Source organism: Mauremys reevesii, linkage group 2, assembly GCF_016161935.1.
Source record: "Mauremys reevesii isolate NIE-2019 linkage group 2, ASM1616193v1, whole genome shotgun sequence".
NCBI classification, from domain to species: Eukaryota; Metazoa; Chordata; order Testudines; family Geoemydidae; genus Mauremys; species Mauremys reevesii.
Window position 1 is genome coordinate 61889800 of NC_052624.1, and position 213740 is coordinate 62103539.

A 213740-nucleotide genomic window follows, 5' to 3' on the forward strand; every position below is an offset into this window, starting at 1 on the left:
ATATATGTAATAATAAGTCTGATAAACTCAATCCTTCAGTAGCTAAGTGATACTAAAATCATAAAACATGGACTAATTGTAAAACATAGAAATGTCCTCTTTATTTCCTGTGTAAGAGTGGTAAATTAAGGGTTAGGTATGGATAATGTTACTTGCCTACTTCCAAGGTTGCTTCAATAATACTTTATTAAGAACCATCTGGTCTTTTTAATGTTTTATTAAGGACTATCTGACTGCTGCATTGTTCAAGATATTGAATAGTAGGATTTTAGCATAAATAAAGCAAAAGGAATAGCTATGAAGACCACAGATAAGAGCACAAACATTTTATGTAGGTCCTACATAAACTTAAAAAAAATCCAAAGTATTTAAATATTCTACACCAGAAGATAAGAATTTTTGCAAATATAGATTAAAATTTGGAACCAAACTTCTTGACAGTATCTTTAAAAATTATAAGCTTCTGTTTTACACATTTAGGGGATTGCCTTCACATATTTCAGAGTGGTAGCTGTGTTAATCTGTATCAGCAAACAGAACTTAGTTAGTATGGCAACACCCATTTTTTCATGTCCCCTGTGTATATATATGTTCCTACTGTATTTTCCACTGCATGCATCCGATGAAGTGGGTTTTAGCCCACGAAAGCTTATGCTCAAATAAATTTGTTAGTCTCTAAGGTGCCACAAGTACTCCTCGTTCTTTTTGCCTTCACATAGTTTATGAAGTAAAGAACAGACTATACTAGAATAAGAAATATTAGGGCTTGATTTCCAAAAGTGCTGAGAATCCAAGCTGTTAACTCCAGGTGGAGTTGTGCGTGCTCAGCATGTCTGACTATGAGGCCATTCATCTTTCTATATCTACACAAATATATCTTTGGGATGCTACGTTCTTTGGTGCAGTGGCTGTTACAATTATGTATTTGTATAGCATCTAGCACAATGGGGCGCAACCGGGTTGTGGCCTTTTAGGTGCTCCTGCACTATAATTGATTAATAATATGATTCTAATAACACAGCATAGGTTATTACATCATTATTCTGTTATAACATTTATGTTACTAATCCAAAGAGCTAATACATTTGAGGCCATTTCTACTGATTCTGTTAACTGTGTCAATTATGGGGCACCAGGGGCAGATTCAAAGCTAAAGGCCAGTGGGCAGAAGAACTAGGGAGAAGAGGTTAGCCTCAGTGTGGTGTTTGGGGATGAGCCTTTGAAACTGGAAAAGCAGATGGAGTTAATTGATCAGCAGGAGTGGAGCTCTGGCTGCTGTTGAGAAGCTCATGTCCTCTGCAGACTGGATCATGACTGGAATAAAGACTCCCCTTCTCACCAACCTGGTAAAACTCTCCAGGGTTGATCTAGCTCATATGACCCTCTTTCTTTCTTGCACACACATCACAACCAAGCTAAATCCTTGATTGGTGGGCACATGGAGTTTGGGCAGTATTTTCCAAACAGCCCACAACACTTGACTACTGCTGCTCACAATTTACCAGACCCATTTGTGTATGTATTATACTGGTGTGGGGAGCCAGTTTTAGAAACCTAACATACTGTGCCTCCCTTTTTTGCTTTCCTTTTTCTGTCCCTTCATTTATTATTTCTAGGACCCTGCTGTCCCTCTTCCTTCCTCCTGACTTTCTCAATGTCATTTTATGTTCAGTGTAATTTCTCCTCTAGAGCTGGCTGAAAACTGGAATTCCCATTCTAGGGGAAACTCCAACATTTCATTCCGAAACAACAGAAACCAAAATTCTGAAATTTCCCACAGAAAGAATTTGAAAATTTAATTTAGAAAAAAATCAAAATGGTATTTGACCTTTTAGAAATGTCTCCAAGGCTGCCCGAGCTGCTTCTAGGCTGCTGAGGATCAGGGAGCCTGGAACTCCAGGATCCCCACCGGGTGAGCTGCTGCGGAGTTTGGCAGGAGACCAGGTAGGGTTCCACTTGCATTTCATCAAAATTGACACGTTCTTTTGGAACATTTTAATTGTGATAAAATTAGCATTTTCTATCAGCAAAACATTCTGTATGAAAAGCTCTATTCTCTTCTCTCCCTTTCCCTTCCCCATTTTCTCTCTTTGTGTTGTTTTCTCCTTCTCTCATTTTCTTCAGTAAAATCCTCTCTTTTGCTCTCTCTCATCTTCTTCTTCAGTCTCTTTTCTACACAGACCACAACCAATTTTTCCTTGTCACTGCAGAATTGGCGTGTGCTCTGATGACACCCAGTGTCTAAAGTGTAGAAGTTCATAAACTGATAATGTTTGCAGCATGGAGATATGGGACACAGATTTACCAATCTCAAATGTTTGAAAATTAAGCATCATCCTACAAAATTTATTTGAAGTAAATATAATCTGGTTCTGAGACTTTAGGGGGCACTTGGGTCAAGTTTTCAAGCTTTTCTTCTCAACAGTAACTCACTTATTGTTTCCTTTGATATGAAGCTGAGATTCTTGCATAGTTACATGATTCCAGGAGCTGGGGCTTCATACACCAAATATTGTGAGACTTGCCATAAAATCAGAAGAGCTGGCAACACTGGAGGCATATTGCTGAAAATTACAAGGGTTGCCAGTTGTGTGGGAAATTAGAAACCAGGTATGGTGAACAAATACACAGGGGCTAAACTGGAAACCAAAGAGGCTACCTGTGAGGAAGCAGATGGGGAGAGACTTAACAGCCACCTCAGTGTGTCAGTGGAATATTGGAAATGGTCAAACCTGCCCAATTCCAGATAATTATTACTATTTATATTTAGGTTTGAAAAGATAACATCTTCATTGGTAAATGTCAGTAATGTCAATTTTACCCTACACACAGAAACCAGGAAAAAATATTGCCATTGCTAATTGGAATTTATAGATAAGCAAAGTAAGAAAAATGCTTCCTGAGCACTTATTAGAGTTTGATGCAAGTCTATTTACTTTGTATATTTTCACATGATGTTGACAGTTTGGGTTTTAATAGTTACACAGTTTTTATTTTACTGTCATTAAATAATTGTCTGACTCCCCTCATAGTCTGACAACACTATTTTCTAATTTCCTGGTACTGTGAAAATTTCCTGGTACTGTGAAAATTTAAATAAAAAATAAAACATCCTTAAAACCCAGCATTTTGCACAACTGTGAAAATTTAAATTGATAAGAATGTGCTTTAAAACAATTATAAAAAAATCTAATTCTGCCTAGCCTATTTATATTGCAGTAGTACCTAGAAACCAGAGCCCCATTGTACTAGACACTACTCAAGCCTAGAGCAAAGAGAAGGTCCTTCCTCAAAGAGTTTACAATGTCAGCTGGGCCTTCAGTCACAGAGTTCCAACAAATACTCCAGCTCTTCTCTCCTTTTGAGCTTTCTGCAGAGCTGAATGGAGGGTTAGATTGGAAGGTAAGCAGATGAGCGGCTGCTGAGGAAGATGATGCAAGTAGCTTCCATCGATGGCTTTCTTATGGGTGGCTGTGGCCTTTTCACTTTGCAGCAGTTGGAAACATACTATCTTCTATTGGACAGGTCTAAGCCTGGCCTGATGAGGCTGAGCCATGGCCCTCCAGGAATTACTGGCTGTGCAGCAGGACGTAAGTGATGCAGCCTTTGATCGAGAAGGAAGATGAGTTATGTCCTGCTAGCCAGTGTTATGCTAACAGGAAAAAATGATTAACTGGTCCAGGCACAGTGAGTACTCCCTTGTGCTCTTTATGTGGGCAGGAAGTCCTGGTACTTAATTTCCATGAATTTTAAACATCCTTTTTTCCCCATAATTTCAAAGTCGTGGGTAGGCGCTGGCATTTGTGTGCGCCCTCGTCAGCCCGGTATTAATGAAAAGTAATAACATAGCATTTCATAGCATTTCTGGAGTACTTTACATGTTCAAAGAGCTGTGCAAAATTGACTAATTACTGTCAGGGCCTCTTTTACCAGCTGCAAATTTAGTTGGAAGGAGCTGTAACAGAGCACACCTGGCTCTGCTAGGCTCAGATAAAGTCACTCAGAGACCCTTGAGTTCTGAAACCACTGGTGCTTTTATTTACAAGTTTCTGTTCCCACCACCTTCTCAGCATACACAGCTCTAGGTTCCTGGTGGCCAAACCCCAGGGCGGGCAGGCAATCTGCCCCCACTCAGGCTTCCCTCTTCCCAGCCTCTTGTATAGTCCTTGGCTAATTGGGCTGGCAGCTGACTCTTATTCCCTAATTAGGGCAGGTTCTTTCCAGCCAGCTCCACTTTATTCACCTAAATGGGGCTGGCATGGCAGGGGGCTGATTCTGCAGTCTTTCTGGTCAGCACCCTGTCACGGGAGGTTTAAATTATTTTCTGAATAAAGACAGTTGAACACCTTTCAAGTGTCCCTGAACAAAAGACCCTCACTGAACAACAGGGCAAACAGGATGGGTTTGTTTGAAGCAGAGTTTCTATAGCTTAAACATACTGAAGCAGTCAACTTTTTTTGGACAAGCACTGCAGTGGATAACTAGGCAATGAGCATCTATCTTCTGCTAGCTTCATTTTGTCCTCCCTGCCCCAACATTTAATCTGGCAGACATAAAAGTCTGGATTTTGTTTATTTTCTGAAAGAAGGCTAGGTAGCAGTTTAGGACAGAGAAGGGAATGGGTTTGCCATGTTTTACTATATATAGTTCTAAATCAAATAACTATATCATTTTATTTTCCTTTAGAATAAATTACACTTGTAATTGGCCTCCTCAAATTGTCCTTACTTGGCCAAAGCTCCCATTGGAATCTGGGGGGCGGGGGTTTGCCTGAATAAGGATTGCAGGATAAAGCTCAGTATTTTAAAAATCTTTAAGAAAATGCAGTCTTTTTCAAAGCTATTTAACAATTCTGTATCTTTAGCTGCTTCCAGAAGATTTGTTTCTTTGACTAATGGGTAAGTAGCATACATTGAATACAAGAGGGATGATCTCTTGACTTCACTCCATCTTCAGTTTAACGACGACTGTTTACTTTTGTGTCTGGCACCATTTCACAATGGTAAATCACTTCTCTCTTTCAGCTGTTAGACAGGATCGCATCTAGTGATAAATCTCTGTAATCTTTCCAAAATTCCAGACATTGCAGCAATGTTCTGACAAAAAACAAAGAGAAAAATACGTTTCAAGCCACCTATTGTAATACTTCTTTTTAAACTAGTTTCTAGTGCAGTCTTTTGCTTAAGATAAAATCTTTTCATGCCTTTTTAAAATATTCCAGTAATATGTTTGGTGATACAGCTAACTCAATTTTTGGTAAAAGAAAAGTATTGTTAATTATGCAAATGTCATTATTTTCTGATTACTATCGTTGGCCTTGGGGCAACAGAAGTTAAAATGGAATTACAGGAAGCATTTCAAATAAAGTTTAATAAGAGAAAGGAATGTCTCAACAAGTTACAAGAAGTCAAATCACTGTTGAAGTCTAAGGAAGTACAGACCAGAACTTCAGCTGGTGTAAATTACTGTATATACAAGTTCTTCTATTCCAGGAATTCACTGTTTTTGTTTTGCCAAAAGCTGTAAAAAAGTTGCATCAGTAAATCCCAGTGGCCAAATCCTCAGATGTAAATCAGCATAGCTCCATTGAGTTCAATGCAGCTATGCTGATTTATATCATTTGAGAATCTTACACATATTAGGAAATAGTTTTTCTCAGTAACAAATAAAGAGGGGTGTTGCAGATACTGGGGGTAAATCAAAAGTATACACACATAGTGATATATTACAGCATCCAGGCTTTCTACTTGACCTGATTTACACACTTAGGCCCTGGTCCTAAAAATTCTTGTGCATATATATAACCCAATGGAACTAAGTCATGTGTGTCAAATTAAGCATGGACATAAGCATTTGCAAGATGGGAAACTTAAAACAATTTTATTAAAAAATTAACATTTGCAAAGAGCTACTATACAGGGCTAGCACATCTTGAATGTCAAAATGTATCCGTATACTTAGAGTAGTAGCATCTTCTCAAGTCTGTGTGGCAAAGGCTGACTTTTAAAATGGAGACTACTGTAGGACACTTGGACAACATAATGTAGGTACAGCAAATGTGGCTCATGAAAGTGTTGTGTCCAGTTTATACTGGAAGTTCCTAAGGAGTAGGAACTGTGTAGTGGGTTGTTTGTGCTTGGTCTATTATAATGGCCATCGGCAATCTGTAGAAAATATACCACATGCTGCAGAATTTAATCCTATAGGATATGTGGAAATGTTTTGTGAAGTCTGACATTTTTAATGCCCATTAACTCCACACACATACAACACATTAATAAATTGTCTAATCTAGTAAATTAACTGCATGTTTGTCTTGTGTATTCATTAAAAAAACACCTCATTCACCTTCCTCTTTAAATTGTCACTTTTTTCCCTACTCCCTCCCCCAATCTCTTCTCCGACATCTTCCTTTCTCCTTAAGTCTTCAGTCACTGCACCCTATTCCTCTTGAACCACCAACCTTGAAGATCCTGCTGCTCTCACCCCCAATCCAGAGGTGACAGTAAGCTGGTATGGGCCGGTACGGAGGACCGGTAAGAAAAGGAGACTGACTGAGGGAGGGAGAGAGAAGCCTGCTCCCTGCATAAGAATAGTTTAAACTCAGCCGTTCCCTGATGGTTCAGCCCCCAGGGCTAGGTTTCTGGCATCCTTGTTAATTTCACTCACAGTAGCTGGGGGTCGAGGGGAGGATGTGTTTGACCATGGCAGGGGCAGTCCTTTTCTGCCCCCAGGATGACGAGATCTCTCCAATACTAATATACACCACAAATACAAGCATTTGGCTGCACAGCTTAAATCCAGAGCTAATAAAAGCAGGTGGAAGGGGAAAACTCACTGTCACATTGGTTTCTCGGCTCCTCCCTCCTCCTCCTCCTCCAGCCAGGCTGCAGACAAGGCTCTGCATTCCTCCCCCACCATCCCCAGCAAGGGTTATCCTCTAGGCTCTAGCTTGCAGTAGGGACACTGGCTGAGATGCCTGCTGCTGCTGCCTGCAAAAGAACAATTTAAACTCAGCTGTTCCCTGTGCAGTTCAGTACCCAGCGTTAGGAGCTGTTTCTGGTATCCTTGTTAATTTCACTCCCAGTTGTTGTTGGGTGTGTGTGACCATGGCAGGGGCAGTTCTTTTCTGCCCCCGAGATGAGGGGATCTCCTAAACACAATCAAAGTCAGGAACCATTTCCAAGTTCAAATCTATCCCATTCCCTCCCCAGCAAAGGATCATGGTTGTGATGTCCAAACTGCTTGCAGAGCCTCTTTGAAATGTTACTGTTTAAAAAAAAACAACACAAAAAACATGGAGAACATGGTGGAAAGATGTGTCATGATGATTAGGGTTTATTTTGGGCAAAGCAATTTTGCTAAAGCAACTAAAGATTCACAGGGAAAGCAAATAGCCCCCATAGACAAAACCACAAAGGGATTGGAGGGGAAAACTGAATATTCAGGGAAATTATTGTGCCTCCTTTGAAAGAAATAGTACTTTTCATTCCAATCCACCCTCTTTATATATTGATTTAAACACCTGAAATGTCCTGAGGACATCGGGTGCAATCTCAGATCTCTTTTTGTTTTGTCTTGCCTGCAGAGTGCAGAGGCTGAAATTGACAAAACTTTCTCTAAATATCTTGTATATTTCATGAAGGCTATTCCAGTTGTCCTTCATTCACCCCTGACTTCCCCTCCCCCGGCTCCCTCCCTGGCTGGCTGGCTGTGGTTTTTGCCTTGGTTACTTACTCCTTGGCAGACCCAGCCTAGCGGCACCTGCTGGCTCTCTGCAGGCAGCAGCCCACGGGGGCCAGTTGCTGGGGTCGCTGCTGGTCAGAGGCAGGCTGCAGCTGCATTGTTTGTGACACATTCATACACATACATACAGTCAGAGGTGAAAGTAAGCCTGTCCGGTCCAGTCCGGCGTACCAGCAAGAGCCAGTACGCCGTGCTGGACCTTGACTTCCATGGAGGGGATTGAAAGGGCTCAGAGCTCCCTGCAGCTGCGGGCAGCCCAGAGCCCTTTAAATCCCGGCCGCGGCTGCGGCAGCTGGGCAGGGGGCGGGGATTTAAAGGTCTCAAAGCTCAGCCCAGAGCCCTTTGAATCCTGGCCATGGCTCTGGCGGCCAGGCTGGGGCCGGGATTTAAAGAGCTCTGGGCTTCCCTCAGCGGCAGGAGCTCTGGGCCCTTTAAATCCCTGCCCCAGCCCCGCAAAGCTCGGGGTTCCCCCTGGCGGCCAGAGCCCTGGGCCCTTTAATTTGCCCCTGAGCCCCGGGACGCTCCCAGCCACCTCTGCAGCTGGGAGCCCCTGGTTGATTTAAAGTCTCTGAGTCTCCCAGTCACAGCTGGTTCCCCAGGGCCTTTAAATCTTGAGAGGCCATGCCCCCCTCAGGACTCCGGCAGTACCGATAAGTCCTGTAAGTTACTTTCACCCCTGCCCCAATCAAATATTTTATAAAAAACATTTGCTTCTGTGAAAAGTTCTTTACAATTCCTCCAGCCACACTGGCTCAAGTACATTGCTGATCATGTTGATAGAAACTTCAGCTAATGAAATAGTTACCATTTAAATTATCATGAAGACGTTAACACCTCACTGATATGAACCAGGGATAGTTCACTGACGTAGGGCCAAATCCTCAATCCAGCATGTGGCCAAAGTGGCTGGATTGCCCTAAGGGAATGAGCAGGAAAGAATTCTCACTCGCTGTAGCCACACTTACCTTGGGCTTCTATGCTTGTTCTGCCTAGGGAAATGACTAATCTTATGGTAGTGAATTCAATTAGCACATTCTCCCAGTTCTACCATGGCATGCCCCCAAAGCCCTCTCTACACGTAGGGTGTAGGAAATGCAGCAGAGCTGTGCTCCAGGCTGATCAGAGTATATTCCATCTCTATGGGCACCCCACATCCTATTCCACCCATCCCCTGTGCAGCCAAAGTACACCTCAGGACCCCTGCACCCATAAAAGGAAGGGCAAGATTTCCACCATAGTGTTATTGATTCAGTATCTGTATGTGGACTCAAGAAGAAAGCACTGTATTGGTTCACATTCATGTTCTCTCTGCAGCCATAAGTACTAGTTTTATGTTTAAAGGTTTTGTTGCCTATAGAATGTGAAGACTGTGGTCTCCCTAGATGTGTTATAGCATATTTCTGGGCTGTGCATTTTTCTATTGATCATTCTCATTAAGATTAATCTTCTTTGGTGTAAATGTATTCCATGATTTTCCCTCCATCCACTCCTCAGCATAATATCCATGATGTGGTGTTTTACTTCATGTGTGCAGATAAAGGTAAACAGTCACATAGACTTCACTGGGGAATGGCAAAGTTAAGTCCTAGGAGGATTGTGAAAGAGATGCATCGGCTCCACCAGATGAGAGTACTTCCAGCCTGTCCATTTTGAAAGTATAAAATCATAAGGCATTACAGCAGATAGACTTGTTGGTGGCTGTATAAATGACAGCTGAAATAAATCTGAAAAAAAATGAGGATGTTCTGTGACCTTTCAGATGTAATATTTATTAACATCTAGCTAAACTGGTTAGAGAGAGAAAACAAGCCATAAATTACACAGTAGGATGATCCACTATTTTTACACATTTCAGAGTAGCAGCCGTGTTAGTCTGTATCCACAAAAAGAACAGGAGTCCTTGTGGCACCTTAGAGACTAACACATTTATTTGAGCATAAGCTTTCGTGGGCTACAGTCCACTTCATCGGATGCATAGAATGGAACATATAATAAGGAGATATATATACACCTACAGTGAACATGAAAAGGTGGGAGTAGCCCTACCAACTCTAAGAGGCAAATTAATTAAGATGAACAATTATCAGCAGGAGAAAAAAAACTTTTGTAGTGAGAATCAAGATGGCACATTTCAGACAGTTTGACAAGAAGGTGTGAGGATACTTAACATGGGGAAATAGATTCAATGCGTGTAATGGCTCAGCAAATGAAGAGGACAGAAGTGATTCTGACTATGGAAGTAGTATCTTCAAAATAGACAGTTGTGATAACTGTAATGAATAAAATACCTTCCCTGCATAGTGTCTAGTCCAGGGGTCGGCAACCTTTCAGAAGTGGGGTGCCGAGTCTTCATTTATTCACTCTCATTTAAGCTTTTGCGTGCCAGTAACACATTTTGACGTTCTTAGAAGGGCTCTTTCTATAAGTCTATAATATATAACTAAACTATTGTTGTATGTAAAGTAAATGAGGTTTTTAAAATGTTTAAGAAGCCTCATTTAAAATTAACTAAAATGCAGAGACCCCCGGACCAATGGCCAGGACCCAGGCAGTGTGAGTGCCACTGAAAATCAGCTCGCGTGCCGCCTTTGGCACTCGTGCCATAGGTTGCCTACCCCTGGTCTAGTCTCTAGTGCCCCACTGAGAATCAAATAAGTCTTTTAATTCTTTTAACAGTTTAATATTGGCAATAGCTCAGACATACACAATACACTTTTCCAAACACAGGAACTAGCAAAAAACAAACAAGAAAGGACATGATCCTGAGAGATTCCGAGTATGCTCAACTCCCACCGAACTCAGCAGAACTGAGAAAGCTTCCCCTCTTTTGTGGAGCAACTCTCAAAAGTCCTCATGTGAAACAAAACTGTGCAACGCTCAAAACAGTAACAAGAAGTATTGCAAGAATTTGTATAAAAATAACCATTTAAAATAATCATTAATACATGACAACTGTTTACAGGTGGGTTCAACTAAACTTGTTTTATTCTCAAAATTAGAAGCTGCAGGAATTCTTTATAACAGTTGCAACATACAATAGTGCAATTGGTGATATGTTTAGGCATTTATTAAGTTTTAACAGGAAAGCTAGTTAACATTTTGGCACAGATCCGCAAAGGTTTCAAAGGAAGAGGGAGCCTACTTACCTTTGATGATCTGGGCCTTTCTAACTCCATGTTGGCTTAAGTTCTTACTCAATGGAGGATTGCCCTCAGTAGCAGCCTGGGCGGTACTGAGAATAACACAGTAATGGATGGCTGAGAAATCTATTTACAGCAAGTATATTTAACTCATGAATAAAACACCCATTAAATGGAAAGGAACCTTCCATTTTAACTTCACTCATCTTTCCAATAGTACCACTAGCCCCTAGTGATTGCAACAGGAACCAGATTCTGTTGAGGCGATGGCTTTCATCAGTTTGTATTATGGGCTAGATTCTGCTTTCATTTATATGGTTGTAAGTCCCAGATAACTTCAGTTGACTTCAGTAAGGTTAATCTGGAGATACTGGATGTACTGCTCAAAGCGGGATTTGGCACTGTGTATTGATTATTTGTTAAGCACTAGCAACATACCCCAAACTGTACAAAACTAGGGCCATGCCTACACTTACTGGGGTTGATAAAGCTCTTCGGTCGACTCTGGTCAGGGCCAGTGCAACCAATTAGGTGACCTAGGCGGTTGCCTAGGGCGCTAGCATTTGGGGGGCAGCACTTCGGGTCCTTTGGCAGCTGGATCTTCGGCCGCCCCGATCGTCGTCGGCATTTAGGCGGAGGGACCTGGGGCAGGGGGGCGCTGGGAGGGTCACCTGCAGCAAGTAAGGCAGGGCACGGCCCACAGGGGAACCACTCCCTGCCCCAGCTCACCTCTGCTCCGCCTCCTCCCCTGCGCCTGCCGCCCCGCTCTGCTTCTCTCCCTCCTAGGCTTGTGGCACCAAACAGCTGATTGGTGCTGCAAGCCTGGGAGGCAGGAGAAGTGGAGTGGTGGCGGCGTGCTCGGGGAGGAGGCGGGGCAGAGGTGAGCTGGGGCAGGGAGCTACCGCACGGCTCCCCAGGCCGGGGGGAGCTGCCACCGGGGGGGCGCCTTAGGGCGGAGGGGAGGGCGCAAGGTGGAAGTTTCGCCTAGGGCACTAAACATCCTTACACCCGCCCTGACTCTGGTACTCCACCGTAGCAAGAGGAGTAAGGTAAATCGATGGGAGAGCATCTCCCGTCAATGCAGCGTGGTGTAGACACCACAGTAAGTCGACCTAAGCTAGCTGGAATAGTGTAACTTAGGGTATGGCTACACTGGCGATTTGCAGCGCTGGAAAGCCTCCACCAGCGCTGCAATTAGTAAGTGGCCACACCTGCAAGGCACTTCCAGTGCTGCAACTCCCTGGCTGCAGCGCTGGCCCATACACCTGGCTCAGCATGGGGAATAAGGATTCCAGCGCTGGTGCTGCAGCGCTGGTCATCAAGTGTGGCCACACACCAGCGCTGTGATTGGCCTCCAGGGTATAAGGATGTATCCCAGAATGCCTGTTCAGCCACTCTGCTCATCAGGTCAGACTCTACTTCCCTGGCCTCAGGTGACCCGCCCTTTAAATGCCCCGGGAATTTTAAAAATCCCCTTCCTGTTTGCTCAGCCAGGTATGGAATGCAATCAGTTAATCTTTACAGGTGACCATGCCTCCACGTGGCAAACGAGCCCCAGCATGGAGCAATGGCGAGCTGATGGACCTCATTAGTGTTTGGGGGGAGGAATCTGTGCAGGCACAGCTGCGCTCTAGACGTAAGAATTATGATACCTTTGCCCAGGTATCGAGAGCCATGATGGAAAGGGGCCATGAGCGTGATGCGGTGCAGTGCAGGGTAAAAGTAAAGGAGCTGTGGACTGCCTATTGCAAAGCACGCGAGGGAAACCGCAGATCCGGCAGTGCCCCCACGACCTGCCGGTTTTACAAGGAGCTGGATGCGATTTATGGGGGTGACCCCTCTGTAAATCCAAGGACCACGATGGACAGTTCAGAGCCGGTAGAGGAGGGGGAGGGGGAGGCAGACAGTGAGGCTACTGTGGTGGGGGAAGACACCCCGGAGTCCCAGGAGGCATGCAGTCAGGAGCTCTTCTCAAGCCAGGAGGAAGCTAGCCAGTCGCAGCCCCTGGAACTTGGTGCAGAAGAATCACAGGAGCAGGTCCCAGGTAAGCAGCTTTTATTGCAATGCAAAGGTTTTGGGAGAGGAGGGGGGATGGTATGGCTGCATGCCTAGACATGGAATATCCCATTGATGTGGTCTATCACGTCGCAGTAATCTGCCTCTGTAATCTCTTCAAAAGTTTCTGCAAGAGCATAGGCAATTCGCATGACCAAGTTTAAAGGGAGAGCCATTGTGGTCCCTGTCCCATTCAGGCTAACGCGTCCGCGCCACTGTTCCAGGAGGTGGGGAACCATGCTTGCACAGAGGCACGCTGCATAAGGACCGGCGGAACCGCATTGTTGTAGGAGACCCTCCCTTGCTTCTTTGGTAACCCGCAGAAGGGAGATATCTTCCAGTATTAACTCCTGTGGGAAATGGAGGGAGTGTTTCAGTGCTGGTTTCCCCAACTCGAGCACACCGCGGAAGGAAACTGCAGGGTTAATTCCTGAGGGAGATGGAGGTGCTGCGTTTAACAAAGCAGCAGCACCCTGCTCGAGCACACCGCGGAAGGAAACCGCAGGGTTAATTCCTGAGGGAGATGGAGGTGCTGCGTTTAACAAAGCAGCAGCACCCTGCTCGAGCACACCGCGGAAGGAAACCCCAGGGTTAATTACCATTACCATTTCTGGGAGGCTGTGAATTCTCTAGCAGTTGCTGAAATGTGTGAGGAATGCTTGAGAGACTTTAAAATAACTTCAGATTATACACAATGGAAGCTCTCTTAAAATGTATCATTTGCTGCATTTTTACAGTGACCTTGAGTAGTCCTGGGCCAGTCTTATCAGTGACTGAAAGAAAGCTGCAAAACCTGAGGAGGAAACCGAACAAGAGCAAAGAAGAACTCGTGAAGGCAGTTATGAGCCAGTGTGCAACAGAGAATAAAAATGCGCAGGAATGGAGAGAAAAGATGCATCACTGGAGGCAAACAGAAAGCAGGAGAAAGGCATTGACGCTGAAGAAAACCACGAGGCAGCTTATAAACCTCATTGCGTGCCAAACAGACTGTATGCAGTCAATGATAGCAATGCAGGCAGAGCACTACCGTGCCAAACCCCCACCCTCCCAAACCTCTTTCCCCTATGCACCAATGTCAGCTCCAAGTCCCGTTCCCCAGCATCCAGGTTCTTACCTACACTGCCCCCGACACCTGTACGGTCACCTATGAGCCCAGAGAACTACGACCCTTACCCTCTGCACTCAACCCCCATCACCATGCAACAGTACAATCCTGAGGTGCACAGCACTCCTGGCAGTACATATGAAAAACTATGAATGTACAGTTCAGCAACCAACCCCCCTGCCCGTGTACTTCCTTTTTTTTAAATAAATGATTTCTTTGATTATGAATCAGTTTTTATTATTGCATAAAGTGAAAGATAACAAACCCCAATGAAAACACAGGTAACAAACATCAAGGAAAACACAGGCACTTAAAAGCACTGTAACCAGTGCACGTCACTCCTGGTCAAGGCAAAAAAACATTACTGTTGGCTTTCAGCCTCAAATTTCTCCCTCAAGGCATCCCTAATCCTTGTTGCCCTGTGGTGGGCGTCTCTAGTAGCCCTGCTGTCTGGCTGTGCAAATTCAGCCTCCAGGACTTGCACCTCGTTGGTCCATGCCTGGCTGAATGCTTCACCCTTCCCTTCACAAATATTATGGAGGGTACAGCACGCGGATATAACCGCAGGGATGCTGCTTTCCCCCAAGTCTAGCTTCCCATATAGACATCTCCAGCGAGCTTTTAAACGGCCAAAAGCACACTCCACAGTCATTCGGCATCGGCTCAGCCTGTAGTTGAAACGGTCCTGGCTCCTGTTCAGCTTCCCTGTATATGGTTTCATGAGCCAAGGCATTAATGGGTAAGCGGGGTCCCCAAGGATCACAATGGGCATTTCAACGTCCCTTACTGTGATCTTTCGGTCTGGGAAAAATGTACCTTCCTGCATCTTCCTGAACAGGCCACTGTTCCGAAAGATGCGTGCATCATGCACTTTTCCAGGCCAGCCTGTGTAAATATCAATGAAACGCCCACGGTGATCCACAAGCGCCTGGAGAACCATAGAGAAATACCATTAATGTACTCGTAGGCTAGGTGGGGTGGTGCCAGAATAGGAATATGTCCATCTATTGCCCCTCCACAGTTAGGGAAACCCATTTCTGAAAAGCCATCCACAATGTCCTGCACGTTCCCCACAGTCACGGTTCTCCTCAGCAGGATGCGATTAATGGCCCTGCAAACTTGCATCAACATGATTCCAACGGTCGACTTTCCCACCCCAAACTGGTTCCCGACCGACCGGTAGCTGTCTGGAGTTGCCAGCTTCCACATTGCAATAGCCACCCGCTTTTCCACCGTCAGGGCAGCTCTCAATCTTGTGTCCTTGCGCCGAGCTCAGCACACAGTCCCATGAAAGTGGCTTTTCTCATACGAAAGTTCTGCAGCCACTGCTCGTCATCCCAGACTTCCATGACAATGTGATCCCACCACTCACTGCTTGTCTCACGAGCCCAAAGCGGCGTTCCACGGTGCTGAGCATTTCGCCACAAGCATTTTCATGTCACCCGCTTTAGGAAAATCCATATCATCATCGGACTCCTCACTGTCACTTTGGAGCTGAAGGAGGAATAGCTCAACTGCCAAACGTGATGTGCTGGCGACAGTCAGCAGCAAATTCCTCAGCAGCTCAGGCTCCATTTCACAGCGTGCTGAACTCACAATGGCAAGAAAAACTGAGACTGCTGGGAAGTGAAGCGATGCACCACGGGCGTTGGAACAGGAAGCGGAATGACCCACACACTTCCTTCCTTCCCACAATACTCAGCGCCAAGGATGAGGTGCTCTGTGGGATAGCTGCCCACAATGCACCTCTCAGTACAGCGCTGGAAATGCTGCCAATGTGGCCACACTGCAGCGCTGGTAGCTGTCAGTGTGGCCAAACTGCAGCGCTGGCCCTGCACAGCTGGATGACCAGCGCTGCAAACTACCAGCGCTGCAAACCGTAAGTGTAGCCATAGCCTCAGGTTGATTTACCACCATAGTGTAGACTAGGCCTAAGGAAGGTAGAGTCCCTGCCCTGAGGAGCTTATCCACTAAATAGACAACACAAGAATGTACTCAAAGAATGCAGGTCAGAGGACGGTGCTAATTTAGGACCCATTTCTGCTAACCTTACTCACCATGAACAGCACCTTACTCATTCCTGGAGTAGTCCATTGGTTTTGTGACTACTCTAGAAGTAGGGAAATACTCAACATGAGGGAGAGGGTCAGATGCAGACCTTCAGGCATAGATTGCTTGGTTTAAAGTAGTACAGTGACCACTTTTACTAACATGATTTAGCATTTGTGGACTTTTGAACAGTGAGTTTTGAGGAGGATTTTTAATGGAAAGAGAGTTAACCATGGGTACACTAGGATAGCGGTGGGTGTCCAGGTAGGTGGGGCACCAGAGAGAAACTAAACTGTATGACAGACAACTGTAATTTTTGTCACTTTGGCCATGTCTACACTATTTGTGGGCCTTTAAGCAATGAGTTTTGGGGAGGATTTTGAATGGAGAGAGAGAGAGAGAGAGAGAGTTTGCCACTGGTACGCTGGGATAGGGATGTGTGTCCAGGCAGGAGAGGCAGCAGAGAAAAACTAAATTGTATAACAGACAACTGTAATTTTTGTCACTTTGGCCATGTCTATACTACCGACTAAATGGGCACCACTGCAATCGATGCAGTGGTGTGGATTTAGTGGGTCTGGTGAAGACACGCCAAGTCAGAGAATCATAGAACTGGAAGAGACCTCGAGATGTCATCTAGGCCAGGCCCCTGCACTCGCGCCAGGACTAAGTATTATCTAGACCAGTGATTCTCAAGCTTTTTTTTTTCCCACGGACCACTTGCAAATTGCTAAGGGTCTCTGTGGACCACTTACTGAGCTTTCCAAATGTTGTTTGTACCATTAGCTAACTATTGAAAAGCGCTTTGGATAAAAGCGTTATATAAAAAACACAAACTTTTTTTGTTCTACAAATAAAAGCACACAACTCATATTTTAATATCAGTAGTCTTACCTTTCTAATGCGACGGATGTGCCCTCTCTCCCCCGCCATGGCAGCTCCCGAGCTGGGACTGGGAAGGAAGGAGGTCTCTCCCTCTCTCCCTCACCGCAGCAGCCCCCAAGCTGGGCTGGGAAGGAGGGGGGGGTCTCTCCTCCACCACGGCAGCCACAATGCTGAGGCTGGGAAGGAGGGCCATCTCTCCCTGGCAGCTGCAGCCCTGGAGCTGGGGAAAGTCACCTCTTTCTCTGGCCAGCACAGCCCTGCACATCCTACAGTCCCCTCACCCCCTCTTCTCACCCCACTACCCCCTCCCACCTACCTGCTATTCCCCCCAAGGCCACCACAACCTCACCTGACATGTGCATCTTCTCCAGGGTCCAGGCACCTAATTAGTGGAGCCACACCTGCACGGCTTCCCTAATTAGGAGGGTGGCCCTTCGTTGCTTCATGTGCGGCCCTGCAGGTGCACACCTTAGCGGGAACTATCCACAGACCACCTGAATGGAGCTTGCGGATCACTGGTGGTCCACAGACCACAGTTTGAGAACCTCTGATCTAGACCATTCCTGAGAGGTGTTTATCTAACCTGCTCTTAAAAATCTCTAATAATAGAGACTCCACAACCTCCCAGGATGATTTATTCCAGTGCTTAACCACCCTGACAGTTAGGAAGTTTTTCCTAATGTTCAGCCTAAACCACCCTTGCTGCAATTTAAGCCCATTGCTTTTTGTCCTATCCTCAGAGGTTAAGAAATTTTTTTCTCCTTCCTCCTTGTAACAACCTTTTACATACTTGAAAACTGATGTCCCCTCTCAGTCTTCTCTTTTCCAGACTAAACAAATCCAATTTTTTCAATTTTTTTCCCTCATAGGTCATGTTTTCTAGACCTTAAATCATTTTTGTTGTTCTTCTCTGGACTCTCTCCAATTTGTCCACATCCTTCCTGAAAGTTGTTGCCCAGAACTGGACAGAATACTCCAGTTGAGGCCTAATCAGCACACGTAGAATGGAACAATTACTTCTCATGTCTTGCTTACAACACTCCTGCTAATACATCCCAGAAAGATGTTTGCTTTTTTTGCAACAGTGTTACACTGTTGACTCATATTTAGCTTATGATCCACTACGAACCCCAGATCCCTTTCCACAGTACTCCTTCCTAGCCAGTCATTTCCCATTTTGTATGTGTGCAACTGATTGGTCCTTCCTAAGTGGAGTACTTTGCATTTGTCCTTATTGAATTTCATTCTATTTACTTCAGACTGTTTCTCTAGCTTGTCCAAATCATTTTGAATTTTAATCCTATCCTCCAAAACACTTGCAACCCCTCTCAGCTTGGTATCATCCACAAACTTTATCAGTGTACTCTCTATGCCATTATCTAAATCATCGATGAAAATATTGAACAGAACTGGGCTCAGAATCAATGTCTGTGGGGACCCCACTCGTTATACCCTTCCAGCTTGACTGTGAACCACTCATACTACTCTCTGGGAACGGTTTTCCAACCAGTTTTGCATCCACCTTATAGTTGCTCCATCTAGATTGCATTTCCCTAGTTTGTTTATGAGGTCATGTGAAACAGTATAAAAGCTTTACTGAAGTCAAGACAGACCATGTCTACCTCTTCCCCCCTATCCACACGTTGATGATGGGAAAGCGCTTTCCCGTCAGCGTCTGCAGTCCACTTCCTCGAGAGGTGGAAGCTGTGGCTATGGGAGAGCTCTATCCCATTGACATAGGTTGACTTACAGTGGTGTCCGAAGAAGTGGGTATTCACCCACGAAAGCTCATGCTGCAAAACGTCTGTTAGTCTATAAGGTGGCACAGGATTCTTTGCTGCTTCTACAGAACCAGACTAACACGGCTACCCCTCTGATAAGTGGTGTCTACAGTGTAACGTGCATAACTTGGCTAGATTTACAGTGTTAATGTAGACCAGCCCTTTCTTTGGTCACATTATACGTGAGACATAAGTTTGTACATGCCGCTAGCACATCAACATTATAATACAACATATAAAGCAAAGTGGTGTAATTTAGTCTTTATAGAAGATATGGAGAAACCCAAACAAGCTGGATGTATTGTGACATGCTGAAGTTGTACACCTCGTGATGTGCCTGTAGAGAAACCGAGCTGGAAGAGTCTTAGTTCACAAATTTGCTAGAAAAACTCTAAACAAAGTGGTTAGTTTACATGTGCCATTTTTTTGGCCAAGTTTTTCACTCCCCTCAGAACAAGACTGATTTATAAGGCTACCCAGTAAGAGTAGCTATACATATATATACACTGCATCAATGCTGCTGTTATGCTCCTGATTTACAGGTTTTGTTTAAAAAATATATTTACTCATAAAACTAGGATAAATAACACTGATTATTTACTTCCAGGAAGATTTTTTCCAGATCAGTTCTGATTGCTCTATTGCCCAACCTGAAGGTATTTGCTGGGTAACAACCAAGGAACAACATGCTACATGACTAAGGCTGTATCAATGAAAAATAAACTGTTGAAATTCTAGGCTGCCAAATACAAGTGTGAATGAAGTCCATTGATACCTTAATTTGTTTATGGTTCTTGATAAGTTGTCAATTTTGTGGGGGGGTGTGGAAAGCAGTGCCTGAACATTTTCTACGTAGTTAACACTGTTAAATCAATACAGAGCTATGGACCTTTAATCTTACTCCCTTCCAGTACTATATCTCCGCTTAAAATAGTCATCCTTAAAAAGTCAGCATTTGCTTGCACGGTGGTATTTGAGATACCGAGACTAGAAACCTATGGCCACAGTTGACAAATGTCTTTTTATAATGGCAATCACTCTAAACCCAATAAATACACACATAGAGTGTGTTAATGTATATGGCTGTAAATTGTGAAATTAACATTCAGTAATTTAGAACCATACAAGTGTTTATCTGGTCTTTATTTGCACTCATTAAAATAAAAACATGCATCACAATTTAAACATTAAAAGGGGACAGAAGGATGGATTTGGGGTGTGGCATTGTTGAAAAATCCTGCTACACGTTGGAACAACTACAGGAGCAGAAACTGGCCAGGGTGTGCACTGGGAAGGCTTCTCAAACACTGTAGCCATACTATATTAGGTAAAAACTAGAGATGAGCTTTAGGACTTGTGAAACCCTGCAGCCACTCCCTCCCCTCTGTCCCAATATGGGAAACAAAATAGTTTCTAACTCTAGTTTCAAAATAGTTTCAGCAAAAAGTTTAACAAATGCTGTTGCATTTTGGTCTAAAGTTGGAAGTTTTCCAACCAGCTGTAATACAGGCATGCTAAATTCCATTAGAAAAGGCATAATATATTTCAGTGGCTGAGGGAACCTAGCAGTCCCTTGGTCCCTAATTCATTTGAATGACTGCCTCTGGGAATTTTTTTTTTTTTTTTAATTTTGGCAGCTATAGCTACATCTACACTATGCGTTAGGGATGTGATTGCCTTGCATGTGTACCTATTCTTGCACAGTTCTCATTGAGCTAGCACAAGTGTAAACAGCTGCGTAGCCCTGGCAGCACAGATAGCAGCAGTGGAGGCATGGCTTAGCCATACTGAGTACAAACCTGCCTGAAAGCGGTGGCTTGGCACTTGCTCCACTGCCACTACCTATGCTACCATGGCTACAATGCTGTTTACGCACAGTTGGTTCGGTAAGAGCTAGTGTAAGTATGTGTAAGCGAGTCGGGGAATCACACCCCTAGCTTGTAGTGCAGTGCCCATAAACAGTGCTCCAACACAAGCAGCTGGGAGCCATTGCTGCAGCAGGAAGCCAAGTTTAGAGGAACTGAAAGTGTTCCTACCCACTCCACAATACCAACCCTCTTAATGTAAGGTAGTCCATTAAGTCCAGTATATATATCCCAAAGAATCATTTTAGCAACCTTCTCCCACGATGGCACCAACTGCCCCCTGGATCACCATATCATATTGTATTGTACCCAGCCATGAGCACTGTCACAATGGCTACTTTGGGAGCAGTATTTGGATTGACCACTTGCCTCAGTGCCCAAGTCCGGGAGGACCCGGAGGATGCCCTGAATTATTTCATAGGCGGTTGTGCATCAGGCCTTGTCTTGGGTGCAAGAAATCACAGCCATATCGTTGGTTCCTCAGCATGTGTGGCGCTAGGACTTGTGGCTGCTTTTACAAAGATAAGGCTGGAAGATAGCATGACCTCCCAGACTCTAAATGTAGGCTGGCTCCTGTCTCAGAAATGTTTTTCAAATGTCCTGCGTAATAAATAACACAGATACTGCTCAAAAAAAAAAAAAAAAAAAAACATCTTCAGGCCAGCCCCATGTCCAGGTATGGTCAATTCAGATGGGAGTTGGTTACACCTTGAGAAGCAACCGTTTCACAGGCCCACCCAAAAAATGCTAAAATATGCTCTGGTCAAAATTTCAACAGATTAACAAGATTCTGTTTACCAAGAATAGTAGAGTGGATTGATTTAGATCCAAGTGATCGAAATCGCCAATTTTAATCAATTTAAAATCAATTTTTATGATTTAAATAGATAATCCATTTTAATCTTGTTTGCATTTGTACTGTTTTCCTAAAGAAAGGTGGATTCTCTTAGTTTAGTAACCATTAAAACATGTTCATCTGCAACTAAATATAGACTTTACATTAAATTTAGAGCTATACTATAGCTATGCTATATCTATACACATTTAAGCAATTACATCGCTAAACTCACATTTATTCCGATTCTTAACTTGTACATTTTTGTATTATGCATTTCTTACTTACTAGATTTTTTTTTTCTTTTTTACTCGTGATTTTTGCCAAGGTCTATTTGGATAGAAATTAAAATTCTATTTAAAATGCACAAAACAGCCTTTTTTTTTTTTTTTTTTTAAACAAAATAGTTAAATAAAACCCTTATGTGCTGGATACAAAACTCTTATCAAATCATCTTTTGCATTTTAAATCAACTGAATTATTAAACAAAAGTACACCTCTACCTCGATATAACGCTGTCCTTGGGAGCCAAAAAATCTTACCGCGTTGTAGGTGAAACCGTGTTATATTGAACTTGTTTTGATCTACCGGAGCGCGCAGCCCTGCACCCCGGAGCGCTGCTTTACTGCGTTATATCCAAATGTGTGTTATATCTGGTGGCGCTGTATTGAGGTAGCGGTGTAGTAGTATTTAGTGAATTGAATAGATTGTTTCGGTTCACTAGGCCCTTCAAGTTTTTAGAATTAATAGTTCTTGTCCTCTCACACCCAGTCTTTTATTCAGAGCTTGGAAGAGGAACACAAGCTTTCTGCTTTTTCAACTCCCATTTGGTTTCTTAACTTTGAATGAACTAGCTGAATAAACTGAAATGTTCTCTCTGTACTGCAGAAGAGGCTATTGGTGTCAAAACTGGTTTAAACATTCAACAAACTCTGATTGCAGATGCTTGGACATGTCAGTGATTTGATTTTCTGTAAAGATTGGCAGCATATGTGAATTGCTTTTTTATTTTTTAAATAATTCAAATTTTAATACATTTAGTAAAGTTAGGCCATAACATGTTATCATAATTTCAAAATTATAAATAGGCTTGTTTTTTAAAAATTAAATTACATTTAAGTACAAGTTTAACAAAAAATCTGATTTTTTTTAAGAAACATTGATTTTTATCCAACCTAAAAAATAGTGGATATTTGTGAATTAGGGCCCTGATTCAGCAAAGCACTTAAGTAGGGTTTAAAAAAGCAGTTAAGTGCTGACAAGATAACTGCAACATCAAAGAGATAATCAGTGTGGGGATTAAGAAAGGAATGCAATGACTAATGATATTGTTAACTTCCATTCACAATACAATGGCTCCAAAGTACCTCTTATACTTCCAAAAAGGTTGTCCTATATAAGCTATACTACTGTTTAATTCCCCTAAAATAATTACATACCAAAAGGTGTGAGTGTGAGGAAAAGCTATTTAAAGTCTAACAAACCCGCAACTGCAAAATGGACAGTTAAAACTTCACTCCTGAAATTCTGCAAGTATTATAATTAGATATTTCGGTTTGACATTTACCGCTTTTCTGAAATTCAATGTTTGTTTTACGCAATTGATTCATTTCAAAATGTCTATTATTACAATTTTGTAGAAAATCAAAAGGCATGCTTCCCTATTTTCGCTCACATTTTCCTCCCAGTTACAATGTTTTAATTCAGGAGTCTGCTATCAATTAACACTGAAAAAAGTCTGCAAAACTGAAGTAGTGACAGCTCCTAATTTCTCATAAACAAATTAGGAGACTGAATCAGTTCTTTTCAGTGTTCATGTTCAAAACACCACCACCACCAGAGGTAGCTTCAGATAGTTGCAGGAGTTAAAACAGAAAGCCAGAATCCCTGTCTATAACTCATAAGAGACGCAAGACCAGCTAAAGCCCCAGAATAGAGGATGGTAGCAATGATACTTGCTCTTCATGTTAAAGATGGATGTCTATTTTAACAGCTTCCTGGGTTTTGTGCGCTGATGTCAGGGCCTTTTCATTTCAATGCAGGTTGTTTTTTTTTTAAATGGACAATATGAAAGGAAGAACCAATGTTTTGTTCTTACTATGCAGGGAGGAAGTGTGACTACATATACATCTAAATTAAACAAAATGTTATTTATTTAGTCATTAAAAAGCTACACTATACTTCAGGAGGCTGGTGTGAATTGCATGTTCATCTTGCCATGTGTAATTGCTTACACATATGGGCTATGAATGTGTTTGTGTACACAATGTTTTCAAGGCATTTTTCTTCCAGATCTGAATACATTTGTAATTAACTAAAAGTATCAACAGTTAAGAGTCAGCAGCTGTATATATGCTGCAGTGGAAATCTGGTGTAAGAAAGACACCCCACAGCTCTAATTATCTCAGTAGCTTTACCTTTCCCAATAGTTAACATTCATGCTGCAAACCTGGGAAGCATACAATGAGGAGGGATTGCCAGGTGCAATTGTTTTGCTTTGATATACAAGAAATAGTCTGGATTCCTTCAGTACCACAGTGACAGGCACAGTGTAAGAACTTGAGTAATACAATAGTAACCCACCTTCCTGCTCTGGGAGTTTTTCTGAGCGAGGAGTGAAGGATTAGGCCTGTGTACTGAGTCACTAGCAAAAATGAATTTTTGCATTAGCTTAGGTCCTAAATCATCCAGGGGGGGTCCCAAACTGTAGTACACTTACCTCCAGGGTACACAAAACATCTCTGGGGGGTGGTACGTGGGAGAAATTGATGGATTTTATTTATTGCATTTTTGTAATAGGCTAATCAGACAAAGCTTAAACTCTATGGGAATTTGTTATATACACTACGGTAGTTATTTACTTCAAAATGTACCAGTGAGAACACAGATACACAGAACCCTCACCTCTAATCACCATACAACATGGGTTCAGTTGCCTAGCAACTGTCCAGTGTAACTGAGCTCAGAATTTAGGGTTTTTACCCCCCTCCCAGTTGTATACGTTGCACTATATCTGTGCATAAGAGTGAAATATGGACAGATGGCTAAAGACAGGTTCAGTGGTGAGCTAGAGCCAGTTCCCACAGGTTCCCAAGAACCGGTTGCTAAAATTAGACCTCCGTGGAGAACTGGTTGTTAAAGGGCCAGGAGGTGGGCAAAGAACTCCAGTCCGCGGGCCGGACCATCCTGTTGATCCCAGGATTCCCAGCTGGGGAGGTTGAGGCTCCCCCTGCCCTTCCCCTGCTTCCCCCCAGCTGCAGCGTGGCCAGCCACGGGCACCAGCTGGGCAGCTCAGCTGAGCTCTGGAGTCGTCCTGCTGCCGCTTTTTGAGAGGCCCGGCAAGGTGTGTGGGGGGTCCTGCTGCAAGCTCCAGGGCTGGCCAGAGGGGAAGGGAGGGAACGGGGCAAGTGAGGCAATTGGCCCGGGCCCTGCAGGGGCCCCGGGCCCCACGAGGATGTCTCCTCCGCTTCCCCCACCCCGAAGAGCCACAGCATGGCCAGCAGCTGGGCAGCTCAGCTGAGCTCTGGGCTGTCGGCAAGGTAAGGGGGCTGCAAGCTCCGGGGCCTGGGTGGGGGGCAATTTGCCCCGGGCCTCTGGCCCCATGAGGATGTCTCCCGCCGCCCGCAGAGCTGCAGCATGGCCAGCAGCTGGGCAGCTCAGCTGAGCTCCTGAGTCATCCTGCTGCTTTGAGCTGCCGGCAAGGTAAGGGGGGAGGGGGCTGCAAGTTCTAGGGTTGCCGGGGGGCAACTGGGGCAATTTGCCCCAGGCCCTGCAGGGCCCCCCGGGTATGTCTCCCCCTGCCCCCCCCCCTTAAATCATAACTTTTTATAGGGAACCGGTTAAGATTTTGGCAGCTCATCACTGGACAGGTTGTCTTAAGAACTCACAAAGTATCAGTGATGAGAAGGGTAGGGGTCCGCAGGCAGCTGGTAGATCTGGAAGAGGGTACGCACTAATAAAAGTTAGGAACCTCTGATCTACACTAAAGATTTAAAATGGTCGCAAATATCCCAGAACAGTATTGCCAACCCACAGTGCTCAAAAACAAGAAGTCAAACCTCCCCCACCCCCAATCATGACATTCTCTTATAAAATCATGGGATTTTAAAACAATGAGACGTTTGGGGTTTAGTTTGCCTTCTGGAGTCTGAGTCTTTAGGAGTTTGTGTTTTCAAGCTTTTCTCACAATCATGAGAGCTAGAAATATTCCTAAGCAGACTCATGATAAAATTGTGAGAGTTGGCAACACTGCTTAGTTGTATGAACAGCCTGTTGCTTTGGACTCCATTAACTTACGGTTCTTGAGCCAGCTTTTGATTATTAATGAATTAAGCATATTACACAGATTTGGAAAAAAACAGACAGCACATGGAAGGTACAATAATGGTCACATCCAATAGCTATGGTGACACTTGTTAATTGGGACACTGAAACACTTAAATACCACCTTTGTCCCCTCAAATTTTCCTTGAGAATTTTCTTTGTTAATTTTGTAGGAAAATAGTGATGGAAAGATTCTATTTGGAATGTCTGATAACTATTGGCAGCAGGGACAACTAGAACTTGGAGATGACTTGACCTGCTGATTGGGGGGCCAGGGGAGGGAGGGCAAAGTGAGAGCAGCTGACTTCAGCAGTGTTACTGAGCATGCTCATTCCGTGAGCACGCTCAGTACAAGCCAAGTAACTAATCAGGGAGGGGGGGAGGGGGCATGTGACCCCCTAATGCCCTCCCCCCCAGGTGTCCCCTCTGATCTTGAAGAAGCAATTCATTCTTGAGTCAGCTTTTGATTATTAATGCAAAAATAAACTAAGATGGAGATGCAACAGGGGATTGGACTGTGCAATTCCTGCAACTCTCTCTCAAAACAGTCCAATGTTATGCCCAATGGACCAGTTTTCCTGTTGAGTCAGAAAGCCCAAATTTCACCTGCCTCAAGCTGAGCCTGTATTATTTCAAACTGCTGACTTTAAACAATTGTGTCCTGCATCTTTAAAGGCCAGATTAAAATACAAGAGAATGACGCTTGAGTAACACTGTGCAAATGAGAGAAAGGCTGATTTGCAAAAAAGATTTAAGCTCCTAAAATAGCAGCTGTGGCTATGAAATCAGTGGAGTTTTAGAGTACTACCAGGCAAAATTAAATAATATATTTAACTGAAATCACAGAACAGTTTTAAAATGCAACTTTTATATCACTTGTTTAATGTTATACATGATACAATAAACTTGCAGTAAACAGATCCAATATTTAAAGAGTTTTCTTTAAGACCGCATCGGAACACAGTAAATTGGAAGTTTTCCATAGCTGTTGATCTCTCAAGTCTTCATCTCCCTTAGCTGCAACTTACACCAGTAATAAACTGGTTAAACATAGCAACAAGTTTTGACTCACTCGTGTTTTAATTTGTACAATCTCAAAACCTCCACTAATAATTTACCTTCTTTTTTATTTTGGAAATTTAAACCAGTGGAAACCTCTCAGTGTTACCACCACAGAAAGTCTTGCACAGGGTTTGCATGCAATAGACCTAGAAGAGGTGGATCAGGCTTGGGGTCTAGTTTGGCCAGGAATGTAAATTGTTTTGAGAGTACAATTTGTTTTGCTACATGTGCTACTGTATTACTTTGATTTTGAGGGAAGAGGGAAAACCCCACCACCTCCACTCAAATGTGTAATTTTCTATACATCTATTTTCTGCAGTAGTTTGATAGACATACTTCTGATATGCATGAAAATACTACCTATATGTACAAAGAGTACAGAAAAGAGATACAACCAATTTAGTGCAAGACACTTAAATATTTATCTGAACACAACAAGCAGTTAAAGGAAGATCAACGAGTCCATACATGTAATTATAAGGCAGATGGTCTTTTTTTAATACAAGATCTTAAATACGCTGCTTATAATAAGAGGTAGAATATATCAAAAATTTATTTAAGAAAACGTGTTACTCTTACACAATAAATGTACTAAGTTTTTAAAAAGTATCCCTGTTGTGATTTCTTTTAGATAAATAAAAAGTCCAGCTACGGAAGCATTAGATTTCGTGCTCTATGTCGATTTTACTTACTGGAAAAAAGAGAAAGGTCTTCTTTCATGTGGTCAGTGCTCAAGCATTAACCAAGACCTTTTTGGGGCTGTAAATTTGAAGATTCCTGGTGAAGATCAGGAATCACCACCAAACCTTCTCTAGTGTTATGAGTAGCAGGGTAAAATTGTCTAAGTAAGGCAGGAGAATCATGAATACAAGCTCACTATTACCTCTTTTAATAGTGACAAGCAAATAAAAACAGGAATTTATTTAATTTCTACAGAAAAAAATAAAAAAAGGTTACTCAGACTCCAGCACCAGCAGACTCGCTTTGTTTCAATAATTAAAAGCTGTCTGAGGCAAGAGACAGCTGAACTACTCATTCCAACCTTGGTAGCCCACTTAAAGTTCATGTAACCATGGCTTCCATTCATGTTTCTTAGCACAGCCAGGAGAGGCTGATATTTTCTCCTTTGTAATTCAATAAGGCATACATTAAAACTGAACTTGCATTATTACCCTTTGGAAAAGTAGTGTTAAAGCTTCTTTTTCTCCCCTCCCCAGCCCAGCCATTAACATTCAATAATGTTTATTTTATTAAATAGTTTATAAAAAACAGTTTTTTTATACATTCAGACAATCATGGTAACAATCAAATAGTAAAGAAATCAAATGAGGAAAATATATGTGTCAAATTCTAAATGAAGCACTATTCTAGAAGGTACGCAATGTATGAAGCAGTACACACACAAAAATCAGAAATACAGATGAGCCTCTTCTAAGGTCCTCTTTCACCAGAGAACAGGATTGTCCATTTTGGAAAAACCAGGGTCTTTTCTAAGATCCATGTATGTTCCATTGCTCACCCAGGAGTCATCTGTGGATTTCCTGTCAAAAGATTAAAGCCATTTCCTGAATGTATAGCTGAAGCCGACTTTGTACTTTTGCTGCCCTTTGGATTCTTGGTGCTGCCACCCCCCATTAGGTCTTGAGTTGCCTGATTTTCAGAGGGGGTAAGCGCCCACCGTTTGCTGGAATGGTGAGTGCTCAGCATTTTTTTAAAATCAGGCTCTAGGCTTCTCCCTTGCCTCCACGTCCACAGCCAACTTCCTGGAAACCCTTGTGAGGATGGTCTTCCTAAATGATCCAGGATATTACTTTTGTCCCCATTGTGACTGTCTGAATCTGGAGGAGTCTTTAACTTCACTCCAAGAATGGCTTATAGCACTAGTTTTTACTGTGGTGGTTCTTAAAGGCCTCAATCAAGGTTCAGGGCCCATGGAGTTAGGCACTGTACATATAGACAGGTCCTGCCCTGAGAAGATCACAGTCGAACTTTGGTCATAAATGCTCTACATTAGATTAAACAGCCATTTATTCTAAAATTATTTTAAATAAAGCCAGGTTTACTTATTTTAGAAGAGAGAGAAAATCCTAGTAATCAAAGGTAAACCTGTATAATCCGTATCTGATCTAGGATTCGGGTAACAGCCTTGCTAGAGATTTTAGCCTATTGATTTAAATCAAAGCACATGTCCTACATACTCTTACAGTGACTACCTTCACGTTGACCTGCCCTGGCGCTCTGTTAGAGCTCACTACCCTCATAATTATACTTCTACCAATATACATTTTACATGATATGTTCCACCTTACCCAATATTTAACCAAAATTTGTTTCTCCAAGTCAAGGGGCGTTCCCGCCTGCAATCTGCCTTTGTGGAATATTGAATAGATCAACAATGTCTTCATATTAAAGGATCCGGGGGAATGCACAATTAAACAGTACTTGGGTGTCTTACCTGCTACACTGACTGGTTAGCCTGCTGGAGGCAAAGTTTGGTTCTTTTAGTCAAAATCACAGTTACCATCTGATGGCATGGCTACACTTGCAGATGTAGAGCGCTGGGAGTTAAACTAGCCCTCGGAGCCAGCAGCAGGGAAAGCTCTGCTGTGTGTTCACACTGTGCTCCTTGTGACTGTGCAGCATATCCACATTAGCAGCTCTTGCAACGCCACAATGAGCAGTGCATTGTGGTAGCTATCCCAGTGTGCAAGTGGCTGCAGCGTGCTTTGGAAAGGGTTTGCAAAGCCTGGGGGGCAGAGAGTGTCAGCATGCTATCTTTTAAGTTCAAACAGTGGCAGGGGGAAACCCAACATCAGCCCCCCCTCCCCCTTTCTCTCTCTCACACACACACACACACCCACACACACCCCTCTGCAGCAGGAGCATTCCACACTTATGGTTTGCTTTGTTTCCCGGAGTAGATAAGCATGTGGGCTGTCAGAAACGGAGCTTTGAAAGGGGATATCCGCATGCCTGCAGCCGAGTTCAAAACAATGACCAGAGTGGCCACTTGACTTCAGGGGATTACGGGATGTTTCTGGAGGCCAATCACAGCACAGTAATGCAACGTCATCCACACTGACACCCCGGCACTCCAGCCAGGGCACAGAAAACTCTATGCTGCTTGTGGAGGTGGATTACCAGGGGCACTCCAGCCACAGGGTCCAGGCGCTCTAAGTGCCTTGCCAGTGTGGACACCTCAGGAGTTAGGGAGCCCGGAGCTGATTTAATTCACTCTATCTTGCAAGTGTAGCCAAGGCCTTAGTTTAGTAGTTATTGATATTGGATGATTGGGGTTAACTCACCCCAACTCCTCAGACACAAGGAATTTTTTTTATTCACCTCTTTATATGTACATTGTAAATGTTCCTATGTGTCTCTCTCAAATTCCCCCTCTGAAAGTAAGACACCTAACCCCACTGCAAAGAATTAATTCCTCATGAATCCCCAGGCCTTTTGCCTAGATATATACCAGTTCTACTCTGAATCTGGCCCCAACCTTCTTACTAGACCCTGAACCAAGGACACAGCAGGTAAGCGCAACGTTCTCTCCAATATTCACTTTTAAACTTGTAGTTGCCAAAGCCTGCATTAGCCATTTTATGTTATGAATGCAAAGTTTCTCTCTCCCCCCTTATATAGACAACACACAAATGATGTAAGTGACTTCATTGCTTGCATAAAGTGTCAGATTGCTAACCCAGGAAAAACTTGCTGCACATGGAATTCCTGTCAACTTCATTGGGAGGGCTATGCACAGAGGGCTTACACAGAGCAGGTGCCAAGCTTAATCCTTCCACTTCAACTGTGTGCCTTAACTCTTACTCAAAGAGATGAAAAGACAAATTCATTCCCCAGGCAAATTCAATCTGCAGCTTCGGTATGGAGGCTGCCAACTGAGATTGTATTTGTAATCCCAGAAAACAAAACAAAAGAAGTTTAGGGATGTCATGGAGAAGGGCATATTTGTTCCTTGGCTACTAATCTAACTTTGAAGCAAGTTTATATGGCCAGGTTCCAAAAAAACATGATTGTAAAAGTTGACTCATGGAAATACTCACCCCCTGCCTCATGGTGGTACAAAGCCAGTGCTGTGACACAAAAACTTCACTAAATTACAGTATCTGAAATTTGTTACATAATACCTGAAAAATCTAGGTTGATGCTCCAGGTTGTTTTCTTCTAGAACCTTTCGCCGTTCTCTCTGCAACTGTTCAATCCTCTGCTTTTGCATTTCAGCTCCTTCAATATTCCCTTCCTCTAAAAACCTATAGTACAGCAATGATATAAGAGCCAAAGATTATTGGTGCTTCTACTTTGTTTTTGCGATGCCCTCCCATTGACTCAAAGTTTCAGAATCTGAATTCTAAAATCATGCAGTTTGTAGTTCAGCTATTGTGAACAATTAATTTGGTAAAGCAAGATTTTTCATTCACACAAAAGGAAAGTGATGGAGCAAACTGGGAGGGGTTGCAAACACTTTGGAGGACAGGATTAGAATTTAGATTACATTCAATAAAGACAAGTGCAAAGGACCATAGTTAGGGAGGAAAAATCCAATGCACAAATAAAAAAGTGAAATAAATGGGTAGGCAGCAGTATTGCAGAAAAGGATCCGAGTGTTATAGCTGATCACAAATTGAATATGGATTTCCACTACATCTTCAACAATCACCACCCGTCCATCAAACACTCTCTAGAACATTCCCACACCAGCATCATCTTCAACAACAGAACCCTACGAACAACTATATACAAGAAACCCATTGATCACCACACTTACCTCCACAGATCCTACTATAGCAAGAAATTGGTTTCTACAGCCAGATACCACAGAATATGTTCCAGAGAGAAAGTCCAGGATACACACCTAAACATACTTAAACCTGCTTTCCCCAAACAAGGACACTCTGCCAGAGAAGTATATTGCATCATGGAATGGGCCACCCAAATACCCTAGGAACACCTGCTTCAATACAGGGAAAAAAACCTCACTAACAGCACAGCCCTAGTTGTCACCTACCACATAGGGGTTCCAGTGTGAGGTGGTGTCACACAATTATAATCCATATTTGATGGGGACCACATACTGAGGAAACCTTTCCTGAATCCTCTCTTCTGTTCTTCAAACCACCACCTAATCTTACCAAGCTCAGCATCAGAAGCAAGCTCCTCACAGGCCAGGACACACTAACTCAGAGTGGCACCAGATCCTGCCAGAACAATAGAGACAAAACCTGCAAACATATCTCCACTGCTATGATAATTAAGGCTACGAGTCTTTCATGGAGGTCTAGGAAGTCACAGATTCAGTGACTTTTGGGACCTCCATGACTTCCGCAGCTGCAGCGGCTGGTGTGGCTGACCCCAGAGCCGCCTGAGCACCTGGAACAGCTCGCTGTACCAGCGGCTGCTCCAGCAGCCCCAGGCAACTGGTCCCAGGTGCTGTCCCGGAGGAGCGGCAGCAGGGCCATGGGCCACCCCCCAAGCCTGGAGGAGTGCCAGTGGTTCACGGGCCATCCCCCAGCATCCACTGGAGAAACATCCCCACCTCATAGCACCTAAAATTTAGTTAGGGGTATTTTTAGTAAAAGTCATGGACGGGTCACTGGCCATGACTTTTTGGTTATTGTCTGTGACTTTTACTAAAAATACCCATGACTAAATCGTAGCCTTAATGATGATCAATACCCTCTCCCCAACACTCTGTTCAATAACCATGGGTCCTACACATGCTTATCACAACATGTGGTGTACCTCATCCAGTGCATCAAATGCCCCGACAACTATGTGGGTGAAACCAGACAATCACTACACTCTTGAATGAACTCACACAGAAATATGATAAAAAGACAAAACACCATATCACCTGAGGATGAACACTTTTCACAAAGCAATCACTTTGTATCTGATCTGTCAGATCCTCAAAGAAATCCTAGAGAACACCTTCAAAAGACAAGCCTGGGAGCTTAAACTCCTAACTCCACTAGACTCTAAAAATCATGGACTCCGATACTGGCTCCTTACAACAAATGTATAACACCCCTGACTGCAAACCCTTAATTGCCTACTTCATTTTAAGTGGTTTCCCATAGCATGTGTGAATCCCTTATGCTTAATCTGTCTCAATTTCTTATATTTAGCTCAGGCACTCTGGTTACCTTTCCCAGACCTGAAGGAAAACTGAGAAGCTCAAAAGTGTTGTCCCTTTCACCAACAGAAGTTGGTCCAATAAGAGATTACCTCACCTATCTTGTCTCTCTCAAATTGAATATGAGTGAACAATGTGATGCTGTTGTGAAAAGGAAAATGTCATTCTGAATTTATTACCAGGAGTGTCATATCTAAGATTCAGGAGGTAATTTCCACCCCCGCCCCCCCCCCCCCACACACTCATCAATGGCGAGGCCTCTGCTGAGGTACTGTGTCCAGTTTTAGCACCATACTTTAAGAAGGATGTGAATAAACTGGTGAGAGTCCAGAGGAGAGTAACAAAAATGATAAAAGGTTTAGAAATCAGTGTCTAAGGAAAGGTTGAAAAAATTGGGCATGTTTAGTCTAAAGAGAAGAGAAGACTGAAAGGGAACATGATAATTCAAATATGTAAAAGGTTGTTCTAAAGCAGATAGTGATCAACTGTTCTCCATGGCCACAGAGTAGCAGCAGTAATCAGCTTAGTTTGCAGCAAGGGCAATTTAAGTTAGGTATTAGGAAAAATGTTCCAACTATAAGGGTAGTTAAGCTTTGGAATAGGTTACCTAAGGAGGTTGTGGGATCCCCATCACTAGAGGTTTTTAAGAACAGGTTAGGAAAACACCTGTGAAAAGGTGGTGTAGGTTTACTTAATCCTGCCTGAGCTCTGGACGATGGACTAGACCAGTGGTTCTCGACCTTTCCAAACTACTGTACCCCTTTCAGGAGTCTGATTTGTCTTGCGTACCCCTAAGTTTCACCTCACTTAAAAACTACTTGCTTACAAAATCAGACATAAAAATACAGAAGTGTCACAGCACACTGGAAGACTTCTGCGTACCCCCAGCAGTATGCGTACTGGTTGAGAACCACCAGACTAGATGACCTCTTGCAGTCCCTTCCAGTCTTACATTTCCATGATTCTATGAAAACAAGTTCCGTAAGGCCTTGTCTGCACTAGGTTCTCTCCCTCCCCCTCTTAAAATTTCCCATTTTTGCAGTTCTACTGGAAACTCAGACAAGGCACTGATGGCTGTCAACATTTTTAACACCATAGCCAAGATTTTTCAAAAGATTTTAGGGCAGAGTCTCTATTTTGGAGTACAAATGGCAACATTTTAGAGGTGCCTAACTTTCAGAGAATGCCAAGCACTCATCCACTGAAAAACAAGTCAGAACCCTCAAATGAAGTCACCCCAAAAAAATCACATTGGAAAATCTTGGTCCATAACAACTAGACCCGCTCAAAGCCAGGGGTTAAATCTGATGCTTAAATCTGATCTCTGTTAGTGCTCCCACCACTGCTAGTAGTAAGTGGAGCAGCACGGGTGCACGCAAAAGTGGGAAACAAAAGAGTCTATTCTAAAGAGCCCAAGTGTGGAATAAAAAGTGACTTCATAAGGAGTAAAGAATACTGTATGAAAAAATATATATGCAAAACATGTTACCTTTGGTCTGGCCTAAAGCGTGTGTCAGTAGGTGGTAGGAATGGCCTACTCTGTGGGTCCAGTTCATTTAACTCTAATGCAAACTGTGTAAATCCATAACACTGCTCATAATCTTTAGGCATGGGATCTAAAAGGAAGCACGTATAAAGAATGCAAATTAGGCTTTTATCTTTTTTTTAAGAAGTCCTGCTATTTTAACACGTTAAGGCTTTAAAGCTCACACCACCCCAAATAGCTTCCTGGAATCTCAGTCAAAATAAAACAAAAATGAATAAATTACATATTGCAGAAGGGCATGACCTTAGAGCTTGATACCATTTTGGAGAGAGATGGGTGCAAACCATCAAACTTTGTGGGAATTCATATTTGAATCCGATTGCAGAACTGAACTTTTTGGGCCCATCTTTAATTTTTAAGTACAGGCATCCATTAAACATCTTCAGAAACTTAAAAATATTCCTTTATTTTTTTAGAAATAAACTCACACCTAACACTTGCCCAAATGTGGAATCGAGACTCAAAACCGGGAGAATACAGTACAAAGTAAAAAAATAAATAAAAAATCCATGATTAGTTTCTTTACCAAAAGTAATATTTGAGAACTCTAATTACACAATTTAGCTTTTCAGATTTAAGTTTTACACATTAGAAGCAGAACAGCCAATTTGTATACAATAATAATAAACCTGGGCCTAACATGTAGCATGAGATGAGGTATGAACATGAGGTAAATTCATTCTCAAGCAAATTTAAATTCTGCATAAGAAAGTGTTGATTATACTGGTTACTAACTTGCTCGCCATATGCAGGTTGGTGAAGACGGGGTCCCACAGTATATACTCTCGTGCCATTTCCCAAAAAGCCGATGCACTACTTTCCCATCTCTGTCCATGACACTGCCTTCAATCTCATGCATATTAGGATTCCAATATTTTGCCTATAGTTAAAATGAACAGAAACAATATTGCTGCAAAGATAGAAGTATGAGCTATTTTGCCATTTAGATGTGTTAGTGTGTAGGACTCTCATGAGGATGCTTTTTCTTAAAGAATAGCTATATGTAAGATCTGGGAGACACATCCATTCATTTTCATCTACACTACACAGTGTTACTGACATCAAGCAACCCCCAGTAATTTTAACTAGTTGACTTGCAAAACTCCTTTAAATGTTTATAAAAATCTCTGAAAGTTCCATTTTTTTAAACGGAAAAGTTAAGGTAAAGCAGGGGATGGACTTTGATTTTGCAAAACCCAAGGCAGAACCAGAGATGGGTCAGATCCATGGCCTATTTATCTAAACTCCTTCACTTCTACGAATTTGAGAGAGAGAGAGATTGATGCTCGGGTAAATAGTCCCACTTTTAGCCAGTTTACAATGTAGAATACTTAAGATTTCCAGTACAGCTCAAACTTTAAAATCTCAGCTCCAAACACTGTATAATAATGTGTTTGTAATTTTTCAATTAAAAATAAGCATTTGAAAATCATTTCAGTGCTACCTAGAAAGTGACAGACAGTACTCCTCGGAACAAATCAACAAAAAAATGAAATTTCAAAGGATGTTTTACAGTAGTTTCTTTTCCCCTGCTGCAGATGCATGCAACAGCACTTACCCTGTGGATAAAAGGGATGAAACAAACACTTGCTCCAAGAAACTTGGATAAGGAGAACCAGGATTTAGGTAAGTATCCCAATATGTTATGCAAAAGTCTCTCTCAGGTAGCAACCAGCCTAGTCACTAGATGCCTCACTGGGTTTCTAGTTGCCACGGGCTTCCAAGAAGCCATTTTAATCCACTGCTAATATAATTTTAAATTGGATGGTCAGGAGTACTTCATGCCTCCTCCTGAAGCACAAGCCTTACACAACAGCTCAGCTAAGCTAGTACACAGTGTACACAAAAGGCAGGCGTCGAGTACTGACTGCTCCCCTTGGACTGCGAGTGCCAGTTCTACAGCTGCTGGTAAAAGACAACTTGAGAGCAAACAGAACAGACTGCCCCACAGGGCTTTAGTGAGAGGCATGTGGAGAGTCACCACTAGTGGATACCTAGTGCCTGTCTTTAGTCAGAGGCAGCTGGAAAGTACCCACTCTTCCCTTATCCTTGTGGTTTCTTTCCATATCTCAGGAGTCTCCTCACACCAAGCAGCAACTTTTACTTTCTGCCTGGCCCTCTCTAATGAAATGCAATTCTTTTAGAGTTCTATTCTCCTCCCGATGGACACAAATCTCCAAAACACCGGTGTCAATTACAATTAGATCCAAGGGAAAATGTAATCCATAAGCAGTCCAGGGAACAAGAGTACCCTGCTGGACATGACTCTACTATATAGCATCCTCCTTACAGCAGCACTCATTAGAAAAAGTATGATCAACAACGCTGCGGTGAGTGAAAGTCACACCTTTATGAAAGTCAGTTTGCAGAAACAAGTGTCGTCATTCAGGTTTTTGATGATGATCTCTCCATAGTGTTCAATCCATCTTTGCCCACTTAAGATGTTATGGATACAAGAAGTCACCTTATTCCACTCAAAATGGTCTCTGAAACTTGAAGCAAGAGAAAGAGATGAATGATGCCATCCCTAAAATAACCAATGAACTCATAACAATGACTAATGGAGGAATTTTCTTATTAAAAAATGTAAAATGAGTCTTTCCAAATGCATCAGTCTTCTTTCTCTTTCCCCTCTCTCTCCCCGGCAAGCACAATGACACAGCAAGAAAATCCATTTCCCTGAAAAACCTTTGCACTTCTGGTGTAAACCATAGCATTGAATTCAGATAGTTCTCTTAGCTCATCCAAAGTTAAAAAAACATAGTGCTCATATTGCATATAACAATTGGTTAAGGGAAGGAGCATTAAAATGCCCATTTCATTAAGTGTCCACTGTTCACAGTCCCTCACCAACATCTAGGGCCTGACAAAGCCCGCTGAAGTCAAGGGGAGTCTCTAGACTTCAATCCACTTTCAGTCAGGCCCTCACAGCTTGCGTGCTAGGTAAGAGCATAACACCACAGACTTCATTCCTGAAGAGGCAGTTGCATATGAGAGCAAGAGCAAAAGGAAAAAATATTAACAAATAAAATTAACTAACAAGGTAATTATATAACATTAACATCTATATTCCAAGGAAATTCTCCATTGTTAAATGCTCAGCATTGTTTTTAAAAATGTCTGAAAATGAACAGTTAAAGGAAGGCTGATAAGTGTTCAAATATCGTCTCAGTTCTTATGGTCTCCAATATATATGCATATTTAAAATACCGCATTGGACATTCCAAAACCAACCTCAACTCTGCCAATCTTCAACCTACAGAAACCTTCCTGCAACCAACGCTACACTGAATACCGTTTTCATTGGGATCATTACCTGCAAACTGCACAGGGCCCACAGACCACCTTCTAGTTCACCAGCCCAAAACCACTGATATCTTGCCTCTTACCCTTCATCTACAGATTTCTCCCTCCCCAATTCAGACTTTCCACTATGGACAAGAGACCACGATATATCATCCCCTATTCTCCATGTACAGTCCGGAAACATCACCATTTCCATACCCATGATTCTAGTATGAGGCAGAAAGTCCAATTTATTTACCTTATCCTCCCTCTGTGGAATGGAACACCATTACCCTCTCTATTTACCCTAAAAAATGTGAGGCGAATCACAGCCATCTAATACTATAGAATGTCATATCTTTACCCAATCCAGTGTACACAAACCTTCATGTACTCCATTCATTACAACAAGCTAGTACGCTAATAATCAAGGAGTTGAGAAAGGAGTTGACATACCTGTATCTGTAGAACAGATTTTCAGTTTTAGTCAATAATTGCAAAGAATTTGAAAGTTCCAATTAAGATATAAATTTATTCCAGATCTGCAAACACAACCTGAGATCTGAAAGTCAAACTGTATTATCTTGTTCTCTCACGTACCAGTATCATCGCTGGTAATAAAGTATCTGAGGGCCATATCATGATCTCAATAGCATAAATGAAGACTTAACCCCACCTGGGCTCTCAGATACCAGGCTGAGTTTACAGTTGTGGTAGTTTGGTAAAAATATTTTTAAAATTCTGAACTGAGCAAATTTGAGATAGCATCATTGAGACTCCATAAACCTGGAACTCCAGAATACCATTTTATGCAATCGCTTTTCAGACTAGAAATGCATTTTAAGTGACTTTCCCCAAATCACTAAGTGGAGAGAACTAGGAACATTACCCAGTTATCTTGATTCCCAATCCTGTGCTTTAACCATTACACTATGCTTCCTTATCTAATGTTTGCCCAAACTCCTTCCCTTTCCTCCAAATCTCTCTATAAACCCACCTGTTCCATTAATCATTTCAGTGACAGTGATGCATGGTCATGCGTTTGCTTTACATGACATTATTCAGGATTGTCTTTAAAACAGAAGTTTTTGGGACAGAGACCCACGCAGCAAAATAATGAAGAGGATGGCACAGTGTGCCAGTTGGACAGCATCATGAACATTTACAGTGATATATAAATTATGTTCACAGATTTTACAAGTTGTGCTGCCAAAGAAATCTAGGACATCAAAAGACAAAAGAGATGAAGAGGAAAGAAAGTACACAGAGGCAGGGTGAAGAGAGGAAGTTGGTAGGAGTACACTTGTGAATATTTCTCAAGGAATAGTGTTGGGGCAAGGAACCCCACCTTTAAGTCTTACAGTAGATTTCCAGATAGAAAAATGGCTATTGCTGCTTCTAAAGAAACCAGGGAAAGTGGGAATGTTGCTTGGGGGATCAATTCCTTCCTTTTTGCCCCGTTTTTTTTCCAACTCCTCCTCTATTCTCTCTCATCTTTAAAATAATTCTTCAGACTAAGATTTTCTTTCTCTAGGTCTTAAGAGTCCTGTGCGCTACTGAGTCAGTAATTTTAGGACTCAAAAGAGTCACTGCTTCCAAAAGGTGCCAATTCAGCAGAACAGGGGACAAACAGGCTAGCAGGGGCAGCAAAGTTAAAGGACATTTCAGTATCAAGGATACCTTTTAAATTACAATGAGAAGAAAGGAGGCGGCAGCCACTCAAATAACCCTACACTGGGACTGTTTGGCACAAACCAACCAACCAACCAAAGCAAACTACATGGAATCAGGATAGGGAGCAACATCATTTTGCTTATGAATTCAGGTTATGAAGAACAATTTGTGAGAATGATTTTAGGCTTTACTTTTATGGGTTGTATTTCACAGATCTATGTATACTCTTCTTTATGTACCACACAGTGCAGAGTCAACTTAACAGGAATAAACTAATAAATGCGGACTCAATCATCTCTTCAAGATAAAGCTACTCTTCTTACTTCACCACCCCCTGAGCCTAGAAAGGAACTTGATGTAGTGTTTGCATTGCCAGCTAATAAATACATATTTTGTTTAATCTGTATATATGTTCAAGCTTTGTCTGTCTAGCCAGACCTTTTAAATGGCAGGTTAATTCAATTTTATTGTTTAGAAAAATAGCAGGTTTAAATGGAACACTGCTCAAAACTTTAGACCTGTGTCATGCAACAAAAGATTGAAATAGGCCAGATTCTAGCACGGTGTTTTAATCTTTTGATCTAGTAAATGAGTACTCTGTGCCACAGCAGCACAGGAACACCTTGTTTATTTCTTTTCTGTCTAATCAAAAGGATATTTATTAAGCACTGAAGCTGTGTAATTCATCACATTAGCTGTTGATTTCACAAACAAGAATATGCTGCTTTTGCTATTTATTAATAATAATAATTTATATTGCAGTAAGGCCCAGGATCATTGTGTTAGGCACTACAGAAAACACAGAACAGAGTCCCTGACCCAAGGAGCTCTCTCATTATTAAGGGCAGTTAACATAGCCAAAGAAAAAAAAAGCCCATGACCCTCATATACTACAAGTACGAAGCCTGCAGCCTTCCCTTAAAAAAAGGATAAATTGATTTTCTCACTAAGTATTTGTTAAACAATTCTAACTGTGTATGGACAGAAGAGCTGCTAAAGGATTTTAGACTTTACCAATAGCAAAGGCTCTGAGAGGTATACTACCATACTGTAGTTGGGATTCTATTTTGTAAATGCAGCCCTGCTTTGTCTGTGTTGATGCAGCACTTACGCTGGCAGAGTTACATGTGTTGTACCAACTGGAACGATTTCCATGGACTTTCCCCAGAATTTGTTTTTCCATCTCACATCTGAAACAGAAAAAACATGGACAGATTTAGCAGTAAACACAGGTCAATGAAACGATTTCTGAGCGGAATTATTTTGAAAAAGCCTGATGTAATAAAGTGTTTGAGATACTAACCAAAGCTTCAGCTATTGACCTGCAAAGCTCCATATAGTTTTGCATTTTTCCAAGGGATGCATGTCTAATATTTCAACCAGAAAGTCAAAGCCAGAAGTAGAAGAAAATGAAAATATTCTTTGAGATTTTGTTCAAATGAATGGAATTTGAATGAACAATCCCTAGATAACATATACTTCATTCACACTCAATATTTTATTAGAACAAGGCCATCTCCAAAAGCAAAGCTCATATTTCAAGGAGACTGACTTGTGAAACACACACAAAGATATGGCTTCTGACCCAGTGCAAGATGGTGCAGTTCTGGGGTGCAAGGCTGGAGAACTGGCGGGGAATTGGGTAGAGCCTCTCTGTTGTTGGTTCATGAGTGGCTGGGAGATCATTCCTATAACTCCGTTTGGTGTGTCCCTGCCTGTGGATGTGTGTGTAAGTGCAACACCTGTCAAAGGTTTGTAGCTTGGCAACAGCATCACAGAAAGAGGGATGGCCTAGGGTTCCCAACTTTCTAATTGCACAAAACCAAACACTCTTGCCCTGCCCCATGCCCCGAGGCCCCGCCCCCACCCTCACTCACTTTCACTGGGCTGGCACAGGGGCTTGGGATGAGGGAGGAGGTTCAGGGTGCAGGCTCTGGGAGGGAGTTTGGGTGTGGGAGGGGGTTCCAACCTGGGATGTGGGTGCAGGCTCCGAGAGGGAGTTAGGGTGCAGGAGGGGCTTCCGACCTGGGGCATGGGGTTTGGGATGTGGGCTCTGGGAAGGAGTTAGGGTGCAGGGGGCTCAGACTGGGGCAGAGGGTTGGGGTGCAGGAGAGGGTTCAGGCTCCAGCCACGTGGTGCTTACCTTAGGCAGCTCCCAGTCGGCAGTGCACCGGGGCTAAGGCAGCCTGCCTGCCCTGGCTCCGTGCTGCTCCCAGAAGCGGCTGCCATGTTCGGCCCCTAGGCAGAAGTGCAGACAGGCAGCTCTACGTGCTGTGCAATGCCCGCCCCCGCAGGTGCCGCCCCTGCAGCTCCGATTGGCCGTGGTTCCCAGCCAATGGGAGCTGCGGAGGCGGCGCTCGAGGCGGGCGTAGCATGCAGAGCTTCCCTGGTCACTTCCGGGAGCTGCACAGAACCAGGGAGCCTGTCTTAGCCCTGCTGCCCCGCCGACCGGACTTTTAATGGCCCAGTCAGCAGTGGTGACCAGAGCCGCCAGGGTCTGTTTTCGACCAGTCTAGGTTGCACCCTGGGAACCCTGTCACATTTAAAGACCAGTATATTGGAAAATCTCAAGAAAAATGTAGCACGAGAATCCAGAATGTTTGGATAACATTTGTACCAAATGGGGAGTTAACTGGAAGCTATACTATGGTAGTCAAGGCACAGATACTGCAATGGTAGGCACTTTAGTTGAATCTGGAGCTCTCTATTCTTCTAAAGACCAGCAGATATCAAAGGTCTCCTTAACATGTGACAGTGGAATAGGTAACCAAAAGTTTCAGTTTCATAAAGGGGAAAAAATGGTTCCCAGAATACAAAGCATGGTCAGAACCCACTCTCTTGCCTCAAAGTTTTAGTGATGTCATTAAGGAGAAACATGTGTCAGAGCCAGCTTAGAGGACAGAGTTACAATAGAAAAGGCAAGGTAAGGCTGGGTGGGGACAGAGGAGCAGAAAGAGGAATAGTCTTCAGAAGACCCCCCACAAAAACTGTCACTCAGCATCCAGTTCCTCCAAACAAACAAATGACCAAATCCCAGGAACCACCGCTTTCTTGGGAGGAAAGGAGCCTCTTAAATTTAGAAAGCCTGAAATACTTCATCCTGACAGCCTTGCCAGGCTCAGCAAACCCTGGACTAGACCGAAGTTCTCTCCTTTTAGCAAAGGAGGATATGGGATTGGGAAACAGTCACACCATACAAAGAACTTTCCTCACACACTAGCTGCTTTAAAATTAAATTTCTTGATGTTTAGAGTTCCAAACATGATGAGGACTGTCCTGTGGGAAGAGGTGGCAGCCTTAGCCCCTGCATTCTCCTAGCAAAAGTCAAAGTGTTGTCAGAGTTCTCTAACAGCTCATCCGACCACTTTTTAATGAACTACATGTGCCCTGGTTTTGTCTTTTCAGGCACCCAAAAGGAAACTTTAGATTTTCAGTTACAAGGCCAGATTCTTTCTGGAGGAGCATTTTGTTCTCACAATGCAAGATGTTATCATAGCCAGAGATGGTATTTAACAAAAACACAGCCAGCCACTTGTATCAGTGTCTTCAGTTTTATTAGACAGTTTCTGCCTTGCCATGATGATACTATCCAGTCTTCCCTGTACATTGTCTGGTCTCTTTTGCCTGAACTTTTAACCATTAGCTATTTCAGGTCAAGAATAAAGGACTCTTGTTTTGTATTTATTTGCAAGGCAGAGGAATATGTTGAATGATCAAACCCAGACTAGTAAAAGCCCCAATTATTTTAAATATGGGCATGGGTGTAATAACTACACTAAAGTCAGGCAACACAATTAAAAAACAGAGTTAAAAGTTGTAGCCCAGATAAGCTATGCATTGTCAAACCTCTCACGTTCAAAGGCTTTAACTCAGTTACGGGGACGTGGTTAGGTCCCATCTACCCTATTTCTTACACTATGAAGTATATTCATAGACTTTAAGGTCAGAAGAGACCATTATGACCATCTAGTCTGACCTCCTGTACAGGGGGAAGGATAGCTCAGTGGTTTGAGCATTCATCTGCTAAACCAAGGGTTGTGAGTTCAATCCTTGAGGGGGCCACTTAGGGATCTGGAGCAAAATCAGTACTTGGTCCTGCTACCAAAGGCAGCAGGCTGGACTCAATGACCTTTCAGGGTCCCTTCCAGTTCTATGAGATAGGTATATCTCAAATTATTATAATAATAATAATGCAGGCCACAGAATCTCACCCACCCACTCCTGTATCAAACCTGTATCTGAGCCACTGAAGTCCTCAAATCATGGTTTAAAGACTTCAAGGTGCAGAGAATCTTCCAGCAAGTGACCCGTGCCCCACACTGCAGAGGAGGGTGAAAAATCCCCAGAGCTTCTGTAAAGCTTCTTGTAAAGCCATGTTGTATTTTGTCCCAATTACCATTGACCTCAATGTCCTTGACTACTTTTTCCTTCAAAATTTTTTCCAAGAAGTTGCATACTACAGACGTCAAACTGACAGGCCTGTAGTTGCCCAGATCACATTTTTCACCTTTCTTAAAGATAGGAACTATGTTAGCAATTGTCCAGTCATACGGTACAACCCCTGAGTTTACAGATTCATTAAAAATTCTTGCTAATGGGCTTGCAACTGCATGTGCCAGTTCCTTTAATATTCTTGGATGAAGATTAATGGGACGAAAATCAGGGGGCCCAGATAAAGTGTTCGAGTTTGGCTTCTACCTCGGATGTGGTAATATCTACCTCCATATCCTCATTCCTATTTGTTATCCTACCATTATCCCCAAGCTCCTCATTAAAGACTGAGGCAAATTATTTGTTTAGATATTGGGCCATGCCTAGATTATCCTTGACCTCCACTCCATCCTCAGTATTTAGCGGTCCCACTTCTTCTTTCTTTGTTTTCTTATTTATATGGCTATAGAACCTTCTACTACTGGTTTTAATTCCCTTTGCAAGGTCCAACTCTACATGGCTTTTGGCCTTTCTCACTTTATCCCTACATATTCTGACCTCAATAAGGTAGCTTTCCTTGCTGATCACTCCCATCTTCCAATCCTTTTAGGCTTTCTGCTTTTTCTTAATCACCTCTCTCATCCAGCTTGGTCCACAACTCCTGCCTATCATTTTTCCCCCCTTTCTTGGGATGCAGGCTTCTGACAGTTTCTGCAACTTTGACTGGAAGTAATTCCAGGCTTCCTCCACCTTTAGATCCCCAAGTTCTTCAGTCCAATCCACTTCCAAAACTAAATTTCCTTAATTCTTTAAAGTTAGCCCTTTTGAAATAAAAAAACCCTATTCACGGATCTATTTTTGTTTATTCTTCCATTTAGTTTAAACTGAATTAGCTCATGATCTCTCGAACCAAGGTTGTCCCCTACAACCATTTCTTCTATGAGGTCCTCACTACTCACCAAAACCAAATCTAAAATGGCATCCCCTCTTCTTGGTTCAGAAAGTATTTGGTGAAGGAATCCATCAGCTACTGCACTTAGGAAAATCTGAGCCCTATTATTACTACTAGCACTTATCCTCCAGTCTATCTCTGGGAAGTTAAAAGTCCCCCATGATCACACAATTCCCATTAGTATTTACTTCATTAAAAAGGTCTCTCTCTATATCCAAATCAGAACCCAAGCACTATCTCAGGGGAGGCTATAGTAGCTTTCTTCCCCAGTGTGATTTTTGCCCAGACAGACTCTGTCTTATCCATTCCATCCCTTCTTATTTCTTTACACTCTACCTCATCATTGATCATGGGAAAACCCTGTTGTAACTAGGTCCCATGACTTTGCCATGGCTGTGAGGAAGGTGGGGTCTTTGCATTCATGTTTTTTGGAAAAACTGGGAATGCCATGACAGGAGCTAAGGAGTCAAACCACACAAACACCTGCCAGGTTGTAATGATTTCCTTCTCCCCTTATGGTCTCAGTTTTAAAAAATGGTACATAGGTTTCTCCATTGTCTTGGACAAATTTCTTGGGCATGGTGGGGGGAAGAGTGGAATTAAAATGTGGTAAATCCTGCAAATGAATCAGACCAGGCCAAGGGTCTAGCCCCTAGTTTCTAGTTCTAATCATGTTTTTAATTTTTTTTAAAACTTGAGATGCAACTTTTCCCAATGCTTTATTTAAGCTACAGAACAACATTTCCAGGTTGTTTTAGAAATGCAGATGTTTGTACTGGTAAAATATCATTCGTTATTGCTCAGGAATGATTACACAAACGCTATAAAAAGCTTGTCACAGTCTAGGGGCTGAAATTGCCTAGAGCAGTTCTAATATTACTTAACAGCCGGGGAAGCCTGTCTTTCTTGATCTTCTGGATGTCTAATGTTAGACATAAATGAAGCTACTATGAAAATGACAGCAGTAAATTAAAAACTAAAGAATTACCTTGCCAAAAAGCAAAATTCACAGATTCAGCATGACATGCAGATATTGGTGGGTGATGACTGACCTAATTGGAAGAAGGGGAAAAAAATGCATTAACATTTACAAGTTCATTTGAATCTGCTTAAATGCCTCATTTCCCTTTCATAATTTTGTCCTCTAGGGGAGCTAGTAAAATTAACCAATAAGCACTGATGATTACAAAGGGTTGTGAGAAGAGGGATCTCAAGCAAATATTAAAAAGAAAAGACCTGTGACATTTGTGGGTTGAATGAACTATTAACTGCATATGTTGCACAGGGTCACTAATGTGGTAAATACATATGGCCTGAGGACCCAAGAATGTATTACCAGTAGCCACAAACAGATGTGCGGAAACAAAGGATCAAGTTCACCTCTGGTGTAAGCAGAGTAAGGGGAAAGTTGGCCTCATTTTCAAAGGTGCAGATACCCAAAAATCCCCTTAACTTCCACGGAAACTGGTGCTGCTCAGGACCTCCGGAAAAATTAGACCACATAACCCCATCTCCTAACAATAACTGCTATAATAAACAGCCTTCTGCACTTGTTCTTCCTAGCATAAAACCTCAACCACAGCATTTCCTCAGTATTGGGCTTGTGCAGTTGCGTAGACCTGTATTAGGGCAACCGCCAAATAACACAGCCGGGGTTGGGTGGTGGTGGGGAAGTGACGTAGCAGAGCATGAAAGAGAGGAGTGTGGTAAAGCAACCACACAGATTAGAAGCAGCAGCCATCACACTCATTTCTCAGTAGATGTGAGTAGGAACTGTGCTAAATGACACAGACATTCAATGCCAGACAAGTAACAGGAATAAGACAAAGACATGTATTTTCTGTCAAGAGTAAATGCATGCTACTTGGAGTCGCATTTCTGTTTTAGCTGGACATGTAAATAATGCAATTTATTTTCTCCACTGTTATAATTTCTCTTATTCCTTATTAAATCCTTCTCTGTTTTTTCTATAAAGGCATTCAGGTCCTTACTGAATACCCTATTGTGGTGAGTCTCATATACAGCTAACCTTTAGCACTGTCCTAACCCACACTGGGTGATAGTCTCCTTCTCAGATGGCACTGCATTCCCCCTAGTTTTTAGCCCCTCTATGGGCTTAAATATTTACACTGGTTACAGAGCAGAATTATCCTCATTTATTATCTGTATTATAGTAACACCTAGAGGCCACAACCAGGTGCTGGCAGACACATGGTAAGCAACAATCCCTGCCCCAAAGAACTTTCAATCTAAATAGATCGGACAAGAAGTTGGCTGCCCTGCTTGCTGCATGTTTTGTTCTTCCTGTACTTCTCTGTACCTGCCAACTGCTCCCTCACTCTCTTGCCAGTAAATTCACTGTATTACCTTTCATTTATATTTAACATACTGCACATAGCGGAGTGTTTCTGTCAGATAAAGCCTTCATGATGGTTCTTAGATTCCTACCAAGTTAGAACAAGCAGTTAGTGTTTTTATTACTTGCTTTATTAGGGTTGCCAATTTTGGTTGGATGTATTCCTGGAGGTTTCATCACATGACAATCTTTAATTCCTGGAGGCTCCAGGACAAGGGCAACCCTATGCTTTATACATGGTAGCAGGGCAAATCCTTCCACATTAACTCAAATTACTGTGACATTGCAACAGCGGGCCTGATTCACCGCTTCATTACTCTAGGCTGGTTTTATGCCAGTGCAATTTCCACAAATCAGTGGGTTTCATCACCATAAAACTGGAGAACCAGGAACACGAATGGAATTTTAAATCTGATACTTGCCCTACCCATTCCCATATTTCCATCTCAGTAATGTCTGTGACTCATTTCCTGGGGCTAGGTTAAGATTACATAGCACTTTTTTTTTATCGCCCGTTTAAGATATAGTGTTCCACGTTCTGCCTTTACAGTTTAAGAAAAAAACTTGTTTCGTAATGGATTGTAATTTAGGATTACCCATGACCAAAGTCCTACAATATGCACAACTTTGCCCCAAGCCTTTTTAATCACATCTCGATGAGCTGAAACAGTTTTTAACCTGTTACTTCAGTGAATACCATAGTAACCAAATCCCCTCCTCCCCTTTTAATTTAGTGCTTTAATAACCCCACCTGCCTTTGATAATGCCCAGTTTTCAACCTGGTATTATACTTCCTATACTTTAGTCATTTTCCTGTCTGGAGATTATTTGCAGAAATACTCTCATTGCCTAGCTGTATATGGCCTAGTCCAGGTCAGTTTTCAATATAGGCAGCTGGATTTTTCCTAGGGAAGTTCTTCTATTACTTCAAGTAGATAAGCTGTTATTCTTTGCTTCCTGGCCATAAACTGGTGTGTAACGCCAGCACTTCTATAATGGCTGCCACCATGTTCCACCCCACAGGTGGGCACATTTTAGCAGATAGTGAAGTGCTCTCTATAGTTTATAATTCTACAATGTCTTCTGAAGATGCTATATATGACTTATGCCCACATTCTGAGGGGAGCCTCAGAGGACTGCTGCCATGCACACAGAATTAAACAGTCTGTTAAGGGAATAGTGGGACAGTTAAAGGCACAATATACAGTACCTGTTCTGAAAAAAATTGGAAGCCCTTATCTTCCCGGACACATTCATAGGTTTCTCCAAGCACCGGATTAAATGGCTTACTCCCAGCCCTGTAGTAACTGGATGCATATGCAGATACTGCAAAAGCAGCCACGTACACCTGAGAATAAACAAGATTTTGCTTAATTGGTCACTAACAGTTTTCATTATATATCTTTATCTTTTGATTTTATGCACAAAAGAGAAGCCTCATACAGATGCCAGATACACATATTTGCAAACTGCAGAAAAATGTAGTGTATACCTATTGCAAGCCAACCTTTAACACGAGCATTGAGGTGTGACTCAGCTTGCAGAGTCATTTCAAGGCCTTTATTAAAAATAGGAAGGCTCCAAATCCATAAGAGATTTAAAATGTACTTCAATTTCTCCTTTCACAACTATGCAGGAAAAAATGAAATCAGAGGCACACACCAAAAATGGGGAGAGAGAAAGAGAGAGAGAGAATGAGAATTCTGGATCAAAAAATACTAGAGCTGTTAGTTTGCAGGGTTGTAGCCCTGTTGGTCCCAGGATACGAGAGACACAAAGGCTGTGTCTATACCAGCACTTTTGTCAGCAAAACTTCTGTTGGTCAGGGGTGTGAAAAAAAGCACCGGTAGCTATGTCAGCATCTCCCACTGACATAGCTACCACCACTCATTGGAGGTGGTTTAATTATGCCAGTGGGAGAGATTTCTCCCACTGGCATAGAGCAGCTACATAGGAGCCCTTACAGCAACGCAGTTGCAACAGTACAGCTGTGCTGCTGTAAGTGTAAGAACATAAGAACGGCCATATGGGGTCAGACCAAAAGTCCATCTAACAAAGTATCCTGTCTTCCGACAGTGGCCAATGCCAGGTGCCCCAGAGGGAATGAACAGAACAGGTAATCATCAAGTGATCCATCCCCTGTTGCCCATTCCCAGCTTCTGGCAAACAGACACCATCCCTGCCCATCCTGGCTAATAGCCATTGATGGATCCCCGAATTTATCTAGTTCTTTTCTGAACCCTGTTATAGTCTTGGCCTTCAAAACATCCTCTGATTATGTCTACGACGACAATGTTGCCAATGTGGGTGAGGTAATATCTTTTACTGGACCAACTTCTGTTGATGGAAGGGACAAGCTTTCAAGGATTGAGAGGTCAGATATGGAGTGATCACTTTGTGAAAAGTATTAGTCCATGGGTGATAGGATGTTTTTGCCTTCTATCATTTTGCTGTATGAGTTCTTTTGAAAGCATAGTGATTATCTGGTTTCACCCACATAGTTGTTGAAGCATTTGATGCACTGGATGTGGTACACCATATATCTGACCTCTCAATCCTCATCTTCAAAAGGAAACCTACATGACATCTTCAAAAGACAAGCCTGGGAAATTAAATTAATATCTATGCTGGACATTAAAAATCATGGGCTTAACAACGACACTGCTTTTATGGCTCATTTTATGGCCAGGACTTCATTTTAATTAGTCTTCTACAAACACGTGACCCCTTAATGCTTAACAATCTGTCTCACCTTGTCATCTTCTCCAGAGCTGAGAAAGAGCTCTGTGAAGCTCAAAAGCTTGTCCCCTCCACCAACAGAAGTTGGTCCAATAAAAAAAAATTGGAAAACAACTCAGACTATGACGCCAATTTAAAATGTACATAAAAATGTTACTTCTAAAAAATCTCTTTAAACAAAATGCCATTCCAAAGAACAGAAGCCCGTAAATGAGAACCTGCTTCTCATCAATTTCAAATTTTATATTAGAAAGCGTCTCAAAACATTAACTCTAGATTGTGGTCCCTAGACATAAAGCCATATCCTTTGTCCCCTACCCCTAAAACATGGGGAAAGGGCTCATAGCTCTGTAAGGCAACAGTTTAATGGTCTGTTTAGGTTTCTGTGTGGGGTCACTAAGGCTATGTCTACACTAGAGAGCTGACAGAACGACTATACGAGCTTTGCTGCTATGCCAATGGGAGAGAGCTCTCCAGTTGACATAATTAAACCACCCCCAATGAGCAGCAGTAGCTATGTCTGCAGAAGAAGTGCATGCAGTGCACATCATCACTTATGCCACTCGCGGGGTGGAATATTCACACTGCATAGCAACATAAATTTTGCCGACATAAGTGGTAGTGTAGACGTAGCAGGTTTGCACTGCCATTTGTCTATTGTGTGCTAACCTTTATCTTGCCAGTTTCCTTTACAATAGCTGGAGATACTAATCCCCCCAGAGAGTTACTAGCACCTCTGCAAAATTGAACAGTCGGGGGAATGAAAACTTGGGAGGTTAGTCTGTAGACCTTGATTCATCTCTCCTTTCCTTCACTGCCTTCCTCCAATGAAACTCCCTCCTCTTTTCCTTTCCTTTGGAACGCCCTAGAATGTGCTGTAGATATGCTCCCTCTCAAATCTCAGTACCTCACTCCGTAAACGAAACACTCAGAAGTGGACTACAAGGTAGTGGGATTTCAGGACTGTCATTAACATTAACCCTGCTTTGGGGTTTCTCATGCTGGAGAATTCCCTCTCTCTCTTCCCAAATGTAACTTCTCTGAAACCCGAGGACAAAAAAAAATATGGTCTTGCTTTTACTTCCTCCTAAAAAGGCAATTACTTATTTCCCTTTTAATACACATTCTCAAGCAAAGAGAAGAGAGAAAAGAATGTCTATTGATAATGGACCTTAAGGCATTATTTACTTTGACCCAGACTCAAGTATACCTCTAGCAGAGACAGCAGAAATGAGGAAAGATCTTTAAAATGGGATTAAGTTTTCATTATACAGAATTTAAAAAGTTTCTGTTCAGGATTGTTTGGATACAGAAAAGAACAGTGACACTTCACCACGAAAGCCATTGAGCTGAAGTGTTTATTCACTTCAAGGGACACGGCAAAGCATTAGTTCCAAAACATTAAGAATGCTAATAAGGGATTTTAAACCAATCAGAATATATTTATAGACTTAAACATTAATATGAGATTACACTTAGAAACAAGGTACGATTGAAATCCGTTTCTCCCTCCCTTACCTGCCAAGTTCTGAATTCAGAGTTCTGTCTTTCCAATAGTAGACAGCATATGCACACCCTAGCCAGCCCAGCAGTGCTGAGTTAGGTGGTTAGCCCAGGAAAAGAAGAAATGTGAAGTCCCGTCTTGGCCGATAAGTAAAGGAGAAATGGCTCTTCAAAAATTTCATTTCAAAAGGGCATTTGTGTTTTGACCAAATACGCATCTCTTGCCCAGTCTGAGTTCTCAAATACTTTATGGAGACTCAAAAAGCTTTACACAACAAGTCTGATAAAAAAACCACAACAACAGTACCTCATTCTGTTAATACTATTGTAGTTAACATTGTGTTGGAAGACCCAGCACGTGTCCTCACAGAGGTGATGCATGGGGGGAGGGGAGAAGGAAGAGGGGGAGAACATGCAGGATCACAGGCCCCCCTCCTGATTTGCTGTTTGACTTGTACTGAGCATGCTCACACGGACTGAGTATGCTCAGGTTTCAGCGTGGTAGCCATGTATCAGCAAAAAGCAAAAAGAACAGGAGTACTTGTGGCACCTTAGAGACTAAGAAGTTTATTTGGGCATAAGCTTTCATGGGCTAAAACCTACTTCATCGGATGCATGGAGTGGAAAATACAATTGGAAGAAGCCAGCTGCCCTCACTCTGCCTCCCTCCCCCACTAATCGGCAGGCACGGGTTGTCTCTGTGTCCCCCGTGCACTGAAAGAGACATTGCCAAAGCAGAATAGATATTGTGCCATTTATGTTAATTGGGGAAGCATATTAGTTCCACAACAAAACTAAAAACACATTTTAAACCTTTCAGAGAGAAGACAGCAACACAGACCAGAACTAAGCTTCTCCCTTAACTAAATTTGCAGGAGAATCAGATACCTGAGAATGGCTACTGTGTTACGAAAATGGAAATTACGTCAAACAGATCACAGGAGCTAGTTATGTTTTCTTTTAAAAACCTGCCCCTCTGAGCTGTAAGCACAAGAAATGAAAAAGTAATTTCTGGTTTCTTAGGCTTAAGAAAATCCATTGTGTTCTGTTTCAGTTACATCTCATGTTGCTCAGTATTGGAAAGGTTTTTTTTGTTTCTTTGTTTTTACCATCCTTTCAAATGAATTCGGGGTACGCGCTGCTTTATCCAGTAGTTCGCTGTATTCCAATTCTTCACAAAGTCGCTGAAGAGTGTTAAGTGGCTCATTTAACTCAACAGGCATGGCCACCTTGGAGAGATCCTTCCCTATATTGTTTCTCAGGATATTCCATAGACTGATGTTACTGGTGTTAGGACATGGAGCCGGCAAACACGTTCTCCGCTTGGAATGGCTTCCCATCCCACTTTCAGGAATGCAATCTGGAAGGAAATCCCAGGAGCACATTAAGCAATTCATTGTTTTCTTACAGTATCATCTCTTGAAAACACTATGGATGTATTAAAGCATCAGCAATTTCCTTATCTTTCAGACAACGCTTCACTCCCCATCTGACTCAAATATTGACTTGTGGTTTGAAGATATCTGCTGTATACTGATAATTTAAAACAAGGTTTTAAACCGAGCAAGTTTTACTGAGATATACATGAAGCATAAATGCTTGAAAAGAATCCCTTGAGGTGCTCTGGAAAAGCCTAAGAGTACGTCTACACTGCAATAAAACACTTGCTGATGGCCCACGTCAGCTGACTTGGGCCATGGGGCTCGGCCTGCAGGGCTATACAATTACAATGTAGACATTTGGGCTTGGGCTGGAACCCAGGCCATGGGACACCAGGAGAAGAGAGAATCCCTGAGCCCGAATGTCTACACTGCAATTTTATAGCCTCGCAACCCAAGCCCCGTGAGTCTGAGTCACTTGCCATAGCCCAGCCACCGGTGTTTTAGTGCAGTGTAGACATATCCACGGGCTCTTAGAAGTTACACCTCTACAGAGCATATATTAGAACTATCTTGTTTTACAAGAGACGGATTCATGTACATTTAAGTAACATAAAAACGCCTTCCTGACAGATCTTCAATTAAGCTGACATTCTTTTCAGAAGACAAAAGTGTGCTTTACAGAACCCAAGTGTGAAACTACCTCCCCCTTCATCTCTTTATGCTGATTTGATGGACTCCTCGTATCAAGAAAAATCTGTTGCTGTAGGCAAACACCAGATATTTGTTGGCAGGCTTTTCCATGATGCTCATCCATGTACCCAAATACCTCACAAACACTACTGAATTTAGCTTCACGACACACCTATGTGCTGGAGAAGGCCATAGGAGGGCTATGAATTTACTAGACATTCAAAAGGATAACTCACACATCCAAGAGAATGGCTGAGCTATGTGTTGGTGTCAGAGCAATCTGGACACAATAAATAGTTCCAAGTTTTATAGTAAACAACTTGAGATAGATTTAAAATAAAGCCCCACCACAGGGATAAGCCTTAGCCCAGGGGTATGTCACAAAATGAACTGGCCCGAGTAGATTACTTAACGTAGCTATACCCTCATCCTATTTGTCTAAGTCATCAGGTATATCCTCCTCTCACCCCTCCCACTATCTTGCCAACTTATTTTCAATCTCCCTGAACAGTGTCTGTGTTTCTACAGTGCCCATCTCTGATCCTGGGACATTTGGGGGCTGCCTTAGTACATCATTTCCTCCTTTTCCATGTTGTCTTCCCCACATGAGTCTTCGAGGCCATGTCCCACTCACAGAGGGATGGATACCACTGCCTCCATAGCCTGTATACATTTTGCCTGAAATAGCCAGAGAAGTGTTGCCCATGAAGATAGAGTCAGTCCATTTTTAAAACGTTTCCCCACTTTGTACTAACACCAGTAAAACTCCACTGGTGCCTGCAATGGTGAGATGGTGGTAAAAATAATAGTGGCCATCTACATTACATTGTTTAACTGCTTAGAGCATGCCAAAAATGACACTGTAGAAAAGTGGCACCTGGCTGGGACTAAGCTATTGCTGCCAACTTTGCCAGCACTGTTCTAAGGGCATCAGTGAATTTCCAGAAAATTGTCAGTGCACACAAAGTCACAGTGCTGCACAGAACACTCTGCCTCTGCATTTCTCCCAGACGCTGATTACCCAAGAATGAAGGACTAAGTTTGAACTCTCATCCCTGCATGGTAGCTATGACAAACACCACACAATAGGTGAATTATAAATTTATTGCATATTATTTTCCTGCCTACATGCAATCTGTCATAATACTAGTTTGCATAAAAAACTGCAAGCATCCAGAATTTGAGAGCCCACCTGGGGTAAGGAAACAATTAACATACTTGTATGACTTCCCTTTCAGAAAGAGGTTGACTCAGACGCTTCCCATGGCGGAGGAAGACAATTAACATAAAAAAAAAAAAAGACTCAGCCCAAAGGGAAACTGTTTTCCTAGACTCCAGCAGGGAGGTGATATCCTTTGAATAGGCAACAAAAGTGCTAAAAATGTATTCTGGTTCAAAACAGCTCTTTGAAATGGGATGCTGTCACACCCTTTGAAATCCTCAGATTGCATAGCAAGGACTAATCAACTGAACTAAACAGTTTGGGCTACATCCTCAGCTGGTGTAAATTGTTGTAGCTCCATGGAAGTCAAGGATGTGGCCTATATAAAGCAATATAGACAACTGTGAATACATCAGGGCATACATAATCTGAGATAAACAGCAGATGTATAGTCTAACCATGCTAATGGAGGCTTGACACCAAGGCTAGCTTTTTCAGTTGGGCACTTACATCTATACTTTGGGTGCCTACATACAATGTTCTATTTCCAGAAGTGCAGATTTTTCAGTGGCTGCTGGTTTCCATTTAGAGTTGTGGGTGTTGAGTACCTGGGATACTCAGGAAGCTTCTTTCAATGTCTAACTTTTCAAATGTACATTCCTAAAGTTTGGTGATGGTTTTCTAGAGCTGTAACAGATGGTTTTGCTACACAGTGAGGGAGATAACAGACATGCTGAGCTGTCTTGAGAGCTAGATTTTAAGACCAGATGGGACAATTATGATCAGCTAGTCTGATCTCCTGCAGAACATAGGCCACTGAATTTCACCAAGTGTCTCTTGTATCAACCCCATAACTTCTGGTTCAGCTAAAAGCATATCTTCTAGAAAGACATCCAATCTTGATTTAAGCTGAAGTGGCAGAGGGAGAACAGGGAACCAGGAACTCGGCATGCACAAAAGTTATAGTTCCAACCTCTAACCCTTGTAACCAAATAGTAACCCCTTAGTGCAGCTTTCCATGGTTCAGGAAAAGAGAAAAGCATATTTATATGATTTTGGTTTTAGGCATTTCTTCCCATTCTCTTTTTTAAAAAGCATCATTTTGAACGAAAAATGCAAGGCCCCCCATGCAATCAGCAAGCTACTTAAATGAACACAATTAGGGCTGTCAAATGATTAAAAAAATAATTGCAATTAATCGTGCAATTAATCACACTGTTAGAATACCATTTATTTCAACATGTTTGGATGTTTTCTACATTTTCAAATATACTGATTTCAATTACAACACAGACTACAAAGTGTACAGTGCTCATTTTATGTTTATTTTTTATCACAAGTATTTGCACTGTAAAAAACCAAAATAAATAGTATTTTTCAATTCACCTAATACAAGTACTGAGTGCAGTGGTTCTCAAACTTTTGTACTGGTGACCCCTTTCACATAGCAAGCCTCTGAGTGCGACCCCCCCTTATAAATTAAAAACACTTAGAAATTTAACACCATTATAAATGTTGGGTGCAAAGCAGGATTGGGGTGGAGGCTAACAGTTCGTGACCCCCGTGTAATAACCTCACGACCCCCTGAAGGGTCCCGATCCCCAGTTTGAGAACCCCTGCTGTAGTGCAATCTCTATCATGAAAGCTGAGCTTACAAATGTAGAATTATGTACCAAAAAAACCTGAATCCAAAAATAAAACAATGTAAGATTTTAGATCCTGCAAGTCCACTCGGTCCTACTTCTTGTTCAGCCAATCGCTCAGACAAACAAGTTTGTTTACATTTGCAGGAGATAATGCTGCCTGCCTCTTGTTTACAATGTTACCTGAAAGTGAGAATAGGCATTCTGATGGCACTGTTGTAGCCGGCATCACAAGATATTTACATGCCAGATGCGCTAAAGATTCATATGTCCGTTCATGCTTCAACCACTATTCCCGGGGACATGTGTCCATGCTGATAACGGGTTCTGCTCGATAACCATCCAAAGCAGTGCGGACCGACCTACGCTCATTTTTCATTATCTGAGTCAGATGCAACCGGCAGAAGGTTGATTTTCTTTCTTGGTGCTTCAGATTCTGTAGTTTCTGCATTGGAGTGTTGCTCTTTGAAGACTTCTGAAAGCATGCTCCACACCTCATCCCTCTCAGATTTTGGAAGGCACTTCAGGTCCTTAAACCTTGGGTTGAGTGCTGTAGCTATCTTTAGAAATCTCACACTGGTACCTTCTTTGTGTTTGTGAAATCTGCAGTGAAAGTGTCCTTAAAATGAACAACATTGGTTGGGTCATCATCCAAGACTGCTATAACATGAAATATATGGCAGAATGCAGGTAAAACAGAGCAGGTGACATACAATTCTCCCCCAACGAGTTCAGTCACAAATTTAATTAACACATTTTTTTAAATGAGCCTCATCAGCATAGAAGCATGTCCTCTGGAATGGCATCCGAAGCATGAAGGAGCATACGAATGTTTCGTATACCTGACACGTAAATACCTTGAAATGCCAGCTATAAAAGTGCCATGCAAATGGCTGTTCTCACTGTAAATAAGAAGAGGGCAGCATTATCTCCTAAAAATGCAAACAAACTTGTTTCTCTTAGCGATTGGCTGAACAAGAAGTAGTAGGACTGAACAAGAAAATTTTACATAACTGCACTCAAAACAAAAAAAAAAATCTACATTTGTAAACTGCACTTTCAGGACAAAAAATGCACTACAGTACTTGTATGAGGTGAACTGAAAAATACTCTCATTTTTACAAATAAAAATATACAATTTGATTTCAACTACAACACAGAATACAATATATGTGAAAACAGAGAAACATCCAAAATGTTTAATAAATTTCAATTGTATTCTATTGGTTAACAGTGCAATTAAAACTGAGCTTAATTTTTTTTGAGTTAATCACGTGAGTTAACTGTGATTAAATCGACTGCCCTAAACACAATCATTACCACTGCAATCAGGAGAAAACACAAAGGCTACGTCTACACTACAGACCTTAGAGCGGTACATCTGTACTCCTGCAGCTGTGTTGCTGTAAGGTCTCCTGTGTAGCCACTCTATGCTGGGAGTAGAAAGCTCTCCCACTGGCCTAATTAAACCACCCCCAATGAGCAGCGGTAGCTATGTTGGCGGGAGATGCTTTCCCGATGACATAGTGCTGTTCACACTGTGCGTGTGTGTGTGAGTGCGTGTGAGTGTGTGTGTGTGAGAGAGTCACGTCAGTTAGGGTTGTGTTTTTTCACACCACTTTCCGACAAAGGTTTTGCCGACGTATGTGCTAGTGTAGACAAAACCAACAAGAGGAAAGTATTATGGTCACACACCAGGCCGATCAGTGTAGAGTTATTCTCACATAACAAAAGCTGCATTTTGTTAACCATAACTATTCTTTGGATTTGAATGATATGTAAGGGGACAAGTTCGTACTGAAGATCCAGAGTGATGAGAAAATATCTGCCTTTCAGTGAAAAAGAGATAGCTCTTCTGGGGTTAGCTACTTCATAGGGTCCCAAGGTCATGGAAAGAAGCGTGGGAGCAGCTGCAGGTCTCTGTGGGGAGGTGACACAGACAGCAGACAAGTGTCTGTGCTGATACACAGCAATCCTCAGACCTTAAAATGATCAGGGCACAGTTGACTGCACAGAGAGTACCCAAACTACACTACTCCAAAAACTGTTCAAATCTTAAAAGAAAAGCAAAAACTAGCCAATGTCTACCTCTTGAAATCTGTGATACCAGAGCGATTTCTGGTAAGAAAATGCCTCTTCTCAGAATAGGATACAACAAAACAAATCTTACCCAAAGTTTGCCTTTCATTCTCAATGTCGTTACTTAGGTTATCCTCAGAGATGTTATCACTTATATCACTGGCATATGAGTCATCATCCGATACCTGGCGGGAAGGAAACAACATACATTTATATATATATAAATAAGTTTGTAATATGCTACTCCTGACAACTGTTATGATCATTTGCGAAATTAATGGAAGAAAGATCTGTATTATTTGCACTGTTTCTGTGTTGTTAGGCTTGCCTGTTGCTTCTATACAATACAAATAGGTGTGCAGATCAAAGATCCATCACTAAAAAGTTTTCATAAATCACTACTAAATTATTTTATTGAAGGCAAAGCTTGTTTTCTTTGATCCTGAAAATTTAGAGGCCTTTCTTGAAATCTGGTCTTATTCCAAAAAGTTGATTTCATGAAACAGAAAAAGTTTAAAATTGCATGCTGCAAAGTAGCATCTGCCATAGGTCAACCTACAAGTGCCGCAAGAAAAAAAAAAGTACAAATGCACAATCGTTTGATAACATTTCTTGCAGCTCTTGTAGGACGAGACTCAAGACAGATGCTGCAAAACTACATTCCTTATACTTTCTATATTAAAATCAGGCGTGCAAGCTACATTGCCTGTTTTCCCTCTTCAGCCACCTCCCTTATACTTTATTTTTTTTAAGAGTAGCAAACAATTCAAAGTATGTGACTTTGAAATCCTCCAAAAATATTTCATTTGTGGTAGATCAGCAAGTTTGCAATTACCATGCAGAAAGATAAAAGGTTAAATATGTTGAAATAAGCTACATCAGAGAGATATAGTCCGATATTTGTGCTCAGACCTCGTTTTCTGAAGAACTTGCAGACAGAAGGACTTCTTGAGCATCAAAAAACTCTGAGATCGAGTCCGTGACAGACAGCCTACTTTCATTGGAGAGCTGGTGAACCAGGCTTCGACTTCCTTCTCTTGCATTTTCCTGTTTAAAATAAACGGCTTTTAGGGAAAAGTATGGTAATTAGCAATGTGCACATGCAGGTACAAACCAACAGATACACGACTCAGAGAGAGGGCTTTAAATGTTGCCACAGATGAACGCATGCACCCTGCACAGTTTACGGTAGGAAGCATGCATTGCAGAGAGGGGACAAGCTACGAAGTGCAGAAGAAGAATCAGACACACAAATGACAAAGTGAAGCTCAGTAATGTGTATTTTGCAGAATTAGTTACTGCTCTTGCATATGCATTCCCCCCCCCCCCGCCAAGAACAGCTGTTAAAGTGTTACAACAGTCAAGTGATATGTTTAGCTAAATGTATGTACGTACATAGCTTCCCCATGAAAGGAAAGCAACTACAAAAACTCCCTGTTTATTGATGTGGACACAACAGCAAATGGGGACAGACATATGCATGGAATTAAGCAGCAGGCCACAACTTTTATTAAACTTTAACACCGGGGAGGGGCACTAGCCAACCATCACCCTGACTCTCCTATAACAGGCACTTAATTGGTTCCAGTGCAGGGGTTACAGGGCTCCTTACCATATAACCCACAATGCGGGGTGGCTCTCTCCTCAGCCTACCTTCCCCCTTTCCCCCCCCCCCGCCCAGGAGGCAGCTCTCTGAGTCCTAGCAGCCTCCATACCACAAGGAGGAGGGACTTTGCAGCAAGGTGGGGACCTCAGCCCACAAGGCCCAGGTGGTCTCACCCTATTACATGAACCCAAGCTCCATCACCAAAATCCCAGGACCTTTACCTCTGGGAACATTTTATTTTATTCTCAAGTGCACTAGAAACCAGCCACAGGGGGCGCCAGCAACTAGCCCTACCCAGTCACGCAGCCTGCTATCACAACCGCTGCCCAATCCATGCTTGCACATGTTGTAGCCATATGTCAGCGTCTCCACCTGGCAGATCTAGGCCATCATCTCCAAAAACTTCTGGCCGATTGTAATGGATGTGACACTAAATGTAACAGACTCTCCCCTAGCCTCTGCAAATTAGTCATTTATTTCCGCCTAAGCCTTGTTTAAACACAAAATGTTCAGTGCATTGGCATACAAAGATTTACAGGAGCCAAAAAGTATTCTAATTGAAGGTCTTTCTTTCCTAGCTCTCTTTCGGCTGCTAGGCCACTTATGCAGCGGTAGTACTACACCCAGTCTTCATGTGCAGCACCCCGTTAATGAAGAATATCATATTACCAAGGCTACTTAAAGGAAATAGCCTTTGCTGTGGGATTCATAGCAGAATTTATACATTATAATAGGGATTTGATTGTCTTGTACCACAGCAAGTCTTAAACAGTCTTTGTGTACTTGGCACAGTGACGCTATTGGCAGGCTAGCGATGGCAGGAGAAGCACCAAGAGACTCATTATTTTAGACTATTTACTGGGTATAGAGAGGGAAAAGAAGTGGGTAGGAACAAGTGTCCTTGTTCTCAGCACCTCCACAGCTATTGGGGAGAAGGACAAAGTGGCTCGCTGAGCATGTTACTGCCCTCAAGTTTCATTCTGCATATACCCATGATTATTGTAAGATCCAATATAGTAGAACCTACTTAACTAACTGGTAGCCTAATAAATGGCTGCCCCCGCTTACATAACTGTCAGGAAATACACCCAGTGCAATGAGTGTTAGTGACTGAGCACAAGATAAATAGCACACATCTTCCCCTTATTCCATCATCCAGGGCCGAGCTGTGTTGTAAGTATCTACCACCTTCGTCTGATCAAGGCAACACCAATGTTCAACACCAATGATTACCACCTTCTTTGATGCAATTCAACCATTGCTTCCTCAGTCTCTTTTCCTACTTCCCTCTCCTGCTATGCTATCTTCGCTGGGTCCTCTTCATTCACCATCAATATGTATCCAAACCAGCAAAGTTGTGCTCCCTGGATTCTGTCAGCCACATCACAGACTTTGTGAAATGAAAGCATTAGGATAGAAGTCACTCTCTCTTTGTGTGACTCTTTATTGCGTGAAAATATCTCATTTCAAAACACCTGTAGCAATTGACCCTGTCATCTCTTTACAACCCATGCTTCTGAATCATGTAGCACTGCACGGCACACCACTGTTCTATACAATTAGGCTTTAGTCTCAGTGGCATGTGCTTGTCATTCACGAGCCAGCACTCTCCAGTCTGGACTGTATCTCACGTTCAAGCTTGCCATCTCCTGTAACACAGCCGCCAAAGTACTTGAATTGGCCAGTTTGGTTTAATGGTACTCCATTAAACTCTATATCCAGTTTCCCTGTGGCACTTTATGGATCCAAGTAACTTCAGTCTTAGGCATGGGATGGAAGTGAGCATGACTGCTTAGCTGGTCATACCAGCGGTTTACTATTTCCCCGTGGTCTTATTTTGAGGACGCCCTTATTGATGCATCATTTGCATAAAGTAGCTTCTCACCTTTTCCCACTGGGATGCTTTTGCTGATGTAGTCCATGAATATGGTAAACACGAGCAGACTGAGGGGTCAACCCCCGATGCAGTCCAACTTTCACTTCAAAAGGAGCTTGTTCCAAAACATGTTTGGATCATCATGCATGCACCATAGTTATTAAATTATCAGAAACTCCATATTTCCTCAGCACTGGTACGAGCATCGTTCTGTCCACTTTATCAGGTGCCTTTTCTAGGTCTATAGATGCCCAGAAGCGATCCTGTTGGTACTCTGGCCCCTTCTCTATCACTTGTGGAATGACAAACATGGCATCTGTGGTTCCTCATCCTTTCCTAAAGCTGAACTGTCCTTGTATGAGGATGGCTTCCACCACTCTCCTAATCCTAGCATCTAAGATATGCTCCAGTACCTTCATCCCATGCAGCAGTAACTTTAATCCATAATAGTTTCCACATTCACAGATGCTTCCCTTCTTATGTACTGGGATCAAGATAGACTTGCACCAATCTTGGGGGAAATCTCGTGTCTTCCCAGACTGTTTTAGCCACTCTGCTCATCTATTTTATGCCTCTCTCTAACCCAAGATTTTCACCAGGTCCACAGTCACCTCATCAGATCCCACTGCTTTACCGTTCTTTATTTTCTGGACTGCATTTCTCACCTCTTCCTCCGTTATGTCAGGCTCAGGCACCACGTTAGGCTCACATATGGGCAACTCCACCTGAAAGCGGGTTGCCTCATTTCAGAAAGACTCAGTATTGTTTCCACCTCTCCTTTGCCTGTTCAGGTGTTACTAGCAGTCTCCCATAGTCATCATTTACAAATGGTGTTGCAGCACCATCCTCCTTCCCTCTGAATCTCATTTTTGCAATGCTACAATAGTCCTTTTGCCAGCCAACTGCAGGTAGTTTACAAGCTCATTTTACAGGCTGTCTAGGGCACAGTCTTTGGCCTTCACTGCCTGCTTGGCAGCTTGCTTTGCTTCTCTGTATTCACTTTCATTTGCACTCAGTGGATTCGTTTCTTTTTCTTTATGCACCATTTTCTTATTTCGGATTGCTACCTACACTTCAGGAGTCCACCACCACTTCTCTTTCTCCCTTTTTCCCTTCCCCGCACCTCATCTTCATTGTCCACCTCCACAATCCATGTTCTTTTGAGGTGGTTCCACTCCTCTTTGGATGATGCCAAATCTATTTCCAGCTACCAACCCTGTACTGCTTGCCCAAACTTCACCACTATACTCCATTAACTCCCCATACTTACTTAGTTTATTTTGAGCTGATCCTCCTTTTGAGGATAAAAAGCACCGACTAGCCCAGTGTTATCTGCAGACATATTTGCAATAGTTTCCAGGGGTCTGACAGCATGAAGTTTTCATTCTGCAGCTTCCCTGTTTTGTTCTAATAATCAAATCTCTTACATTTAATAGACTGTTTTAGTGCTTTATATTTTTTAAGCAATGCATTAAGAACGTGAAGTGCACTAGTGCCACATATCCATAATGTTCTGATGAATTTGGAGGATTGCTTAATTGAGGTGTGTTGCCACGGGAGCTTATGCCAGTCAATAAGATTCTACTGTACTAGAAAATTCTGTACAATATCAGTGAACTAACATACCAAAAACAGCACAGATTTTACTTATACAATTGGGATAAATAGGAAAAAAAGGGTATAACTTCACAATAGTTAAAGCTTCATAATCTTCTCCTTTGTCAGGAGGTGGAAGGTATCTAATAATCAATGTCTTACAGGAAGACTAGGATAACTGTTGTTCCTGGGACTGCGTATATGACTGGAAACAATATTAAAAAGCAACAATATGAACTAATTAGTCCCATCTGAGAATATGGTAGTTTCTTACAATTTACTATGTTGGAGTTTTATTTTCTCTTTTTTACTTTATTGCTCATCTTGGAGTCTTATGAAGTAAAGTCATGAGCTGCTATATGGACAAACTAAACTTTTACCCTAAACCTTGAGGAACTAGGTCCCCCCCCCCCCACTGATTTGATTTCTACAGGATCTATCGTCATAATTTGTTACCAAAGTGCCAGGATTATACTGGAGAGTGTAGAGAGCATAGAGAAGCTGTCACTGAGTCAAAACCCAGTGACACCATACAGTCCAAGTAAAAATAAGTGGCACATTTCTGGAGTACACCTCTACCGTGATATAACACTGTCCTCGGCCGTACCACGTTAGACCAAAAGTCCATCTAGCCCAGTATCTGTCTACCGACAGTGGCCAATGCCAGGTGCCCTAGAGGAAGTGAACCTAACAGGCAATGATCAAGTGATCACTCTCCTGCCATCCATCTCCATCCTCTGACAAATAGAGGCTAGGGACACCATTCTTTACCCGTCCTGGCTAGTAGCCATTTATGGATTTAAAAAATTCATGGTGGTTATCCAGTTTTCTTTTAAACACTGTTATAGTCCTAGCCTTCACAACCTCCTCAGGTAAGGAGTTCCACAAGTTGACTGTGTGCTGCGTGAAGAATTTTATATACCTCTATCATATCCCCCCTTAGTCTCCTCTTTACCAAGCTGAAGAGTCCTAGCCTCTTTAACCTTTCCTCATATGGGACCCTCTCCAAACCCCTAATCATTTTAGTTGCCCTTTTCTGAACCTTTTCTAGTGCTAGAATATCTTTTTTGAGGTGAGACGACCACATCTGTACACAGTATTCGAGATGTGGGCGTACCATGGATTTATATAAGGGCAATAATATATTCTCAGTCTTATTCTCTATTCCCTTTTTAATGATTCCTAACATCCTGTTTGCTTTTTTGACCACCTCTGCACACTGTGTGGACGGACATCTTCAGAGAACTATCCATGATGACTCCAAGATCTTTTTCCTTACTCGTTGTAGCTCGTTACTGCATTATAGGTGAAACCACGTTATATCGAACTTGCTTTGATCTGCTGGAGTGTGCAGCCCCGCCCCCCTGAAGCACTGCTTTACCATGTTGTATCCAAATTCGTGTTATATCAGGGTAGAGGTGTATAACCATGGCTAGAGTGCAACTGAAGCTTAAGTAAGACATCCTGCCAATTTCTGGCATCAAGATAGTTAGGATGAATAAAGTTGCCCATGCTGTGAAAATTCAATACTTTTCAGCATGATAATATCAATTAGCACCCTCCAAATAAATTAGATTTACCCTGAAAAGCTTCTAAGGAAGCTTAGAATGGCAAAGTAATAATATCCTTGAGTGCACTTAAAACCAAATTTTGTACAGTGGCCCTTTCTCACCACTCCCACTGCTCTAGAGTTCACTGTTCTAACAGTGTCTTCCAGAACACATTTCACTAGACTGAAACAGGTCCAGTGTAAGTGCCTTGCTCCTTGAGCTAACTAGGATAAAGCCTGAGCCAAGTTATGGATAGTTTGTGAATGAAACATTGTTTGGTTTTTTTTCTTATTTATGTATTTAGGCATCTATTGCATGGTATATACATTGCTTCAGCACCGACCCATTGTCATGGCAAGGCCTTTTACGTATTAAGAAGAAAATCTTTTCAAGACTAAGAGTTGGTCTGAGATAAGCGACTATCCAGAAGAGCTATTATACATTTTTGAAACACTGTTCAAATCCTCAGGGGGATAAAAAGCAAAGGCCACTAGCACAATCAATTACACTTTAAAATCTACAAGTGTGACCAAAATCCAGCTCAAACAGTACATTATACCAAGACAATTGAACCGACTGAATGATGAAATAAATGTCTTTAAAAAAAAGAAGAGGAAATACATACATTACAGAGGACATGAAACAAAATGCAATCTCCCATTCAACTTCTAATGAAACATTTACTATATAACCACTACAGAAATTTCTTTGATTTAACATTTAGGAAATCCACCAGAAACAGAACATGCACACATGCGCACACTATTTCCTTCAAGGGGTAACATTTTGATTTATAAGTCACATTTGAGACATGTAGGGGACATCCTAGCTACATACAAGGAAAACTAAATTGCTACAACTGCTCAAATATTTCATGTTTTTTTAAAGAATGACCTATTTTTGCATGTTATTAGCACTTTTTTAAAGATATAACTAGCCCTTAATGAAACACCCTGGCAGCTGATGTTCTGTACTAACAAGGAGTCAAACCAAATTCAATAGAACAAAATACATCCAAAGCACAATACTTAATGTATTTTACAGTAAAGTTACCCTTCCCCTTCTAAAATTATTTGGATTCTGTGTTAAAGCTGCTATACAGGTACCAGTAGCAACTAGGGAACATGAGATTGATCAAGGAAAACAGACAGCTTTGAGAGAAAATAATGCCAGATAGAATGATGGGGTGACTTTGCTCATGCCTAAGGCAAGGGGGAAACAACAGAAGGAGAACAAAGGACCTGCCACCAAAAAGCAATGGAAGTGTTTAGGAAAACTGTTCTAAATTAATACTGCACAATACAACACCATGTGAGCCACACACATGAGGGAAGAGGAGCTCCTTTTGCTAATACAACTCACTGTATGGGGAACAAAGGAACGGGACAGTACACAGCTATGCAACAGGCTAAGTATAAGGGTTTGCAGCAAAAGACACCACTGAAACAGGAAATCCATACCCACCTTCACCAAATCGGGACTTGATTTTGCATTAGCTGCTGAATCAAGGAGCATAGACTCGGCATGTATTCTGCGTAACCGGTCTTTAAGATCTGTGTTTTGTGCTATGGCCTGGAACATTTAACAAAAAATATGGGGCTATAAAGTTTTCTTAGCTAATGTAGACAGTGGCTTCATTGTGTAAAAGGGGCAGAAGAAAACTTTGAATGAAGCAGAAAAAAGAAAGTCACTAGATACATGACCTGTTCTTGATCCTGCATTTAGTAGATCACAAATGCTTCAGACATCGCTCCTCTCTCAAGCACGAGTTTTTTGGTGTTTTTTTTTTTTGGGGGGGGGGGGGGGGGGAAAGGAGAATTAAAAGAAACCGAATGGGGAGATGGGAAATCTTAGGCCACCAGAGGCTATATGCTGGTTTTTAAAAGTTTAGATGTTATTTTATGGGTTATTTTTCCCTTTGAGGTCTCTTCCTCTATCCCCCCTCTACAACCTATCCTCTCTAATCACGCACTGTTAACTCAAACTATTTTCCCCAGAACTATAAAGCTGTGTGATTAGAAACATACATTTCCCTTTCAGCCCGACATAAAACACTTCCCTTCACTTGCCACTGCATCACTGACAGCGCATCCAGACTACTGGCACTTTTCCTAAAAGTCAACCTCAGAGCAGCCAAACAGTTGACTTTGCTCCTATAAAACTGCCCCAAATCAGCTTCCTTCTGCTGCATCTCATCCTGTGGGTTATAAAAACTACGCTACTTGGGCAGGGATGGAGCAAGCAGCGTTACAGAGCACAGGACAGCCCTTATGCACCAGAGCCCAAGCGTTTCTCCAAGAAAGAACTCTAGTGATGGCAGAGGGACAGTTCCATTGGCAGCATGGCTGGAACACTGGGGAACAGAAGTGAAAGTGAGGAAAGGCACTTTTCATATTTTAACACCTAAATTCAACAACATTAGGTTTTGTTCATGTAGTTTGCGCAAGATCAAACAGGATGATGAAGTGAATGGGAGTAGCTCTGTCTTCCTCAAACTGAGAAAGATACTGTGACTTTGTTTAGTGCAATTATTTTATTACCAAACATTTTGAAAATATATATATATATATATATATATATATATATATATATATATATATATATATACACACATACATACACACACACACACACACACACACACACAGTATTTCATTTTTGAAATTAGTTTTCACTAACAGTTAAAACACAAATTTCTCCATAACAGTGATAATGGAATGCCCCATTCTATACTCCATTTCAGAAGCAGATCTCTTCAAATAAATAAATAATAATGCAAAGGTGATCTATTATCCAAAGGGATCTGAAAAGAAACTGCTTATATAGCATGATAACACTATCAAATGGGAATGTTTTCTTTACATTTAAAGATGAGTTGGTAGTTTTTAACTACTGAAGTAAAACAGAAGGGGAGGCTAGTTCACTTGTTTCAGTCAGGATGCCTCAAACAAACAAACAAACAAACAAAAACAAAAAACCCTTATACCAGGTGCCTAAGACCCTGACAAGTATGAAATGGTGAGGGAATAAACAAGTTGAGTTATTAATTTTAGGAAGGAAACATTAAAAGGTTTGCAGAGGCAGTGTGAAACATTTCCTTCCTGATATTTACACTTCTGGTAATAGAGCCTTCATTAGTCATGACTTCTGAGTGTGTGCTTTCACTGCAGAAACTGGATGCCATTGAAACTCAATACCTGGCAACCACACCTTTTGGCCATGGCCCTGGTTAGCTCCCAAATGAGTGCTTTTGAAGCTGAACTTACAAAAAGCTTTAAACAACTTCACTAATAAACTTAATAACTGGAAATAAAAACTTTCCCTTAAACGGCACATAGAACATTTAAATAACTAACTACACTGCTACCACAATATAACGCCACCTGATATAACGCGGTAAAGCAGCGCTCTGGGGGGGGGGGCTGCACACTCCGGTGGATCAAAGCAAGTTCAGTATAACACGGTTTCACCTATAACACAGTAAGATTTTTTGGCTCCCAAGGACGGCGTTATATCGAGGTAGGTGGTGTATATAAAATTGGTTTTGAGGGGTTTCAATGGGTTTATCAATGCCGGATAAAATGTGAAGTCTACAGTGTAATCTAAGTGGGTGTGACTAGTGGACACACCATTCCCCAGAAAGGAAGTTTTCAGTCAAGAACATTCAGTTCTAGTTCTTAGCATTTCCACTAGCCCTGACCTGTCTGGGGAGTAATAAACTAAGTAATAAGATAGAGCAGGCTCAGATAACAAAAGCATATATTCTATATATTAGTGCAACCCAAAAAATAAAGTCATTTTAAGGAGCATATGTATGGACTGCCTCTTGGACACACTCACTTTCAAAATGTGGAAGACTGTATATCAGCTGCATAATGTGTGGTGAATGTAGACATGGATAGCTAGGTGGCCTCTGCATATATGTGATGTTGCCTGAGACCTCCCAACCCCGGTGGCTGATACTTACCTGGTTTAATGGTTGTGATCGTTTTGGGAACTGGATTCACAGAGATGATTGCAATGGTGTATAAAAGAAGCTTCCATCATCACAGATACCAACATTTTGAGAGATGTCTGACAACTGATCTTTTGGGGAAGCTGAATGATCTGATTCTGGAGTCTGATTAACCCTTCCTCTCTTGGTCTGTAAGTATTATGAGGCCTCCTGTGGTGTCTATTTCCATTCTGAGGCTGGATAGTCTTTTAGTGTCCTGTCTTCAGGTTTGTGTGGATACAGTACTCCAAGGGAACAATTAAGGCTTTGGCTGTTGGTTCCCTAGATTCTTGAACAGATTTGGTTCATCCTGAAATTGATAGAGCAGGGGCCTGACAATGTCAGCTTAATAATGACTGCCACCAGTACTTAATTTGTAATGAAAGAGGTGCTGGGGCTCAAGCAAGTTTTTTATATTCATAACTAATTCAGCATACTGAGGTGTGCCGGGATGCTGCCATGCAAAAATTCATTACTGTCTGCCCCTCAGTAGCTTCATGAAGCCTTTGGGGTTTTGTACAGGTATAGGTCTAATCTGTATGAGAAACAGAATCTCAATGACCTCCCTGAAAACTGGAAATGCTTCTGCCAGGTCCCCTGGAGCAAGGTAATAGTCCCTTGGGATTCTGCAGTTACTGCTGATCTTGCAGTTTCCTATTTTGAATCTGGATTTCTTTATCCACTTAATAAAGGTATTGGGGGTTTAGTATAACCATCACTCTCCTGGGTCTATTCCCATATGAAGAAGGTGGAGCAGTGCCAGGAGACTCTTCTGATCAGATGGATTCTATGGCCTGAGAGGAGTAGAGGCCATCTATCTTTTGGAAAGTTTGATGTTTGTCAGGGCTGAATGAAGTATGGAGAGGGAGCTGGGAGGAGGTCTAGCACATATCCTTGCCACAATATCTCTAAGACCCAGGTGTTTATTGTTGAGGCTGTCCAGCTGGATCACAAAGAGAAATACCCTCAATTCTGTGTTTAACCTCAGTCATATTCTCCAGTTACTGTGCAGCATTTTTTAGTCAGCAGGAGGAGGGGGAAAGACCGCATCAGCCTCTGGTGTTCTTGTTCCAGGATTTTCATTATTGGATACCAAACATTTTCTGGGGGAATCTCTGCTAGGAATACAGCCAAAGGACTGCTTTCTATAACTAGGTTTGAAATATTTCCTTTGTCAAATTATTCTAAGAGCCAAGGGTCATTTGCATGTTTCTATATTCCCTGCCAACACTTTCTCCAGTGTTTCCTGGAGATAGCTGGCTCTTTCCAGTATCTCATCCAGGAACAGGTGCAGCTGAATTCCTGACAACCCTATTATGGAAATGACCACCAGGCAAACCACCTTTCATCTGCAAGCTTACAGGAATAATGATTGGCTTTTTCAGTGAGTCTCTGATGTCCATGGTCTCAGCCACAGTAGCCTCCCCTAACCACTGTTTTGCAGACCACAGCCCTGGGGGTGAAAAACGCTGCATATATTTAGTGTCTTATGAAAAAATTTGGACACTGACATTATCCATAGAAAGGCAAAAAAATCATCTGGGTTGATGAGAGGTCTGTATTTTTTAGATGATTTCACCAGTACACCACCACTCTTGCAAAGCAAGTAGATGTCAGTATTTGATGATGAAGGCCTCAGAGTCCCTAAAAAGCATATTTTCAGTTCTTGCGTGTGTATGTTTACTAGAAAGAAAAATCACCTTCTGATGGGAGCACCATGGCCCCAGCTACGGAAACCATCACTGAGTCTTCTTTCAGGATCTGGACCAGATTTTTTCTCCCCTTGATCTTGGATTTCAGAAACCTCCCTTGTTTACTCATCTCCTTCCTTTCCCACCAAGAAATTCCTTCTCTGATCTATTCATGATTGGGGGGGGGGGGGTTGGGAAGAAATGGAGGAGGGAAGACAGCACAGACACCACCAAGAATCAACAAGTTTGAATTCAGAAGGTAGATATTTATCTTTCCCCTTCAACTGGCTGGATATACAGCACTAGCTATTACTAGTCTAGAGTGTCACATAAGCAAGGGACAGGAAGAAAAAGAACTGACACCGTAGCTATATATCCTCTTCCTGATTTTCATGGTCTGCTGCAGAACGTCGTCCTTCCTGTAGCGTTCAGCCCAAGGAGAGGGATTTCTCTTTGATTATTTGCTCTTCTTGGTTTGTTTGTGAAGGACAGGATTATTGCCTTCTCAGCAAAAGAGAGTACCTTTTGTTTGCGAGCGGAGTGCCTTTTACAGGATTTAAGGTAGGAGTGAGTTTGTCTTTCAGCCTCCCTCTCTCCAGAGCCAGGAAGAAAGAAGTAGAAGTGATTTCTCTCTCTTTAAATCTATCTGATCACCTTCAGAGCCTATGACTCTGAGCACTTAGCTCATGCTGTCCAGAAATCCCTTTAAACATCTTGGTAAGGACTGTGGGGATTTTGGCTGGTGCTCTCTTTAGAAGGAAGCAGGTCTTAGCCAGGAAGAGTTTTGGTACTTGGATCATAACTGTTGCGCTCTTGATGTGTACATCCACCCTTCCAAATGCCTGCAAAGGAAGCACCTGGCTTCTTCCTGAACATTCCCTGCTGCATGGGATGATCAGGTTACTGCTGTAGCATCACTTCCTCTGGCTTTACAGGCTGAGAACAAGTCTCTCAGTGGATTCTGAGCTGTGGAGTGTGGAACTTCAGACGGAGCACTCTTTTCGGTGCGGTGTTCCTTTTTTTAGCCCTGTTACGCAACAGCAGGGGATGGGAGCTGGTAGAGAGGGTTTCACAGGGAAATCCAAGAGGAAGCAGCTGAAGATCAATATTTAGCCTTTTGGGAAAAGGTTACACACTCAACTGACTGTTCACTCTGCGCAGCGAGCCTAAACTAAGCATTCCCCCCCACACCTTACAGATTTTAAAGTAGTAAGAAAATAATTCTGGACAAAGACAGCTTGTACAGCTGTGACCTATCTAGCTGTCAGAAGCAGGCCTCATGGGAGCCAAACAGAAAGGTGTGGTCAAATGAACACAGCTGGCATGCAAGAAGCTTCAGCTGCCTCTGGTTTCTGTGGAGAGAGGAAGCAGCTAAAAGTTGGACTAGTAGAGATGCTATGAGCTAGAAATTCTTTCCATAAACAGAGATTCTGGAATGTGAATGGTAGTTATCACCTATGCGAACTCTAGCTGTGCACCCAGTTCTATCAGTTCACCCACGCAGAGTCACCACTGCCTCTATCTAGACTACAATTTAGAAGAGTGGTAATGACAACTCTCCCTTCTCTGAAGATCAACCACTGCGAATCTCAGGAGTTTGATCAACAGTCTTGGGAGTGGGAATCTCAAAATCAATCTCAAAGTGACTGCTTGAGACTAGGCTGGTGCCAGTCCAGAGGTTGTATTTTATAGCAGCCTCTTCTTCACCAGAATCCAGTGAAGAAAGTTGATCAATGCAAAATTATAAACAAGCATTAGAGAAAGCAGAACTACTGTTTTTAGTTGCATTTCAATTCGTTTAGCAGGAGCAGCCAAAGGCTTCAGCCAGCCAAGAAATGACTTTAGGCCAAAGCATGTTGTGCAATGCCTGACTGCTGTAATACAAACCTCCCCACACCTTGGTGGTAAAAATAAAATAGAGTCTGCTCTCTGACCGTTCTGTTTATAATGCCACATGGCTTCCTAATTTCACAGCTAGGATTATGAATAATTTCACAGCTATGATCAATCGGGTTATGCAGTTTCCAACAGCCATTTATATTGTTAGTATAATATGAAGCACCAAATTAGAGAAAACAGTAACTCTGGATCACTCTCAAACAGCAGCTCTGATTCAACAGAATATTTCCAATACTTCATCTATCAATAGTGTATTTTATTAACTCTTCACAGTAATGTCCTGTTGATTTGAGGGCACATCCACACCTCCAAGATTTGGAATAAATGGATTATATGAAACACCAAATATATAGTTTGTTTGCTTTAGTATTAATAAGATACAAATATAACCCAAGATACTGAAGAATGAGAGATCTTATGAACAGTTATAACCAATCCCTCTGAATTTCACTGAGCTCGACATATTACTTACGGATGATAAGGCATTCTTCAACCCAGCTATTTGTGCAGATGGAGATGAGGCTGCATCATGTTCCAGCAGTTGCTTCAGTTTCTCTCTTTCAACTGAGATTGTACTAAAAGCCGACTTTAAGGTGAAGTAAGCTAAAAATAATTTTTTTTAAAAAACAGACAGTTAGAAAAAATGCCACCAGTTGTATAGCAAGTTGTGAAACATTTCAATGCAGCCTAATATACAGTGACAAACAAGACTTGTGGGGACAGAGCACTAAAGATAGGCAATGTTACCCAAGGTTAAGACCTGGTTTTTTACTAGGAAAAATGCTTATTATTAAGGCTCTACTTGAATTGGATGATTGTCAAATAATTGCTGCTGAGTTACGGACAAGACATAGAAAAAGTAAAGTAATAATGGACCTTTATTAATTGTGGTAATTTGGAAAAAACAGAGAAGACTTTTTTTTTTTAAGAAAAAATTTGCTGGAACAATAAAAATCCTCAAATGTTATGTTATGCCTGCTAATTTTTTTTGATAACCAGACATTTTGCTGCAACTATATTACAGTCAATGCATGGGGTTGACAATGGGAGCCTTGGCCGTCAGCTGCCTGGGATGGCCGGGGTTCCCGCCATCAGCCAGCTGGCTGGCAAAATTGCCTGGGTAGAAGCCTAATATTGAAGGATCTGCAACTTCCACAATATTGCAAATTAAGTATTTATTAGATGACAAATGCTCTGTGCTCCTGTATTTTCAGAGTCAAAGTGTTATGATTCTTTATTATAAATGGTAGCATTGTAACTGCCAGTACTACATTAACTTGCTTCCCTTTCTCAGTATGGATTTAGTCTCCAAACACTTGAGGATCTATCCTACGTTCCTTGAAGAAGTAACATTTCCAGTGAAAATTCAAGGAGACACACTAACCTGGGCTAATTGATTCACAGGGGAAACAATCCAACTGTGGACAGGCTATTAGTTTGTTCATGAACGGGGCTCTGTGGTGTTGGGCCATGCTGTATTTATCGGTGTGGGGATATTTCAATTTCAGTTACAAGAACTAAATGGACCAAACTACAAGATATTGAATTTGTTTAGTAGGTAACTTGCATGCTATGCAAACTTCACACTTCTATTTCCATTCCTACCCCTGTGTTGCTAACCTCAAGTGTTCACAAATCATGAGCAGGCCCCAAAATTGAATGAGATCAGCTTAACAAGCATAAGACTTCAAGTAGTAATACATTTTGGAATCCTTTTATTTGCCTTCTGTTTGAGGGTACACGGGTTAATTTTTTTCAAGCTTCTTTTCAACCGCATTGGCTAGAAACTTGTTAAAAACACTGCATGAGAATTACAGCATTCATTTGACTCCAGGAGCTGGGGATTTATGGTAGGACCAAATTTCATGAGACTTGCAACAAAAGTGTAAGAGTTGGCAACACTGCATTCACGTGCTCACAGAGGAGGTGGGGGCCTAAGATTTGAGAGAAGTGAGGATGACAGAGCCAAAGGAAAAGATAAATGGAGAGGAAAGAAACTAGCTCTATCAAGGGTACGTCACCACTGCAGAGTCAGCGTGGGCAATCGGCACCCGGGTCAGCCTAGCTCAGGTGAGAGTGGTCACATTGCAAAGTTGTACTTAAGTTACTGAGTCAAGACTGGTGCTGCACTCATCTGTATGCATCACTAGGACTTCTGGGCACACATCCCATGGTTCTGAGCACTGCAGTACATTAAACTGCTCAGTGAATTGTAGGAGAACTTGTCTGTCCTTCTGGGCATATAGGGTGGGGGCGGGGGGAGAAACTGTGGGAGGCATTGGAGAAAAATCAGTTCCTGACTGGCTTAGCCTGTGTCCTCACTGAAAAGTGGACAGGTTACCATCCCAAGTGAAAGCTTAACCCAGGCCTATACCACTGGCTGGACCAGTTAGCTGGTGGTATAAAACACCAACTCAGATCAGGGGTGTGGATGGGAGAGATGTTGGGGCAACACATAAGTAAGAGCCCAGGTTTACACTGCAGTGAAAAAAATAGCTCTAAAAAGGGCTTGATCATAAAAGGGGATGGACATTCACAATTCCCAGTGACCATCAAAAAAGAATGCTGTACGCTCAGCCCCTACTGGGAGGAAACCTACAGTGCTGTCCAGCCAGCTCTGTCTATGCTGTCAGTGCGTTTTTTGAGTTAAAACCAAGGGATCAGACTCAGGTACTGGGTCCAAGAGACTTGCACTCAAGATTTACAAAAGGGACTAATGGTTTTAGGTGCCTAACTTGAAAAATCTTTGCCTATAGTTACGACGTAGAGAAGATACCCTAGTCATAATTCTAATTACTTTGTGTGTCATATGCAGTGCAAAGCCTATGGAAGCCATTTATGAAATGCCACTCGTAATTTTACAGTGGTAAGAGCAGAGGAATAACTTATCACATGGAAAGAAATGGAATGTAGTGTTCTAACAGCACTGTGCAAAATCTGATTTCCAACCCCCATGAGATATACCAGAGCAATCTTCTTAGCATATGCGCAGTGTGCCTGAGATGATTCTGTTTGATGTTAAAAATCCTTTCCTCCACTCAAAACATTATTTTCCTATTGCAGAAGTATAGATGAGGCAGTGTGAAATAAAGCAGCATTAACATAAGTGTTATATACCCTTCATAAAAAAGGGTATTAAATGACACTGAGCCAACAATCACTCCAGCAAAAAAAAAAAAAAAAAAAAAAAGCAGGTCTAGCAATTGGGTTTCTAGCATAAAGCCTATAGCCATGATGCATATTTTTATTTCTAAGAGGGCAATATTTCTGCCCCGATTATCTCAAGGAAGAAGATTCTTAAAACATCTTATTTGGTGCTACTGCATTTTAAAAAAACATATCTAATTTTGACCCCATTTGATTTTGCAAAGCTCAATGGTGAGAGAGAGTTCACTTATGTAAGTACAGTATCTAAAACATACCTCCACCACAGGGGAAAAACAAACGAGGAATGTTTATAACATTGCAGCATGGCCAGGGAAAAGGGGGTTTTCTGTGAGATGTCCTTATTAATGGTGGAACACTTCAAAAAAAGTTATTTAATTTCCTGTTCATAAAAGCCTGCCAGATATTTACAAAGACTTTCCTTACCCTCCGCCAAATAAAAAGATACTGCTAGGGTTGTGACGGTAGATGGGAGGGAGAGAGAGACTGGCTATTTCATGTTAGCAAAGTATAGCTATGGAAAAGAGTTTTTGCAGAGAAGGTTGTTCAGTGGCAGCTTGAGCTAGCCCTCTGGTTGCTTACCATGAAATTTTACTCTTCTGTATTCACTAAAAATAGGTTACTGCCACAGCAACCCTTGCATCACAAACAAATGTTAGCTCTGAAATACTGAGAATCACCCTGAATGCATACTGTGTGTGCACACGCGAGTGAGAGAAAACACGCACACGAGAGAGCGAGCAAGTTGGCACTCATACACACAGGTACAATATACTGCTGCATTTATAGAAACTGATCTTAGGACAACTGCTTCTTCCCAGGATAACAGAGTCTCGAGCAATTACACATAAAATTGGGGGGAAAGGCAGACCACCATCATTCAACAGTGAATGAAAATTCCAACAATTCCATTTAGACCGGCTTATTACTCTGAGGTCACTGGGTTTGATGGGGATCTGCACCCTTCAAAAGAGACCACTGGAGTGTATTATGAACTGAAAAGCAGCTAAAAGGAAAATCGAAGTCAATTTAAAAGGAATCAACTTTAAAAAAAAAGTTGACATAAAATGAGTTTCAATTTATGTATTGTATGTAGAGCCCTGCAAATCTGCGAATATTCGCTTTATAGCCATGGATTGCAGATCAGATGTGGATACACATTTTGCATTGCACATGGCTCTAATTATGTGAAACCATAACATTTTCTGGACTTGGACAGGGCTCAGACTGTACTCTGGTTCCAAATCTGAAGTTTTGAAGAAAAAAAATTCATAGTTAAGCTACTATTTTAATGATCTGAGCCCACCGCATTTCAGTGCCTATCACATCTTGGGAAGCAGGGGAATGGGATGCGAAGTTATCCAGGACTTAAGAGTTTTTACATAAGCCAGCCTCAGATATATCACTATTATTTTAGCTAACACTTCACATAGCCATACAAGAAACACACAGAATCTCACTCACCTTTATGTGCAATGTGACACAAGTCTTCTTGCATTTTAGAAAATTCTGATGTTTCACAGCCATCAGAGTAATTTTTCTCTTCCCCAAAATCTATTGTAGATAAATTAGGATTGGAAGCATGCAGCCGCATGGGGGCAGAAAATACTGTAGGTACCTACAAGGAGGAGATTTACAGTTGGTAAATATGACAAGTCAAAGTTTTACATTTACTTTGCAGACAATGTCTGAGGCCTGACTGTACAACAGCATGGGAGGAACAGCTGTTGATCAGCAATGGTTTTTTGCATGCCTCCAAGAAGATGGGAGAGGACATTGTTAAGCATCTTGGACGAAAGTGGAGAAGAAAGGCAAGAGTGTGAGAAGAATGGCGGATGTGTTGTGATCGGCACAGTCTTAATGACAGCTGAAGACTGGTCAATCCAGCTGATCCAGGTGAATACATTTGGCAAACCACAGAATAGGAGAGACCATGCTCAAAGGTTTCAAACTTGGAGATGTGGCAGAAATTTAGTGGAAACATTATTTTTGGTCTGGGGAGTGTTGTAGAGAATTTTGTTGTACCATGGTTTAAACTTGCAACTCCTCAACATGGATTTGTGGAAGCCATTAGGTAAACAGACAGTTAAATAGTACTGTAAGATTTGCAATGGCTTCTGGACCCAGAAATGGAGGCTCACTTGAGACCATGTGTGAAATCTTGGCCACTTTGAAATGAATGGGAATTTTGCTATGGATGTCAAAGTCATCAGGATTTTGCTCAAATGACTATTTTGAGTCCCAGGGGACTGTGAAATCCAATCTCACATATTACGTGATTTAGAAGGATTCCAATTTCCTTACAAGTGCTACAGCAAGAAAGGATCAATAAGTAAGTTAGTATTTTGAGAAAGTTGGGTTGGGGCAGGAAAAAGACTGTCCCAGTTACCTGCAACATTCCTTTAGCATCTTTCCCAATAACTCTAGACCGCCACCTCCTCTGAGTTCTTTTTTCCTTTTTTGGACTTTCAAAAGATCCACCCTTTTAACACAGGGAACAAGAATAACGGTAGGTGTCATAAAATAATACTGCTAAGAAGAATCAACACCTTGACACCCTTCCCACTTCCATGAAGTACACAGTATATACTCATTCATAAGCCGAATTTTTTTAGTAAAAAAGGGAAGTCCCAGAAAAGGGGGCCAGCTTACAAACGGGTATAGACAGGGAGAGGTGGGACACAGCCCCTCCCCCCAACAGAGGGAGCAAGAAGATGCAGCACAGCCAGCAGAGCTAGAAGGGAAGAGGCGGGGCCAGAGTCTCTCTGCTGTTGGCCACACTGCTCTCCCCCCAGCCTCCGAAGCAGCTGCAGGGCCGCGCCGCCCAGGCCGCCGGAGCAGCTCTAGCCAGGCCAGAGACATCCTCCCCAGAAAAGGTGGGAAGGGATGGGATGGGGAGAGAGTGTGAAGGTCCTGGGCTAGGGGTGTGGTCATGTGGGGGGTGGTCACAGGGCTTACTCCCCTGACCCCCAGCTTCTCCCCCCGCAAAAAGTTTCCCCACTAGTTGCTATCCTGGCCCGTCAGGAGCCAAAGTTTGCTGACCCCTGAATTATGGGGTCGCTTATGAATGGGTCATAAAAATTTTCCATTTTTACTTATCCATCGGGGTGGGGGTCGGCTTATAAACAAAATCGTCTTATGATTGAGTGTTTATACACACACACACACACACACACACACACACACACACACACACACACACACACAAAAACAAACTGACCTGCATGGCATTTATAGCAGGTGCTGAACATGTCCTATGGAGAACTTCCATGCTCTGTAACAGCTGGCTCATTTCCATTAAATGTGTGTAACAATACGAGAGATCTGTTTTGAAAGAAAATATTTTCAGTTGCTCCCAAGAAATGGAGACATGGGAAGTAATTTTTTACATGCAGTTAAAGTCTTACTTTGATTCACTTGTTTTTGCAGTCTAGTTTGTAGAGGATTGGTGTCAGCAGCACAAAGATTGTTACCACAATTTGGCATTAGTCAGCCCCCTTAGTGGAGAGGGCAATGATGTCACAGGCTTGGAGACTGTACTATCTTCTCACCCCTACAGGTGGGTCCTTCTAGGTCAGGATAGAGGCATATTGATGGGGCAAGCTTAAACTGCTGCTTTTCACGTATTTTTGTTCTATAGAGAAATAACTTCAAAAGAACCTCAAGCTCTTGGACTGTAAATATGTCTGGCACTTGTGATGTTCACTAAGGCCCAAATTTTTATAAATGGCTAGAAATTTTGGATGCTTCGATTTCTGGGTGCCTAGTTTGAGACACCTCAAAGCCTGATCATCAGAAGATTGGTGCCCAAAACTTTCTGAAAAAGGTCAGGCCCCTTTAAGAGGTCTCATGTTGGCTACCCAAAAACGGAGGTACTCAAAAATTACTATCCCTATAAAATGTGGACATAATTTGCAAAAAAAAATAAAAAAAATTACCACCATCATTTTCAGAGGTAAACACTACATGAGGACAGCCCTTACACACAGTCAGTCAATTCCAGTTACATTCAGGAAATCTGAAATAACCTAATAGTTGAAAGTTCCTTCAGATAACATTACCTTTTGAGCATTTTTCCATATCCTCAGAAGACTGTAGCCAAGGGGGAATCCTGGACTCACTACTTGGACAGGAAAACTGTAAGCTACTTCCAATTCGCAATGAATTCTGTTTTGTCAGGCTGCCTGCCTGTTCCAAAGAAACAGAAATGAATTATTGATACAAAGACAATCTATTATTGTGGTGAAGATAAATTATGGCATCCAGATGCAGAGGACCAGGTTCAGACACTGGTGAAGGTTACATGCACCAAAGGTGTCACAAATATATGAGCCAACAAAGAAATGCACATTTTTTATTTAATACCACCCCTTATGGACATGTGAAAATCTGAATAAGGGTGTGAGCTGACTAGCAGCTACCAGCAACAGAAAACCAAATACAAAAGAAAAATCAATAAGAACTAGGTTTGCTGAAAAGTAGATTTAAAAAGGTTTAACACTTGAAACCAGTTATGTCAGAGTAGTAAATGGAACAACACATCATCTGCCTTTATGTTCTCCCCATTTCCGACTCAGCAAAACAAGGAACAGTTTAAATATTAGGAAGATTTTAAAGAAAGGGGGGCAAGTTTCACCAGATGTTATCTGAAGAACTGACTAATGTTCATATTCCTATGATTAAAGGTGGTTGGTTGATAATACTCTTATCTTATCTAGAATAACTACAGAGGAACTTCTCATTTATACAGGTGCCTAAGCCTTTTTGGGATCCCAGTAAGCTTGCAGGAGCAAGTTCCCCAGGCTAATTTATAAGTTTCATAAAACATTTCTTTTAAAATCCATTTTAAATATGTTGCTTCCTTTGAAATTTCATCGTGTGTCCCCTTTATTCTAGTATTATGAGAAAGGTTAATTGGAAGGGCCTAGATGATCTCTCTCACCTATTTTATATTCTTCTTTCATGTTACCTCTTGCTCAGCCCCTCTCTAAACTAAGCAATACAAGCCTTAAAATTTATCTTCATATGAAAGTCTCTTCCATGCCTCTGTATTAATAAGCTTGTTCCCTTTCTTTAGTCCTTTTTACTTATGGGGGTGGGAAGAAAACTGAACACTGTATCAACTGATGCCAGTATATGAAATCAATAGTATTACAATAAGTGTATTAAATACAACTTGTTTAGTCAGAACCAAGACAGTAAATATCAGTTAGTAACTTTATCATTAATTCACGTTTACAGCTGCTCTAGTTCTTTCAATCACTGCAGAAAGCTGTAGCCAGTCATATGTATTAAACAACATGTTACCCACCTTTTGGAATGTACAGATGGAGTTTATAAAGATGTACAATTTAGAGCAACTTTGTACACATATTCCACATTTACTTCTCCAAAATTCATAACATGAAACTTACTTTTGCCCTACAATTCATATACAAATCGGGCGGGGGGAAGGGGGGAGTTGCCAAAAGGAGACAGGGAAGGAAGCATGCGCTTTTATAGCTCAATCTAGCTGGACACACTGACTTGCAAAAAGAACGTTAACCCTTAGAATGCAAACATTCTACAAGCTATTAAAATGTGTAACATACAACATTGACCATGGGCCAAATCTTCTTGGAATACCTCCACTGACTTCAAAACTGGGATAATAAATTGGAAGTACACCAAAGTATTTCATATTAAAAACAAACAAGTTACGTTATTGTACCTCTGGTTCTTCAAGTTGCGTTATCCAGGCAGGTTCCACTCTTGGTATGCATGTGATCGGATTCTTTCAGGCAGCAGTGCCTGTTGGAGGAGCCTCTGTGCTCTAGATATCCTTACATTTTCCCCACCCCACATTCATAAAGGGTGGAATGGATCCTCAGTTTCTTTGCCAATACAGAATCCCAGAGGAGTAGGTTTCTGTAGCAGTGGGGAAGGAGGGCAGTTTGTGGAATCCACACAGATACCTTACAGTATCTGTGGGTCTTTGAGGTGTGTTGAGTAACCATTCTTTCGAGTGATCGCCCATAGCAAGCAGTTGTCTCTGCTCGGAGGTGGGTAGTAGGAGTCCTACTTAAACAAGCGATCGCAGGATAGCCCTACCAAAGCAGGAATTTGATCTTGACACCGCTACAAAAGAATAGCATCTTGTAAAGGTGTGGACTAATAAATAAATAATAATATATGGAGATATATCTATCTCATAGAGCTGGAAGGGACCTTGAAGGTCATTGAGTCCAGTCCCCTGCCTTCATTAGCAGGACCAAGTATTGATTTTGCCCCAGATCCCTAAATGGCCCCCTCAAGGATTTGAACTCACAACCCTGGGTTTAGCAGGCCAATGCTCAAACCACTGAGCTATCCCTCCCCCCTTGAGTTCCCTGTAGCTGCTTTACAGATTTCAGAAATAGGGATATTCTTCAAACATGTAGCAGAGGCTGCATGAGCTCTAGTGAAATGAGCTCGAATGTGCTTAGGGGGTTGGCTCTAGCCTGGCTAACTCATAACACGTTCTTATGCAGTTGGAGACCCACTTACCTAGCCTGAAAGGACCCTCCCTGCAAAGGCTACAGACAGTCTAGGTATGTTTCTGTATGGCTCTGTCCCATCATTGTAGAGAAACAGTGCCCTTACTCCATCAAGTGAGTGAAGCTTTGCTTCCCCAGAGGTGGAGCGAGGCCTGGGGAAGAATACTGGGAGATGAATGAACAGGTTCACCCAGAATTCTGAAATAGCTTTGGCTCAACGGGGCCAAACCCTGCTAATAATATATTGAGGTCCCCAAGGGGAGAAATACATAAATGAGGGTTCTTAAGGAACCTGACCACTGTAAGGTGGGAAAATACATTCCTATTCAGGGTCATATCGTGAGTGCAGCTATTGCTACTGCATGTAGCTGATAGAAAGTCAAGATAGTTTCAGGGCTAGTAAAAATAGTCCAATATTGCTGAAATGGGCGTTGTCAGGAGAGAAAGCTGGTGCTGAAACGTCCAACTGGAATACCTCCTCCACTTTGCTTTAAATCAGTCCAGTGGAGGCTTTTCTACTGTGGAGCAGATTGTTCTGAACTCCAGCTGGACAGCTTCTTTCTAGGCTGCCAGATGTAAGGCGGTTGGATCTGGATGCAGGATCTGACTATTGTTCTGTGAGACAATATCAATCACAGCAAGTCATGTGCTTGGTGGCTATGTTGAGAGATTCATCAGATCCAAATACCAGAACTGCCTGGCTCATGCTGGGGCTATCCTAATCCTCAGTCCTGCCTTTTGCCTCAGTTCCTAAGAATCTTCCTTATCATGAGGATCAGCAGAAGAGATGTCCGGGTGGCGGTGGGGGAAGAGAGAGTCTCTGTCATGGGCACTTAAGCTGAAGCCCCCGCTATGAAACAGAATGCCTGACACCGGCATTGTCATGGTCTGTGGCAAACATCTACTTCTGGGAATCCCCACTTGTGAGAGATGTACTGTACCACTAGTTGTCTGAGAACTGTCTGCTGAGTTGATCTGCCAAGCTCTTCTGAAGGTTGGGACAGTACACAGCCAGTGGTGTGATTTGATTAAAAAATGAACCAATTCCAGAGCTGCAAGCCCTCCTGACAGAGCAAAGACATCCTAGCTTCCCCTTGTCTGTTGTCATAAGTAGGGCCCTACCAAATTCACGTCCATTTTGGTCAATTTAATGGTCATAGGATTTAAAAAACAAAACAAAAAAACCCAAACAAATTTCCATGATTCCAGCTATTTAAATCCGAAATTTCATGATGTTGTAATTGTAGGGGTCCTGACCCAAAAAAGGAGTTGGGGGGACAAGGGGAGCAAGGTTATTGTAGAGGGGATTGCAGTACTGCTATTCTTACTTCTGCACTGCTGCTGGTGGTAGTGCTTCCTTCAGAGCTAGGCAGCTGGAGAGCAGCTGCTGCTGACCAGGAGCCCAGCTCTGAAGGCAGAGCCGCCGCCAGCAGCAGCGCAGAAGTAAGGATGGCATGGTATGGTATGGTATTGCCATCCTTATTTCTGCATTGCTGCCTGCAGAGCTGGGCCCTCAGTCAACATCTGCCACTCTCTAGCTGCCCAGCTCTGAAGACAGCAGCGCAAGAGGTAAGGGTGGCAATACCATACCATGTCACCCTTACATCTGTGCTGCTGCTGGCAGGGTGCCACCTTCAGAGCTGGATGCTGGGCCAACCTCCGCTGCTCTCCGGCTGCCCAGTTCTGAAGGCAGTGCAGAAGTAAGGGTGGCAATATCACAGCCCCCCAAAATAGCTTTGCAACCCGTCTGCAACGCCATTTTGGGTCAAGGATCCCCAGTTTGAGAAACACTGGTCTCCTCCATGAAATCTGGGTAGTGTAGGGAAAAAGCACACGAAAGACCAGATTTCACGGTCTGATGCATTTTTCATGGCTGTGAATTTGGTAGGGCCCTAGTCATAATGTATAGTTGTGGTATTTATCTGTCAGGAGTTAGATTGTGGAACTCTGGAGAAGAGGCAGGAGTGCTTTGAATGCCAGGTAGATGGCTATGAGCTTTAAAACATTTTGTGTGGAGATGAGCTTCTGAGGGGACCATAGGTCCTGAATTTGAAGGTGATCTAGATAAGCTCCCCATCCATGAGTGGAGGTATCCATCCCCAGAGTCTCAGTAGGTAAAGATGTAAAGGGGTTGCACATAAGAAGAGGGTCTTTCCACCAGTTTAATGAGAAGAGGGCTTCTTGTGGGACCATGACCATTATGTCTCTGTGATGCCTGCTGTAGATACATTGATTTCAGCCACCCTTGTATGGAGTGGAGATGAAGTCTGGCAAACTATATAATTTAGGTTCATGAGGCCATAAATCCCAGGTAAGTTCTCACGGATGCTCTTGTGTGAGCTTGAAGCTGGAAAGGTAAGCTCATTAACTGGAATCTAACACTGCTCCTATGAATGCTACGCGTGGAGTCCGAGTCAGTGTGGATTTATCTCTGTTGACTTTCAGGCCGTGTAAGGCAAAGAGCTTTAAGGTTACTTGGATTCGTTGGTGTGATCTTTCTTGGATCAGCCAGTTAAGATGTGGGCAAATGTGGATTCCTTGTCTCCTTAGATGAGCAGCCACAACTGCAAAGCATTTGGAGAATGCCCTTGGTGTTGTGGAAACACCAAAGGGCAGGACCCTCTACTGTGTTCCTACCAAGGCTCTGAGCCATTACCTGTGGGCTGGATGATTAGGTGTCTTGCCAGTCAAGAGCCACAAACCAATCTTGAGGCTCTGATGAGGGAAGTCACCATCCTGAACTTGAAACAAAATTACTTTGTTCAGACATTAAAGGTCTGAGACATCCCCTTTCTTCTTTGGGATGAAAAAATAGAAATAGACCTCTTGTCCCTGAAGGCACCTCCTTCACTGCTCCCAGTTGTAGAAGGCAGTCCACTTCTTGCTTTAACAGTATCTTGCGAGACAGGTCCCTGAAAATTGACTGGGGGGAGGGCAAGGGGTAGGAAGGGTTTGGAACTGGAAAGAAGATCCCTTTCTTGCAATCTCTAGGCACCACCAGCCTAAGGTGATCCCAGTCTAGGCTTCACAAAAATAAGACGCAATTTCCTTTTTTACCCCCCTTCCCAGATGATTCTGTTGGGCTCTTGACGTTGGCATCAGACCTGCTGCCTGGTGGACACCACAGCATGTGCAACAGCAAAGAGGGGCAGAGGGTCATCTCTAGTGGAACAACTTCTACTTCTCCTGCTTCAGCTACATCTTTCTTGTGTCTCTGAGGTCCTCTGGGGCTGACAACAGTACTAGGCAGAGAAGTACTGCTTGAAGGACGATTGTTGATGTGTTTGCTTCCTTCTTTGGGCCACTGTGTTCCAGTCTCAAGAACAAAGAGTTGCCTTCAAGTCTTAAGGCATGGAGGGTCTCATCCATTCTAGAATTAAGAGATTCACTGCCCGCCAATGGAAGGTCCTCGATGGTTGTTTAGACCTCCCAGGGGAACCCTACAGACTAGAGCCAGGAAGACCTACTCATTGCCACCAATGTGGCCATATTACATATGTCAAATGTGTTCAGCACAGTCTGTCAATTTGTCCTCCAGCAAAAGGACCTTCATCTTCTCTTGATATGCTTTTGGAAGCTTGTCTACAAGCTAGACAACTTATCCCATACTTGCAGAGGAGGGCCTGATAATTAGTTATGCATCTGGATGCTGACTGATGAGTATACCTGACACCTAAAGAGGTCCAATTTCTTTGGGGTCTTCTCTCAGGGTATTCATTTGGGAGGTCCCTGTTTTTATGTTTCTTGCACTGCAAGCAAACCCAGTAGTGGGAATCAATAGAAATATCTAAATTCCCTGGAAAGGAACTAGTATCTGAAAATGATCTATCAGTTCACTTGGGTGTGACCAGAACAGATGTTGGGTGCTCCAACAGTCCCTCATTTTATGGGCCTGGTGAGCCTGCCAGGTGTGGAAAGGTGTTAGATGTCCATGAGTTGATATGGTTTCTCCTGTACCACTTCCAATAGTATATCCAGGGTCTCTGCCATGTTCCTGGAACACCCTGAAGTCATCCACTGAGGAAGACATAGTAGGATTCACTGCCTAGTCTAGGGAGGATGCGGAGATGGCACAAAGGACCAGATGTTTTCCCCCTTGCAGCTAATGCTCTTCCTCACTTTCCAACTCTTGCCTTACCAGTATTTGAGACCGCACTACATGGCACGGCTGGATCGACCTATAGTACCTCTTCGGGGAAGAGGATCTGATAACTCAGAAGCTGGTGGCTTGAAAATCACCACCTTCAATCTTTTAAGGAGGGGTGACTCGGGTACTGGGATCACAGTTAAGTCACTTGGGTACAGTGTATGCTTTGGGTACCAAGATAGCTAGTACTAGGGAACTCTGTTTTGAGATGACTGGTATGGAGGTAATAGGTACCAGGACTCTGGGTACTGAGACACTCTGTGCCAAGGCTCTGGATACAGAGGTACCCAGTGTTGAAACTGATGCTAAAGAACTGGTAGAGAGAGAGTTCTATAGAGTCTGGGAGTACTGATGATGCTGTCTTGGAAATTGGTACTAGGGTACTTCAAGAGGCCTGTTTATGCTTTTGGCTCTTTGGAGATTGAGCCTAAACTTAAGTCTAAACCAAGCCAAACCAGAATTTTGATGGCTTATGTCTCTGCTTGCTAGGCCTGGGAGAAGGTGACCTGCACCTAACTTGGCCCTGCAGTGGTGCTCTTTTCTGCCCATCAGAAGTTGTCAACCCTGGAATAGCAGGCGAAGCCTCTTAGAAGAAGTGGTGGCGCAGATTAGAATCTTGGCTCAGCAGTGCACTAATAGAAAGGGGCTGTCCAGAAGACATTGGTCCAGTTCTAACCTTCCTTCAGTGTCCCAGGCGGAGTGGATCGAACTCTCAAGGTGGAACAGCTTCAGATGGGCTTCTCTAGTTTTCCGAGTGTAGCTAGAGAAAGAGTGACACACTTCCCCAAAACACTCTGCATGTCCCTATCCTACACAGAGTAGGCACCAGAAGTGTCCAGCATTGACAGGTCTTAAAGTTTCTGCTATATTGGTAGGATGGGTGCATCTAGCCTAAACTGATTTTTTTTTAAAACAAATAAGGCAATAACTCACTAATTATTTACTAGTTAGAGTGCTAGCTAATTAACACTAGCACAGTATACAGAAAAGCAGGCAAACACTGCAGGAATTTTGACTTGCTGCCACAGGTGGTAAGAAGGAACTGAGGGACCCATTCTGCCCTTTATTCCCTGGGGAGTGTGCGCATATGGGGCGGTTAGCAGAAGGATATCTACGGTGCCGGCGTGACCCTAATAGCCACTGCTGGCCAAAAGAATCCAATCTCTTGCCCAGGAGGTGCATACATGCTAACACTAGAATCTGTGTGGACAACTCATCTCGAAAAAGAAAATTTAGTATCAAACACATTGGCAAATTTATGATTTACAGCTTTATCATCACTGCACATTTTTAAAGGAAGCCTAAATATTTATCGTAATATTGGATTGCTAATGTTTTATAGTTTATAGCAAGTAATTTCATAAAGTTTTAATGTTAAACCCACAAATTTTCACCACTGTAGCATGAATGGACAAAGCTTTAAGTAAAAAAAATCTAGAGTTACTTTTCCCATTCTGACAGCAAAACTCATGTGTACCAAAGATATGTATTATGCAACCATTAACAGATTATAACTTTTCCAATACTGGTCTTGTTACTGTTTAAATGAAGCAAAAGAAAATTATATTTTAATAAAACTTTAAACATGATATTAAAAAAAACAGGATAACTTTACAGTATTCTAGAGTAGTGGTTCTCAAACAGGGGCCCGGGGTCCCCTGGGGGGCCGTGAGCAGGTTCCAGGGGGTCCACCAAGCATGGCCAGTGTTAGACTCACTGGGGCCCACAGCAGAAAGCCAAAGACCCACCACCTGGGGCTGAAGCCTGGGGCCCTGAGCCCTGACACCAGGGGCTGAAGCCAAAGCCTGAGCAACTTAGCTTTGCAGGGGCCCTTGTGACACGGGGGCCCCAGGCAATTGCCCTGCTTGCTACCCCCTAACACCGGTCCAGTCTTTTATATGCAGAAAACCAGTTGTTGTGGGACAGGTGGTCTGTGGAATTTTTATAGCATGTTGGGGAGGGGGGCCTCAGAAAGAAAAAGGTTGAGACTGCCTGCATTAGACCATTTTACTGTTTACATCTTACACCAAACCTTTACCCAACCAAAAACTTCATTACGGTTTTTACCAGGGGCGGCTCCAGGCACCAGCGCACCAAGCGCGTGCCTGGGATGGCCTGCTGGTCGCCATGAGGGCGGCAGTCAGGCTGCCTTCGGCGACATGCCTGTGGGAGGTCCGCCAGTCCTGCTGTTTCACTGGCAATTTGGCAGCGGGTACGCCAAAGGCACAGGACCAGCGGACCTCCCGCAGGCATGCCACTGAAAGCTGCCTGACTGCTGTGCCTGGGGCAGCAAAATACATAGAGCTGACCCTGGTCTTTACACAAACTGATAGAGGAAATCAAGCTACATTAATCCTTGATGAAAGCTCATCATTACCTTTCTACTTGAGACAGAGTCGAACACACTGGGTACAGAGTCTGCGGTAGAGGATGCCGGGAAGAAATTATTGATATCATGCGGAAACATAGCAATTTCATTTTGACGATACATTCTGTGGTGCCGCAGTTTTGCTACCCATTCGTCAAACAATTCCTGAGACTTCACCTACAGAAAATATAGTTAAGTTATATGACATGGAGTCAACCTTAAATTACTAGACAAAACTAGATCTTATTTTTTCCCATTTCTTACAAGGTGGCCACAAGGGGTTCTGAATTCTTGACAGAGCATCAATAAAGTGTGCCTGTTAAATAGTACTCTTCACTTGCCTCAGTACAACATAGAAAAAAATTCATGGAGCAGCTTAAGAGGAAAACTATGTTAGCTGAAGTTTCTCTCTAAGGCCCCAATTCAGGAAAGCACAAACAAATGTTTGAGTCCATCCCTATTCAGGGCAACACTGATGCACCTGCTTAAGTCTCATTGACTTCAATAGGACTTAAGCACTCACTTAAGTGCTATCCTAAAAAAGGGGTACCTTACTAAATAGGGCCTAATATTGTGAACTTAAATACAAGTCTTGTAAGCCTGTCATCCAGAGGACAGGCTCAACTTAGACCCACAGAAGCATGGCAGCATTAAATCTGCACACATGCCATAGTTGTGTATTTTCAGTTTTACTTCCAAACTTATTTGTTTTAAGGTCCAAAAAAAGACTTTTAATCTGAGTTAAATATAGGTTTTGTGGCTTTTTTACATTTAAAAAACATTAGCTATATATTTTAAGTCAATTTAGATCAATAGATAAAACTTACAACTTTAAAACTACAAAATATAGTCCACAGATAAAATAAATACATTCCTTCTTAATTATGTTCTATTAATAGATTAGATAAGTGCAAGTACGCTCACATAATGGAAAAGATGCAAGAGGGCACAACAGCAGCATGTAATTACTCTGGCCCATTTTTTCTCCCCACATTTGTCTCACAAAAAGGAGTAACTAAATTTAAATATAAAAAACTGCTGTCAACTATGAGACTTTGTGTTTGACAAAATTTAAAGTTAGAGAAAGATTTTACAGAAATTACAAATTCCAGAAACCAAACTACAGTAAAACAAAGGACATAATTTGCTTCTCAGCAAACTATAAAGTTTGGCCTCATTTGACAACTGCTACAGAATTTAAAATGTTTTTCCTTCAAGTTAACCAACATTTCCAGCACCCTTTATTAAGAGGCCAACACCGCACACACCACTAGGTGCATCACAATGTTTTAATATTTTTACAATGTAATTGGTAAGACACAGAATACGATTGCCTTGAAGAATTACCTTTAAATGGTATATGTATTCTTCGGTATCCAAATCTATACATTTTGTTGATTTCTTTACAGACATCACTGAAAGTCCAACATCAATGCAGCCATGCAGCTTCTCTCTCTCTACCTGCAAAAAAAGAAGATTTTAACATAGAAAATTAGCATTAATGCCTGAGGCAGGGTAGGAGAAGAGAGGCATTGATTGGCAGGACCAACATTTTTAATTCATCTTGTAGGTTAGAAATTCAAAATCTACCTTTCCTCTTCACAACATGACCCAAGACGTGGTATTCATATGAAATACCACAATATCGAGAGAGAGAGAGAGAGGAAAAACAAAAAACAAACACACACACAAAAAAAACACCCAAAAACCACTTACATCAGTTTGACACTTGGCATACTTCAAAATTCCTCTGTCCAAGAAGAAGTATCTCTGTAATCAGAAATACAAAGAAACCTTTTATAGGAGAGCAGGAAATGATACAATATATTCCACTAAAAGGGCATCTTCTGCAGTTAACTTTTCAACAAGGACAACACACCAAGTGAGTTAAGTTTAATCTGCAACTAACCCTAAGATACACACTTCTTTCCTACCTTGTGCCAGCCTTTCAGAGGCCATTTCCTCTTTTTCAGCAGGTAGCCTTCCTGTTTCTGTGGTTCCTGGGTATAATTAATGACTCCTCGCAGTCCTTCTACAACTTCCCAGCTGTCCTATTAAAACACAAAATCCAAACCTGATTTTTTTTTAAAGGAACAGAATTAAAACATTTCTCTGAATAAAACCCTGTGAGTCCAGAGTCTCAGACTGAGACACAACACAAAGTAAATGAAATGCAATTTTTCCTGACACCATGTCTCACTGAATGTATGTGCTCATCAGGATTATTTACATATAGTACATAGCCACAGGGTATGCCACAGTTTAGTATAAAACCTTTATATCAATATGGGCAAAAACAACTCCTACTGAAAAAGATCTCATTAGTGCATCATTGCCTGTAAATTAGACCATAAAAACCTAGATTTCTGGCACATTCTACAGCACACATGAGCAATTCAAGTCTCCCCCCCGCCCCAGCATGCGCACACACACACACACACCCCAAAAAAACCCCAAACAAAACCAAAGCTAGATGAGCAACTCAAGTACTGAGACACGCAAGAGGCCAGTGCAAAGGAGGAAAAACTAAATGAAAATGCCAACAGAAAATGCTTTCTTCTTCTGCATGACAGTACTAAAGGAGTGACCTTGAAGTAATTTGATGTACAGGCGGGAACAGAGCAGCTGATGATTGTACAATTTTTGTTCATTCTTTTTTATTAATAGGAAAGTGTTAATGAAAGTATAACAACTTCTCAGATTTCTGGCCAGAGGTATCCTCCTATAAGAGTAGTGACTTTGGTTCAACTATCATTGGACCGGACATTAAATTTAATTTTTTTGGTTAGGCGCTGATGTGAAAGATATTCTTTATATAGGGGGGGAATTTATTTTTCACAGTTGGACATGCTCTGTGTTTCATAGCCACATATTTGGCAGGGGTGGAGGGGGAGGATGAGGACGGAAAAAAGGGAGGGGGAAAAAGTCTAGATAATCTTATCTTTACCTGCTGGCTTTTAATGATTTGGGACACTACTGTAATGGAATACACTGACCCTATCAAATGACAGCAGGAAGGGGAATATTTAGGTACCTGACTTCCCTACTCAAGTTATACAAAGGAGTAACATGCAGAGGGGTCACATAGCACTTCCCTGACCCAAAAATATCTTTTCAAAAATTCAAAAACTGTATTTGTTGCATTCCTCTATTTATTCTGTGTTCATCAAACAATTCTGGTTTGCAAAAGATTTTACATCTAGAACGCCCAACGAAAGTTCAGTCTGAACCATCACACTGCCCCTTTGGTAGAGCTAAACTACAACAGCATATAGAGACAAGAGGTCAACAAATAGAGAGGCATATTGATCCTTAATTTTATGCAACATTAGTTGACATGGGAGCTATAGTAAATACAAGTGTCAAGATGCAATAACCCACTCTCCATAATCCTTGGGAAGCTAGGTAAAGCAATATATTCATTAATGAAGTAATGATACAGAATAGCAAGATACCGCAAAATAGGCATTCCATAAACAGTTTAAGCAAAATGATTCCCCCATTTACCTGTGTCTCTAGTGAGGATTCCTCAATTTGTTCCTCTATTTTCCCTGCCTTGCACTTCAGGACAGTTTTCTGCACTGAGAATCAGTACTCCCAGCATTAAACAGTCCACAGGAGTTAGAAGGGTGGTGCTAATCATCATAACACAACACATTTAACTCTCAATGGGATTCCACAAACCAAAGATGAGCTAAATGTCCAGTTTCCCTACATTAAATTCCTATTATAGGAAAAATTTTGCATGTCGCCCTGTGTTGGTTCTGGCTCTTTTTTTTTGGCTGTGTTACAGAAGACTATTTTCCTCACCCCTTCCAATCTGGAATATTTTTACGTGATCACTTAATTATTATTTGTAATAAAGACTTACAAAAACATGGTTTTCCTTACTAGAAATCAGAAGTTATGCTCCATGTTCTATCCTTTTAATCTTTCCTCATTTGGGCTAGATTGTAGCTTGAACTATACATCCACAGGAGACACTCTGCCCCCTTACACTTCTAAATAAGTTACCTAGACCTTTGATCATGGCACACAGACCCCCACTTATACCCACCCAGAACTGGTGGATATGGAGTAGGTGGTGAATTGGTGAACCCTTTGTTCTGTCCGCCAATGAACCAGCCAAAATTGAGCCAGAGTAGTGGGCATTGTAGTTTGCTTCTGGGTGAGGATGACAGCAAATTACTACCCTTCTCCCCTGGAGCAAGGATGAAGCAGAGAGATAACTAGGCCTCAGATGGGTACCCCTGAAGCACAGGGCCTCCCAATCAATCCAGCAAGCAAGCCCTTAGTTCAGTGGCTCTCAACCTTTCCAGACTACTGTAATCCTTTCAGGAGTCTGATTGGTTTTACGTACGCCCAGTTTTCACCTCACTTACAAACTATGCTTACAAAATCAGACAAAAACACAGAGAAAAAGTGTGTCACACTAGTACTGAAAAATTGCTTACTTTCTCATTTTTACCAATTATAAAATAAATCAATTAGTACAATATTTATAGTCTTACATTTCAGTGTATAGTATATAGAGCAGTATAAACAAGTCATTGTCTGTATGAAATGTTAGTTTGTACTGACTTCGTTAGTGCTTTTTATGCAGCCTGTTGTAAAACTAGGCAAATAACTAGATGAGTTGATGTACGCATATGCAGAGGTCTTCCAGGGGGTACCCCTGGTTGAGAACCAGGGCCTTAGTTGACTATTTACTGCTGGAGATATATGCAAACACTAAAGCAGGCTATAATTTCATAAATAAAGGTGTCAAGTATCAGAGGGTGTTAGTCTAGTCTGGTTCTGTAGCAAAAAAGAATCCTGGCACACCTTATAAGACTACAGATGTTTTGCAGCATGAGCTTTCGTGGGTGAATACCCACTTCTTCGGATGCAAGCAGTGCATAATAAAGGTGTTGGATTTTTGGGGGGATTTTTTTTGCAGCGTGTAGAGGTAGGTCTCAGAGGAAATCCCAATGTGTATTAATCTATACTCTTAAAAGCCAAAGAAAGTGTATGTTCCACCATCTTTTCTACACTAAAGCTGATTGAGTCTATAATGAAAATGACTCCATGGTGACACTGGATGCAATGCTCCAACCTCTAAAGATGGTTTATTGACTCTCACATAATCCTAACAATTTTAAATCTTTGAAGAGGCAGGATGTTAGGAAGCAGCCCCTGGGAATCTTAGCAGAGGCTGTACAAGGCCATGAAGCTGGAGATGATCATCTGCTTTATCAGAGTCCTGTAACACAGACTATGTCTTCCCTACTTAGTCTTGAAGGTTCTTTTGCCCAGTGAAGTGGTGCTACACTTGGTTTGGAAAAAAGTCAAGGTTTCTTTCATGTCAACATCATTCTGCCCAAAAACGTTCTGACCTCATCCAGGATTTTTCAGTACGTTTCTCAGGCTAGAAATCAAAAGCGACTTGAGAAGAAGTCGCTAAAGAGCCCCAGCTGCAACCCCAGAAGAAAGCAGTGCTATGTAATCCTGGTACCATCTGGATGCTAGTCTGGCCTGAAAAGGCAGTTCTGGCAGCTGGGTATAAGGAAGTCCAGCATTACACTGTACCACCCAAGGTTTAGTGACTAGTGCTAAACCTAAACAACATCTCTGCACCACTGGAGCAGCTCCAAGCTGCCCCCATTATATATCAGTGAAGTGGACATGCGTTACAAAAGTGTTCAATCATTTAATTTCATTCTAGCTTCATCATTGTAATCTGACTAGGTCACTGTTTTGTACAGTAGCTGGACATAAACCCATGTAACTGGGCAAAAAGCATTCAGTTATGTAGTGTCGTTAACTGAAACACTGCACGCGACAGAGTGCAAGTGTAGCAGACGACAGCAAGTGCTGTTTTGAACAGGAAATCAGTGATTTTCAATTTACATTAGTTAAGTAACGGGAATACATTAAAATGTCACAATCATATGAACTGTTGCAAAAGGTTTAGTGTGTGGATAAATTTCCCTGTTAAGGAGGAATTTTCCACCAAATTCGGCTTGACAAGGGTTGCTTTCAGATTTGGTGCTCAAGAAAAAACCCTAAAGAAAAGCTGCTGGATTTAACTGAAGTTTTCCTTGGCTGGAGAGCCTACCAATGTAGCTAAAAGACTGTAGAAATATCAAGTACATTTTCAGATTTTTATTCTTAGAATGAGCCAATTGCTTAAGAGTTTTATTGGCTTTCCCATCAATAAGATTACTCCCGTCAGAGAAAAAAAATTCTCAAGCAAGCATTATACATAGCAACCGTCGCCCACTGCTTTAGCCCAAACATACTGGATAGCAGCCTATAATAAAGAATAAATCCAATAACTGAATTACTACTGAACATGGAGCCTTCTTAATGCACTACAGATTGTTTGGGCTTTTTTGACAAGTGTGGGGAAGTCATCATCTGGGTTCAGTCCTCGTGCATTTTTGTTAAGCAAAAGCAGAGAATAGATCTGATAGATAGGTCTTCGATCTTTTGGAAGGCAAATAATTTCCAAAGTGTAGGAGGTTTAGAATACTTTCTACTGATCTAATGGTCATAGAAGAAAACAAACCAAGCATGTTCACATAAGCTCTTTAGCAAACCACAAACACCTTGACTTGGGATGGCTGGGAGAGAAGCTGAACCTTATAATTTCAAATTAGTTATTCATAGTTAAATCTGCATTCCTCTCAACCAACAAGAACATATTGAAAAGGATCAGAGCATAATAGAGCTCATGCCTGATCTTTTCCTCAAAACACTATCCAATTTCTAGGTTGGAAAACATCTGAGAACATTCAAAGGGCTAGGAAGGGAATCAGGACACTTGTATTGGGGGAAGGTTACAAAGAAGTGGAGTCCACAGGTGATGAGAGGGTCATATTGGATGAGGGCATGAGAGGTGATAAGGAAACAATAGAAAGAAGGGTCATCAAGCTGCATCAATTTGCAAACAAGTTTACGCCTCCAATAGCTCAAGTAAATGCCTTGAGGGACACCATACACTTCTTGGCATGTTCTTTGGGCTGAGGGTGATTGTTTGAAAAGCTGAGATCAGGAGAGGGGTCTCCTCAGATCTCATACTTCTCCAAATCTGAACAGTTGGAGCTGGCATCAGCTCCAATAGGAATCTGGATTGGCAAACGCAAAAAAATGCTTTTAAGGTCACAAGACTTCTTGTTTGAACTTCCAGAGATATGTAGGGTAACTGGATGTCTGGTTTTTAAAGGGACAGTCCCGTATTCAAGCCCTTCTGCAGGTGTCCCGACTTTTTCTTAAAAACAAATTGTCCCATATTTTCTGTCTCCCTCCCTCCCCCTAATCAGTACTAGTGGGTCCTGCTGCTCGCCAGATCCCTGCTCGCCAGCCACCCGCCCACCAGGGCAGAGTGGCAGGGGAGTCCAGTGGCCAACAATGAGGGTGGGTGTGTAAGGCTGGTGGTGGGGTGAAGATGCAGCACATGGGGCCAGCTGCTCCCCCTGCCAGTCTGTCAGTGCAGCCCCCACTGCATGCTGGCTCTCGGCCAGCAGGGCCCTGCCCCCGTCCCATTTCTGGCTGGCACTGGCTGCGTGCTGCAGTGGCTGGTGAGTGTGGGCCGGCGCCAGGCGGCAGCTGGTTATGTGCTGCCTCTGCTGCTCACCCATCGGCCCTTTATGTGCTCCCCCTCTCTGCTTTACCTCCAGCCCTGCTGCTCCTCCATATCCCACTCCCAGCAGGATACGTCTCGCTCCCAGCGCTGTGCAGAGAACCAGTCCCTGGTCGGAGCGCTCAGCTTACAAACAGCTTGGCCAGCAGACTCCTTCCTTCCCCCACTTCCTTTGGCTGGGTCGGTGCCCCGGGAAAGCCCAAGACCTTCCGACCTGGGGCACTGACCAGGAGGAGCCAAGCCCTGAACGTGCCAAAGCCCCGCATAGTGCTGGTACAGAGAAGCCTCTCCACCCCTCAGCTAAGCTCTGGTGGGGTGGGGGGCAGGGAGCGATTTCCAGCCTGTTCACACCCCGAACCTGCAGGCTCCACAGCAGCTCCCAAGGCAGGGGCTTATCACCCTCTTCACCCCCCAGCCATCCCCCCCACTGCCGGGGGCTGCTCCATCCCCTAGGCACCCTCCCCTGCTGAGCCACCTCTCTGGCTGGGTTCGCTGAAGCCCCTGCAGTCAGGCTCCCTGGACCCTGGTGCACAATGCATCCTTAGGGGTTAACCCCTTCCTGCCCACACTATAGCCAGGAGACAGGAGGCGGCTGGGTTACATTGGTGGCCAGCAACCACCTGGAGATGTTAGCTGCCTTTTGACACTGTGTAGGCAGGAAGGGACAAGCTGCTTCCAGCCACACGAGAGTGGTGGGGCGGGGAAGAGATGAGCTCTGCAAAGCCACAGGCCAGGTTATTCCCCCCACCCCCTTCTCCTCCCATGTGGCTGGAAGCAGCTCCCGTCCCTTCGCACAGTGCTGAAAAGTTGCTGCTGGCCACATCCTGGCGGAACTCTGGCAGAAATTGGCGGGGGGGCGGGACATGTGACCCTGCATGCCCCGACGTGTTGCCTCAGGAAGACATGGGGCCAGGTACCAGAAGAGGTGGCTCTTTTCCCAGGGGCCCCAGCCAAGCATGGAAGGCAGAAGCGCTGGGCAGGGATGGTCGGTCACTCCCATACACCCTCTCACACAGCGGGAGTATGTGTGTGTCACCCCTCCCAGTGTGTGCACGTGGGGGGGGGCGCGCGCGTACGTGGCGGGGTGTCATCCCTTCCCATGTGAACCCTAAAGCCTTAAAGATAAGAAGGTAAATAAAAAAAGCCAACTACACAGTATTTCTTTTTAACAGGGGATCAATCAACTTAACGTTAATTTGAATGTTTGTATGATTGCCATTGAACTCGCTTGAACAGAAGTGATTTTACAGGTGTCCTGTATTCATCATAGGGAAATATGGTCACCCTAGAGATATGTGGCAATAGGAAAAGGCAGCTTCTATAGTCCCCAAATGGTTAGGGTGAGAGGCGGGTGACCACATAGGCACTAGCAGGTTCTTGTTCTGCAGTAATAATCAACACCTGAGCAACTGTGTGAGATCTCAGACATGTAGAAGGTCCAGGAATCAAATAACTGCCAGATGAACCCTTGATTTCCTTTGTCTCTCCTTTCGGTTGGAAGATGCAATTTTCCCTTGATCTGAATCTTATGCCCCTTAAAGAGCACACCATGCTGAACAGAATGGACCTGATGTGGTCTGCAATTTATCCACAACTTGTCTCATCTCAAGAAAAAAAAAGAAAAAGGATCTGTGGTTGTATGCTGCTAGCCCAGGGTTTTGCAAACAAGGGTCGCCGCTTGTATAGGGAAAGCCCCTGGCAGGCCAGGCTAGTTTGTTTACCTGCCCCGTCCACAGGTCTGGCTGATCAGGGCTCCCACTCTCCGTGGATTGCTGATCCGGGCCAATGGGAGCTGCTGGAAGCGATCCACGGCCAGTGGACACCGCAATCAGCCAGACCTCTGGACGGGGCAGGTAAACAAACCAGCCTGGCCTGCCAGGGGCTTTCCCTGCACAAGTGGTGACCCCTGTTTGAGAAACCCTGAGCTAGACAGATCTGCTCAGCCAATGATCTTAAGACAAAGGCAAATAAATCAGTCTGGCTTCTGCCTGTCTGTTCTAATCTGTCTGAAATAATAGAGGGGGAGAGCAAGATTTCTTCATAGTTGCAGGCAGCATTTATAGCATGTTCTCTTGCTGATTCTTACCCCTGCTGGGGACTCAAAACTAAGGTTAAGTTTGGAGAAGCTCAATTACATTAAAAAAGTCAATAGCAGCAGCACAGTCTGTGTCCAGCCTGGCGGGGTGCAAAAGCGAAATGCTGCTGCAGAAAGCGACTACAGTTAGAACAAAAATTGACTTCTTTGTGGATCAGCATCAACACAGAATGAGCAAAACCATTACCTCTGATAGCAGTGACAACTAAGGCCAAGGACTGAGGCAGGCCAGCACTGGAAATCTGCACTGCTGCGGTCTGGGTCAGCCATGGAACAGGCATCAAGGACTTTGGTCTCAAGGACTGTTAACCTGGCATTAAATTAACTAATCAAATAAAAGCCCCCTGATTTTCTACAGCACAGCGTGCCAGAAACTCCTCAAGGCTAGATTTTTGTTTCTGGGAAAAAGAATGAAGTAATGAGTTTGAATGGCTCTCAGATAGATGCTTGAATATAGCTGATGACAGTGCCAGACTTCCTTCTAGTATAAAATGCAGTCAGATGTATTGCATGTTTTAAAGTGCCAAAAATAGAAAGCAGCTTCGTGGTGGAAAAGGTTTTGCTTTAGTTGCTGCTGATGCATGTTATGGTTCATAAATCTGGCAAGTTACTGAATTTTCTTTTTAGTACAAGATTTTTTTTTTAAATATAGCTCTCTGTGCCTTTCCTTACTGTATCTGCTTATTTCACAGGTTTATTTATTGCTTTCCCATCCACACTATTTATTTTGAACGTGTCAATTTTAAACTTTAAAAAGATAATGTTTTTTCCTCCCTCACAAATATTTAAAATTATGGCCTAGTGGCACATGTTATATTGCGTTACTGGGGGAAGGTGTGGAAATGGAAATCACTTCACACCAACTACTGAGCCTTAAAGGTGAAGGTCAGTCCCATTTCCTGGGAAGGGATTAATCGTCAGTGTTTTCAGGGTAATGCTGCAAATGTATTCAGGCTGCCAGAAACAGGGCACTAGGATTAGCGAGGGAAGGAAGGGTGTCCTAGAACGAAAGTTCCACAACCCCACTTGAACCAATCTCTCAAGCCATAACAGTCTCTGGCCTGCATCACGGGGATCTTTACATAAGTGTCGCCAGTGCCATATGCTGCTCTGTGGAAAGGAGCAGTCACACCACATCAGACTAGAATACTCTGATCCCAGGAGGTGCCCGTATTCCACCAGTGGCACAATACCCAGACTCCCACACAATTTCCCTTTCTCTGGGGCCCGAGTGCACTGGCCGTAGCACTCCCTGCTTGCCTGAGTTTGAGAAACTGGTAGCACATACCCCACTACTCCACAAAATATCTACCAAGATCCCTTTCTCCCCTGTGCTTTGTAACAATTTCTTTCCACTTAATCTGATTAATGGAATGTCCTGTCCTGTGAGATCAGCTGCAGAGACTCTGAGGCAAAGGGGAAAGAGGTGGCCGGCCAAAACTGTCTTGATATAGCAGACAATAAAGATAACAGTTCTGACTGAAGCGGATCAGGAAGGAGCACATAGGTGTACAGGGAGGAGGGGGAATAAATTCCTCACTGGAATGGAAGAAGAGGAGAATACCAGATGATTAGAAACAATGTTCTTCACCTCCCCACAGAGGAGCTGAAATTGTAAGCTATAGTTTTGGGGCTCCTTCTAATAAAAACAGTGGAGTGTACTCTATTTGTCCCTCTGGGGCTCTGCTGGATCTTTTCTTTCAGCTAGTGTGGTTTTAGTTCCTATAGTTTTATGAAACTACCTTGGTAAAAAAAAATTGTTTTACAAAAAACAACCAATCTAAATGCTGTAATTTAAGCAAAATTGCATCAGTGATGGGGAAGAAACCTAAATGCCTAGTAAAAATAACCAGTCTCTTTCATTTAAGGATTGATGTTCTCTCTGGAGATGGGGGAGGAGGGGAATGTCTAACTGATGTCTGGACAGTGGCAGAGATGGGAATGCAGCAATTATTCACCAGTTAGAAGGGTTTGGGGAGATGAGGGCAATTAGTTAGCAATGTGATGTGTATTCTGTCAAATCCAATTGACAGTACCATTCATGGGGAAACTCCCCAAATAATCCAGCCTCATACGTTTCTACTCCCCGACAAGTTACCAAAAACCCCACCAAATAATGTTCAGCGTGGCTATTATCAGCATCACGTTAAAGGGTGAATGAGCACATTTTGTGAAGACTCATAACTCCTTTTCTTTTCTGGGCTCTCCCCCTCTCTCTGCAAGAATCAACCTCCAAACCCATTTAAATTGAGCTATATAGGGATTACTTTCTCTTCACTAGCACCGAAACAGTTAGAAAACAGAACACAATTCTATTTAAACATGAATAGTAAGTCATCTAGCAGCATACCTCCCGCTTCTCAGTTGCTCTACAATGTGCAGAATACTGCACTGTTTGGTCCAAAGTGTCTGTCTTTTTCATAAGCAACAGAAAGAAAAGAAATATTTTCCATAACATTGCATTATTTTATGAATTTCATGAACACTTGATGGTCATACTTAACATATTAACTTAAGAGTTAGATGTGATCAAGTATCAGAGGGGTGATCAAGCCATCTTTCTTAGTCAAAGCAGTTGTCAGCCCCAATTTTATATTTCTTATATTTCACACTTATTGGTTAACAGGAAAATATCCAAATGGGAAAGACAATGTTTGTGTATAATCAAAAAAATATTTAAAATATTCCACAACACAGATCTTGATTTGTACAGTCTAATATAGAATCAGTCATTTATGGCACACCAACATCATTGTGGAGTTAAACAATGCGCACCAGGAACGTAGGAGTCAAACAAGCTCACTTCTGGGAACTCAGACAATTGATGCTGAAAAATCCACCAATTCAATTCAAAGTACCGCATTTTTGACAGGAATAGTCTGTACTGGGAGAAGGCCTCCTGATCTCCTGCTTGTATCTGGCAGTTGAGTAGAGCTTTCACTCTAAGTGTCAACTCTACAAAAATTATATTTGCCGCCCCCCCCAAAAGGGAGAGAAATTATATTAAAAATATCTACCAATAAATAATTACAAATCCATATTTAAAAAAAATCCTTCAGAAAAGATTTCACTGCCATCCACACTTAATAATTTCTTAGAAATGTATTCCTGAAGAGCATGTTAACATTCTGCATTTCAACTATATAACACAGTATTGGCCCCAGCTTTCAGCATTCATCTTCCACACCTCAGGTTGACAGCATGCTTTAATGGTCACATGTTCTACCAATTATAGAAAAAAAAAATCTGTTTGACTCTGACATTAACTTTCTCTGAGGTTTTGGGCAAGTCACTCAACTCTCATGCTCCAGTTTCCCCATATGTGAAATTGGGATAACATTCACTTAGAGTGTTGTGATGATTGACTACACTTATCAGACTCTTTGGAAGAGAAAAGGTCTAAGTATTAATCAAATCAGGAAGATGGTATATCATAGAATCTCAGGGTTGGAAGGGACCTCAGGAGGTCATCTAGTCCAACCCCCGGCTCAAAGCAGGACCAATCCCCAGACAGATTTTTGCCCCAGCTCCCTAAATGGCCCCCTCAAGGACTGAACTCACAACCCTGGGTTTAGCAGGCCAATGCTCAAACCACTGAGCTATCACTAGGTCTCATATCATTATGAGGAGGAAACATGAATTGTGGTGCCTTCTGGATGCAAGTGGCCAGCTTTAAACCTCCATCTCACTTGACCTGATTGGTGCAGTTGAGCAATTTGGCCAGTGTCTAACAGACAACATGGCTTGGGTGAAGGCTAGATGGCTAAGACAACCCAGACAAAGGTTTGTAGGGTGAAGGTATGCTCCATGTGCTAGACTTGTAATCTTTCCACACTCAGCGCTAGCTTCGACTATATGCCCATATAAGAAACACTCCCTTCCCCAAATCCCTGTGTGCAGGCTACCCAGACTGAGTCAGTAGACACAGGAGTAAGAGTACACAGCACCAACTCCCTCGCAGCTACACAATATGCTACCACTGGGGTGACTCTCTCTATGGGAGATTTAGGGGTTCTAAGCACCAAACCACAGAAGCCAAGCATTCAGCAGCAGACTATAGGCCAGGAGTGGGCAAACTATGGCCTGGGGGCTGCATCTGGCCCTTCAGACATTTTAATCCAGCCTTTGAGCTCCTGCTGGGGAGCGAGGTCGGGGGCTTGCTTTGTGTGGCTCCCGGAAGCAGTGGCATGTCCCCCCTCCGGCTCCTACGCATAGAGGCAGCCAGGGGGCTCTGGACGCTACCCACGCCCCAAGTGCTGCCCCTGCAGCCCCCATTGGCCAGCAAATGGGAGCTGCAGGGGCGGCGCCTGCGGACGGGGCAACGCGCAGAGCTGCCTGGCTCTGCCCCCATGTAAGAGCCAGAGGGGGGGATGTGCCGCTGCTTCCCGGAGCTGCTTGAGCTAAGTGCTGCATGAAGCCTGCACTCCAACCCCTTGCCCCATTCCCAATTCTCCCCCCAAAATCCCTTGGTTCCACCCTCCTGCATCCCAGAGCCTGCAACCCTAGCCAGAGCCCTCACCTTCTCTCACACCCCAAGCCCCAGTTTCATGAGCATTCATGGTCCACCATACAATTTCCATATCCAGATGGGGCCCTCAGGCCAAAAAGTTTGCCCACCCCGCTGTAGGCACACTGCATCTAGAGAGAGAGCGTTTATTTCACTTCACTGAAGACAAGATGCTGCCACTGGCAAAAAAGAGGAAAATGGAAAAAAGAAACAAGTGCACAACAGACCCTTAAACACAATTTTGTTCATCAAGGTCACTAGAACTGACCATTTCTCCTAATACTTTGAAGTCCCCCTCCCCACCCTAAACAAACAGGAGCTAGTGACGTTTACTCTACCTGTCGACTTCCCTGCTTAGAGGAGCAGCTGCTGGTACTTCTTGAAGGTGACAACACTTTCTGGGACACACCCAAGCTCTTTTCTTCACTCATGATCCCAGAGACGGATTGTTTTGTGTCCATTCAGTTAGAACACCATCCGAAGGGAATTAAGCAAGTGTATTGGAAGACATGGGAGAGAAAGGCAAGAGTCATTGTTTACCCATATGCATTCCAATGGCATCCTCGGGGCCCCAGGTTGATTCCTAAGAGAAACAAACCAAAAACACATGAGCATCAGATATAGTCCATGTTATTTGGTTACATGAGTCAAGAATTCATAAGACAGCCTGTGGTAATGTAGTTGGACTGCACTGCTATATGTTATTAGAAATTAACTTAACAACTGCTTTAGGATAATTTTCAAATGTCAGAGAGAAACAAAATGGTGGGTTCTAACTACTTGTTTTAAAGTCATACCACCATCTGACTGCTGGTAAAGAACACAGTTTAAATGCAGCATCAAGCGTCTCTTTAAAGATTAAATAATCCCATTCCTTGAGAATTTAGATACAGTGCACATTTGCAATTCCAGAAGTTTCTTTAATTTTTAGCCAAGAATTGTGCAAATTTAGCTACCTACAGGTGGGCATGACTAACTGTACCTGGAGTTAGAAATTGGTAACTACGTCACTTCTGTGACTAAGTGAGTGGCAGGAAGATTAATTAATAGCTCGTCTAATAACAGTGGTGGTTGCAGTGTGCGCAAAAAAACTTGATGGAAACCCTGAAGGACGGATTTGCAGTGTTGGCAACAGTTGCCATGGCAACAGTTTTTCACCCAACAAAGGAGACAACAAAAAACAACCAGGTTTTGAAAAATATGAAAGAAAAAAAAAAAAGAAGAGTATTGTGCAAGTTGTATATCACTTCAGACTTGATTGCTCATAGACAAAGCAGCCTAAGAATTTCCATGGTAGGAGGAAGGGCTTAGAAAAGTAAGGAAGTTTCTACACCATGGAGGACGATTTTATTACTGATGTAAATGCACGTGACTCCACTGCCTTAAATAAATCACTGCCTTAAATAAATAGTTGTGCCAGCTTACAGTAGTGTTTTAGCCTTCTTGTGCACTGAGCAGGGTTTTTTTGGTTTTGTTTTAAAGGCTTGAAAAATACATTCATTCAGAGACAAGATGGATTAGAGCAACCAGAAGAAATGGAGAGGCCTAAGGCACACACTTTTAAGGAATTCAAGCTTCCTTTTTGAAAAAGCTAGTTCTTTAAAATAAGTGTCCAAATATAACCTAATACAGTGTGGTCTTCCCCAGATCTTCAGACAACACCTCTCTGTGCTGCTCTAAACTGGAATTTAGATGTTCTTATCAGAGGATCTTTTCAAAGATCAATAATGTATTTTCTCTGTAAGAAAGACTTACTATAAAGTTTCTACCAAAATATCCCCCTTTCCATCTAAAACACGGTATTTTTCTTACCTAATTCACCTTATATTTAAATGAGATACTTCGCTTAAAAAAAAGTCACAGCAAAAATAGCCCTACCATTCTTTAAAGTCAAATTAAAACAAACCCCCCCTCCTCCCAAGACTGGATGGCCCAGGCATCTGATAATAGTTGCTGGGGGGAGGGAAGGGGAGAGGAAAATTTTCCCTTTTATGTGACTACTTCATATATGAGCCAGATTAATAGTGACTGAACATTGCTACCATCAGATTCTACGATAATGAGTGAGGTATAAGAAATAATATGTCATACAGAACAGCCGTGTGGTGAACTACATGACAAATTGGGCCTGGTCTATACCAGTTATTACTGATTTAAACAGTTTTGATTAGGGATGTTGCATTTTGAAGAAATTAGGTTCTCCTGCTCTTATTTTGGGTGACATTTCCCCCCTTTGCCTTTTCATCAAGGTTAGTGCTTTTAATATCTATAAAGCTCACTTTACCTTGGTTTTAAATAGTTGACTGAGTTCACACAAAACATGTCTCTCTTGATCAGTTTCCAGCTCCTTCATAAATCTTTTAAATAGCCATCTTACAAAGATGAGTCTCTCTTTACAAGCAGATGCTTAAAAAATATTTTTTCCATAAAAGGAACTTGAAGCTGATTTAGAAAAAGTTAATCATTCATGCACCCTTCTACTCACTCCGAAGTCCAATGCAGGAAATGCTTTTGTAACACTGTTTACAGGGTGACCGCTGCCCACTTAAAGTTTCCCACTCTTGTGGTTTGAAATCACCACTCTAACTTCTCTGTTAGTTGGCTGACATGCTTGCAAAATGGCAGAGTTTAACAGTTCATGACCACAAGCAGGCTCTAATTTACAAAGTGCACTGAGAGTCTATTGAACCATCACTGTCAGGACATCTTGAGGCACATAAGACCTAAATTCTGTGGCAAGTGCTCCCGGATTTCTAAAGCATATTACTAAGCACAGCCGTGCTGAATTCTGGGGCAGCTTCAGATGATGTTTTTTAATTCAATAAGAAAAGGGATAAGATAATCAGGATCATACTCATTATTTGGTTTGGAGTAGGGTTGCCAACTTTCTGATGGCAGAGTGGTTCGGTTTTGTGCCATGCCCCTTCTCATTCCATCCATCCTGCCATCGCTTGCTCTCCCACACCCTCACTCACTTTCACTGGCCTGGAGCAGGGGGTCGGGATGCAGGAAGGGGTGAGGGGAGGTGCGGGCTCCAGGGTGGGGCCAGAAATGAGGGGCTCAGAGTGCAGGAGGGGGCTCTGGCCTGGGGCAGGGGGTTGGGTTGTGCTCTTCCTCCAAGACTTGGCAGCCGCTATGAAAGCGTGAGGGAGAGAGAAATCAAACATGCCCAACAACAATGACGGGGCTTTTCTGTGATGTTTTGTTTTAGACCACCGCCTATGAAACTTACCGCCACAAAAATATTAAAGAGCCAAATTGTCTTACTAAACTGTCAATCAATCAATCCTTCAGTTACACTAAGGAATTGTCTATACAAACAGTTATTTCACAGCAAGCTGGGAAGGGGAGCGGTGCAAGCTTTGGGTGGACAGAGACCTTGGGTTTTTTGGGGGGGGGCACGGCTTCCTCTGCAGTAGGGGAATGGGTCACTTGCTGGTTTGAACTAGAATAAAATGGTGGATTCACTGTAACTAGAAGACCTTAAATCAAGATTTGAGGACTCTAGTAACTCAGAGATTATCGGTTTATTACAGAAGCAGGGGGGTGAGGTTCTATGACCTGTGATGTGATGTGCAGGAGGTCAGACTAGAGGATCATGATGGTCCCTTCTGGCCTTAAAATCTATGACATTAGCCTACCATGGAATAACTGTGTGGACCCTGCTGACGTGCATTAAGAGTTTGTCCCATTTCAGAGGGGACTTTCTTCTGTCTGCTCATAGAGAGGTTATGAAATAATTATAATTTAAAAATAACCCGTCTAATTTTTCCTATATTAAAACTAAAACAATTGGTAAAAATATGTCAGCAGATACAGTTGATAGACTTCCACTTCGCTTAAAAAGACACCAACTTGGAGATTCTAGTGCAATTGCTGAAGGTTTCACTAATTCAGGACGACAATTTAACGTTTGGTTTTATTTCTTGTATCTCTCAATGCTACAAACTCACTGCAGAGTCTCAATGTCCTTATAGCTCATGGCAGAAGAAAGGGAGAAGAGATGAAAGTTAGAAAAAGCTGGAAAACGGTAGTATGAAATCAACATCATTAAGCAGGGCCGCCCAGAGGATTCAGGGGGCCTGGGGTCTTCGGTAGCGGGACCTTCACTCAATCTGGGTGTGTTCGGCAGCACTGAAGGACCTGCTTCTGAAGACTCACTGAAAACTCTCATTGGGGCCCCTATGGGCTCCGGGGCAAATTGCCCCACTTGCCCCCCCCTCCCCCCGGGCAGCCCTGTCATTAAGAAATTTTGTTATTGTTTTGAAAAATGAAGACTTGCAGCTGGCTCAGAGTTAATTAGGGTAAAGAGTGCTATTGTGAGCATTTAAATGTGGAGACAGAATAAGATGCAAGTTTTGTCACAAAAGTCCACTTTATGAATGGAGGAACAGGGAAGACAAAAAACAAAACAAAAACAGCCACCAATGGAAGTCATTGCAGCACTCCTAGTGCACTAACCTTTGAACATTAAGTCAGCAGTTTTCTGTGTGGTATTATTTTAAAATAATACATTTAGCTCGCAAACAAACTTCTCAAATTATTTTGTTGGATAAATGTTATACTGGAGATGAAACAACACAAAAAACAAAAAACAAATTGATTTTGCCCTGAAAGTCAGTGTTAATCCAATTAAAGTGCTTTCATATCTACCTAGTCTATTTGCTGGAAAATGTGTTTAAACTAATTGTGTTTAAACTTCTTTAGTTAGGTGTTTGTACAGCATCTAGAACACGGGGCTCCTGGTCCATGACCGGGGCTCCTGAGTGCTACTGCAATATAAATGTATTATTAATTCCCCTTGCCTAAACCCTTCCTTCAGTTCTGGGTCAGGCTTTCATAGTACCTAGGCACACTATTTTAATGAGGAAAGTTAGTTTGTAAATAACCTACTTATCTTCAAAAAGCAGAAATCATTTAAAGCCCATTTGGTAGCTGATAGATAATGCTTGTAGTTAATCACCCATGACAAAAGACAGTGCCTATTCTAATCCAAAATGAATCAGGAGAATTAGAACCTAAGGAACATTCCGCTAGAATAAGTCATAAGGAAAATATCAAAGAAAAATTTGCCTCAATGCCAAGCTCGTTCAGAGTCTCGTGGAGCCAAACAAGCATGTCTACTGTTTCCTTAACCCTTGGGTTGATTAATTCAGTCCTTCATATTAGCAAGATTTTATATAAATTCAAAAGTAAGTCAATGTGCATTCTAAAAATATTTTAAAAATTACCTCCTTCCTGCCCACTCCAGAAACTGAGTATTCAATGTATGGTGTGACAAGGATAATTGTCATGTGAATGTATCATGCTGGCATTAATTTTTATCCAAGGAGATATCCAGAGGATATTTCTATGAAACATATTACATATATAGTCTGCACTAATAAATCTGTAAATGGGGAGAGGGGGAGGAGCCATGACACTAGTGACATACAAAATTGCAAGTGGTAATAACTGTATCATACATCTAATCAACTCACTCATACTAGCCATGTGATCCAATTGATAAATGTAGCTGAAAATGAAAGCATGTTAAGTAATATGAACAAAGTTACCTCCAGCCAGTCTTCACAGGCCTTAAGAGTTTAAAATAGCCTCTTTAAGGGCTTGTCTACACTACAGGACTATTTAATTTGTGGAATTTGTGTATCCATACTAAATACACAAATGTGGGAACCTATCCCACAGTTCCGCTGCCCATTTAATGCATGCTGGGGAAATCCCTGTCTTCCTTGAAAGCGGCGGCGGGAATCTGTCGCGCGCCTTCTCTGGTCGGTTACAGCGTGCGCGCCACAGCACTGCGAGCATGGAGCCATCATCGCTGCACTTATGGCCATTGTCAACTCACCTCTTCCACAGTCAGATGCTGAGAAAGACCTCTCAAGCAGGGTACGCCGGGCAGTGGAGATCATGGTGGCAATGGGTCAAGTTCATGGTGAAACAAGCACAGACTGGTGGGACCGCATAGTGCTGCAGGTCTGGGATGACACAGAGTGGCTGCGAAACTTCAGGATGGGCACTTTCCTTGAACTGTGTGACTTGCTGTCCCCGCCCTGAAGCGCCAGGACACAAGGATGCGAGCAGCCCTGACTGTGCAAAGCGAGTGGCCATAGCCCTACGCCAGACAGCTACCAGTACCAAACCACTTTGCGGGGGCAAATCTACGGGGGGGATTGCTGTTCAAGTAGCCCCACGCAATCGCTGAGCAACTGCTCTCAAAGGTCAGAACACCACTTGCGTGGGCAAAAATCTACCGTGGGGATTGCTGTCATTCAAGTAGCCCCGCAATCGTTTGAGCAACTCTCTCAAAGGTAGTGACTGTCGGAAATGTCCAGGCCATATGGGATTCCCAAATGCGGTGGGGCTATAGATGGGACTCACATCCCTATCCTGGCACCAGCCCACCAGGCCAGCAGTACATTAACCGAAAGGGCTACTTTTCAATGGTGCTGCAAGCTGTGGTGGACCATAGGACCAACATCAACGCGGGTGGGCGGGCAAGGTTCATGACACGCGTGTGTTCAGGAACTCTGGTCTGTTTAGACGCCTCCAGGCAGGCACTTTCTTCCCGGACCACAAAATAACGGTTGGGGATGTGCAGATGCCTACAGTGATCCTCGGCTAATGCCCTGGCTCATGAAGCCCTATACAGGCGCCTTGGACACTGAACTCTTCAACTACCGGCTGAGCAAGTGCAGAATGGTGGTGGAGTGTGCGAGATGGCGGACCTTACTGCAGACATCAGCGAAAAGAATATCCCCACAATCTCTGTGAGGGAGGTTGAGCGCCTGGCTGCTGTTTACGATCAGCCAGACACCCGTGCTGAGAGAATATCCCAGCGATGCATCAGGAGGCTTTGAGAGCAGGGTAACCTGTGACTGTCCACTTGATTTTAAGAGAGCCTGATCATAAACCAAGTTTTCCCCACTTCCCAAGGACGTTTTAAAACTAAGGACATGTTTTAGTAATTAATAATAAATCTTTCGTTGACTTTGCATTTCTGTTTATTCGTTGAAACATGGAAGCATTCTGTGCTGGTTAAGGTGTGCACTGATGGGTGGGTTTGCAGGAAGGCGGCTGTGGGTTTGGGCGTTGGAAGGGTGAGGGTGTGGGGAAGGGTGAGTATCTGCCCCTGGATGAGGTCTATTTGGGAGGATCGTGACTACGGTCCAAATGCATGTGAAGGGAAGCCTGCCTTTACATTCGGGATGTCAGGCACCAGGACCCTGCACAAGCATACACATCAAGGAAAGACCTGGGCAGCATACACCACACAGACTGTCCCTGGTGCCTAGTGACTGCAGTCTGTGTGTGCCCTGCAGTTGACCCTGCAGCCAAGTCTGTAGCATGGCACTGTGGGCTATGCAGTGACATTACAATTCCCCACAGAACAACAGAAAGTCTTCTGACACCAGAAGAAACAGTCAGTAACACCAAACCGCTTTTAATAATGTAATACACAGTGGGGTTTGAACTTGGAGTTGGGACTGGTTGATGCTGTAAAGAAAGAGCTTGTACAAATTCGACAGTTGTCTCTCCGTCTTGTCACTTTGGGTGAGGGGACAGGACTTTTGCAGATGCACTGCAGGGGCTCTCTCCTCCTGACTGCGGTCTTGAAGAACATCTACAAGGCGCGGAGCTCATTAGACCAAGCAGCGTTTGAGTCGCCTGCTGGTCTTCCTGCCGCCACCTATCCTCCTTCCGTCCAGGTGTGTGCGATGCTGCTGACACAGGCTCTCCTCGACTGTCTCTGCTCTGCCGCCTCCGCTCTGGAGCTGGCCATCAGTTCCTGGAACATGTGCTGTGTGATGTGAAAAAGTAGGTGATTTCCTTGAACACATACATGTTTGCCAACAGTAAACACAGTCTAGTCAGTTTCAGTGAACAAGACCAAAGAGGGAACCAAGTCTCAGGAGATCTCAGAACTAGTCCGAGATTTCGAATCGCCATTGCACTGGAAAGATAGCTGCATCCCTCTTGCACAAAGTCCTGGTAAGCCTTACAGTACATACTGCTTATCAGTTACTGGTTAGCTGTGATCTCCTGCTAAAGGCAATGTGCAAAGCAGAAAGGATAATCCTTTTGCAGCCCGATCAATGCATGCTTGTTCTCTGTGGCCTCGCACGTGGGCTGTTAGCGAGGGTCATTGTTATGCAACCTAATTGTAAACCATTAACAATAGTAACACTACACTAATTGCCCTACTTAGATGCAGTATTTGCAGACCGAGATCACGACCAGGACCATATGCAGCAATGCTAGTAGAGGCGATGGTTCCACTCTATATTCGGATGTCCTGGCGTGGAAGAGTCTGAGGAACTGAATGACACCTTCGTAGAAATGTCGCTAGAGGACTATTTTTCTATCCCCATTTGTGTGGACCTTCTCTTTATATAGTTTAATATATATTATAGTTTAATATTTAGAATGTTTTAAATTGTAAATATTTAGAATTTTTAAAGTCCATTTGTGTGGACCTTCTCTTCATATAATTTAATATATATTATAGTTTAATATTTAGAATTTTGTAAATACTGTTTCTATTTTTCTATAACAATGTTATAAAAATAAATGTTTATTGATCCTGCATCTCTGTGAGGGTGATGAAGAGATCCTGGCTGTCAGCCTCTAAAGACCCTTCCTCATCTTCCACTATTCAGTCCACGGTCCGTCACTGGTGGCAGAGCCACCTAGAATGGCATGCAGTGCCTCGTAGAAGCGGCATGTCTGGGCGCTCTGACTTTTGATACCCTTGTCTTAGGTCCTTCACTTTCACCGGCACTGTATCGCATCCCGGCTGTATCCTTTGTCTTTCATGGCTTTAGAAACCTTCTCGAGGCTTGTTGCACAGACTCCTCGCCCCACACAGCGATCAGATCCTGGACTTCCCGGTCACTCCATGCTGGGGACCTCTTTCTATGCTGGGATTGCCCGGACTCCTCTGCTGGAGAGCTCTGCATCGGATGTGCAACCAGAACGTCAGATTCAAACCGCCCAGACAGGAAAATGAATTCAAATTTCATTTCCTGTGTGGCTGGCCAGAGAATCCAAGCTCGGACTGCTGTCCAGAGCGTCAACAGAGTGGTGCACTGTGGGATAGCTCCCGAGCTGCTAAGTTCGATTAGCATCCACACCAAGCTACTCCACCTGCCGGCGCTGATAAATTCGAATTAAAGTCCTAGTGTAGACCAGGCCTAAGACTCTTGCCTAGTGGTAGGCACCACGTTGCACATAACGTAGAAGGCCACCAGAACTCGAGAAGCCTCCAGACAATCACTTGACAGCTGATACACAAGATACATGCAGTGTTCAAGGCTGTTATATAAATAGGGAACTCAGACAGAATTATTCTGAAGCACTCCCTTGCAACCAATTAATGCAGAGGTACCAAAGATAGCTGCAGCAGAAAGTGCATTTCTTACCTCAGCTAGAGGCAGTGCCTTACTAGTAGCAAGAAACAGAGAAGATAAAGAAGCATATTGGAGAACAGTATTTGTAGTTTTCAGTGAGGAAAGCAGCATTTGAAAGCGATGTTGTAACTCTTTATGGCATACATCCACCACATCTCATCTCACTTCCTCATCTACAGTCAGAATGCTCTGAAGTGATCACTTACGATACTTAAAAGCAGCAAAGAATCCTGTGGCACCTTATAGACTAACAGATGTGTTAGTCTATAAGGTACTTAAGGTCTATTACGATACTTAATTATTAGAACCCAGAGATGGGGTTACAAATGTAAAATGTTTATCACTAAGCTTCCAGATTTCAGCAGTGGCTGGTTGCTTCCTTTTTTTTTTTTTTTTTTTTGGTTCTCTCTTACTGTTTAAAACTTTGTTCTGTTCATTAAATACACTTCTTCCATTATTTCCCCAAGGCCTACTCCTTTTTAAAGCAACAATCTCTCCCTCATCCCAGATTTCTAAAAATGAGTTCTCTCCATTTCTACGGGGTTATTTTAAACACATATCCTCTAGCCCCCATTTCAATATGCACAGTCTGATGAAAACATATCTAAACTTTGATGTTCAGTGGCATGACTTCCCATAGCCAGATGCCAGCAAAATAAATCAGCATGTTAAGCCGGTAGTGTCTGTGCATTGAGACAAAGTCACTTCTCTGCTGCTTAGAACTCTGGAAGCATCAATGTCTCTTTATCGAGGGACAATGGAACAGACTGCCTAGGGAGGTTGGAAGCTCCTTTACTGGAGGTTTTCAAAAGGAGGCTGCATAGCCATTTGTCTTGGATGGTTTAGACACAACAGAGCCTGCATCTTGGCAGGGTTAGGCTAGATGATCCTTGTGGTCTCTTCTAACTCTATGATTCTATCATTTCACATCAGAACCTACTGGAAAGCTGTAGAGAAAAGGGGGTGAGGAATTCTCTGAAATTCTTCATGAAACTCCCAGTCTACACCTTGATGTGCAATGAGAAAAAAAAGAGAAGGGGGAAAAAGCAACATGGTGTGATTATGACACAGGTAGTTCCAGGTTTATTAAAGGTAAGCCAATCACAGCCTAGAGATGCTTCAGCCACTTCAGGGAATTGCATATACACCACTACCTCGATATAACACAAATTTGGATATAACATGGTAAAGCAGTGCTCGGGGGTGGGGGGGGGGCTGCGCACTCCGATGGATCAAAGCAAGTTCAATATAACGCGGTTTCACCTATAACGCGGTAAGATTTTTTGGCTCCCAAGGATAGCGTTATATCGAGGTAGAGGTGTACTTATGAAAGGGTTCTGGGCTCTTCGGTAACTTGCCTAATGAATCCCTCTCTTAAACAGTAATATTGGGCATCACTCAGTAGCACTGTTTACTTTTTCCAGCATGTCTTCTGGAGGCAATAATTCGGAAATAGTGAGGGAACATGAAGGTTTGAGAAGACTGGGCTATCTATCCTAGGAATTAAATACTGCCAGGCAGAATGTATTTTCTTCCAATTCCTACTAGAACTCTGCTACATATCTGTCCAGTGGGCATCACAGGAAATTTTTGAAAACTGTCATGGTTTCATTTCTCTTTGCTCTGCTCACAGAGTGAGGGAGTTACTGGAGGATCTCACCACTTCAGTCAACTGCACTCATATGCGGAAAAGAGTTCCACAGCTCATCCCTTAATGCCAGGAAATAATTTAAAAAACCCCTCTAAGAACTCTAGTTCAAATACAATGATAACGAGCTAAACATGACATAACATGGTCTGAAAGAGTTCTTGAACTTGTATCTGAAAATTTCCCCCCTCATTAAATTAGTGGGCCATGGGACAATTGCAACAATACTGCGTTTACAAAACGGGCCACCATGGGAAACGGGCCAGCGTGCACGAACATTTACTCGCTGCAAAGGCCCCAGTCACACAAAGTACTGAAACACATGCTTAATGTGAGTAGTTCCATTAAACTCACTGCAACAGTACGCCAAGGGACTTCTCATATGCTTAAAGTTAAGCATATGCTTAGGCTTTTGTGGGATTGAGGCCTACATGTTTTTGGTGTCGTTATGGGTGGAGGGGAGTTGCCCAGAAGCGTACTTCAGAATAAATATATATTCTGTAAGCTCCATTCAACAGCACTCAGGCAATGAGAAATGGCGACAGGAAAACATTTTCCCCTCCTCCTATCTAATTATGGTCCTTCCTTCCCGCCACCACACACACTATCAATTTTCCCACTCATCAGTTTTATTTTAGTGTGATTGCATCTCTCAAATTATGTTTCATAAACTGAAATAAGAACATAATTATACCCATTACATAGCCTTGACTGATTCTTTGTCATTGTAACCATGATGAACCCTCTTGCTGGATTGTAGGATTACTAGATAATTCTGTACTATTAAATTAAAGTGCTATAAATATAGTAATTTATTAGATAAAGGAACTAAGTTCTCTGGTCCCCATTTCATCTTTAATTTTGTAAGAACACTGGAAAACCTGCAAAACAAACAGCCACAAGATATAGAACTGCATATATATGTTCAATTTACAAATATTGCCTGATGGAGCAAATATGATCTTAAACATAGAGACAGACGTTAAAAGGAAGGGAAAGGTCACAATGACTGTTTTTATACAGTGGAACACAGAACCCATTCCAGCTAAATGATAAACACGTTCCTGCACACCAAATTGCCTAATGACAATGAGTATGTAAAACAAAGGGAAAATGGTGTCACTGTCTCAAAAGTCTTCTAAAGAGCAGTTGCGACCTCACATAGGATTGAAATTTACTCTTTTCTAAAATAGGCAAGGAGATGGAAGGCAATTCCATTTTATTGATCCAGAGGATCTTTCACTCTTTTCTTCATGGTTTGTGACAAGACTGCCCACTGATATATAGTTACAGTAATGTACAAGTCTGTGAAGCCTTGGTTATAAAGTCTTTAGTTTAAGCAAAGGTTATATTAAGTGATGCTGTGCTGTTTTTAAAAAATAAACTATTCAAAAGTACGTAAGTGCTTGGGAGCCTAAGTCACTTTTGAAAATGGGAATTCGATGCCTTTGAAAATTTTACTCAGAATTGTGTCTCTGTTAGTGAAGGACCTGCCTTTCCTGAATTTGGGAAAATGTGTTAGTGTAATTTAAAGAGATTTACTTAAAAAGAAAAAGAAGGACCTCTCACTGCCACTGTCCTTTCCAGGATGCCTTGGAGTCCCACTAGGGAGATGCACTATTTGAAAAGATGATGGGCATTGTTAGAATTGAATTCAAGTCGGATACTCCTTTTTATTTTGAAGGTGGCAAATTCCATGATTTTGAGAAGCAAAAATTTTTTTAGCTAGGTCAGTTTAATATCTAGATGTCTGTAAATTAGAGATAGGAAATTGGCCAACGAGGAAGGACTGGAGTTAATGAATAATTTAGCACTATTGTAGACAGATCAGAATATGAAAGCTGTACCTGAGCCTTAATGGACTTGACTTATTCCCAAAGAGCCAATCCTTCCAACTACAGGATAGCACTCAATACAAATCATGGCGCCACTCCAGGAAGAGGTGCCAGTGGTACAAATCCTTATTCCTATGAAACGTTTCATGGGTTTCCATGAGGGCCTACGGTCTGCACTGGTGGCTCACTTTGCAGAATCAAGATCTGTATCAGTTATTGCAGCCTACTGGATAACTGCCTTTTCTTAATTAAGTGTAAGTAATTGAAGCTGCAGATGCGCTCCCCATTTCCAAGTATTTCTAGAAGTTAAATATTTGAGTTATTCTATAATGAGTTACCAGCACTGGGTTAGAACAGAGAATTTACAATGCCCCTCAACTGACTTGGGTGCGTCAGTACTATAATTTAACAATCTGTCTTATTACTGCTAGGGAGCGCTCTATCACTTCAATTCCAGCTCCAGTCACCGCTGAATGGGAATACTGAGAAGACTGGCAGCAGAGTTCTCATGGACACTTCATTCATGCACAGTTTACTATTTCTCACTGCTTAGCATTTCCATGGCTGTTTTAAAATTACGGTTCTACTATAACTCAGTTATCTGGGGTTTATTTTTAGATTATATAAAAAGAGCTATAAATGCAACCTGCCTCATAATTCATATAATTCCTGTTTAAACTTGCACCTGAACACCAACAAAAAAAATGGAAGTCCCACTATTTTGTTTTTCTTCCTCCCTTCTTCCCATTTTTCCAAGTGTGTGTGTGTGTGTGGGAGAGGGGGGAGATAAGCAAGATGGCTTTCTAGATAATCAATATTGTTGCCACAAAGATTGTGAAACCAGAGGTGGAACTCTTTTCTAAAGCTTTAATCCTGACTGATTTAAAGATTTTCCTTTAATTTGTACTAATCCATTTGACTAATTCATTAAAATATGCTTTGGCAAAAAGACCTATTTAGCAGAAGCAAAGAGCTAAAAGCCCAAAAATAATTCCACACAAGAGAAGACTAGGGTGCAAAGTTTAGGAAACATTAATATTAAAGTATAAGCAGGTGCTGATTGTGTCCATTCTAGTAAGGACAGCAACACATTTTTCTATCACCTCTTTTTTAGAAAGACAATGTTCTGAAACATTCATGTTTGGTGATTATGTTTTCTATGCCTGGTCTTTATCTGAAGAGATATTTGTTTATGTAATAAACAAAACAAAAACCCCCAAACCAAACCCAAAGTGAGAGAGAGATTTAACCAAACAAATCTCTCTCACACACAGACACACACACACAGAGCAAAATCTATTCCAGCATTTAAAAAATAATAATGGAAGAGAGTGTGTAGAAGGAAAGGGGGAAAATGTTTTTTAAAAAACATTGCTGATTCATGTAACAAGTTTTTCAGACAAACATGACGTTTGAAACTTGTTGCATACATATAGTTTCCACTGAAGGTTATTGCCTTTGCTTGATTTAAGGGGAAAAAAAAATGAAGGTTCCTCTCCAGCAAACGCTTAAGCTTATGCATAACTCTAGCACTGACTTTGTCAGGAATAGACAATATTACACACGTGCAATGCAGACAATTTACATTGCTGTTGGAACCTTAGCTTTGCATTTCTTGAGATCTGTTATTTTAAACAATGTGATATTAACATTACATTAAATATAATGTATATTTAATTCAAAAATGTTTAATTTCATTTTCAGCAAACAAAGATACTGAAGAGTAAATGTAAAGAGAAAATTACTATGAATAGTAACATAAGTAAACAGAATTCAAAACACCAGTATTAAAAGCCACTCAATTCTCCTTTCAGCACTAAGCTCTCCTTTAAGACACTTAAGTGTCTTTGAAAAGACAAATTCAGTTTCTGCTTAACAAAACTTGTGCTGTACTGTGTTGGGAAGATATCACAAAGTATGCCAAAAAATGGCTCAGAGCTTTTATTTTTATCATCCCAAAATGACAAGCATTGCTGCAGGAAGCTTGTTTAAATACAACTGTTGAGAGATAGATGAGCGATCGCTGAAAAGATTACATTAGAAGTTACATGAATCAGCATTTGTAGTTTCAATAGATCTTCCCACTTGAGTTCAAACTGAAGAAAGCAAGTCACATCCTTGTCGCTGCAGCAAAGGAAAGGGTGGGGAGTCCCACCAAATTCAGATTTCCGATTACCAACTCCCCCACACTACTCCTCGCCACCACCCACCAAGATCAGCAAAACTGGAAGGAGTTTGAGCAGATTTCCCTGGTTCATCTTTCTGCGCTTTCCTTAAAGATGAGGAAAAAAAAGGTTCACTTTGACAGATTTCTATAGCTGACATACACCAAACAAGTTTTGTCATTAGCAGCATGAGGATGTTGAAAGGGTACCGTATGCATAGCAAAGAACACAACAGTGTATCTGTGTACTTCAGTGTGAAGAAGGAGAGGGTCTTTAATTAGACTAGAATTACAGGCCAAGCAGTTCTTCTGATGACCAAAGGCCATGTACATCCAGAACTTTGTCAGAATGACATTTTGTGCTTTAAAACTGGCCCTAATCTGGAGAACTACCAGACAGGCTGCTGTTGCAGCAAGTACTACTAAATTGGTCAGCAATTTAGAGCCTGAAAAGGGAGGGTGCTCCTCCGGGGCGGGGGGTTACAATGCCAACTGCTAAGGGTGGAGAGGATAAGTAATGAGACAACTCCTGCCAAATCATTCAGTGGCCAAGAAGCTGGACCATAAAATTGATGAAAAGCACAACAAGCAGCAGGCCTCCTGCATCACTCTGGCTCAGCATTTCTCAGATGCAGCCATTGTGACCGCATGCGGCCAGCAGCAGAGTTTATTGCCGCCATGACAGCCTTCAAAGGATGGTGGAGACTGGCGGGAGGGGAGGCAAAGCTGTGGCCCCTCCCTGAATCACTCAGGTGTTGCTCTTGGATACACTGCCTTGGTGTTTGCACTGGTGCGGCCAGCAGGGATCTGCGCCCTGCCCCACACAGCCTCTTAGCTGGCTCTGGGCAGCGCCTCTGGAGACACAAGGGGCCAGTGTGTGTGTGTGGCACCAGAGGCAGCTCTGGTGTTCAGTCGCCAGGGCGTTCCCCTGGGCAGCTCCCCTGCGCCTGTTTGGCTATGGCACAGGGCACTTGGGACACCGCAGGCAGCCAGTGAGTTCCTGAACCCACTTTTCTGGGGCGGTGGGGCTCAGGCTGGTGGGGGCCCACTTCTCAGTGTCAATTTGCACAATTTGGTGCCTTTGGTTTGGAGCCACCTTAGTAAACGGACTTCTGTCAACAGTAACCTGGCTCACCCTGAAAGCCTGCGATTCAGGAGCAGGAAGAAATAATTGTATTCTGCCAAATACCTGGACTGAGAGATTCTGGTATTTCACACTGAACTTCTGTCTTTGTAAAATTAAGGTTTTTTTGTTTGTTTGTTTTTGATTTTTCAAAAGGCATGAATAGGAGGGAGTTGAGTGCCCAACTCCTGATGATTTTCAATGAGAGCTGGGCACCTGTCTACCCCCTGTACCTTTTGAAAAATCTTCCCTTAATTCTAGCTCAGTTTTTAGTTTGTGTTAAACACCCTTCTGACCCAAGAACTGCATTCTCTTTCTCACTTTGATTTTTAATATGTTGTAAATGATACCATGTTCGTAGGCACCCAAATTCTCATCCATCTCTGCATTATATACAATTTGTTTCTAGTGTTTGGAAGCAAGAAAGAAAGTTGCATTTATTCATCCTGGTGTTTAACAAGCTGATTTTTAGAGAGCCTATGTCAGGTCTTGCACAGTTTATGGAATTCCAGTACATAGCCCTTCAGGATAATAAGCCTCCAGTAAATGCTGTAACTTACTGCCTGTGCTTCATTCCACAAATTGTCTGTCTTCCTGTTTGCCTGGGGACTCCACATGTGATTTTAACAGTTTCTCACATCTGTTACTGCCAGTCTGTACACTATAAGCCTCATTTTTCCTCTTCCCCAAATACCTAATTTTTTAAATTCTTTTCTACAGCTAGGCCAAAACACTGGATACAAAAGTGTTACAGGTAGCTACATTTCCCAAATGGAATAGGTCAGACCACTTTCCCCGTACTTCCCAGGCAAATCTAAGAAACTAGCAGCACTTGCACAAACAAGCACATGAGGATTGTCAAATAGTTTGATGCCACACAACGTACATAGGAAAGTAAATCAAGCATGGTAATCCAATTATTGTTCATTCCATCTTCTCTCTCTCAGTAAATGAAACCTAATACACATAGATTGGCTATGTCTACACCTGGAGAGCAATAACACGTGTTGGTATGTTTATAATTTGCTAGATTTTGTACGTTGCAAAATCAATTCTAGAAATGCCATGGGCCTGGTTTTCCTTCCTTCAACACTGATATAAGTAAGGAGTTACCCTGATGTAAATGAAAAAGGACAATCAGGCCTCATGTCTTTATGCAAGAACATAAGTTTCTCCTCTAGGTAGCGAGTTAAAGGTCTCAAAGTTGTCTACCATTTAGTCCAAATACAATAAATAAATGGCATTGTATCTGAGCTTTTGTATAACTACCTTGCACAGGCTAGGTGTTACAAATTTCAGTAGCAAAATCAACATCCTGTGTCTCAAAATTTCAAGGGTGTACTTCATGGTGTAGTTACAGAAGTGTTGTTTTGTTGGCAGCTATGAAATATTCCCTACAAGGAAAGAGGGGCAGAGAATCCTTAAATTGCATTAATTAGCACTGTAGGATAAATACGAAATTAAAGAATTAGGGTTATCTTAAGTTTAGTTAAGAAAGTGCGTGTGTGAGAAAGTGAAAGAAAGGCCCTGAGTAGCAAGTAGAAGGAAGGCCTTGAAAATAATGAGTTACAAGGTCAGAAGGAATGACACAGGGAGAAGGTCTAGTTCAGGGGGTAGGCAACCTATGGTACAGGTGTTGAAGGCGGCACGCGAGCCGATTTTCAGTGGCACTCACACTGGTCTGGGGGGCGGGGGGGTGCTGCATTTTAATTTAATTTTAAATGAAGTTTCTTAAACAGCTACGAGATGAACAGGCAGGTTTCCGGCAGAACAGATCATGCACGGACCAGATAGCAACGCTCCGCATCATAGTCGAGCAGTCTATGGAGTGGAACTCCTCGTTGTACATCAACTTTGTTGACTAGGGCATCCCAGCAAAGGTGGTCAACCTGATCAAGAATTCACATACACTGTAGAGTGATCCATGGAGGGCAGCTCACAAACAGCTTCCAGGTGCGAACCGAGTCAGACAAGGATGCTTGTTGTCACCACTTCTCTTTCTTCGTCATCGATTGGATTATGAAGACATCCACTGGAATGGAATCCAATGGTCATTGTGGACCCAGCTTGATGACCTGGACTGTAAACAGCAGATGCAAGAGAAGACCAACGAGTGGCAGCCACGTCATCACAGGTTGGCCTCAACATCCACAAGGACAAGACCAAGATCCTTAGGATCAATTCCATCAGCAACGACCCAGTCACACTGAATGGAAGCCCCCTGGAAGAAGTGCAGTCCTTCACCTACCTAGGTAGCATCATCGACCAGCAGGGTGGCACAGACGCAGACATCAAAGTAAGGATTGGTAAGGCAAGAGCAGCCTTCTTACAGCTCAAGAACATCTGGAGCTCCAGAGAGCTGTCTTTGGCAATAAAGATTCGACTGTTCAACTCCAACGTGAAACCAGTCTTACTGTATGGAGCTGAAACCTGGAGGACAACCAAAACAACCACCAGGAAGATCCAGACCTTCATTAATAGCTGCCTCAGAAGGATTCTCCAGATCCGCTGGCCAGACACCATCAGTAACATCCACCTCTTGGAGAGGACCCATCAACTCCCAGCAGAGGAAGAAATTAGAAGGAGAAGGTGGGGCTGGATAGGACATACACCAGCCAACCAACATCACCAGACAGGCACTGCAGTGGAACCCCAAGGCAAGCGGAAAAGGCGCCCAAGAAATACCTTCAGGTTGATAGCAAATGGGCTATACCTGGAACCAGCTAGAGCGAATGGCCCAGGATAGAAGACTATGGAGATCTGTTGTGGCATGAATGAATGAATGAATGAATCACACTGGTCTGGGGGGCGGGGGGGTGCTGCATTTTAATTTAATTTTAAATGAAGTTTCTTAAACATTTTAAAAACCTTATTTACTTTACATACAACAATAGTTTCGTTATAGATTATAGAGACTTGTAGAAAGAGACCGTCTAAAAATGTTAACATGTGTTACTGGCATGCGAAACCTTAAATCAGAGCGAATAAATGAAGACTCGACACACCACTTCTGAAAGGTTGCCAGCCCCTTGTCTAGTTCAAAGATTAACTAATGAAATATGGAGGAGTCCAGTGGCACTTTAGAGACTAAGGGATTTATTTGGGCATAAGCTTTCCGGAAATATGTGGAGGTTTCTAAAAAGAAGGCCTCTGACCAATAGGGGTAACTGCAGATTATTTTAAATATAAAAAATCTGCTTAAAATGAGCCAACATGGTCCTATCTACCCCACATACCAGTGTTATCTAAAAAATTAGGGCCTATGTGAACCCAGTTGAAAAGGAAAAATTGTTAATCAACAAGGAGGAGAAGAGATAGCGAGGAAAGGAGGCTGCAAATCTTATCTGTGATTAAGTCTGGAAAAAAGGGTCAACTGTCTCAAATAGGTTTTTAGCTGAGGTCAGTACTTGGCAATGTCATCACTTGTTTGTCAAAAGGTATAAAAAAAGTAAACTCTTAAAGGGTTCATTGCCAATACCTGACCGACCACTTTGGAGCAAGCCAATACGGGTCTAAGCACCCCTGGGTTTCGCCCATTTGTAAGGATCTTGATCAAATGCGGATAAGTGTTTTGTTACTGTTTGGATGTAGTAAATTGCTTATAATTTAGGCTTTTTATGCATGTTTACAGCAATTGCATAAATCCATTTGGCCTTTGGGCTTAATAAAGGTATTTATGGTTAAATTAGTGTTGTAGCAATACCTTGCATCATAAATACACCTCTACCCCATATAACGCAACCCGATATAACACGAATTCGGATAGAACACAGTAAAGCAGTGCTCCGGGGGGGGGGGGGCGGGGGCGGCGCTGCACACTCCAGTGGATCAAAGCAAGTTCGATACAACGTGGTTTCACCTATAATGCAGTAAGATTTTTTGGCTCCTGAGGACAGTGTTATATCGAGGTAGAGGTGTAATTCCAACAAGCATCCTGTCCCCTGTTATAACAGCCACATCCTAACTGGAGATCATGTTAAGACTCCTAGTTGGATCACAAATAAAGCCAATCTTTGAAAAGAAAAATTAAAAACATTAATGTTCTCCATCTCCAGGTCAAAGACTAGAATATCATTAACTAAGCAATACTGAAGTCTTGCACTCAGTCCCATTCCTCAGGGCCTAAAGACAATTAAATGTCACTGTACATTAGATGATGCTGGTCAGAGAAAGTAGCACATACTTCAAGTGTTTAGCTAAAAGGCAACCAACTTATGAATTAAGACTGTTTGTGTCATTGAAGAATCTGAACATATTTTAACATTTCACTGAACATCTATGAAGTCTGTTCCAATGCTGGACTCAGCTCAAGCAGCCGCACAGGAACAGACCAAATGGCAAACGATTGCGACGGCTGACTGTTCGGCTAAGCGTGGAAAACATCTGTATCAATTTTTCATATATTTTTATGGCCCTGACCATTGCTCTTGCAGATCTGCCACACTCTTACCCCTGCCTACAAGAGAGACAACCTGACACTACTCTTCCTCTAGGTCAGCTTTTGGATACCAGAGGACTTTTGATGGTGCTACGTTCTACCCAATCAACAGGAGAACTTTTGTAGTAGCACCTGGATGAAGTCAGAGGGTCAGCATAACTCATACTGGCAATAAAGAAACTAGGTGTGAATTAACATTCACAATGTTTGATTCAAAGTGCAGTTAACCCTTTCCAAATCAACAGTAACTACCCTAAACTATGGGGTGGTGCCCTACCAGAGGGGCATGGAGGAACATTTTGGGGGTGGTGGTGCAGGAGAGCATGGGACAGCCCCCACAGAGGGTGGGGAGGGAGCACCACACTTCCAACCCTGCTCTGCCCCCAACCCTGTTCAGCCCCCAGTCCTGGTCCATCTCCAGGCCCAGCTCCATCCCCCAATCCCACTCTGCCCCACCCCCAATCCCTGTTCTGCTCTGCCCCCAGTCCAGCTCTGTCTTCATTCTCTCCCTGCCTCTAGCCCAAACTCCTCCCCCAGCTCTGTCTTCAGCCCAAGCTCCACAGTGGAGGAAGCCTTTGCTGTGATGTAATGGAGAAGGGCACAACTGGAAAAGTTTGCGCACCACTGACTTACACTGTAAGTGGTTAGTGGCAGGGACATTCTTCTCTTACATGTGTGTGTACAGTGCCTAGTACAATGTGACACTGATCCTAACTGGGACCTCTAGATGCTGCCACAATATTTATAATATTGTATATTACATTATATAGTCAGCCTCTACCTGAGGAGGGTTAGGAAGAAACTTTTCCTAGGGACAGGGTTATTCTGTAACTGTCCAGTACAGCATTCTTCTGAAGCATCTGTTATTGGCCACTGCTAGAGACAGGATCATGAAATAGATGGGCCACTGGGATGATCCAGTATGATAGGAACATAGAAACTGTGTCACTGCCCTCCCACCAAGAAGTTCATAACCTAGGCTAGGCAGAAATCTTCACAAAAGATGACAAAAGTGAAAGGGAGACTGAACAATAAAAAGGAGACCCCCACTCAGGAGCTATCACCTGTTATCTTTGCAGTTTACAATTATTTATGTTCGTTTTTATTATTTCATTTTAAATGGTCTGACCAGGCACTAGATCATGTGAATTAATGGATTTGAAGGAAGAAAGCAAGGGCGATCCAGGTGTAAGGTGCAGCACAAAAGAAAGTGATGGGGAGGGGGAAGTACACAGTTTTCACATTTTATAGATCAGAAGCTCAAAAAAAGTTTCAAAATTACTGATTGAAAGGACTTTGTTCATTTTCATTCAAAGCCATGCACTAACCACTCCCACAAAAATAAGTGCAGCATCCACTACTACTGAGTGGATGTGTCAAAAACAAAAAACAAAACAAAAACAAAACAAAAAAAGATTACTTACAGATATAGTCCATGGTTCAGAAAAACAAAAAGGAGGAATAGCGAGACAATGCATTTATAGCAGATATAATAAAAGAAAGTATGTAGACTTGGCCACACAAAAGCAACAACTGGTCTCCTTTCCACTTGCTAATTTTCTAAAGCAACACACCATGCTGTAGCCCCACATTTCAAATTAAGACAAACATTTTCATTCACTCATTGTGCAGAGCATATACATACATACTGTATGCCTGAGAAAGCATGCAACAAATAATTCTTGTGCCCATTAGTTCGCTGTAAGAGAAACTTCCCCATAATCTACATTTCCATTTTTCTAGGCTTACTCATCACCAGTCAAACTCGTACTCATCAGCTCTTCCTCAAAAAGCAACAATGCCAGTTTATATCACTTAGATCTAACTAGCTCCAATATAAGAGCCTTCTGTAGTTTCCACCATTATAATATACTCTTGGAAACCAAATAACTGGCTCATTCTTTTATTTGTGTGTGACTGTTAGAGCTTTTGCATATTTTATGACCTGTTTTCCCCTATCATGTTAACAGAAGAGACGCAGGAGAGCTTGTGTACCATACGTCTCAAAGATGAATAGATGCTGGCACCCCAATCTCCTCCCTCAAATGCCTCCTGTTACTGTGACCCTCCATCTGGATACGACCATTCCTAAAGGGAGACAACAGTACTTATGACATTTACCAGAAGAATGAAAGGGAGAGAGAATGGGAGTCACTAGAGAACAACCAAATGTAATTCTTTCACCAACTAACGTTCCCATGCCAGGAGCAAAATTTCAGTTCTCTGTCCCCACACTGCAGTACTTACATCACTACAAAACTGCAAGGGGAAATCTAGCCATTGAACTTGTTTCTAAATCTAAGCCATGTTTGCTTTGCTCCTTTAAATATCTTGTACAGTCCAATAAGAGGTCTTGTTTTTCTGAAAATTCCAGTGAGACAATTATTCATTGTTGATATTTTTCTAAGACCTACGCACCTAGAAAGTGGCAAATCTCTTCTTTTCTAATACATCCATTCTTGGTAGACAAATAAGGCCAGGTCTACACACTATAAACTTACATCGGTGTAACTACTTCACTCAGAGGTGTGAAAAATCCACACCCCTGAGTGATGCAGTTATACCGACCTAACCCCCAGTGTAGACGGTGCTAGTTGACGGGAGGGCTTCTCCTGGCAGCATAGCTACTACCTCTCGCAGAGGTGGATTAACTACGCAGACCAGAGCAGCTCTCCCATCAACACAGTCACATCTGCACTGAAGTGCTACAGTGGCACCGCTGCAGCGTTTTAAGTGTAGAGCTGCTTTAAGCAGCCCCTCAGAATCTAGGCAGATGTAAAAGAACATGGAAGGGTTGGGTAAATATTCATTCTAATAAAACAAGATAGAATGTATTCAGTCTACCATGTTTACTAGGATGCATACCTATTGAAGACAACCACATGCAAATAAGGACAGCTTTGCACTACCCAAGGTATAAGGATCACAAGTTGTTGCTATTTATCTGTATTATCACAGTGCCTAGATACTGCTGGCTTCTTTAACCACAAAGTCTGTCTAATCATGGGGCCGAATTAGAGGATAAGCTCAAGATAAAAGAGAATCCACAGACGTCAGTGAGAGGTGAAAGAATTTTGAGTGGGAACAACTTGGGCTGCCCCCAAAGCCTTTAGGAAAAGTGGTGCAGAGTCCCATGTTGCACAAGTCCTACTGTAATGTTTTCAGAAGTTAACTAACTCCTGTTCCTAAAGTGCAAGCCAGCCAAGAAAACTTCCTTCTAAAACGATCAGACACTACTTTTCCACAGTTTCTTGCACACAAAAACTTTACTGCAGGAGTTTGCAATGCAGTACACAGGGCTCATATTCTTTGTAGATCTATTATGTTTAGTTATGTTAATTACCACTTCAACCACGCTGTTACAAGCTCTTTGTTCCTCCCTACCTTGTGACAGAACATAAACAATTGTAGGGCACTGAAATGGGAGGGTTTAGCCCAGTTGCTATCCATCCTGAATCTAGGCACTAGTTTGTTATAGCCAAATATAGAAGGATCAAGAAAAAGTGTTATGGCCTTGATTAATTACACAGGATTATGGGCATTGGGAGCAGCAGTAAACAAATTTAAAACTACCCAAAAAATCTTAGCCACTTGTTCTAGTTAGTACCAGCCAAGAGAAACAACTGTTGATAGAAGAGTAGCAGCCATTTATATACAAACTCAGGAATTAAAATATTTAGACTTTGTTTGTTTTTAAAACAGGCTAAAGATAGGATATTAGTGACCCTACTACATCAGACCTCTTCCAGTCTATTTTCTTTCTTTAAGGTAAAGAACTGGGGGCAGAAGACTTAGGGATTACCTTGGCTCTGTCAGAGACTTCTTGTGTGACTTTGGGTACAAAACACTTAGTCTATTCCACATTTCCTCCCATCTGTAAAATGAGACCATTTACTTACCTCATAGTTGGAGGAGGTTTTTATTAAGTGACGTTCATTCAAATTCTTGATTAAAAGGCATTAGACCAACGCAACATTACTTCTTTCCTGCTAAACCATGGAATGCACAAAAATCTCTGATTAATACTAAATGCTAGTATTACTTTCCTTCACGGTAAAGTGCTCGTGCAGCACCCAGACATTTCCCTCAACAGAATCAAGGTGTGCCATTCTCACTATGTGACTACGCTTTACTGGACTAAGAGTAAAAGCCAAGGCACTCTCTGAAAATAGGTCTCCGATTGCACAAGCCAGTGGGATCATGTAGTCAATTGATTTGATTTTACATTATAATTTTAACTTAATATAGTTGCTATTAAAATTTACTGAACCAGTGTTTTTAAAACAGCTGTGTGTATGCATGCATTTATACCAGACTGAGCCCTATACTTTTCAGTCTTACTAAAAACCACTGGGCACTTCTTGAGATGAGAATTCTCAGTGCAAGACGAAGAGAATTGTCCTTGCTTTAGAGGTTGAAATCTGATACTGTCATCAAACTTGGTGAGTCTGAGATACTAAGTGTCCTGTTTGCTGTAGTCCTGGAGAAGAGTTTTTATATGAGGAATGCCTGATCCTTAATCAGATAAAAAGTTCCAGGCTGTTTGATGTTATGAGTGCGTTGGAGAGAGAGCCAAGCCTTAAGGTAGCTCAAGGTAGTCATTTCTAGCTAAATAGATCCCATTAGTGATTGGGTCTGAGGAGTCTTGTCTTGTCCCCCTGAACTCAGAAGGTTGGTGGCTGTGACACGGGGGCCTCAACAGGACAAAAAGTCTCCATGGAATATATCAGGTATAAGTAGGTGCCCTCCTTAGAAAATAAATGTATAGCTATAGAACATCACAGTAGGGAAGCATGAAGGAGAAAAACCCAGCACCTACTCATCAATTTCCCTTAGACCAGACAGCTGAGATTGAGGCAGTCATCACAAATTCCTGAAGAAAATGGGGATAATGATACCAACCTCCTTTGTAAAGTGCTTTGAGATCTATGGATGAAAATGCTATAGGAAAGCTAAGTATTAATTCTTAGTATTATAAGAAATAGTATTTGCAATCTTCACATGCCTTTCCTACAGCTAGCAATAAAATTATTGAAAATTCCTGGCAACATCTAAAAACAAAATATATGCACAATTAAGGTTTCCTCCCGCCCCTCCCACACACACTTCAGCTATTCTTTGTCTTGTAGCTTCTGAGAATTGAAAACAGACTCAAGTCGTATTTTCTTTAGATGGGCTGTTTCCAGGAAAGATGCAATAGCTCCAGCATAGCTGGGGGCATGTTACATATTTATGTTTTTCATTACTCTTATCCAAAACTATTGAGGACAGAATGTGAAATAAGCTCTGCCAGATCAGGTAGGGGCTAACAGTCCTGCACATGCTCACAACTCAAAACACATTAAAAAAAAAGACAGGTTTAGCACACCACAGAAAAGTTTGCCCCTTATTCTTTCATTTGCTGAATTTCAGAACCGTTGGGCAATACAACAAAAACACTGAAATAAACTAGCTGAGAAACTAGTGAAGCAAGACAAAAGTGTATACACTTTTATGAGAAGATGATACATGGAGCTATTGTTCTCAAAGATTCCAGAACACTATCCATATGCACAATATCTTCCTAGTCATCTCTGAGAAGTAATGAATCTTAGAAGATACCTTCATGGGTGGGAATTGAACAATTTCCCTCCCACTGGCAGACCATAAAATACACCCAGTGTGCCCCAAGGTTACGAGCAAGCTCATTCCTCCTCTCCACAGCAGGCCTCCATTTTAGACAGCACCACTAAGTATAGTGCATCATCCCAAAAAGAAAATGAAAGTTCTCCCCATGTCTGTAAGATTTTCCTCCCCGTGCCTATTTCTGATGGTGGAAAAAATGTAAAGCCTAGTTGTCTCCAGCTCTCTATGTATAAGGAAGTTTCTTTCTATATGAAAGCTTGTCAGAGCAACGAAGTCCATCCTCTGGGCTGAAATTAGGCTCCCTAATACCTTGCCTTCTACTTAAAGTCTGGAGAGAGAATTCACTGGATCACTTCTTTACTTGCACAAGTATAAGGAATCTAAACATCTGTTTTCTCTAGCTATTCTGAGTTCAAGCAACCCCGTTGGGAAAGTCTGACAACCTCACACATTAAACTGAATTTAGGCTAGAAAGACGCATTATATGAGAAGAAAACGAAAGTTGACTCTCACATCTGGCCTTTGGGGCCCCATGAAGCCTGTGACCCACTATGACTCTGGTGGAGGAGGAAGGGGAAATCTACAAATATCAGTGTCAGCTCTCTTTTTATATATAAGCTTCTAGCTCTTTTCCTCATGAATATCGGTTTGCATTTTCAAGGCTATCACCAAGGCTGAAAGTACATTTCTGACTTTTCCTAACATATTCTGAATCTTTAAGGTCCCCTCTCCAATCATAATGCATCAAAGCACCAAATTAGCGGAGCGCTGCCATGAAAGACAAAGAAATTTTAGCCTGGAGTGAGATTAAAGTCAATAAAATAAATAAGTAATAGATTTCTTAATGGAAGCCATCCCTGCCCCTAAGGTTCCAGGACGCTGTACGATGGCTTCAGAGTTATATTAACGAACAGAACAAACAAGAGGGGGAAATCCACACAGGAAAGAAGGAAAAGGAAAAAGTGACCTATGTTGACCTCCTCCACCTATTATTAAATTGGTTACCTTAAAATATACCCAAGGTTTTCAGTTCTGACTTTTAGTTAAAGCTACCTCTGTTGATAAGGCAATCACATTTTGTAGCTTTACGGGCTTGAAGAGTGGCACCATTGGGTACATCTACACAGGGATAAAAGACCCACAGCATGGCCATGGGTGGCCTGGGTCAGCTGACTTGGGCTGGTGGGGCTAAAAATATCTACGAAGACATTCAGTCTTGAGCCTGAGCTCTGGGACTCTGCACCCTCACGGGGTTCCAGAGCTTGGGCTCCAGCCTGAGCCCAAACATCTACACAGATTTTTCACCCCAAGAGCCTGAGCCCCAGGAGCCCGAGTCAGCTGACTCAGGAATAAAAAGCCTGTGGCTGGCCTATGTAGACATACCCATAGACACACCTGTAGAGTAATAAAAACCCTGTGTCAAGAGGCTGTTTCTGACAAGGTCTGGGGTAGATATTCAACTGGAAAGCTTAAAAAGTTAATCTGCAGATTGAAGATAAATAATTTTAGGTTGCGTCTATATCCATAGATTTTAAGGCCAGAAGGGCCATTATGATCACCTTGTCTGACCTCAATAAGACAGACCATAGAACTTCAAAGTGCTTCCTGCATGAAGCCAATAACGTTGCCATCCTATATCAGCCTTTTACCCAGGATCAACATCAAGCTAGCCAAGCTACCTGAGTCATCCCATTTACCCTTTGTGACTCTTAGAACAACATTCGCTTTTATCCTGTCCTCTGGGACTTCCCTAGTATTCCAAGATTTGTTAAATATTAACATCAATGGCTCAGAGATCTTTTCAATTCTCCAGTCCAGCAGACTTGAAATATTTAGCTTTAGCCATTGCTGTTTCTATTTTGACAGAAACTAAAGAAAATATTAAAGTACTTCATTATCTGTGAATAGTTTCATCTAGCTTCTTCCCAAATACACATTGGAAGCATTTATTGAGCACTTCTGCCTTTTAGGCATCATTATTGATATTACCATCCCAGTCTAGTAATTGGCTTACATGATTGCTGAAGGCTAAGAGTTCTTAAAAAAAAAAAAAAAAATCCGTATTGTCACCAACCTATAGACTTTAGGTTTTCTTACCAGTTGTCTACATTTCATAACTGCTATCAACTTCTCCCTTTTCCCATTTGTTAGGTTATATTCCTGAAGTTACCACCACTGAGTCATGAGCTGCCTGTGAAGCTAGACTCCTCGGTATTTTTATATTAACTGTTTTACTTCATTAGTTCTTAATATACTTTTGATAAAAAGCAACAGTTAAATACCAAGGCTGGACATTTTAAAAAGGTAGATTTAAAAAAAAAAGAGTGATGTATGACAGGATCCTAGTTATAAAATGTTATCAGTCCAAACTTTGTCATTGTGTTGCGTTGCCTTACAAGATTAAATAACTAAAATTGCTAACAAAGCAAAAGCCCACCGGCATTTTTCACTTGCAGGAACTTGCAGTGTGTAGGGGTGGCTGAAATAGTGTGACGTAAAAGTTATTAGTCAGACACTTCTAAATCCATCGGTTAGCATTTTTTCCAAATGACTCACAAACTAGACTATCCTATGTTAAATACGTCTCACTGTTTAGGTTTATAAAATTCCTTCTTGAGAAATCAAGAAGCTTGTAGCTTCAACTCCTTGTACCATTTATAGCTGTAAAAATTAAAACAAAAAATATTCTGATTAGAAACAGGCTATTTATCAAAATATAATTGAGATATATTGTTGTATACATTCCATTAGATACTCTGATATGGATCTCAGCAAAGTGACACATATGCAGAAGAGTTTTAATGCACTAACACAGAACTGTTTGATGAATTAACATGGCTAGTGAAAGTGTTCAAATTTCCCACAACCAAAATATGTAGACATTTGGTGTGATTATTTTAAAAACAAAACAATCAAATAATGAGCAATTGGGGGCGGGGATCTTTCCTGCCAAAACCTATTAGTAAGGCATCCCTAAAACAAAGCAGGGGGAAAAATGTGAGAGGCTTAAGCCAAAAAAACAAAACAGAAACAAACAAAAAAAACCCCACAACCAATCAGTAATTGCAGTTTTAGCAGGCCTACAAGGTCCAGGCCTTAGACAGTAATTTCATGGTTCAAGGGAATAGAAGGGAGTTGCGAGTAGAAAGCTTCACTATTTTGCTCTCCAAAAGCTGCTTTTCTGCCTAAAAACGAAAAATCCCACTTTACTAAAAACCACATAAAACAAAATTGGATAATTTCCCACAGCTCTACAGTGGTGGCTTTCTGAGCAGACCTATCTGTGTAGGAAGCACTGTTCAGCCTTGTCTTTACTGCAAAGTTAACTTGAGTTATAACTAGAGCATTGCTCCTAATTTGAGTCTTGCACACACCCAACCACCAGAACTTGGGTGTCTGGGTTCTTTTTTACTGGCCCATCGGGGGGCACAGACTAACACTTGAGTAAGGCTATGTCTACACTACAGACCTTACAGTGGCACAGCTGTACCGCTGCTCTATGCAGACAGGAGAGAGCTCTCTCATCAGCATAACTAAGCCACCCCCAACAGGCGGCAGTAATTATGTTGGCAGGAGAGCTATGTCCACACTAGCACTTCTGTCGATGAAATTTATGTTGGTCAGGAGTGTGGTTCCTCCCCACACCCCACGCCCGACCAACAAAAGTTTTACTGACAAAAGTGCTAGTGTAGACATAGCCTTATTCAGCTACTAGCACAACCACTCTGTACCATGGATGCTGGCTAACACCACGTGAGTGCAACTAGTTCTCCAATCCACCCCACCCCTCGCCAGTATGCCCAAAAAGAACAGACAAGTTCTCCCACAATTCACTGGGATAGAATTCATAGAAGAGCTCACCTTACTGCAGCACAAAGAACCATGGGACACTCCTCAGAAGTCCTAGCAACACACACAAGTAGTGCAGCACCAGTACTGACACAACAACTTGAATGTTGCCCTGCAGTGGAGTGATTCTCATTTGAGCTACACTAACAGGAGAGGAGTAACTGAAGTTTACATCACTGCAGAGTTAACTCCATAGTGAAGATAGATCCTTTGGGCTAGTCTACACTTACGAGCCGGGTCGACGCGGTGAGTTCGACTTCTCGGAGTTCGAACTATCGCGTCTAATCTGGACGCGATAGTTCGAACTCCGGAAGCGATAGTTCGAACTCCGGTACTCCACCACTGCAAAAGGCGGTGGCAGAGTCGACCTTGGAGCCGCGGACTTCGATTCCGCGGCGTCTGGACGGGTGAGTAGTTAGAACTAGGGTACTTCGAATTCAGCTACGCTATTCACGTAGCTGAACTTGCGTACCCTAGTTCGACCCCCGCCCTTAGTGTAGACCTGCCCTTTGTCAGATACCTCAGCGCACAGTGCATTTCCTCCATTCAGCCAAACTCTGCTCTCTTCTTGGCATTGTAAGCAAGACCCCAAAACTTTAGCCTATAACACAGAACATGCCTGTGTGACACACAAGTTATCTGTTGATATACCAGCCAGCCTGATAATACTATAGAGCTTGCTCTTCATCTCCTGAATACTTCAGCAAGTTCTATTGTTGCAATGCAGTGCACGTCTGGATCTCCACTGAAGTATACAAACTAAGTTGACCCCATCCCCCTCCAAACATTTTGCAACTCTGAATGGCAGACAATTTTTCATTTAGTTTTAGGAAGAAAGAATTCCACACAAGTAGTCACTTACGTCCTGTATCTCACCTCCCAAAACAAGCCCTCTACTCTCAGCTCACATATGGTCAGAGATCCTGTGGTGGTCAGAGGAAACGCTACAAAGACACACTGAAAGCATATCTCAAGAAAACTGATATGGACATCACAAGCTGGGAGGAGCAAGCCACCAGCTGACCTCAATGGCACCACATCATCCATCAGGCAATAGCTTGCTTCAAGGAGAAGCACCTGGCTCTAGAAGCTGAAAAGAGAGAGGAGGAAAATATTTGTTCTCCCAGCAGGCAGCTGCCCTGCCAGGAAATGTCTGTACCTACTGCGGGAAGATCTGTGGATCCAGGATTGGACTCTTGAGTCATCTCAGGACCCATATGTAAATCTGTGGTAAAGATCATCCTCAAATTGAGGGATCGCTGACGGCATACAGATGTGTTTAATACAAGTTCACAAGTTTCCAAAAAGATTTCAGAAGAATTTAAGGTACGAGTCATTGAAGAAGAAGGGAATGTTAAGAAATAAAATATGTTTGCCCGTGGGTGACCACAGCCAAGGAAAGAGATACAAAGGAATTGTTTGGCACGAAAGAAAGAGGAACCAGCAACACAATTGCTCATTTCACAGCCACAAAGCAATCAAGCTTTTTTCTACAGTGCCAGTTTCACAGAAACTACACATTCCTGAAAGTATTTCTGGGGCAAAAGAGTCCACCACAGAGTCCAACAAAACTAAGTCAACATTAAAAATTCAACACTGTGCAGTAATAAAGCAGACATTCTTCAACAAGTACCTGGAGTAATCCAAGTGCATTCTAAAAAAAAAAAAAAAAATCACACTAATGCTTATGTATTAAAGCCATAGGTGGACTCAAACTTATTTTTAAGAAAAACTGCACATTAAAATAGCTTGCATGAACTGCACCGCCAATAAGCTATTTACAAAAAGTCAGTATATAGCACTACCCATGCTACCCTTATTTCTGCACTGCTGCTGACGGCAGCACTGCCTTCAGAGCTGGGTGCCCAGCCGCTGCTCTCTGCCAGCCCAGCTCTGAAGGCAGCACAGAAGTAAGGGTGGCAATATCACCCCCCCCAAACACACACACACACACAATAGGCTTGGGATCCCCTTTTGGGTCAGGCCCCCCAGTTTGAAAAATGCTGGTCTACAGGTTGCACTGCAATGTACACACCTGTCCTTCAAACCTAGTCAGTCATTCGTCTGCTCTCTTACTTAATGGAAAAGCACTAAAGAGACCCTTGTCTCACAGCATGGAACAAAGATTTATGCAAATTCCAATTTTAATGGTAAGTTTTACACATCAAGCTCTAGTTTCCCCATCTAGTTCCCCCAAGAATTCATAGCCAGTACCTAGCTCTGAAGATTTATTTCTAGCTGTCAGTTAACAATATATGGGTTCATCAGCATTTCTGGTCATCTAATTAAAATTTAAAAAAAAATAGAAGAGTTGAAGTGAGGCAGCAAAGATACCCTACCACCAACCTCTTCGGTTTTTCAAGAAGCACCGGCATCCAATGTTTTTCTTAAGAAGACCCCTAGTGACCAACAGATAGGTACCCCTTTTATTTCCTCTCATGCATGCATGCTGCAGCACAGTTGTCACCAACTTCTCCCCACTGCCTATTTTCTCTCCTGTTTCACCAACCCACCTCTTTGATAAGAGCAAAAATAAGTCCAACTTGTTTTGTGGCTTCCCCTCTTTGTTCCCCACTCACAGAAGGCGGAAAGCTACCCGAGGTGGATGTGGACATTCATTGAGGGCTCCATAAGCTTAGTTGCATACAGTTTTAGCTGAGTGCCATGGGAGCAGAGAAAAAACATGAATTTGTGGGTTGCTTAAGAGTGCAGCTCTGCCAATGCCATAGGGTTGTGGTCATCCACCTTGGGGACTACTGTGGGAGCAGCAAAGGAAGGAAGGTGGCTTTCAAGGAACTGTCAGCTGCATTACACACAGTAACAGCAGCATGTTTGCATTAAGAAGAGACGGATCCAAGATGCTACAACTTACTCTGTTCACTGCCCTGGCCCTTCCCCCACCCACAGACCGGTCTGGCGAAACATTCAGAGGAATGTTGTTTATTCTTTAATTTCCCTTTAAAAAGAAGGAAGCCAAGGATGCACGTTGAGAACTTGTGCAAAGTTCTGCATTAGAGCATAAAAGGCTACTAATTGTTTAGGTCAGTGGCTCTCAACCTTTCCAGACTACCTTCAGGAGTACCTCCGTCAGGAGTCTGATTTGTCTTGCATATCCCCAAGTTTCACCTCACTTAAAAACTACTTGCTTACAAAATCAGACAAAGATACAGAAGTGTCACAGCACATTATCAAAGAATTGCTTCCTCTCTCATTTTACCATATGATTATAAAATCAATTGGAATATAAATATTGTACTTACATTTCAGTGTATAGTATAATAGAGCACTATAAACAAGTAATTATCTGCATGAAATTTTAGTTTGTACTGACTTCACTAGTGCTTTTTATGTAGCTGGTTGTAAAACTAGGCAAATATCTAGAGGAGCTGATGTACCCCCTGGAAGACCTCTGAGAGCCCATGGTTGAGAACCACTGGTTTAGCTGGACTTTGTTACCTCAATTTACTCTCTGAATAAGGAAATTATTACAAGCATCTAGGACAGTGACCTAGTAGTTTACTTAAAATATTTAAACAATTCCACAAAATAAGGCTCAGTATATAGTTCATGGGCTCTCTAGGCTTCTTCTACACCAGTGGTTCTCAATCAAGGGGTCTGTAGCCTCATGTCGGCCCCCAGGCCTGGTGCTCTCCCCGAGGCAGAAGCCTTGAGCCCATGTGTGGAATTGGAGGGCATGGGGAGCGTTGCCACCCCAAACTGCAGTGCCTTACCCAGAGCAGGGCAGTCCTGGGAGCAGCTCCACCCCTCTCCTCCTCTCCCCATCCCCAAGACCCTGCTCCCTGGCCAGGTCGGAGGCAGGAAGCCAGAGCTGGGCAATGCAGGGCAGCTGCTGCTCTGTCTGGTGCCATAGAGCGGGCAGCCATAGCATTCCCCCGTCTCCTGCTGCTGCCCAGGATTGTGGCTGCTCCTCAGCTCCCAGCCTTTTTTGACTGCTCGGGCAGCTGGTAAGAGCCTCCTGGGAGGGAGGACTTGGCTCCAGGACCGGCAGAGCCCTTGGGAAACAGCAACCACAAGAGGGGACCCTCCCAGTACACAGGAGCCATTCCTGTTTTAAAACCAGTCCCAGCCAAGGCTGAGTGGCCGTTTCAATGTATTTAAATGTATTTATTTTAAAATAATACACTGAAGATCTATTATAAGTAAATAGACTTAAACAATGTACCAATAATGCTGCTAAGGAGTGGATATGAGGCGTGTGACCCAAGGGCTTTCCACTCTCCTCCCTGCCTTATATGCTCTGCTATCAGAGACCAATCAGATATGAGCAGAGCAGCTAAGTAAGGAGTGGATGGAGAAGAGTCAGACAGGAGCATGAGAACCCAAGCACCTCACATCCTTCCCACATCTAGTACCAGAGTGGGAGCTTTAGACTCTTCCCACCCCAGTGGGTAACGAGATTGACAGACTTTTGGGGAGTAGGGGTGAAAGAGTACACACTGAGGAGGGAAACAGGTGGATCTCAGCAGGAGTAAAAGAAGAGTGGAGGCCTGCAAAACTGCAGATATCTGCTATCTATCCATGTGTAAGGGAACTGTTGCCCCCTTACTGACATTCAGTGGGGGTGTTTTGGTTGGCTAGCTCCCAGCACTAAAAGGGGAGGGGTCAATGGGAAATCAGGACCCTGAGACTGATAGTCCCCAGAAACAATAGGGAGAGGCCAATGCTCCAGGTCAGCCTGATGGGCAGGCTAATCAGGGAGTCAGGAGGCCGCGGGGGGGGGGAGTGTCCCCATCCTCCATGTGTCCTGGAACTGCTAAAGTCAGACAGAGTGGGGCCGAGCTAAGGAGAAAACAGGGGCCCAAGCTGAGCTGGGGAGCAGAGCCATGCCAGATCCAGAGGGGCCAGAAAAGCAGGTCAGAGTTGGGAGCAGAGTCGCAGAAGCAGCCCAGGGAGAGAGCAGATCCTGTGCTGGGAGCAGAGCTGCAGCCACAGAGCCAGAGATACAGCCCAGGGAGAGCAGATCCTGTGCTGGAAGCAGAGCTGCAGTCACAGAGCCAGGTGTGGTGGGCAATTGGGGCCAGCCGGGGGGGGACCTTGGGCAAAGGCCCAGTGGAGAAAGACACCTCCATCCAAGGGTCCTTGCAGGCCAGACTGGGAGGGGAATCTTAACCCGACGGGGAGCTGACACTGGGAAGAAGGGTTCCACCACCCAAAGCCCAGAGGTGTGTGGCCACCACCATTGCAAGTGTCCAACTCGCAGCATCCCTGCAGCACAGCCAGGGCCTGAGAAGGAGACCTGGGACCTACAAGGAACAGACTGAAGTGCCCTGATGTCCAGAGACACTGTTTGTGATGTTCCCTGACACAGAGCAGGGTGATGTGTTTTCCTTTAACCTTTCCCATTTTTCCTTATTCTTTTTTTAAATTGTTAAACAAACAACTTGTTAATTAAACTATTTGCTTTAAACTGTATGAAATTATCAGTGGGTCAGGGAAGTGCCCAGTGCAGAGAGAGTACCCCAGAGTGGGGACAGCCTAGCCCCTGTCCTAGGTGACCACAGCAGGGTTGGGGCTCAAGCCCCCCAGGAATCCTGGGCCCAGCCTTGTTGGAGTTATGAGGACTCTACCAGACAGGAGAGTGGAAAGGGAGGCCTCAAGGGCAGGGAGGCCTCTGGGTAAAGGAAGTGGGAGCGAGGACTCAGATCCTTTCGCTAGCCCACTTCACCGGGGTAGTGAAGAAACCAGGAAAGTTCCCCACAATAGCAGGACCATTCCCCCGCTTACACATGGACCATATTTGCGGATTGCAGATCAGCTGCAGATACAAATTTTGTACCCACCAGGGCTCTAAAAATGAGGAACCCCCACCAGGTAAGAAGAAACTGATCTGCTGTCCTGCCTGTGAACACACCAGAGAGGATTTATCTTCCTCCTCCAAGTTTGAGTCGGAGGGTGGGATATGAATCTTACAAGTCCAAGCTCCATAGGCTTTGATAAGCATCTGGATGATTCCCAAGACTTTCTAGAACCCCACCACCCCCATTTTTTAACAATGTTAAAATAACCTAAATTTCACCAGTAACCTAAAAACCACCCTCCTGTAGCTGGGGGCTACTGATATTAAGCTTATTCAGAAAATTGTTCCTGAGGGAAAAACAAAAACAAACAAAAACACACAATTTTTTCTTTATGTTTCCAGCAATAATACATACACATCCCAGAAGTTGTTCACTTTCCAGTTCCTTTTCTTAATATTCTTACAAGAATTCCTAAATTGTAGCAATAGCTGCTGAATGCCCCAGCAGCACCTATTACTATGTTTTGAGACCATTGTGGAAAATGTATAGGTCATTTTTAAGGAAAACTTTTACCATTGAATTGAATAGCTTGCATGTAGTTCAGAAAACACACACATTAAAAGAGTCCCTCTAACTAGGTGTACAGTTATTTCTCTCCCTCCCCCCCCCCCCCCCCAACATGTGTGTCTTGTTTGGTCCAAATCATCAACTAATTAATTCTACAGCCCTGTTCACATGCATGGTCATAGCTACACCATGCTCATTACGTCACTGCTCTAGAAGTCACATGAATTCCTTTCTTCCACTCCTTAATGGAACTCCGCCGTTGCTTGGTCCCAAGCCCAAGATGTGAAAGGAGGAGGGTTGTGCGTTGGGTTGGCAACCCACCACGTAAAAAAACAACAAAACAAGTGCCACAGAAACGTCAATCAAATCTCCAGAAATTCACAAAATCGTGGGTAGCCAGCCAGAGATGCCAAATATGACAAACAGGGATCAAAGCCGAAAGGAAGTCCCTGTTTCGATGGAGTCTCTGGTTAAACCCAAAAAACAAATAAAGATAGCGGTATGGAATGGTCGAACAATGTATGAAACAGGGAGAACAGCATTAGTAACAAAGGAAATGAGAAAATATGGTATTAACATCCTTGGGATCAGTGAGATGAGGTGGACGGACACTGGTATGTTAACACTGGACTCTGGTGAGAATTTTTTATTCAGGACGCACAGATGGATATCACCATGAAGGGGTGGGCATCCTTGTTGACAAACAGATGAGAAAGAGTTTGTTAGGATGGAGTCCTGTTACCTCCAGAATAATGAGAGAGATTCTTCTCCAGATATGCGAAGACCACCATCATCCAATGTTATGCACCTACTGAACAAGCCGAGGAAGAGGAAAAAGACTTGTTCTATATCAGACTTCAGGAAGAGATACTTAAGACCCCATGCCACGACATCCTGATTTTGATGGGTGATTTCAACGCTAAAGTCGGTTCCAATAACGACAGGTATGAAGCATGTATGGGGTGGGAAGGAGTTGGAGAGAGAAATGATAATGGTCAACGATTTGTAGATTTATGTCTTGAGAATGGACTGGTGATAGGTGGAACAATTTTCCAACACAAGACAATACACAAGTTGACATGGATATCACCAGATGGAAAAACCAGGAACCAAATTGATCACATTGCAATCAATCGAAAGTGGAGAGGGTCATTGTTGGACACCAGAGTATCAAGAAGTGCAGATGTAGGTGGCGATCATCACCTTGTATTGAGTAAGCTTCAGATAAAACTGAGAAAGACGAAGAAAGTTTATGGGCAACAAATTTTCGACTCAAGGAAGTTGAAAGAACCGTCGGTAAAGGCACAGTTCATACTGGAGCTCTCAAAAAAGTTTCAACTTCTAAATGATTTGTGAACTGGTAATATAAACACTATTTGTGACAATGTTGAGAAGGTATATGTGGAGGCCAGCAAGACAGTGCTTGGCTATAAGAGAAGAGAGCGGAAAGTATGGATTTCAGATCATACATACAAACTCATTGAGGAGAGGAAGATAGCAAAATTACGTATGCTGACTGGAAGTGGTGAACAACAGAAAGCTGCGAATGAAGAATACAGGGAGAAAAACAAGGCTGTGAAGAAAAGTGTTCGAAAAGATAAAAGGGATTATATTACCAGTCTGTCAAGAGAGGCACAGTCAGCAGCTGTGCGGGGCGACACAAGAACTGTGTATAGAATCACGAGGACTTTGACAGGAGGGTTCAGCAATAGGTCAACAGCGGTTAGAGGAAAGGATGGGAGAATATTGATAGAAGAGAAAGAACAAATTAATCAATCAATGGGCAGAGCATTTTAGAGAGACTCTAAATAGACCAAATCATGAAGAGGTAGTTGAAATAGAGGAAACGAGTTTTCAAATGGAGGTAGAACAAGGGCCTATCACAGAGCGAGAGATAGAAGAGGCCATTAGACAGACAAAAGAAAATAGGGCACCAGGCGAAGATAGAATAACCGCAGAAGTGCTAAAAGCCGACCTGAATATGAGTGCCGAGATTCTAGAGGAGCTATTCAACAAGGCATGGGAAGAAGAGAAAAGTACCTGAAGCAAGGAAGAAAGGTATCATTGTGAAATTACCAAAGAAGGGTGATTTGTCTTTGTGTGATAATTGGAGAGGTATAAACCTGTTATCAGTGCTCGGGAAGGTTTTCTGCAGAGTCTTGTTACAGAGAATAAGACAAGCAGTAGAAGAGGTCCTGAGGGAAGAACAAACAGGATTTAGGAATGGAAGAGGATGCGTTGATCAGATATTTGTATTACGTATGATAATGGAACAATCCCTTGAATGGAACTCGCCACTGTTCATTAACTACCTTGATTTCGAGAAGGCATTTGATAGCGTCCACCATCCATCTCTCTGGAATATCCTAAAAACATATGGATTCCCTCCGAAAGTTATTAACATCCTCAAAGATATGTATGCCAATAATAAGTGTTGTGTTCGCCATGAAGGACAGCGGAGCGAGTGGTTCCATGTGAGAACGGGAGTTAGACAAGGATGTGTTATTTCGCCCATCCTATTTCTTGTGGTTATAGACTGGGTGATGCGGAAAGCCACCGAAGATAGGCCAAGAGGGATCGCATGGGGACCCTCTGGTCATATTGAAGATTGTGACTTTGCGGATGACATCGCCCTGATTTCAAGCTCTCAGATGGACCTCCAAGAGAAGACTGATAGAGTAGGTAGAGCAGCAAGGTGCGTGGGACTTAATATCCACGCCGGTAAGAGCAAAACAATGAAAGTAAAAACAGCCAGCTCGACGACGACAGTAGTATGTGACGTAGAATTGGAGGAGGTGAACGATTTTAAATATCTTGGTAGTTACATATCGGCTGATGGTAATATTCAGAAGGAGGTATCTACCAGAATCCGTCTTGCAGCAACTGCATTCTATAGACTTCAGAACATTTGGAGGTCAGCCATCTTGCAAATGAAAACCAAGGTGGAGATCTACAGGTTGAACGTCCGCTCTGTGTTGCTTTATGCGGTGGAAACATGGAGGACCAACAAGAAGATAGAAAGTCGGCTTCGGGGTTTTGAAGGAAGGTGTCTTAGGCGAATTCTTAACATACACTGGCCGCAGCGTATCACCAATGTTGAAGTGAGCCAATTAACGGGCATTAACAACATAGTGGATGAAGCCAAACAACGAAGATGGAGATGGCTGGGGCATGTGTTGAGAATGGGTGCTGACAGACACCCTCATATTGCCCTACGATGGACACCACAAGGAAGAAGGAGGAGAGGTAGACCGTTGGGGACGTGGCGAAGGACCATTGAAGAGGAAATGAAAGGCATGGGAATGAAGTGGGATGAAATTTGCTGCCTCGCTCAAGAACGAAATGAATGGAGGAGAATGGTTGACACCTTATGCTCCACTGGGAGTGAATAAGAGGAAGAAGACGACGACGACTCCTTAATGGAACAGTTCGATACACTAGACGGTCATATCCATATATTATCTTCTGTGCACCTCCTTACAGTCCATGTCTCTTGACAATATACAGTTGGATGACCCCAATGTCCCTTGATTCATTGGTCACATGCTTTCCATACAGTCACTGGATATTTTCTGTCTTATAAATTTAGATTGTAAAGGCTCAAATCTAACTGCTGTTCTGTCCTAAAGTTATTTTTATTTACAGTTCCATATTAGTTTTTTTTAAACTCATCCATATTATAATTAGGGCTTGTTTTTTGGGGGAGGGGGTTATTAAAGATAAACCCTGAAAAATGAAATTAATGATTTTTGAGTTTTATGTAGATGTAAAAGAATTGGGGGCTTTCGGAGCTCATTGAATACACTGTAATGATTTATGTATATTATATACACATTACAGTAGTGCATATTGGAATGTGTAATCTTGTTGCAAGGTTCTCTAGTGCTGTTTGAAACAATAGTACATTAAAGCACACTATATTCAAGTGCACTAATGAACCTTTAGTGCACACCAGCAGGGTCTCCATGGACCAATCAATGCACATGTTAGTGTGCTTTAAAAAATAATAAATTACACTCCAGTAGTCCACAGTACTACTCCGTGTAGACAAACCCTTAGATACAAGTAACCATTTCCAGTGTTTATTGGATAAACACTGATTTCATTTTGCGTGTGTTTGTTTAGTGGGTGTTTTATCAGTTAAAACCAAAAATCAGAAGCCCTAATTGTAATACACATTTCTTTATATCCACTAGTATACCCTAGGGCAATTTTAGCACTGGCATCAGAGAAATACTTCATTTTCCCCTCCATCACTAGCATAGTTTTTTAATCCCTGTCTCATGATTTGTATCTGTTGTCTATAATGTGCTCCCTAGTACCACACCATTGTCATTTTCATGTTGTTGCTCCTGGAAGGGTTATGTGCAAGAGCAGCTGAGGCATCCAGATAGTGGGAAAGAGAACCATACAGTTATCTAGATAGCCCAGAACACATGAATGCTTGCAGAGAGGGAGGCAGAGCCGTGGAGGAGTGGAAAGAAGGCACTCAGTCAAGCAATATGAAAAGTACATTTTAACAGAAGACAACAGTTCTAAAAATATTCCATTTTGCTCCCTTGCTCCTGCCTTCCCCATCTCCCTCATTTCAGGAATATCAGTCCAGAAATACAGAAGCTAATTAGTCTCTAGTTACGTAGGCACACAAGTGAAGCAGCATAGTGCTCAACCTATGCCCACATGTTCCCTCCTACAGTTCAGAGACGTTTCCACTTGCCCAACTATGAGACAATAAGTTTGGCCACTGTTGAGCAATGACACTAGGATAGAAATTCCCTTCAGAGTTCAACCTTAGTGATAAGGTCAGCAGATAACAGACTGCGCTAAAACAGCATTATATCCTTGCCAACATGCAAGAGACAAGTAGAAAAGCTTTCAGCCAAAGCCCTAAAGAAATAGGCATTCCATTCTGCAGTGAGTTGAGAATAATGCATATGGAATTGCTATTCAGATTAAACTACTGTTTAATAGTTCAGCTTGAGAGTACCAAAAGGTAAACATTTGTCTGTATTAAACAAAAGACTGTTTTATGCTACCCCTATAATCTAATCATAGGAAAATAAATAATTCAAGGTATGGTTGGTAACATAATATGAATGGCCATTATTGTAGTGATGTTATATCACAGTTACCAAGGCTGTGAGGTGGAATCATTAGTTAAGAATCTTCACAGAACATCTTCCATCACAGACACACTTGATCCTTCTTGTAGCTCTGCAGTGGAGAGAGTTCCTGTTGTCTCGGGCAAGTGTCATAATACTTCCAAAGATGAGAAAATTCAACTCATGATGACATCAAGATATCAACAATACCTTACAATTCAACTGCAATGAAACATTAATGAGGCTGTTTGAAAACAAAAAGCAGAGGAAGAAATTAGAAGGAGAAGGTGGGGCTGGATAGGACATACACTACGCAAGCAGCCAACCAACATCACCAGACAGGCACTGCAGTGGAACCCCCAAGGCAAGCGGAAAAGAGGCCGCCCAAGAAATACCTGGCGACGCGACCTTCAGGTTGATAGCAAAAAAATGGGCTATACCTGGAACCAGCTAGAGCGAATGGCCCAGGATAGAAGACTATGGAGATCTGTTGTTGGCGGCCCATACCCCGGTTGGGGTGACGGGCATGAATGAATGATTGAAAACAAAAAGATGGCTGAACCCACAGCTAGATCTTAAATAGGAAGTTGTACTGCTTTCCAGTTACAGCTAATCAAGCTAATCAACTCAGACTGAAAGCAGCTTTTGTAAAGCCTGACTGACAAATTTTTTTGATGCAGAAGAAAACATTAAATGATGCCCTAATACTTGAAATTTGATCTTTTAAAAGAGAAAATCATCAATAAGTGTTCTTCAGTGCACTAGGAGTTACATACAGAAGTCATGGTAGCAGGCAGCCAGCGTGTACAAGTTATTGTTATTTAGTACAGGGGGAAATGTTTCACACATTTCCCTTATCAACATACTGTATTCCGCAAAAGAAAAGTGACTGCTACTAGATTTTTTTTATTTTCAAGAAGTTTCATGCGAGGGTGCAATCCTGGCACCACTAAAATCAAAGGGAGTTTTGCCATACATGAATGACTTCAACGGAGCCAAGATTTCAGTTTAGGACTTTAAGCTGTCATTCAAAGTGTTACAATATATAGAAATGTTAGCTGTGAAATGCCGTGAACACACCAGCACAGATATCACACATGTAAAATTCTAACGCCTTATCTAGGAGTCTGAAATTAAGTTATGTTTACTCAGTATATTTGTAAAGAGAGAAAAATCAGATTAAACGCTCGAACTACAGTAGTGCAAGCTCATAACTTACAATAAAATATTTTTGGTTGAAAAAAATAAAGCCGATTCCACTGAAACAGACTTGTCATCAATTAGTGCAGGGATATACTGTACTATAGTGACTTGTGCAAAATTATAGTTCCCTCCCCTGTCCCTATGCTTTCCCTCCCACTTATGGTGTTCTTTACCCTCACATTGCCAGTGGGAGTCTGACATGTGAGTGTTTGTGCTCAGTGATTTATGGAGGTTATTGTAATGAGGAATATTTTTCTTTAAAAATAAATAAAAAATAATACTTTGCAGACAAGATAAATTGGTCTGATTGGGGGTGGGGAGAGGGTAGAGCTGTAGCAGAGCTCTGAGGCTGCACATCTGTGTCTGGTGAGGACAAATGCGTGGGTTTGGAATTTCAACAGCTCTGGTGGTACCAGAGGAACTTCAAACAGCTATCTGTGAGTACAGTCAGTGCGCCACCAGCGAAAGTGGAGTAGATTGTCAGCACCACAGTGCCTTCCCTGCTTCCTGTCTGGAAGCATTGGTATACCCTGGTTCAAGAAGCCATCACTTGATGCTGAACAGTTCTCTAACTGTTGCACTATTTCAAACCTTCGGTTTATAGGTAAGATTGAGAATGTTGTGGCAAAGCAGCTCCAGTCTCCATATCTTGAGTTCCCAAGTCTCTAAACTCAACCAGACTCGGTAAAACTCCGTCAAAATCCGGTTTCAGCTAGATGTGGTACTGAAATTGCACTGGTTTGGTTGGTTGGTGATCTCCTTTTAGGGCTGGCAGAAGAGGAGGTGTCCATGTTAATTATTGATTTATCTGTCCTGGCCTCGGATACCATTTACCAACAGTATTCCTGACTTGCCAATGGATCATAGCAAGGGTAAATTATGTTGCTTTTTTGAGCTTCTAGAACAGTTTCCTGAAGGCAGGAACCCTTCACAACCTGCCATAAGAGCACAGCCCTTACACTATGTAAAATCCAAACTCATCTCCTTCCTGGAGCTTGGCCTTATCAATCAAGAAATCAACAAGTAACTTTCAGCTCAAAATTTTCTTCTCAGACTTGGACGTTCCTAGTGTTCTCTAGTAGGTCTGGTCTGCCCACAGCTTGATCTACCCTTCCCTTAGGGTACGTCCATACTACCCGCCCGGATTGGCGGGTAGCAATCGACTTCTCGGAGTTCGATATATCGCGTCTCATCTAGACGCGATATATTGAACTCTGAACGCACTCCCATCGACTCCGGAACTCCACCCGCGAACGGTGGTGGCGGAGTCGACGGGGGAGCCGCGGACGTCAATCCCGCGCCGTGAGGACGGGTAAGTAGTTCAAACTAAGGTAGTTCGACTTCAGCTATGCTATTCGCGTAGCTGAAGTTGTGTACCTTAGTTCGACCCCCCCCCCAGTGTAGACCAGGCCTTAGAGAGTCACATCTACCTCTCGGATATCTAAGTAGGGTAATAAGGGACCTGCAGCAGTAAGCCAGCAAAACCCACTTCACAGTTTTCTACAAGGATCAACATCTGGTTTCAGGCAAACACCACCCGCTACCCTGCCACTATCTACAGCTGTACCCAGGGCATGCACTCTGGTTTCTTCCTCCCTGTGCAGTCCAGCTCCTATATTTATTTAGATTGAAATACTAATTACGTATAAGGATGCCTCAAGCCTTGTAACACAATAAAATCTCAGTAGCACTAAAAATAAGTCATTTCAAGGAGGAACTCAGCCAGCCAGCCACCTACAATAAAATCCTTCCATCTTTCTGGGAAGAATAGTCTCAGGGGCCTGATTCACATTTACAGGAAGGCCCTGGTAGAAAAAAAATACATTTACATTCACTCTATGGCTTCTTTACACTGCCAAAACAGTGTAAAAGGGCTTTGGGGTAAATGAGAATCTAGTCCCATCTGTGCAACAGACAAGTGATGGGGAAGCAGAAGATAAAATACACAGCACTTTAAAAAAGCTTTGATTATTAAAGCAGCTTTTTTGTAGTAAGATATGAGTCTCCTGCTTTCCTTGCTATTCTCAACCCTTTGCAACATAATGGCTCACAGGACGTTTCATTCAGGAAGCTAACAGGGAAGAGAAGACAGAGGGAAAGGAAACTCACAAAGGTTCCCACTTCATGGGAATGACACATGGGATGTGTGCACAAGCACAGATGAGTGGAGTCTCATGCATACACGTGGCTACACTTGTGGCTGACATGATGTTAGAGAGTCTGTGTTTGCATATGGGTGCCTCTATTGTTTGAGCAGAAACGTGTACAAACGTACGTCAAGTGAGAAGCGACAGTGTGGGTGTGCTTTGTGTGGGGTTTGTGGTAGGGCTCGCATGATGGAAAGCATATAACTAGCTATAACATCCTGGAACTTAACACAACTCTACCAGCAATTAAACAAATAGACGCAAAAAAAAAAAAGGAAAAGAAAAAGGTAATTTTAATTTTTTTTTTGAAGTGACAGAACAGATTGAGGTCAGACCACCGCCACATTTATAGAAATTGGGATGAGGAAAAGCTCCAGAACAATGGGAAAACTGCATTATAATAAATCACCAAAGAAAGGTGATCTATGCAATTGCAACAACTGGCAAAGCATAACAGTCCTTTCGGGTGACAGGTAACATTTCTGGAGTATCATAAGCAGAATAGCAAGTAGGTGAGACAAAGCTAAGGGATGATCAGGCTGGATTTCAACCTAGAAGATCATGTGTTGACCAGATTTTCACCCTAAGAACAATCATTGAAGAGGGCATTGAATGGCAAAAATGACACCAACTTCATAGATTAAAGGAGAACGTTCCACAGCCTCCATCAGGATTCCCTCTGCAACATCTTGCAGTGTTACGGTATGTCAACAAAACCCAACACCACTATCCAGGCCTTATAAGAGCATGTGACATGTTGATAAACAAAATTGAGCGAATGGTTCAAAATAAACACTGGTATCAGAGATGCTCTCTCTCACCTCTACTGTCAATAGCAAAAATCATACTTCACTGATTTTGCAAAAAGCGTAGACAGATGCAACAGTCTTTGAATAGCTCAACAGCCCACTAGAAGATCTAGATTTTACTGATTATGTAGGTCTTATAAGTGAGAGCTTAGTGAACATGCATGAAGAGACCCAAAGATAGTCCACCACTGCAAAAGAAAAGGAGAAAGACAGGGTTAATGATCAGATGATCAGTTATGCTAAAAGAAATCTAATAAGAAACTCAGCAACTCACTACTCAAACATTATGTCAGAAGACAAAGGAATACAAGAGGCAAATCCATTCACACACCTGGGCAGTAATGGACAAGCTAATAGGATGTCAACAAAGACTAGGGTGACCAGATAGCAAATGTAAAAAATTGGGAAGGGGGTAATTGTTGCCTATATAAGACAAAGCCCCTAATATAGAGACAACTGGCCACCCTCACAAGGGAACAGTATCACAAATTGGCAAGGCAGCAGCAGCAGCGTTCACCAGCTGAAACAAGATTTGGTGACCAAAAATCTACAGCTTAAAGATTAAACTAGAACTCTCAACTCAAATGTTATTTCCATCTTAACACATGGATGTGAAAACTGGAAATCTCCTGAAAGTAAAGACTGTTGTCTAAATACCTTCAAAAGCAAATATCTTAGAAAAATGCTACGTATTACATGGAGTTAAATGTATAACAAATGCTGAGATTCAGAGAGTTCAACAAACCTTCTCTCTAAAGTTATCCACAAAAAAAAAAAGATGGAAAAATCTGGGATATGTTAAGAATTAAGCCAGTGTCTGCCATGACAGGCATGCCATTGGGCAGCTAGAGGAACACAGAAAAGGATCTGACTGAAAACTGTATTCGGAGAGGGAAAACATATGGGACTTAACGCAGAGGACATGCAAAGATCTGCCCAGGATAGACAGGGACAGCAGAACCTTGTTTGTGCCCAAAGCAACATCTGGGGGGAGGGGGAGAGAGAGAGAGAGAGAGATTCAGTTTAAACTGATACTACATGTGACTTTTTTGCCTTTTAATCATCATCATGCATTCCTTCCTATGTCTAACAAATGCTACTGTTGAGCCATTCTTGAAAGCACAAGGATCTTGAGACAATAATGAAATGAGTGAACATGATATTTACTTTGAAATCCAGAAATTCACAATAGGGCTAGCTACTCTATTTCAAGTGATACCTTAGATCTCAATGAAAGTTAGCTTCCAAACATATTCTAGTTTCCATCTGTCCACACCACAGATATACAAGATTTGATGGGAATATGAATTTCTTTAGAAATTACATAGGATTGCGTAGTAGGGGTTTTGTAGCTAAGGACTGAAGAACATTAGCAGAATTGCACAGTAAAGCTTGCACAGTACAGTACCTGCAATACTAAAATTGGATCAAGTCACTAGCTCTTTACTTTCATTATTAGTATTGTGGTAACACTCGGAAGTTGCAAGAAGTGTAGCATTGACTCATGTCTCAATCTTAAGTACATCACAAGAGACTTTATTTATGTATATAAATTAAATAAATGAGAGAGAGAGAGAGATGAGCAGCTTCAAGAACTCTGCAAGAATAACCGACTAAGAACTGAAGCCGAATGAGTAGGAGTTAAGAAAATGCAGCCTCTCTCAGGATCAGGCCAACAGTAAGAAACATATTTTCTGTTCTGTCCAGATATTTATAGCACACATCACCATAATATCCAGGTTCTTTTACTTGTGTTGATCTGTATGTCAGTCTAGGTGCTCAAGGTTAATTTAACCAAATTCTCTCAGGTTATTTCTATATTAAACACACACACACCCTTCCTCCACTCCCAGAGAAGCTATTGTTTCATTATTTTAGCTTCCTCTTTACTTCCAAGTACCTCTGTGGTGTGTTGGGATTTAAATGCCTCCTTCACAAATGATTAGCTACACAAGTCTAAATCCATACAACCTGAAGAATGTACCCCTTCCAAATACCAGTAGGGGTTGATTATATACCCACACACTTTCAGCCAGTTGTATATGTAACTGACTGAAAGTGCCAAACCAGCTAAGTTTTGGTCTGGTAACATTTTGTAAGAGACAAAATCAGTTCCAATGCCAAGTTACAGACTCACTGAAGCTAGATATGGAAGAGACCTCATTTCTTTGTCAATGCAGGATTGTTCTCTGTGGTCAAGGTCCTGTGAACTCCATATCACACTGGCCCTAGATTCTGTGCCACTCTGGTCAACAGATTGGAACTTTTGTAGTTTCATTTATATTAAAAAGCAGCTAAGTATTTTGTTGACTTACATATGAAACAATTAGTACTGTAGCCCCAAGTTATTTTTATATTACATTTAACATATTTTACAAGCTATCGCCAAATCTTTAATTTTCCACAATCACAAAAATATATTGCACAACATACAACTGCATCCTAGAATCTGTCAGGGAGAGCTGAAGCTTTTGGCAGGTGCATAGGAGACAGCTTGAGTTCTTGGTACCTGAGAAAGCATGAGAAGCAGCATGGAATTCTGGGATAAGTACATTAATAGGAAACTAAAATGATCAACATTGAAATAGTTAAGTGACATTCAATTTGTCCTCTTTAGGTTTCAGAGTTAACACCGCTTTGAAATGCATCGAGCATTTCACATTTCTGAGCTACCATTTCATGCTATCTGCAAATTACAGAAGATGACAAATTAAAGCATGAACAAAATGTGATAAATTAAAAAAAGTTCTTTGCAACAATATTTTAAAAAATGAACGCTTATATTACAGAGCACAATCTGTGATACAGGCATGGATTCTGGGTCTCTGCACAACAGAATATGTGCTACTGTTTTATACAATCTAATTCTGCATTAATCACATGACGGGCCACCTTCCCTAAAGCCCTGAATAAAGAAGGTTTATGAATAGAAAATAGGATCTAATTATAAGGCCCTTTACGCTAACAGTCCATACAGCAAAACACTAATTCTACATATGACTATACTGCAGTGTTTCCAGGCCTTTAGCACTAACATGTTCACTAACATCAGATCCTAATGCCATTGAAACCATGGCAAAAGTTTCCACTGGCTTCAGTGGCCCCAGGTGAAGTAAAGAAGCCTCTTTAAGAGAAAAGCTAGTCATAATTGTATAACCTACTGCAGCCATATTCTTCATAGCATTCCTTTGAACTGAACACCACAGCAAGCTGAAATTTAGCTAAAAGGTTAACAAACCAACAGAAACCTTGATACTCAAACACTAATTAATATATAAACTGCTAACAACACTGTAGCAACTGAGAACTCATTTACCACCATTAGAATCCATGAAACCTAAGCGTACCAGAATAATGCAACCTTTCATCTGTTCTCTAGATAGTATGCAACAAAAGTACATATAATACAGCAAATGTATGCAGGGGAGGCCCAATGCAGAATAAAATGTTTCAACTCATGTGCTTTTAGCTACTCAAGCTCTAGTGAGATGACAAATATCAAATACCTAGCATTTATATATAGTGTTTGCATTTGCAAAGTGCACCACAAAACTATGTTAATCATTGTACTAAATAAACCCCACCAGAAGTCTCACCAGTGTTTCCTGTCTTTGGTAAGTAAGCTCATAATTCTCAGCTGTGACTTCCCTGATTCTGCACCAGCTCCTAGCATGGACATGCACCACTAAGTCATAGTTTATACCATGAGTATGCCCACCTTCCCTGTGGAGTAATGTGTGACATTGGCAGACCCGGTGCCAGCTCATGCCAAGGCCCCCAGGCCTCACTGAACACTGACAAATGCATAGCTAGAAACTAGTCTGGCTTATCAGCATATTAGCATTGTTAGAATTGATGTTAAGTTGATAAGAATATGTTTAGTGTTATAGGACACCGCATTATTGATCTCACTTATAACCTTGGTAGCCCATGGTATAAGGTTATATTGAGTGTTTGCATTGTAAACCTCAGTAACTGTGGAACTCAAACAGGAGAGAAGCCTTCTCTAATGCAAATGCTGGCTTCCTCCAGAAGACTTTAGACCCTGGCCAACAAGAAGGCCTTTGAAACCAAGTGAGCCAATGTGAGGGTCAAAGAACAAAGACTTTGTTAATTGCATTCTTCAGCCCCTCAGGAAGAGACCTGTTCATGAACTCATCACATCAGCTTGGACTATGGGGAGAAATGGATAAAAATCTCTGACAAGGAGAAACTGGGTTCTTTTTGTCTACACTGCAGTTAGACACCTGCAGCTGTCTCATGCCATCTGACTCAGACTAAGGGGCTGTTTAATTACAGTGTAGATATGCAGGCTTGGGCTGCAGCCTGAGCTCTGGGACCCTCCCACCTTGCAAGGTCCCACAGCCTGGGCTCCAGCAAGCCCAAATGTCTACATCATAAACAAACAGCCCAAGTCAGCTGGCACAGGCCAGTCACAGGTGTCTAATTGCAGTGTAGACATATCCTAAAGGGGCAAGAATTACTAAGCATAAGAACCACCCCCACCTTCCCCAGTTTAGTGCTAGAGGACATATGGAGTTTGATTATTAAAGAAGTTTCTATTATCTTTTGGAATCTAAGATTGTAACTTATTTGTGTGTGTATGTCACCTGCTTTAACCTTGTAAAGCACTCATTTCTTTTCTCAGTTAATAAATCTTTAGTTAATTACAGGATTGGCTACAAGAGTTGTCTTTGGTGTGAGATCTGAGTGCGCAACTGACCTGGGGTAAGTGACTCATCCTTTGGGACTCAGAGTAACCGGAATATTGTTGTGATTTTTGGTGCAAGGGATCAGCTAGGACACAGGCAGGCTTGCCTGAGTGGCAAGATAGACTGAATTGCCCCAGGGGCCTGTCTGACTCCATGGTGAGGCTGTGATAGGGCTTGTGGAGTTTACCCTTGCTACTTGGTTGAATGTTCTGTAATTAGATTTCACCAACCAATTCATTTAACAAGAACTACATTAATTTATTTCCTATTCTAGTAAGAACTTTAAAAAAAATTAAAGTGTATTTGTTAATGATTGTTACATTTTTCAACCAGGAGATGGTCCTAATAATTACATTAAAGCTCATGGAAATTAGAATTGTGGTTTCCTGTTTGCCTGAGTATTTCTTATACTTTAAATACTGAATCACACCTACATACTCTTCTGAAATTCAGTAGCGTCAAAATTACATTATAAAATCTGTGGTTAATCAATGAAAAGATGAAACAAATATAAACAGCCCCCCCACATCCCTTCATCTCAAGAAAGCCGAGGCTGAACAGCACTCACAATCATTAAGGGAATGGTGGGAAAACAAGGAAGCCAGACACATGACCTCCCAAGGAAGAGATGGATGTAGTTAAATAGCCTCTCTTATACCCATTCCAAATGGTGCACAATATTAAACTACTGGAAATCAGCAAGTGAGAGCACCAGATGGATTTCATGCAGTAGAATACTTAAATGCTCATTTACTAATTTGGACTCAGTCCTGATGGAAATTACACTGGCTTGGAAATTGTACTGAAGTGATTGGATTTAATTAATCTATTTTCTTTAGAGGTGGACAGGAGAGAAGAGAAATCATGTCAACCTTGTTTTATATTACTAAAGAGAATCACAGAATTAGCTGAGAGTGAGGTACTTGCAAATATCCTCAAGATCTCTGAAGTTACATTTAGCAGCCAGCTGGCTTCCAGTTATATTTTCCAAAGCACACAGCAAGATGGAAAATCTGCAGTGGCTCCCTGCTGAATGACTCCCAGGGAATTCACCTCTCAACCCTGAAGACTTAGTAATTGATACAGGATTATGTTTTAGAAACAGATGCTTAATACTGTATATCAATTAATCTAGAATTAGGTCTATTTCAATGCCAAAGAAAACACCATGAATCCACCAAATAATGAAAATCTTGAATGGTGCACAATTCAAAGCAGGTCACTTTTTTTTTAAATTGTGTAATCAAAACAAAATAAATACTCTGTACTGTAACAGCACATTTAAGGATCTCAATGGATTTCAAGAGATGACTAAACTGATACATAAATCCTATTTCTTTTTAAAACACTTTAGTAGAGGGGACAGAATATACATAGACTGACATGGTAATGTGTTTTGTTTATAGTACAAGTCAAGATTCCCTGTACATTAGAGGAAGAAAGGAACTATTCTACCCTATTGTCTGTATTTCACAAGAGGGAACAGTATCTAAACCTTATTCAGACATTTGCACTGAAACTTACAGGAAAGCGGATAGGTCTCACAATGCAGCGACATGAAGGCTGAGCATAAGTAGCTCACCCCCAGGCCAGTTATTTTCTCCCAAGTCTCCAGCTAACCTTAATTCCCAACGGCCTCACACTGAAAAGTGTGTGTGTGTGTTTTTAAAAGCCACTTTGTTGTTACAAAGTTTTCTTGGTGCCTCTTCAATTTCGCAATGGGCTGGTAGGGGACACCTCAGAAGGCACAGCTCCTCTTTTCCCAATAAGCCAAGTGAGCGCCTCAGCTTGAGGGCAAAGTAGGGCACGGAGCAAGAGGGAAATCTAACCAGACCCACTTACCTGTACCGTACGACTGATCCCCCGCACGTTGTGCTCCTCGGGAGTTAGCAGCAGCAGCATCCCAAGCCCCTTGGAAGCCCCCCGGTTCGCATCCCCGGGGGAAGATGCAACAAGCCCCCACCCCAGGAAGACCCCCCCAGGGGCAGCAATGCACCCACCAACCGGCTGGGGAGGGGAACAAGGTCCCTTCATTCCCAGGGCGCCGAGCCCCACGGGCAGGCAGGCAGGGGCCGGGGGTGCCAAACCCCAGCCGGGTGCCTGACCTGCCGCAGGGTCACAGCTAGGTGGGAGTCGGGCACCTACCTGAGCGCTTGCCCGCAGGCGGCAGCAGCAGCGACGCCCTGGGCAGATACAAGCAGCTCAGCCCTTCTCCCCAAACGGCCGCTACAGGCGCCAGCAAAAAAGGAGGTGGGTGGGGGATAGCAACCAGAATCATAAACTTGGCGGCTCCACCTGGGTGCCTGCTGGAGCGGGGAGTAGAGGGACCGGCTCTTCGGGTCTCTCGACTCCAAGGGAGGTTCCAGAGCGGGCGGGCTTCATCTCCTTGATTGACAGCTGGACTGACCAAAGAGAAACTCTACTCTGGGCTAAGCAAAGCAGGCGCTAGCCCCCGCCTTCCCGGCCGGTCTGAGGAGGGCGGGTGTTTCCATGATGTCAGCGAGAGGCGCCTCTCGGACAGGTGGAGAGAGAGGACGGGGTGCGGGCGGGCAATCCCCTGCTGCCAGCAGCGTGGGGAGCTGTCACTCAGGCGGGCAGCTGGAGGACCGGGTCTCCAGCCTCTCTCTGAGCAGCTGGCGCGTTACAGTAGAAATAAGGGCGGGGTGGGTCAGCTCCACCGGCAGCACAGCAGAGCCAGGTGCTGATCAGTTTATACACTGGGGCTGCTGAGAGCCATTGAACCAAACTGTATAGAATAGAAACCTCTTCAGGCCAGGGGCGTGGTAGCACCCCTCATTCCAGCACCTACGGTGCTCAGCACCCAGCTGGCTGGCTCTGGGGCCCCTAGCAGCGGGCGCTGAAGGCTGCAGAGCCTGGATTTCAATGGACCAAATTGATTTGGAACTCGCTCTGTTGCACCTTTGTGGGAGCCAAGAGACGGGGGTTTCCACAACTGGCTGGAACACGCCTGCTGCCTATGGGGTAACAGGCGGAGCTGAGCACCACTGGCACGGGTGTGGTGCCCTTCCTCCCGTGCAGCACCCGCGCCCCCAGCAGGCGGTGCACGCGCGGAGACGGGGCTCTTCCCGGAGGGCGCTTACAAGAAGTGTCACGCGAGCTGTCAGGGCTCCGCTCCCACCCACGGAGCAGCTGCAGACAGGACCCGGCTGTCCAGACGCTGCCAGGCAGCTCCATTTACAAACACGCCCTGGAACGTTCAAACTACACCAGGAAGGTCCGTGCGCTGAACTACCCATGTCCGTTCACACGTGCAAGGATCGCACCCCCGCCTTACTGCGCACACCAAGTACAATGCCGAGATAGAAAAGCAGAGCAACGTAGGGGAAGGAGTCAAGATTATACCTTAATTCTTAAAAGGAGGGAGGAATGGTCCCCAGCCCCTGTTAAACTGTTTCAGGCATAGAGCTAACTTCTGTCTGCCCGTCCTTGCCCATGCTGTGGTTTCCTTCGCTCGATGCACTAACAAAGGACAGCCTTAGCCAGTCCCTCCTACGCTGGGGCGGCTGCCGCTACTGGCTGCTCGGGAGGAGGAGGAGTTGTTTGCAGATTGCATTTTTCTAGTCATCGCATTAAATACTTGGCGTCGTTAGTGACAGGCCATAAATATTCCATCATCATGTTGGATGCTAAGGTTAAGATCTGCTCCGTCAACTTACAGATTCAGAACTGCTGGGGCAACAAGGAATCTGAGCTGTATGGCTCTGAAATCCGAGTTGTATGACTCTCCCTAAAAGGCATTAGACTCAATTAAGAACAAATCCAACCTCCCCCGCACCGAAAAAAGCCATTAACACCCTAAAATTAACATGCTTGTCTGAGTTGTATTGAAAAGGAAGCAACCCGAATCACTAATGAGATTTTTTTTTTGCTTCAAAGATGGTTAGAAGTGCTAAGCTGATTCTATGTACTCTTTAATGTGTGCTCCAAATCTTTCCAAAATTGTTAGCTCAAGGCTTCTAGGGATGTAGGCAGGTGTGTGCCATGGCACACAATTTTTATTTTCAAAGTACTTGCTACGCCCTTGCGTACTCAGCTTTCTTTGACCAAGAAATCAGATACTTTCCATTTATGTTCTGAGCTTTGTATTTTCCTTAACTGGGATGATTGTGGTAAGTGGACAAAGTTCCTGCTCATATGTGCCACTATACAGGGTTCCAGGGCTGCATGTGGGGGAGAGCAAAAGGCCACTTTGCCCCACGGTCACCCTGTTTGAGAGGAGCCCACTGGCATTGTGATGTGGTGCATGGTGGTCATGATGCCACTCACTCAAATTTGGACCCGCCCTCCTCTGTCATGAGGAGGAGCAGCTGGGCCAAATGCAAGTGGCCCTGTGACCCCAAATGCCAGGTCACACCACCCAAAGCTGGGCCCAACCCCACAGGACAGGGGCAAACACTATGGGGTGAGTGAGTGGCAGGCTTGCTCTCCAAGCCCCTCAGTGGTAATTTTTTTTGGAAGGGTGTGGGTGGGCTCAGTTTCAGATTTTGCCTGGGGCCCTCAAACACGTCTGTGCAGCCCAGCAGGGTTCAATGCCATGATGTTAGGGAAGAGTAAAGGCAGGCTGACAAAATGGGCTTTATGTGCCCCAACATAGTGTTGTTTAAGTTAAAGAAGGATGGAGGGAGAGGAGAGGTTTTCAGGGACAGGAATCAATGCAGGTAAAAAATGTGAGTGTGGCAGTGTCCCTAGTTTTTGGGGGAACCTTGCTGACCACATGAATGTGAGGGACCCAACTCAGAATCATATTTATGTCAAATAATAAAGCTTACCTATTTGTCTGCAGTTTAATGGAAAACTCATGCAGCACTGTGCTATGTACCTTCTGAGTTTGGTTGAAGTACGTACATCGGAGAATGCTGGCACTTTAAAGATACAGGCAGCTGAAAAACTATGTTGTAACGCAATATATATATTTTACCTATGCTACTAATATCACCTTAGACTATGTAGAATATGAGATAGAAATATTTTTTAGAATCCTACTTATTTACCGCTTTTTATGGCCATTTTTTACATTTCTTGGCCAATGAAAAGCAATGAGGTCAGTTTCACTTGTGTTTATATTATTCCACTTTTAGGTTGCAAGTGCTGCAGTGCATGCGTTTCAAACATTGCAAGGAAATGTGTATTGGTCTGAAAACAACTGGAATTTTAAAATAATGAATAAACATTTCTATTGGTTTTAGGTCATATAAAAGCTTGTTTTTTCCCCCAAATAAAAGTTTTGGGGCATATTAAAATTGGCAATACCCCTTTAAAGATTGCCATTACTGCACTGAAGTTATGATGGCCTCCAGCTGCAAAGTGGTTAAGGAAACATGAGGTAACAAACATAGTAAGCCATCTCAGTGGCTATATTATATAATAATAACATGTTATATAGCTGTGTGCACATAGGGCCTTATCACACTGCCATTGAAATCAATGGCAGAACACGTATGGACTTAAGAGCATGATTGTGCAGTGATATCTGCAGTCCCAGAGCTCTACAATAAGAAATAAATCAAAGCCAAACGCCAAACAAAGACAAACTGAATTCCAGTCTAAAATATTAATTTTCAGTCTTGTCTTAAAGGCAGGGATATTCAGAGTTCCAGATATTCCTACCAAGATTTAGTGTTCTCTTATTCATCATGGAAAAGAATCCATGAATCAAACACATCTCGGGTTCATGTCACTGCATTTCTACCAGGGAGGAATGTGGCCTACATGCATAAATCTGGCCCTTTGGACAGCAATAACCTTGGACAAGAAAAAGCTCTCTGAGGGCTCAGGTGTCTGCCTCTTTCGTTTGTTCTACCCTACCGTTTGACAGAAATAATGAACAGATATTTTAGGTGATCCCTTTTGTGGGACTAACTAAAATAAACATTAAATGGACACACTTTCAAGAATCACATTGTTATCACACTTTCGAAAGTGTGTCCATAAATGCAGTGCAGATATGGGAGCATGGAGATATAATGGCAGTATGATAATTCAGACCACAAAATTAAAGTTAGATGTATCTATCGTTCATTAAAGGAAACTGTGTGGACACATAAAAATCAGATACACATATAGACTGGTGCTTTTCTTTTTAATAGGTCTGTTACCACAAAACTATCCCATTTATATTAATGAAAGGAAGGCTGTGGAGGTATTCCTTGGTCTTGTGCTCTTAACCTTCACTTTATCCTCACGCTTTCATAGAGCTGTATGCCACTTTAATTCTTCCCAAGCTCTTAAGAAGAGGAACTTCATTCTACATATTCCTTGTTCACTTTCCCTTTGATCTAATGTAATTCTGAATTAAATTATATGGTCTGAATTACGACCCTGACACTATGTGTGTCTGTCTATCTTGCTCTTTCCCATGGTTTGATAGAGTGATTCTCAAAAGCACACAGTTAAATTCCAGTTAGTCCAATGAAAGAGACTGCCTTTTGATATTCAGCCTTTCCAGCACTAACACGATTATCTCTCCTATATCCTACTCAATGCAATCAGGGGCGGCTCTAGGTATTTTGCCGCCCCAAGCATGGCAGGCAGGCTGCCTTCGGCGTCTTGCCTGCGGGAGGTCCCCAGTCCCGCGGATTCGGCGACACGCCTGCGGGAGGTCCGCCGAAGCCGCGGGACCAGCGGACCCTCCGCAGGCATGCCGCCGAAGGCAACCTGCCTGCCGCCCTCGCAGCGACCAGCAGAGCGCTTGGCATGCTGGTGCCTGGAGCCGCCCCTGAATGCAATGTTATGATTTTTCATTTTTGTCAGACTTGTTTGTTACTAAGTGGGCCAAAGACAGAAAAAGGCATGGTCTGCCGGGTGCACATTATGCTCCTAAGTATAAGTTAGGCAACCAAGAGAAAGAAAAATGCACCAGTGCAGAGCATCTACACTCAGTGCAGTGTCCTGGTGGCTTAGGCCGTTTGAGTAGTAGCAGAGGTGTGTGAGCAGTGAAGTGACTGGCTTCATCACTGCTTATTGTCTGAGAACTTTGCATGTTACCCTTTTTTATAGCCTCCCTCCAGGCTCACTGTCAGAAATCTGTAACAGGGGCAGCTCCAGGCACCAGCGCACCAAGCGTGTGCCTGGGGCAGCAAGCTGCGGGGGGCAACATGCCTGCAGGAGGTCCGCTAGTCCCGCGGTGTTAGCAGCAATTCGGCGATGGGTGCGCTGAAGGCATGGGACCAGCGGACCTCCCACAGGCATGCTGCTGAAAGCCGCCTGACTGCCATGCTTGGGGCAGCAAAATACATAGACCCGCCCCTGCCTAGTAATTCTCCTTTTCCTCCCTGGGAGTCTCATCTTAACCACCTATTAGTAGCCTCTCTTTCCAGTATCTGTTGGTGACCAGTGGGAACTGGGAAGGATAACATCTTATCCACACTGTTGTGTTAAATGGCTGGACACAGTAAGGTATGTGGTCACTCTGCTGTGGTTACACACTAGTTTTATACAAGATGATGGAGCTACTTAGTTTGCATCTCCCCCTCAGTATGTTTCCAGCCATTTGCACTTCTGCTGAATGTGGCTATCATCCTAATCTGTCTGGTCCTTTTTTCACCCGGCCATGGCCTCCTTCACTTATTCGCCCTGCTCTCTAGCAAGTTGATATGCAATTATACTCCTGTTATGTTCCTGTTGAATGTCTCTGGGGTGCAAGTTATCCCTCTTGAGCACTTCTGCCACAATGTTGATGCCTTTGGGCCTGCTGCTCACCCATGTTGTTCCAAGAACAATGAACTTTGCCTAATATTTCATACCAGTTAAAAAAAAAAAAAGGACTCTGTCTTTGCCTTACTATGTTAGCTATGGAAGTTTCAGCTTGTCTGTAGCTGTGGAGGCAAAAAAACAGATCATCTGCTGCAGCAGCCCTTACTCTCCTTACCTGCATGCAAATCACCTGATTGTCCCCCAGCTTTCTAATGCAAACAGGGGCGGGGGAAACCTGTGAAATTTCCATTTTGGCAAGGGAGGGGAACATGGCCAGAAGTGATCAAATGAAGAGGAAGGAGATGAAAGAAAGAGAAAAATCACTTTCTGTTGGATTGGCCTTTACCCATAGGTTAAACCTGCTGATTCCTCCACAAAGGAGACAGCCTAGGATTTTTTTCCCCCTTCACGTTCAGACTCCCTCTGCTGGAGTCCTGCAGAACTGTACTCTGACCCCAGGAAATGACTTCCAAAGCTGGAATTATATAAACTGGGTAGGAAAGTTAATAACCCCATTGTAGATAAGTATTAAATCTTATGTTTTGATATATAGAGAGGGTCTCTCCAGACCAGTAGCTGTCTCCATTATGAAAAATGTAAGTTAATTACATTTTTTATTAATTTTCACATACACAGTCTGGACATTACCTCTGGGAAGTAGGAAGCAAAAAGAGCCAATCCCTAAGCAAGGAATCGCAAATAAAATGCAATATAAATCCCTTTCAAAGAAACAAGAAATGGAAAATGTACTCGTAAGCTGTTTGGGGCCAGGACTATCTTGGTGTTCTGTGAATGGACAGGACCTACCACTATGGGGTCCTGCTCCTTGACTGGGGCTCAGAGGCACAACCACAATGGGATAGTTTACTGACTGCCTGGGACCTATTCATCCCTGATGTATGCTGAGTGAAATCAATGGTGTTACACCAGGGGTACATTTGATCTGCAGTGGTCTAAAGAATGCTGAGAATCACATGTACAAGTTAAGATGCAGAATCTTTTTCTCCTTTTTCTTATACCAGTGAAACCCTGTTGACTTTAATAGAGTTATTTCTGATTAACACTGACATGTGAGAGCAAAGAATCAAGCCCCCGCTATATAAAATAGATACTCTGGAGCATGTAAACTGGAAACGGGGTGCTGCGATGGTGTATTAGTAGCCCGAATCAGTGGGTGTGGTTAGCTACCAAGACTGTCAGGGAAGATGCACAGCAGGTTAATAGAACCCACAAGAATGACATTTTCACACACAACCCAGGGGGCACCTGCAAAGGCAGCCGGTGGGAAAGCAGTGTTGAAGTATTATGGAATGCCTGGGCTTCATTGCTGCTGAGGAGAAGTCACTGGTGCCAGCTCTTGTGATTTTCTCAGGTAAATCACAACATGACATTTTTCTTCAGACCCTAGCACCTGGATCAAGGGATTTTGTGGGAGTCACAGCTTCCATTTTAAAAAGGAGGTTTTAACCCTCATAGTGAAAGAGAAGAGCTGGCAAACATGAACTGAGAGCACCCTGAAACCTCAAACCTGAGACGAAAGATACCTTCCATCTCCCCAGTTTATTATTTTTAAAATCCAGTTATTTAGACCCCAAAATCATGAGATGGCTTAAGTCATGATTTTTGTATGCATGGCGTTGGCCATGCTGCAAACTATTGGCTAATGCTCTCATTGCCTAGACTGCATGTTGCGTGTGTGTTGTTGAGGGCTGCTGCTCAGATGTCTCACATCTACTCCTGGCTTGCCATTCTGATGATGCCCTTTGTGTTGTTCAGTGCATCGTGACTTTGGGCAGTCTGGAGACCTGTGTTTACGATTGGGCCTGGAGAACTGCTGGGCTACTGAATGCTTGCTTACCTCTGCATGGTGCTGTGTATAGCTAGTCCCTATAAGGAAGCAGCTGAAGGCTGTGTACTTGGCATTTGTTCCAGGCTCGTGCACATGCAAAGTCTTTGATACTTTCTGGTAAACAGTGAACTGCTGCAGTCGCCACGGCTCAGTACATAGTAACTGGGCTGGAATTTGCACTGGATCAGTCCTCACTGTTTCCCTGATTTTTGTTGATTAATTGTGGTGGTTACTGGCGGGTTGGGTGTGTTGAATTCATGCCTTTGCTGATGACTTCTGGGATGGGAATGTAGCTACACCCCTGCTTCGACACTCCCTCCCTTCCTCCACCCACACTAGCTCACCATTTTTTTTTAAATAAAAGATGCACTTTCTGACTTACATTTTCCCCCTTTCCCCACACAGATCATTTATATTCCCTTTAGACCAGGGCTGCATTATAGGGAGTCTCAGCGTGCATGGGCCACCCCAGCTACACCATGACACCTGAATAAAAGATCATACACCTTGCCACTGCCCCCACTTTTTGGACCCAGCCCTCATAGAGCACCGTATAAGAACCTCACTAGAACAGACTGGAAAGGTTGCCCACAGCTTAAGTAAATGAGTGGAGTGTTTGGATAGGAAACATTTTCAGTCCAACCTGAACCTTGCTACATTAATGCAGAGCTGCAGTTAGTTTTTCATTGGTGGAAAGGTGAAGTTAGGTGGACAGAGTTCTGCTATTGTCCAGTAGACACCTCACATGTAAGTCTGCCATTAGCTTCAGGGGCTGAGTTTTAAAAAGATTCAGAAGTGTGCTAGAATGGTATATTTCCCATTTTAATGCCTAGTGGTAGACCTTAGGGGATGGAAAAAGTACAAATCTTCCGTGATGCCTCAACCCTGACTGCACAGAACAGGTCAGTTACCCCAGGCAGTTTGTTGCCAAAGGCAAGATACAGTAACAGGGAGAGGGAAAGAGACACCCATTTTATTCACACTAGGATTACAATTCCAGGCAGTCCCTTAGGCCCAGCTCCTCAAAGGTATTTCATTAATATCAATTGTATTTATGAGCCTAAATACCTTTGAAGAACTGGGCCTTAGAGGCTGGTCCAAAACTCACTAAAGATAATGGAGAAAAAAACCCCACCATGACATCAATGAATCATAGACTTGTAGGACTGAAAGGACCTTGAGAGGTCTTCTAGTCCAGTCCCCAGCACTCATGGCAGGACCAAGTATTATCTAGACCATCCCTGACAGGTATTTGTCTAACCTGCTCTTAAAAGTCTCCAATGACGGTGATTCCGCAACCTCCCAGGGTGATTTATTCCAGTGCTTAGCCACCCTGACAATTAGGAAGTTTTTCCTAATGTCCAACCTAACTGCCCTTGCTGCAATTTAAGCCCACTGTTCCTTGTCCTATCCTCACAGGTTAACAACGATTTTTGTCTCTCCTCCTTTTAACAATCTTTTATGTACTTGAAAATTGTTCTGTCCCCTCTCAGTCTTCTCTTCTCCAGCTGAAACAAACCCAATTTTTTCAATCTTCCCTCACAGGTCATGTTTTCTAGAGCTTTAATCATTTTTCTTCCTCTTCTTTGGACTTTCTCCAATTTATCCATATATTTCCTGAAATGTGGCGCCCAGAACAGGACACAATACTCCAGCTGAGGCCTAATCAGTGCAGAGTAGAGCAGAAGAATTAATTCTTGTGTCTTGCTTACAACACTCCTGCTAAAATGGTCCCCAAACATCCCAAAACGATGTTAGCTTTTTTTTCCCAACAGTTTTTCACTGTTGACTCATATTTAGCTTGATCCACTATGACCCCCAAGTCCCTTTCTGCAGTACTACCAGTCATTTCCCATTTTGTATGTGTGCCACTGATTGTTCCTTCCTAAGTGAAGTACTTTGCATTTGTCCTTATTGAATTTCAGACCATTTCTCCAGATCATTTTGCATTTTAATCCTATCCCCCAAAGCACTTGCAACCCTTCCCACACTTTATGCCTATATCATTGATGAAGATATTGAATAGAATTTGACCCAGAACTGATCCCTGCAGACCCCACTTGATATGCCCTTCCAGCTTGACTGTGAACCACTGATAACTACTCTCTGGGAATGTTTTCCAACCAGTTATGCACCCACCTTATAGTAGCTCCATCTAGGTTGCATTTTCCTAGTTTGTTTATGAGAAGGTCATGTGAGACAGTATCAAAACCCTTACTAAAGTCAAGATAGACCACAACTACCTCTTCCCCCTCTATCCTCATGGCTTGTTACCCTGTCAAAGAAAGCTATTGGGTTGGTCTGACATGATTTGTTCTTGACAAATCCATGCTGACTGTTACATATCATATTATCTTTTAGGTGTCTGCACACTGATTGCTTAATTATTTGCTCCATTATATTTCCGGGTACAGAAGTTAAGCTGACTGGTCTGTCCTTATTTTCTTTTTATAGATAGTTACTATATTTGCCCTTTTCTAGTCCTCCAGAATCTCACCTCTCTTCCATGACTTTTCAAAGATAATTGCTAATGGCTCAGATAGTAGTAGTAGTAGCTGACTGAGGAGCTAGGATGTATTTCATCAGGCCCTGGTGACTTGAAGACATCTAACTTGTCTAAAGCAATTTAGACCTTGTTCTTTCCCTATTTTAGCCTCTGATCCTACCTCATTTTCACTAGCATGACCATTGGATTAGGCACCTCATGCTAATGGATCAAAACAGTTAACAGCTGAAACTTCACCAGTTCTCCTTGTGTCCCCAACCCTCAAGGAGAAACCATCTCTGCAGTCAGGTACTGGAAGCTGGACCTCCCATTGGTGATAATTCAGCCGAGCCCTTCCCTAGCCCAATACCATACAAAACAGGGCCATTGTGCAGGCACACCTTCATCCATGCTTTACTCTGCAGATGCCATTTGTGCAGCAGTGTGGGCTGCTGAGGGATGGGCCTCTGAGTCCCTCTTTGGAGGAAAGCTGTAGCAGCAGAACCGCAAACACCTCCAATTGTACAGAAAGACATTTGTCGGTGGAGAGGAGAGATAAAGTATACATGGTACTGTGAAGGGAATACTCACTGCCCAAGGGTCAGGCAGGGGCATGGCAGACGTTTCTCTTCCCAGATACTCCCCTTTTCATGGCTGCTCTGGCCCTGCAAAGATCTGCCCCTTCAGCCAGGTCCTGTGTTTAAGTCCACCTCTTTCAGGGTATATGTAAAGAGCCCAACAATGGGATAACCTTCTGGGTTAGGCAAGGGACCCTAGGCTTCCCCTTGGGGCACAGTCTCATGAGCTATGCTCTTCTTGTTGGGGGAAGGCTCTGAAGCTAGATTCCCCACACCAGCGATAGGCTTCTATAGTCAACTCTTCCTTAGGGTTTGGTATGGAACCCAGGCCCAACCTCTTCACGGGTTCCAATCCAGGGCCCAATGGTAAGCAGATGAGTCCCACACCCTAGAGTGCAATGCACTGCCTCTCTGAATCACTTCCTACCAGCCTTCTCTCTTTCCAGTGGGTAAATATCTTACAGAACTGAACACAAAGATTAACCTTCAGAGAGCCACAGGATCCTTCTTTGTTGGCTTGGCAAAGTCACTACCGCCAGGCTTCATGCAGCAAGAGTTCCCGTGGGACTCCTTCCCAGGAGCTCAGAGTGCAGGTCGGCCCATCCCCACTCTCTACCATTACTGAACTACACTGTTTGCTTCCCTTTAAGTTCCTCCTCCAGCCTGTGCAAGCTTTGCATGTGTAACCAGGTGAGTCACCTAGACCTGGAGCTGCTCTTTAATCTCTTCCTTTCCATAACAGGCACATTGTGCCAGAATTTGACACAAGTGACTGACAAGGCTAACACAGGAGCAGAGCAAGCAAAATAAGCCTCCCACATCCTGCCACTGGTCCAGTATGTGAGCAAGCAAAGATAAAGGTCACTGCTTACAGGTTTGAAAGGGACTCATTCACCTGCAGCCCATATAGAGTCAGGTCAATGTGGTCATCCCAATCCAGCCAATCACTGACCTGGCAAATGGTTGCTTGGAATGTGTCCAGCCACACCTCCCTACAGGCACAATGGTATGTACGGTGGCCTTGCAATTCTGCAGTCCCCTGGACAAGGGGTGGAAAGCTTTTGAAACTATTAGCTTTTGAAGCCCAATCATTGCTTGGTTAATCTCAACTGATACCATTTGAAACCACATGAGCATAAAAAAAAACCTACCAGCAGGAAAGTCTTTAACTATGGGAAATGTAATTTTCCCCTGGCATTAAACCCCCTCGATCCCATTATGCAGCTATTCTAAATCCCAGGGCAAACATTTGCAATGCATTGCTTTGTACATATTTCAAAAATGCAGAAAAGAACAAGTGCATTTTTAAAGTCTTAAAAATTGTTAAGTTCTTCAAAACACCTCCATTTACAGTCAGTCAAAGAGGAAAAATAAACAGAAGGAAAGCCAAATGATTTATTTGCACTGATCTTCACCCCCATCAATAGTAGGGGAGAGGGAGGCAATATCTACACAGAGGTTACTATTTTACAGGTAAAGAAGGTGACACACTGTCAGAAGTATGTTTTTAAAAAGGTAATGCAAATGTTAGCGAGATTAAATTCCATTACATCACCGGGAGCAGGTTATATGAGAGAGTTCTCTGCAAACTAAAGAACCAACTTGCATCTTCACTTGCATCTGAAGAAGTGGGTATTCACACAGATCCAGACTATCTGATACATAAAGAACCAAGTAACTAAACTTCTCACTACAGTCACTTGGTTTTGGATCAGGCCCTATACTATGTAATTTAGAAGGCTTCAGAGGAAAGTAAAAAATATAGTGCTCACTTTTAAAAGAGGAGCCAAGGTTAATTGTTGGAACCAGAGACTTGTGAGCCTGACCTCAGCACTGGGAGAAATAATGCATTTCTAAGGCAGGTAGAGGAGTATATTAGGATAGAGACAAAACCATAACATTTATGATGGCAAATCAAGTCTAAGCTGTTTATTTTAAATTTTATTTAAAAAATAATTTTATGGATAAAGGAGAAATGTGGATATAATTTATTTAGACCTTCAAGCTTTTGATAAAGTCCCTCTCAAGAGACTATATAGGAAACTTGATAACCAGGGGTGAGAGGTACAGTCCTGTCATGAATTAAAAACTAGTTAGGAGACAGAGAGAAGGAATAGATTACTAGTTCTCAGTGTAGAAAGAGGTTACTAACAAAGTGCCCCAACGATCAGAGCTGGAACCAATGTTCAGTATATTATTTCTGGTCTGCAAGTGATGATAAAGAGTGAGGTAATAAATTACAGAGAAAGGTCAAGAAGATGCTCATTGGAAGGAACTTACTTGAACTACAGCACACTGACACACAATGAGTTCTGAATTAGCTTGTACCTCTCAAGAAAGAGCTGTGTTACCATTTTCAATGAGCTGTCAACATCTGCTCAGCAGATGTCAAAGAACGAGTGAGTGAAATGTGGAAATGTAGAAAGATGGGAATTATGAGTAAAAACCCCCCATAGCACAATGCCATTCAGTGCTCCCCTCTATTCTCTTCCTCGGAGAGGAACAAAGAACTGCTACAGAAAGAGTTTGAAATGAAAAGGCAATTCAGGAAAACATCCTTATGCATGAAAGCATTCAAGCACAGGCTTAAGTGCTTTCCTGAATCAGGACCCATGAGGGGGGACGGATAGCTCAGTGGTTTGAGCATTGGCCTGCTAACCCCCCAGTTGTGAGTTTAATCCTTGAGGGGGCAATTTGGGGCAAAAAGTGGCCTGTGGATTGGTCCTGCTTTGAGCAGGACTAGATGACCTCCTGAGGTCCCTTCCAACCCTGATATTCTATGAGTTTCTCCCACTCCTTTCACTCCATCAACGCCTGGATTTCCCCACCACCACCAGGATCTGGGCCTCAGTGACTTGCCCAAGGGCACACAGGAAGTCTGTGAAAGAGCAAGAAATTGAACCCAGGTCTCCATAGTCCCTGGCTAGTGCCCTAATCGTTTCCACTCCATTGTTGGAGATTAATCTTGTTCATTAAGAAAGAGTAAACTAATGAAGTAAAACCAGCATCCTCTCTCTGCTAAAATATTCCCCTTGAAAATGTGTTGGAAGAACTGAGTAGCCTGTGGAGGATTTTATCCAGAAAACAAAGATCTGATCCCTGTCTGAACAGCAATGATTTCCTCCAGACTTCCAACCTAAAAGATCAAAGTCATTCACGTGAGATAGCCTTGCTAACCCAGCGTGAGTAAAAATAGCAACAAACTCTAAGGGAAGAAACCACAGAAGGCAAGAGAAGAGTAAAAAACAAATGCCCCTCTGAACGCTATGGGCTGTTGTATTGTAGGGTCTCTTTTCAACCTGAGTACAAGACAATGGTTTCCAGGCATTTAGAAGATTCTATTTTTAAAGGGTGCAAATTCCTGCTATGCAACCCACTGTTACCCTGCTGAAATAAGTGTTTAAATCAGAACCCAGCAGGACAGAGGAAAGAAAAGGCAAAAGGAGAGTGTAAATGCAGCAGCAGAGCAGACTGCAGGTGAAATGCTGCCACCCTAGCAACCAGATCAATCAACTCCTGTCTTCCTTTAACCAATGTCAAACACAGGGAAGTGGGTTTTAACCAGTAATAAGCATTACAAAAAGAGTAATGTGATTTTGGGTCTGTCCCACCAGCCCCCCCCCCCCCCCCCCGCCCCACCTCCGAGGACGGCCTACATACACTCAACTGTGCCCCAAAGTGCAAGTTGTCAAATTACTACTAGCTAAAGGTTTTCCTCTGAAAGAGCCAGCAACAGTTCTACAATCAGATCTTCTTTTTCTTCCATGGCTCCTCCCAATTTTCAGTCATAAGCTGATCATAGCCAAAGAACACCCCCAGCAGTTGCCCTGGGGAGTAGATGATGAGCCACCACATAAGAACATAAGAACGGCCGTACTGGGTCAGACCAAAGGTCCATCTAGCCCAGTATCTGTCTACCGACAGTGGCCGATGCCAGGTGCCCCAGAGGGAGTGAACCTAACAGGCAATGATCAAGTAATCTCTCTCCTGCCAGCCATCTCCATCCTCTGATGAACAGAAGCTAGGGACACCATTCTTACCCATCCCGGCTAATAGCCATTTATGGACATAGCCACCATGAATTTATCCAGTTCCCTTTTAAACATTGTTATAGTCCTAGCCTTCACAACATCCTCAGGTAAGGAGTTCCACAAGTTGACTGTGCGCTGTGTGAAGAAGAACTTCCTTTTATTTGTTTTAAACCTGCTGCCTATTAATTTTATTTGGTGACCCCTAGTTCTTGTATTATGGGAATAAGTAAATAACTTTTCCTTATCCACTTTCTCAACATCACTCATGATTTTATATACCTCTATCTTATCCCTCCTTAGTCTTCTCTTTTCCAAGCTGAAGAGTCCTAGCCTCTTTAATCTTTCCTTGTATGGGACCCTCTCCAAACCCCTAATCATTTTAGTTGCCCTTTTCTGAACCTTTTCTAGTGCTAGAATATCTTTTTTGAGGTGAGGAGACCACATCTGTACACAGTATTCGAGATGTGGGCGTACCATGGATTTATATAAGGGCAATAATATATTCTCAGTCTTATTCTCTATCCCCTTTTTAATGATTCCTAACATCCTGTTTGCTTTTTTGACCGCCTCTGCACACTGCGTGGACATCTTCAGAGAACTATCCACGATGACTCCAAGATCTTTTTCCTGACTCGTTGTAGCTAAATTAGCCCCCATCATATTGTATGTATAGTTGGGGTTATTTTTTCCAATGTGCATTACTTTACATTTATCCACATTAAATTTCATTTGCCATTTTGTTGCCCAATCACTTAGTTTTGTGAGATCTTTTTGAAGTTCTTCACAATCTGCTTTGGTCTTAACTATCTTGAGTAGTTTAGTATCATCTGCAAACTTTGCCACCTCACTGTTTACCCCTTTCTCCAGATCATTTATGAATAAATTGAATAGGATTGGTCCTAGGACTGACCCTTGGGGAACACCACTAGTTACCCCTCTCCATTCTGAGAATTTACCATTAATTCCTACCCTTTGTTCCCTGTCTTTTAACCAGTTCTCAATCCATGAAAGGACCTTCCCTTTTATCCCATGACAGCTTAATTTACGTAAGAGCCTTTGGTGAGGGACCTTGTCAAAGGCTTTCTGGAAATCTAAGTACACTATGTCCACCGGATCTCCCTTGTCCACATGTTTGTTGACCCCTTCAAAGAACTCTAATAGATTAGTAAGACAAGATTTCCCTTTACAGAAACCATGTTGACTATTGCTCAACAGTTTATGTTTTCCTATGTGTCTGACAATTTTATTCTTAACTATTGTTTCGACTAATTTGCCCGGTACTGACGTTAGACTTACCGGTCTGTAATTGCCGGGATCACCTCTAGAGCCCTTTTTAAATATTGGCGTTCCATTAGCTAACTTCCAGTCATTGGGTACCGAAGCCGATTTAAAGGACAGGTTACAAACCTTAGTTAATAGTTCCGCAACTTCACATTTGAGTTCTTTCAGAACTCTTGGGTGAATGCCATCTGGTCCCGGTGACTTCTTAATGTTGAGTTTATCAATTAATTCCAAAACCTCCTCTAGTGACACTTCAATCTGTGACAGTTCCTCAGATTTGTCACCTACAAAAGCCAGATCAGGTTTGGGAATCTCCCTAACATCCTCAGCCGTGAAGACTAAAGCAAAGAATCCATTTAGTTTCTCCGCAATGACTTTATCGTCTTTAAGTGCTCCTTTTGTATTTCGATCGTCAAGGGGCCCCACTGGTTGTTTAGCAGGCTTCCTGCTTCTGATGTACTTAAAAAACATTTTGTTATTACCTTTGGAGTTTTTGGCTAGCCGTTCTTAAAACTCCTCTTTGGCTTTTCTTATTACACTCTTGCACTTAAGTTGGCAGTGTTTGTGCTCCTTTCTATTTGCCTCACTAGGATTTGACTTCCACTTTTTAAAGGAAGTCTTTTTATCTCTCACTGCTTCTTTTACATGGTGGTTAAGCCACGGTGGCTCTTTTTTAGTTTTTACTGTGTTTCTTAATTTGGGGTATACATTGAAGTTGGGCCTCTATTATGGTGTCTTTAAAAAGGGCCCATGCAGCTTGCAGGGATTTCACTTTAGTCACTGTACCTTTTAACTTTTGTTTAACTAACCCCCTCATTTTTGTATAGTTCCCCCTTTTGAAATCAAATGCCACAGTGTTGGGCTGTTGAAGTGTTCTTTCCACCACAGGGATGTTGAATGCTATTGTACTATGGTCACTATTTCCAAGCGGTCCTGCTATAGTTACTTCTTGGACCAGCTCCTGCGCTCCACTCAGGATTAAATCTAGAGTTGTCTATCCCCTTGTGGGTTCCCGTACCAGCTGCTCCATGAAGCAGTCATTTAAAGTATCGATACATTTTATCTCTGCATTTCGTCCTGAAGTGAAATGTTCCCAGTCAATATGGGGATAATTGAAATCCCCCACTATTATTGGGTTCTTAATTTTGATAGCCTCTCTAATTTCCCTTAGCATTTCATCATCACTATTACTGTCCTGGTCAGGTGGTCGATAATAGATCCCTAATGTTATATTTTTATTAGAGCATGACATTTCTATCCATAGAGATTCTATGGAACATGTGGATTCACGTAAGATTTTTACTTCATTTGAATCTACATTTTCTTTCACATATAGTGCCACTCCTCCCCCTACATGACCTGTTCTGTCCTTCCGATATATTTTGTACCCCGGAATGATTGTGTCCCATTGATTGCTCTCAGTCCACCAGGTTTCTGTGATGCCTATTATATCAATATCCTCCTTTACCACAAGGCACTCTAGTTCACCCATCTTATTATTTAGACTTCTAGCATTTGTGTACAAGCACTTTAAAAACTTGTCCCTGTTTATTTGTCTGCCCTTTTCTGATGTGCCAGATTCTTTTTTATGTGACTGTTTATCATCTGATCCGGCCCTTACATTATCCTCTTCCATCCTCTGCTCCTGACTATAACCTGGAGATTCTCTATCATCAGACTCTCCCCTAAGAGAAGTCTGTGTCCGATCCACATGCTCCTCTGCAGCACCCTGCCAAGAACTTGCTAAAAGGTGTCATTTAGCGCCCAGTTTGGGCAGACAGTAGAGGCTACGTCTGGGCCTGTTTGCAAAGAGCCTGCACACCACTCTGTGGAAATGTTTAAAAAGTGACATCATTACCCTGACAAGCAGATGTGCCTATTACCTATTGACCTACCTGGCACAGAAAATTCACCCGAGAGGCTCGTCAACAAATGCATTAGAGACAGTGCCTCTCAACAGGGAGACACTGGCCGAGAGCTTTATTAATCTTTAAAACAACTACCTACATTGTGATACATGACTGTAACACAAGACATAAAAACCGGTCCAGTTCCAAAAGCTTGTAGAGTTCTAAGCAAATATTTCCGATCAACCCCATGAAGCGCTTTTTCCAGATGTACTGAAATGAGCTGAATAGTAAGAAGTCTGCAAACAGTTAAGTCATGTCGGATTAAAAACAATTTCTCAACAACTGGATTTACAATGCAAAAAGATGGATCACACTGTGCTGCTGAGTCCATGTAATTTTTTTTTGCTTTAACAATTTGCTAGAGTTTAACAATATCTTGTAATTGGAGCAAAGTAAAGAGTTAGGTCTCCAGTTCCTTAAATTACAGATCTCCTTTCTCTGGCTGCAGTGGAGAGGCAGCTCATTCTCCTGAATATGTTCCAGGAGAACAGAATAAAAGTAATTACCAATTATGTCCAAAGCTGTTTAGAGAACATACTGGACCAACCTTCGCTGTCAGAAGCTCTCTGACTACATAGATGAACAAAAACAATTGATAATTCAGATGGGAATTACAAACCACGGCAGGATAATTCTGGGTGCAGCTCCTCCATTGCCAGCGCTTCACAGTCGTGAATCAGCATGGGCGGCTTTTGTAAATTCTGCAGCACCAAATCTCTCTCGAGCACTGGGCAGCTTTCCATGCTTTGTGTTCCAGACTTTCCAAATGAGTCAAGAACCCTGCTGCAGCACATCTTTCAATTTGGTAAAATGGGCCCTACATGGAGCCTTTGGTACCTCTCCAACAACGGACTTCCCCAAAGTGGTTTCTTCTCTTATAAGGTCTGGTATAGCCTCATACTATTCTCCCTGTTTAGGGTCTTGTCAAGTTCCAGGGTACCTCATTCCAGACCTTGCATGGCATGAGCCAAGTAGATTTGTGAAAAGTCCATCCAGCTTACCACAAACAGTTGCATTTGCAGTTTCCCTACAGCCCATCACTGTCTCAGAGACTTGCAGAAATGTTTCTGCTGTTGTCAGTTCTTCCCCAGAGTGTGAACACTTCTGTGAAGTTGAAGTCCTTAAACATCATAACACTGACCTGCCAAGAGGGAGAAAGACCACTGACCTCTTATTTTCGGAAATACAGAGCTGATCCAGTCTAGCCCCTGATATCTGACTGGAATTAACTTTGAACCACGAGTACTGCCAGGTGAGAGAACTGCCACTCATCAAATAGGAAACAACTCTGTGCTGAACTACCTGTGTAGCGCTTCAGCATTTCTGCCTTATAACTGCACTGGTGCTCATGGTTTAGTTTCCTGGAGAACAGTATTCTCAAGGTCACCGCTAGATAAGACCTGTGCAAATTTGCAAAGAACCTACATGATACGCACCATCCTAACCCAGAGTAGGAGAATGTGCTAAATACACTACTGGTCTCTATTTCTACCTGTAGGAGGCAGCTCTGTACAGCCTGCTGTAAGAAAAAGGCACTGTGCCCCTATACCAAGATGAATAGAACCACCACCCCAGCGCTCCCCTTAGAGTCGTGGATCAATAATACTTTCTCTTCCCATTATTCTGGTTTTCAGGATGCAAAGTTGTTTTCTGGCAAGAAAACACTGGCTTTTATTGTGTTAAAAATTCAAACAGCTTTGCCCTTTTGTGTCTGTCCCTCCCGCCACTGCTGTTAAAGAAGCCAACATAATAGAACGGAAATCAGGATTTGGCAGGGGGGACAAGAAAGGAGAAGTCATTAACAAGTGCATTAATACACTGTTTAGCATGCAATCCAGCTTCTTTAAAAGAGAAGTGTTTTGGGCATTCAGGACTGTTAAATGAAACATCTTTTAAAATAAAAGAACCACCACTATAAATTTTGGAAATAAAGCCTCAATCTCAACACTATTTCTTCTTACCAAAGGCTGTAGACATTGTCTCAAGGGCCTCAAATATCAAAGCTTTATTAATGTTAACGGTACCGATCAATTCTACTCACCAGGGTCCATCTCTGTTTGATCTACCAAGTACAAGTAATTGGTGTATACTAGGGAGCCCCTCCAGAAGAACTGATCCCAGAGTTAGTCCCACTAGATAATCTTGCTAAAATGTTTCTCTTAATATTAAGAGAAACATTACACATTATAGGAGTGAGTGAATCACCTCCAGTCACCCTAACGAAGACCAAATTTGCAAGAGTTCTCAGTCTTTATGCTTCACAATGAATCTTTATAGCATTAGCACCACTACATCCACAATTCATTGGAGCTCTGCACAGTGAGGTCTGTCCATACAGAACATCCGACAGGGTTGGGGTCTAAGCCTGAAATTCATATGCCAACACTGTGAGAAATGAACCTTTGCTCCAACACTGGTAGCCAGATGTACTCCAAAAATGCAGAGGCAAAGAACAAAAAGATGGGACTCCACTGCTGGCAGAGATATAACTCAGGGCTGGTCTACACTACTGCTTAAGTCGATGTAACTTATGTCACTCGAGGGGGTGAAAAAGACATCTTCCTGAGTGACACAAGTTACATCAACCTAAGAGCTGTCCACAGGCGCTATGTTGGCAGCAGACGCTCTCCCATTGGCATAGCATATCTTTACCAGACACGCTACAGCGGTGCCGATATAGTGCCATAGTGTAGACTTGCCCTGAGTGCTAGGAGCAAGAATAGGCAAGGATCACAGTGTATGTTTATAAACACTACAGATAAGCACATAGCAGTGCTGTCAGGTTTTTAATACAAACAAATCAGTGAACTCATTTCCAATATGAAAACAAAGAATGCACAACTTTTTAATTAAGTCTGTAAAATTGGTGAACAGTCCAATTATTGACATAGCTCTCATCTGGTGCTCCAATTTTTATAAATTCAGGATGTTTACACATGGATTACAATATGCAACTTGCAGAGCTGTCATCAGCCAAAGGCAGTAAATAAACTAAAGGCAAAAAGAATATGTGGAATTGTCATAAAGGAGAAAAAAGCCATGTCCTATGGCACTGCTGAGTAATAAATACTGAAGTGCCGTGACAAGAGCATCCTCTAGATCAGGGGTCGGCAATCTTTCAGAAGTGGTGTGCCGACTCTTCATTTATTCACTCTAATGTAAGGTTTTGCGTGCCAGTAATACATTTTAACGTTTTTAGAAGGTCTCTTTCTATAAGTCTATAATATATAACTAAACTATTGTTGTATGTAAAGTAAATAAGGTTTTAAAATGTTTAAGAAGCTTCATTTAAAAATAAATTAAAATGCAGAGCGCCCCGGACTGGTGGCCAGGACCCGGGCAGTGTGAGTGCCACTGAAAATCAGCTCTCGTGCCGCCTTCGGCACGTGTGCCATAGGTTGCCTACCCCAGCTCTAGATGCAACAGCTGTCGCTCAATCTTTTGACTCTTAGAAAGATGGGAAAGACAAAATGTTCCTGGGAAGGCCAGTGTAAATAACTGGATTTAACAATGTTTTTCTTTCTCAAATGGCAAACAAGTGGATATGGATTTCTTTTCAAGAAGTATTTCTAAATTTTAGAAACATGTACTACACTTTGAAGTAAGCCCACACAGACCTGCTTTGGTTCTGTTAGTGCAAACAAAATGAGAACAAACGTGGATTTGAAATGTTTCATTTTATCTTCCACTCTCAACATAGGCTGCTGGCAGATCCTAATGGAGCCCTCACCAATTTGCACCAGCTGAGGCGGCCCTGTTTGTCAGATGCCATAAACAAATGCTACAGCCTGGGAGAATTCCGATATGCAGTGGATAATGGTAAAAGTTTCAAAGAGTTGCTAAGTGATTTACGAGCCCATCACTTTTCAAAAGTGGCTTATCTGCTTTTTGAATTTTTTACTCCAAAACTTAATCCAGGAAAGGCAAAGAAGTGATGTTAGTAGGAAGAGAAAAACATTTGGGAAAATGTCAGTATTCTTACCTCACCAGTGATTAAGGGCATATGACCGCAAATCATGATGCCTCGGGCCATGCTTGAATCATCACCGTTCCTGGATGTGCAGATTAGCACAGTAGCAAGGCATTCCTTTATGAATCTTCAGTGTAGCCCACTCTAGGATTGTACTGCAAGTCGTGCCATGATTAAGGGGAAAAAAAAACAGAGTCCCAAATCCTGGAGTCTTGTGATTATGTGAGAATCAGCATTCATTAAAAAATGTTTCTAGTTCTCATGATTGTGAACAAAACGATGAAGATGTGACCCAAGACTGTCTGAAAGGCTCAAAAACTATAAGTAAAATGACCCCAAATGTGCTTTTTGTTGTTTTTTTAAATCTCAATTTTTAAATTGATCTCATGAGTCTTTGCGTCCTGACTCATGATTTGTGAATGTTTAGGGTTGATAATGCTGCATCTTCCAGTGGTCTGGAAACCTCACTCCTGTCTAAGGAGAAGAACCTAACCACTGTAGCGATGCTTTTGTCCTTCACATTAGACTCCAATATCAAGTAGAAATAATTGCAGTACCTGAAGGGAACACAAGGAAGCCGATACCTGAGGAGAGAGGCCAATGAGAATACACCGCACCTAAGTTTAACAAATCCCATTTCCTCTTTATCCATTTCAAGAGACATTTTGGTGACCTAGTCTTAGACCTTGCCTACACTAGAAAGGGCTTGCCAGAATAGCTGTGCCAGTATATCTATACTAGGGGGCCAGAGGGGAAAGAGTGCTTTTACCAGTGTAGTGTATACTAGTTCCCCGTGCTAAATAAGCTATATCAGCAAAAGCACTTGCTTGACAGTGTCTACACCAGGGCTTTTTCCATTATAAAAATGTTGTTAAAAATGACATTATACCAGCAAAAATTACTAGTGTAAACTAGGCCTAACTCTCTCCAGCCTTTGATGCAGATATTCAGTGTGGACCATGTTTTAATACAGAGCTGGTCTCACTAACGCATTTTCTCTGAATTGTGATCACATAGGCATGTATATGAAGGAGTAACATCAGGAAAGTATTCGGCTGTATTAAAAGAAGCTAAAATACATTAATCTCCTGAAAATGAGGAGAATTGTACCTTGTGACCAGTCACTGCCCCACGGGCCCTGAGCAAATGCTCCATACTTTGTAAATCTCCACTTTAATGGATTGGGACCTAGTTACCTCAGACGTCATCATCATCCATGACCGTCCAAAGCAGCAACTCATTGACAGTGCAATGAGACATCCAAAGTTCAGATGATCAGGCCGGGAGGCAGCATTTGCATTGGCAGGACTCCAGCTGTAGAACTCCTTGCCAGAAGAGGCTTCCACTGATATCTATAAATTATCATTTTTATACCATTATCACAACGGCACCATAGATGCACAGCTGATGTCAGCTGGTGTAGCTCCCCTGAAGCCAATGGAGTTACGCGGATTTACACCACTTGCAGCTCTGGCCCCATAGCCACAGTTCTGTCTGACTGTCTACCCACTTGTTTTGTATCATAGCACATAAAAAAATAAAACCACCATCTCTTGGCCATTTATTTTCAGATGTGTTACTTTTCTGTCTAATTATAGTGAACGAGTTAATTGAGTCTTCAGTTCTACGTGAAATATGCTAACTATAGCATCCTGTGAATAATTTCAGAGAAAATGATCAAGACTGAATAAGGGAACGAATGAATGCAGGAGAATGACATTTGGCGCATACAGCTGTCTTGAGCCATTACGTAATCCCTCTAAGTCACCAGCATGCGTCAGTCTTTTCAGAAAGTCTGAAGGGTTTGGTAAATTGTTCCTAATGCTGAACTAAAGAACCAAAATAAAACAAACAAACAAACAGCCTGTTTGCTAGTACACTTCAGTATGATTGGTTTCCTTATATAGCATCCAACACGTAAAACTATTCAGTGAAAGCCAGTGGCTGAAGAGAGGAATGAGTCAGTGTCTTAGAAGATGGGAGAGAATTTCAGACAGATGAGGTAGGAGAAGTGACACAGGGGTCCTTAACTGTGCATGCGAAACAAGAAGCCCCTCTATTCACACCCTACTGCAGTAATATTTGTAAAAAAATATGCCAGAGTCAGGCTTATGGGCTGCTGTTGTGGTCAGAGCATTGGACCAAAGCTGCACAGCCACAAGACACCCCGGGTTACAAGGCAGATGCTGACTGAACCCTTTACTGGCTTGGGTGAACCCCAAAATGTCACACTGCAGCACAGGGAGGCAATGGAGATTAAGGGTATATCTGCACTGCAGACTACCCCTGACTCACACGAAGGCAGGCATATGTTAGCCAAGCCCAACTCAGAGCATCCACACTGCAGAGCGTGTGTGTCTCATATCCTACATCTACACATGCATTTAAGGGCTTTGAGTGTGGATAGTAAGGGGCTTTGGGCAACACCACATGGCAAGCCTGCAGTGTAGATATACCCTAAGTTTGAACAGGATGTATAGGTGACAGAGTAGAGCAAGTCTCTGGTAAATTACACACATGCTTTTTCACCCAGTGCTAGAGTAAGGAACCCTGGATATGGTTTAACATTAAATAGTCATTCATAGAACAGGTACAACATGGGCAGCAATCATGTTAGCTTCCCCACTCTGCCTCCTGCTGATGTCACAATCCTGACCTGAGACCACCACATCGGGGAGGGCAGGGCACTTCAGTCCCCAGGCACATCCAGTTTGTGGGCCTCACAGCTGAGACTGCAGATGAGGGTGCCAATGAGTGCCAGTTATGTTGATTCCTGCAGATGAGCACCTGTCCACTAGAAACTGGACTGAGAACACATGTTAATTTCACATAGGCCAAACAGCTGTCAGGGGATAAGGACTATCTCATGAGCAGTGAGCAAACTGAAATGGACAGAATCCAAAGGGTGAGAATTCCAGGCCCTTCTCAGCCACCAAGGGCAGAGGCAGCGGGGGACTATACCTGGCCCACAAACACCCCGCTCCCTCTCAGAACAAACTCAGGCTCTTGCGTTTGTTTTGGGTAGAGTGCACAGTCTAAGAGTTGTCGTTTTAAAGACTACAGACCTGGGCCCTCGTTTGGAAGGGCTGATTGTTTCAAAACAGTTCAGTGACAAGAAATTAACACATTATTTTCTAATGAGGAGTGACCAAAGCTTGGGGCCTGTCGATCGTGACATTACAAGAGTTACAAAGGCCCAAATCTTTACTTGTGGCTAGGGAATTTCACAGAGAAACTTTGGAGGGGGTTGGGATGCAGAGTGGCATTAAGTCATCTCAGCACTCCCCAGATCTGGGCTTGCTGTGCACCAGGCCAGTTACCAAGGGGCTGTTATGGCAACCAGGGATTGCTGAGGTACAGGAAAGCCTTGGCGGTGCCCGTTTCCCCATATCATGTCCCCAGTGCTAGCCACTGATCAGTCGTGGGGTGTGTGAATGTGGAATATTCCTGTGGCTAGCCATGCCAATTTAGTGTGCTTACAGTGCAAAGGAGCCCTAAGGCAGGAGAGAATCTGGGTCAAAATCTCTCAATAAGTCATTCCAGCTACAAATCACAACCATTCTCATCTCATTATATTCTGCTCATCACTGAAGAGGAGACTGTCTGGAACATTTGGTTTAAGTTTCACAATGGAGGTTGTTAAAGGTCAGGCAGGACTGTATATGTTCTTGACAGTGGGTTTATGAGATGCACAGATAAACATATTGCTCCCTTATGAAACTGGCTGTTACCTGTATGTCTAAACATTAATTGTGGTTGTCCAGGAGAAATTGAATCATAAATCTAATTTGGTGCTTGGGAAAACTAGTATGGTCTGCAGCCTGCTGCCCCACGTTAAATTAGATTTTTAAGTTGTTTATTTCTGCACTGCAAAACTTGCATGGTCACTATCTTATTGCCCAAATAGAATTTCTGCGTGTTTGGATGTATGAAAGTAAGTATTCCTCAGAAGTGAGTTTCTACGCTGAATCTGCATATGGTAGAGCAGTAGTTCTCAAACTTTTGTACTGGTGACCCCTTTCACATAGCAAGCCTCTGAGTGCAACCCCCCCCCTTATATAAAAAGGTGTTTTTAATTTATATTTAACACCATTATAAATGCTGGATGCAAAGCAGGGTTTGGGGTGGAGGCTGACAGCTTGCGACCCCCCATGTAATAACCTTGCGACTCCCTGAGGGGTCCCGACCCCCAGTTTGAGAACCCCTGTGGTAGAGGCCATGTTTGGCATCATGTGCCCCAGAATTTATATGGTACCTAGCAATACACAGAAGGCAGGGATGTCTTGCTAAGTTAGACCTGTCTTTCCTGCCTTAGATCTTGATCCAGCCAAATAATTATGCCACTTGCACCACTGTATACACTTATGAAATTTGGCATGATACTCAATCTTTCTCAGAAGAGGCTCTGACTGGAAGTGGAGTGATTCAAGCAAGATAGAGGGGGAAGAGAAAGATTGTACATGATTTCCTTGCGTAAGGCCTGGCAAAAGGCATTCCTATCAGTTTGATGAGCACTGCACTAATTTCACTTCATTGGGCCTACACCAGAGCAGATCTGCTTATTTTCTTTAATGTGTCTTTGAGGAATCTTGACTTGGCTTTATGATGTCTGTGAACAGAGTAAAAGCTTTTCTTAAAATTCCTAATAGGAAAAAAAGTTGACAAAGAAGGTAAAACAGTTTTTAGAAGAATTTGAGTTCATGTTGCTAGAGGGGGAATATTTAGACACCACGAACATTGTGTCAGTGCCTTGGAACTCACTCATTATGGGCCAGATATGGGCCAGATACTGCTACCCTCACTCATGCTGATTAGTGCTTTACTCCGTGAGTTGGCCCCAGATCAATGGGACTACTCATGGAGTAAGGTACTACCAGGGCCAGCTCCAGCTTTTCTGCCGCCCCAAGCGGGGGAAGGGGAGAGAGAAAGACGAGCGGCGGGTCCTTCACTCCCTCTCCTCTTCTTCGGCGGCACTTTGGCAGCAGCTCAAAGAGGAAGAGAGGGAATGAGGGACCCGCTGCCGAAGACCCGGACGTGCCGCCCCTTTGAATTGGCCACCCCAAGCAACAGCTTCCTTAGCTGGTGCCTGGAGCTGGCCCTGGGTACTACTCACTAGGAATCAAGATGGCCAAATCTCAACTTATACATTCGCAAACCACTTGAAACAGCCACAGGTCGCTTGTGACTCCTGCAGAGCCAGTAAAGGAGAGCATACCCCAGCTCTGCTCAGTCTTAGAGCACGTAAACAATGTCCAGATTAAGGCCGTCAATTTTCACACCCTCTAGCCCCTCTTCCCCTGGGATAGTCAGATAGGGCACTTAGGAATTCCAAGGTCTCCCTACATGCCCCACTCTCTTGGAACACAGCTAGGACCATACACACTTGTTCAAAGGGTGGCTTTCTCCACCATTGTACATGGGTTGCTAACATATGCACTGACCTGATGCCTCAGAGGGAAGACTATGGAAGCAGTCAGCAGTGTTTTCCTCCCAGAGCAATATTTGGAAACAAAAAAAGAAAATACGTTAAAAGCAGACAAGATCTCCCAGTTTGGGGTTCAAGCCAGAGCCCTATTGTCCCAGAGGTATTTTCTTCTGTTTCTCAAAGTAACAATTCTTAGATTCCTTCCTTTAAGCACCTGTGCCAGGGCAGGGGGAGAAGCCGAGCTGGCATTAACCCACTGTTCACCAGATACCTAGTAATGGCCCTGCACTGTGTAACACCCAAGAGTTTCTTTAAATAATTTCAGACGGGAATAAAAATAATGCCCACCAAGATCACCTCACACAGTACACATTATCAGGAGACATACAGCAGCATACAAACTGTACACACATTTTTACTTAATGTCTCATTACTGGCCTATAGTGTGGTAAGTACTTTTAAATAGGGATAATGACACAATATCCCCCTCCCCTCACCCCATGTTCTTCTCAAATCTTTCTAGTGAGGCTTTAATTACAGTAGAGAATTGCTAATTTGTACCAATGGTTGGAAGATCCATTGATAATTACCGTACTAGATTTCTACAAATTTGCAAGGAAGGCTATAATCCTGTAGGGCAGCAGTTCTCAAACTGTGGGTCGTGACCCTATTTTAATGGGGTCACCAGAGCTGGCATTAGACTCGCTGGGTCCTGGGGCCAAAGCCCAAGTCCATGGGCTTTAGCCTTGGGTAGGGGGATCAGGTTACAGGCTCCCCCTCCCCGGGGCTGAAGCCCTTGGGCTTTGGCTTTTGTCCCCCCACACCCAGGGTGGTGGGGCTTGGGTCCTCCCTCCTGGGGTTGTGTAGTAATTTGTTGTCAGAAGGGGGTCGTGGTGCAATGAAGTTTGAGAACCCCTGCTCTAGGGTGTTGTGCACCTCAAGATATCCAGCATGCTCAATTTCCAGTGGAGAAAATGGAGTCAGGAGTGATCAGCACCTCCCAGGAGTGGTGAAGCAACTTAAGGATCAAACCTTCTATGAACAAACATGATACAGAAACAAACTGCATCAGCAAGATGTAAATTGTTTGTTTATTTTGACATTACTCTTGGAGTTCAGTGTGCCGGTAAGTATTCGCCTGTAGTATATTTTGTAGGAGTAATGAAGCTTTATAATATTAGACTTCTCCATAGTATTCAGCTATTCCATCTTTGCTGACAGGCAGAGTAAGGCCACAAGCGTCTGAGACTGATCACATTTTCAGATGAGCAAAGTGCAAATTAGGCTCCAATTCTACAATTCATTGTCTGGGGGCTTGAACTATGCTGTGCCCATGCAGAGCCCCTTTTCCTTCTATGGGGCTTTGTGAGGGTGTGGCAGGCCACCTGCACACAGCAAACTGCAGGATTGGGGCCTCAGCTGAGAGCTGGTGCCAGTTGTTGCCACCACAGTAAGAGGTCTCATACGGCAAGGAGCATCTCAAAAGCCCTTTACAACAGAAAAGAACAAATACAATTCAAAAGCTGTATTTCAATTTGAGTTTCCTCTGTAAGCAGTGGGGATCTGTCAACTTTTCAGAATGAAAAATGAGGCTGATCTATATGGGGTTTAAAGCAGGCTGAATCTATGGAAGGAAACAATCAATCAGCCATTAAGTCACAGGTGTAGAATGTTGAATAAAACAAACATTTAATAAAACAGAAATAAATAACTTACTGAGGCATTGTGGGATCTTCCTTCTTCGTGATTGTCAACCTCAATTCTTCATTCCCTTTGAAGATTTATTCCTTTTTTCTCTCTACTCCTTCAGGAAAAAAAATAACACCTTACCCTTTCTTTAAAGCTTTATTCTCTTTGACGTGACACTCTTCAGTGCTGTCCCCCTTTAACAGCACCACTCACTGCTCTGATTTCTTAACTAATTCCCTTGTGGTTTCTTTTCTGCTCCATGTCCCTTCTCCACACCCTCTGGTCTAGGGTGACCAGACAGCAAATGAGAAAAATCGGGACACGGGGTGGGGTGGGGGGGTAATAGGACCCTATATAAGAAAAAGACCCAAAAATCGGGACTGTTTCTATAAAATCGGGACATCTAGTCACCCTACTCTGGTCCTTTCCTTCCCTTGGATCCCCTTCTTCTTCATGTCGGTCCCCAGACTTTCCCCACTCCTTTAGCCTGCCTTTGCTTCTTTGTCCCTTGGTCCTGAACACCGCTCCACACTCCAGCCAGTCTCTCTCCACCTTGGCATTGTGCTTCCCCTACTCCTGTTCATCCTGCCACCACAACTCCTAGCATCCCTCTCCTCCACACTTGCCTGCTGTCAGACATTTAGCAGATTTCTCCGGCTCCTAAGGACAGCCTCAGAAAAATCTTGGCTGTTTCGATGGTGCCACTGCTATGGATGTCACAGGGGCCATAGTCCAAAGACATTCATTAACATACAGAAGTCAGAGAAAAGGATTGTGACCTGGTAAGCTGCAAAGACAATCCTTCAACAGTTCCCGATAGTGCTGCAGCCCCATTATTGCCCATATCCACTTAAAGAACGGAAGATATTATTTCCACTTTAAAATGTATTTTGTCCATTTTTATTAGTAGCAGCAGGAAATTGGATGTGAGAGGGAAGTGAGCACTGAAAACACAAAATGGAGGCATTTCAATTTCCCATTGGAGATGCTCTCCTCCTTCCATGGATCTCTGCCTTCCTACTCCTGTCCATCCCACCTCATTGTAGCTAGCCTGCAAGAAGATTTACTTGTACCTTTCATGTATTTACATTTAGCATTTTTTGCTTTACTCCTGTTTTACATAATTTTTCACTCCTGTCTGCATGAGTTGCAGAAGCCAACTCTGCAAAGCGCTCCAGGTGGGACTGTCACTCCCCACTATGGTCCCTGCAAGCTGCTGTGGCAGCAGACGAAGGCCATCCAAGTTTGTTAGCTGAAATAGGGGGAAGACTGCTCTCTGCAGGACTCTCACAAACCCCAGCCTAAAGGGTGTGTTGGGGAGGGCAGGAGGTGCGCAGCATTATGGGGATGGTGGGTGGCGCAGAATGGGGTGTGTGCCAGAATGGACAACAGCCCCTAGGGAACCATCTTGGCCTCAAGAGCCACCCAGAACCAGAGAGGGCACAAAAGGTTCAAGTTCTGAGCTGCACCTCCTGGACACGCATCACAAACTCTCAAGCTTTTGCTCTACCCCATTTCCCTCCGTCAAGTGCTTTTATAAATAGCTGGTCTGATGGCAGAGGCTGACTTAGAACATACGATCAACCACTCACCCCAGCCTAATTTGGGAGGATTTGAATTCAAATTCCTGTATTAAAATCCACCTTATTGTTCTGCTTCGTAGGTTGGGTCCGGAATCAGAAGTGTCCCTTGTTCTATCTCCGGTTCAGATCTAAAAAGCTTGTATGGTCTTACAATATTTCATCAGCTTCAGGCCAAGATCTTGCAAAACTGGCTTGCTAGATTTTTGTACCTGCCAAGCCCCAACTCTAGGTCTGGCTTGGCATTGGCCATATTTTAATCTAAACCCAATACTGATTCAGTACGGCCTCCTTGACGCCTCTTGGGGGGTGATTCTTTTCAGAATTTATACCACTGTCATTAAAGTTATGCTGGACAAGAAATCTCCTGAGCTACGACACAGCGCTTATTAGCTTTTATTCATTCACAGGCAAAAGTTAAGTGGAAAAGGTTAACTGAAATTGATGCTAATTTTCTCAAACACTGTTGTCATCTTAAATCAAAGTTGTTAAAACTACCAGTGAAACAATTATACTGAACTGAAAGGAAAAAAAAAGTCACTTGGCAAACAAAGAGACATTATCAAAACCACTGCTACAGTGGCTGGAGACAGTGGCAGCCTCTACGGGCACTAGAGTGGCACAGCTATAGGGCAGCTGCAGTGCCCTTCTAGCGCCACAATGTAGACACTTCTTAGAGTGATGGAAAGGTCTTTTTCCATCACTGTAGCTAATCTACACCTCCAAGCAGTGGTAGCTTGGTTGACAGAAGAATTCTTCCACTGACTTAGCCACATCTACACTGGGAGTTAGGCTGGCTTAACTCTGGTACTCAGGGGTGTACATTTACACACACACACACACACACACAAATGTAGGTAGGCTCATCTAATTTTTAAGCGCAGACAAGCCCTGAGCTGCTGTGTGAAATATCCAAATGGTGGAGTGAGATTGTAACTCCAACTCTCAATACAGAGGAGAGTAGGGGGCTGCAGAAGTACAAGCAGTTTGTCCCCAGAAGGAGGGACAATGCCATGACAGCTAAACTTCAAAGCCACAGTAGCAATGAGAACAGCCTTGGAGAAGGCTCTCCGCTAGCTACAAGTGAGAGATCATAACCAAGGTCAGCTAGCACTGCGGGGAAGCAGATAGGAAGATTATGTAAGTATTGTGTGTAGAGATGGGGACCGAACAGAAACAGAAAGTAAACAAAATTGAGAGATGACCAGTACCCCGTGGTCACAAACTTGAGTCAACCCACAGTAAAATGAGAAGAGTTAAAGAGCAACAAAGCATGTGTGTCCTTTTAATATTGTTCTCAGGGCATCATTTTAAATAATCTTTTAAAAAGAACTATGACACTCGGCAATATGATTAATGAGGATGCTTACGTTCTTGCCTACGGTTTAATTATAGATCAACATTAGTGATATATAATTAAAACCACAGGCAAGAACATACGTCTCCTTCTGTGGTTTTAATTATACATCAACATTAGAGATCACACTAGATGCAGAGATGTCATTGTCAGATACGATGGACAGCCAGCCAGCCATGCATAGACCTTAATACTGTATACTCTGCAATTTGCCTCCTTTAAGTAAAAAATGAAAAGGATAAAGGCCCCTCATATCATTTAGAGAATAATGTTATAATTTTACAACTTGGCTTTTAGAAGAGATGTTTTGAGCTCAATTCTGCTAGAACATTTCATTTGAGTTTCATAAATAACTAAAAAGGTGTTCATTACAGAGACAAGGTGGATGAGGTAATACCAGAGTGCCACAGCTAAATGCAAGGTGGAACAGATTAATCTTATATTTAATTGAGAGTACCTTTCCGAGAACTGAAGAACTCCATGTAAGCATGAAAGCTTGTCTCTCTCACCAATAAGTTGGTCCAATAAAAGGTATTACCCCACCCACCTTGTCCCTCTAACATCCTGGGACCAACACAGCTACAACACTGCAAACATAAAAAGGTTTTCATGTTCACTGACATTTGCCAATCTAATGCTTGTCTTCCTGTAAATACTAACTATTTAATGCTTTTGATGAAGTCACAATTTGCTAATGCACTTTCAATCAGATACTTGGAGCTAATGCCGCAGCTTTTTTGTATTTCAATCTATACTTTTGGTGCCATAGCTTTCTATTCTAACAGCTATGCCTAAGTTTTAAATTAGCCATGAAACTTGAACACCAATGACTGCTTAAGAGAACAGTCATACTGCACATTGTATATGATTTCTAAGCATCTGAGCAATAAAGGTTTTGGTAAAGGGTGTGGTGTGTGATGACTAAACCCCAGAAAAGCAGATTTAATTTTCCCTTGAGCGTTAGAGACAGATCAAGAAAATGGAAATGAGTAATTATGAACTGAGTGACACAAATAGGGGAGCGGATTAACAATCCCACTGTATGGATATTTTTACTTGAATACATCCCCTACCCTACTTATATATGGGCATTCTGAACTAGTAGGGGCAATTTTTAAAGAAATAGTAAATGAGAGAATTTTACATATAATAAGATTTCAATGTATACCCATGTTTTTGCAGACATTTACTCTCAGACCACCTCTATGTATGCTGTAAAGCACCTATGTAATGTAGCCATATCTGGGGTAGCAATCCCTGAGCATAAAGCACAGCAGTAGAGAGGGGAAGTTGTAGCCAAAGACACTAGAACAAACCCCAGTTCTTGCAAGAAGAGACACATGGTTTGCAATATCCATTGAGAGCAAACAGGATCTTATTGGGCTTCTATGATCTCACCTAACAGAGTAAACTGTATAGGATCCATGAAGGAAGGATGAAGGTCTGAGCTGATCCTTCTAGGATGTTAACCTGCAGTTCCAGGTACTCTAGGTGATTTTTAATTGCTGCTTAAACTACCCTTCTGGCTAGAAGGTATGTAGGAGAACACTAAAACATTGACCAGTCTGCTGTATCAAGATGATTGGGTCTTCCCCACAGTTCAGTGGGAAATATAAAGTACATAATCCTTTCAAGGTACCATCTCCTGGCTAAACCTCTGTGGATTAATACTTGTTTTATTTTTCTAGATTTGGCATCAGAAAAGGGGGGTTAGAGAAAGCACAGATCAGAGAAGACACCCAAGCTTAATGACTAAGGCCTGGTCTACATCAGGGATTCTCAACCTCTTTCTTTCTGAGGCCCCCACAACATGCTATAAAAGCTCCACGGCCCACCTGTGCCACAAAATAACTGGTTTTCTGCATATAAAGAGCCAGAACTGTTGTTAGGGGGGGTAGCAAGCAGGGCAACTGCCTGGGGCCCCATGCCACAGGGGCCCACACAAAGCTACATTGTTTAGGCTTTGGCTTCAGCTCCGGGTGGCAGGGCTCAAGGCCCTGGACTTCAGCTTTCTGCCCTGGGCCCCAGCGAGTCTAATACTGGCCTTGCTTGGCAGCCTCCCTGAAACCTGCTCACAGCCCCCCAGGGTGCCCCAGACCCCTGACTGAGAACCACTGGTCTACACTACAGAGTTAGGTTGACGTAAACCACTTATGTTTACCTAGTTGTGTCAGTGACAGTGTCTATACTTGCTCCCGCCGATGTAAGTGCCCTACTACACGGACATAACAAGTTCACCTCCACGAGAGGCACAGCGCTTAGTCTGTGTAGACACTGCGGTACTTACATTAGCTGTCATTCTTGTCAATTTCACACCTCCCAGTGGGGAACCAAGCTGAGACCCAGAGCTCTAAGCTCCTCCCACAGCCCCTCTTAAGTTGGTGGAAGCGTTCTGGTGAGGACGCGCACCACCGACAGAAGAAGAGCAGTGTGGACATGAAAAAACTGTGGTTGCTGTAAGTCGACCTAAAATAGGTTGACTTAAGTTTGTAGTGTAGACATACCCTAAGGCCACAGTCATTTTTTATTTTAAGCTTGGGTACCTACCAGTGAGCCCCCAGATAGTAGAGCACCTTAAATGGATATAGAGGCCTAACTTTAGGCCAAATCTTTCAAACAAGCACCTAAGCAGATGTCTAGTTGAGCTTCTGAAGCATTTCCCTTGGTTCACTGTGACTGACAAGCAAGGAAGATAGTCAATTCACACCAATATTTTTTACACACTCTCTGTACCTGGTGATTACTGTTTTTTAGGAAGTACATTATTTGACCTCTTTGGCAGATTCACACCTGTTTCAGATGTATCCTACAGCATTAAAAAAAAAAAGTCTCCAAACTTCTGAACAAACTCAAATCTGTTCAACGTGCAAGAATTGTTAGCTTCAAGGAGCTCCACTTTATAATGGCTAAAAAATGCTGGCAAGGGAGTAGAATTGCACAAACTTTGAAACAAAGAGAGGAAAAGGTGAAATTTCTTATCAGTGGAGGGTTGTTGAAAAAGTGTATTGGATTTATGGTTTCAAGAGATAGCCAGCTGTGATGTTAATGAAAACCTGACCTGTATTTGTCCTTTAAATATATATTTTTTAAACTCATTTTCAAAGGAGAGCATAAATGGTGCACACTCAACACATTCCTGCCACCTTACTAAACACACATACAAATTTGTGCACATAAATATGTGCTAATAAAATGGATATACTTTCCTTTGTAAATCTGGGTCTAGGACAACAAAAAAGGATAGTGATACTTCTGTGAAGTGGACAGATTTTATTTAGCAGTAAATCAAAGACAAAAATTCCCAACTGGAAAAAGCCCCAAGAACAGGGCCGGTGCAACCATTTAGGCGACCTAGGCAGTTGCCTAGGGCACTGGGATTTGGGGGGCGCCATTTTCTTCAGCAGCGACCACGGCGGCTGGATCTTCAGCTGCCCTGGTCACCGCCGGCATTTAGGCGGAGGGAGCTGGGGCAGGGTAGCACGGGGAGGGCCGCCTGCAGCAAGTAAGGAGGGGATAGCACACAGGGGAACTCCCCGCCCCAGCTCACCCCTGCCCCGCCTCCTCCCCGAGCACGCTGTGGCTGCTTCACTTCTTCCGCCTCCCAGGCTTGCGGTGCCTAAGCTGATTGGCGCCGCAAGCCTGGGAGGCAGGAGAAGTGAAGCAGCGACCGTGTGCTCGGGGTACTCGTGCGTGGCGCAGGGGTGAGCTGGAGCGGGGGGGTAGCTGCTGCGGGGGGAGGGGGGGCGAGGTGAAAGTTTCACCTAGGGCGCGAAACATCCTTGCACCAGCCCTGCCCAAGAAGGAAGTGGTTAGAATTAAGTAGGGGCGGGGGGCGGTGTCAAGACTCCCTCACCTCCCCATCCTAGTACCACTAACTTTAGGTTCATAGAAACAGATTTGGCATATACAGGAACGTTCTCAACAAAATATGTAAGTTTTAACCTCCGTAAACTGTTTGCAGTTTCTACAGCAAATATTTCAGTATATTAACAGCTCTGGAGAAAGGTTACCTGTAGAAGCAAGAGGCAGGGAAAGAGTTGAGAGGGGCACTGGAGGTTCCAAGTTCTTGGAATCTAATGAATATTTTCTTATTTTTAGATGAAAAAAATCAGAGTTGTGGATCTCGCTCTTCTGTGGCCCAAAGATTTTGTTTATAATGATGCACCTTTTCCACTGAAACCATTGAGAGTTCTCCCTTTCAGTCCTATTTAAAACAAGTTCTAGCTGTATGTCTGTTGGCAGCAACTTGGCCAATTTGACTTCAGGCCTGGTTGTTGCCTCAGTTTACCTTTCTTCCCCAGTTAATCAGATTTCACACTACATGTATTTTCTCAATAATGCTTCCCTTTTAGAGGCTTGGCTCAAAACAGCCCAAATCTTCCACTCAGCCTTCCTGGCTGGCTCACTCTCAGGGGTCATAGGCCTGTCCCTGCTGAGGTTTTTCTTCTAAACACATACCAGCTCCTTGAATTGCCTCTCCTAAGGACTTCAGGATGCATCCACATCCCCCAGCAGGCCTGGATTTTAGTCACATGCTTCCTATCACATGAAGCTTCCCTCTACCTAGTGAGGGGGGCTAAGCCTGCCACAGGTGAAGCTGAGCCCCAGTCCCCTTGAAGGGCTAGCTTACCCTGTGACCGTTGGCCTCCAGACATTAGCAAGTGCCAGAGGTGAAACTCATGCAAGACCAAATCCTGGTCTTCCACACGACTGAGTACAAACCAAGCAACGACCTCAATATGGCCCTCAGCATTTGGATACATCATTAGAAATCATGACTCACTAGGCAGTATTTTGTGTTCCGGAAAAGTTCTCAGGCGGATATGTAAATCTCAGCACATTAACAAATGTCTAGGTCTTGAAGTACTGTGCAAAATATAGTTGGCAGAATGACAGATAAAAGGAAAAGAATTTGAGAAAATTCTCTCACTCAAATCCCTTTATCTTGAATGCTATAGAGAGATTTATAATTGGCTTTAGTGAAATTAGGAGCTTCAGGAGTTGTATTAGAAGCTTAATTTCTTTCAATTTATCTATCATATCATGCTCACTGCCAAAATGAAATCCTGCAAATTGAGGAATGGCAGTTTCTTACCTGATAATTTGGTTTCTTCAAGTCCCTCTTTGCCAAGGCTGATAAGAGGGGTTCTCCTACCAACATAAAGAAAAGAAATAAGTCTTTACAATATAATTCCCTTTTTATAGGGAGGTTTGGCTGAACCAGATCATGAGTATGTCTTTACTGCAAAAAGTGTGCTTTTAACTTGGGATAGCTAACCTGCATTAGCTAACTGGATTTAGAACAGCAATGATGATACAGCATTTAACTTTGGTTAGCACCTCAAGCTAAGCTTGTAGGGTAACCTAGGGTTGAAATTCAGCCTCTAACCCAAGTTAAAAACCAAGTTGCCATATCTTCACTGCTATTTTAACCTGGGTTTGCTAACTCAAGCTAAGAACACACTTTTTTTGCAGTCTAGACATATCCTTAGAAACTGCCCAAGCAAAACAAATTCCATTAATTTTAATACAATATTTCAGGAAAAGATGGGCTGAACTCTACCAACATGTGACAGGGTTCACTGCTAGTTGTCTCAGGGATTAGATCTCTGTCATCAGCATGCCCCTTCCTGGGTGATGCCTTTCCCGCTGCCTTCTCCACCTGCAGATCCATCTCAGCCCAGGAACTACAATGTCTTTTTCACCATCCATGTTTTCCCCCTCTCAGGGGTAGGGGGGAGAGGGAGTGTCTCCTGGTTCTGTAGTCCAGACACTTCCCCAGTGGCAAGGGGAGGGGGCAGCCCACCCACCACTCTGGGTCCCAACCCAGGGACTTTGTAGATAGTAGCCTCCTGCTGCCTCTCCTTAACTTCTCCACCAGTGCTGCTTCAATTCCCTGGGCCACTTCACTGCAGCTCCAGCACTGTCTTTGCCCCTTAGATTCTCTCAAGCAACTACTTGTCTCTGGCCCTGCAGCTCCTTTTATGTAAGCCCACTTGGCCCTGATTGTCTGCCCCTCACAGCCCTTCCCTGATTGGCTGCGTGAGCCACAGCCTCTCTAGGCAGCTTGGAGGACTCACCTCCACTCTGGGGCTAGGACAGGGTTAATCCCTTCCACACCTGTGTGGGGCAAACATCCTATCACACAACAAAACAAAAAACAGATGGGAGTGAGGCTGAGAAATCTTTGTTGAAGCCTGTATTATCAGATTAATACGCAGACCCCTCTTCCCATAAAGGGTGTTTCTCATTTCAAGATGACAGAGAGTCAGGAAAGAGGCTTTGGGGAGGAAATGAAAACAGGCTTAATTTCAAGTTTGTTCTGAAGACAAGACCAATGGCCCTTGCACTCCATAGTAGCCTATATGGCTTCCTCTCCCAAAAGACTCATTTCCATCATGGTGGACCAGAGAGATCCAAGGACAAATCCTGGTGAATATTCTCATCGCGTAAACCACAGATGAGAGCAGGCTTCATCTCTAGAGGCAAGGAAAGGTGAGCCAGTGAAGTTTGGTTGAAGAGAAACAATGGCTGAGATGCCAAAGCAGGACTGGTTGCATATATCCGGGGCAGTCTCACCAGAGACATCCCTATGTAGCCCAGCACTTGAAGACACAGACAGGCTTTCAGACGCATTGAATCAAGGAGATGATTTCAGTCTTCGGTTTCATGATAAGAAGCTCTGGAAGGAACCCCTTGCTGACCTGAGTATTGGACTTGGCTTCAAGACAGTAGAATACCTGAGACCGGGAGAGTTCTTGGCTTGATTTATCACCCCGTTCTAAGATTCCAGAAAAAATGGCACCCTACTAACTGCCAGAGTTACCTTTCTTTTTTATTTTAGCTGCCCCAACCAATCATCCAGGGCTGAGTGAACAACCACTCTCCTGGAGAGCAGTGACCAGCGCCACCTACTTCATTGTGTGGGATATTGTGGCCATGAAGAGAAAGCAGGGTCACAAATGGAGGCTGTTTGCTCACTAGTTGATCTCTGGGAGCTGGAAGAGATGGGACATATAGGCCAAATGTCTCCATTTAGATAACATAGCTTCTATTTGCCAGTAAAATACTGACCATTTTCCTGCTCTTCCCCTCCAAGATGCTCATTAGTCCAAATGATTGTGATGGAGTATGTGCCTGTTTCTCCCTGTACCAAAATGGCCCTATATTTACAGTGTTCAAATGTAAAAAGGCCTTAAACTTCTTAGAGTACTTTGAGCAGAAAGAAAAATAACAACCTCTTCTCTACAAGAGTAGCCTACTCAAAACCTAAAAATAAAAGGGTTAGGAGAAAACATTTATTAGAGAGAAGGGTAACACCCCCCCACAATCTAACCTGATTAGCCAAAAGAGCTGCCTTAATTTCCTGGAAATGGAATAACAACTAAACCGAGTCAATTGGGAAGTGAGCCAGACTCTGCTGTTTTGGGGAGTGAATTCACAAGAGCTATGGTGTTTTTTGTCTTCACTTATAGGTAGGAGGACTTATATCTAATACCTGGAAATGGCACAAAAGGACATTGGAGGAATGGTATTATAAAAATTGAACTTGGCAATAACAAGCTATCCTTTATCAAGAACATGGGAAATAATGTTTGATAAGAACCAGAGGTTATTTTTCATATTAATGCTAATTTCTACTGAGCTGTGTTCCTTCTTCTGTCAACTATTTCCTATAAACTAATGACAGCCAGTGAGTATCACTGTCTGAATCACACAGGTAAAGATCTAATCCAGAAGAGAAATCTAAAATTATACCATCAACTGTAATGTAACTCAATCATGGGGTGTAAATGGGGACGTTAGACTCTAGCATTACAGAGGAAGGATCAAAGTCTAAGGCTCTGCAAAATGTCATTTGATACATGTAGCAAGTAATCCTCATACTATCTCTAAACCAGCTGATTTACTAATGTGGGATACGAAGCAAGAAAAGGTGGGATAAAAGGGAGTAAAATATGAAACACTGAGCCAAGATGGTTCAGAGGTAAATCTGAACATAAATTGAAACAGGCAACTGATAGAAGGAAGATATAGGAATAGAACCAAACTTTATTTTACCTTGAAGTCCTTCTCTTTTGAGCACAGGTTTTACCTTGATTTCAATCCTTTGATCCCATTCATGTGCAGAGAACCAACATCCTCCTCTTGACTAGTTTTCTGACTTAGCACTACATTTTACTGAAAAACTTTCCTTCTTGGGGGGAGGGGCGGAAGGTGATTTTGTGTGCGTCATAATATTATACTAAGATGTCATATCACTTTCACGAGGGCTCAGGTTAACACAAGCACATGTTAGCGCTTGATCTTTCAAGGTGCAGAGCACATTGGCCCTGATCTAGTAAGGCACTGAAGCACATGATTAACTTTAAACAAGTCAGAAGTCCCAAAATGTGCCGAGTACTCCTTCCCAGCTCCATCAAAACACTCAGAATGCTCAGAATCTTGTCGGATTGAGTCCTTAAACATTGCAAAAGGTGTCCAGAATACATAATACAGTTTAATAGAGAACATGCCTCCTACTTAGCATACTTACATTCAGAACCTTATTTCTAGTTTCAATTGTGTGTCAACTGATAGAAGGAATGGCGTTACAGTCTTCTAAATACATCAGAATGTGTTACACTTTGCCTTATGCTAGAATACCCATACATAGAGTGAGATAATATAGCGGGAGGCAAATTGGACATACCTAAAATAAAAGGCTGACCCACAATCGCAACTATTACATATTCTAACATCTTACTTTGTTCTCTCAGAGTTTAAGGCCAGAAAGGATCATGAGATCAGCTAGTCTGACATCCTGTATCATAGAGCACCAACACTACCCAGCACCCACACACTAAACCCAGCTACTGAAACTAGACCAAAGTATTACAGCACAGTAGACCAGGCTGTCATGTACCATTGAAAGAGAATAGGAGGAATCAAGGTGCCTGAGGCCTCTGCAATGGCAGGGAAATGATTAAGGTAATCCTTGCAACTGACCTGCACTGAAATGCTGCAGAGGAAGGCAACCCCCCATAGGGTTGCCATGCATCCTGTTTTTGACCAGAACGGCTGGTCAAAAGGGACCCTGGCGGCTCTGGTCAGCACTGCTGACCAGGCGGTTAAAAGTCCGGTTGGCGGCGCAGAGGGGCTAAGGCAGGCTCCCTGCCTGCCATAGCTCTGCACAGCTCCCCAGAAATGGACGGCATGTCTGGCCCCTAGGTGCAGGGGTGATCAGGGAAGCTCCACATGCTACCCCCGCCCCCAGCGTTGGCTCCACATCTCCCATTGGCCGGGAACCGCAGCCAATGGGATCTCTGGGGGTGGCTCCTGTGAGCATGGACAGCACGCATCTCGCAGAGCCCCCAGTCCCTCCGCCTAGGGGCTGGACATGCTATCAGATTCTGGGAGCAGCGCGGAGCTAGGGCTGGCAGGGACCCTGCCTTAGCCCTGCTGCACCACCGACTGGGAGCTGCTTGTGGTAAGTGCTTCCCAGCCGGAGCCTGCAACCCGAACCACCTGCCCCAGGTCGGAACCCCCTCCCACACCACAACTCCCCCCCTGGACCCCGTACCCCTTCCTGCACTCCAAACCCCTTGGCTCCAGCCTGGAGCCCCCTTCAAACCCAAACCCCTCATCCCCTGCCCAGCCCCAGAGGCCACACCCCTAGCCAGAGCCTGCACCCCTCCTCACACCTCAACCTCCTGCCCCAGCCCTGAGCCCGCTCCTGCAGTCCAAATCCCTTGGCTCCAGCCCAGAGCCCCTTCTGCACCTCAAACCCCTCATCCCGAGCCCCACCCCAGAGCCTGCACCCCCCAGCTGGAGTCCTCACCCCCTCCTACACCCCAATCCCCTGCCTCAGCCAGGAGCCCCCTCCTGTGCCCCGAACCCCTCATTTCTCACCCCACCCCAGAGCCCACACCCCCTCCCACACTCCAGCCCCCTATCCCAGCCCAGTGAAAGTGAATGAGGGTGGGAGAGAGTGAGCGACAGAGGGAGGAGGGCTTGAGTGAGTGGGGGATGAGGCCTCAGAGAAGGGGTGGGGCCTCCGGGAAGGAGCAGGGCAAGGATGTTCAGTTTTGTGCAATTAGAAAGTTGGCTGTCCTAACCCCCCACCCAAGGTCATTGCCAGTCTGACCTGGTAGAAATTCCTTCTTGACCCCGCATCTCGCAATCAGTTAGGCCATGAGCATGTGAGCAAAACAACCAGCCAGCCAAGCAACACACAGAGAGAGGATACTCGCTGCCACCTCAGAGCACTGGTCCACCTTGTGCAGTATCCCATCTCCAGCCATAGCCACCTCTGATGCTTCTGAGGAAGGAGATCATTGTTATATACAAGCATTTTATTATAGTACATTACCATAAGCCCTAATGCATTTTCCAAAAGAATTGGAGCCTATCATCAGATACTACTCACAAGATATTATTAAAAACAATATCAAAGTGCATTTTTAGCTACAAAAGGCAACATTCTTCTATCTAATCTGCAGTTTGTCTAAACAACATTACAATCTCTGTTCCAGGCACAAAACTTCAACTGACGACATCAATGTAAGTTCTAGGAGGGGAACAAAAGTGGAGTGTGCATTAGAGATCTGCTGTTTAGATAAGAGACCCACAGTGTAGCTCAGATAGGTACGTGTTGCTTTCTGATTAGGAGCTAATGTAATTTAATGTTCAAATACTTTTAGGTTTATATAAGATTGTTTCAAATCAGTTTTAACATGATAAAATGTGAAACACTGATCAGTTCAAGGGCCTAGAACATTCCATACTATCCACAATATATGAATGCACTTTTCTATTAGTCTAGTGATGATAAAGTTTTTTCTCTTGTGCATTTGTAAAATTGTCACTTGGTAAAATCAACTGTGCGCTACTCTACTTTAAACATTCAAAGGTTGATTAAAAATGGTGGCCAAAGACAGTTATAACTTTCACATGTAGCTTTTTCAGTACTTTGGCTCCCCCTTGTGGTCACTATGTGCAAACAAACTGATCAAATGTGACTTTCGGTCAAATTAGAAAAGCAATTTCTTGACATGTTAAACAATTGCATTTTAGAACAGCTAGTTCTAAAGCACACAAGGAGAGAGGGCTATTCCCCATGCAGTTCTATGCAACATACAATAGTTGGTTCAAGATGTAATTATCATAGGGCCACAAAATAGTAGAGACCACGATATAAGTAAATTCAACACTCCTGCCGAGGGTGTTGATAGTACCAAACACAGGAACATAAGAGTGTCCATACTGGGTCAGACAAAAGGTCCATCTAGCTCAGTATACTGTCTTCTGAAAGTGGCCAATGTCAGGTGCTTCAGAGGGCACGAACAGAACAGGGAATCATCCATCCCCTGTCGCCCAGTCCCAGCTTCTGCTAAACTTCAAAAAGAAAGAATTCAAACAATGAGAAAGCTAGTCAAAGAGACCAAAAGCAACTAAATTAAAATCTTTTGGCTCCACATGGAGGCTATTAAAGCATACCAGAACAAATGAAAAGAGGAAGCAAGGGGGAAAAAAAAGTATAAATAGCAAGGTGTTATTCAAGTAAAACAGCAAATGGAAATCCATCGCTGGTTAAGCCAACAGAAAGGCCTGTAAACTATAGCAGATAAAATGGAAATGGAAAATAAAGAGGGATCCCCAGGGCTACCAGAGAGTAAAAGGATCAAATAAGGTAGTTAAGAATGTTTCTTAAATTGTTTCTTTGCATCTGTTTTCATCACAGAGAAATTGGGGACTCTCTCTATCTTAGACCTACTCTTTTGAGGTAATTAAGATGTGGTACTATCAGAGACTGAAGTGCCAAAAGAGGAGTTCTGTGAAATGAGTTGATAAATTAAAGAGCAGCAATTCATGAAGACCAGAGGGAATAACATCCAAGAGATCTGAAAGAATTAAAAAATGAAGTGGATGAGCTGCTAATAAAAATACGTACTCTCAATAAAATCAGTGACTATACAGGAAGACTGAAAAGTAGTAAATGGTGTTACCTTTCTGTAAAAAATTCTGCAAGAGAGGATCCTAGATCTATAGACCAGTGCATCTAATTTCAGTCATTGGAAAAATAACTGACACAATAATTAGAAATAAAATGATTTAGAACACCTTGAAAACCATAGTATGTCAGGGACAGCCTTGCATGGTTTCTGTAAAAGAAAATCCTCCTCCTCTCTTGTTTGAACAAGAAGTAGTGGGTAAAGAAGAACCAGCTGAAATACTTGGACCATCAAAAAGCCTGTTGACAAAGTCCCTCTTAAGGTAACTAAGCAATCAAGGGGTGAACAGTAAAGTTCTGTCATGGATTAGAAAATGCTTAAGAGACAAAAAAAAAGTAGCAATAAATGATCAAATTTCAACTATCAAAAGTTTAACTATTGGGCACCTAAAGTTCTATAGTAGGACCAGCATTGTTTAATGTATGTATTAATGATCGGGAAAAAGGAGTACATAATGAGGTGGCAAATTTTACAAGTGTCACAAAATTATTTAGGTTAGTTAATAGCAAGGAAGACTGTGAAGAACTCCTAAGGGAAAGTATGAAAGCTCAGTAATTAGGCAGCACAATGGCAGATAAAATTCAGTGTTGACGAACGCAAAGTAATGCAGATTGCAAGGAGTAATTTGAACTCATACACATTTCTTGGTTCTCCATTAATTAACCTGGCATTGGTCACTGTTGGCAGACAGGATACTGGGCCCAATGGACCATTGGTCTGACCCAGTATGGCGGTTCTTATGTTCTTAACCGTGCAGGAAAAAGATGTGGGTGTTATTAGGGATGATTCGATGAAAACTGCTGTGCATTTGTGGTCAAAAAGCAAACAAAATGGCAGGAGGAAGAAGAACGGAGTGGAAATACTAAATGTATTGTAATTAAGGTTAAGATTTTGTCACTGTTATTTTTAGTAAAAGTCAGGGACAAGTCACGGGCAATAAACAAAAATTTACAGAAGCCCGTGACCTGTCCCTGACTTTTAATAAAAATTACTGACACAAAATGGGGCTGACGCGGGGGATGACAGTTCGAGCCCTGCTGAGGGAGGGAAAAGAAGGGTCCAGTACCCACTGCTGCTGCCAGCTATGGGGACCCCGCACTGCCCACAGCGGCTTCGAGTTCTGGGACCAGCGGCTGGGAGCTGCTGGGTCCCCACTCCAAATGTGGTGGCTGGGAGCTGCAGGACCGGTAGCTCGGAGCTCTGGGTCTTACCACCCATGGCAGCTTGGAGCTCCGGGGCCTCCACCAGCTGACAGCTCCAGCCCCACTGCCCCAGGGCTGACACAGAGAATGTCACGGAGGTCTCTGGAAGTCACAGAATCTGTGACTTCCATGACCCAATAGTCTTAATTATAATTCATTATATATCAATGATACATTCTCATGTGGAATATTGTGCTCATTTCCAATCATCCTATCTCAAAAAAGATCTAGCAGAAATACCTGAGGTTTAGAGGCAGTTGAAAAAAAAATGATTAGCTGTTGGGAGTCTTCGGTATGAGAAGAAACTGAAAGGACTGGGGCTGTTAAGTTTAGTGAAGAGATGAATAATAGGGGACACGATATTTTTATACAAAACAATGAATGGTACTGAGATTATGGTAAATCAGGCACTTCTATTCATCCTTCCTCATAATCAAGTGGACATACAATGAAATTAAAACACAACAAACTTCCCACTGATAAAAGGAAATACTCTAGTCCTTCCATGTCTTGCACCTTCCTCTTAAGCATCTGGTACTGTGGCCACTGTCAGAAAAAGGAAACTGCACTAGATGGACCACTGAGCTAGTATGACAATTCCTACATCTTTAACAATCCAGATCACTATATCATGCACTATTTATTTCACCATTAGAAATCATCTTGTGCTCATTAGATCTAACACTGATTCTCTAGTACCTGTAACTTGAACATATTAATAAACTGATTTGATTAGATTCACTCAATTAGAAACCAGCAACTTTACATGGTAAGCACTTCTTCTCTTCCAAGTTTTGTGTAGCTGACTAGATCTGCTAACTCTGACAAATTATAGCGGTGTTGCTGAATGTCATAGGTAAAGTGTGTTACTCATCACACAACTATGAATTAATTTGTATAGGACAGTGGGAGGAGTGAATTCAAACACAGCACAGGACTGACTTCATATGTGCTGGGGCCATAAGTGAAGTTTTTCTTAAGTGTCAACAATATTGGTGGAATTACATATATATGAACACAGATGTAGATCAGTAATTGACTTTTGTAAGTTATAAAGCTTATACTGAGAGTCACCCCTAAAACAGGACTAGGAATAATACTAAAACTGGTTTCTTAAAGCTGCTATGTCTTTTCTGCCTTTCTTCCCTGTCATCATTCAATTTTTTTCCTATCCTATATTCATTCCTAGTTCAATTCTTTCTTCTTCCTCACTTCTTTCTCTCCCTTTTCTTTTATTTTCTTCTTTTCCCATTTTTTTTTGGACTGGCTCTCATACTCTCCTCTTAACTGTCCATTAGAAGACTCTCCCTATTTAACAAGTATCAGTACTAGGGCTGATATTATTCAACATTGTCATCAATGATCTGGACGTAAATGTAAAATTCCTGTTGATAAAATTTGCAGATGATAAAGATTAGCAGAATGGTAAATAATGATGAGAACAGGGTAGTCATATAGAGCAATCTGAATTGCTTGGCAAACTGGGCTCATTCAAACAAAATTATTCTTAATACAGACAAATGCAAAATTATACATCTAGAAACAAGGACTGTAGGCCATACTTACAGAATAGGGGACTGTATCCTGAAAAGCAGTGACTTTGAAAAGAATCTAGAGGTCACTGTGGACAAGTAATTTAACATGAGCTCCCAGTGTGATGCTGTGCCAAAAAGGGCTACTGCAATCCTGGGATGTATAAACATGAGAGTAGGAGTAAGGGGTTAATTTTACCTATGTATAGGGCAGTGGTGAGATCGATAATGGAATACTACATACAGTTCTAGTGTCCACATTTTTTAAATAATGTTGACAATTTGAAGACGGTACAGAAAAGAAGTACAGAAATGATTCAAGGGCCTAAGAAAATGCTTTACAGTGAGATTTAAAGAGCTCAACCTGTGTAGCTTATTAAAAAGAAGATTGAGAGGTGATTTGATCTGTGCATAAGTACCTTCACGTGGAGAAAATACCAGGTATTTAAGGCTCTTTAATCTACTGAAGAAACACGTAAGAACAAGTAGCTGAAATTCAAAGCCAGACAAATTCAAATCAGAAATAAGACAATTTTTTAACAATGTAGGTGGTTAACCTTGGAGCAAAATACACAGGGAAGTGGTGGATTCTTCCATCTCTTGATGTATTCAAATCAAGATTTGGTGAGTTTTGGAAAATGTTCTTTAGCAAAACACAAATTAGGCTTTAGTCAAACAAATTATTGGGCTTGAGACAGGGGTAACTCGATGAATTTTAACAGATTGTGATATGCGAGAGGTCAGACTAAATGATCTAATGGTCCCTTCTGGCCTTTAACTCCACAGGTGGGATGCACAAAGTGATTTACAATGCTGAGTGTCACAGCACCTAACTTTTAGGCATGTATAAAAATCTCAGGAAGACACTGTAATCCATAAAGCCAAATTAGATGCCTAGGCTCTCTATACAATGCATAGGAAGCATTAGTCACCTAAGAATGTGATCAATAAAAGCCAGCATGCTAAGTGTGGAGCTGCCTAAAATAGCCAATGGGAGATGCCAGTCAGAGGGGTGTGTGCTAAATCCTGCCTCTCTCACACAAAGCCAGGTGCCTAAGGCCAGGACTATATTACAGACATATCAGTGTAACTACATTATTCAGGGATGTGAAAAATCCACATCCCCAAGCAACGCAGTTATACCAACCTAACAACCAGTGTAGACAGTGCTATGTCCATGGGAGGGCTTCTCCCATCAACACAGCTACCTCCTCTTGCAGAAGTGGATTAAATACACTGATGGGAGAAGCTCTCCTGTTGGTATAGTAGCACCTTCACTCGAGCGCTACCAGCTGTGTAGCTGCTCTGTTAAAGTGTAGAGCTGCTCAAAGTCTGGGCTACAGGGAAGTGCCTATCTCTGCTTAGCAATCCATGAATAGGAATCAACTGTCTCCAGGTGGCTTAGGCACCCAAGGCATTTCTTGCAGGAATGAGTTAGACCCCCTGCCTTGCTCCACATGCAATTATCAGGGGAGAAAACGGTGGTGGTGGTGGCAGGTGCTATTGCCCTGAACTTTTAACCCAGTAGTTGGAGCACTCAGCTGGGATACGGGAGACCTGGTTCAATTCCCCACAGAGGGGGAGAAAGAATTTAAATGTGGATCTCCACCCGTCTCTCCCATGGGTGCTTTAATCACTGAGCAATGGCATATTCAGATATGAGGCTCCCTCAGTCTCTCCTGTTGAAACTGTTCCACTGCAGATTAAACAACAAAAGTGATTGGAGCATCAGCACTGGAACAGATGGGTACTCTAATCACTGGACTACGGAGTTATTCTCACTTGCTCACTCCCCCACCCCCCGACCACTGACTGTTTCACTGTGGATAAATACTGAAATAGTCAATGGGTCATTCAGAATTCAGCAGGAGTTTTGTGGACTACAGTGGAGCCTAAAACTGGGATTTAGGCATCTACCTTTGCAGATTTAGGCTAGGTCTCTGTATCTGAGCCACCACAGTACAGGACAGAAATAAATTAATGGGGGTGTTTCTTCAGTCTCAGTAGTGCTACATTTTGTACCAAAAAGAAGAATGCACAATAACCCGCCAGACAAGTCCCTTAAGGCAAAATAAATGTTGATTAAATTCCAATCTTTCATTAACTGAACAGATGAATTCATTTGTAATAGGATGGGCAGAGCTCCCCCCCTGCAGGAGAAGTAGCGTAGTCAAAGTCAGGAAATATCAAAAAACTAGCAAAAATTGTTAACAGTTAAACAACATAGTAAGTGAGAGAAGATTGTTTTATATCAGTGTTTCATTAGACTTCATAGCAATCTAATAGTCTTTGTGGGGTCCTAATCTATCCCTCTATGCCAGGGGGAGGCAACCTATGGCACGGGTGCCGAAGGCGGCATGCGAGCTGGTTTTCAGTGGCACTCCCACTGCCTGGGTCCTGGCCACCAGTTTGGGGGGCTCTGCATTTTAATTTAATATGAAGCTTCTTAAACATTTTAAAAACCTTATTTGCTTTACATACAACAATAGTTTAGTTATATATTATAGACTTATAGAAAGAGACCTTCTAAAACCCTTAATGTATTACTGGCAAGCGAAACCTTAAATTAGAGAGAATAAATGAAGACTCGGCACCCCACTTCTGAAAATTTGCCAACCCCTGGCCTAGCATAACTGGGGCCTTGATTCCCCCATTTGGAACCCTAGATTCTACTGCATTACAGATAATTGTCCAGGATGACATGCATTTCGGGGGCAGGGGAATTAAACATTAACTGTGGGGGGAAAAGGATATAACCACCTCACTGTGAGTAAGTAGCATATGATCCTAAATAACTATTTAAAAAAAAAAAAAAAGGATCATGACAGGAGATATTCACCCAGATTGGCAGGAGTGCACAACCCAGCATATAAGTAACTGCACAAATAATGAAGTGGCTTCATCTGTGCTCCAGCATCTAAGCTTTTATTCTAAAAAAATAAACCTACCCTCACACTTGTGAAGAAAGACAGTAATTCAGCACCAAAGCATGAAGCTGCAGCCAGTCTGAAACAAATTAAGACTAGATTTACATTAATCTCAGTGGGGTATTAACTGAAACCTAATGACATCTTGAGGTCACCATTGCTAATTATTTCATTACTGATCTATTTGGTAAAAACATTAAGCAAATGTGTTTATCCAACATTGGATATAGCAGTAAATGGTGGGTAACATTCTAGCAGAACAATTGTGAAGGATTTGTTGGGGAGTGTGTATGGGAGATGGGATGATAAATTCCAGCCCATCCATCCATATCTTCCCAAAAGTGGTGAAAGTAACAGGGGATGCATCCCTCTCCTCAGTATCAAAAACTTCAGCTGTCTCCTACCTATCTGCCAGCTTTCTCCAATCCACCTTGACAACATTAACAATGAAAATGTATAAGCAGTTCAAACTCAATGGAGCAGTTTAAGAGATATTGTACTAAGCAAAGTGCTAGTTCTGAATATACCTGACTCTTCTACCACATTACGCATTTGCTGAAGTATTTAGTTGCTGCAGAGTACTAGGCCTTATTGCAGGAATGTGTACGTAATGGTATGCACAGGTAGGGGCTACAGATCTAGTAAAAATGCTGTTTGGTACTCTTCCAGTATTTTAGTGCCCAGGAGGAGGAATAGGTTTGTAGGTAAAGCAGAGATTGAAATAAATTCCTAGCTTTAACAGACTTCCCTGAGCACATTATTTAGTATCTGTAGAATGGGGATAGTTCTCGTCCTCAAAAGTTGATGTAAAAACTTCCTAGATGTTTGAGGCATTCATGCTACACAGAGTGTAGTACCTAGCTAGAGTGCAAATACAATGTGCATTCAGCAGCATTATAGCAGTCTTAATGGGTAGGTTGGCGCTACACTACCCCTGAATTGGAGAGAGTAGGTGTCAGCTATCATTTTAGATAGTAATTACTGAATAATAACAAAGTAAGTGCACATATTTTAAATGAAGTTTAGTGTGTGTTAAAGTTACATGTTAATGTTGTAGTAGCTCTAGATGAACTGATGTCTCACTAAGCATTGCTGCTTTACTGAGCACACTTTATGATAAAAAGTACTAACTGGTACATGAGTGCATAAAGGGCTAAAGTGAGCTTTCCCCTCCTGCTCCATTAAGTTTTAATAATTCTTTAGCAGTAACAGAAGTTAAGCCAGCCTTAAGAGGTAACCACACTTACTGTAGGCCGGCACTGGAAGGCTGTAGCTTCTCAACCATTGAGTTCTATTAGCATTTCCATTAGCATGAGGAAGACAAGATTATATATATTTTTAAGTTTGTTACTTATTTAAACTATTTCCCATGAAAACTAAGGAATGGATCATGGTAAGATATAAATAAAGTTAAGGGGTACTATAATGGGAAAATTGAGAATTTGAATATGTACCATAAGGAATTAAAGCATCAGAAGACTACATTAAAATATACTGCAAAGTAAATCAATCACTTGTTGTGGAGAAAAAAAAAAAAGCTTTCCAATAAAGACCTGTTGCCCTGCCTAGGTGATGGCCTGGTAAACGTTTTTCTATACGCCACCTCCTCACATGGATATTTCTCATGCACACCACTGAGTGGTGTGCTTTTTTGCCCCATGCTGATCCCTCTATCACTCTTGCTTCCTGGAAGCCTAGTGCCATAGTGCAGCCACACAGCTTTGAACTATGACCCCATCACTTCTCAGTTAATAATTTCAGACATTCAGGAAGTATTCTGCTGGGAAGGTTTTTTAATTTATAGTATCAAGCACACTTAACCTCATCATGTGTCTGAGTGGTAGTACACAATAAATACATTTATCTTAACAATTCCGTTTTGTCTATGGAGAAAACAGTTGAAACTTTTAAAAATTCCATTTTACACTGTGCAAAATCAAGTTTTCAGAAGTGAGCAAATAACAGCATTTGCTAAAGTGAGGCAGAGAGTGAGGCTTCTTCAATACTGCAAGTGCAATTCCTGCACCTGTTGAACCGAAATTGCCTCTAATTGAGCAGAGGTATTAATGAGAAATAGCTAGTTAAGAGTCCTTACTCACAGCTTCAAGCACAGTTTTTACATTGTATCTTGCTAACTCCCAGAGCACTTGTTAATAACCTTTTCACAACAGGGTGGGTCCTTCTTTCAGGAGCCATAATAGATATTTAACATCTAGGACAGTCACTAGGCTCTGAGCAGTTTTAAGTTAACTGTCCCTTTAAAAAGTTCCTATGAAGCAGAACATTTCAATCATTATGAAGAAATTTTTGAAGATAGGGCATGCGTTGTATCATGCAGAATGAAAAAAGAACAATTTGCATAAGCCAGGTAAGGCTTTCTGATAGCAGACACTATCAAAGTAGCTGGGACTTTGCCCAGTTTGCCTGTCAGACTATGAAATAAAAAAAAGCTGCACTGCTAGTTCCCACGAGAAACAAATGTCTCCTACTCGGTGATATAGCTATATTAAGTATTGTAGTCAAATTAATTCCCTTGTTTGATATTCTTTGTGGGGAGAGACATAATGGAGAAGAGGATACATGGGGAATGCCAAGAAACTGCTCTTCTCTTTTTTGAAGAGCTAACCTATGTCAGAACCACCATACTATTCACTAATATCCGGTTATATTAGTTAGAATGAAGAAAGCACAAAAACTTTTCTTTTTTTAATTGCATGATCAGAATGACTACAAAACACAGAACATGATTGTACTCATTCAAGCCCAATCCAATTTACATGTATTCCCATAGGTTGACTGCCAAAAAAATGTATTCTTTAACAACCATCCACGAGCAACCTTCTCTAGCTGATGAGACAGATTTTAAGGAGGTTTAATATAGTGCATGTAAAAATAGAAAATTTAAAAACCAATCTCATCACAGAGACACTCATTTCCTTCTCTGTTGTGAAATAAATAAGGCAGCAGATAACTATTACTTAGAAGTGGCATCTTTGAGATATGCTATCAAGTCTGCCCTCTCAGTCTTCTTCTTAATGCCAGCAAAAATCATCTTTGTTCCTGGGATGTACTTCTTAGGATTTTCCAAGTACTCCATCAGTGTTTCCTCACCCCAGGTGATTCCTAAAAATCAATTAAAGTTGTTAAAATAGATTTATAAGATGAGCCATCAATTACACATTTGAAGTAATTAACCTTTTCCTCAAAAATCACTTCTCTAAAGGCAAACATCTTAAATTAAACCAAATATAATACCTATAGAACTACTGCCATTGGCAGCTGGATGTGAAATGGTAACTGAGTGATAGATTACATCCTTCCGTAACTTGGAAAATGTCACACTTTAGTTTTACCTTTATTCTTGTTTGCTTCTGTGTAAGAGAAGCCCTCAGCTTGGCCAGTCTTCCGTCCAATTAGGCCATTCAGGTTGGGTCCAGTCTTGTGCTTTCCTCCCTTTTCGACTGTGTGGCACTGCGCACATTTCTGAACAAAGATCTTCTTGCCCTTTTCAATGTCTCCCATTTTCAGTGCTGACAAGGAAACAATACCAAGGTCAGGTCAGTTTTGGTGCTCTTTAGAAGAGGCAGGAAAGCATATGTATGTTCTTAGGCGAGGCGGTTCTGGATAGGACCCAGTGTCTAAAAATCCTCAGATCTCATTTCATACACCCGACGAGAAACTCAGCAGGGCCTGACAGCACTGCTCTTGGTTTCAGGACTTCGAAGCTACAAGGCTAGTTCTGACTCGAAAGCAGCTGCCTGCAGGGCTCCGTCTGGCCCCGAGGAGCGACAGAGGAGGCGCGTGAAACAGCTCCCCACGGAGCGCCCGGGGACCTGCAGGACACGCGCCCCAGGCAGGGACGCCGAGGGGGCAGTAAGGCGCTGCAATGGAACCGCTCCCCGCCCAGCCAGACGAGGCCCCGCGCGGCGGCAGAGGGCAGCCCTGGGCCCCGCAGCGTGTCCGGTACCACCCCTGGGACTGCAGGGTCCCGGCCCGCCGCGCCTCAGGCTGACCTTGGCGGTGGCCCCAGCCAGCGGCCGGGCCGCAAATGGAAACGGCGCTGCCGCTGGGCCGGTCACCGGGAAGGGGGGGAGGGAGCCGGGTGCGGCGCGGGCCCGGGCAGGGGGCGCGGGAAGCGCCAAGGTCGGGGTGATGCTGGGATGGCGCGAAGCGGCCGCTACAGCCCGGGCCGGACCCCCTCCCCCGCCCGAGACCAGAGCACCAGCAACCCCCTTCCCCACGGGAACCCTCCTCGCGGCACCCACCTGCCGGCCTCCTCCGACCGCTATTGTCTCTGTCCCACGCTCGCTGTCTGAGCCCAAGGACACGCCGTACCCCAGCCTATGTAGCCGGTGCCACTGCAACCAAACCGCATCGGCACTCGGCCCGCCCGCTCGAATCGCTGGCCAATCGGATGCCGCCTTGGGAAACTCTGATTTGTTTCCCTACGTGTCCATCAGAACAAAGGTCACACAACGCTAACAGCAGGGTAGGTGGCTTCCAAGTAGACCCGGTCTCCGCCTTACCCTCGTTACGAAATGGCGCATGACGTATGTCAGGATACGTAAGAGGTACGAGGGCGCGACTAGGAGGTGAGGCCTTTGCGCATGCGTACAACAGTAAGACACAAAGGTCAACAGTGCAAGGTGAGGCTGCGTCCTCAGCGCGTGCCCCGGTAAAGTCACGTGCTGCCTGTTTCTACGGGTCCCGGCGGAGGCGCCTAAGCGGTGGTGCGAGCCGGAAAGGAGAAACCGAGCGCCCCTTGCTGCGAGCCCCCAGCGTCCGCCTGGCTGCGGAGCCGGCTGCCCGGGCTGGTCACGTGCACCACGTGCTCCCCAGCCAGGGCCGGGGGGAGCCTGGCCGGAGAGCACGTGATGTCCAGGCCGGGGCCTGACTCCCCACTGCCTTGCAGGCTCTGGCTTGTCTACATGATGACAACCTGCATCGGGTTTGTTTAACTGGCTGAACCAAACCCAGGCAAGTCCCTGTGTGGAAAGGCCTCCCTTGGTCTAAAAGGCATTATGCTGGGTTAGCACGCTGCCCGAGAAGCTGATACCGATGTCAGTGTCCACACACAAAGTTGCCCTGATTTCACTATGTTGGGTTAAAATTACGCCTGTAGTTAAACCAGTGAAACTCTGTGTGCAGACCTGGACTGTGTGTTTTACATCTGTGCAAAACTACTAAAGGCTGGGCTACTCTGAAAAGTTAGATCAGTGTAGCTGCGGCTCTCAAGGGTGTGATGATGGGAGAACCCTTCCTATCATTGTAGTAAGCATCAACACTGACACCTTTCACCAGCACAGCTGCAGTTTAAAGGTTTAAGTGTATATGTAGCCTCTGCAGAGGTTTGAATGGTCACATATGGCGCAAGACAGAGGAGAATCATGGCATTCATTTCTACATGCTGAGCCCTGGCACATTCATGTGAAACTCTGATGTCTATGCTGAGAGGAATTTTTTAAAGGGTTTTAACAAAAATTGCTTTAGTTCTTTTCAGTTAAAGAAACTCTTGTAAAAAAGAGTGTCTACTATAAAAATAAAAATTTTGCCACTGTTTTTCCAGACACAACTTAACTTTGAAACTCAGTATGTAATGTTCACGAAAGAGCATATCATATCTATGCTTGGAGGCCAAAACACACTAGATATGAAGTAAGTTAGAAATATTTGCGGACTGTGTCCTAGGCAGACAAAGAAGAGGGCACTTTTGAATGGCTGTCAATTGGCACCAGTCCACTTCAGAGATTTACAGCAGCTTAAGACTTTATGCCACTATAAATTCTTAAAGCAGCTTAGATGGTGTTTTTAGCCCTTTCCTCTTTTAAGGACAGAGGAAACTAGGAAATTAAAAGCAAAACCATTGTCAATACAACATGAAGGTTGAAAAATTAAAAGGTCATAAGCAGTGTTGCCAAGTCTTGGGATTTTCTTGCAGTTTTTGTGGTATTTAGTGTATCTCTTGAGGGCAGCTCTGGAATCGTGATTATGTGAGAATCTCAATTTTAATAATAAAAAAAAAAGTTCCGTGGCTCTAATTGTGACAGACACCTTGAAAATATGATTCATGTAGATCTTAAACATTCAAAACCAGCAAGAATGCAAATAAAATTGAGGGTTTTTTTAAAATCATGATTTAAAAAACCAACCTAGAGATATATTGAGGCCTAAATCATGATTTTTGAATGGTCATCATCATGTTCCCATTACGCCTCTGGCGTTTAGAGCAGCAACCTTCACTCCTGTCTGTTTCTGGCAAATCTTTCGATGGTTCCCCAGCTGTGCCCAGGTTTTTCAGGTCAGCTTCCACGGCTCTTTGCCATGTTGTTTTCGGGTGCCTCGTTTTTGCTTGCCTTCGGGTGTTCATCTTATTGCTACTCTGGTGATGGAATCAGTTTCCATTCATCAGAGGGGTAGCCGTGTTAGTCTGGTTCTGTAGAAGCAGCAAAGAATCCTGTGGCACCTTATAGACTAACAGATGTTTGTTGCATTTTGCAGCATGTGGTGAATACCCACTTCTCTGACTGCAAGCAGTGGAGGGAAGGGGCAGGTGTGGTATATATATATAAGCAAAAGAAGCAAGAGAGAGAGATAGAGAGGATCAATCAGGGAGGATGGGGCCCTGTTCCAGCAGCTGAGGTGTGAAAACCAAGGGAGGAGAAACTGGTTCTGTAATTGGCAAGCCATTCACAGTCTTTGTTTAGTCCTAAACTGATGGTGTTAAATTTCCATTCAAAGCACATGGCCAATCCATCTCCAATGCCTCCTGGCAATGATGGTGCTTATATCTTCTTAGCTGCACTGTGTCAACAGATCTTGGTTTAAGATTGTTCTGGGCCAAAAGATATGGACGATTTTTCTGAGGCAGGCTGTATGGAATGAAGACAGTTTAGACATGTCATACTTTCTCATTCCCCAGCGTTCTGCATTATAAAGTAATGTTGAAAGTATGCAGGCGTGGATGCACAGACCAGATCTTCATTCTACAAAACATAATAGAACAATGCTTAGAATGGCAACAGCAGCTCTACATAAACGCAATAGACTTTGAGAAGGTTTTTGATAGCATTCACAGGACCAGCCTACGGTGCATTCTGCGGGCATATGGAATCCCTGTCCGTATAATCAACATAATCAAAAGCTTTTATTTCAACTTTACATGCAGGATTGATTACAGTGAGCTCAGTTTTGAAGTAAAAACAGGAGTATGTCAGGGGTGTGTCATGTCTGCAATCCTCTTCAACATTGCCATTGACTGGGTAATGCAGCGTACAACAGAAGACATGCCAAGAGGCATTAAATGGACATCCTTCTCATTCCTTGAAGACCTGGACTTCGCAGATGATCTCACCCTCCTATCTAACACCATAAACAAATAAAAAACAACTCGACTCAACGCATTCAGCCAGCAAAATTGGACTGAAAATCAACTGCAATAAGACAGATATCATGACCTTTAATATTGCCTCACCATCACCAGTACAAATAGAGGATTATGTTTTCACCAATGTAGAAACATTCACATACTTGGGCAGCACCATCAGCCAGGACAGCGGAACAAGCCAGGACATCCGGAACAAAATCAGTAAAGCCAGGAACACCTTTAGGAGCTTAAGTACAGTCTGAAAATCATTAAAATACAACACCAAAACCAAACTCAAGAGTTTGAATGGTACAAGTTGGCAATGATGGAGATGCAGAAACTTAAGATTCATATAATTAAACTAATATGGCCATGTTACATGCATGCTATATTTTTGTGACGGGATCCCTGGGGTACAACCTGGAATTGTGCAACCACTGTGCCCCCTTAACTCTCCAGCCTGGGTTGTCTCTCACAACGCTTTGCCAATGACAAGCTGCAAACCCCTCCAGGCGCTGTTACTTAGCTGGGTGCTGGTGACTAAGTTTCCTGAATACCCTCTAAGCCACTCATGAACTATACATTTGGAAACATCAGCAAATTTCCCAAGCCCCCAGCCTTACATCCTAGAAATATACCATCTTACTGTGTTCCAGACCTCTTGAACAGTGCAAGCTTATTTATTAGTATGCCACTTCGCCAAAGGAACGTGGACATGCACCAGTTTTGTAACCTGAGCAGATTACCCAAGCATTTTAGACAAACTCACCGGTAAGGATAAAACATTAAATTACATTTATTAACTACAGAAAGATAGATTTTAAGTGATTATAAGTGGTAGGCATAAAAGGTCATAGATACCATAAGAAAATAAAAAGTAAACACGCATTCTAATGCCTAAACTTTTAGACTAAGCAAAAGTTGAATCAAACAGCTTTTCTCACCTCACTGGATGTTGCAGGTAGGTTGTAGTTCTTAATACACAGGCTGAATTTCCTTCTTATTCTGGGACCAGTCTCCTCAGTTCAAAGTCTTTATCTCCTCAGCGTTCTTGTTGCCTTCAGTGTAGGCGGGTGACGAGAGAGGTCATCTCATGATGCCACTGTCCATTATTTTATACTCTTAGTCCATGTCCTTGGAAAGAAACTGGCCCAGGCATGTCCTGGAGGGCCTTCTTGAGTCACAGAGTTGAGCAATCCTCATTGTGTGGTGCTGGCACAACGGTCTCTTATTGGCATAAGAGATGACAACATCTGCCATACGATGTTCTGAAACAGTCCAATGCAGAGCATTGTTTCTGGGGGTAGGTTGAAGCCTGGAAGTTGTTTTATAGGGTTGGTAATGGTGGTTGTTTAGGAAAACAGCATTATCCCACAATTCTTTCCAGTGTGC

The 213740-nt window shown here is 42.9% G+C and overlaps 2 protein-coding genes and 1 long non-coding RNA gene across 6 annotated transcripts; all 3 read right to left on the reverse strand.

Moving 5' to 3' along the window:
* Positions 1-26649: 26649 nt before the first annotated feature.
* On the reverse strand, positions 26650-157016 carry OSBPL3 (oxysterol binding protein like 3). 4 transcript variants are annotated; one of them, XM_039524730.1, is made up of 23 exons: positions 156827-157016; positions 103411-103655; positions 90781-90897; positions 90563-90616; positions 90194-90307; positions 88856-89023; positions 79878-80004; positions 79037-79140; positions 78206-78298; positions 77281-77434; positions 73124-73254; positions 66532-66639; positions 59352-59486; positions 58531-58624; positions 52593-52843; positions 48452-48589; positions 45874-45937; positions 40614-40692; positions 36891-37035; positions 35279-35423; positions 34487-34613; positions 30992-31114; positions 26650-28387 (listed from the first exon to the last, which is right to left on the reverse strand). In XM_039524730.1, the coding sequence occupies exons 2-23, from the start codon at positions 103531-103533 to the stop codon at positions 28291-28293; spliced, it is 2691 nt and encodes an 896-aa protein (XP_039380664.1). In that variant the 5' UTR covers positions 103534-103655; positions 156827-157016; the 3' UTR covers positions 26650-28290. The 4 variants fall into 4 exon arrangements, with proteins under 4 accessions (XP_039380664.1, XP_039380663.1, XP_039380665.1 ...); XM_039524729.1 differs by lacking the exon at positions 156827-157016 and adding an exon at positions 155609-156072; XM_039524731.1 differs by lacking the exons at positions 66532-66639; positions 156827-157016 and adding an exon at positions 155609-156063.
* Positions 157017-183818: 26802 nt separating this feature from the next.
* Positions 183819-192487, reverse strand: LOC120398593. The gene is made up of 3 exons (XR_005594566.1): positions 192427-192487; positions 184422-184509; positions 183819-184329 (listed from the first exon to the last, which is right to left on the reverse strand). It is a non-coding gene; the product is annotated as an uncharacterized LOC120398593 (long non-coding RNA).
* Positions 192488-206760: 14273 nt separating this feature from the next.
* On the reverse strand, positions 206761-209501 carry LOC120398714 (cytochrome c). Its single transcript, XM_039526295.1, has 3 exons — positions 209251-209501; positions 208339-208515; positions 206761-208108 (listed from the first exon to the last, which is right to left on the reverse strand). The coding sequence occupies exons 2-3, from the start codon at positions 208505-208507 to the stop codon at positions 207960-207962; spliced, it is 318 nt and encodes a 105-aa protein (XP_039382229.1). The 5' UTR covers positions 208508-208515; positions 209251-209501; the 3' UTR covers positions 206761-207959.
* Positions 209502-213740: the final 4239 nt, after the last annotated feature.

Bases quoted from the DNA above. Each gene is read 5' to 3' on its own strand.
- OSBPL3 (XM_039524730.1), bottom strand. From the start codon at position 103,533: ATGGACACAAAACAATCCGTCTCTGGGATCATGAGTGAAGAAAAGAGC. The intron at 66,640-73,123 runs GTAAGTAATATG...TAAATGTTCCAG, and splicing joins TGAAGAATGCCTTATCATCC to GCCATAGCACAAAACACAGA. The intron at 48,590-52,592 runs GTAAAAACAAAG...GTTTATTCTCAG, and splicing joins CGAATTCATTTGAAAGGATG to GTGTACGTGGCTGCTTTTGC.
- LOC120398714 (XM_039526295.1), bottom strand. From the start codon at position 208,507: ATGGGAGACATTGAAAAGGGCAAGAAGATCTTTGTTCAGAAATGTGCG. The intron at 208,109-208,338 runs GTAAAACTAAAG...ATTGATTTTTAG, and splicing joins AGAAGCAAACAAGAATAAAG to GAATCACCTGGGGTGAGGAA.